Here is a 235,675-nt window from a genome sequence, read left to right as displayed (position 1 = left end):
CTGTGCTTTCCTTCCAATAAGAAATCAAATGTTTAAAAGCTTCTTTTAAAATAACTATTTCTCTCTCTGATTGTTGGGGAGAACATACAGGGAAAAAATTATGAAGCTATACTTAGTGATATATCTCTTAAAGCTATTGAATGTAGCTCTTTAGTGAGCAACAGAACTACAACATAACTAGTGACATCGGTCAGAGCGTAAAAAGGCCATTACTGGATGCTGATTACGGTGTGAAGCTCAGTAATGTTACAGAAAGTCCTCCGAATTTCCTCAAAATCTACTCCCATTCATGACAGACGGTTGATTTGACCTCATACTAAAAGTTAGTGATTCATTAGCTTGATTGTGTTGGGACTCCTTTACTTTTGTAGGTTCCTACATGTTTGTTCTTGAAAAACCCATGACGGAGCCTGCTCTGTTTGAACCAGTGAGCTTAGTTAAACGCAGGGTCATTTGCATTTACTGGAATGCAAACTGGAACCATTTTTCATTCACTTTGACATGATTATGTTTTTCTCTGCACATAGGCCAGAGCTCACAATAGCCATGGTGGAGTATGCAGAGCCTAATTTTCGAGCTTTCAAAAGAACAAAAACATTTCCCTCGAACAAAGAGATCAGGTTTTATTTTATTTTAAGTCAAAATCCAGTGGTCTTCCCTCCACTGTTTGACATCTTTAATACAACTTGTACCTGAAAGAGTCTCTTGGTTATCCTGTAGGTCAGGAATGTCAAACTCATTTTACATCGTGGGACACTTTGATCTTTAAGTGGGCTGGATTACTGAAACTTCCCATTCTGTCAATGTAAAGACGTTTAACTACACAGTCTCAATATCCTCCTGAGAACCAGCTCAAATCAATCCTTTGATTTATCTGAAAATCGACAGTGCCCCTTATAATCCCGTGTGCCTTATGTATGAATTCTGGTTGTGTTTACTGACCAGTGCCGTAGCTCCGCAAACGCACATAACGCACACTGCGTAGGGCACCAAATGGCCGGTAGGGCACCAAAAAAATCAGGGTCGTAAAAAAAAAAAGTAAACCATATTAATACTATAAATATCATATGCATTAATATGGTTAAACAATACAAAAGCAACATAAAACAATTTTCCCGAGAAAAGGGGTGAATCTGCTTTGTGCCCTGTCTCCAGTCTCCTCCTGGTGCCCCCCCACTCCCAGTGGTCTGTTCTATAATTGGTAAACACCTGTTTGAACATGGCCTCGAAACTGCAACAGGAGTCGGGAGCGGAGAAAAGAAAGAAGAAGAGGAAGCGTGATGAAACTCAGGCGTCGCTTGCCGGTAAGGCAATGTTTAAATAATAATAATAAAAAAAGTTCATTATTGTAGCCCTTGCTTGCACGCTCATGTCCGTCAACTCTGTGATAGCTCCTGTTAGCAGTGTTCATACTGTGTTAACAAATGTTGCAAATGATTGATGTTGGGTAGTTTGTTTACGTTGTGGATATGAATATAGAATGGACTACTAAAAGCAACTCATCATGGTCACTCAATTGACGGTTTTCAGATAACGTTAGCAATCGTGACTCACGATTGCTAACGTTATCGTGATTCGTGAGACTAGCATTTCCCTCCTCAGGTTGCTAGCTGGCTAACGTCATGCATGCTACTGATTAACCTTAACTTTGGGATAGGTCAGTGATACAGTCAAGTATTATTATCAGATTAGACAAGATTACTTTGTATGTTGCTGCATTTCAGGATATCTATAAAGACGCATATCTTATTTATGCCATTGACGTCTGAACACATAAATAGTTCTCGTCTTTCTTTAGGTTCATAGATCAAGGGCGACATCTGTTGGTGAAACTGTAATATGAAACCTATATCTTCCAGTAATATAGATTTCCTACTTGCGCATTTATATCAAATTATGTACAGCATGTTTATATTGCCATTTTCCATTATGAAAATCTATACATGTAAAATATAGTTAGTAATTTTTAAATGTACCAGTGACTTACTTAATTTATTAGTCTTATAATGCAATCTTTCGTAGGCCTACTGTAGATTCAAAATTGTATTTCTGTAAAATCCCTGAATATTTTCTCTTGTATGCAGGGTCAATGCTTAAATATGTTCAAGGAGGATCTCAAGGACAGGATGAACCATCCAGTAGTAGTGCCATCCCTGGACATCAACCACCAGCCATTGTAGACCCTGCAACAATCCCTAGCCAAGAAGAACAAGAACCATCAACCACCAGTTCAGGTACAGTTCCATACACAAGTACCACTGAGAGTCCTGTCACTGAGAGACTATCAGAAAGTGACACTGTGGAGACATGTGTGCCCCCTTCAACCGATCCTGCTCTTTGGCCAGCTCACATTGTAGATGCTGATCGTGTTGAAATTGTGCGGAGAGGTCCTTTTAATGTCAGCTCTGATTTTAATTTTCCAAAGGGGCCTGATGGAAGAGCATTTCACACTAGCCTTAAGTTCAAAATTCTTCCCAATGGAGAAAAGGTTCACCGGAGCTGGTTAGTGTACTCACCGCAGAACAATGCTGTGTTCTGCTTTGCATGTAAGCTTTTCAGTGTGAAGGATATAAAGCTGAGTACAGAGGGCTTCAGTGACTGGTCGAACATCAACATCCGTTTGAGGGGTCATGAGTGTAGCCAAGACCACATACAGTGCATGCTTAAGTGGAGAGAACTGGACACACGGCTAAAGAAAAGCATGGCAATAGATCAACAGGAGTTGACCTTACTAGAGGCAGAAAGGAAAAAGTGGCGAGAGATTCTCAAACAATTACTCTCAATAACTCTCTCACTGGCTTCCAGAAATTTGTCTTTTAGGGGCTCTTCTGACTGTCTTTATGAGCCGGACAATGGCAACTTCTTGAAGGAAGTAGAGCTTATGGCAACATATGACCTTGTAATGGCAAATCACTTGGCCAACATAAAAGATGAAGGTTCCCACACACATTACCTCAGCCCTGAGACACAGAACGAACTAATTCAGATTATCTCTTCAGAAACATTCCGCGCCATTGTGAAGCAAATCCAGTTGGCAAAATACTTCTCCATCATTCTTGACTGTACTCCAGATGTGAGTCACACTGAACAAATGTCAGTCATAGTACGCATTGTTTGTTTCCAAGCACAACCAGATATTAAAGAATACTTTCTTGGCTATATAAATGTGGAGCAAACAACTGGCCTTAACCTGTCCAATGTTGTCCTTGACAAGTTGAAGGAGCTTGGCATTCCATTTGAAAACTGTCGAGGACAGGCCTATGACAATGGGGCCAACATGAAGGGGAAGAAGCAAGGTGTTCAGGCCAGACTGCTACAATTAAACCCGAGAGCATTGTTTGTGCCTTGTGGAGCTCACACGATGAATCTGGTCATAGCTGATGCTGCCAAGTCCTCTCCAGATGCAACTGGCTACTTTGGGTATTTGCAGAAGTTGTTCAATTTCTTTTCCAGTGCCACCCAGCGATGGGCCATTTTAACAAAACATGTGAAATTGACACTTAAATCTTGGAGTGACGTTAGATGGGAAAGCAGGCTTCAAAGTGTAACTGCTGTCCGGAGTCAGACAAAAGAAGTGAGGGATGCTCTCCTGGAGGCCAGAGAAGCTGTAAGTGATGCAGTCGCAAAGGTGGAGGCTCAAGTGCTTGCTGAGGAAGTAGCCTCATTTCGATTTTTGATTTGCTCCATCGTGTGGTGTGAACTTCTTACAATCACAAACCAGGTGAACAAGTTACTACAGTCCAGCTCCATGCAGCTCGATGTTGCTGTCAGGCTCATTGACACTGCCAAAAGTAACCTCTCTAAATACAGACAGTCTGGGTTTGATGAGGCTGTGTCAGCTGCCAAAGAACTCTGTGAGGCCCTGAACATAGAACCACAGTTGAAGGAGAAAAGGCTCAGGAGCACAAAAAGGCAGTTTGCATATGAAGCTGTTGATGAGCCCCTCCATGATGCCCTTAAAAAGCTTGAGGTCACATTTTTCAATTGTGTTGTGGACTCTGCTTTAATCTCCCTACAGGAGAGGTTTGAGACCATGAATCAAGTGAAGGAGAAATATGGAGTGCTGCTTGATTTCAGCAAAGTGAATGGGATGTCCAAGGAGGATTTAAAAAAACACTGCACTGAAGTACAGAAGACACTGACAGATAAGGGAGTAGCTGACATTGATGGACCTGAGATGATGCAGGAAATCATCAACCTTCCTCAGCTGCCACCACAGACGTCTGCTTTGGAAATGCTGTCATTTTTACATGACAATCAGCTTCAAGAGGTATATCCCAATCTGTGGATTGCTCTGCGTATTGCACTGACCCTGCCTGTCACAGTTGCCTCTGCTGAGCGAAGCTTTTCAAAGCTCAAACTCATTAAAACGTACCTGCGTTCATCAATGGGGCAGGAACGTTTAAGTGGTCTGCCTGTTATCAGCATCAATGGTGACGTGGCTCAGAAGCTATCATATGATGACCTTATAGCTGATTTTGCAACCAGAAAATGCAGGCGTGTGCCTCTCTAGGCCCTAGAGAGGCACACCACGCCTGCATTTTCTGGTTGTCAGAGTATGCCCTAGAGTCTAGGGCATACTCTGACAACGAATTGTAAAAATGTTTAACATAGTTACTTAAGGAATGTGGCTTTTGTGTTCAAATTCTTATTTTTCTTATTTAAGTTTCTTATTTAAATTCTATTGTGAAACTATTTGTAAATATATTAATAATAATACTATTATATTATATATATTATTTTTTTATAAAAAAAATTACACATTATTGCCAGGCTCTTTGTTCTTGTTCCAATGTTCAATTTTTGTTTCAGTATTTATTTGTAACAGTATTTTTAACCTCCTTTAACCTTATTTATTTGTTTAACTGTCATGTTTGTTGTTATTTAATTAAACAAATTCCACTGAGAGATTCAAAAGTATTAATGTTTTTGTTTTGTTTTTTCAGTGGCGGGGGGGGGGGCACCATAAAGCATTTGTGCTTAGGGCACCCAAATGGCAAGCAACGGCCCTGTTACTGACCTCGAAACGATTTTATGTACACGGCGCTCGAAAATCTGTCAAATGTTTTAGTACGACTTTGCTAAGCTACGATGGATTGTCGGAGCATTACGGCTATCATAGGGAGGAGCCTCGCGGAGTGATACGTACTGTGCTTCAACATAATGGTACCGTATAGTGTGTGTGTATAACCTCTTTTTAAGTTTTGTGGATATTATACATGGTTATGCTGAGGATATGTCGGCCAATTCCCACTGGAAATGCCTTTTGGTTAAACTGTCAGCAAGGAATTTGCATTTGCACAGTTAAATTTTTAGATAACTTTAATGCACATATAAAACAGCTGCTTGTTTAAGCGAAAATACATTGATATTTTTATTTGCACTAATAAAGTTGTGGAGTTGTAAAGTATTTTGTCTAGTGTCAATTATATCGTCAGTTATATCGTTATCTCAAATTTTCAAATGTATATTGTGATAAATATTTTTGGTCATATCGCCCTGCTCTACCTTGTTTCCTCGGTTCTCAGGAAACAAAAAGAAGTGCAATTTAAACTGTGTGCCTCAGTTTTTCTACATATTAAACAAATTGTGCTGCAGGAAACAAGTTTTTCGTGTATAAATTCTAAGAAATAATAGCCAATTCCTGAATAAGTCAAAGTCAGAAATTCCGACTTCCCAGTTGGAAGTTTTTTGTTGAACTCCCACTCAACTCGGACTTCTTGCTCAGGAGTTGGATCAGCCCCAGATACTTTGATCTATCAAAGCATTATAACATAAGTATTATCCTGTATTGCTAGTGATACTTGAATTGCTCTACTTTGCTAAGAACCAAAAGAAATCTGTTTTTTTTTTTTTTCTGGGTCTGATGTATCTGGAACACAGTGCAAATGTTTTAAATTACATAGAAACGTTTGGTAGCTCATTGCCCGTGTTTTTGTTAATAATGTCCCATAGTGGAAAAAAACTAATTTCTAAAAAACATCTATCACTTTATTGTTTATCTATTACTTAATAACACTGATGTAGTAGGAATGCGGTGCGGGGAAGCTCTTTATCAGTTGGCAAAGCTTTAAATGCAAATACACATTGTCCAAAGTTGTCCAATGGGCCTTCATTGCTAGGCCGACTCTGGGACCCGGGCCTTATGTTTGACACCCCTGCTGAAGAATATTGAGAACTGAGAAAGCGGAACATTGTGTGCCACACGGATATAACAACGAGTTACCGTGACAAACAAAACAAAACCGCACAAACATAAACTGCAGTTACTGTGCAGCTAATATATTTTTCCCTTGCTTAAACAAACCAATTATGTGCCCTCCGCCAACGAGCTCGCACCCACAGTCGCGAGTCATATCTCTGCACTAAACAAACCCAGACTGTAGTTTATCTGTTACATAAGCCTCTGAAAGTGGACTTACACCTATAGCCACAGCCAGCGGCTTTAGCATGTTACCAACTGCTGCACTGCCTGCGAAGACGCATACGACATTGAAACTCTTGTAACCCATTTTAGTCTCACGTCCCGGGAGTTTACCTACTGCAAAAGACATATACTGGGTAGACATCTTGGCTCAGCCCAGACCGTGCCCGTTCAGCCTTACCCTCGCGTGGCGGGAGCCACAATGACGCCAGTTGCACCACTACGTAGGCGGCGTGCACCGCGATCCCTCAGGTGCGCATGTCAGCGAAGGGGTTCCCTAGCGGTAACGCAGTGAAAAAGCGAGCCAACAACACTATTTCCGGTTTGAAAATTGCTTTCAGAATAAAGGTTTTAAAAAAAACATTTTCAAAATGTTTTAAGCCAGCGGTCCCCAACCTTTTTTGCGCCACGGACCGGTTTATGCACGACAATATTTTCACGGACCGGCCTTTAAGGTGTCGCGAATAAATACAACAAAATAAAACTAGTACCCATACCGAAAAAAAGAAGATTTATTCATAACACACGTGAAAAGACCAAGGAAAGCCGAGTAAACGATAAAAACGATAACAAAATAACGCTGAAAACCGATTAAAAACCCTGAAAACTATACATTTCACACCTGAACCTCAACTCTCGCGGCCCGGTACCAAACGACTCATGGACCGGTACCCGTCCGAGGCCCGGGGGTTGGGGACCGCAGTTTTAAGCCACTGAATATTTGAGTATTACTGATCTCAGAAAAGGAAAGAAGTAAATTATACAATCAACTGTCATTTTTGAATAGTTCAGGCTCTGTCCGGAAATGGACAATAAATCCTGCTAGTCTATAATCCCAAAATATAATGATTGTGTGGGGACAGAAAATACACAGCTGCTCCCAGCTTTTGAAGTCTTGAGCTTGGTAAACCAGCCAGGTTGCTTTTGTTGATGTAAAATAGTTGTACCTGTGTGAAAAGACTTATAATTTGCGGTGTTAACAGATATTGGATTACTGTTTAAATACTCCTGCTCTCAAAGGCGGCCCTCCACAACATTTTATAAAATTGTTTAGTTTTTTTTCTTAATTCAGGATAAAATGAAATCTCCTGTCCTGAGCTTGGGATATTGAATCTCACTGCAGCTGGACAATTCTCTAAGACTGTGTGGCGGCCAGTTTTTCTTTTCTTAATTTTTCTTAGCGAAATAAACTGGAAATAAATACTGTTTAAACTGGGAAAATTCTTCAAAGGTTGAGAAAAGTTCTAATGAATTCTCTTAAACATTTTTTTCCACCAATGACTTTTTTAACCTAATAAAATATAGCATTAAAAAACATATTTGTTTTGACTGTTCAACTGCAAGTGTGCTCATTCTTGAATCTATGCCTTGAACAGCTGCGGCAAGCTTTACATGGATGGTGCTGTTGCAGTGGATGTTTTCTGACACATCCAAACAGGGCATGAATTGTTGTTGAGAAAATCAAAGAACACACACACACACACACACACACACACACACACACACACACACACACACACACACACAGACTTGTCTTCACGTTTTTTTAGAGAGGTTTACGGAAGTGCCAAGTATTCCATGGTCCAACTTTTCAGATGTGTCATCTTTTTACTGTTAATATCACTGCAAATTGTTGTATGGAAGTATAGTAATCATGTTTGCAGCCCAAATAATTCTATGCATGAATAAAGTAAAGGTTTCCTTCCATCCTAGGAAAAGGATGCTTCTTTGGGGACATTGCACAGAAAAGCCTGTCAGAATATTAATTTAAAGGCGTTTCCTATGAGACTGTAAACATGTAACAGTGAAAAAGCGGATTTACTTTTGTGTTATATGAGGATGGAGGAGAGCAAGGTAGTTGTGTCACCTTTAGATGGTCGTGGTTTAATTGTGAAAAACGGAATTCGGAAGTGTTGCCGTCTTTGCTGCTAGCAGAACACAGGCCGCAGTGATTTGGTAGCCGCTGCAGTAGGAGGAAGGACCGCGGTTCTACCGCTTCTATCTTTCAGTTTCGCCTCAAAATTTGCTTGGTGGTTCTTTCTGGTAGCAACCAGTTAATTATATGTAGAGTAACGATCTTATATGACAGCTAAATCGTAGTATTACTAACGGACAGTGATATCAATCGCCATTTTAATCGCACGTTTTCCCTGTCAGAAGCGCTAGCACAACAATGGCTCTGAAAAGAATTCACAAGGTAAGGAAGTGAACGGCGAGGCCCAGGATTTCGCAGTTTGGTTATAGATCTAATTCCAAGGTTGTCTAGCGGATGCTTGTCCGGCAGATTAGTTGTACTGACAATAATTTGAAAAACGGATCTATTTATTCAAGTTAGGTTTGAGCTGGCAGCTAACGGTCTGTGAGTCTGAATAGCGAGCGGCGACACTGAGAGCAGCAATGCGCCGCCTTTCAGTGCTGCTACAAATGGGCCAACTCCACCATTGGCTGTGTTAGCTGTTCTTGGTTGTGTCACATAGCTTCACAATCTGTTTCGGTTCATTAAGAATGTATTCGATACCGCGTATAAAAAGATGTTTAGCTTGCCATGGTTGTCACTAGTTAATGGTATTAGTGGTGTGTTAGCTGCTGCTGGCTAACATTATCTCTCCCGGTTGTTGGCTAGTTTGGATGCAGGCTAGCCCACTGCATTTCTATCTTTATAGTAAACTAGCGGCAGTTTTCACGATATGCTATCAGATATGTCTTCATTAGTCGATATAAACGGCAGCCTACGTAGCTAACATTATTCAACACGGCGGCTTTCGTTTACTTAACCCGCTATTTGATTTGACAGATAACTGAAGTTATCCGGCTAGCGGTAACGGCTAGCTCAGGAGTCCAGAGCTTATTTAATTAAAGGACGGACGGCTTCTTTGTCGCTAGCCATTTAAATACCCGATCATTTGCTGTTGTTAGAGGAACAGTAAAAGTTCAAACATAATGATCGCTATATCGGAAGCGAGCATGTACCTCCTCCCCGTTTTTTTTTTCGTTAACTGTATATTGTCATCTTAATTCATAACCTGCAGGTTTTCGCAGTAGTCATGTCAAAGCAGCCATGTTATTGTTTGCATTGAACATGCTTATGGCTCAACGGGAGAAGCAGTACATAAGGAAATTCTTGTTAATGTTAGCAGCGAGTCGGTGTTGTAAAAACAGGCCCCACGCGTTGTTCGCCTTTGATGGCATGTTGCTGATAGCAGGCGAGCCCTATAATCGTTATTGTGCCGCTCGTCTGATTGAGTTAGCTCCGCGTTGTTTGGTCCTGTTGCAATTAATTCCCCACGTAGCATAAAGGCATGTCATAATTTGGCCAGGCAGCTCGCTTCATGTTTCTCTTACATGACATCCTGTGCTGCTGTCGAGCCGGAGAGGTTAGCGTTTACGCTAAGCTAACGTTACCAGCATACCGTTTACTGCGAGCTAACCAGTTTACACGGCTGTGTGGGCTATAGTAAAAGCTTTGTCAAATTATCGTGATCTCGGTTTGGGTGTACGTGTGTTAGCCGCTCTACCTGGAGAAAGGCAGTTACGTAATAGCGGTCAGTGCCATAAGCAAAGGCTCGGGGTGCTATAGTAGTGTTGTTGTGTCACCGGGAAATGCTTTGAGTTACTGTAGCAGGGAGCCTTTATGGCTGTGGCACCGGCCTCAGGAGCTGTCTGAAAACAAGACAGAGCTCCTGGTGAGCAGAGGAAGTAGTAAGTAGAACAGCCTCTATAAGATTATTGAAGCTCTTTTTTTTGTGCCCACCCCAAACACATGCTTAAACAGAGGAAATTCTTGTGTGGTTATTTTTATGTTGCATTTCCTTTTTCTCTCTGTTCTTTAGATTGGGGTTGCGCTGATTGTTTAATTAATAGCCCGATATTGGTGTTTGTAAAACAACCTGGCTAAACCTGATATTTCTGCTTGCTCCTTCTTTGTTATTTGTTTTTTTTTATCATCTCTTCTTTCAGTTTATTCGGAGGATTGTTGAAGGGAACTTTAAAAATGTGTATATTAGAAGGATATATTCTTAACGATTAAGTTGAATTTCTGAGACAAGTCAAAATACACTGATAATCGTGTTTTAGAAATGAGGACATTTTCTCTGTTAATGTATAGACTGCTTGGACCTCACACAGAGAAGAAGAAGAAGAAGAAAACAGCAAAGTGCTCTGTTCTATACATTGTAGCTAAAAGGTTGAGATGCAGTTTGGCAGGTTCACCTTAAACCTTCCACACTTTCCTAACACCCTTTGATGAACTCAGGGAGTTGACTTCAATCTTTAACATTTTAAATTTATTTTCAAAATGGAAAATATTAAAATCAATTACTTTATATTATTCTTATTTTTTTCTTCATTTGGCCCTACTTAATTACAAAGAAATAAATGTCATTCACCTCTTAAACACACTGTCTGGACTCTTATCTGGCACAATACTGATGTGACACAAAAGATAAACAGGACACTTTCATCAGTGAATGCTATCCTGTATGCAGATGCTGGTGTTTTTAGCCCTCTTATCTGTTCTTAGTTTTTATGGTCTATTTAATGCTTCGCTGTATGGCCGGACCCAAACAACTCACATCTCTTTGGTTTGTCTCAGGAGTTGAACGACTTGGCACGGGACCCACCAGCCCAGTGTTCTGCAGGACCAGTAGGAGATGACAGTAAGTCAACATTTAAACCCACAGTGTCACGTTAGCTGTGTGTAAGCAGGATTCAGAACCCTTTCCCGCTTTTTATTTGAACTTATTCATAATCTTATGTGACCAAATCATTTTTCAATCATCAAATTATACTCGCATATGACATAGGAATCAATGACAGATCCATGAAGACCAACATCTATAAAATAGATTAAATTAGTGTTCGTTTCTGCTTGAAGGTTATTCTTAGAGCTCACATCCAGGAAATACCTGCAGCTCCTATTGTGAAGATTTCTGGGTAATTATAAAAGCATAACCCACTGTATTGCTTCATGTAGGTTTTACTTTTACTTTCACAGCAAGGGTATTTTTTTCTTTTGTAATGTTGGGAGTAAATCAGAGTTCAGATTTCTTTTTTTAATCTCATAGACTGAACCAATAATGAAATGCAGAAGGCATTAACTGAACTGAACTTAGCCCTGCAGTATGTTTGTCAATGTTTCCTTGTAACCAGTACTTTAAATGTTGTATGTAAAACTCCCAAGGTGCTTCTATTATTGCAGGTTAATTAAACAAAATTTGGTCCTAATGCTAAAATTTGTGTGCAGAGTTAAAAAAAAAAAAAAAAGTTCAGAATATTGAAAAACTTTGATGATATGGGGATTTTTTTTGTACTGAAGGAAAATGTTTAGTGAGCAGTTTAACACTTTCTCTTTGATGCGTTTCTGGTTTGATCAATAAGTCACTCAGTCCTAAACCACAGTGTCCACAATCTTGTGACCTGAGGTTTAAGTGTCAGTAAATCCAGACACTTAAATGCCTGCATAATTTTGGAATTTTCACTTTGGCTCGATCTCATCAACTTGGTCTTGACCCTGCTGTAGCGTCAAAATCCAAACTGTAGTTTTTAATGACCAGCGTCCAGTTTAGTTAGTTGCTTTTAAGAAATATTTTGATACATTAAGATCTTGTATTGTGGTAGATCTGACGCTGTCCCGTGCTATATACACAAACAGATACATTCAGTTAATCGCTCTGATGATGTGCCTTGATATTTAAGTCCATTTAACGATTGCTCTTATTCTGTCTTGGTAATACAGCAGTGTTTTTACATATAGCTGTAATCCTTTATAATTATGTCTTTTATGAATGATAGTGTGGGAGTAATAATAATTGCCCTAGATGGGTATGTTTAGAACAAGTAGCATGAATAAACACAGACAGATTGTATTTAGGATGTTTAAAAAAAAAAATAGACAGAGTGACTATATTAAGTGTATGCACGCTGATTTAAATATGAACTCATGGACTTGCAAATTACGTGCTGCCCCAGTCATTGCACAGAGGTTGACGCAAACTTAGCCAGGAGTAGTAATGCGGCGGCTGCCTGCCCGACACATCCTGAGTGCAACACCTGGGTTCAACAAGAGACCGACACCCACGCTGTTGTCTCATGTTTGAGGTTTGTGACGTCTGCATACATAACCAGAATCGTCACAGGGTGTACAGTGCAGCTGCTCTAATATGTTGTATTGTTTTTAGGAAACAATCTACATGCTTTGTTTCTTTAGTCTGTTTTCATGTCTTCAGACTGATTTTTGCATATTGATATCTGTTCCTAAATTATTTATTGAAACTATTCTTTAAAACAACAAAACTTATGTGCAAGATTCCTTGAAGATTATTAAATGAAATATGAATATGTTGTGTTGAAACTCAAGACTAACCCATGAATGTGTTAATATCCTTTGTGTGTGCGTGTGTGAGGGGGGATGTTGCATTTAGGTTCCAGTCAAAACAAAAACATTTGATTTTTATCTTAGGACCGCACGCGCAGGACACGTCCATATGTGTCTGCATGCTGTCAAGATCACAACAACCGTCTGAGGAGTTTTTCCTTTGTTTTAAAGTCTGACATTTTAATGACACAATCATAGTGTGGATCCCGTAAGCACTGCATCCTGGGATTTTGGTGTGCAGTCTGTGTTTGTGCACGATAGCGTCTAACTTTTGTACTTGTGCGGGGAAAAAATCAGTAGCAGAACTTTTTATTTGTTTGCTGTACACATCGCTTCCTGCCATCAACATCAAAAAAACCAAGACGGTGTCTCTTGTGAAATGCAGTTATTGTGGCTTTCTTCACAAATGTGACATTTCTCCTCAGACAGGATGCTTGAATTGGACAGGTTTAAAAGATCACAGTCAGATTACAGTGGTTTGTTTTGGTGGTTATCCAAGCTCTTTAAAAAAATCACTTCTTGTTTATTAATTTCCTCTGAAGCAGCAGGTTAGTGTTATTCATGTGCTGCAAGTGTATATGTAGTCATTTCTAATTAAGAAAAGACTGTCCTCAGCTGCACTTTATTTAAAGCCTGTTACTCAACTGTATAAATAAACAGGCACGCTTCATGTGGCATTATTTATTCTAACACTTCCCAGACACACATCATGTCCTCAGTTTCATAACAAATTTCTCCTTTTTTGTTTCAGTGTTTCACTGGCAAGCCACAATAATGGGACCCGTAAGTACTCACACAGTCACAGCTTTAACCGTTGCTTTAGGTTTATGGGAAATTCACGTACATGCGCACGACTCTGAATTGTTCTCACTATAAGTTTTCTACCTGCCTGTTTCCTTTTATACCATAATTGTAATGAAGCCCATTGGACTTCTCTCTCCTTCAGAATGACAGTCCTTACCAGAGCGGGGTTTTCTTCTTGACCATACACTTCCCCACAGACTACCCCTTCAAACCGCCAAAGGTGAGCACCAGAGCATGCAAAGAAGTAGCTTTTCATAAACAGAGGGTGCCTAAGTTCCTCTTGCCCGTTAAAGCGTGCCACAGCTTTACGTCGTTCAGCTTTCTGCCGTCTCCCCCTCTTTCTTGGCTCCCCCCATTCATCTGTTTTCAGGTTGCATTTACCACAAGAATCTACCACCCAAATATCAACAGCAACGGCAGCATCTGTCTTGACATCCTGCGATCACAGTGGTCTCCGGCTCTCACCATCTCCAAAGGTAAGGAGATGTTTCTGGCTGCAGAGTAAAAGAGAAACGCCCCGTTTTCTTCTTTTTTTTTCTCTCGTGAAAGCGCTACCTCCAAATGCATTCCTGTGGCAGAGGTCCTTGATTTAAACTGGCGCAGCACTATCTCAGTGAATGTCAGAGATGGTCCTTGAGCTAATACAGTGGTTTACACAAATAGCGTCCCTCATGCACTGTGAGTGTTTTTGTAGACCAATTATGTTTATGATCAGAAGTGGAATAGATGGGACATGCTAGCATGTGAGGGTCATCCAAAGGAAAATGTATCCAAACTCTGAAAATGTCAGTTTTTATGTGTGAGAACTCTTAACCTTTTGTGTGGTCTGTTCCAGTTCTCCTGTCCATCTGCTCTCTGCTGTGCGACCCAAACCCGGACGACCCATTAGTACCCGAGATCGCCCGCATCTACAAGACTGACAGGGAAAAGTGAGTTGTTTGCATGAATAGTTTGCTTTCATGTGCCTTTTCAGATTGTTGCTAGTAACACTGTTGCTAACAGTGTGTGACATAACAGAAAAAATTGAAACTGTCACCACGAGTCTTTAAAATAGCCGCACAGTTAACAGTGAGGTTCAGATGTGTCACTCACTCCCCACATTTGGTTTCGAAACACCCAGACAGCAACAGCAAACCTAACTCGGGGCTTCATAATGGGCGAATATCCTCTGTGGCCATGTCCAACTTTTATATACAGGCTATGGTCAAGAAGGCTGTTTAATGTTAGAGCGTGTGAAACTTGAGCTTTTTGATTAGTCATGCGTGAGGGTGAATGAATGCAAACATTGGGGCACAGACATGCCACCTTTCTGGAGTTGTCACCCCGTTGAGACGATCAGAATTTGCTACCTGTGAAATTAACGATTGATCGATAAGGCCGGAGAGCCAGAATTGGCTCAACAAAGACTCCCAATTTGGCCCACTGGCTCTGGAAAGTATGAAATATTGCATATATTTTGGATTTTAACTATTTTCATAACTTGGAACTTTTATAAAGACCCAAAGAGCTCCCCATGGTCATTTGTGCTACATCAAAGTAATTAAGTAGTAGATAAATGACTAAATGGCAGAAAAGGTCCTTTTTTTTTTATATATATAAATATCTACTATAAAAAATAATAAAATCTTACAATGGGTCCACAGTAAATAAAAATAAAAAATTACATTTTATGTGAATGAACAAATTAAGTCACAACTCTTTCAGTAACTTTACACATTTATTTCTTACTCTTTCAGGCCAGAGTCGTGCTGACAGGTGTGTTTTATATACAGCACGTTTCTCTTATCGTGTAGAAAAACAGATACGTTCCATTGAAAATTCCTTTGTCTTATATTAAAGTATCTGAGGGATTTCATATGAAGCTAAACATCTTTATCGTGACAGAAAGGAGAATGGCACTCGTCTGAGCCTACGATGTAAAATGAGGACGATGTGTCTGCTCTGTGCCATTCGCTCATGAAATTTCTGCCCTCCTCTTTGGCTTCTCCCCAGCTTGATGCACTCTGACAAAAACCTAATTGCTGTGCAGGTTTAGTGACAGGCAGTGGATGGCCAATTAAATTGTTGAAAGTGCAAGCAAGTTTTGAACAGTCATGGTGACGTCGCAACAGAAACGTGATGCGGCCACACTCGTTGCGATTCAGACTTCGGGGAGCATCTGCTCTAATTCGGGCTCCCCGTTTCAGACACGTTGATGGGACCAGTCAGAGTAAAGGCAGTGGTGCAGATTGACTACAAGTGTTCAACATGTTGATCCTTCACTAAGTTAAAACTGACCACTCTCCTCTCTTTCTCTTTTTTTTTTTTTTCTTTCTTGTTCACAGGTACAACAAAATAGCTCGGGAATGGACACAAAAGTATGCAATGTAGTGTTGGGGGTAGAAACATGGCCAACCACCTCTACGACGTAAAGGCTAGGGGAGCTTCAGACGTAAAGAGAAAACAAACAAAAAAACCATACAAACAAATGAAAAGTTTAAACAAGATCTTGTTGGTTTCCATTGGAGTGCTTTCTTTGAGCCACGCCTCCCCTTCACCAGAGTACCTGTAAAACTCCCTCTGCCCCACCTTCTCTCTCTCTCCCTCTATTTGCTCTATCTTTACCCCTTCCCTCCCTCCGCCCCTCAGCTCACCCACCCCTCCTCTAGTGTACATATTGTCAACTTGCAATGGTAAAGCCCATCTCCCCTTTTTCACCACCTACCAACTCCTCCTCCATCTCCTGACTTCTGTATTCCATTTGTCACCAAGCAGGTTGGGCTGTCACCGATCCTCCACCCTCCCCTGTTTATTCCCTGCACGCCCGCATTCTCACCCACCATCACTAAAAGCATTCCTTTAAGCACCAGTCAAGCTTTGAGGGGACCTTTTTCTTCCCCCATTATCTTCCAGTTTAATTTTATTTTTGAGGGGGAGGGGACAGTAAGATGGAGGGATTTTTACACTCTGCACCCTTTCTTGTTTTTGTTGTCCTAATGATTTCCATCTGTAGGGGTGACATTTCAAGGAAGTAGTCAAAGAGCACTCTGTGTTTTATACAAGGCTATGTAACATGGAAAAAAATTACACGCAGCCTATTTTTGGTCTTCTGTTGGATTCTATGAAAGGACTTGAATTTATCCCCACACCTCCTGTTCCTCATTCCTCCCTCCCCCAATCTTCCCTCACCCAAGTTGACCCCTTTGTACACACACACACACACACACACACATGCACACACAACTGTAACCCCCATGTCACCCTCACCACCATCGTTTCTTTATTCACAAAAAGTGGAGGTTCTGGACCAGGTATTTAAGCAATTCATTTTTTTTCTTAGTTTAACCTGTGTTTTTATTTCCCACCCCATAATTCTTTAGTTTGCTTTTATCTTTCTTTTTTTGTTTGTTTTTTTTTGCTATTGTTAAATTAGAGGCTAACATCTTAAATGGCTATGGGACTGGCTTGGGCTCTGGGTGCGAGGAGAACCCACTCTTCTTGCACAAAACCTCTGTATATTGAATTACCTGAGAGGCTCGTTGAGCTTTGTGTGTTGATTAAACTGTGTAATAAAAACCCTCGACTCCTGTGTTGACTCATACTCAGCCTCTTTTTGAAGAAGGCATACAGAGGCAGGTTGGCAACATCTGAATGCAGTTAAGAGGAAGTTCTGCAGAAATCTAACAGGATAAATAAGATGAGCAATTACCTCATTCTTTTATGGTTACCTCTATTCCACAGAATTCTGTGAATACTGGGGAGCATAACAAAATTACAAGACTTGAAAGCTTTTGAAATTACATAATTCTTGGGCGCTTGTAGAGTCCAGTCAAGCCTTTAGAAAAGGTCATTTGTCGCCCTCTGGTGGTATGTAAAGTAGTTAAAAGTTGGGAGACCTTCCAGCTCTGTCACAGCTAAATTAAAAGCTTTGACTGGTAAAACTTTATAATTTATATATTTAAGCATTGTAAATCTATAAATGGGGTTTATTTTGAGTCAAAGGTGTTATGTTCAAACCCCCCCCCCCCTCCTTTTTTCTTTTTTTTTTTTTAAGCCAGTGACCTGTAAAGGAAATGGGACTCACCAAAGCTCGCAGTGGTCAAGATAATTATCCGGCGTTAGGAAAATTTGCCAGGCAGTGGAATTTTATTTATCTTTTGGCTATGGACCCGATAGTGAAGAGTTTTAACAAATACACTTAAAATAAAACGTAATATTTATTTATTTTATTTCTGGAACGTATTACTCATCACGGCAATTCCAACTTCAAAGAGCGCTAAAGCGAAGCCGGAAATGGTATGGGGGTTACGCTCTTACCCTTGTCGAGCTTCGTTCTTCCTCGGTTTTGATTGGTTGGTGGGCAGTGACGCAGCAGGTTCGGTGCGCTGTCAGAGTGGATAGTTTTGATAAGCTCTGTGGTTGACCTTGCTGCTGAGCGCTGATCACATACAGTACACCGTCCAAGGAGGGGAAAAAAAAAAACTCCCAACATGTCAGCCACCCATTTACCTGCAATGCCAATGCCTCCGATACCCGACTTACCCAGCTCGGGTTTCAGGTTAACTAAAGGTAAAGTATTAAAGCTGGCTAATAGCATGCTAGCCTTGTATGAGTGTTTTGTTAGCCGTTAGCGGGTCTGCGACAGTGTTGTAGAAAAAACTGTAGGATACTGTGTGGTTGTATTGAGGCTACCGCGTTTAATAGTAACGTAAAGACTCAAATATTTTTATATAGACTTTGTAGTTGCATTGTAAACTTTTCCCCTTCTTCTGGCATGGCGCCGTTAGCTGGCTAACCGGTCACCGAACCCAGTTGGACACGGGTTAATTTTTTCCAACTTTAGACTTCACTCAGTGTGGGCCACAGCTAAACGCTATCTCCGTATGCCCGGCTTCCCGCCGCTCTAGCCAAGCAGAAGTTCACAGAAGTTGCTGATCAGGTCTGACAGCAGGGCCCACATTCCTGTTCTGAAACATGTGATTCTCAGTACTCGGCAGATAATCCTCCATGGCTTGGAAAAATTTCGCCACTCCTGGCCTTGGAAAACACCGCCACATACCTGCTTGTTGGTTTTCTAAGAATAGGCCTAAACTACTCTAGCATAAACCCTTTCAGAACCGAGAAACTGTTAATGCCACTAGGTCCGACAGGCTGAAATGATGACTAAAATGATGTTGCCTCAAATGACAGTTATGATCACTTGTTTAAGACATTACATAAAAGTCCTTATCATATTTGTCTTTTTTCAGAGCATTTTTTGGTTGCCGTGCCGGTGGCGGTGGTTGCAGCTGTCGGAGGCTTTCTCGTCAGCCAGTACCTGAACAGGCGGAGCTGCAAAAAGGGCCAAGTGAACACCTGCATCAACAAAGACAGCCCTAAAGTGGTCCACAGCTTTGACATGGAGGACATCGCCACCAAGGCCGTGTACTGTCGCTGCTGGAAGTCAAAGAAGGTTGGTCCCCAGGCAGCGATAAATGTCCTTTAGCTTAAACTTCAAGTAACAGTCATTGAGCTTTCTAAGCTTGCAGGTAATCTTATCAGAGGTCCAAAACTGCTTAGCTTTCTGCAGTCACAGGTCACGGTTTGACACATATTGTGGTGATCACATCCCAGTTGGTAATGGGATGTGATCATCTTTAACATCCCTGACCTGTGCTGAAAGTTACCCTCTGACAGCCCTCCATGCTTAGTTGGTTTCAAACTGCTGTTAGCATGAACTCATATGTGGCTAACAGAGTCTCTTCATATGACTGATAAGAGTGAATTCTGTTGTCGTTTCTCCTCTTCCCTGCAGTTCCCTTACTGCGATGGTTCCCACACTAAACACAACGAGGAAACCGGGGACAACGTTGGACCGCTCATCATCAAAAAGAAGGATGCGTAATCTGAGCCACCGGAGAACTCGGCCCTCCCTGACTCCTCGCACGCCCGGCCCGATCATCTGTCATTCTCATTGCCGTGTCACACTGATTGATGATTACAGTATGACGCTGATATGTTCAGTCCAAACTCTGAGCATTGTCCTTTGCCCGTAACAGAAAAACATAGTTTTAATATCAAACTGGCCACACTGCTCTGACACTGCTTAGTGTGACTTTGAAATCAAAGGTCATTTGAGGACAGGTAAGTTAGATATGGTGGCACTATGACTGCAGCTCGCAGTATGACCTACTTAATGTGCCGTTTGTTTAAAGTTCTCACTGGGCCTGATAAAGGTGAAATATTTCCCCGTGCGGGCATTGTGCCTTCATGTTTGGTGTCCTTTCAGCCGCCTCCTCTGGCTGTGGGGCAGGTGGCTGAAAGACGAGACCTTCAGTCAGTCCAGCGTCTCGGTGAACTGAAGCGTAGGCCTTAAATTTAAATCTAAACCAGAATCCAAACGCTCACACAACCCTACATGAATGTTAACACACATTGTTTTGTTTGTTTTGCTGCTTTAGTCAGAGGAGGTAGAAGTTTAGTTTGTTGTTAATGAACTGTTGAAACTGTCTTCTTGTAACCAGTTCCTGTGGCTTTCTGGGAAAACTTGTGTTGAATCTGTGTTCAGCAGCTCGTGCCCATTAAGAATATATTCTGCCGTTTCAGCAGGTTGATTTTTCTACTGGCTGCGGGGTGTCTGGTTTGATTCATTGTTCTGTACATTGTGAATAAAACTTGAGTGACCCAATTTGAAAGCTTCATTTATTCATTTCGTTCGCCTTTTTCCACCACAGGATCGGAACGCGTGTCACAGCGCTGTGCTGATGGATTAACGCAGGACGGGGGTAATGAGTAAACAGCTCTGTGTGCGTGTGTGTGACTGCGGTGGGATCGGGGCTGTGATTTGTGTGGGAGAGACGGAAGTGAGGGGGGCTCCCGTGCTGCAGTGTCCACCGACACCAGTGGCCATTTTAAGACGGAGCAGTATTTGCGGTGACCGCTAGAAGACGCTGTGTTTACACGGATCGCCCAGGCCAGACAGACAGCAGTGTACGCGAACACGGTGGGCCCCTGCTCCCATAGTGACACGTGCGCGCGCTCGCACACACACATAGACACGCACGCACGAGGTATCTGGCTGCGTGCCAGATGCAACGGAGGACTCTCAGAAGAGGTGGAGTGGACTCCGCCGTCCCCGCGTGAGGAGTCACCTTTAACAGACAGCGAGCTCACGTGCTTCAAAGCAGACGGACATTAGCATAAAGGCTATTTATGTTAAACAGGCTAATTTAGCTCACAGGGCTCTTCCTGTTTTCCGAGTGACCTGTAAAAATATCATTTTATTTTGTAGCTGTTTGTTTTGATATTTATTTACATCCACCGTGTGTGACACCACAACCCAGTGTGCTTTTATGTATGAAAGGTCACGGCGCTGGCTTCCGGTGTGGATAAGACACCAGTTCAGACGGTAAAAAAATAAACAGTAAATCTGTATTTAAATCCATTTTAAGGGGAAGAGTTGTTTTGGTTGGATTTTTTTGTCTTGTTTTTTTTAAATAAGAGCATTTTTTTTATGTTAAAATAAGTAGGCGAAGCCTGGACTGCACAAACGGTAAACGCTTAAGAGTTTTCAGCTACTTTACTGAACATTTAATATAGCAAAGTTTGATTGAATACATTTAAAGATTTATAAAAGGACAAACAGGAATAATTAATAAACTGGGCTTTTGACTAGTTTCCACAGGCCTGAATAAGGCATAATTATATATATATATATATATATATATATATATATATATATATATATATATATATATATATATATATATATATGTGTGTGTGTGTGTGTGTGTGTGTGTGTGTGTGTGTGTGTGTGTGTGTGTGTGTATATGTGTGTGTAAGAGCCTAACAAGACTTTCTAGTAGAGAAAACATAACGAGCGTAAATTATAAGTGTGCCCGGTGTTTACATAATTTTTTACATGTGTCTCAGTTGTGCTGTTGACTGCGTGTGACCGGTGGCCTTGATTCGCCTTAGTATTCCCGCTGCCAGCTAACGGTGTGTGCTGATCTGCTTCTGTGGACGTTTCACGGGGTCGCTCTGACCAGAGCCTCGACTGCAGAGTCCACTTCGCATTTTGAGCGACGCCCCCAAATTCCGTGCAGAGTGTTTGCAGACCCTCCGGGACGGAGAGGTGGAGGAGGAATCGGCTGCTCCGCCGTCCATATACGCTACAATCACCACGCCATTAGTTCATGACTTCATCATATCTTTGACAGGAGAGCTCGGGTCGTGTTTGTAAGGTAAGCGGGGAGCTTTTCTCGACACTTCCTGTTGATTTTCGCCGTGTTGTATTGTCGCCTTTTTTCTTGCGCGCAGCGCCGTGTCGCAGCGACCACTCGGACTGTGGTCAGCTCGCCGTGGCGTCGGTCGAGCACCGTCTTCTTAGGTAACCTTAATAACGGCCAAATGATCGATCTGGTTTCCCGATCGATCCGCCAAAGGGGGCGATTGGCCGGTCTTGTAATAACACCCATCTCCCGTGTTTAATCAGCGGAGTAGTTTTTCTACAAATGTGGACACGGAACATAGCCTGGTCTTTTTTTATCCACAGCAACCGCATCGTTGCGCACCTCGCTCCTCGTCGTCGATAGCAGACAAAAGACAGCCTGTTTTTTTCCCCCGGCGTCCCTTATTTAGTCTTTCTCTGCTGAGCTTAAGCTTTGGCTGGCACACATAACAGCAGTCGTCAAAATGTATTTGAAAAGCGCGCTCCACATTTGACCTGCGCATATGCGCATATCTTTGCATATTGTTGTCGCTCTGTTATTGATTGCATTGATATACCGTGAAATTCTTAAAGGGATACTGCCTCCTGTATGCGGAAATCATTGGCAAGCATGCAGTGTGTGTCAGATACATGGCTGCCTTCATCTCTGTCCGGGGAGTTTGATTTCTGAGCCTGTGCACATGCATGTTATATTTTTGTCTTTAAGCACCGAATCTCTGCACTCTGCTTCTCTGGCTGTGTTTGGTGGCTCTGACTGAGAACATATCTCCCAGCCCTTCTTTCCTCGTAACTCTCTTTCTGTGTTTGTCACTCCAACATTTCTATTCTTAACCTTCCTCTCTTCATCCCCTATTCATTTCTAGCTCTCCAGGACTCTGAGGCTGCTGCAGAGAATGGGAATAGGGACACAGGCCAAGGCTTGCCATTTTGGCTGAAGTAACAGCAGGACAGTTGTCAGCCTCGCATCGGCTTCAATCCCCTTCTCCCTCACCTCTCCTCCCACACGCGCACGCATACTCACACAAGGACAGACAACTCCCCGTAGCCAGCTATGTCCACCGCGGTAGACATCGCTGGCCCTTCCTCCCCGGATCAGGCCCACAGCAGTGCTAAAATCCCCAATGAGCCACTGAGACCAAGCCTTAAGCGCTCTAACCACCCTTACAGCCTCTCCCATTACATCTCCACCCCTTCCCCGGCCGTGGATGTCAAAAGCCTGATGGAGCCCTCCTCATCTCAGCAACGGGCCACCCAGCCCGGCCACGCTAAGCCTCGCCGGGCCCCCTCCTGGCCCGACATGTGGGAGTCGCCCAGCGGGCTCCACCTGGCCCACGCTGCGGAGCTGCTGATGCGCGCTGGGCTTCTGGCTCTCACCCCTGCCACCACAGAGCAAGCCAGTTTGGGCGCACAGAGCAGCCAGCCAGCTAAGAGGGAGGCTGCAGAGGCAAAGAGCGGAAAGGGAGACGGCGAGGGAGGTGGGTCCGGGCCTGAGGAGGAGGAAGAGGACTCCTCTGCATGCAGCACTGACTTCCAGCCCTTCCTGGGTGCCTGGTTCCCCTTCAGCCCCGCTCTTTTCCCCCTGGCAGGCTTCCAGATGGGGGGAGGTCACTGGAGAAGCACGGCCATGGGAGCTGAGGGCATAGAGGGGCTGGTGGCCGAAGGATACTCTCCCAGCTCCCTGGGCGGGAGCAGCGGAGGCAGGAGGAAGAGGAAGAGGTGCGGGGAGTGCGTACCGTGCCGGCGTCAGACGAACTGCGAACAGTGCAGCAGCTGCCGCAATCGCAAGAGGGGACACCAGATCTGTAAATACAGGAAGTGTGAGGAGCTGAAGAGGAAGCCCGGGGGGCCGGGGTTTGAGAGCAGAGTGTCTGGGTTTGATCTGAGGGGGTCTGATTTTACTTTGGGTCTGGCACAGGAGAGAAGCAATGGAGCCTTGGACGGATAGTAACGCTTGCGGTGGCAGGATTTGTCAGAGGTTCCCGGTTGGATGATTGTTGAGGAGCTGCAGTTTTAACAAAACAAAAATTACAAAACCACACACACACACCAACACACACTCACCCACAGGACACCCTGTTAACATGCTCGGACTGTGACTGCCAGAGACGTTCAAAGATGTTGTGTTTCGTGCGGAGCTGCAGCTCCCGTTTAAGAATGTCCACACACGTTCCCATCCATTTTGACAATCAGAGAATTGGAGAGGCGAGAAAGAAGGATACCAATGTTTGTCAATATTCAGATGATGACAAAAATTCTGTAAATAGACTGTAAATATCTGGAAAACATTATGTCTTCTTCTTCCTTTTTCTTTTTTTTCTTCTTTTTTTTACGTTGCTTTCCAGTTTGGATGTACTGTGCTTCAAAGGTAAAGAGGAGCCAAATGTTTTGTTTCTAACGAGGGGAGTTTCTGTTGTTCTGACGTCACTGCATCAGTAAGAAGTGAATGAGTTTGGCCTCGGCTAAATTATTTCATGTGCAACTTGTACTGTATAGCGCTGTTTGCCCTTTTGAAATAAAAGAAATTTGCCATGTGCACTCGTCTACAAGCTCTATGCTACGTCTTTATGTGTGTGTGTGTGTGTGTGTGCGTGCACTCATTTGTAATTGGGCGTATGTGTCCGTTTGCAACCTTGTTTCTGCTTGCGCACACATGTGCTCCTGTATGTGTGTGCGAGGTTGTGTGTGGATTATGAGTCACCTAATGGTGTGGCTGAGAGCCTTATCACAACCCCACAGACACACAAACACACCTACACGCTGCCTTGGCAAGTCCAGTGCGTGCACTTGAGCACACCTAACCTGACACACACAATCATCACAAACATTCGGGTTCTTCCTCGCACACAATTTCCTTTTTTTTTTAAAATTTTCCACGTATGTATATATAAATCTCTCACACACGCATACACAGATGAGGGGGGGGGGGGGCAGATTTCAAGCCGAATACACAGCCAGCTGGGCTGAGGCTACAGGGTGGGTTTTTGCTTGTTGCCGTAACGATGGCTGATGTGATAAGACCTTCTTCCTCGGCGCCACACTCCAGGGGACCGCAGGGAAGACGTAACCATGGCAACGGCCGGCCCGAGGTGTCACGCTATAATTGGGCCACGGCTGCACTTCCTGTGAGCCTTCAGTCAGGGGGGATCGCAGAGGGACTGTGTGTGTGCTTGTATGTGAGTGTGCATCTGTGGGGGTGGGGGCAGGAGGGGGATGTGCACGTCCGTGCGTGTGTGTGTGTGTGTGTGTGTGTGTGTGTGTGTGTGTGCGTGTGTGTTTGTCAGGCAGGGAGAGAGAGAGAGAGAGACAGAGAGAGAGGGAAAGCACTGCACGCCAGCCAACGCAGGACACTGCCAACTCATGGAGAAAAGCAGCGAGCTCCAACATCATGCAATTACAACGCTCCCACTGAATGAGAAACACGCAGTCTTTTAGTTTTGAGTCCACAGTCTAGTGTTTCTTCATCTCCCAGACAAAGGGAGAATTTCAAATTCTTGGATCTGCAGCTTTTTCTTTTCTCACCCCCCCTCTCTTCAGTGCCTTTCTAGTGATTTGGAGCTTAATCCCCCCACCCCGCTCCTCCTCCTGGTCTCGTCACACATGCACACACACACACACACACACCGGAAATCTGTGTCACCCGCTGCCCAGCAGGTCCAGTGACTCCCTGAACGCCTGCAGTCTGGCTCCACTGGCCTGCAAGATGGCAGGAGCAAAAAAAGGAGGGGGGGGGGGGGGGGGCATTGAACGGAGGACAGAGGAGAGGCGGAGGAGGGCTGTGAGAGAGAGAGAGAGAGTTGGGGGAGGTGGAGGAAGAGGAGGAGAAGGAGGAGGGAGTGGAAAGCGGATACAGGGAGAGGGTGAAGGGGAGAGGAGGAGGTGTGTGTGGGGTGGGGGGGCATGGTGAAGGGCAGAGAGAGAGAGAGAGAGGGAAGGGGGAGGAAGAGGAGGGGTAAGAGGGAGAGATGAAAAGCAGGCCACAGGGGGAGAGAAAAGAGAAAGCGAGGGATATGCAGGGAGGAGGATGAGGGAGATGGACAGCAGGGGATGAAGATAACGTGGGGCCAAACAAAGAGAGTGGGAGAGATGAGTGTGAGATCCAGCAAGCGCGGTGATGGAGGCCGATTGAAATGCAGCGAGACAGAGATGCGGGGAGGTTAATGATGGATGCATTGTCCAGATAGACGGTGTGTGCCGTCACAGACCCCTGTGGAGCCTACATATGTTAGCACCAGCAGCCCTGCCCACTCTGGAGGAAAAACTCCTCACACACACACACACACACACACACACACACACACACACACACACACTGCAGTGGAGCAACCTGCCAGCCCGAGGCAACCTGCGCTGGAGCTGGGCGGACCCTCGCTCATGAGCAAGTCCTCTGAAATTTTGGCCACTGCGTTTGCTCTGAGACACTGTGTCTCATTGTGAAGATCTTTTTTTTCCCTTCGACCATTGGCCGTTTCCCCAGTGTTAGGAAATGTGTAACAGCTTTGCAGAAAACATCATCTTTCTGAGATCACTCGTCATTATGCCTCTGTTATCCATTTGCATTCCCCTTTTGTACACATGGAAAACATGCATCTCCCAAACAGCAACACAATGGCTTCTTACATCCTCAAAAAGCCCTGTCTCATCTTCCCCCCAGGTTATATTTTGGTGACACCGAGGTCAAAGGGCTTTCTTGACCTTTGACCCTTAAAGCTGTTAAAGGTGGATTCAGAGTACGCCAGGTTCTAAAAACAGCCACAGGATGGTCTTGTTTCTACCGGTGAAAAACAAGCAGAGAAATCACTAAATGATACATGTGACTTCAAAAATATCTGAAATGGATTCTTATCCAGTCAAATCTAAATACAGCCATAAAATCCAGAACAAATAAAAATAACTTTCAAATCCTTCTCACATTTCTACGGTACGGAGCCCCGCAGCGGACATGGGAGAAAAAAAAATTAAGACGGACTTTTGCGAGATCTCGCAAAAGTTTTGCGAGATCTTGCAAAAGTTTTAGCCGCATTCTTCGGACGCTGGCTTGAAGCCGACCGGGAGGTCGAGGCACGATGTGCCGGGAAAGTGGTGTTCCTCCCGGCTGTAGTAGGTCTCGACCTCCCGTTAGCTTCGAGCTAATAGGAGGTCAAAGGCCGAAGAATGCGGCTAAAACTTTTGCAAGATCTCGCAAAAGTTTTGCAAGATCCGAGTTTGTTTTGCGAGATCTCGCAAAAGTTTTGCAAGATCTCGAGTTTGTTTTGCGAGATCTCGCAAAAGTCCGTCTTAATTTTTTTTTCTCCCATGTCACCTGCGGGGCTCCGTACATTTCTATGCTCAGACGTAACGTGTGCACAAAATTCTGTTAATGTTTAGCTTGTTGCTGATTTCTAGGAAGCTAGGCAAAGCCCAGGGATAAAGTCTCCCTGTCTGCAGAGATATTTCATCATGACGTGGACCACCCCACGATGTGGAATTGATTATTACCAAAGATTACTGGGCTGGAACTCCCTTTGCACCTTTAAATTTGCACAACTCTGACAGCTACCAATCTCGACCACAGCTGCAATGTCAGTTATACGTTTTTGTCACAAGCCCTGCGAATTTTAGTTAATTATTGATAAATAAGTTATTACAAACAACACTTGGCCAACTAATTGACTGTATATAGAAGATGGAAGTCATTTTCCGATCTGAAAAGTAAAGTCAGCATGAACACCGCAGTCTTTCTCATTTCCAGCAGGGGGTGCTGCCTTTAATTATAAACACATGTCTGGTTGTAACTCTTCCTGATAGTTTTATGGTTTCAGTGGCTAGTTTTAAGTTGTTCCTGAAACAACACATTGCTCGTTTTATAAGTTATGGTCCCCATTAGAGTCAAAAGGGATGATAAAGTTTGGTTTACAGTGTGACTGACAAGTTGCTAGTCTATAAGTTTGTTGTGTTCTTCCATTTGCACCCAAGTGAAATTGTTTAAATAGCTTACTTTTATTAGTTTTGAATACTTTATACTCTATTTTACTATTGACGCATATGGAACATAACAACTATTTCAATCCATTCTTTAAAAAAAATAACAATGATAAAGTTTATATTTTTACCCTATCAATGCTACAACTCTGGGCCAAACATGGAGGATTGTTTGTTGTTTTAATGTGTTTAAACGGGTTTAACATGTTTATTTTATATAGCGAAGTCCCTAAAAATAATCATTGGTCACCATCAGCCTCTCAGGCTTTTTTTTAGTAGTATTCCAGTGCAGTATGTCTTTAAACTCAGTTTTTAAAAACATTATGAAACAACTCTAATCCATAGATTTACAGTTTGCAAGCACCGAACATCTAAACACTTCAGAAAAGAATCACTCTCAAGCCGAGTAATATGCCAGTAGGGGCATAAAGCCTGGGGTCAGGAATTTTTCATAGCGAGTCACCCAAACCCCGGAGCAGGATATTAATGACTAACCTTGTGTTGTGGATGAATCATCTCAAATGTTCTCTTGCCTGAAGTTTGGTTAGTTTTCGGTGTTATCTTCTTGCCATATGATTGCATTTGTCTCTGGCCATTGGGGACTCTCACATTAACTTCTATTCTGGGTAAAAAAGTTAACCCTCATCCTAGTGAAGATGGAGTGTCTAATGTGTTTATATTATGCTGACCATCACCACACCAATATATAGCAGTTAGCCCAGTTAGCCCAGCTTCACTAACTCTACAAACATAGCTGGGCTTTAGTTTTCCGTCTTTTTGTGCAAAGCAATAGCAGAAAAGTACATCTTAGTCCTTCGGTCCCGATCCTTCAGTTATATCACCTTCAAATGAAAACTAGCGAGCTAACGTCCTGCTTTCCTCTAGCTTTGTTAAACATCTTTCACGGAGGCCTGGATGTTAAACTTTAACATCTGAGAGAAACAGTCATGATGATCATTTTATTGGTGATTTATTTGGACCGTTTCTCAGTGTTTGATTGATTTTAACCGAGGAAGAGTTCTGACGCAGAAACGGATGATAACATTAGACTTAGGAAGCGGATACTGTCTTGCTAGCACCCAGTGAAACTTCACAGCATGAAGGTGCTGTGGCTACCTCCAAATGTAATCAGGTATTTTTTAAAATGGGGATTTTTCCAAGGTCGTTTTGAAAAATATCTCTGTCCAGATCAAAATGCTAAAAACAAACTCAAGTGCTGTCAAGAACAGCCAAAGCAGGTGGCAATGTAACCTCGCGAAGACATGCTGATCAATGAAAAGCACAGAAACAATAACAGAGCAGTCTAGTGTCAAAAAAGGAAATCAAACCACATACCTTCGGTTTTAAAATTTACGTTTTCCTTGTCCATATGTAAACGCAGTAATGAAGTTTAATGCATTTACATGTTTTAAAATATTCACCCTGCCAGGAGTCTTTCAGAAACTCAGTTTTCAGTGATCCAAACGCTGCTTACATGTGTACGAAAGACCCAAGTAAATCGTTATTTACGTAAATAATCGTGTACATGCGGACGTAGCCTTTAAAACTAAACAAAAAAACTCAGGGGACTCAGAGGATCACATGAGTATAACCTATCCAACGGTTGTTTTAGTCTGGATCAAAGTGTTGGACCCATAGAAAGTATAACGAAGAGATGTAGTGACCGTGCTGTCACCCTCTGGGTTCTGAAGAACTGTTTTAAAGCCTTGAGACCGAATGTTTCTGCCGTTGCCATTTTGGTGTAAAAAATCCAAATGTGACAAATGGGTATGGGTCTAACTGTGAACCCACTTGATCATTGGCCAGCAATGTGTCGGTTAATCCTCTATTTTGAAACACGGTATGACCAAGGTTTACAAACTGTTTACAGAGTCAAAAAGGTGTTTCCCGTTGACTTCCATTTTTGTAAGTCCTCTAGTTAGAGTACAAGCTGTGTCCAAATTCATAGGCTGCATCCAAATTGATTTACTCACGAACAATTAAAACAATAAAAAGTCAAACAATAATATTTTTAAGTTATCTAAGTGATTTATATATTATGTTTAATCTGAGTAGTGAAAGACTGCGGGGGGTTTGAAAACGATGTGCCGGGAGTTTGCTGTTCTTGCCGGCTCTAGCGAGACGGATGTCTCCGAAAACGTCAGAGCACTTTTGAAAATATGTGATGTCTTGATAAACCAAGCAGATATTTGAAGTTAACACAGCTACATTCTTGCCTGAAAACACCTTAAAAGTTTATTTTGTGACCCAGAAACAGTAATAAGAGTAATATTAAAACTAAGCAATTCCAGTTTCCAACAACGGCGGCAAAAAACACTAAAAATATTTATTGGATTTAAAAATGTTTAATCTTACACATTTCAGGTGTATCCTACCTTTTGCCCAGTGGCAGCTTTAAATTCCAGCCCCACCCACATATCCTAAGTCGGATACACAGATAACAAATTTAATGGATGTAGTTTTCAACATTTGTATAGTTTCAAATAATTACATGAGAAGCACAATCTGATATCCACATGTTAGAGTTCCTGCTACATCATCATAACAGTGTTGGTGCAGGATCAACATTGCAACTGACCAATCATGTTGTCAGAGTATTCACTTAGCATTAACCAAGAAGTTAGCAAATGCTATAAAAAACTATCACAACCAAACTAGCACGAGTAATCTAAATTAGGCTAACAGCAAATCTAAATTGCTAAAACATTTATTATGTTGCATAAATTAATAAAGAATAAAAGAAAGATTTATACAAACAAAAGTTTTTTTCGCTCCACATTCCCAAGCAATGACATCACAGCAATCCAATTGGTCAGTAGCATTGTTGATCCTGGACCAACATGATAATGATGATGCAGGACCAACAACAACATGGGGTTACATGACAGACTAGCTTTTTACCAGAGAAGCCTCGTTACAAACACATCATGTCTAAAAGACGTGGCTATAAGTTAGGGCTTATGATAGATAATGTTTTTAAGCTGAGAGTCGAGCTGATCATGGTTAAATGAAAACAAGTTTTTTACGCTGTGTAACTTAGCTTACTTAGTTTTACTGTTATTTTGCAGTGCGAATTCTTCAAAGTTAGCAAACTGAATAAAAAGCCTTAATTCATGAAACTTAGAACTAGTCAAATAACCAGAATTGTTACACGTTAAGTAACAATTATCTTCAGGCTATAAATGAGACTACCATTGCATTCTTGTGGAATGACAGCCTAAGGTGTTGTCTGTCACAGATTCTTTTTTATTGTCTTTCCCCACAATGACCTGATTCACAGAAACGATTAGGAGATAGCTTTTCCAAAAGACAGCCAGATAATATATGTTGTTTACTGTCACACGGTCGACACATGACATGCTACATGTGTCCTAATTTCACCTTTCGAGGTGGATAGAAAATAATTAGGAGCAGCAGCACTCTCTATACGCAGCACACGAGTGTATACAAACATTCCAAGAAGAGCTTTCTCAAGGAACAAAGGTGAACAGGCTCCCACAATGCTTTACTGGGACACCCAACACTGTCCTACTATATATAGCGGCGCTTTTCACGCTGTGTGCATGACTGCTCGTGTAGAGTCACATGGTTCAAGATATATGGCCGGACAGACGCTCACACGCTCTTCACTCAGACACACACACACACACAGAGGGTGAGGGTGTGGAAGTGGTGAAGGAATGCGAGAAGGTTTACTGAGTTGACTGTGACGTTGTGCTTCCCGTGACCAGACTCTCATTTTCTCTGTCTCCCCTAGCGTCTCGCCCTCCGTCTCAGTCTGAACCACATGCTAATCAGCTTTCTGTTCTCTCCGTTTGATCTCTGATGGGCTGTTTTCTGATAGAGCCCAATGAATAGATAATCATTGTGTAAGTGACCACTATCTACAGCTTCTCTGTGTCATCTGCAGCTGTCCCACCTACCCCTACACACACAAACACACACACCAACACTGTGAACACACACAACTTTGTTAGAAGCAAGAAAACTCTTTTAGTTTGTTCTTTTACACAACAGGCATAAACCCATGTAGGACATATACAGTACAAATACAAACAGAAGGTAAAAAACAAAGTGTCAGCTGGTGAAGACTTTTAGGAATTAATTAGTGACCAAGTAAAAGGAACATGTGACTAAATGGTTAGGTAGTAACTACAGCTCAAACAGTGCAAACCTTAAAAATAAAGTACTGCTGTCTCTGCCACGGGTGTGATTTTGTTCTTTTCTCTGGCTTCTTCCTCCTAATGTCCCGTAAAGCTGCAGTAGAGCCTATAAATATTTGTCCAGGGAGATGCTTTTCACTGTTTTAGATATGTACTCCAGCGCAGTGGAAAAGAAATGAAGCAATGGCCATGAGGTTAAAGTGCTGAGTCAAAGCAGTGGAGGGTGTTCACATCCAATTTGCCTGACCAACATAGAAACATAAGTTATTTTTACACACAGTCCCTCTAATTTGATGACCGTGCAGTTCTGTGAGCTTAAACATAGCAGTGTTTTAGCGCTAAAATGTGGATTTCCCCCCCTGCCAAGTCCATCACCTGATTATGCCCTCTTGACTGACCTCATCTGATGCTAAGTATAGAAATGTTAACATCTTTGGGTCCAAATAGCCAATACAAGTAAAAAAAAAGGAAAAAAAAGTGCACTTATGTGGCTTCCACAGCTGTCGGCGATCCTGAGCATGTGGCCATGTTGAAGTCATGAAGATATGGATTTGTTTTATTTTAACCACAAAACGTTGGTCAGGTCAACAGATGTCAAATGTGGCTAAGTGCTCCCTCAAAAAAAACAAGCTAATGTTTGTTTAGTGGGTTGTTTCTTGCTATTTTTATTGTTATTTTTTGCCAATCACCAAATAAAAGGTAAATAAAATATCACAACTTTTAGTTTTTGGCTAAATTCATCAAATTTCTTTTGCCCTACTAAAGTCTGTGAGGAGCAGTGCTCTGAGCTGGATGCTAACATTAGCATGCTAACTTGCTTATGTCAATGACGCTAATGTTTAGATATTAGCTTTCCTCATCATAATGCTGTAACTGAAATCACTTATTGTACACTATATATTCAACATGTGCACTCTTGTTCAGCATGTTTTTGACTGAATTCCAGTATTATGTTTATCTGTAACATGCTACGGGTCAATTCCTGAGAGCATATGTGCATTTCTAACAGAACCTGACGTTGTTTCAGATTAGCCAACTACAGATACACAATGAAAAAGTATAGAATACCTGGCAAAGAGAAATTGAAATGCTTAGATTTAAGTGTTATTGAAGTTAACTTTCAACTACTTTGGTCATTGTATCATCACTAATATATTGTTTTGTGGAATATTTATGTCTATGTAATGTCCTTCCTGTGTGCTGCACAATTAGCGTATAAATGGGTTATTTTATTATAATTATGAGATATTATTTTATTTTGGTCTACTAAACTGTACATTGTTGTGTAATTTTAGAGGCAGCCTGATAAATTATTGCACAGTAAAAGTTGAAGGAACGTTACTCGTTAGCATTCTGTGGGGAATAGAGATACTTAAAGCAGCAGTCCTCAACCTTTTTTGCACCGCGGACTTGTTTATGTCCGGCAATATTTTCATGGACCAGCCTTTAAGGTGTTGTGGATAAATACAACAACATAAAACCAGTATTGGACAAAAAAAGAAGATTTATTCATAACACATGGGAAAAGACCCAGGAGAGTTAACGATAAAACCGATAAAAAAATAACAATAAAAACCGACAGAAAGCCTGAAAACCATGAGTTTCACACCCAAGTCTCATATCTCACGGCCCAGAACCAAGCGAGCCACAGACTGGAGCCATGTGGCCTGGGTGTTGGGGACCGCTGACTTAAAGGACCTAAGTTTACTAAAAGTCTTATGGTCAACTTCAGAGAAAAAAATAGAAAAGACAGAATTCACCATGTAATGAAGCCAAGTGTTTCTATCAAATATCGTTCACTTTCATTATACTCCTGACACAGGATTGGTAGATCAACTCAGAGACCTGATGCTGCATGCTAGAGCTTGCAGCTTTGTCAAAAAGAGCCACAGTTTAGTCCCTTTGAATCTGATAGGTACAGTTTCTTTTCAAGTCGAGTGTGCTGGAGTGGCCATTACTCCATTGGTAACATTTGCTCTGACAGAAAAAAAGGCACTGTAGGCTGCCACATATTCCAAATATTATCATATACATCTGGATAAATTGTTCTTGAGCAAGACACCAAACCTGAAAGGCCTCCTGAGCAGGTCCGTGTCTGTCAGTGAATGTCAGGGACAGTAGAAAGTACACTGAGTATACTGACCCTGTTAATAATTTTACATGAATTTGGTTGTTTTCTTTTAAACCCAAAACTCTTACGCCAGCTAAAACGCTGAAGGAGAATTTTGCCAACAAGCAATCAACACAGTTAAAAACATTATAGTAATACGGTACATGGACTACATTTAACATAGCTCCCACCTTTGGATCAGTGAAGAAAAAAATGCGGATGATTTATCAGTTTTTCCTGCTTATGACATGTCAGTAATAAAACCACAGTGTTTTTCACCTGCAGTCAATAGTCTGTGTCTGGACACCACGCTCTGTGTCGACCTGTCAATCACAGACGCCGTGTGAGCGTATCTGTGCTCGAATTTCAACTCAACATCAAAGCTGCTTAGTTTTATCATTCAGGTTGACTTCAGTCCAAAAGCTTTCAAGTCTTTCTCTCACTTCACCCCCAGATGTTTCTCTTTCTGTAGCTCGGACCTTGAAATAAGGTCTAATAAAGTGGACTTTTGTTCACTGCTCGGGTTCAAGTCAGAATCCTTTTCTTTCAGTACGTGCAGCCTCAGCCTGAGCTGCTGCTGTACAACAGAGTGCTCATTACACTCAATAGAGTAGGCTCTTCGGGGTCATGTGTAGCAGAGATACACGTGGAGTCTTAATGGGTCGGTGGTGCGCTTCACTTCTGCAGATGAGCAGGTTTGGCTGGTATGGGTGGTTTCTTGGAGGCAGTTGATGTGTTGTGATGATTATCTGCGAATTTCTTCCTGAGCTGCTCCACGCGACCTCTGCCCTCTGGCTTCTCTTTGTAGCACGCGGTTTCTAAGAAAAGAAGCACAGGATGCAATCAATGACATGTTCTGGGATACAGCTGAGGTGGCACCTCTTTCCCAAGGATAAGCTAATACGTAAATATCAAACAGACACGTTATGCTGTGAGTTGCTAGTTTTAGAGATGTTTGTCATTCTCTTAACTACAGTAGATTAAAATGGCACGTGCCAGATATCGTGACAGATATCATTCCTTTCCACTGAACTACACCCCGCCGTGAGGAGAGGTTCACGCAGCATCACAGGTTGAAAATATTAATGGTGCCCATAATGTTGCTAGCTGATGGTGGATGTAGACAGTTGAAAGAAAATAGTTCCTACATGAAGCTGCTCACAGGCAAGCACTGTCTGGGCCTGACGGTCGTGACGATGTATGATAATAAAAAGGTTTTGGACATGTGATTACTACACATCAACAAAACCTGGCAACCCACACACAAGCTATCCAGCACAGTTGTGTTATGTTCACATGAACTGTTCCATTAAAACAATAATCAGCTTAATAATTGTGAGTCATGCAGTAATCAATATGTACTGTAACACTGAACAGGCCTGCATAATGATCCCTGATAGTTCAGTTTTTCATAGCTCACAGTAAAATAGTGCGTGTCTGTACTGCTCCTGTACTTTTGTACACTTTTGACCATGAGCCATCTGTGCCGATTGATTCTTTGAGTTTATTGTTTCTATGAGCTGTTCTAATAAATAGCTACAATTTTGTATTCAGACCCACTTTATATCGATTAACCTGAACTTATAAGCAGTTAGAGTTGGTGATTATCGTACACTTTTAACACTAGCATACATAGATCCCTCCTCTATCCTCTCCTCCCTTCTCACCTCTGTCCTGGGGGCCAGTCTTCTCTGTGTCCGCCAGCGGGGCTCTGAGCGGCTGGTTGCCATGACTACTAAAATGGGGCTTGTAGAGCGGAGTCCAGTCGCTGAGGTTGTCAGAGCCGCTGCCTGATTCGCTGTCGCTGTCCTCGGCCGTGTCCTTCGGGTCGTCATCAGCGCTGCACGAGTCCATGTCTTCCTCGGATGACTGGTCATTCGGTGAAGCCGTGTCATCCTGCGCGTAAGACCGAAACGACTCGATGTTATAAACTCTAACACACACGCAGGTCGTCGCACTTTCAAACACATTTCAAACATGGGAACTTACATGTGTGATGGGTAGCTGGATGTCTTCTTTAAGGTTAAGCTGCTGGTCCTCACTCCCTGGAAGCAAGTCCACTCTCTGGATGGCATTCATGTTATCAGACTGAAATCTGAAAGACAAAGACATCCGTTTTAGTCCCTCCGATAACAGCCTTTAAATGAATCCACCAGTCAGCCATGTCACTAGTAACTTCTATAATCATGTTGGTGCAAGGAACTGTCCGGCTGACTGAAAGTATTTAGTTCACTGTTGATCTACGCAAACATAATTGAGAATCTATATGTTATGTGCTACGTTAAAAACACGATGCAGAGCAACATTAATTCAGATCTATTGAAAATAGGTTATTGTTCTTTACTGTGATAAGATAAGAGCTTATCATCCTTTGGATTTCTTTGAGTCGACTTGTCAAAGATATTTTTTTGGGGAAAAACACACTATGTGTTTCTACCTGTTGTTCATGAGGTTCTGGAGGAGTCTGGAGGATCTCAGTTCGTCCACCTCACCGATTATACTGACGCTCACGTCACCATCCCGCCCAAGGAGCCACCTCACGTGTTTACTGGAAGCTGGAGAGAAAATAAAAGAGGAAAACAAAATGTATATGAAGCATACAACATAAAATATATCCTTATTACACTCGGAGAGAAATGCTCAGCAGCATTTAGAATGAAGTCGTCTAACAAACTGTTATTGTGGCTATCAGCCAGAAGGTGGTGCTGTCCTATAAGTGTTGGTGTTGGGAAGCCTCACTCCCGGAACAGACTTACCCTCTAACACTTTGCTTGTTGCTGATTTGTCCTTAGTACATTTTTAACCCAGTTTGTGTTTTCTGTGTCCGTTTTCCCCCTGGAATTATTTAATTGTCTCCTACAGCAAAACTACCTTCTCACCTTCAGTAAGAGTTTACTTAAATGTCCCCTTTAAGTTTCACTTTAAGACCATGTTGTAATGCTAAAACCTTTATTTAAGTGTCTAATGTTACAATAATCATGAATTCACTCACAGTTATGAATCAATAAATTTTATAATGTTGCGTTCACATCCTGGAAACTGGGTGTTTTCAGCCATTGCCTCATTATGACGTTATATTCAAAAATAAACCCCCATCCTGACGGCTGCTGATTGTTTTTCCATGACAGTAGAGTACCTGATAAAGACCAAACACCTGCCGTGATGTCACAGATTGGGGCGTGGCTTTAAAATTCAAATTGTCAGTGTTGAAATTCCCCCAGCGGGACCAGTGAACATTTACAGGTTTCCAGCTAATAATGGCAGCTACTTATTTTTAGACAATTGGCTTGTGTGCTACGCATGCAGTGACATAGCACATAATGGTACCTGTGATGTCAGAAAAAAAACAAAAACACACCTTCAGTATTCACATTTATAGCCACCTCGCTGAGTGTCGATCACCTGCCATGACTTTACAGACCTGCGGTGCCTGTCTTTATTACCACCACACCCGCAAATTAACCAGAAATGCAGCACATAATAGAAATCTTCACACATAGGTGCAGGTTTAATCATGCATTTGTATTTAAAGACCTGTTTGCACACCACATGTAAAGGCTTGTTTTTTCCCATCCACAGAACAGTGAACAAAGACAGAAAGATGGCAGAAGGATTGTATGGAGTGCAATGTGCAAACGGCACACACTCCGTCACCTCTCAGGTGACATGGCAGAGATTGGGTGGACAAAGATGGGAACTTAATATGTGCTTTAAAGCATGGTGACGCCCCAGAACCACAGGACCTCCTCGATCTTATTCAGCTTTCAGCCAACAGAATGATTCAGCTGGCTGTGAGAGATCTGTCCATCAAACCCACACATGCTCACACACACACATCCATTGTCCAGGTGAACCGGCTGAGGCGGCAGGGTCTCAGTGAGTTAGAATAACACCTTAATTAGAGGAAGGCTGGATGAAATGAGTAAGAGAGAACAACAGGGATGGTCAAACTGGATTTCTTTGGGCGTAATCTGAACACATTAGTCAGATTGGTAACCAGAGAAGGTTTTGTACAAAACTCGTGCTTCACTGCTCACGTGTACTGAGAATTTAGAAGTTTTCAAGTAGGTGTAAATGAACTCTGGTGCCCCATTTTCTAAAATCTGTATTTTCGGAGCCCCCCAAAGGAGTTGGCAGCAAGCAACAAACTAAATTAAACATGATGAGCATGAAGTGATTTGCAGTGAACGATATTTACAGGAAAAACATGGTGTTTTCTCTTAACGTGTTATGGTTATACTGCCCAGGGCTTTATTAAATATTTAAAGCAATCTAAAATGAAAACTTAATAAAAAATAATTTTCAATTTGGGATGAGCGGGTTGTCAAAGTCCTTCTTCTTTGCAAGCTACATATTCATTGTATAAGACAAAGTAATGAGTTACAGCACTATTATAAGAAAAATAACAATAAACAGCTAAATGAAGCTAGTGCCAGCAGCTTGCTAGGTTAGCTTAGTATACAGACAAGAAAATGTGAGAAACGCTAACTGTTGCTGCTGTTGTTAGCCAACCATGATAAAGCTGGGACAGAAACTTTGTGAAGCTGCAACTTATGTATTTTTTTCATTGTATTTCTTTATTTGCACTTTATATTTGTGCATCTTAAATTAGCAAGATAAACATTGTTAAGGACAGTTACAAAAAAAGAGAGGAAAAGCTAAGCTAGCTCTTTCACCTATTTCTAGTCTTACTATTACTATCTATATAATATTCACCTTTACAATAAATGTATCCATATAAATTTATTGTAAAATAAATTTCAAGATTCAGGCCTGTCAGCTAGCTGAGAGCTAGCTAGTTTTTATTTTGTTTTCAATTCAGTTTTTGCTTTAAGCTAGCTTTGAGCTTAGCTTTTATTTGTTAAACATGTTTCATTTTAGTTTTGTTTTATTAATTTTAATTTTTGCTTTTGTATTCTGTGGCATACAAAAGAAGTTATATTAGCAAGAAGTTATACAAGTGTATAATAAATAGGCTAACCAAAACACAGATTACAACCTTTACTTTAAGAAAATAGTTGACTTAAATAGCAAACAAAGCCTTGAATGCTCGCTGTACTGACAAATGTAAACAAGACTAGAAATAATACAGGTCCTGTATCGTAACATATTTCAGTTAGCCTGATAAATAAACCATAATGTTTCCACAACGTTTCATTTTCTGGGTTTTTATTTTTCAATCAATTACACCTTTTTACAGGTAGCTTTAGTCTTTAGTGAACCAGCAGCTTTTCTCTCTCATTTACCTAAATGATTTCCGCCTACTTAACCTGTCGAAAGAGTTGTGACACCTGCTGTTCCTGTAAAGAAATCTGGTGATATCAGACCGGACGGTATTAACCTCATGTCTAATGATGTTATGTAAAAATGGGAGCCAGGTTTACCAGAAACCTCGGTCCTTCCTCTTCCAAACAATGTTGTTTCATGAGTGTTTAAGGCTGTTCCCTTACTGGAATTTATACAAGTGTGACCTGTATGGTAAGCTGAACAAGTTTACCCACTACAGAATAACCAGTGCTGTACCTTTCTTTGACTTGGTGTTCCTGTTGTGTCCTCTTTCCCTCTCCTCCTTCTCCTCGCGCTCTTTCCAGCGGCGTACCTGCTCCTCTCTCATCTTGAGGAAGAGGATCCTCTTCTGCTCCTCACTGAGGGCCTCTAGAACCTCAGGTTCCACCCACATATCTTGAAGGATTTGAGCCAGCATCCTGCCTCTTTTCCCGGGCACCACACACGACTGTCAGCCCCTCTGTCTCTCGGTCCACTGGGTCGTGTTTCAGCAGTGGGGTGTGATTGCTTCTTTTCCCGCTGTGCTCAGAGTCAGGTTGCCCTTTTCTTTGAAGGATATGGGATCAGGTACAGTCCTGGCAGTTGGAGGTCAGTTCGGTGTTGTTTGTCAAGTGCTGTTTCTCTGGACTGCAGCAGGAGTGTGCAGGCTCTTTCTGGAGGCGGAGGTGCAGGGTAGAGTGTCCGGATCAACTGGGCAGTAAATGCTTCTGTTGTGGGCTTTAAAGAGAGAGTGAGAGAGAGAGATTAAACCTACTTTATTGTTTTGTTCCCTTTCACTCAATGCAGCTCTGGCTGGCAGAACACAATAGGCCCTAAGCAAATAAGTAACAATGCCAAGTGTAATGTGTGTGTGTGTGTGTGAGTGTTGCAGTGAGAATGCTGCTGTGCTTCCAAACACTGATGGGCAAATAGGGGCAGGTTCAGTATGTCAACACACTCACACACACAGACATAGACAGGGTGGGGTGCTAATGACTCTATGCTATCTGTGAGTAACAGACCCAGGGATAAAGAGTTGAATATCACACACACACACACACACACACACACACACACACACACACACACACACACACACACACACACACAGTCTCGTTTTTTCAGAACCTTATCAACATGCATGTCAACACAGTTAGTTATAAATTAATCAGGAAGCGCTGAGAGTCTAAATCCCAGAAAACAACCTTGTGCAGTTTTTAAAATATGTGGGCTAATGTTTTGCTGAGTGAGAGCCAATAGGATTTGTGTGGCTGATAACAGCTGACCAATGAGCGCTTGAGAGCGATCCAGTGTTATGGTCACTGATAAAAGTTTCCTTTGAGGTTAGGTGTGGCCACATGTGCTTCACAGGGGGGCCCATTTAGTGATTCTAAATCCTAGTGGTGCTCAGTAGTGCAAATTTTAGTACTGATCCGATACAGGGCAAGAGGTGCAGATATCAGCACGCATACTGATACTAAAAAACCTGCAAAAGCAGCTCATGTAGGCTAGAGCAGTGTGTCCAGTGTGTCATGATTTATGAGATGAATCATGGGCGGTTTGCAAATTCTGAACACATTTTAATGACCCTAAATCACTGTGATTTATACCGTCCACAATAATTAGTTCAGTGAGCTTCATACTGTACTTAGAGGACAGAAACAAAGTATCGATCCTATCAGCCAAGTATTGATTCATTTCCAATACCAGAGTTAACATCATTACTATCGATATTTGGATTGATCTGCCCACTTCTGCTAAATCCTGAACAAGAGCGGAATAATTCAGCTTAAATGAAGCAGTGAAACCAGGATATTCTGCACCTGTACATTTTTGTTAGCCTGGGAACTCAAAACAGTAGAAAACAGTCAATTTGGTCTGGCCCTGCTACCCACAGGTCACCAAATCGCACTAAACCGAGCAGCTTAGTTTTGGTGTCAGTTGTAGAACTAGTGTCCCTTCGTTCAATATCTGTCAGTAGTTTTTTTCCCTTGTTGTGATGTCTTTGTGATCCATGTTCTTTCCTATGTGAACGCCTACACTCTGTACATTGAATGGGGGCTGCTAAAGCCCTTTCAGATTGTGATTGGGAGCAATGCAAATAAACCCAACCTGACTTGAAGACTTCATAGCAAACATTCAGCTCTGTGGCAAATTGCTTCAGCTCTCTATTCATGAACAGCATTACACCTGCACCACAGCTCCCACAATCAACTGTGTGAATTTGGGAAAAGAGAAGCATTCAGACTGAGACGTGAGTGCGTCCAGATTTCTCAAAGACAATAACAGCCCTTGCAGACTCTTTAGAGAAATAATATCACAGAAAGGGACAAAATTAGCAAACTCGCGGCTCTGTTATTCTTCTGTAAAGGTAAAGCATTGGGCTCTGGCTCTGCGCCAGCATGCAAATAAGCCTCTCTGCCGCTACACATACACCGAGAAGAAAGAAAGAAAAGCAGAAAGGCATGTGCACGGCATACTGAGAGAAAAGTTTGAAAGGTCTCTCAGTGTGAGAAAACACTGGCCATTTCACAGCGGCGGGGCAGAGTGTGAGAGATAAATGAACTTAGACGGGCCGGAGAATAGCAATCAAGCAAGAAAAGCAGGCAGAGAATGAAAGAGGAGTGCAGAGGAGGGAAAGTGGACTTACTCAGCAGCTGCCAGCTCGTAGCATCTCCCAGCTCCGGTCTGACTTTCAGTGCCTGTGTGAGTGAGCGCTATGATGAGCGTGTGACGCGACAGGCCGTCACAGAGCGCCTTTGTGTGTGTGTGTGGGATCAGATCAGTCGTCAGCAGTGCTGGTATGCAGGCATTTGTACTTGAATAGAAGTGGGACGGACTGACATAAGTGCATTCGTCTTTTCTTCTCCCCTCCTCCTCTTTCCACTACCTCTTATCTCCTGTTTAGATTACTACAATAACACAAAAAGGTAAACTAACAGCAGCTGGGTCACAGTATTAAAGTAAGCAGATTTACACATGCAGTGTACCTGCTGCCGTTAATGACTTCATAGCCTGAAATTTCTAATCTGCTCCGCTGATGAGATTTAGTTGTGTTCAAGGACATGAGGAGTTTAATTTCCCCTGACAGGCTCTGAATTTTACCCATCAAGGGAAAAGAGGGCAATTCTCTCTGATTCTTTTCTTTTTTTTTGTCTTTCCTACGTGTACTGTTTAAATCTCATCTGGCTGAGAGTGCCTGCATAGCTGCATTTACCTCCCCACTTTCCTCCCTCTTCTTCCTTAAGGAAGTCCTGCTGGCTTTGTACGAAACAATTAATCACAACACCGCATGCACAGAAAGGAAACTGGGGTTTTTTTTCCACAGGGGTTTTCCGTCAACAGGTTGTTGACACCATTATTATACAGGTAGTCATTGTGTTTGCTCTTACTCTGCCCAGAGGCATAAGATCAGCTTGATAGCACAAATGTCATTCACATTCCTATTAGCAAACAAAGCTATTTACAACTTCCAGTGTATAAGTGATGCATCAATGATGAGGCTGTTGCGTGATTTTCAGGGTTATGTGACTCACAATGAGGCTTCTGAGATTAAAAAAAAGAGGGGGAATTGCTGCTCCTGTGATTTTGTTTACAAGGTCCTTGATTTGAGAGATGATTACGTACACTGCTGTAAAGTACGTTAAGAACAGGCCTTTATTAAATGGGTCAGTAATACATTTACATTTTTATGACAGTTTTTTTTTACGTAAAATGTTATAATATTGTCATAGATTTATTCCAAAATCAATGTTTATTTCTTTATTGTTTATTTAACACAACTTATTTAACATGGTTTATCATTTATTTGTTGAACCTTTAATACAAATTTTACCCAAGTTTCTGCACAACCACTTAAATGCTTGTTTGGTGTATTTTACATTAGTTTCACCACAGTTACTGCCACGTTAAGGTTTATTTAAACGAAACTTGCAAAGCCACTTATTTGGAAGGTCTGACTCATTCAAACTGAGTTATCAAGTTGTAAAGTCGGCTAATCAGCAATATCTGTTCAGCAAGGATGACGGGAGTGGTAGGAGCAGAGTGGAAAACAGGCCGAGTGTGTATATGAGATGGCACAACACACCTGCAGTTTTAATCCTGGTGTGAACAACAGCTGAAATTTGTTATAACACATCTGTTACAAAATGTCTTTAATAAAACTGACATGTTACTGTGAAAAATGGATTAAAAAAATCTGCACTAAAATCGCAATATTGTTATTTACGAATAAGGCAGGAAATGGTTTGCTTTCTTTAGCTCAGTGGATGGGACCCCAAACCCCCACAACAGCTACCATTGCGCAAAGTGAAACCGCAACTATCATCAGTCAATACTGCTGAGTCTCCACCAAAAGTGATACCAGACACCTGTTTGTCTACCTCTCGGTGTGTTTCTCGCTCTCCCTCTCTCTCGTGTTTTTTCCCTTTCCTTGAAATCTTGCTCACGCCATTTCTTCTAATCAGTGACCACACCTCTCAGTCAGATTAACAGGAATTATTTTGTAGTAGGAGCTGATTTCCAATAAGGAAAACTTAGACTCCTTCCTTTATCTGTCACCTTCTTACCTTTTACATTTTCTAGGCAAATAACACTTGACTTTTGCTGCCAGGTCTCTCTTGGAAATGACGGACTTTAGCCACAAATGGCAGCGGCTGAAGGCCCCGCAGTTATTTACAATAAGTGAATGAATGAATGGAGTCATTGGTTTGAATTCACTCTGAGGGTAATACACGTGCGCCCACACTGAGTGGTGTTAATGCATGAGCAGCTCCCTCTGCTGGAGCAATGCAAAATAACAAGTCAAGTCAATGAAAGGATCATGTGACTGCAGGGGAAAGGGGGGGGGGGGGATAAATGAGAGTGTGCTTTTAGTCATACTACAAAATATATGTTTAGTGTGTGTTTATCCTTATTAGGTATATAGATCTGTTTTGAACAACATAAATATAGTATGTGGAAGATGCATTACCTCACTGTATTGAAATAATGCAAAAACAAAAAGCAAAGGAACAATAAAAGCACTTTGTAATTAAAAGGATATTTTAATATAAATCTTTGTGTCCATTTAAATTATATAAAAATCAAAGTTAGAAACACAAGGATGAAATGGTTTTGACACATGCAGAGAAGGGATGGCGGACATACTGGACAAAGGATGTTGAAGCTGCCAGGCAGGAAAGACCACAGAGAAGATTCGTGGATGTAGTGAAAGACGACCTGCAGAGGGCTGGTGTGACAGAGGAGGATGCTGCAGACAGGGTGAGGTGCTGGTGTGACCCCTAAAGAGAACAATGGAAAGAAGAAGACAATTCTAAAATTTAACTGGATCATGACATTTCAAATTTTTTGATGGATAATAAAGAGACTAACCTAAAAGCTGTGTGCTTGGTTTAAAATGGAAAATGGTCTGTATTTATATAGCGCTTTACTAGTCCCTAAGGACCCCAAAGTGCTTTACATATCCAGTCATCCACCCATTGGTGATGGCAGCTACATTGTAGCCACAGCCACCCTGGGGCGCACTGACAGAGGCGAGGCTGCCGGACACTGGCGCCACCGGGCCCTCTGACCACCACCAGTAGGCAACAGGTGAAGTGTCTTGCCCAAGGACACAACGACCGAGACTGTCCAAGCCGGGGCTCGAACCGGCAACCTTCCGATTACAAGGCGAACTCCCAACTCTTGAGCCACGATCGTCCCCGATAAAAGGATGAACATTAGTGGAGTCTCAGTTGAGTTGGGGCTGTTTGTATTACCAACCAGGGCACTGGATCAGCAATCATTAGCATGATATACGCTGAAGTAGTCTGTGTGGGTTTGTGCCCAAATGTACTTTCATATATATAAATCCCATTGATTTAGAGTGTATGCTGTCACCAGACCTCACCATCCTGCAGCTGGCGCCTCTTTTTTGTTGGTTGTACATGCTGTTCAGAGCTTCTGTCTCTAGGTTAATAATTGCTCATGTTGAACTTGGTGTAAATTACAAAATACATTTACTGAACTATAAAAGAGGAACATGAAGATCAATGTATGATAAAGGAGCTTTTTTTAACACTGGGTTGTATCCTTCGCAGGTTTTTCTGGCCCTGTTAGGCGGTTAACAGCATTTCCTTGACCTTTAACCCCAACAAGTCTGCTGAGACCACATCTGCATAATCTGTCTTGTTCTGCTTTTCCTATGTAATTTTTCTCTCAAGAACTGGGATCTCATGTGATACCAGCAGTTTGCATTTCCCATCATGGTTTTTTTTTTTTTATCAGGGTGATTTTTAATAGTAAAACATTTGGTACTGCAACATATCCCCCCTCAGCTGCTCCATGTTTAATGCATGGGCTGACGCAGAGGTTGTGCATTAGCATGGATTCACATAGGCGTGCGGCTAAAACGACCGCAAAGAAATATTGTTTTAGTCCCCAGCGTCTTTTAACTGGCAGAAGCGACTGTGATGAAGCTCTCGGTGCTGAGTGTTTGCCACAACGTGCCACCAGCGCTGTATGTTGACTTTTTTAATGCTTCATTTGAAAAACGTAACATCATTACATACACAGGCTGCATTTTTCATGTACATGCAGCAATGCAAGCTTACACTGTGGATACTGGTTTACGTTCCACATTTTAATACAAAAAAAAAAAAAATACCAGGCTTTACATGGATTAAAATGAAACCCCATTTTAATCGCAAGTATTACAGGCAGAGCTGCTTTGCTGATTACATGGTGTGGCTGAATCAACACGAAGAAGCAGCTTAAACAGTTAAAACAGCATTAATTACCTTGGAGGGGAAAACTGTAAACGCAAATATGTCATCATTACCTTATTAGTGCTGCTAGCGAACAGCTACTGATCCTCACATCCACCTCTATTTTTTCCTTTTTGGTCTCCACCACTTCTTGTTTGGGTAAAGAAATGTCCTCTTCAGCTGTTTACAATGATTTATAATAACTATAAACTAAGTCTGTGTGTGTGCTGTTTGGTGCTGGGGAGGTAGGCTGGTGTGCAATAATAATATTCATCTAAATCTATTTGTCACTGCTGACGGGACCCGTGAGAGGAAACAAAACAGCTGAATGACACTAAAACGATCTTGACGCCTTTCCTATGACACATACTCGTGATGAATAGAACATAGTTGCAGACCAGATAAGGTAATATTGCATCTTTAAGAGGAACAGGTCTCTCCTGTAAATGAGACATTGGGTGTCAATGGGGCTATCTGTATAAATAAAGTTTAAAATACAAACCATCTCAACCTTGTCTTTGTCTCCAAAAACGTAGCATCTTCAGCTGTGTCACCTCCAGCTCGGCCTCATGTCTTTTTGTCATTGCCACCATCTCAAACCATCCATCATAGCGAGTCTCACTACCTTCTTCAAACCTTCCCTTTCACTCTTGCTCTTGTCCTTCTGTCCGGAATCCCCTGACTCCAGCCTGTGCGCTCTTCTTCACTGCTCTTGTGCACTATCCATTGTTTTGGATGGTTGGGTATCTAAACTCCTACGGTTTTAATTCTCTTGCATACGAGTTAGCAAGGCGGTTAGCATTTGGACGACAGGACGACACCTGGGCCTGACACTGTCCAGTTGTTCTCTGGTTCCAAAGACATCCATATTTACAGCTTGACACATAGGGGCAGAGTGTGGCACTGTTGCCATGGTGATCGGTCTGTCGGTTGACCTGGCTGCCCAGCAGACTCGTAGCTCATACACACGCGCGCGCACGCACACAGACACACACTAAGTGTCGCTACTACACATGGCACATTCTGTCATCATGTTGGCAGGGCCGCCAGTGTTTCCCTTGTTCGTCTGGCTGGCCGTCTTTCTCTCACACTCTCTTTCTCACACAGACACACACAAACCCAAGTAAATACAGATCGGCTTTGTCCATAAATAAACATGGAAGTTTACTTTTTTTGTTCATTTCTCCTGGGAATGCTCATTGAGAATCATAGATTTATACATCATCTCGCTCTCTCTGACACACACACACACACACACACACACACACACACACACACACACACACACACACACACACACACACACACAGTATCATTTTCTTTACTTTCATCCTTCAGCTCACGAGGACAAGTGGTCACAGGTGGAAGTGACTGACGCTGAAAAATGAGGACCCTTCCCAGCTCCATTTGCACTCCTGTCTCTCGGAGGAAAGTGTGTCTATGTAACCTGCTTTTTCATGCCTGTGGATATAATGACCCAGATGAGAGACACAGACACGCACACACACACACACAATGACATTTACACAGATACACACCACAAGTGCTGACATGCGGTGTCCCCCTCCTTTTCAGAGGTAATGAATGCTGATGAGGTAGTCAAGGGAATCACTGGAGTCCGACACAAAGGCGTGGGGTTTAATAATGATGTCCAATGAGGAGGTAAGTGTGCGGCTTGTTTGTTTTTTCTTCTTCTGCTGAATCTGTTACAAAGATAAATGCACAGTGCAAGGCCTTTGTGTTACTGATGTGTTCCCGTTGCTAGAGTTCTTTTCCCAAGTGCAATAAATTCACGCAAAACACTCGCTCCTTGTGTTTTTTCTTTTTTGTAAATGGCAACCAGTACAACATGAATTGTCTTGTAAGGCATTGAAGAATGGGTTTGAAATTCATTTTTAAATTTAAAAACCCTATTTTGCACGACAGCATAGTAATAGCAAGTAATATATGTGTATCCAAAGGGCAAATAAAGGCCACAACACTACTTCCTTTTACCTCTGTTTTGGGCTCCACTGACTATTTACAATTAATACTATTTTAAAATGAATTCCAAAATGGACATGCAACGAGTATAAACATGCAAAACCAGGAATAATGTGCTCACACGTGTATGTCTCTGTGCAGCAGCATCCATTTGTAAATGTGATAGTGAGGCCTGATCAATATCGACCTAAAGTGCACTACAATAACAAATGCTTGTAAAAATCTCTTTAAGTCACAACAAAGATAAAAAGGATCAACTCTAGAGAATCCATTTTTACCTCAAGGTTGGTAACAACTTGTTTGACAAATGTTGCAAGAGGACTCAAGTCAGAACGGTGGACAGCTTGGGCCACTCGGCCCAAAAATAATGACCTCATGAAAATTTAAAAGAGTGAGAACCAGCCATGCTCTGATGCCCTGAGGTATCCTAACATCAGCACTGTGGGGCTGGGTTCAATACGATTCAGTGGAAAGTCAGCTGACTGCAGTGTGTTTTATTAATAAGAGAGCTCAGTTAATACTAAAAAGAAGAGGCCCGAGGATGAATCCTTGAGCTATACCACAGAGGGTGGCCAATGATGAATGACATTTACCATGAGAAACGGAAAGACTTCTGTCAGACAGTTTCGACTTGAGCCACTCCAAGGCAGTGGCTCTAACATGCTGCTCTAGGTGGGAAATTAAAACATTGTGATCTAATGCGTCACAAGCTGCTGTGAAATGCAAAAGCATAAGTATGACAGTCCCCAAAGCCAATGGTTAAAAAAATACCAATAAAAACGTTCAAAAGTGCAGACTCTGTGCTGTGATTTGCTTTAAAACCTGACTGAAATACCTCAGAAATATTGGGAGTGTTTAAAAAAGGCTGCAGCTGTAAGATCTCTACTTTTTCCAAAATTTTAGAAATGAAAAGGAAGCTTGAAATAGGTCTGAAACTGGATAACAATCAGACATTGTACATCATCTTAAGTCAGGCTGCTGCTTATAAGCCTTTGAATGTAAGTTCCAATATTGTTGAATATATGGTCCAATAGTGCCCCAAATGTCTTTAAAAAACACAAACAAGTGGGAGGATATCATTGGGAGAGCCCGATCTGAGTAACAAGTTTCCTCAGTTATGACAGACACTGGAACAAAATGGCTAAAAACTGCAGGAGTGATAATAAAGAAAGGGTAATAAGAAGGATGTAAGATATGTGCTCTACCAGTTAAAATCTCGTCAACAAAGAAATGTAAAAATAGCTTCTGTGCATTTGGACTGAGGAGGGTTAAGATCAGAATTTTCAATGCTAAATAATAGACAGGACTTGTGGCAGTGGCTGTTGATAACGCTTGAAAAATATACAGATTTCTGGTTCTTTATGATATTTACTCCAACCATCTTTTTAGATAAGTGTCTTATTATCATAAGACACTTGTAGCTTGCCTTTCCCCCCCATTTATATTCTGCTTTTTTTACATTCTCTTGGAGCAGCAGTATTTCTGTCCTAGCTTTGCTAAATGTTGGCATTCTTCCTTTTGGTGCAGTGTATCAGGAAAACTGAAACAAAACAGCAAACTGAAGCCAAAGAGCCCCCTCTCCCCGCTGCTAAAGCATGTGATGCTCATAAATACGTATTCACACAGAAATACACATTAAATGGTCACTTTCACACATTTAATGCTTTGTGATTCATTGTGATTTACTGCTACAAGGGTAGAGTATAGTGGATTTAACTGAATTCAATTAATTGAAATCAGCTAGATAAGTGTAAATATATAGAATATATAGAATTAAACTGAAACATTATCAGAGATTTACTAAGCATAGCATAAGTAAAACCCAGGAACTTTATTTTAAAAAATTATACCTGGGAATCCCACAGGCCAGTGGGAGCCACAAAGAGGCCGCTGGAAAGCTGCAATCACCAAATACCCGCAAAGAGTAAGGCAAGTCCTGAGGAATCAGCTGAATGGTAAGAACAAGGCTATCAACACCTTCGCCCTACCGGTGATCACATGCCCTGCTGGTCAAAGGAGGACTTCAAGACAAGGAAGCTTCTGAGCATGCATGGAGGGTTTCACCACAAACCCAGCACCCTGAGACTGTGCGCTAAACGTAAGGAAGGGGGCCGAGGACTAGTGAGTGTCATAACCTTAAGTTCCCAGGCCTCTGATAGAGGACCCGAGCTTGGAGGATAAAGACTGCACACTGTCTATATATCTATCTATCTATAACATATATATTATATATATTTTTTAAATAACTCTTCCTATTTATCCGCACAAATGAATCTGTGTGTACACTCGTATTAATTTAATATCAGATATCACAGATGCACACGTGTTTACACTCCAGCACACTGTGCTATGAAGTCCTGAGATCAAAGAGCCACACCATGTGCACACACATACTGTGATGTGTGTGCTACATATATGTGCCCACAGTGGTTCCTGCTTGTGTGTGGTGTGTGTGAGTGCTCCCCAGCTGTCTCGCAGAGCTCCCTGTTGTTTGGCCTGACATGGCAGACGGGGCCGGCGCTGTAAACTCTTGGATCAATGCTTGTTTGGAAGATTTCTGTATCTAATTCCACCAAAGTCAGCAGCACTGCATCTTCTGATGTGTGTGTGTGTACGTGTGTTTGTGTACCCTAGGGTGCTTGAATTTGTGCCCATGTGCGTGCATGCTTGCATCTCCATCTTCCTAATGAGTTGTATATGTGAGCATGTGCGGAGGAATGCTGCAGGAGGTCCTGGTGTGTGTGGATGCAGAACATCAGTGTGTGCCTCGGTGGCTTACACACACACACACACACACACACACACACACACACACACACACACACACACACACACACACACACACGAACATACAGAGCTAAGAGTCATACAGCAGGGGCTAAAGACAGACACAGACAGACAGACATCATCAGTCTCTCTCGCACCTCCCCCTTGCTTTGATTAAAGACACAATGTTATTACTTGAGCAGACCAGCATTAGCTTATTGATTTATCTCCCCCAAACCTGCACACACTCACACACACACACACACTCAACATGCCAGTACACCTTATGATTGCACATTTGGGCACCCATGTGTATGCATGACGGAACAAACGCATAAACATACTCTGACACCACAGCCGTGCACATTAACACACTCATATGCACCATTACAGGAGACCACCCGCTCCAACAAACTAAAATGCAAGCTGTTAGCTCCCCCCCCCCCTCCCCTCACCAGTTACCTCCCCGCCTCCCTCCCATCGTCACATCAGGGATTTCCAGCGCTCCCAACACGTTGCCGGCATCATGGCCCTGCAGATGTCACTTAGCTGCAGACACACCTCTTCATTTCTCCATCTCGCCAGCCGTCCGCCTCTCATGGGACATAGAGGAGGGACCGAGCGGAGAGCACTGAGTGCATGTGTGGGTGTGCAAGTGTGTGTGTTTGTGTGGCTACAGAGGGGGAGGGGAAAGGATCTGGGCAGGTTAATGAATTAGTAATTAGGATTGACATTGCGTCTGCAGTGGGTTTTCCTCCAAACTATTTCCACCCCTCTCTCCCTCTCGTGCCTCTTTCTTTCTGGTCATCTGTGCATCCTCTGAACTCTCTTTGTCATCTTCACACCCCACCTCCCCTTGTACTTCTCCTCTCTTCATCCTTCTCCTTGGATAACCCCCTCCTCTACCTGCCTGGCTATGGGCCTCTCCTCTCTAACCTTCTCCTCCCCTTGTCTTCAAACGCACACCAGGCTCTTTTGTTCTGTCCACATCATCATCTCTTTTGCTTTATGCATCTCTCTCTCTTTTTCTTCCTCTTAATTCTCCCTGTGCCGCTTCATCACCCTTTTCACTCGCTCTCCTCCTTCTTTAGTCTCCTTCTAATGCGCTATTGATCTCTGGGATATTACTGAGGTCTCCACAGTCTGTGCAGATGTTACTGTAAAACTTGGCACTCCTGGACATTTGAAAGGGACGTGCTTCAGAGTCCTGAAGTACCAACATTGGAAGATTTTGGCACGAGCCAGTGCAGAGCCATATGAATGATTGGATGCTACTGCTGTGCTTCTGTTCATGACCTTGAGGTTCTTTAGTATGAAGGTACTGTCAAAGCGGAGCACTGTACAAAGGCAGTTCTGATGGTCTGAACTGCCTCCTGATTGAATTTAGCTGTGCTTGTGAAGTGAAAGAGAAAGGAGAGAAAAATGGTGTCAGACATATGCTGTTACAGGGTGAAAATATCCCCTTTGTTTTGTCAAGGGCAGAGCGGGAACAGAAGCTAATTTGCACTATATGCTGAGAGATAACATTAAATGCTTACCTGTTAGTTGGACGAAGAATGATAACACTTTTGTGTTAAATCCTCTGCAATCCAACTGATCATATGTGGCTCAGAGCAGGCACCATCAGCAGCCTGACAGCACAATCACAGTTTCATACCATGGTGTGTCTATCAGTCTGAAAAAGAAAATTAGACTCCCTGGCAATTTCTCATTTTGACAAATGCAAATGTGCAAATACACATGAATATTAATATGGGGCGGGGCAAAAGCATGTGCATTGTATTAATGGCAATTTAAGGCGTTGCAGAAAGTGTTTATCTGACACTGTGTGCTCAGTCCTTAAAACCAGTGGTCGTGTTTAGCGGTTCAATTGGGATTATTGCTTTTCTCAGTGGGCTTTAATCATAGTTTTGACAGAGGAGGTAGCACAAACAGCATTAGAAAAAAAGGGGGACTGACAAAGATCAACAGAAAGCGCTCGACCTGCTGTTACTGATGATTAACAGTACCCTGAAAACAACTTCTGACAGAACTCAAGGCTAACCACAGGTCAAAGGTCAAGACAGTGGTCCGTTGCGATAGAATTAAAAAAATGCAAGTAGATTTTTCCATGATCAGTTGCACAATACAAGAACATTAGGATGTTCACTTTCATTTATGTGTGGTAGGTTACAGTATGTTCTGGCATGATTACACTGAGCTGTTTCATGTAACATGGTTCACTGTGGGTCAAGCGGGCTATTGACTGTTTCATAGGTCATGTTTTCCCTTTTCAGGCATCCTGCTGAATTCCTGTTGAAACCAAACTTCAGCATGACCAATGCAGCATCCCAGATATGACAGCTGCAGGACTTTAGACCTTGGACAACACCATCTGAATGTCTGTAAATCATCTACATGCTCTCTTTTTCTGGTCAGTTCCCAAACTTTTGTATTCACACCATTAATTCTTAATTCTAATATCTGGTGGAGAGGGGGGGGGGGGGAGTAACGCCATCCAAGATCCCAGGACCTTAGTGTGGGAAAGGTTTCACCACCTTTGAGCACTCTATAGCTCTAATACCACCGGTCCAGCTACAACTAAGCTCCAGGTCTCCAGGTTATCATCAGTGGTCAAAGAGAAGCACGTATGTCAACACAACTGTCGGCGCTAATCTTCACTGCGGGCTGCAGTGTTTGATATCAACAGGCCATCGAGACACGTCTCGTTCACACCGCGCTCTAGCCACGGGAGAGTGATGGTACTCCCGAACGGTCCGAGGAGCGGGTTTAGAGTTTCTCAGCTGCCACTCAAAGCACGCATAAGCTCCACAGTGAGGAGGAGACGGGCAGGACGCCTCCGTTCATCCGTCCATTCATCAGAAATAATCCGGACCTCCCCTAGCAGCCTGAGCAGAGGCGCGAGACGACACCACGAGCTGCTTCGGTTGGACGTCAACGTCGGGCGCGCGAGCGAGAAGGGGGGCAGCTGAGGAAGGGAGAGAAAAAAGAGCCCGTCTGTCAGTGTGTGGCGTGTGGATGTAGGGGAAGAGAGGGGGAGAGAGGACCAGTGCCGCCGCGCAACTCCCAGCATATTTCAGCATCCGACTGGACGCATTTCACCGGTGAGTGAAGATACGACACGTTTATTTTTAAGACAAACGGTCAAAGTGTGAAGATATTAACCTAGTGCGACTGTGTTAGCGCTGTTTAACCGCCGGGTCTAGCGAAGCCCATGCTGGGTGACCGTTTAGTAGTTTATTAGCGAGAGAGGCATTTCTCACAGAGGCTGTCTTTAGCTTTCCTGTTTTTCTTGCTAATGTGGGAGCAAAAATGCTCACGCGGGGCTGCAAACCTCCTCGCGCCGGCAAGCCGTGTTTGAGGAGCTAATGTAGGCTGTGAGATATGCACCGTGCGGGCCGTGGGATTTTACGGAGGTGTGTGCGTGTCTGTGTGTTTGTGTCCCCCGAGAGGAGGCAGAGAAAAGCCTTTTCTCTGCTTTTTTAGGAGGACAAGTCGGTCTTGAAACGCGACCAAGGCACTATTTTGGAGGAAAAGAAAGACACCGGCCTCAATTGAGCTTGAACCGTGTCTCCCAGCCATCCTGTTGTCATGGTTACTGGCTCGAGGAGGCTGGGAGAACATGGTTGTCTCGCGCTGTGGTCTCTCGCTCTCTCTCTCTCCTTCGCGCACACACACGCACACACACACTGGTAGAAACAATAAGCCTCGTCTGTCTGGTGTTTGTTTATGTCTTTTTAAGTGCATTGGGGGGGGGGACTCGCTAGAAAAAATAACACTGGGCCAAAGCTCTCAAATCAAGTGTATCCTATACATATAAGGGCAAAGGTGAGATGTAACCATGAGACATGTACCTTGAATAACATCATACATACTCTAAATTCTTTCCATAATGTCCAAATACAGGAATATTACAGACTCTGCAAAGACACTGCTGTGTCTTTGCTTTTTCAGGATGTGGGAGGCTTCTTTTTTAACAGGTGTTTGATAGCCGCTTATTTTTTATCCCCAAAAGCAAAGTCGCTATTATCTTAATTATAGCCATTTGCATGTCTAGTCTAGATCTATTGTAATTCATTTCCCCGATACAACTGTGGGCTCTTCCCATGCAAACGTGTTGCTCGCTCTCCAGTGTATTAATTTCATACTCAAGGTGTCAGACATCCAGACACACTAGCACAGCAGCTCCACACCAAACTGTCACCTCTTGTTGTCTTTTTCTTCTTTTTAAATCATCCCACTAATGACTTTATTAGCAGATGTGGAAAAAACACAAAACATTTTACGCATTCAGACTAATGTTGTGTAAATATAGGGTTTGAGATATTAAACATATACAAAACACACTGAAATTCCAAAATGACGGCAACCTATGGTAGCACTTTATAGCACAGCCTGTGACTTACGGTGTAATATCTCAACACCTACAATGCAAATACTCAGAATTATCGCTAGGTACGGTGGAATAAGGGTAACAATTTGAGTTCTTAAAGGACATAAGAAACACATTATACTGTAAGCAATTTGAAGTAGTGAGTAACACCATGGTATTTTAGAGGAAAAGACAAACAGTATTTACACATCTTTCACTGTAATTACTCACTACTTTTAGGGACTGTATTACTGAGTATTCTAACCTCTTCTTACATAGTGGTTACAAAGTATATATAGGGTTGTGCCATTCAAATGAGCTATTTTAAATTCAAAGCTTTAATGTAATTATTCATATTGAAAAATTCAAGGATAATTAATTCAAATTTATTGTCCCAAAATAATACATAATTACAATGTAAAATGGGGAGCTTAGGCAAATCAGTAATACAACCCCTAAAATCTGTGGATATATATTTTTTTCAATCCTTGAAAATTTGTTATCACCATTATTCTATAAACTATATTATATACCTTCTGTTAAGTATGTTTAAGTACTGAATATAACAGCCTAAATTCAGAAATATTACACAAAACAGATTTAAGGAAATTACTCTATAGTATGTGAGCTGTATTACAAATGTTTCTAAATCTACACTTTTCAAAATCACTCACATGTCACAAAGGTCTGTTATGCTTGCCGTGCATAATAATGAGTGAATTTGTATTAGAAGGTGAAAGCACCCAGGGGAATAGGCCCAAAACAAGATAAATCACCACATTATTGTAAGCATGTATTTAGATGTAAGCAGTTAGAGTGACAAAATGTGAGCGGACAGTTGACCTTGACTGCACAGAAGTGACATATTGGGGTGATTTCAGGGAGCTGGCTGACTGTTACGCTCCACTGGGCTGGTCTAGCAAGTTTTAGGCGCTGTGATAATGCTGGTGTGACTTGCAGCACAGGCATGAATGCTAAGAAAATAGCCCTGGACCACTTCCAAGTCCACATTTTCCTGACTGCTTTCACATCCTCAGCTTATAAGGAGGAAATGATGACATTATTTTCTTCCTCTCTGCATCTGTTCTTGTAGCACAACAGCATTTTTGAAAGGTGACTCTGCTGTGTGTGCATGTATGAGGATAGGCTGCAGGGCCAGTGCTGCACCCAGCCTACGTGTTATGAACAGGGTCAGTAGGTCATTTATAGTATAGGACTAGTCTTTCTGAGCATGTCTTACTGATAGTGTAAGAGAGGAGAAGGGAAGAACAGGGGAGGTTTGCCTTCTCTGTTCTTAGTATGCAGATCTAATATCATCTGTCAATGTTCAGCTGGCAGCTTCATGAATTAATTTTAATTACTAATTAGCTTGTAGAAAGTATTTAGAAGGCTGTCCCGGTGGTCTTAATGCTGCTCTGCGGTAGATTTTCTATTGAAAGCTAAAATAAAATGGCTGTACTGTTCCTTTTACATGTATAGCAACAGCTTATTTATTTTGATAGTATAATTTACATTTTAGAAAAAATAGGGTGATCAACTTGATGTCAACTACTGTGGTGAAACACCAGCATTGCATTCTTCACACCACTTGACAGTATTGGGGTGCTGCCTTTTAGTAAGAAATGCTCACGGTGGCACGCAGCACAAACAAAAGAGCTGCATACAAATGCTTCTATATTAAATGAACGGGGGCAGCACTGCAAACGTAATGAGGTCAGGCAAGTTGAAAGTATCAATTGATGGCCTGCTCCAGCATCTAAATTCAGTGAAAGGTGGTGCAATGATGCCCAACAGAGGTATCTACGGGCAGGGGAGTGCTTCCAAAAAGATTTACTAGATAGAGAGATAGCTAGACAGAGATTAATGGATTAAGATGATTAAGTCTTCATAGAGCAGAAAACAGTTAAGGCTAGTACAATACTTATATCATATTGAAAACCAGTATCCTGATTTTCTTTCCTATTGTGTCGCTCGTTCATTTGTTAAACTCCCAGAGAATCTTGGGTAATCCTTTCCACTGCATCACATTACATTCAGTGACTGCCAATGAAATCTGGCCAGAGTGCAACACCACTTGAGGAGTCCTGTGCTCATAGGCACAAAAGTATCCTGTTTTTATGTATTTACAGAGTAAGAGAAACCAATTTTATACTTAAAGGTCAGGTTAGCCTGTTAATATAACTTTATAATGTCTTTGATTGTGGACAAGGACTGTTAAGTCTGATAAAATGGAAGCTATGAGTTTGAAAGGGACGGCACATCTATTGTTGCAATCATTCAAAATGTCCAAATGGGAATTCATGCAAATATTTCAGACTGTCTTCTCACTGGGGTTGAGTTATATGTTAACATTAGCCAGCCGACCACTGTGAGTACAGGAAGCAGTGTTTGCTAATTTGTCTGCCAAAGTGTGTGCAGCACAGACTCACCAGACTCTCAAATTTTGTATTCTTTTTGCTATAGCCTTTAAATAACCAGTAGGACAAAATGAGTAAAGTTAGGGACACCTAACAAAATCTATCAAATTAGTAAATATAAAATTAGTGAGACAGTAAAGAAGACTTAAGTCCCACCCACACATAAAATGATTTACTTGTTCCAAATCGCTTTTCAATTATTGATCAGTTTGCAAGAGGATATTCCAAGCCCCCTTTGTGTAGGTAATGTATTTATATGGTAATGTATCTCATATGTCATTCACCAGTATTGCTTTAGTTCCTCGCTTCAAAGATGAGAAGACTTTAATTTATGACCCTTGACTTTACATCGGTTATTTTGCCTGTTGTTGCTACACATGGTTGCTTTTTATTGACATTATAACAGCGCTTATTCGTACACTGGCAGGTTCCCATGGTGCTACATTCATACATCATGAGAATCTCCATCAGAGCAGTCTGTCAGTATCTTTGTACAACTCTCTGATCTTGCTCAACACAACAACAAAGAAGGGAACCCTTGGGCGACCACTAAATTAGAAGAATAGCACAAAAAAGGCACAAATAACAGCCAATCGAGTGGACTAGTCTATCACTGAGCTAACACAACAGAGAGACAGATAACCATTCACACTTGCAGTCACTCTTGTAGCCAGTTTTGAACAACCAGTTACGATATAACCAGATAAAAAAACTACTGTGTATAGCTCTTAAAACTGAATTGATTATACTAATATTGTTCGTAATTTGTTCAGATATTAAATGAATGGGAGTTTGTTTTAAAAACATAAGTCGATGTGTCAGTGTCTGTGTTTGATGTGATCTTGGGTGTGTCAGAATTATGCCATGTTTTCAGTCACAAAGGCTTCCCTTTTCAATTAAAATTTAGCACGTGTACAATTTAAGTTAAATAAATATTGAACCCAAGGATCTAAAGCAGCGGCATCTTCAGCACCACTGTGAGCTTTGTGTTCCTGTAAGATCTTCTCAGCACTTTCCTTTTCACTCTTATTATCTCAGTAGTTGCTTCTCTGCTGCTTATAGAGACCAGTCATGCTTATCACCAGAGACTCCCATTGGACTGCAGCTCTGTGTCTCAGGGATCAATAAATCACACCACGGTGTATGTCTATGTGCAGTCTTTGCAGTGTGTGTGTGTGTGTCACAGAAGCACATGTAGACAGATAGAGAGATATAAAAGGCACAAGAGGGAAGAAAAGCTATTTAATGGCAACTTGGTCTTTTATCCATCATTCTCACCGGATTGGTGAGTTATAAGTCTAGGCGATGGCATGCTTTTAGATGTTAGACGTTGGTCACATGATTGGCAGGTTGTCTGATCACAATTAAAGGAAATTGATAACGGTTAAGAGCCCCAGTGTTCTGCTGACAAAAGTGGAATGCATGCATCCATCCTGATAGCCATTGTATATGTTGAGACACAAAGACTCAGAGACACACAGACACACACATACCCCATCTGATAACCGCTCCCCCAAACACACACACACACACACACACACACACACACACACACACACACACACACACACACACACACACACACACACACACACACACTGTCTCTCTCTTATTGGCTGTGTTTTCTTCATCTGTCCATGTGGGGTGTCTGAGCACATCTGCTCTGTCTCTCCTCAGCAGCCGGATTCATAGTGCTGCTCACTTCCACTATCCTTCTTCCCTCCACCCCCTCCTTTGGATAAGACCCATTTACCTCAATTACTGCAAAATGAGTGGTAGAGAGTGCAGAGTTAGACTGTGAGATAGCAATAAGCATAATGGTGAACAGATGAGGAAGACAGAGTGGGAGAAAAACAGAACACCGGAGACATGCAGAGAGGGAGAGACGGAGAATTCCCACTTCTCGTGTCTGGTTTCATAACCGCTCACTGCTTCCATTTATGGAAATGTTTCACTGCTTTATTTGTGCGTCTATGTGTGTGCGTGTGTGCATTTCACTGCTTAATAATATGTGCAAATTCCACTTTGTGGAGTAGCATTAATACATGCAAATTGTTCATATGCCTCATACTCATACATGAATATGGAATCCATAAAGCCCCGCTGGAAATGTGAGCACCCCAGTTTGGGAATATTCAAGCTCATTATAGTAGAGATTGGTCAGCAAATTCTCATCCAAAAATGTTTTGAGGCCTAAGAAGCTTTCAGATTCATTACTAGTTTGTGAGATACACTTTTCATAGTGTGCTATAATGGAGTTTTAAATGTCTTGTTTGTGAAAACTATGATGTTTTCATGGATGGAACTCTGAAACAATCTGGTGACTTATGAATAATGCAAACCACTCCCATAATCCTTCTAGTAAAAGACAAAAAAACAAAAGAAAATGAGTCGGCCAGTCACCGATGGTGTACTCAGAAAGACTTTGTTCAGAAATCTGTCGGTCCTTTGAGATCATCGCAGCAGCAGTCAGAGAGAGGATGAGGATTAGAGGAGGCTACAGTAGCAGAGACACAGTGCCTGGTTGTGCCTGTGTTGTGTTTTGTTCCGTTTTTAAAAGTTTACCTGCATTTCTTGCTGCGACACAAGACTGTCTTCGCTTTTTCAGAATGAAATGCGACAAGCAAGATGCACTCTTATTTGTGTCTTTTAAATGTGTCTACAATAACACTCCCAGAGTGAGAGCTCCAGCTTGCATTTGTGTGACAACATAAATAAAACTCAAAGAAGTTCAACTTTAGTAAGGGGAGAACTCTCCATAAATTCATCATCCTTTTGCAACTCTGATGAAACAGTTTCTGGGCCTGTGGTATCCTCATGCTCAGGGGTAAGCCAAAGCACTTCCAACATCATACTTGTAGATACAAATTTGGCTCACTATCTAGCCTGCCATAAATTTGTCCTCTCTAAAATGGTTCAGTTTTTTTCTGCACAGTTTGGCAGACAATTTTTCCCCTGAGAAACCAGAATCCAGATATGGATGTTCATTTTGGCCTAACAGGACCCTTACCTACATCTGCATGCTATCAGAGGAAGCTATGAATTCCACTAAATATTTTACTGCAGTTGTGCTGCAATTCCCAAGCTGTGGATGATTCAGCAAAGCAGAGAACCAGTAGAGCATGAGCAGACTGGCAGGGCTGCTTCCTGGCAGCCCTTTTTATGATACTGACACATAGAACAACATAGCAATAAAAACATAATCAAATATTCTTGATCTTGGAAACAGCATTTGGCCCAATAAATAGCTGTTCTGGAGCTGTTCAGTATGACACAAACTCCCTCAACTGATGAAGCTTATCCAGCTTTCATGTCATAGACGTTCATGTTTCAGTCTTTGAATCTTAAAGACTGAGCTTTAAAGTTGCTCGACTTTATGTGAAACTAAAAATCCAAAGCCTAAACAAACTAACTTTAAATGAGAGAAAGACAATCAATATGAGAAGCTGGAACCAAATAAGCTTTGCTTAACAGTGACTAAGAAACGATTAATTATTCATTAATTATTCATATTTCTCATATTTCTCACGCCATCATTTCATCGGATCTCAAAAAAGATAAATGTATATTTTTTTTATTCTCACTAAGTCTCTTTCCATATAATTTATATAAGAAAAATACATCAACAGCTGCATTATTCAACATTTTACAACAGGAACTGTTTCTGAGAGCTGCTCATTAGCATTTGCCCATAAACTCCTGAAAGGTGAATATAAACAGAGGGCTAACAGATCAGCAGCAGACCTTTACAATACGTTTACAGAGTTCTATGATGCATTAACTGTGTGTAAGCCATCATCAGTGATGAACCTAACACTATGCTGTCAGAACATGTGATTGTTTTGTTTTTTTTAAGTAAAAATTGTTTTCCCAAGTCTTGATAATCAGTGGACAAAAGAAAATCAATCAATCAACCCCTGACCCTAACATAAGATTAGGATTAGGGCCTAGAGGATGTGATTGGGATTGTTGCCGTTGATGACTTGGACCTCACAGGGTTAAGTGCATTGAAGGCAGGCATCTCCATGGAGATCAAGAGGAGCTACTATTATAAGGAATCTGCCGAGAATCTCTGTGCCTGCCTGTGTTCCTCTGCTGTTCGTCGCCCTCCTTTCAGAGCTGTTTTGGGATCATCTGCTGCAGAGGACATAATGTTCCAACATATACTGTATATCTCTCTCCAACACTGGCTTGCACACCTAAAAACACACGTATGCACAGCTGCTGCTTTGTTAAGAGTGACCTCTGTGACTTGCAGAGGAAAGCGCAGAGGTCATAAGAGAAATAATCAAATGACTGCTCTGGTTCATGGTGGTGTATCTTTCTTTTCTTCTTTTCTCTGCAGAGGATACATCCAAATTTAAGGTTTAATCTGCATCTTTTGTCTAAGTGGAGAGTCACCCATCCCCTGCAGGGAAGGGCACCATGACCCAGGAGGGGCAGGCTCTGCCCTCTCCCACCCCACCAGAGAACCCAGTAGAGCCCAGTACAAGCACCACTACTGACCCACCCAAAGAGACACATGACAAGACAGATGAGGACAAGGTGGATGCTGGTGCAAATGATGAGACAGATGAAGGAAAACAAGAAGAAGACGTCAGGGAAAGTGAGGAGGGGGAAACACAGAGAGAAGTAGAAGGGATGGTGGAAGTGGAAGGTGATAGAAGAGAAGGGGAGTTGAAAGAGGAGTGTGAAGATGGGGCCGGGGATGAGCATCAGCTGACAGAAGGAGAGGCGGAGGGGGAGAGGGAAGGGACGAAGGGGGGAGGATGTATAAATATGGAGGAAAGCTTAACGGGGGAGGAGACAACACATGAGGCGGAGGAGATGAAAGAGGAAGAGGAGGGGAAGGAAAATGAAGAAATTCACCCATGCACAGAAGAGGAGGCAACTAATTCTCAACAAGCTGGCCGGTTAGTGGACAAAATTTTATTTGTACCACTTTACCTGTCAGAGCAAGCAAGTGTCATGTTGCCTGTTAATTTGCATTGCTAAAAAGACAAACACAGCTTCCTTATATTTTTATAATAACCTAAGAGTGTCACTTTTGGTCAATGTTTTTTGTGCTTTGTGATTTGAATATTTTTTATGTTAAATTGTTTTATCTCTGCGGTTCCCTTTGTACATAATTAGCCTAATGTGCTTTACTCATATTTTACAAAATAAATAGTCAATAAGCCTCAACTTAATGAGCTGAAAAAATGGAAGAAAAATATTTAAAGAGCTAAGGGACACAGCAACCATTTCCCAGCTCCCCAACTGTCCCAGAAAGACATTAGTGGAGGGCAGTCTGTAAAAAGCTCAACATGTGGTAGAAAAATGTGCCTGCTAATTAGCAGATTCATATATAACAAGCAAAAACTACGCAGAATGATAAAGACATACTGAAAGCAAAGTACATCTAACCTTTTTCTTTTAAAAAAAGGGATGAAATAGCGATGCTTTTGTATCATATTGTAGTAAATAGCACAGTGTTTTTAGATGAACAAGATGACTGATCTTTTTTGCATATTTTTATCCATTTTCATGCGTGTAGGTCAGATGTTTTCTTTTCTTCCTGTTGATATAGATTGGCAAATGGTATAACTGGGAATGACGATGAAGATGAAGTAGGTGAAGAGGACGAGGGAGGAGATGAGGGGGCGATACAAACACACTTGGACACTTTCAGCTCTAATTTTGAGACAACTGTAGAACAGGCTGACACCGAAGTGGAGGAGGAGGAGGAAGAGGTCCAAAAAGAAGGTGATGGCAGAGAAAACCAGGACAGTTTCAGCTCAGCTTTTGAACAGATTGTCGAGCAGGTCGACATTCAGGATGAAGAGGAGGAAGACGAGAGAGAGTTGGAGGAGGAGAGGGAGAAAAGTAGGGTGGACAACAAAGATGGTTTCAGCTCCACATTTGAGCGCATCGTGGAATCTGCCCTGCTCAGGGGTGGGACCTGCTACAGCAGCCTGGACTCTCTGGATGTTCTGTCACTCACAGATGAGACAGACAGCTGTGTTAGCTTTGAGGCGCCACTGACACCGCTCATCCAACAGAGGGCACTGTTACAAGGTCCTGAACCTCTGGAGCTTGAGTTGGCAACAGTTCAGGAGCAAGAAGGGGCTGAGATTGGAACAGATGCCCCAGGGCCTGAACTCGGGGCTGGGGACAGTGCTGGAGCAGTGGCTGGAGTAGGAGGAAGCCCGCTGAGGACCACCATACCTGGGAGCAGATCAGAGTTTGTGTTGAGCCAGCCTGGACGCTGGGCCATTCCTAATGGCTATCACACAGATTGCCAGGGAGACATGATTAACTCTGTCAGGTAAGTTTTACTTTAGTTCCATGTGTGGACCAAATAACATTATTCTAAAGGGATGAATTTGGTTTAAAAAGTAAATATGACAATCCTGAGAAAATATGGTGTAATACATTAAAGAATTTATATAAAATGGGGATGTTTTTGCATAGTGGGTGGGTCATTTTACACATTCAATGTTAAACACAGTTTAATGAATATTTAAATGACTGATGACAGCTTCCAGGTTATGTGGTTGTTGAAGCCTTATGCAGATGTCTTACTCAAGTGTAATTAACTTAACTTAATGTGACCTTGGCTTAACCAGTAGGTGGCGTGAACAAGTGAAGCCCAGCTGTAGGTCCTTAGAGAGGTGGACAGGGAGGGCTGGTTGGGGTGGAAAGAGGTGGCCCGCCTCTTTCCACATATGCAAACTGAGACAGTTCTTTAAACAATAACCATGATGGAAGCAACAAATGTAGGCATGCGTTACTTAGCTTAAAATGTTCATATTTTTGGAAAATAAAGGAACTGAGTCTTTCAGTGTTCATGACTGCACAGTTTTGTGCACTCCAGCAAAAATGTTGCATTCACACAAATGTTGCATTAAGCTAAACTGAACAAACAAAAAGTTGCAATACAAGGAAGCTTTAACATTTTGATGAAACCAGTGGGACTGTTAAAGCAGGACTGCTGCATTTGAAATGAGAGGAGCCTCTGGTAAATGTATACAGAGTTTATTCACCAGAGCTGCAGACTGTGGCTCGACTATTTGCTCTCTCCAACCTCTTTTGCTTAAAGGATACAATAGAGAGAGATAACCTCAGTACTGTCAAATGAGAGGTTTATGCATCATGACAGAAGACCTTTTGAACAGAAACTCAAATTTTAGGAGGAGTGTGGTGGTTTTCTATGGGAGGGTTACACTAGATAAGATCCATGGCAGCCTGTCAGCATAATGAATCACTTGTGTGAGCAGGAAAAAACAAACTCGTTGGGCTTTTCGACAAAGAGAACTAGTTTCGTTCTTGATGAAGATTACATTTTTGACATTTTGACCAGTAACAGGTTGGGTTGGAACCTGATATATTGGTTCACTATGAAGGAAACAGATCATGGTAATAATGCTTATTTCTGCCTCTCTAATGTCACAGACATTAACTTGGTGGAGTTTTGGTATTGAAACTATGATATATTTTATGATATTGATGTTCAAATTTGGTTATAGCGAAATACCATGCTGAACAAAAGCACATTTTTAGCCTTTAAACTGTGACACTTTGAGTGGATGTAAAGTTGATTCATTTGCAGGTTTTATCAGAGCTTAGATGTGTTTGCCAAATTACCATGAACTCCGTGTACTTCATGGACCTCTAGCTATTATCATAATACACATATATAAAATCAAAGCTTTATTTATCCAAATAATTAATCATTAAGGAAAATATGCTTGATATAAACTGAATGTATACGAATCAAGTACATTTCATTTGACCAGATTTCATTAAATTCCATAAATACACAGAAATTTTACATGTAACATTGTTACATGAAGCCAGACCTGGAGGGATTGTGGGGACACGGTAACAGCTGACATGACTTTCTTACAATTAATTACCTTAATAGTAGTAAAATGGGTTGAAGGAGACAACGTAGAGCCACTGAAGGGAGAAGCAGTAACGCAAAACATATGGCGAAAACATGTAACTTGAACTTTGGCTATAGGTCTCCCTCGCTGGTGTGCACACAGTCCCTGTGGCGTGTTCATCAGCTCTTCCCCCTTGCACAGTTCCTGCAGTTAGAAACATACTGGAATGCCAAATAGATGCACAGACCTTTGACATTATCTGCTCAGCTAACTGCTGGGATTTGCTCAGACTCTGGTATGACTTACAGGATGAATGAAGGATTTTGGATGTCAGTTCTGCTCTTCTTTTCTCCTCTCCTTACCAGTCTACAGATGTAGTACTTTAGGCACAGTCTTGCTTCCTGACCACCAGCGCCAAGCTGAATGAGCTATTGTTTATGTCATGACATCATCGTCTTCAGCTTTCCTCGGCCCAGCAGGGTCTTAGAGTGAATGTGAGTGTGTATGTGTGTAAGTGGGTGATTATTGCTCCGTGCTAGCCAGCCTGCCAGACATTTGAGCACTTAAACCTAGAGTGGATACATCTGCTAGTCAGTCTTAAAGGGAAAGTTTAAGATTTAAAGATACTAACAGTTTCCAATTATTTACTTCTTGATGTCCATTCAGATGCTGTTTTTCAGGCTGTTAAAAAGGGAACCTTTAAAACTGTTAGGAATTCCAGTGCAAGTTAGTCTTTTAATATTCTCTAGAAGGATTATGGATCATGTGCTTCTGAACTCCTTCTACTGATAAATGAATTTCCTTGCCTTACATTTCTTCTCTCTCTGTGCCATTCAGTGTCGTTGAGACAGTGTCGTATTTCACTGTCTCACCTTCTGCCTCTCCATTCATTTCTCCACTTGATTCATGTTATCTCACTATATCACATCTTAGTTATAACACACACACATAGACACACATACACACATATCCTCCATTTCACTTACACTGCTCTCCTACCAGCATATCTTATCTTTCATTCTTCTTGTCTGCCTACTTCCTTTTTTTCTGGTGGGTAGCCAGAGAATTGCCGTGGTTACACATTTTGGCACCTTGGGCGTCATGGACAATGGCCCTTTTTCACTGCGGGACCGAGCAGCTGCAGAGCATAGAATAAAAAATTAAAGTCAGTCAGTCAGTCAGCTTGGCAGACATGATGTTTTTTTAATAATCACCTTTGCCCATTATTTTCACTGAGATTAAGAATTTTAGTCATAAGAAAAAAAATTGTTCTAAAATAATTGTAGCAGTTGAAACAACTTTGTTTCAACTGCTACTCATAGACTTTATAAGAAAATGGACATAGCCACAATGACATCACCTACTGATTCGCGAAGTCCCCTGTTGAAGCCTAATGCCAGGAAGTTTGTCTGAGGCCTTCGTGGTGTTTTTAAAATTGGATGTCTTGAGTAAGGAGGGGAGGTGACTTAGAATCCGAGGGATAACACACACTCGTATGGTAGTAAATTGCTATTTATAATAAGACCATACTAAAGCATATGCTACTTGGACCATAATTTATAAAACTGAACATTTTTTTGTACTCAGTATGATGTAAAAGTAATGATTAGTCTTTTTGGCATCATAGATTTGTCATTTCATGTCATTTAGACTTTGTTTTATTTTATTTATTTTATTTTTTTTGTTTTATCTGAGCACATACGTGTGTGTATTTACATATATATTTGTATTTGTAAATGCAAGTATGTGTACTTGTGTATATATTGTTTTTTTCTGTATATGTCTGAAATAAAGATACAATACAATACAATACAATAGATCAAAAGAACAGGAGAACTGTTTCCCCTGGGTGTCTATATCAGCGGTCCCCAACCTTTTTTTGCGCCATGGACCGGTTTGTGTCCGACAATATTTTTACGGACTGGCCTTTAAGGTGCTGCAGATGAATACAACAAAATAAAACCAGAACCGGTACCAAACAAAAGAATATTTATTCATAACACACGGGAAAAAACCTGGGGAAATCGAGTTAATGATAAAAACCCTGAAAACCATATACAGTATATATATATCTATATGATTTGCAAACGAAGAAGATGCCCCCTGCTGGCCATTAGAAAAAATGCAAGTTTAAGAAACTTGTGCGCTGGCTTCACTTTTCAGAGTTGTATTCTGCTCTGTATTTTCGTCTATGATGTTATTTCTATTTAATCGTGTTTATGGTGTTTTTGCATTGCATTTTTCAGGGTTGTGATTTTGGACGTCATACCTCTGCTATGTACAAAAATGTATGAAAAAAATGGTCATGCTGTGCTATAACTGTCAGTGACAATGCTGACATTTTTTTCAGTTAGAGCCCCTGTTTTTCCTAGGTTTAGCATGTACACTAATGTTAAAGGATAATACACCCTCTGTCAGTTCTTAGGTTTTACATATCAGGATATAATAAACAATTGGGTCTTAAAATTAGGTAAATACAACATCAGATGAACAACAACATATGACATATTACTCCATGTCATTATTTATTTAACAAAACTAAGACAGAATGCAGAACCATAGAATTGTTAAGTTAAGTAGACCTCATGATTCAGTAGCTTATAGAAACCCTTAATAGCAATAACTTGCGGTAACTTGAGGATCATTGCTCAGTTACATGACCCAGTTTCAGCCAAGCACAATGACTGCAAGGTACCCAGGTCCTGTGGCTGCAAAAGAAGCCCAAATAATCACCCCTCCACCACCATGCTTGACACTTGGTAGCCCTTCCAAACAAACCACACTTGTTCAGTCTTTTTCTGATTGTGCTGTCAAAAACTTTAACATTTTACATGCTAACTGAGGCCCTTTTCTCTGAGCATTTCACAGTTTGACCTTGGGGTGAATTTGCTGGGACATCAACTTCTGAGAAGATTCGCAACTGCCTGGAATGATTTCTACATGTGAATAATATTTTTCATTGTAGAATGATGGCCTTAAATTGTTTGGAAATGGCCTTATAACCCTTCCCAGACTGGGTAGCAGCAGTTGCTCCTCTGAGATCATTGCTGATGTCTTTCCTCCTTGGCATTGTGTTAACACGCCCCTGAATGCTCCAGACCAGCAAACTGCAATAACATCTGCTTTGGTAGAGGCACTCACACTTTCTGATGATCAGTTTATCGAGTGTTTGATTACTAGTACATGGATGCTACTTACCATCCTAATTCCAATAGAGGCAATAAGTATATATTTTGTTTTTCATGCACTGCTTCTGCATTTTGGAATAAATTTGTTAAATAATTAATGACACAGCGTAATGTGTCATGTGGTGAGGTTCATCTCAGATTGTATTTACCAAAGTAAAGTGTGTTTTATAAATGTAATAAGCAAAGACACACATTTTCTGCCAGTGCCACTGTTTCTTTGCTTGTGTAAGCCCCTGGGTGGTTACATTGTTTACAAGTAAAAGATAAGAAGTAAGTTTCTTTTATGTTTCCCAAATTTGTTGTTGCTTATACCCTACATCTTAATGAAATGTGCTTCATTAGGCTACATCAGTCACTATAAACAGATGTTGTGCTCCCTGGACAAGTAGAAGTGATGAGGCTCCACTCTGAGAAAGCATACACTATCTTTGCAGTGCATGTACATCATCTACAAATGTAGCTATACAAATTTGCTCAAAACCACAAATACAAAAACCTTAATGTTGCATATTTCTATATTATATTCATACTAATCTAAATATTACAAATATGAAAGGCAGATGTTTGTTATCTCTTGTGATAGTGAGTGAATGTAAATGACAATACAGCTGAAGAGGCAGAGTGGTGTGTCTTTGCGGAAGAACACATTGGCATGCAGTGTGAAGCAGTTGGATCGGCATATGTGTCTCAAAATGCTGCAGAAACTGTTACTGAGTCATACATCTGATGTACACATGTCTAACATGCTCTTTGTGAATGAAACTGAAAGGCTGTTACTCCACGTTTTGCTTCAGTTGTTCATACTACTAATCTCACCTTATTTTTACATATTTTTCAGCTTTTTTAACCATAGTTTTTGTAATATGGCAGTCAAACCAGGTATTCAAACTGATCCATTTGGCTGGCAAACCATGTGCACTGGTGTAAACTCATTGCCACATACACCTCAGTTTGATCTGAAGTGGGCTGGAAGGTTACTGCCTAATAAACTCTTAGAAACACTAGCAAATTATTTACCTTTCCTTTAGGGTATTATTTAATAAACCATCCATAAAACTAATGATACATGATTCAGAGGGACTTTGGTGCATCCAGATGGTTATAAAATGGCAAAAAAAAGCACAAAAAAAGAGAAAATTACTAAGTTGCAAAAAACGGGCACTTTTCTGTTATTAAATGGGAAGCAAACATTAACCCCCCCACCCACACACACATACCTAATTTTGTCTATCTATAACTTACCTATCTTTTACTTACTTTAGTGTGATATACTGAGCCCAACTGACAAAATTAGTTAAAAGACCCAAATGTATGCCCTCCTTCTTTGAAGTTTTCATGTTGTACAATGCAATCCAGTGGGCTGAAATGGACCATTTACTGGACCATATGTTTGACATCCCTTCCCTGGTGCATATACAGCCTGTCCACAAGTTAGCCTTCAACGTTTGTAGCTGGAGCTTTGATGTGGTGCAAAGAAACCTAATCTTACCTCAGCCAAACCCTCTCTGCAGATATTATTCCCACTGTTACTGTCTATTCTGACATCAGTGGGTGAAGATAGTGAAATGGGCAGCTGGCCACAGGAACAGGGAAAAAGTACAGCAGATACTGTAAGCATGCCAACCAGTACATGCAAATATGAGATGACAGTGCTCTTAGTCAGCAAACCTGGCTTTTAGTTTTGAGCTTGTACACTTGTGTAGTTTGTCAGCCTGTCAGTCATTGGGTTAGACAGTCAGTTGCATCTTTTTTTTGGTTACTTAGTCACTGTTACTTCACACGAGTTGTGTTGCTCTGTGCTCTGTGGGGACCATGAGTGAAGCTTAACCTTAATCCACAGAGGAGACTAAAATCGCCATGAAAACACACTCTCTGTTGGTCAGTCTATTTGTCTGTCCAGCAGCTTACTATAAAGCAGGCTATATCTACGCAGTGAAGCCAACTAGATGCAGGCTGATTATGTGATAATGCAAACTGCGCTAGAGCATCCATGCCCTCAAAACAAACACACGCAGTGCAATACTCAAGAAAAAAGATCCAGTGTCTGGACATATATGAATGTGTTTGACAAATGTTCTATGGCTGAACATTTGCATGAATACATGTGATTCCATTGTGTATGCGTATTCCTCCTGGTGGCTCACAAGCCTAACAGATCAAGCAGAGCAGATAAAAGCCAGGCAGTTTGTTTCCATATCAGAGAAGCAGCTCTACTGCATGGACTAACCTCTTTCATACACAGTGTTGAGCGCAGAAACACACATACACATGAAAGACATGTGGGCCAGAAGCATGCATAAACAAAAACTGTGTTTAATGCTCGCACATTCTAGCTCACTCAGTGATGCAGATATGGGAGTCCTTTATATCCGTCTTTCATATTCTTAATCTTTCTCTCTCTCTCTCTCTCTCTCTCTCACACACACACACACATATGTTTGAGGATATCACATTGGGAATAAAACCCTTAGTGAGGTTCTATAGCACTGCTGAAACATCCTGCAGATTATCCTCTCCTGGCTCACACTCAGGCAGTGATATGGACACATGCAGTCCCACATACACAAAAATAGATGCGTACACAAAAGGTTTGCAAACAAATCTCTTTCACCCTCTCACCACAGACTCACATGGTAACTGAATAGTTTCAGCACCAGCATATTTATCCCTGGCTATTTATAGCTCAACTCTGTTTTATGACACATCCCACAACCCTACTGTAGAAGTGACTGTGTCTGCTGAATTATGTCTTTCTAACCATGGGTTTCTCTCTTCTGAGGCGTCTTGTCAGCACTTCCTGTATGTGCTAAGTGGAAGAGAAAGCAGACCATATGAAACATTTGTGCGCAGTTCTTGGCATGACTGCTCAAACTGTAGCTGATTTTACAGCAGATGGTAATCTTTAGCTGCTGTCAGATCAAGCTGCTGTGTTTAGTGTTTCACTAAACCCAATCCCACACCTGAACATAATTAGTCTCACCCAGCCAAAAGAGGTCACCATTGTCCATTGTTTACAGCTGAGTAGGTGGTTTTTGAGTCCTGTGTGTTTCTCTGTGTGTGAATAAGAGCTTGTAAGATGGAAACAGTAAACTACGCTAAAGGTTTTCACCCTTTTTCATTTTGTTGTTATTACTGATCGAAGGATTTCTTGGTCATTTTGTATTATTTAGCTATGCTGTGTTTATAAAGGTATAAATGATTGACAAATTTAGGTTGTTCTATTCTCTCCTCAGTTTGTGGGTGCATTAGTGTTTCATCTAAATCATCAATCAGTCGTTGTCTTGTGTGGCTTGCAACTGTCAATGTTTAATTGGGCTTGCAGTCAACAGTAATAGTAACTCCTATTAAGAGCTCAAATACAATACAAATTCTTAGAGTAAGACGCAAACAGCAAACAGTGCAATTTACCTCTGTTTGCGCATGTGAGCGGTAAACAGACTATTTTAAGAAATTGTTTTGCAAGGCTTTTTATGTATTGAGTTCACTTATGTTTGCAACTTAGCAGGTGGAGCTCAAAGTTCTTTTTGAGTCAAGCTTCACTGGCTGATTGACTAAAATGCATAAAATAAGAGCTTGTTTTAATCAGCTACATGTTTTTAAGGCAACATTTCGCTTCTAAAACCTCATCAGCTGAAAAGCTGAATCTTTTTTTTTTTTTCCCCACGTGCTGTTGGCTGCGGCATCATATTTGTGCTACAACAGGTTTATAAATTCTGCTGTCTGTGTGGTTGTGTGTGAATGACAAAGGTTATCCATGAGTCATAGGAAGCCTCTCCAAAAAACACAGACTTGTGACTAGTGTTCAGATGTGTAAAAACAGTAGTCTGGCCACTGTTGTTGTCTGTATTCACCAGCCACTTTATTAGATGCACCTTGCCCACCTCTCAATTTTAAATACACGTAGACATTGAGGGCTAGCAGGAGGGACTATGCGCTTACCTGCTGCTCTCTGGCAGGTAGCTCCATGCCCTCCTGGGTTTTAATTGCACCTTAGAACACACATGCATCAACACTACAATGAGCGGGTGGAGGGAGGTTTGGAGTCTTCTCTCACCCCCATTCTCTGCGGCCTGCTGGAGCGGGGGGGCTAGGAGGAGGAGTTGGCCGTCCGACTGCGGTCTGGAGTGTGGGGCCTCCCTGCTGCTGCGGAGTCGGGGCGGTCTGCCTCTCCCCACCGCAGGGAAAAGGGTAACACCACCTGGGTCTGGGTGCAGTTCCCCCCTCCAGGGGCAAGGGTACCTAGACCCGGTTCGTAGAGTACGCTTGGGGACAGAGTCTCTTTATGTCTGTCTCCACGTTGGTTGAGTGTGGAGTAAGTGCATATGAGAGCATGAGGGTGGGAATGGATGTTTGTGTCTGTGTGTGCCTGCATGTCTATGTCTATATGTCAGGTTGGGTATCAGACGCCACCTCTCTGGGGACATCTCAGGCCCTCCAAGGTTTGGAGGCCTATCTCTACCCACCACCACTTTCCCTTCCAGTGGCGGACTCCCTCAGGTGTCGGTGCGTTGGTGGTTCTTTGTGTCTGGGGGTGGGCGTCCGGGTACACACCGGCTCACTCCTTGGCGGCCGCTTATCGGGGCCTGGAGCCTGGGGCTCGCTCGGGCCACTTCGGAGGTGGGGTGCCCCCGGCCTCTCGGCCTGGGGCTCGGTCACTCAGGCACAGCTGGCTGCCGGCGGAGCTCACGGGCGCGTCACTGCAACTCCCCCTGGCTTCTGCTCCGCGGCTGCTGAGTGAGCCCTCATCTGGGACTCTCCTCAGCTCTTACTGGGACAGTGGCGCGGCTGCCCCACTGTTGGTCTTCCTTGGTCTCTTGTGTTCTGGGGGCCTCTGGATGTCTGGAGTTTTGATCTCCTCCATACCTGCTTCATACCCTGGAGGACGGGGCTGTGGCTCCCCACACTCCCTAGCAGATCGTTACATGGAGAAACCTTTGGAATGCAAGCATGCTGATCCACACAGGTATGCACACAGGTGTACACACGGGTATTCACAGACGCGGACTACAGCTTTCTTGGCTGCTGCCTCAAAGCACATTGTGCGCTGTCTATCTTGCCCCCACACCATTACACCACCCGTTCTTAGCTGGCACGTATTCTGTGGTCTTCTGCTGTTGTAGCCCATCTGCTTCAAGGCTCAATGAAATGTGTGTTCAGAGATGCTCTTCTGCACAACTTTATTGTAACAAGTAGTTATTTGAGTTACTGTTGCCTTCCTATCAGCTCAGAGCAGTTGTGGCCATTCTCCTGAAGTCAGGCATCAATGTATTTTCATCAAGGGAAAGCTGCTGCTCACTGCACAGGTTCTCTTTTTCTGACCAATCTCTGTAAACCCTAGAAATGGTTGTGTGGGAAAATCCCAGCAGATTATTAGTTTCTGAAACACATCAACAACCACGTTCATGTTCAGTGTGAACTGCAGCAGGTCGTCTTAACCACGTCTACATGTGTAAATGCATTTACTTTCTGTCCTGTGACTGGTTGATTAGATATCACCTGTAGAACAGGTCTACTTAATAAAGTGTATAATATATATAGCTTTTTTAAAAAGATTTCCACACCCTATCTCCTGATTTTTTACTTTTATCAATACAGATGCTTGTTGTGATAAAGTGGGTGAGAAGACCATTTGTCTATATTCTTAGTTAACATTCTTGTTTTGATTTAACCATATTTCATATATGGTCTGCAATAGGCAAACATCTACTATCCCGGGTTTGTTTATGTTTTGCACTTTTACAGATTATATAATATAACATCTTGGTTTAAATCAATTCCTACAAGTTTGTTAAGTTAACATGTTATTTATTTCAACTGTTAATTGGTATTGTTTAGAATTTACCTTACCTACCTGTCTTCCAGAAACAAAAGGAGGAGATGTAGTTTTACTTCCTGCTTTATACCTTCTGGGTTTGTCTGAGGTCACAGGAAGAGACCAAGTGCAGAAGGGGAAGAACTCTTATAATTTAATAAAGTTGAGTTTAGAGGGTTTATGAAGAAATAGATTTATTGTTGTAATATGTATTGATTACACCACAGAGTTTATGTTGCCAGTAAAGAGGAGTAGTAGAGGTTTGAATATAATCATGTTCATCTTACCTACCTACTTAATGGAATAGTCCAGAGGAGAAATTGTTTGGTTAAGTGGACTATTTTAAGCAGAAGAACTCAGGTGTTTCGAGAAAGAAAGGTTCAGGTCAGTGTAGCTGTGTGCAGTTTGACCTTAATGTCTGTTGATTTAAGTTCAGTTATGTTTATTTGAACTGAGTTAATTATAGAGTTGAGTTTCTTATTTGTTTTTTTGTAAATATTGTTTGGGTCACAAAATGGTGAATAAATCACTTGCTACACTGGACAGCATCAGTCTCCTGCACTTCTTTGACCTCTTAAGTCGAGTCCTACCACACTTGTCATTTCTTTTTCTGTGCTTCTTTCCATCAGATCAGAAAGCGGCCTTTGTGTTCTAGCTAGCAAATGTACTAATATTACTCTGTGGTTTTGTGTGCTTTACATGATGGGTTATTTTTGTCTCATTTAAATTATATTTACATAGCAACCATCAGTCTCCCACCTCTTTTTAACCTCTGTTATATCTGTAGATATTTTTAGCTAAATGTCTCATTGTTCATTACACATGGACATTACGCTTGGATTTTTCTCTATCCGGTGATAAACTCTTGCAAAGTAGAGCCAACCAGTCATATTTTGTCATATTAAGCTCAGGTGGCTTTACGTTTACCTTGGAGCATGCACAGAAATCCTCACATCTACTAACTGCTTGCGACTTAATGAACTTTAAGAAAACAGGACGTCCAGCTGGCGTTGGACTGATCTGCTGGCTCTCAGCCCTATAATGCAGAGGAAGTTGTCTTGGCTGGGACACACAGGGCCATTGTAAAGCCACCACTAGGAACAGCGCTATTCATCAGAAAGAAAGTCTGTCCAGTGCTCGCTCCGCCCCCAACATCCTCCCTTCAATGGAGCTTTCAGACCAACCAAGAAACTTCAAGGAAAGCCCTCCAAACACACTCCGTGCATGTTCGCGTTGTAGTGGAATAACACAGCAGTGTCACTGATCGTCTCTGAATACGCTGCGATTTTATAGAACTTGACTTGGCTGAAAGTTAGATCACCAAGCCGGGCCGATGCACAGTTCACCGAATACTGGACGATGAGGCGGTCGGACCGTAGCACGCCTTTAACCGCTAATTTCCAAGATCCGAGATGTGGAAAGAGGAATATGATGTTCACTTCGACTTTTTGCTGCAACTCCTGTAAGCTTGGCTTTATCTCTCTAAACTCTTTTAAAGCTCTGATCTCCAGATGGGTGGGTACATTAACAATTATGCTGCGTGGCAAAATGGAAATAGTGAGGTAGCTGTGGTGTAAGTTGACCCTGGCGAAAAATTCCCATGATAGTAGAATAATATTCATAGAAAGGCATATTTATGGTAGAAAAGAAAAGAAAAAGACAAACCGTATTTTAATCTAATGTGGCACGTGGCTGACGATGTGCTGGACTGGGTTAGCTATTACTTTTCATTTGAATTTAAAAAAAAAACAAATCTGCTGGAATTATTATTATTATTATTGTTTTAATAATTCACCTATTGCTAGATAGATTATTTGATGTCGTGGGTACAGCAGAGTTCAGTTCAGTATTTAATTGAAGATATGACAGATCATAAGCTGCCAAGTTCAGGTTGATGGGTTTACAGTGGTAGGAAACGAAGAGCCAAAACTAAAAACACCACCCCTCTGATTAAGTGGAAAATGATTAAAAATAAGTCACTTTATCACTAGCTTACTGATCAAGTGATTAATGTCTTAATCAGTTATTGTTGGATTCAGTTCTAGTGATGTATTAAAATATGTAATAAATGGTTTGTAGCCAAAGACCTGATTGCTGTCACCTGCCTGCTTCTTATAAAATCAGTACGGCTGATTTGTTGTAGCAGCCACCAGTGTTATACCCTACGGAAAAGAGCAAATATCAGTAATGTGTGTGATTCTGTTTGTTTATTAATAAACAGTAAAGGCTGCTACTGTCATCGGTTCACTGAACTAATGGTAACGAGTGTTTTTATTCACAGAGGTGCCTTTGTTGTTTGTATTAGGTTCCGTTCTTACATTTGTTTTTAGTTTCATTTTCTGCCAAGACTCAATCTAAAAGTTGAAACAGATGACCTCACTGACACGCTTGCACAACTACACACAGAGCTTTACTTCTGCCTCTACTGCTATACATCACTTTGGCCATAGATCAGTGTAGGCTATATAAAAGCAAAAGAAGAGCCTGTAAAATCACAGAATTTTACAATTTGGTTTACCCCATAATTGGTAATTACACTCATCCAAGATGTATTTAGGACCCTCCGCTTCCTCCCTCATGCACACACCCACACACACACCTTACACAGACACACCTTGTAGCTGTGGGCACGGGTAGTACACAGCTAAAGAGATTAGCATGTGAGTCAGAGACATGTCCTATCATGCTCTGAGTATGACACAGTCACACAGACACGAGCGCAGACTGAGTGGCGGTCACACTGACTGAATAAGACTGGCCTGGGGATACAAAATTGTGCCTTCACATAGACTAATAGCTTTGCTGTGTGCCACTTGGCCCTCAGTAACTCTGAGTGTCTTTTTCACAAAAGACCTGCACTAGATAGCTGACACTTAATACTGTGTCCCTCTCACTAATATTTTGTGTTTGTGTGCCAGAGACCGTTGCACGGGAGGGAGACTGGCATCGTTTTAGCAATTTAGCCCCACGACTGATATGAGTTTTGAATGATTTATAAGGACGTTCTGAATGCAGTGAATTAATATGATCAGACAAGCGAAAGCACATTCACTGCTAACACCAGGCTGGATATTGTTTTAATGGTCTGGCACACTCATTTTATTAGGTGTATATCAACATGTTTGCCTGTTGTTATGAATTTTTTCCCTTCATCTAATTGTTTGTGTCTCAAGTAACTAAGCTTTTGTGGGTGAGAGTTGTGTATTGATGAGGAGCTGGCTATGGGGTAGCTGTGCAGGAAGCATTTTAATCGCATCCCTAAACCAGATCTGATGGCCCCTTTTCCACTCCAAAGAGCAGCTAGTTTTACTCCTCCCGGAAACTCCCCACCCTGTCCCCAAGGCTGAGCCTTTGCACGCTGTCAGTGGCCATTTTCTGCTGGCTTTATCTGCAATCTCGTTGTCATTCTTGGAAGTGATGCTTTGCTATGATAAGTTGGAGAAGTTTGTATGACCCAACTCTTGGTGGTTAAGAAGTTTATGTATCCTGTGACTCTGGGTACTCTGTTTATGGGGGTAATAGTCTGTTGCTACCAAGGCAAATTGGCCCCAGCAGATCAAGGGCCAGATGATGATTCTATGAGATTAATGAATCAGCCAAGACATGAAAGTGGATCCTTGCCTGGAGCAGGGAAATCAGAGTCCTTTGTGGTACTGAGCTGTATGGGTGTAGCACACAGTCAGCTAAAGTGCGTGAAGTCAGGGGACTGAGTCTTAGCTATGGAAACTAGTCATTTGTGATTTCGCCTGTAGCTTTGGATTTTTGTCCACTTTCATTCTTCTTCCTGTAGCGTGGGACACTTAGCTTCCGCTGTATCCATAGTAACCAACTAATCCTTTACGACAGCAGTGCCTAATGTATTGAATTTACGAGGGTAATGAAATTGGGCTGATCACATTATGCAAAGACATCTGAATCATCTGTTGGGGCTGCTGGCGGCGCATCACGGATGCAGAGACCAGCAGGAAATGAAGAAATGCTGCTGAGACTGACGGAGGTGAATGCGTGTACCTCATTTGTCATCAGGATGCTGGTAAACATGCGAGTGGTGTATCATTTCCATTTGCTTTTTTTTTTTTTCTTTTGTCATGGATGGGCGTTATGCTGTCTTTTAACCAATACTTTGCCTGTGGGGTCTGGATGGAGCAAGTGTCTTACAGACGTGCACATCACATGTGGAGAAATGTCAAGTCTCTATCGACACACAGAAGTCACAGAAATGACTTGGAATCAAAAACAATCCTCACTGTTTATTAAGATGCCAGTAAAAAGGCTACACAGCTTCCCACTGATTGACTCTGGCGTGCATAACAGTGTGCAAAGTATGTAGTGCAGTGCAGCACAGTGGATATAACATCAGTCAAGCTGCCACAGTAAGTCATAAATACATAAGCAGGGCACTAATTAATACTCTGCATTGATTATCTATGCTGTCTTTACAACAGTTTAACAGCCACAGAGCACGTGGGGCCTTTTGTTTGAATAAACAGACTGTTAAACTCTCCTTCAGCCCCCAGTAGCCTTCATCACAGCCTGCAGTAATGCCCTTATTTATTAAAGGTTGCCAACTGTAGCATGAGACTCAGCCTAGCTGTCATGGTGCTACTCAGAAGTTATGTAGTGTCTTCTGTGACTGAAAGCCTCAGAAACCTGCTGATGTCCTCAGGGTAAAACTCTGTAACGCCAAATCCTGTTTTACAAGCTGGACAGTGCAGTGTTTGAAATATGTCTGCGTTTGCCAGACAGGGAGGGTCTGATGAAAGATGCTTTTAAGTTTCATTTTGCAAAATGTATAATTTAGTGTCTTTCTGAAGCATGACCCATACTAGTGATTAAAAAGTCAGAACATCAGCTCCTGCTGCTGTGTCAGTTTTTTAAAATCATTTTGTTGCAACATGATGGTTAAGCAAGTTAGCACTGTTTACCCACAGCAAGAAGGTCCTATGTCTCAACCTGTGCATGGGCCTTCTCTGTTCAGTCTGTCAGCTCTGGGTTCCCCTGCAATCAAAAACATGTTAGGTTAATCATAGGTTAATGTTTCTGTGTTGGCCAGGAAGCTCTTGCCTAAGAGATTCTAAATCTGAAGAGCTCCATTTCCTGGTTATATAAAAGGTATATAAAGATTAAAAGTTTTTACTTCCCCCAATTTAATGTACAGTGCTAAATCACTAGGCTAAAAGCTTTTATGCCCGTCCACCCCTGTCAAATGTATTCCATTTATATCGATGCCCTGGACAATACATGTGGAACTTCTAATAAATTGAATGAAGTTGACTTTATTCATATAAACATCAAATTTGTGTTAGATCACTAGGATCAGAGCATGAATGATATTTATGCAGCTTTAGGCCTGTTGAGCATGCTTTCCCCTGCAGTGGTTTTACATCCTTCTACTTAGGCTTTTACTGGCTGAAAGTATGATTCATTTATTTATTTATTTATTTATTTATTTATTTTATGTTTAAGCATACGCTTAAATGAGTAACTCACTTGGGTGAAATAGAAAAGAGCTTAATAATCAGTTCAGGCTGCTTATAAAATGGTATATTCCAGCAACGGTTAACACATTTCAGTTTGAAACATTACCATGTATTGTTACCATGGTGCATAGTGTTGGAAATCTGTCATCGATTCAGCCTGTGCAAGTTATTACTTTACGCTGAAAACAGCACGTTCTGTCGTGTTCTCAACACTCACTTTATCTGTTCTTCACCTTTATTACTCCTGCAGGGGTGACTAAGTGCATTCTGTTTTTGGCATAAACTCCTTGTTTCATACTCTCACACAGACTCATTCACAGCTGGAATAGACATTTGACTGATAGACAAGGAGGTTGCAAAGGGCGTTTAACTAGCACATTTGGGTGTTTGGGGAAAGCTACCATCGAGGCCAGGGAAGGAGCATTACTTGGTCACTTCTGAGAAGCTTACTTTACTAACTTCCCAGCTGCATTTTCCCAAAATAGAAGGGTAGAATTAAAGGGTTTTCTTTATGTTATAGCCCTTTAATATAGCCCTTTAATTCTAATTATCTTAGTGGTCCACGGTCTGAGATTAGTGGGGCTTTTTAGAGGAGATTGGGGCAGGTGAAAGCAGCTTCAGCTGTATAATCAGCCATCATATCCACTGCATCAAAGTAGGACATTAAGTGACAGTGAAAGTGGGTCACTGCCATAACAAGTCATTTGAACCTCATTTGACTTGTTTTTCTGTGCATGTGAGCATATGTTTATGTAATTGAGTTTTATGCTTCACAGTTGAGCTTTTTCTGTTTAGCTGTGAGTGAGTGGGTGTCCATAATGGGCATGCGTTCCATTCATTACCCTGGGTACCTGCTTGTGTGTGCGACTGTGTGTTTGTTTTTACATGTGTGTGTGTGTTCTCCTCCTCAGCGATGCCAACCTCACAGACGGGCTGTCTGACTCAGATGAGTGTGATTTGGGCAGTCTGGAACACGGGAGCACGGATACTCTGGCCAATGGCTGCCGAGCTGACTGTGAGGCTGCGAAGAGGCTTGCCAAGCGCCTCTATCACCTCGAGGGCTTCAAACGCTGCGATGTGGCCAGACACCTGGGCAAGAAGTGAGCATGCATACAGACAGTTAACACAGGCACACACACTCTGGTGTGATGGTCCAATACAGGGAGGTTTGTGGGCTTGCCACAAGTGTTCCATATCCACGAGACACAAAGATGATGGATGTAAAAATCAAACAAACAAACAAACAAAACAGAAAAAAGTTTCATTAAACACTCCTCAATGTGTGTTCATATCTGAATGTGTATCCATTATCTATAAATATTTCCCAGTAGGCACACAAAAATAAGGGCGCAACAAGTCAGGTTTTAACTGTTTTGTTGGTAAATATAACTGTATTGTAATTTGAAATAAAATATAATGAAGTTCCGTTTAATCACAGGGGAGTTACACCCTTAGTCGTGGCTGTAACATAGTGTTATCAAACATTTATATAACATTTGTTGATGTGCTTTCTGTCTCCCTGCAGTAATGAGTTCAGCCAGATGGTGGCATCAGAGTACCTGAGCTTCTTTGATTTCTCTGGCTTGTCGCTGGATCGCGCCCTGAGGTAATGCCCACTCAGCACTGGCAGGTGATGAATGTGTGATGGTAGAGCTATTAGTGCATGCACCTAGGCTGTGTGTGTTCTTCACATTCCCTCTTCACAACACATTAGCTTTGTGTTAATCAAGCTGTCGTGCTCAGTACAGTTAGCTGGTGTAGCTGACAGCTGCAGAGTACATCACGGTCTTGTATCTGACATGTTGCTGTCTCAGACTGCTGCCTTCAGTGCAGGACTTTCAGTTGAGTGAACAATGCTGATGAAAAGTGACATCCTGCATTCATTTTGGTACTGTTGGGATCTTTACATATTCTGGATCTTCAAAGTACATTCAGCCAAAGTGATGAATTCTGAAAAAAATTTTTTTAGATGCATCATCTGTATCTAAATCTGAAAAAAAGATGTCAGCTACCAAGATGGCTTCCCTAGAATAATAACTTTTTTTTTTTTTTTGCCTGTCCCGTTTGGCTCTTTTGCCATCAGAATTGTTGTCTAAAGGCAAAGAAAAATGCCCAATAACTTTAAATTTAGCACAGTTAACAAAAACAGAAAATGCTCAGATCTGTGATAATAATATGCTTTTGTTGTTTAACAAAAGTGTCAGTTGACAAATCAATCAATGATTTTGACACTGATCCCCTCTGATTTATTTACAGTTTAGATGTGGAACCTGTACCATACTGCACTATGCCACAATGACCTGAGTTTTAAAAAGCAGGACTAACTGTTGAAGTTTTGGGGTTTTTTTGAGAAAAATGTTTCATAAGGTTGTTCATGTGTGGCAGGAACTTCTTAAAGGCCTTTCCACTGATGGGCGAAACCCAGGAGAGAGAGCGGGTCCTTGTCCATTTCTCCAGACGCTATTGCCACTGTAACCCCCAGACACCCACCTCTGAAGGTCAGAGCTGTGAAGGTGATGATAAAGATAATCAAGGGTAACAGTATTATAATCAGAAAGTGAAAAAAGACAAAAAAAAATGGCTGTTGTTGGTGTCCATGTAGAAAACAGTTGACTAAATGTCCATGGCCCATAGTTTTGCATTGCAGTGATGAAGCTGGTGCATTTCAATTCTTAAAATGTAACTATTGCAAATCACTTTATAGCACCAGATGATATTATTTGAGTGTGTAGATATATTTTGTGCAGCACTGCAGACGTGTGCTGAAAAACTGTATGTACATTGATTTTGTACACTATTGTTTTTATATGAGTGTGTGTGCTTGGAAAGAAGTGGTGTGACATTTAGCGGACCTCAGCCATGTGTACTGTCCCTTTACAGATGGAGCCCACACATTGACCTGCGCCCTCATGCTGCTCAACACAGATCTGCATGGACATGTATGTATTGTATTTCTCTGACATTCTGATTCCCAGAATTAACAACCTTTCATTTGTCTAAATCACTCTTCATGTGACTTCATATTGCTATAGAAAGCCCACCTGTGAGGTCTGCTATCTACCTGTTGTTTTTGCAAGCTTAGCTTTAACAAAATGTTGGTTAGTTGTTCAGTCCCATCAGAACAAGGAACGCTAACTAAAGTGTTACTGGTTTGTTGCTGCTGCCCTAGAACACTGACTACAGTGACCCTGACACTAATGAATGCATCAAAGCAGAGGTGTGGACTCGAGTCACATGACTTGGACTCGAGTCAGACTCGAGTCATTAATTTTATGACTTTAGACTTGACTTGAAAAAATGTTCTAAGACTTGTGACTTGACTTGGACTTTTATACCAATGACTTGGGACTTGAATTGGACTTGAACCGGTTTACTTGAAAAGACTTGATATTTCACCTAGAGCTGGGCGATAGAACGATAACGATATGTATCGCGATATAACTTTTACTCGATAGAGAAATTAAGCTATCGCGATAGACCTCGCCGCTCTTGTCCTCAAAGAAAAAAAAAAAAGGTCAGCCAATCCAAATTAAGTAGCGCAGAGCCGAACCAATCACAGCCGCAGCGTCACGTCGCGTGGCTTGTTACGTACAGCACAAGTGCCAAGCCGCACGTGTGTTTGTTTGGGAAGCAGCCAGCAGGTAATGGAGGAAATGAGTGTGCCGACTAGAAAAATCAACCGAGCGTGACCGAAGAGAAAACAGATGATGGTTCCAATGCCGGAGAGATTGTCAAACGGAAGAGCCATAGAAGTTCCGTAGTGTGAAGGTTTTTCGGCTATTTCAAGTCTGACAAAAAACAGAGTAGCGTGCACTGTAAATTGTGCCGAAAGCAAGTCTGGAAATACAATAAACTGGAGCATGCGTCACACTGTGCGCCACGTTATTGTTTCGGTGAAATGAATTTCTACAATACTGTTACTGTTAATTCTACTCTCTGCAGTGTTTAAATGCTTACATATACACACAGTTACTGTCCCTCCACACATACGACTCGGTTCTGCTTCTATGCCCCAGCTTTGTTTACTTTTTCCCACCGAGGCTTCTAGACTTCTGATTGGCCAACATTTCTGCACGGTTAGGAATCTAGCGCCACCTGCTGCTTTGGCATGTTCATAGCAGCGTTTTCCTTCATTTCTGCCTTTATGTGTGGACGGGATTATTTTTTTTAAAACGAAAACGGAAAATCTCAGTTTTCAAAAATACCCGTGTACGTGTGGACGTAGCCTCAGTCTCTGACTGGAAGCGCTAATTCGTCATTCGTTTTTTGTCAGACTAAAGTAACTGTTAAAATTGTTTGAAAAGCTCAGCTATACAACAAGGAGAGATTGAGAATTTCCTTTTAGTTCTCAGTTTATTTGATATTGACAAAAGTTAGTCAGTTTTGTCTGTTCTTCTGTAAAACAAACTAAGATTTATTTTTAGAATTAATATTTTGTTTCTAAGTGGAATTGACAATTTAGTCTGTTTCGTTTGTTCTATTTTGAAACTTAAACGCTTTAGCGGCTGCCTTTTGTGTAGTTTGCAATATTTGCCTTTATTTATCTGAAAAAGTCTCATGTTCCTTAAGTACATCTACTCTGTTGAACTTATTATGGGAAATAAATATTTAAATAAAAACAAGCTGCTGATTATTTCACATTTTACTTGTGAGCAACGGCACATTTAAATCTTACAAATATAGTTATTTGGCTTATATCGTGATAGATATCGTTATCGCCTGAAATGAAAAAAACATATCGTGATATGAAAAAATCTCATATCGCCCAGCTCTAATTTCACCCCAAATATAAAATTTAACACGCATATTATATAGAGATTGAAAATGTGACGTCATTCACGGGTAGAACCGCAAAGGATTCTGGGAACTCGTGGCAAGAAGTACTAGCGCACGCAGGCTTTCAATTAAAATCAGTCACACAGCGATAAAAAGAAACACAAAAATGTCAAGAAGCCGTTGTATTATTAACTGCAATAGCCGGTCGCATGACAGCCACGGGAAGCCGACGGGTAAAGAGATCGGTTGTTATCGGATTACGACATTTAAGAGAAATTGTTCGAGCCATGTTTCCGAAGTGACAAACAGGCGACGGATGGCCTGGATTGCAGCCATTCAAAGATCAAATATAACGTCCCAGAACACTCCAGCTCACAGGTTAGTCTGCTCCAAGCATTTCCACAAAGGTCAGTCTGCTGTTGTAGTTAATACGTCATTTTCATAACATAATTGGTGATATAGGTTACAAGCAAGTCTGGCGCTGAACAGAAATTGTCGCGCTATGCTCCTTTGTTTATTGTGCATAAATAGTGAATTGTCCTGACACAATATTGCGTTTCGCTTCTGTTATTATGGTACATTGACAAAAACATATACTTTTATTCACAGGATAAAACAGGTTTTTTGTATCACTAATTGCCCAGTACGATTACAGCATACAATATTGTTGTCACTGCTACATTTCTGTGATGCGTACCAGAAATTATTTCCACTACTAATTAATTACCATTGAGCTCAAAGGTCCTATTAATAAACGGTTAAGGAATGTGTATTTATGACGACAATTTGTGAGACTGGTAAACTTATGATACGTACGATGGTCTTTCGTTCTACACGGTGCGTTTCAAGGTCCTGCACCCATCTGTCGGTAAACTGTACCTGGGCTTGTTGCAGTGACCGGAAGTTACTAAACTTCATGAGTTTATGCACTCACTCCAAGAACCGTATAATTATAAATATGCATATAAATATGCTAAGATGAGATAGCTGACTTCATCTAACTAGCAAATGTTTTCCAGGCTACGTTGGTGATGCAGTTTTTTTTTAATGTGTATGATATTTTTGTCATGCGATTTTAAAGCCGGTCCTACAACCGCATCCAAGAATAACATGCAGCTTATCTCAGAACTGTCGGTGAAAATTATTCTTGGAGCTAGGTTTAATTGAGCTGCATTCTAAAGAGGTGCAATTTCACAATTTGTGTATATTTTCTAAGTTCACTATTTTGTCATGTGTTGAGAAAAACACAGATTTTAAAATTACATGGTCTAATATTTACATTTAGCATAACTGCAACATGCTTTTTTTCATTTTTTTTTTAATGACTCGAAAGGACTTGAAATTCAAAATTTCAGACTTGTGACTTGACTCGGACTTTTACACCAGTGACTTGAGACTCGACTCTGACTTGCCTGACATTACTTGAGACTTGACTTGAGACTTGAGGATAAAGACTTGAGACTTACTTGAGACTTGCAAAACAATGACTTGGTCCCACCTCTGCATCAAAGTTAGATAAACTAGCTGACGTTCGCTAAATAGCTTTCACATTTGCTTTGACAGTGAAAGATTTCTTGTCCTTCACCTCCCAAAGGCAGTATTATCGACCCATCCAGATCAAAGCTATATGTAATTATCAGTGAAAGGTGATTTTCAGGAAGATACAAACATAGCCAAAGTGGACCTCCGGCAGGGACTTTTTTTAAAATGAGTCTGGAGTCCCCAAAACATGTAGGTTGTTGACTTGCCTCACAGGACTGAAAACTGAATTAGACAACAGAGTGTAAATACAGGCCTTTGTCAGCAATGCCATGTCTTTATCTATGTCCTCTTTTAGGTATAGTTCTTCTTCTTTCCCTTCTCTTTCTGTGCTTTTGTCCCAGCTTCTCTCTCCCCTCCCCGGCCTAGTTTCTGACCTGTTTCTGTCTCTCCTCTCCTCCTGTAGTCTCGTCTGTTCCCTTCTAAAAACAGGGACACTGTGGTCTTCATAACATGATCCATCATAGGCTTTTTGCTTTGCTTTTCTTCACCCTCCTGCTAATAGTAGTTTTACTTAATAGGCCTTCTCTAATTAAAATCCTCTCTTTTCTCAATCTCTTTCCCTCCTTTTCAAATCCATCCTCTGCTAACCATATCTGGTCCCCTGGTCTCTCTCTGCCCCTGCAGGTGGTAAGTATACGTACAGTACTAACACTCATCTCGTTCACAAATGCTCCTCCTTTTGTCAGCTGACAATAGAATTGAAGTCATATTTTTAAAATGTAGGTTTTTAAATACTTTCGTTCAGTGAGACAAAAGTATTTAAATACCTAAGTTTGGTTGGTATTTATGCTGCTTAAATGAAAACTGATCATTCAGTGAAGTTGTAAGAGTATTATCTTCTTGTGACCATTAGTGGATCATACCAGTAAAGAGAGAATAAAACATTTTCCACTGCCTGTCAGATCACATCCTGATTAATTTCTGTTTTCGCTGGAAAAGGGAACTGGGCTGTCTTGCCTGCTATGTAACCTCCCTGGAGGAATGTGTGAATCACATCAGTTTCAGATCAGTTTTATTTCCACTTCTGTGTCTATTCAGGTTAGAAACATCTCCCTTCTAATCATGAGGCATCGTGATTAGAGGTCAAAACGCTGGTAAAAGGTGTGCTTGATATGTTCTAATATAGGCACTACCACTGCGGTAGTACCTCAGCTGTATAACACTGCCACCCAGTGGACAGAATCTAATCTGCATCGACATTGGAGTCGAAAAAACTCGGTGTAAAGCACCAGTTTCTTTAAAATAATAATAATATATTTTAAAAAAATCTTTTCATACACATGCCCCCCCCAAAAATCATTAAATTGTTGTTTGTTCATTTCTCTCTGTCTCTTGGTGTGTTCTCCTCTCCTCAGAACATTGGGAAGAAGATGTCCTGTCAGCAGTTTATCAGTAATCTAGAAGGTCTCAACAACAGCAAAGACTTTCCCAAAGATTTATTAAAGGTACAGATCTCGTCCTGAAGTAGCACAGCAACAGGAGACTGAGTCAGCTTGATTGTTATTTATTCATTTATTCTCAGCCACAGACTAAAGTTTGTGTTGTCATTCCAACCCAGTAGTCTATTTTTTTTTTTTAAAGAAAATGTTCACAAGTCCCCTCTTTTGTTGCCTGCACAGGTTTTGTATAACTCGATCAAGAACGAGAAGCTTGAGTGGGCAGTGTGAGTATGTGTTCTGTGCCCATCAAAAGGATAAGTATTTGTAGTATGCAAGTTTTTTGAAGTAAGTGCACTTGAATACATTTCAATGTGTGTGTGTGTGTGTGTGTGTGTGTGTGTGTGTGTGTGTGTGTGTGTGTGTGTGTGTGTGTGTGTGTGTGCAGTGAGGAGGAGGAGCTGAGGAAGAGTCTGTCAGAACTGGTGGAGGAGCAATGTGAGGGCGGGAGTAAACGTGTTGCTAGGGTAACGGACGGCAGTAACCCTTTCATTGCCATTCCCATTCTCCTAAATGCCGTCACCTACAAGCATGGCGTGCTGACCCGGAAAAGCCACGCCGACATGGATGGCAAACGCAGTGAGTACACACATTTTTGACTCAAGTTAGCAAATCCTTTATGATAAAGAAAAATAGTAATAAAGCAAGAGCTTTCTTTGTGTTTTTTCTCCTAGCTCCAAGGGGTCGCCGAGGATGGAAGAAGTTCTATGCAGTTCTGAAAGGGATGATCTTATATCTCCAGAAGGTACCGCATCTCGTCCTCTGCTCTGTTACCATAGAAACACACTGCTGTCACTGCAGTGGTGGATGCTGTGAGCTTCTGTGCTCTGTGTGTGTGTGTGTGTGTGTGTGTGTGTGTGTGTGTGTGTGTGTGTGTGTGTGTGTGTGTGTGTGTGTGTGTGTGTGCCAGAAAGGGAGGGTGATAGAAAAGGCAATTACAGAGGAAATGAGGCTGGTCTGTGTAAGTGTGTGTTTGTCTCCCCCTGCTGGCAGGAAGACTTTACTAACAGCCCATAAGGTTAAATAAATTAGCTTCTATTTCTTGTCATCGGGGTAATGTTTTTAATTTCAGGTGATAGTATGAAGGTGATGTTACTCTGGTGTCAACCTGAATGTAGTGATCTGGACACTATCGATACGTGCAACAGTTTCCTTCTATTCTTGTTACTTACCCAGGATGAGTACAAGCCAGATACCGACATTTCAGAGGTAGACCTGAAGAACGCAGTGCGAATCCACCACGCTTTAGCTACTCGTGCCACCGACTACAGCAAGAGAGCCTACGTACTGAAGCTCAAAACCTCAGACTGGAGAGTCTTTCTGCTGCAGGCACCGTAAGTTATCTGTCCTTAAACAGTAAAATTTTAGGTTTCGAAATTTTACAACTTTTTTTTTCAAGTTTTAATTTTGCATTATTTTTGATGAAACCATGTTACTTCGGTTTGAGAATGAATGTTTTAAGAGGATACGCAGGTGTAGAGGAGAAGGGTGTGTGGTGCATAATGATCTATGAATAATCTGTAAATAGCCCTGCTCTTAAGAAGAATTTCTGTGGTGGTTTAAGGTGCTAAAAAAGGAGTACCTACTAATAATCCGATAATGGAAGGCACTATCTCTCATTTGATATTCAGCATGCCTCAAAACACTGATTACACTATTATTGTGTCGAATGACTTCAGAACTGTTTCTGTGTTGGATTTGTCATTTAGATTTGAAATCTTAAAAGCTTTCAATTGAAAATGTAGGTGTGTAGTATAACTAGTTGGATGTTTGATATGATTTTAATTGCTCGGTTGCTGTCATCATTTTCCTGCTAAAATGAAACATACCACCATTAAAACTTGAATGAATTGGTTCTCTGTCTTTGTTTCTGTCTCTCTCCAGGAGTGAGGAGGAGATGATGTCTTGGATCTTCCGGATTAACCTGGTGGCGGCGCTGTTTTCTGCCCCAGCCTTCCCTGCTGCTATCGGCTCCATGAAGAAATTCTGTCGGCCCATCCTGCCGTCCTCATCCACCCGACTGAACCAGGTCCGCACTCAAGCACATGCACAGATGGTGGCACGCATTAGAAACACGAACTTCCTTCTCTTGCATCCCACAAGAAACATTATACACCAATGTCAGCATTCAGCATCCAGTACTAATTGCATATACCACACAGTCTATTTCAGCAGCATGCACAGTTTACATATGCTATTTGTATCTGCTTACATCTGATTGGCTGTTTTGGGGTCCTCTGGCATCTGTTTGCGCTGTGATTGGTGCAGGAGGACCAGCTGCTGAGTCACGAGAACAAGCTGAAGCAGATGAGCCTGGAGCTGGAAGAACACCGGAAAAATCTGCCCTCAGCTGACCCAAAAAGCAGAGAGTGGGAGGAGTACCGGCTCAAAGAGCACTACCTCGCATACGAGGTAAATTCTTTGTGTTGCTTTTTGTTAATTTCTCTGCTTTTAATTTTCTTTTTTTAACTGATAAACAGCTAATAGACCACGAATTATGACAGAGGAACATGTCTGCTGTATTATTTTTAGAGTCAAGGGTCACTTTATTTACCCTTGGTATTAAAAGCTAGGGTAGACAACCTGTTTTTTGGCAAATTGTGTTATTGGTCTCTTCTGTTTGACTCTTGATTAATTGTCCTTTGGTCTTTTTGTCTTCAAAAACACATCTCTCCTTCCACGCCCCTCTCTGAGCAGAAGACTCGGTATGAGACATACATCAGCCTCCTGCAGGCTAAAATACGCACAGAGACGGATGACCTTGAGAAGATTGAGGCCAGCGTGATGGGCGGCCTGATCATGGAGGGCGGTCTGGCCGGCCGAGAGTGCCACCTCCGCAAGACGCAGTCCTCGCCGTCCATCAGTCAGGCGCACGGTGGCCTGAACGGGAGGGCAACTGGATGCGACATCCCAGGAAAGAGGAGCTGAGGAAAGAAGACCAAATGCCACAGCCCTCAAAGCAGCATCTCTTCAAGCCAAACTAGTTAAATCCTACAAGTCCTTCTCGGATTTGCTGTTAGCATTTTATTTATTGTGCTCCATTCTTTAGTAAGCCATCACTATCCTTCCCAGAATTTATCAACCGTGATGATAAGTTCCTGTAATGAGCAATAGATAAGAAGAGCGTGCGCTTGATACCCCACCACAAGCGACCCTGCCAAACCTCAGTTCTTTTAACTTTTGTTATTGCACATTACAGCGATCATAACTGTGATCACTATTTATAGCAGCATCGTCAGTATTAATTTTTGAACTCAGAGTGAAGAGTTGTCTTTAGTTGAAATGTGTTTTTTAGTTGTGAGCTGCAGTAGTTTATAACCTGTCGATATAAGACTGCACAGACACAGACTGGTTTCCTTTGCCTTGCTCCGCAGCTTGGGAGTCAAGCAGTGATTGAGATGGACATAGTACAGATGGTACTACTGTAGCATTTTGGCTTTACTTCAACTTGCGTTTACACACTCGGCCACTCCCAAGACTGTGTGCTTTATGGACCTACAATATTGTTGGAGAATGGTGTCTGAAGATGCAACATATCTGTCCCGGAGATATAGGAACTCGGAGAAGAACTCAGGAGGATCAGATTCCTGTATAGCATATTTATTTATTTATTTAACCTTTATTCACCCCAGCAAGGGTTCCCCTCTCAACATTCACACATTTACATGCATTCACATGAGAGCAGGAGCTGCCAAGAGGAACCATAGTTTAAACTGTTCACTGAGCTGCTCCACCGGAGGAACTGGAGGTTGAGTGCCTTACTCAAGGGCACCTCGGCACTAGCTGTTGAGGGATTTAAAGAATACTGTTACTTGTCAGAGATCAAACATGTGTTCCTGTGATTTTTGAGCTGCCGCTTCCCCCCTCTAATACTAACCTGTGTTTAACTGTATGTTTCTGGAGAGGGCAAAAGCACTGTGCCATGTTATCCACTTACTGCTCTTTCTGTACCATGACTGAGTAAACTGAGCTGCCAGAACTCATATGTAACAATATATGGTTGGGCGTGAGGTTTCTGAAGACTGAAGGGCTGAACAGGAAAGTGTGGGTGGGCTGGTGTGTGCACATGCATGTGTGTGTACGCGTGTGCATTGGCGTGCTTTTGAAAGTGGCTCCAGTTAAGAATTTGAACTTGTAGGCGACAGGAAGAAGTAAATATAGCAGGGTCATGTTATTTGTATAAAGATTTTGTTGAGCACATTGAGAGAAAACAAGCCGACGGCCTTATGCTGAATAGCACTGCCGGCACAGTCAGGCCTGAATCTCTCAAAAGCATCTTCAGGACAAAGCCAGCCACGTGATAAAACGTGTTTTTAAGTCTGACTGATCTCTGCTCTGATTTATAACATGCTACATGGACCTATCGCAGCGTCGTTTGCCCTGTTATAATTTTGGGAATTTGACTTTCTGTTGCCAAGCTTCTTATTAGATGAAGATGTTTTTAGGAAAGCAGGCCCTGACCGATTTCAGATGGAGGCTGGCTGACAGCAGAGCATAGCAGCAGGACTGCTCTAGCGTAGTGGGCTAAAGTCAGGTAGGCTGACAGCATGCTGGATAGGAGAGGGGAACGGCGGCAAAACAACTCCACCAGCAAAGTAGCCATCAAAACACCCTCCACATGGGTGAGAAGGAGCTGATGGAGGAGAGACTTGTTTTCTTAGAAGAGACTGGTTTGGTTTACTTAGTACGACCGTCTCTGCCAGCCAAGAACAGGCAAAATGGACATCCAGCACACATTACTCCAAATTGAGGAAAACAACATAATGAGGCTGATTCTTCTGGAAGGAGGACTTGTGTAAGGTTGTGGGAAAAGGACATATGGTGTTATCGCTCTCTGTGAGCACCTCGATTGATCCTATATCCCCCAAACACACACACACACATACACACGTTCTCTTTCTGTGTGATTTGTTATGTAATGACACAACTGTAGATCAGTGAGTTCAGCGCCCCCCTCACACAAACACAGTGTGACTCAGAAGCATGTAGACATAACCAGGGTTGCGGATATTGATGGGAGGAACAATTATATCTTTGGCTCCGGACACATTGCTTCTGTTGCTACGTACATTGTATTAACAGTGACTGATGGGATCTGAGATCCTTTTGGGACTTTGCTGGAAATCTGGAATCACAGCTGGAATCCTGGAACCTGATTCTTGTACAGACCAAAATGCTGAAACAGGAGCGGAGCTTTCAGAGAGGAAGTACTTTTTCTAAAGCTGTATTGTTAGGATAAATACCTGCTTTCTTACACGGAGACTTCCCCTTATAGTCACTTTGGCTGTTGTGCTAACCATTGTTTCCCAATGTTCTAGGTTAGGCCTGTGCTGTAATATAGGGTTGTGGAAAAAAAATAGTTGATTGTTATGTTTTATTTAAGTTAAAAAAAAAAAAAGACAACTTCGGCACTTTGATGTCAAGATTGGATTTTTCTTTTTGTTTGTATATCTGAACTTTTCTGACAGGATGCTCATACTATGTAAAGGACATATTTACTGAATATTTAGTCTGTGCTTCATAAAGTAAGCTTTTATACAGATTGATTGTGGTTGTAATTTATAAAACTGTCAAGACTAAAACAATGAAAAGCTAAAAAAAAAAAATCCGTGCCAGTTTTTCAATTTGTGTTTTAATTTTTAATTTGTGTTTGTGTTTTTTAATTTCTTTGACATTCTGCAGACATGACTATTACTATGTAATGCTTTTAAACGTCTCCTGTTTACAACTACGCCCACTTTCCTCCACAGGTCAGTGCACTTGTTTGAAAGTTGCTGCTAAAATGTGTTGCCTTGCAGTTAAACTGTCAGTTGTTAAGTTGCACATTTACCCATTGTGGAGCACATTTATCGTAAACCCTCATTGGCCACTTTATTAGGTTCGACCCTCCCTTTTATTTTCCTTCAAAACACAAAGGTGCTGGAGACACTCCTCAAAGATTTTGGCACCTAATAAAGTTGCTTCAGATTTTTTAGCTATTTATCCATGACGTGAATCTCCTACATCCCACATCTCAGTACAGTAAACTCATTGTCATGTTCAAGAAACCTCTTTGAGATGATTTAAGCTTTGTGACATGAAGCTTTATCAGAGTGTGATCATAAAGGGAAGGACATGGTCACTAGCAATACTCAAGTAGGCTGTGGTGTTTAAAGCATGCTCAGTTGGTACTAAAGAGTATGATGATGAAATATTTGCAACACCAAGGGAGAATCGGTCCATCCTTTAATGTTGGTTGTGCCAAATTCTAATCCTACCATCCAAATATTCAAGGAGAAATCAACACTCCTCAGGGCAGGCAAACTTTTTCCAATCTGTAGTCCTGAGTTTTCTTTGCATTGTAACTTCAGTTTCAAGGCTTGGTTGTAATGAGTGGTCATTTGAGTTACTATTGCCTCCCTGTCAGCTTGATGCAGTCTGCCCATTCTCTTTCTGACCTCTGGCATCAACAATCATTTTCACCCAGAGAACCGAACTACCGCTCACTCTATACACTATAGATGGATTTGGAGCAGATCAGCAGTTTTTCTAAAATACTAGGACCAACCTGTTTGGTACCAACAACTATGCCATGTTCTAAAGCTCTGTTTGAATTTCAGCAGGCTATCATAATCATGCCTGCATCCCTAATTGCATTATGTTGCTGCCATGTACTCAAGAGGTTGAACATGTGTACCTAATGAAGTGGCCAGTGAATGTATATGTTTATGTTACATACACATATTCAAAAATGAAGTTTCTGTAAAAGTTTAGCTATAGGTTGCTTAATGACAGAGACCGCAGACACACCTAGCATGTGTCTGTGGTCATGGCAATGTGTTTGTGGAACAAACAACCTATTTCGTGTGTGACGTGTTTAGTACACAACCATAAAGCCTCACAGCTGAGACTGTAGGTAAGAGCTAAGCGTGACTTTTTTTTAAAAGTTTAGTTGAAAGAACATGATAAATATTTAATTACACATTTAGCGCAGCATAACTATGCCACTATAATAATTTAATATGCTTAGTTTAAGACTATAAGGAACGAATATCCTGTAGCTGCCCACATATTAGTCACAATAACGTTATGGGTTTTTTTTTAAATGTCCACTCGACTATTTCCACTTAGTTGTCATTTGCCCCATGTATATAAAGGTGATTCAGTAACAGGGTTCATTTGATACCTAACGATATAAAGAATTAGCCGATGTGAAAAAATAAACAGGTATGGTAGACCGTGCGCTGTGCCACGCGCTGCCTGTTACAGAGAGTGTTGCATTATCAATTGCAGCTGTAATGTTGCTGAATTTCCGGGTAGCTGTGTCTGCTTAAGGCTGGGATTATACCCGCACGCAGGCACGAACATTTAGACTCTGTGGGTGAGTAGTCCTGCACGTTTTACTGTTGCCAAGTCCGCTTGAAGGACGCATGCGTAGCGGGTGCATCGTTGCGTGCCATCTGCCTGGCTAGCGGTCACACGGACGTCCGCGATGGGGAAACTGTAACACTGTCCTACAGTAAGTGTTTCAAACCGAAAGGTGTCCGCTGAACCATTTCTGTCATACAAGCGTTTGGAAATGCACATGGTTGTGAGTATTGAGACCTCCAGATCATTAAAGTTTTTTTTAAAAAACAAACAAGAAGTTGTGACATAAAAAAGACAACAAATTTGGCGCCATTGAAAGTCACGCTAAAGCATAAAAAAGACCTGCTAGAATTTATGAATAAATGAACTGCAAATATGAGCTTTATTATATAGCTTTAAAGTAAAAATGTTTTAAGGTTGATAAACACAGAGGTAAGGAGCAAGTGAGGAGTCAGTCAATTTACCTGTCAATCCCAGTGATTTGGCCAGTCAGAGGTGGGGTTAGACATTTTGAACCTATCACAGCCAAAGAATCACAGGAGTCACTAACACAGCTAGCAATGTTTGATTTTACTGCCCCACAAAAATAAAAGCATGATCATTTCCTTAATACCACCTGTGCTTAAAAAAGAAATTAAGGAAGTAAAAGTAAAAAAAGAAATGTTTTTATTGTTTTATCTATTCTGCACAGGACTCCCACAGCATCAGCAGCAGGTGCTGGTCTCATAATCAGTGCAGCGTAACCAGAGATCTTTTTTCCCCCTCTGCATTCTTGTTCAGTGACATATACTGGAGCCTACATCACACACACTGCAACTCAACCCTGCAAACCCTGAGGGACGTCTTAATGCTAGTAGAAGCTAGCTATTGTCGGCAGCTATGTTTTGTGTAACTCCTCTGACTTTCAAATCTGAAAGTACCACGAGTTCCCTTTAAATGCTATAATTTGAGAGTGTACTTATGTTTAATTGACATTTTTTTGCAGCTATAATCGTGAGTACAGTGTGCATCTTCTCAGCTTTTAAAATAACCCTAGCCAGCTCATAATGGGGTCAAATGCTAAAATCAGTCAATAAATTCATACTTGAATTTGGCATCTGTTTCCCCTTACACTCTAACTGTATTCGTTTGGTATAGCACAGACGTATGTGCAAATATATTCTGAGAACTTTCATATATAACCATCATAAGCATATGTATCACTACTTTGCTATTACATTATCAACTGTAGAATCAAATCTAACCTCTTATGTGTCACTTTCTCTTTTTACAGCAGTCTCTCAAAAACATGACTCCTTTATAAGTAGTGAAAACAACAAACATTTGATTAAGGGTATGAATACCACATTAGCCATGAAGCTTCACATTTTCAATCCTTCCACCTTTGTAACAAAGACAGGACTTCTTTTTATTGCCCTAAGAAGTCGGGATTTTTTTATTGATCCTGCAGAAATGAGGCAGACCAAAAGTCTCTTTCAAGCTCTTTTAAGGTTCTTTTTTTTTTGCTTTCAAATTCTGTCGTTCTCCTTCTTTGCCCTCTTTGCATCATCCAAGAAGGGGGATTGGAGAAGGATTTTCTTTTTGCCAGGTAAAGTTTCCACGGTTGGTGTGGTTGTTCCACTATTTCGGTTGCCAGGGAAAATAAAAGCGCTGCCTTTCTCCTGTTTTGCAGTCTACATTTTCCCAGGAGATTTTGAACCTGCTTTCCATCACAACTGCACCATGAGAACAAGGCTTACTGGTGTCCGGTCTGAATGCTGATAGCATCGTTGCATTTTGCAGCAGCAGTTTGAGCATAAACGTAAAGTAACTTTAAACTCCCTTTAGGTATACGGCATAGTTGAGTAATCCACATGAGGTGCCATTAGTGATAATGACACCCTGGATGATAACATGGTAGTTAATACAGTGCTCCGTGTTCTGTGTAAAACTTGACTTTTTGGGTCATGATAGTCAAGTGACCTGTCACATGGATTAAGAATGCCCTGAGCAGTGAGTCTTATGGCTTTAGTAGTCCCATGCACTCTTTGGCCACCTGTCTCTGGAATAAGTAAAGGCAAAATGTAAAAAACCCCAAACAAATCAAATCCGCCCACTGTCGTTACCCTCCTATGTGCCAGTCAGTCCTGAAGACGTCTGTGTGTGGTGGCTCTTGATGTTTTGACGCCCGCTTTCTTTCAAGTTCTTGATTTGACTTTTCTTGACATTCTCCCCAAAGCTGCAGTGATTCCTGTTGAATGTGCACCTTTTTGCTATCATATCAGCCTCTCTCTTCACATGGCGCTGTTACCTCCTGTGAGATTCCTGACACCCCTCCCCCACCCATCACCTTCACTCAATACCAGGTTGAGATGCAAATGAGGAGACTTCACTCAGGCAAGTCTGCTGGACCAGACGGAGTGAGTCCCCTTGTCCTCAAGACCTGTGCCCCCCAGCTGTGTGGAGTCTTTCATAAACTGTTTATGCTGAGTCTGAGTCTGCAGAGGGTCCCGGTGATGTGGAAGACATCATGCCTCGTCCCTGTACCAAAGACGCCACGTCGCAGTGGCCCCCAGGATTACAGGCCCATGGCACTGACCTCTCACATCATGAAGACCCTGGAAAGACTCATCCTGGACCAGCTACGACCCATAGTAAGACCACATCTGGATCCCCTTCAGTTCGCTTATCAGCCTCGTCTCGGAACTGAGGACGCCATCATCTACTTGCTCAATCGTGTCTACACCCATCTGGACCAGCCGGCGAGCACTGTGAGGGTCATGTTTTTTGACTTTTCCAGTGCTTTCAACACCATCAGGCCGACCCTCCTGGGTGATAAGTTAGCAGCGATGCAGGTGGATGCTTCTCTGGTGTCCTGGATTGTTGATTACCTGACAGGAAGACCACAATATGTACGTCTCCCACAGTGTGTGTCTGACAAGGTGATCAGCAACACAGGGGCACCACAGGGGACTGTCCTCTCCCCCTTCCTCTTCACCCTCTACACCACAGACTTCAGCCACTGCACAGAGACCTGCCATCTTCAGAAGTTTTCTGATGACTCTGCGGTGGTTGGATGCATCAGCAGGGATGATGAGACAGAGTACCGGGCTGTGGTCGACTCCTTTGTCACGTGGTGTGAGCAGAATCATCTGCAGCTCAACGTGGCAAAGACCAAGGAACTGATCGTGGACTTCAGGAAGACCAGGAAACACTTGACCCCTGTTTCAATCCAGGGGGTCAGTGTTGACATTGTGGAGGACTATAAATACCTTGGAGTACACATTGACAGTAAACTGGACTGGGCTAAAAACACCACAGCACTTTACAGGAAGGGCCAGAGTCGTCTCTATTTTTTGAGGCGACTGAGGTCCTTCAACATCTGCCAGAAAATGCTCAGGATTTTCTATGAGTCTGTTGTGGCCAGTGCGATCCTCTATGCTGTTGCATGCTGGGGGAGCAGGCTGAGGGTCGCAGATGCCAACAGACTCAATAAACTAATCCGTAAGGCCAGCAATGTTGTGGGGATGGAGCTGGACTCCCTCAAGGTGGTGTCGGAGAGGCGGATGCTGTCCAAGATAAAGACAATGTTGGATAACACCTCCCACCCACTCCATGACATGCTGGTCAGTCACAGGAGCTCGTTCAGTGAGAGACTGAGATTACCGAAAAGCACCACTGAACGACACAGGAAATCATTCCTGCCTGTGGCCATCTCCCTGTACAACGCATCCACTTAACACACTGTTTGCTGCTACAACTACACATGTTTCTTTTCCAACTATTTATCTATGAGTGACTTATGTATGTATGTATGTATATATATGTATATATTGTACTATTCTTAGTTAGTGTATTGTCTGTCTTGTCTTAATGTTGGTTTATAATGGAGCACTGTAACAAAAAATAATTTCCCCCAGGGATCAATAAAGTATTCTGATTCTGATTCTGATACTTTCCCTTTCCCATCTACTTTCCATGAATAAGTTTCGATTCAGCACTCTGTGAACAACGAGTCTTTTCAGGAGCCTTCTGTGGCTAACTGTCCTTACAGACGGTGTCGACGATCATCATCTGGACAACTGTCAAGTCAGCAGTCTTCCCCACGGTTATAAAAGATCACTGACAGGTAAAGTGTCTGTGTAGATTCTCCACCAATCAATTCACCTCACATCCAAGAGGCTTTTAGAACTGAAGAAGCCTCTTGGATGAGAGGTGAAACATCTTCAAGAAATTTAAAGAAGTCCAGTTACTATCTTTCCGAGCTCCATAGGCAGGTAAAGTGAATAACATCAATCATCTTGTTGCAGTGCAATGTTCTGCTGGTAGAGCTTTGCATTCGAGCAGATGCAACTCTGACACGTGGCGGCTGCAGAAACGTTATGGTTGCGTATGACAACATGTGCCCCAGCACGCTCCAAATACAGCCCATGAAAGCCTGGAAAACACAACAGGGAGTCAAAGGTGCTGACTTTTCCTGATCCCAATCTGATCACACAGTGGCAGGATGTGCATAAATGAGCCTGACTGATAGAGGCACCACCCTGCCGGGACACCGTGAGAGGTCCAGCTTCCTGTCCGAATAGGTGAGAGCTTCTTTGGGTAGAATGAACAAGGGTAACTTAATGTCGCAGCTGATCAGTGTATATTGTCTTTCTCGTTGTGCATAGAAACTTGGCAGATTTTCTTAAAAAAAAAAGAAACTAATAACTTTGGTAATAGTATATTGAATTCAGTCAGCAATTCCTGCTGGTTGGGGTTCATCGAGCCCGGGTCTGTTAAAAAACTGACCATTGTGAAGTTAAAGACAGCTATGCAGAGACCAGGACATGTGGAATGACATTTTATTGCGCCATTAGTCATTTTTCAGACAACAAAGCTCCCTCAACATTAAAACAAACAGCAATGTACAAAACAGCACACCTTTGTTTTATTTTTTTGCCATCAACGGAAATTTAATAAGGTAGTGAGAGTACATAACAGAAAGGAATGGAGTGTAAGGACGCGAATTATGATGATGATGTCGAGATGTATAGGATGAGCTCGATGTCAAAGCCAAAGTAAGCACCATCGTCATATAGTCAGGAAAAGGCCATATTTCAGTAAGAAATATCCTAGAATGGGTGAGGAGAGGTTAAACATGATACAAGAGGGTCGTTATCACAGTTTTCAGACATTTTATCAACTAAAAAAACAAAACAAAACAAAACGAACAAAAAAAAACAATATCGGTGTAGCACTACTTTATCATGCAATTTACTTTAGTAAACCTTCTGACACAGACAAAATATACTTCAATAAGTAGAACTCAATACATCTCTGTCCAGCAATAGTCACAAAGCCTGTAATTTATACTCTTTAAATGTGAGATCCCTATCAAAAATAATATGCAGATTTTTATTTTTCTTAATATATCTAAAGTGCAAGTATTTATCCATTTTTATTCAATGCTTTCTGTAAGTATAAAATACAAAGGAAAAAAACAGCAATGTTTTTCCTGTTTACATGTTATATTTTTCTGAAAGGAGGAGCATCATATATAACAAACCATATATATATATGTATATATATATACACACACACACACACGCCACAGATAAAATATTTTCGAAAGATACAACATATTATCTCTTATGGGGATGGTAAAGGGATTGAGACCAAACGGTGACAATGGGATATGTTCATTGTGCATTGACCCCACCCCCTTAAAAATCCAGGATCCATTTAACCCAACATCTCCAGAACAGCTTCAAGGACGTCTTCAAGAACTATACACAACAGTAGCTTTTACAGTCTGCGAACACGGTGGACCCTACTGCTCGGTGCGTGTGCAAACAGAAGACATGCTGAATGAGCTCCTCTGTCTGTGGTTTTCTAATGAGTCATATAGTGCTTGGCTTTGACCAGAGGCTGCGATTGGTTGTGTGATTAACCAGAAAGTCCGAATGGCCAATGAAAGACTACAACACTGGAAACCAGAAACAGAGCACATTTGGTTGTTTTGAACACCTTAACAGAAGTTCAGTCAGTTCTTTACTTTTTTTGTTTTTTTAGTTAGTACTCGTATAGTCTGGTGGAGGCGCGAGCCGGCAGCCGCGTTTCATTTGTGGAAGTTTTCTGTTAAACCGTCATATAGACGGTTTGTTTCCCACCTACAGCGGAGCCATCCTAGCAATCTGACACTGAGGTGCGTGCAGCAAGTAGATATCGCTGCATCTACAACTTAACCTCTCCTCAGTCTGACCAGGAATGGTCTGGTTACCTGTAGTCTGATCAACGAAAGAAAACGGCACACTTAAGTCAAATCTGACAAATGAATACTGCGGGCGAAAGTTCGGTTAACATCATGGTTAGAGATCACTATGATGGCTGCTGCTGTGGAGAAAATAATTGAAACGGCGCTAACAAGCACAGAGCAGCATCGCTCATGCACATCCAACCCGTCCGGAGCCACCCGAAGACGGCACACCATCACGTCCGCTGACACAGAAAACGAGACGAACGGCATCCGCCTACCATGCTGCATTTAAGTCCTAGAGATGGATGACTGTGTAGATGTGGGCACAACGTGGTTGCGAGGTGACTCCAGGTAAAGGTCTCACAAAATCAGGTTTGATCGCACCGGAAGTACGCTTCAGACAAAGACCCGAAAAAGCCACGTTCAACGCTAAAAACACAACCGACCCAGTAGCACCTGGAGAAAACAAAAGAACACATGTTTAAATCTTTTTTGAAAACAAAAAAAGAAGCGAACAATGTGTGCGTTTCACAGAGTGAGGCATTCACAAAGTGAACTCTATGAGCATGTTCAGGCTCTCCTCATATTTGGCCATTAGAGAAAAAGAGAAAGGAAGCGTCGTATTTCCAGTCTTAGCATGTAGCAGACATGATTAAAGTCAGTCAGGCTAAAGCTAGAACACTTTGGGGAATAAGTGCTGTATCACCACAGTGACTTCAGACTCGCGGTGACCTCAAGATGAACTCAGGTTGACCTCAGATGTGCTTTTCTGGGCACATAGTCATAGGTGGTTTGTACGTGCATTCAATGAAAATAAATGTTTTTTGTATTGAGGGCAGTGTGAGGAAATATAATCATCTCTGTAAGAAGTGGAAGAGATTTCCAGAGAGAAAGGTCCTAACTCGATCTGTCTGCAGCCGGGTTGGAAGGTTGTGGCAGGCTGCTGCTGCTGCTGGTAAGCCCTTACAGTGCAGTGCCAGGCTTCATCGGGCCTTTCACTGTCACTGAGACAAACGTGGGCCAGAAACAGTCCTGTGGTGAACAGATGGGATTTTCTGGAACCTTTTTTTCTTCTCCTGCCATCACAAACGCAGCCAATCAGACACAAATCAGCTTTTAAAACTAAGGATTGAACTTGTGACACCTTAGGAGCCCAAGTGTGCTCCGGGGACTTCTGCTTTCGGCCTGGCCTCAGCTCTCCTACATACACGGTAGGCCTCGCTTTTAGCCGCTTTTATCCAGCTGAGGCCTCTAAAGTGTTCCCTTCCCGTCAGCTAGGTGGCATGCCACACCGACAGGCTCAGTCGTATTTAACACACTGAGAGTTCAGCAGGACCTCAGTGCAGGGCTGAGTCAGCTGAGTCAAAATGAAGGGATGGACTACACGTCCTAAGTGATGAATAGTGCACAAGCAACAAGCCTTTTTTTAACGCCTGGGAAAGGGAGCGAGACTGCGACAAGAGTCTTCCCACATCAGAGGGGATTGTGATCCTCGCCATGAAAACAACAACAAACTCCTCTGTCCTTTGGCTGATCGCTATCACCCGGCTCGATTGAAACCCCAGAAAAGCCTAAGTCAAACTGCGGTTCACCTGTACTGCAGTCCCAGGTGAGCGAGGGCTCGCACTCAGGCTCCAAGCACACAGTTCTCTTTCTCCTAATGACAGGAGGCCTTGTGCAGTTCTAGACACAATTCAAAACACTTCAGAGGCCTCCCAAACACTCAGATATCAACAAGAGGCCTTAACAGGGGGAGAGTATGTGTGTGTCTGTGCGTGCGTGTATGTGTGTGTATGCCAGCCACCCCTGGACCCAAGTCCCAAGATACTATTCAAGCTTAGTGTAGAAGGGCCAACATGGAGACAGTCAGAGGTTGTTGACGGTCTGTGTTGTGTGTTTGGAGGAGAACTTTTTTTTCGTTTTCCTAAGGGAGGACGTAAAATACCCGAGCTAGTCTACGCGCACTGAGAGACAGACAAGGCAGCCTACTGGTTTACAGAAAGTGACAGGAAGAAAAACAATTAAAAAAAAACTCACAACGAGTCTGACTTTTTTCACCTCGAGAAGTAAAAGTCTTCACATTTTGGAAATATAATGCGATGCATCCACTTCATCATCATGCTTTCAAATATCTACTGATCACATAGCCTATACATTTTTTTCGTCTATACACGTGATACAATGCCACGATTGGCATGTACACAATATTGCACACTAATATAAAATGTCCTACACTAGTCAGTGGCTTCGTCTCTGGCTGGGAGGGGAAACCTGACACGTTTTGGACGACATACTGTGGAGGAAAGGGGAAAAAAAGAAGCATCAGAATAACAATGCAAAAGTGACATATTCTGAGCGGCGAGGCCCCCAAGGAGCGATCAAGGGGCTGTAGCACCATAAAGAGATAGACACTGCCTCGGCCCTGCACTGATAGGCCTCTACATCCGCTGGACCGCATTCGTACTGACTGCATGGGACCGGCCGGCTGGCCTGCCTGGCTGGCTGACTGCCTGGCTCTTTAACAGCATCCATCTCAGCTCTGACAAATAAGCCTCATCCAGCCGCTCCTGGGTTTTCGTTTTTTTATTTTTATTGTATTTATATATTTTTGTTGTTGTTGCTGTTTTTTTCATTTTTTGTTTTTCTTTTTAACATCATGGTGCATATGGTGAGCAAAGCCACCCATAACATTTCCAGCTTACTTTCCACGCTCGCGCACACTCAGTGAGATCTCGGGAGGCACCGATCAGTCCGTTGAGCCAGGGGTGCGGCTAGGGATTCTGGGCTCCATGTTGCGCCATAGCACAACATGCATAGCCCCCAAAGTGCCAACAACACCCAAGAACACAACTGGACCCACCCCCTGCCCCCGGCTCCTAGCAGCCTTTCAGCTTTACTTTTGGTGTTGCCACGCATGCTCCATGCACTGCAGGGGTGTGAATCCCACAGCCCTGGTGAGTATATATTTCTGCCTACATAACAGCACTCGTAAATGAAAACATACAGCGGTCGAGGTCACAGACCATCCACGTGAGAACACGTAAACGAGTGGAGTGTATAAGGCACGGGTCGTAATGACGTCAGAGAGGATGCGTTGCCTCGCCGCGCGCTGCGCTGACGCGTCTTTTTTTGTCTGTTTGTTTCTGCGCCTTGCGCTCCCACATATGGACCTTTTTTAATATCCTTTTGCATCCCCCACCACCTTGAGGAAAAGAAAAAAGAAAAAACAACAACGTAAAGAAAAAAATCCCACAGAAAACGTGGGCATCTTAATAAGGAATTTTTTTTACAGCTGATTCACAAAATCATAATTAGTACATCTAAGTTAGCACTTTTTTCATTTAAGTTTATGTGGACATGGTGCAAGAGGGTTGATATTCAATAGAGTAGCTCAGAGATAGGTTTAACCCATTTGTTTGAGGCGCACATAGGCTATTTAGGTTTGTGTCTCAACCTTTTCCATAATGGCATGAGAGAAATGCTTCCATTAGCCGACTACGTTTAGGCCAAATTAGAGACTACAGCCTACTTTGCCAACTTCTTTTCAAAACATGTGCCTACACGCATGCTGACAGGTGTTTACAAGGCCTGCAGTGCTGCCTTCTGCAACTCATTGAGCATTGCCATATTTATTCTGCGTACCTTTATAATAAACTATACATCTGGATTCGGATTTTGGTTTCATAAAGTCCATAATATATCCTCTTTGTGCTGATGTCAAATATTCCTTCTCCATGAAGACTTTATACTCTAAACCTCTGGTTTTATTTTGATTAAATCTTAGGTCTATTACCAGTTTTTAAAACACTTAAACATTTTTTTTTGTGAAATAGCTTTGATGTGTGCAAAATCTGTCATCGATAGAGATATAAACACTCTGTTCATTGTCACTTAAATCAAGTAGGAAACGGTTCATATCTTACAGTTCAGTCCTTGATAGCAGCGGCTTACTGTTACATGGGTGGTAAGTGGGGTGACATCCAGTAAAATGAGCGAGGAGACAGCAGAGGTGCTGCCATGTCTGTGGAGGTTGTGTGTGTGGGGTGATTCCCTTGTAGATTCTCTTTCTATTTTACAGTTAAAAGTCTGGGTTGTTTTTTTTCTCTTCAGAGTCCAACGTTGTCTCGGTTGTTTCATGTCAGCTCTCCTAAAATCCGCGTCAGTCATCGTCGCCGTCGTCTCCGCCGTGCGGGCCCTCAGGTAGCAGTTCCGAGGCCCTTTTCTCTCTACTCCTCTCCTGGATCTTCCTCATCTCCTCCGCATATTTACAGAAGGTGTTACCGAATTTGGACCACACTTTGCAGGGAACCGTAATGGAGTTCCGGTACGTGGGCTTCACCTCACTCACCCGCATGAACACCCCGTACTTATTGGAGCCCACGTCAAAGAAGAAGCGCTTGTTGTCGACAGTGAGCGAGGTGCCCTCCGGGAGCTCCGCCGGCTCCTCGTCCACGCCGTAGTCGTCGATGAGTTTGGCTAAAGCGTCGCGGAACTCGATGAGACCCTGCGCCGGCAGAGCGATGGTCTGGCCTTGCGCGCTTCCCAATCCGGGCCCCCGATTAACGGTCTGTCGGATCCTCAGGAACCGCCCCCTCTGGTTCTCTTTCAGATCCATGTAATATTTCCGATTCTCCCGCACCAGGAATTCGCTCTTGAGCGCCCGCCGGGGCTCATCCTGCACTATGTCCGGGTTGGTCGGGCCCAGCTGGGCGTAATGTTCGATAAAGTCCCCGAGATAGTCGCGGAACTCCACGGCGACAGACATGGAGAGAGTGAGGCGGCTCTTGTTTCCCCCAGCCCCGACCTCGGCTATCTTTAGGAAGCGGCCTTTAACATTCTGCTTCACGTCAAGGTAGAAGCGCTTGTTCTGGATGTCGACGCGCTTCGAGGCGAGCTCCTCGGTGTCGTGCTGCAGCCGGGACATGGCGCCCATTGCGCCCGGAGGCAGCGAGCCGGGGCCTGCGGTGGGCCCTCCGTGGTCACTGCCACTGTCTCTGTCCGCCATGATGCTGCCTCCCTGCTTTACCTTCCACCGTCTCCCTCTGCCTGCTGCAACCTCGACTGCCCGTCAAACCGCTCCGCCGCTCTATCGCGAGACGAGAGAGGAGAAGAGGGTGAAAAAATGAAAGTAACTGTAGTGTGGTGTTACTGTAGTACTCCGAGCGGGCTGCGTTCAAGGTCCCCGCGCGGTTTTTGCAACGTTTCGCAGAATTTACATTTTAAGCCGTTAAAATAGTCGCATACTGCAAATGAAAGCCTAAAACTCCGCAGCCGAGCTCACAGACAAATGTGTTTACATAAATAAGCGGGTCTAAGCAAATGAAGATCACGGGGTTTGAAACCTGTGTCAAACACAGCTAAGAGCAGGGCGCAGACAAAGGCTTAGCCTACCTGGTGGTTACTGGGTCGGGTGTTTCGGCACCATGGACAGTCGTTTTGGGGGTTTCAGCACCACGGACAGCGAACCCGCACGGAAGGAGATGCGGGGAAGGGAGAGCGGGGTGAAAAAGAAATTTCTGAATGAACAGTCGATGGTGGCTGCGTGGGATTTTGATGCACTGCGAAGCACCGTGAATCATTAGCCTGTGATTGGACACGCTGGTGTGTCTCTGTTTCTCTCAATGGGAAATGACATTGAAGGGCTTAAAAAAAAAGTTAAAGGGAAGAAAAACCTGTTGCTATACATTTATTGGCACACATGGTGACACGAGTGTTTGGCAGCACTTCTGATAATGATTTTCTCCTCTATCAGTGGGAGCCTTTAAGATTCTGATTTTCTTGGAATTCACTTCAAGGCCTGACACTTAGCGCTTTATATGGGCAAAATAAATAGCCCGGTGACCCCCACAAACACAAGCACTACTGTTTGGGGTCCACGAGACAATCACCACTGCAAAATTCTAGGTATCAAATTAGTGGAATAGAATGAGCCATAATGTGTGAAAACCAGAGTCATTACAGTTTTGTATTGTCTAACTAGTTTTGATTTCATTTTGATTTTGATTTTTTTTTCTTTTAAGCCAGTTTAGTTTCAGTAAGAGTGAAGTTCTGTTTAGCTTTTATTGTTTGAAAATGTTCAATTGTAGTTTTTTTTTTGTTTCTGTGTTCATTGTAGTCTTTGTAATATATGCTGTGTGGAGGGCACATGTCAGAGACAGGATTTAGGAAGTCATTGCAGAAGTGACAATAAAAACACAGACACTTGAAAGCAGCAGACTCACAAACAGAGTCTCAATAAACACCAACAAAGTCTCATTTTTATTGGTTTTTAGTTTTGAAAGTTGACACAATTGTTTCAGTCTTAATATTTTTCAAGAGCCTTTTTTTTTTAATTTTAGTCGACTAAAATGTTTTTTCACATCTAGTTTGAATTTTAGTTTTAGTTGACTATGATAACCTTTGTGAAAACAACCTTTCCTTTATTGTTAAATTAGTTTTATCCCACCTGCAATCCACATGCTCACGCTGCATCCATAACTCCTCCAATCCCTGTCCCTAATAATTAGGAGCTACGGGAAACATGAATTCAGTAAATAGTTCACCGGTGGAACTACATGCTTTTCACTGGGATCTCCAGTATAATTGTGTTCATAGAAAAGTGTCATATAATGGTAATTATAAAAACTATATGAAGTAACTGAGTTACAGCATTGTTAAAAGTTACGCAGTAAAGCAATGGAAGAAATGATATGACTATTGCTTGTATCAAAGGCATGTCACATCTTCATGTCTGAGCATCTTCCATATGTTAAGTAAAAGCAATGTCATCATATCAATGCTATTAAATGTCATAATAGCAGTAAACACAACAAGTGCCCGTGTAGCAGACCTGAAGAAGGACAAGATGGAGAGACTTGATGGGGTTTGACCTAATAATCTCTGGAATATATAATTTATATCAGTAGACCAAGTATGAAAAAAGACCACCTCTTGTGTTTTATTCGCAACCGTTTAATTGTTTTTTTTTTTCTAAACTTGCACTTAAATGAATAAAACAGGAGGTTTATGCTTTGTCTTTGCAGAGTGACACTGATGTAATCTCACATAAAATAAAGGGTGGCTAGGGCAGCTACAAAGAAATGTGTGTCAAGTACAGAAAAGCATATTCCCTACAAGAACTGTAAAAAAAAAAGTGCTTTGAGTGATCAGGTAGAGTAGAAGAGTGTTATATATAAGAACCAGATCATTTACCATTTACCAAAATGACTGCTGGGTTGTTACGATTAGTGTATCATGACAGGGAAGTTCAAGCGACCTCATCAGCACCCTGCTGAAGTGCTGATGTAGCGACAAACGTGCCCCCCTTTGCTCGAGTTCAGGGAGGTTGTGAAGGCAGTTGGTGGTGGCTGCCCCTGGCCAGTGAACAGCAGGAATCATTTTCACTCCACTTTGCTTGGTCAACAAATGATTTGTTTTCAAGGCTAATTTAGAACAATTCCCAAAATTGCATGCGAGCTTTCTGAACGAGGGCTTCCAAGTTGACTAGATCAAGGAGAGACTGATCCTTGTGTATGTGGGTTGTAGGTGGGGAGGGATGATGTGGGGCATGGGTCATAGGATAGATCAGAGATTGGCTGATCCAGTTCTGTGAGCTGGGTGAAACAACTGCAAAAATGTGGAGCAATCTAAACATTCGACTGAGCACATCTAAAACCACAGAGATCAGTGGCACTCCGGCTTCACTCCTGGCTCCATGTGAAAATAATGTATGAACAGGGATGTGGTTTTCCTGCTTGGACAGAGAAATAAAGCTGTCCAGCACCATGGACAGAGGCAGGCCCCTGACCCTGGTGATGAGGGGAAGATGAGGCCATGCTCAGATGAAATGGCTATATACATTTTCTTTATCTCTCTCTCTCTCTCTCTCTCTCTCTCTCTCTATATATATATATATATATATATATATATATATATATATATATGGAGATATGAAAACTGTCCAAGTGTCCCCTATGTGACATTATAGTTTCTGATTTCCTCTGTATGGACTACAAAAAGTCTTTCTGACCTCTAACGAAGGTCGCACAGCTCCTGACAGGGAGGGAAAGGCAAATCTTATGAATGGCTTGGCTGATGGAGGCAGAGACTGGGAGGGGATACTTATGGTCAACATAAAAAAAACCCCCAAAAAACCTCAGCACTTTGTAAAGGGGTCTCATTTCATTGGTGGATGCGTATTCAGTGGAAAATGAGGCTTTATTCACTGTATCTAAGCCAGATTGGCGAAAATATTTGTGTCTTTCTATTATAACACCCGCATTTTCTGGTAACTGTTGCTACCACGTGTTGCCACAGGAGTCGGCAAAACTGCAAGGCGACATTTGTGAAGTGTAATGACTCGCAAAAACAGCGCTGAACATAAAAGCGGGATTCGGGCGTGCTTTGCAGAAGCAGATATATTTTCCAGAGGGGCCATCTAACAGCTCAGAGAGCTCAGCTCCGAAGCTCCCGCTCGCCTCTACATGCCGTGGAATCCATTGAGAGAATTTCGCAGCGTTAGTCATCGCAACAGCTATCCGCAGTGTGTGTGTGTGTGTAGCAGTCGCCTATAGCCTCTCTTGCACCTCTTGCACCGGAGATCCACAGTAGGCGCCGTGCAGGGCTTGGCTACAGACGCAACTCCGCGCTGCTGATGTGGTGTGCCTGTGCACCGCGTGCGTGATTTCTCCTGCACCCACCCCGCAGAGGTTTTGTTTTTTGGGTTTTGTTTTTTTTTTTTCAAACAGAGTCTGCCGGCATGCTCACACGCCGGTTGGGTCCGTGCCGGTGGGCCGGTGGGTGCCCGGGTCATTAGGGTGTTTGCGCAGGACGTGGCGAGGCGAGGCGACGCCGTTGACCGGGCAGGTGATGTTTGCTCACGTAAGCCGCTCGCGTTTGATGAGGGGCGCAGGGGACGCGGCTGGAGGGTGCGCGCTACTGTTGCAACGCCTCACCGGATAACCGCTGCTCTCTCATCCTGTCCGTTGGACCTCTCCGCGGTAGGGGGTTTGTTGATTTCCCCCCTTTTTTTAATTTGAATTTTTTTGCTTCCTGACTAACGGATTTGCAACACTGGGACTCTTGACGATATATAAGTGGATAAAGGAGCCGATACTGCGTGTGCGTGGAGCACAGCATATCATTTCTTGTGATTCCCCTGTACGCGCAAGTCGCTTTTTTTTTCTTTCCAAAGAGGCAATGCGCCCACCCATGCGATGCTAGCCTATTAGCTGGAGAGAGAGAGAGAGAGAGAGCGAGAGAGAGAAAGAGAGGTTTCAGCCCTGGATTCGAGAGGAGACTAATTTACGAGTCTTGTTTTGCCTTTCAGGAAAAGGGGAGATAAGAGGGGGGAGGGTGGTTGGTGAAGGAGAATGCAGCAATCACATTTTTAAGCATGCAGAAGCGGGCCGTTTCCGGTTCCTAGGCTGCTGTGTCCCCCCCATCCGACGCCAGCAGCCGTATGGGGAAAGCAGCGGCAGACACAGATGGCATGGACACTTCCACAAGGTCTGCCGCTCTGCCCTGCCTGCTCTGCCGGAGCCCGTTCGCCGCCGTCTCTCTCTTCCAGCTCGCTCCGCCGCCCAGCAGCACTGCAGCACAGCACAGGCTGACGGCATGAGGCTTGATCCAGTGCATTTCTCCATGCTGGTCATCGGGGTCTCCTTCGCCTGTTACGCCCCGAGTCTCAACTCCCTCCAGGACCAGGCGTACAGATCAGCCGTGGTCATCGAGGGCGAGGTGCGCTCCTCCCCGGAGAACGTCTCCTCCCGGGAGCCCTACAGCGTGAATGTCAAGGTGCTGGATGTGTGGCCCGTCAACAGCGGCGGCCTCGAGAGGGAGCAGCTCGTGACCGTCGGGGACTTCGGTTCCGAGGCCCCGTGCACCACGGTGGAGAAGGACCACAGATATATCTTTTTCATGGACCCCACCGCCGAGCCCTTGGTATTCAAGGCATCGTACGCCCCCGTGGACGCCAGCGAGCCGGAGTCGAAGAAGGATGTTGAGAGAGTGTTGTGCGAGGACTGCGGTAAGTTTAAGGCTTTCCCCTCATACCTGCCATCCACTCACAGCGCACTATAAGGGCCACTGAAACTGCCATGGTGATGTAAGGGAGACATCCAGCACTCTGGCTGCGCATGCACGTTCCCAGTCCATACAGTGTGTCAGCGTACACACACACATATGAGCGATTGACACCTCAGTTTTCCATAACCCGGTCACCCATAATATATGAGAGGCATGTCAGGGGAATGTGTGTGTGTCGCGTAATCTGTCTGTGTGTCCAAAAAATAAAAAATAAAAAATGAGAGATGGTTAGTTAAACCTAAGTAACCACCACCACCCTCCTCCCTCTCCACCGGTTATGACCCAAACGGCAGCATGAAGCCCAGGACCTGCATCGTGTCATCCTCACGGTAGCCTACATGTGCTGCGTTAAGGTGAAACGCACCGGCGGAAAAGCCAGCGGCTCTTCTTGTCGTGTCGCTCCTGTGTGAGTGAGGCAGAAAGTTAGGCCCAGAATGTGATGGGAATCGGGGACAGCAGCCTCGTCTTGAACTAACCTCCTTTCCAAACTTTGCATCGGAGCCTTCAGCCAGTGTTAGATCTGTCACATCTGACGCCTTTTTTTTCTCCTTCAGAAATTGTGGCGAAAGTCTCCACAGTGTCTGTGTGGACTGCAGTGACAGTACGTGGGCGGTGATGGCAGTTTAAAATCTCTAAAACTTGCTGCCAGTTTTTAACATTTAAAAAAAAAATCGTGGTTTGTTCTTGTCTCTACAAACAACAGAGGCTGCGGTGGCCCTTTGTTCTGGGGAGTTTAACCAGAGAGGGCCACAAGTTTGATAGTCTGCACTTTTTGTCTCTCTTTATTTTATTATTGCTGTTTATTTCTTTAAGATAATGGAAAAGCCTTTCCCCCCTCTACAGCAGAGCTCTGGAAATCAGCTTCAGCTCAGTTATGACCTCACATGGTGTGACTTATGAATGTTGTAATGTATATTCAATCTACTTTGAACATAACGCTTAAAAACACAATAATGAGTTTCTTTTTTTTGGCTGAATGTTCTTTGTGAGCCACTGCACCTTTGTTTTCAGCACTGACATGCTTCGCTGCCTTTGAGAAGCTGTAACTACAATAGCCTCAGTTATTGTTAAAGCATCTGGCAGCCATGAAGCGAAGAACTACAAAGACAGGAAGTAGTAATTCAGCCTCTAAAATAGAGAATAAGATCTTCAGTGAGAGCCACGCATTTCTCTCAAATGAGCACCAGCGTAAAACCTTTTAAGGGTCTCCTTTTTAAAAAATGAGGGTTTTAAAAAAACAAACAAAAAAACCTTTAGAAACATGTAATCTTAAAATGTGACATTTATTTTCCAGGCTTGTGTGTCTGTGTATCTGTAGTGTTGCAGCCTAACAGGAGTTAGCTCAGATGTCTCAACAAAGGGTGCATGGAGGTTCTATTTTTACCTCCATGACATGCTAAAATTATCCAGTCATTTATTAATGACAGTGCTGTTGCAATCAGTCTGAACACATTTTCCAGGCAGGGATAAGCTCAGGAGAGGAGATACCCACTTATGAGCTGATTCACCTCTCATGTGTGCGCACATTCTCGCACGCGCTGATGTGTCTCCATGTCTCCAGAGGACATTACACTGACCTATTCTCTGTTGTTAACCACGACAACTATATTTGCCCTAAACCTCCACCTAACCTCACCTTCAACCTAAAGTATGTTGCTCCACATGATGGCGATTCATCTAGGGCTGATTTAGTCCTCACGACATAAGTGAGGCCTGCGTTTGTGTCCATGTATAAGAAAGTTGAGTCTCCGGAGTGTGACTGTCCAAACAGATCTACGTTCTCTCAACATGAGTAGCATAAGTGCGCGCACGCAGAGGCTCACACGACAACTACACACACAATAAGAGCCTAAATTACATGAAGAACCCCAACCTAATTAGACTCTCCAGAGTGTGTGGCGACACTATAGATTCACCGTAGCAACTCGTAGTCTCTGAATGTCCACTGTTTCCGTTACGTCCCTCATCAATTTTGTTTCTTTTCCAGGACTGGATGAGATTGACACACGAGTGGAATATATGAGAGGTTAATGAGAGGTTAAAGAAACACGTATATTTTTTATTGACAGTGCAGTAGCCTTAAAGCTTTATAAAATCTGCTGCGGTGAAGTTGATTTAGGACCTGATTTAAAACAGACAAAATATTACACAGTTCAGATCATACACCCCTGTACGCCACCACAGTGGATTTTACATCAAGTCGAGCTTTCTGATTTAATTCAGAGGGTTTAACAAAAGTATTGCAATAACAGTTTAGGAATTACAGTTATCTTTATACAGAGGTTGAACGTAACTGAACAGCTGACTAACACACAGTTTCATGGCCTGGTGGATTTGCAGTTTAAGTCACCAAATGTAAGCGAAGGAGGCCATCATTAGGCTGAAAAAAACACAAAAAAAATGCATCAGAGAGTTAGCAAACACTTGCAGAGTGGCCAAATCAACCATTTGATATGTTTTTATAAAGAAGAAATTCACTGACGGTTCAGTGGTTTCTCAAAGTACTTTGAAGCTAGTGAGAGTGAGTTTTGTGAGTTTTTGAGACCTCTGCATCACCAGTGTGATTTTTTCCCCCTTTGAAAAAACACAATAAAGTACACAGTACATTTTTAAGCACCAGATTTTTAACAAAGTCAGATGTAGCAAATATGATACAAATCAAAACTCATATATATGCATTTATATTTAATTTAAACTTGTCAGATAGTTCAATAAACACTCTATTTACAAGAATTTTGAATTATCTGAATTACTTCATGGTTCAAGCTTAAAAGTGTTAAAAGTGAAAGCTACTCTTGAGGCATATGTGGATTGTTTAATTTAAAGACAACTGTGGCGATGTACAGAGACAACTTTACAAAATAAAAGTCAGACTATCGAAACACTTGTGGCTCTAACAGCACCAACCTGCAGCGTGGAGTCAGATGGGTTTCACATGTCTGCTTGTATGCGCTCAAACATAGAAACCTTCAAGGAAACTGCTGCTCACTGGCCAAAAGTTCTCCTTAGTTGTAGCTTGCTGGCTGTGGTGATGTTTTTCACTGGGTGAATGCAGTAATGTCAGTGTCGCCTGCAAATGAGTTACGACGGAGCAGGACTCACAGCCAGCAGTGAGGCTGGAGATGTGCAAGCAAAGGTGCTTGCAAAGTTTCACTGAAGACAGGAGAAATGGCAGCTGACAAGTGGGTTAGCAAGGGGTGTGTCTGCGGACACCAATCCAAAAGCAAGTCTAAAGGAAGGCAGCCAATCACAGCCAAACACTTTTATACACACCCTTACCCCTGTCTGTCAGCATGATGGGATCCAAAAGGGCTTTGGGCTTTAGGTTTTCAATAGCATAGCTAATAAAGCTGTGGGTTGCACCAGGCTTATGAGTTTTGCTGATACTAGCTGATGATGTTGTTTTTTACAGAGATTTTTTTGTGCAATAAAAACAGACAGCAGCAAACTGACAGCAAGAGTATCTGATAAGTAGTTACATTTTCGGAGAAGAATGGGAGCAGATGCAAACGATGATCCCACACTATATTTCCTTTATGCTGCTATCTGCTGGGTGGCACAGTTAGTTTCAGAGGGCAACACTTATCACACTTGTCAGGGGTTTAATCTGCCACGACAAGATGTCTCTGACGTATATGTGAAAGCTAGAATCCAGGCAGGCATTCACTAACATACCACCACATTACTGTATAAGCATTTACTGTATTCATTTGTTCTGGGTCTGTTTGACACTTAGTGCTATAAAGCAAAACAAAGACAGAGCAGGTGTTCCAGCTACATTGTTCAGCTAGGTTACTGATGTCCAGGCTACCGGTGCCAGTCGCAGCGATGTGCTGAATTTTACACACTTCTTGGTATTTCTGGCTACAACGAATATGTGGAATCCACATGATGTGCCCATTTCTGACTGTAATGCAGGCAATTAAATAAATGACAAGTTAAAGTCTTTTTAGGGAAGTGGTTGTCGAGGTTTAATTCAGACTTTGTACCAGCGAACGTTTAAAGGCAGGAGCACAGATCCCTCGCTGTGAGAGAAATTATGAGACAGTAAATCTTCGTGCACCATAAAAGATAGCAGAGCCATCTTCCAAAAGCAGAGCCAATGTTGATTAAATGGCAGGACCGACTGGGTTCTCTCTTACTATTTATGTTATTGAGTCTGCCATAGCTGCTCCAATAAGCTCTCCTCTTCTCCCACTTCAGCTCAGCCCACAGCTGGATTGGGGCTTATTTACACAGAGGTTTGCAGAACTGAACAGTTTCAGTGGCAATAGCTGCAATGTTTAAGTTTCAGCATTTAATGTGAAAGAGTGGAGTACAAACTTCCTTTGAACAGATGCTGAGTTACATGTATGTCTGCATCCAGCGTCTCTCCCTCACCGACGTCTCCCTTTTTTATTCTGTGTAAACGACTTAGGCGTGTGGACTGCTCACACTGCACCTCTTCAAAAACTGCAAAACCAATCCCATCTGACATCCCAGACAGGCTGCAGCGTAATGTAGGTCTTCTCTGATCATTGCTGTTGGCACGTCTTTTGAGATGCATTGACAGTTTCGTCCTAAAATAGCTTTATCTGATGCCCAAACATGCTCCTGTCAGTGATGCTGTATCTAATGCTGCATACCTCATGCCTCATGCTCTCCCTCTCTCTCTCCTGCTGTAGCTGACTGTAGCTGGAGTGTGCGGTTCAGCTTATGCTGCCCTTCTGTCAGTCAGCCACACAGAGGAGGAGAGAAAGAGAGAGAAGGAAGCAAAGGCAGTGATCTTTAGCTCTGGCACTACAAAGAGATGCGGTAGTAACTGATACTGTAAAAGTTTCAGTAATAGCCGGGCCTTTTACCCACATAACGAATAAGAAAGAGCGAGAAGTTCAGTGGGTACTTTTATTTTAGTGGAAATGTCTGAAAATGGTTCATTTTGATACGGCAGAAATACTGCTGCGTTGTCCTTTACTCACTCGAGTGTTTAACACATGCAAGGACAGAAATTAGTGCTTGCAGGAAAAGTTACATTGTAAAGCAGTGACGGTGAATGTTTCTTCTCCTGACTGTTAGGAGACCAAAATCAAAAACCTGTATCCAGCACATATTGTGTGCTGAAACCACAAATGTGATGCTGCTCTCAGACATACACTGGATTTTCTGTCAATTAGGTTCTGTAGGTTGTAAAAAAAAAGTGTCGATATAGCTTTCGGGTCTGAAAAGTGATTCCAATGAGAAAGTCATTTTTTTTAATGGCCAGCAGGGGGAGACTGATCAGGTTGTAAAAATTTACTGAATACAACACAATGTTTGTTTTGTATACTGTTATTTCATGTATAGTCGAAGCAGACAATAGAGCAGGGTGTGCTGTAGGGTGTGGCTACACTTTGATTGACATCGCTACTGAATGAGGCTTCAGTGTCTTTGCTTTCTCAGAGATCCACATTTGCTTGTTATGTGCAGTGCCGACAACAAAATTAACAAAATGAGATGCTGACTTTAAAAACCAAAGGGGGATATCAAGGTGGCTATCTATGATCATCTTTTATATACAGTCTATACGGGCATGTCCCACTGGGAGGAGGCCCCAGGTAGGGCTGGGCGATATGACCCAAAATTCATATCTCGATATTTTTTAGCTGGATGGCGATATAAGATATATCTCGATATATTTTTTTAAAGCCATAAAGTAAGAACAAAAAGAGAGTTCTTAGTCAAAGCTGTGTCCCAGATGTCACACAGGCACTTTTATTAACATAGAGCAGATGTACATAACATTTACTCAAAAATAAATTATGAGCATTTATTAAATAATAATGCTCCATAAATAAAAGAAAACAATGTTGTTTTTGTGCATAACAAAAAGCTCACAATTGTGCAGTCAAAATGTAAACTAAAAGACGCTGAGCACAATAACAAAGACAGATTTCACAGCTGCTCTGTTCCCAACTTCTACTGCGTGACTGACAGCATTGAGTTTGAAATCCTCTTCGTAACCACGTCTCATAACAGGTGCCATTTATGGTCCTTATACACAGTAGGGTAATATTACGTTGAAGCACAGTACGTATCACTCCGCGAGGCTCAGCCGTAATGCTCCGACAATCCATCAAGCGGTGCAGCTCCGTAGCTTATCAAAGTCGTACTAAAACATTTTTTGACAGATTGCTGAGCGCCGTGTTCCACATAAAATCGGTTCGCGGCCATCAAGCACAACCAGAATTCATACATAAGGAGCGCTGTCAACTTTTGAGAAAATGAAAGGATTTTAGTCCGTGCAGCACCTCTGGGCTGCATGGCGTTAGCGTGGTTAGCTCGTTAGCGTGGTTAGCTAGCTAACACGTTGACGCCGTCCAGCGCCACGCACGGGGCGATGCGCACTAACTCGTTAACGGCGATTTGCCGTGTCCATCTTGTCGCTTCCTGCAGGTGAAGCGATGGGGGAGGAGGGGGACTTGTGTTCAGTGAAGGAGAGGCGAGGCCGAGTAACGTTGCGTAAAGACGAAAGTGGACGAAAGAGAGGCAAACTTGCGGCTCCACAAGTATAATTATAACGTAACATAGACTATATCGATATAAACGATATTGTCACATCTTATATCTCGTATAAAAATATATCGATATGTTTTAAAAACTCGATATATCGCCCAGCTCTAGCCCCAGGGCAGATCTGGGACATGCTGGAGAGATCATATCTCTCGGCTGGCCCGGACAAGCTGGAGGAGGTGGCTGGGGAGAGGGAGGTCTGGGCTTCCCTGCTTAGGCTGCTGCCCCTGCGACCCGGCCCCGGATAAGCGGAAGAAGATGGATGGATGGATGGATGGATGGACATCATTAAACTAAGCTATGGCTCCGTAACTGCCATAGGCTAGCCGGGTTTTTTTTTTTTTTTTTTAAAAAGCAATAAAGCAACCATCCTACGACTATGGCAAATCAGTGGTTTCCCAGTGACAGTTCTGTCTTCCTCCCCTGATCCCCAAATCGGTCACAACAGATGGCTGCCCCTCCCTGAGCCTGGTTTTCCTGGAGGTTTGTTCCTATTAAAAGGGAGTTTTTCCTTCCCAATGTCGCCAAGTGCTTACTTAAAGAGGGTTGTTTGATTGTTGGGTTTTCTTTGTAGGGTGTTTACCTTACAATATACAGCACCTTAAGGCAACTGCTGTTGGGATTTGGTGCTATATAAATAAAAATGACCTGAACTGATTGCACTGCATTGCAATTTTTTCACACTCAATCACCAACTGTGGTGCATTTGCATGCATTTGCAAACTTATAGCAGACTCACTCTATCTTACTGCAGTTTTATTACCAACATCACTTTGAAGATGGCAGCTAATAGCCGCAGACCTGGTCCCCGTCTTCAAAGCAGCTATTCCAGAGGCAACGACATCTCCAGCACACTGGATGCAGTTGCAGTTTTGGTTGTGCCACGGTCTCCGATCAATGTTTTCCTGAGTGTGAAGCATGTCATAAGAGCAGCTTTGGTCCAAACACGAGATTAGACAACTTTGATATGTTTGTTTGATGTCAATCTTCTGCATCCTGTTTTTGGATCTTTTAATAAGCCAGAGACGGTGGACATATCTTGGCATCTTTACAACCTTAAATGACTATGTTTACCATTTCTCATTAAGTAGGTAGTGCATGTGATTGTCTGTGGATCTGTGGACTTTGTATTCAAAGTTTTACTCAGACTAATGTATCCTTATCCCACTATTTTGACTCTGACTACACTTGCACGTGTCTAGCACCTTATAAGCAATAATCTGATATTTCCAGGTTAGCATACACTGCTGTGTCTCAGCTCAGGTTCACGTCAGTGTGTAGAGCAGCTAGGGGGCAGAACCACAGTGGCATTGATCTCCAAATCCCAGAATTAGAAGGAATTTCTGCTCTGGGGCATCATGTCAAAACAATCCTTGGAACAGGAAACACATCCAGGACCACACCCTTGAATAATTCTTTAAAACAAACCCAGTGAATTTAAGCTTTCAGCATGGCTTTCAAATTCAGATCCCTTTCAGCCAGTGATGAGAAAGATGCTCGTGGAGACATAGAATCGCCTGCGTTTGGATCATGGAAACGGTACTGCAGGAATTCCTAAATTAGAATCAATTTTCCTTTGAGCAAGTGTAGTGTTGAGCTCAGACTTATGTGCATACTTTATGCTGATGCATACAAACCATGAGATTCACAGGTTCAATAGACTTGAACAGATAGTGTGTGTGTGTGTGTGTGTGTGTGTGTGTGTGTGTGTGTGTGTGTGTGTGTGTGTGTGTGCATGTTTGTGTGTGTGAGGCCTCTCACTTGTCCGTCTCATCCCTTTTCCCCTTTTTGTTGCGTTATCTGTGTCTATTTCAGACACCCTCTGTGTGTCGCTTTCCCTTCTGTTTCTCTCTCTTTCTGTCTCTCTCACTGTCCTTGTCTCAACAGAGCATTATACCTCTCTCCACACACACACACACACACACACACACACACACACACACACACACACACACACACACACACACACACGCACAGAGCAATGCCAGTTAGCTGTTGCTGTTGCTGCTGTGCTGCAGATGCCCCAGTGTGCTGTCATTAGCAGAGAGATCTGGGGTTGCTATAAATTATGCACACTGAATAACAGAAGGCTGATGATTTCTCCTCTCTGCTGCGGGCGCGTGTGTGTGCATGTGTGTGTGTTAGGGGCGTTGTATAGGTACGTCTCTGCACTGACATTATCCTGATCAACTTTCCTCGCCAAAGTACTTGTATTAGCGCAATTCTCTGTGCCTCAGCTAACTCGCAACTGTACAAATCTTGTACCTATCCTCCAGTTACTTAGCGTGTGTGTGTGGGTGTATGTGTGCGTGTCCTTGCTTGTGAATAATGTATCAGCACTCATCCTCTCCAGCAGTCAGCCTTAGTAGAAAACTCTGACACATGCCTTTTAAAGGGACCAGCCCAGTGCCACATGGCTCAGTTTGTGAATGAGAGAGGTTTTTATGTAACCTCTCTCTCTCTCTCTCTCTCTCTCACACACACACACACACACACACACACACACACACACACACACACACACATAGAAGTACACACATGCAGATGCACTGCACACACCACCCACACACTCATGCAGCTACTGCTGCACACTCCCTCCTCACTGCATCAGCAAAGTGCCCGTTTCAGACAGGATGGATTTGGCCGATGCTCTCTTCGTTTCGGTTGAGATTGTTTTTCCACAGAATTAGATTAGACATCAAATTCAAAATGGAATAATTAGAAATGTTTATGCCAAGGACTTGTCGGTTGGTATTGCAGATAAAATATTTAAAAATGACAAGTTTGCCACCGCCTCCATAAATCCGAGACATCTCATGTTTTCCTGGAAAGCCATTTTAATCTTTGGCATTCTCCTCCTTAAGTAGCCCTGCTGTGCCAGAGTGTAAGGGGCTGGCATGCAGCCAGCGTAACCTGATATTCGTGAAGTTGTAAAGTGACATATTCATCTGGTACTCAGAGTCACACTTCATGAGCAAGAATTCAGCTCTTTAACATCCCAGAAGCTGTGCGGTGTATGTTGTGTGCTCAACCTCAACATAAAAACAGGCATTACGGTGACTAAAAAGGGACAATGGATGCTTTGCAAACACTTCACAGAAGGGAAAGGGTTAAAACAAACCCTTTGGTTCTATATCAGGCTATCTTCAGCACAGAAAGGTGGGCTATCTTTATCTCTCTTTGTCGTGGCGAGCTTTGATGGTGACAAGTAGAGCATCTTCATCTGTCTTCCAGATGTCCTCCTCTGCCTCTCTAGACGTTATCTCGTAACTATTATGGGATCGTGGTAGACAGCACCGCATGTATGATGTGTTTGTTTTGGCATCTTTTCATGTTTCTGTATTAGGACATGTTTGATCACGCAACATTTTTAAAGTCACATTCCACCTTTTATTTAACACAATGCCCATAAAACATCCCCAAATTTAAACTTAGCCGATGGATCAGCTCTCTTCAATATAAATGATTTGGTCAGTTATGCTACTATTTCAGCCGCTCCCAGGAATTAGTTTGTCTAATTTTTATGTGAACTAAGGTGCTGATGAACAACAATATTTTTTTCTTAATGTGGCCCTAATACTCCTTTGTAACAGTCGCTACACAGAATGGGTGAACTAATGATTTTCCTCTTACACTTGAAGGTTTATGGCTTCATTCTTTTTTGAAATAAAAGCGTTTAAAATGTTGTGACCATTTTTGTTTTGTGCTGGTCCTGTTTATAAGCAGCACGGTGGTGCAGAGGTTAGCACTACTGCCTCGTGGCATGGTGGTTCAATGTTTGAATTGTAGATGCAAGAAGAAGATAAAGCTTTGAGTGGTCAGGAAGACTAGAAAAATGCTGTGCTGTGCAAAAACAAACAAAAACACTTAAATGGATCCATTAAGGTTTATAACTAGTCTGTGTACGATACAAACAGAACTACACAAACACAAAGCCCTGTCATGGCCTCAGTGTTTTCACTGCATGTACACAAATATCCTGAGCCACACTGCACACTCAAACGATGTCCTGTGCTAAAGTATGTCTGTGAAGGTTCTCAGTCATCCTGGTCATCGTAGTCTGGGGAGCTACGATGTGTGAACGGCCATCTTTGAAAAGAGGCGGTGACTTATGGCACCAACTGTCTGCCATCTATAATCCACTTTTGAGATCCCTTCCCAGACGCCTTAATGCCCACTCACATCCTGGGCCATTTGACCTCAGTAAATCACATGATAGAATGGGGCTAGGTTTCACAGTGGGTTCACCCAGAACCTTGGCTGATTGTGACCAACACCCGTTTTCACAACTTGTGATTAGCTAGTGGATCAATAGGAGGCCCATGACCCTCTTGGGGACACTCCCATTGGGCTTAAAATCTGGGACTCTCCTCCAATTGCTCTTAGAACTGAAGAAGCTTCTTGGATGAGAGGTGAAACGTCTTCAACGAAACTTCAAGAAGTCCAGATGCTTTTCTTTCCAAGCTCTTTAAAGTCTGCTAAAGTAGTTGATTTACGGCTGATTAGGCACTAGAAGTGCTCTGCCGACAGCTTTTGGTAAAAATGAAAAGATCTTTGGGTTTATTTGCACATAGAACCAAGAAGTGAGATCCAAGTGGTCACCTGAGATGTGTGTTGAGATCCACTGTAATGTCAGGTACAAACTGATGTACTCAGAGTTGAAAATGAATATTAGCCTGTAAACAGCCACCAGGTTCCTTAGTGTTAGGGTTTACATGTATTACTTTTTAAAAATTTCATTGTTTGCCGTATACGATTGAAAACCTTATAATGGAAGCACTTTAAAGCCAAAATAAACGACATCTTGGTTTGTTTGTTTGTTTGCATGTGGCTGAAAGACGATGGTTCATCAGTGATGGTGGTTGTTAAGAGGTTAATATAAATGTTGTTGTCAGAGAAGCTCATGGAACAGTATTTTCTAACAGCCAGATAGTCTCTATGAAAAAGCAAATCTTCAAAAATTTAATGAAATTATCAGTTTGAATTACTTAGTTTCTTGTATTTTATGCTGTTAAAGTAAATTTGCATAAACATATTGATATCACCTGGAAAAGGGTGGAGTGCCCACTCTGGGTCGGGGATGAGTTCCTGCCCCAAGTGGAGGAGATCAAGTATCTCGGCGTCTTGTTCTCGAGTGATGGGAGAAGGGAGATCGACAGACGGATTGGTGCAGCTGCAGTGATGCAGATGCTGCACCGGTCCGTCGTGGTGAAGAGAGAGCTGAGTGTAAAAGCAAAGCTCTCAGTTTACCGGTCAATCTACGTCCATATCCTCACCTATGGTCACGAGCTGTGGGTAGTGACCGAAAGAACGAGATCACGAATACAAGCAGCGGAAATGAGCTTCCTCCATTAGTGATAGGGTGAGAAGTTCAGCCGTCCGGGAGGGGCTCAGAGTAGAGCCGCTGCTCCTCCACATCGAAAGGAGCCAGCTGAGGTGGTTCGGGCATCTGACAAGGATGCCTCCTGGGCGCCTCCTGGGTGAGGTGTTCCGGGCATGTCCCACCGGGAGGAGGCCCCGGGGCAGACCCAGGACACGCTGGAGAGATTATATCTCTCGGCTGACCTGGGAACGCCTTGGTGTTCCCCCAGATAAGCTAGAGGAGGTGGTTGGGGAGAGAGAGGTCTGGGCTTCTCTGCTTAGGCTGCTGCTCCCCGCGACCCGACCCCAGATAAAGCGGAAGAAGATCGATGGATGGACATTGGTATCGCTAAAAAAAACAGAGGAACGCTTTTTAAGTATAGAATCAAGTCGATTAAACTTCTTGGATATCGGTTTGTTCAGTAGCCAAGAGGGTTGTTAAGGGTTCGATTTCAACTGGTTTGATGCTAATAAAATTAACTGCACGTGCACTAGAGGGGCAATAAGATTCCAGGAAATAGACTGTTACTGTGGGAGAGCTGGGCAGCACTGTAGAAGGTCCTTTACCCATCATCAGGACCAGTATCTGCTCCTTTGTGCAAAGAGGAACAGGAAGAGCACTGCCAACTACAAAATGACTACCAGCAGATCAGAAACAGACTTCATAAGGTTGGCATGAGGATCCAACGTCCTCTAGTGGGCCCTATGCTTGCTGCCCGACACTGTGGAACCTGACTGGCATTAGCCATAGAATACCAGGTTTGGTAGGTCCACCACTGGTGCCCTGTGCTTTTCACAGATGAGAACAGGTTCACCCCGAGTGCAAGTAACAGACATGAAAGACTCTTCAGAAGTCTTGGAGAATGTTATGCTGCCTGTAACATCGCTCAGTGTGATCGATTTGGTGGTGGGTCAGTGGTCTGAAGAGGCATATCCATTGAGGACCATGGATATCCAGACTTCTACAGGCTAGGGGCTGCCCCAGGCACCCTGACTGCTGCTAGGCATCAGGATGAAATCCTTGGACCCATTGCCTCGCCTCATGTACTCAGTACTCAGAGTACTCAGGCAGTTCCTGGGGGAATTGATACCACTAAGTGGCTCTCATGCTCTCTTGACCTAAGTTGAATAAAACACCTCTGGGACATTATGTTTTTTTCCAGATTGCGTCTTAGACTGTCCAGGAGATCAGTGATGCCCTGGTCCAGATCTGGGAGCCCCAACAGGGTTTGCTGCAAGGAAATTTGGGCAAAATGGACTAGCCTGCCGTAATGTTTTATTTAATTTGATTTACACATGTTTTTGAATTTAGCCCTCTGTAAGTGGATGATTGATTTCCACGTTGTTTGATTTCCATCAAGCAGCATGGCATACTTTCATTCCTAGCACATGACCCAGTCCATAACAGTGTAGATATCCAGCATGACTCCTTTGAGACCTGATGCTTTTTCAAATTGTTCCTTTAATGTGTTTTGAGCAGTCTGTTTAGGAAACTCATCACAAACTGCAAGATAGAAAAAAATGCACATAATATGTTCTGTTTATTCTCAGTGTGGTTTGCAATCTATGTACCTTTATCTGCTTCACCTTCAGTAAAGTCCAATGTCTGTCTCTGTTAGTGTTTTGCTGCCTGTTGGACCATCAGCGTGTTGCTCACCAGTATTTATACAACACTGCTATAACCATGATTTAAAATAAGAGAGGTGGCGAAGGTAGAATGTGTTTGACTAAAATAGGAAGGCCGAGACAGAGAATACATCATCTGTCCTCCTGTTCCCCACACTGTTCAGACTTTCATAAATTATTACTAAAGACTGATAGTTTTGATTAATTTTACAGTAGCTTACAATTGTAACACCTCCCCATCTGCCCACACACACTCTCAAATTCAAATCAAATTCAAATTTTATTCTCTTCTGACCACGGCTGGAAGAAAGTCAAATGTCAAGTAAAAGCGCATTTTAATCCAGACCAACGTCACACCGCCTTTGTTATATATTCCATAGATTTATGGAAACGGTGTCAAACAGAAGCTCCTATTGACCAAAACACAGTTTGGGAGTGAGACACAGACTGTCACTTAACCAGGCACTAAATGTTCGCTCTCCCTCCCATGAAAGTTGGACTCGCTCACAATAAATCTCTTGTGGTGCTTTTCTCTTTGGTACGAAGCATCACAGGCTGACCGGCTGATTAAAGAGCACGCAGTGATCAGTTTGCTGCTGTTACATCACAGGGTTCCTGGGATTCGGCTTCAAATGCTACAACCGGTTACTCTCACTGCTGTTTGGTGTTGCCAACAAGCAAAGATGCCAAGTGAAGATTTAATCCTCAATAAACCTTTGTCAGTTCAGTGCAAAGCGTTAATTTTATTTGAAATGCAAGTGGGACATCCCTGAACAGTAGTGCCAGTCAAACAAAAGATCAGTGAGTCATTCTTTTTTTAATCAAATCTTGCATGTAATTTACTGCCATGTGTTCACAAATATAAGAGACATTTCTGTTCAAGTAAACAGACGGAAATACATCAAACTCAAAAACAGACTCATGTAAAGCACAAAACATCTTTCACAATCAAACAACACATACAAAAATCATTTTTAATGTCTTGTTTAAAGCCTGTTTCATTGAAATAAAGGCTTTCCACTTTTTCCACAGTGCCATCTACTCAAACATGTTTCGTTCCTTGATGTTGCATGCGATGGCACCATCTGATCTCATCAATCAGCGCTAGGGTGACCAGGTGTCCTGCTTTATGTGGGACTGCGTGACATTTTTATCCCTTGTCCAACATGGAGACGATGCCCCGCATTTCGTTTGGCTCTGGATACAAAAAGTCGAGACATACTTATTGTATTTATTTAATGGGAGAGTTGTATTTTACATGACAATGTGAACCTGATAATTAATACTTTATTGTTTGAAAGCAGCTGTAGTAAAATATCAAAACTGATCCTCAGCATTAAAACGCCTCCCATATGGTTTGTTGGGATCTGGTATAGATAATATAAAAGATAAAGATGGCTTCTGGGTTTGACTAGTCAGTCTCAAACTTGCATTCTTTTTAATGACCAGCAGGGGGCAGCTCCTCTGATTGCAGAAGAAAAAGGGTTCAGATTGTATAGCAGCCTATTGAAAAACAGCACTCTTTCCTGATGACACTGTTACCTCAGTTGGTAGTGACAGGTGTGTTGTGTGAATGAGACACGGCGAGACCACGGGTGACAGTTTTGAGCCATTGTATTACATGCGGCTGCAGCTCTCAAGCTGCCAGCCGCATGTACACCACACCACAACCACCCACCAACCCTGAGTCCCCGTGTTTTACCAAGCAGACGTGATTGCGGATGCCGTGCAGGTGCATCCGACTACGCCTCGCCACCAGGTCACAATACAAAATCCACCTCATTTTATACATTTCTGGTCTTTCTGAGAATTGGAAAGGAGGATAAACAGAGCATGCTGATTGGCTAATGAGCTGTAAGTCACATCGTCACATAGTCGTGAGTTTAACCTACCACCACTTTCAAAGCAGTAGGATGGTCAGCTCACGGCTTCATAATGGGACTTCAGAACCCAATTACAGTGGGGCAAAAAAGTATTTAGTCAGCCACCGATTGTGCAAGTTCCCCCACCTAAAATGATGACAGAGGTCAGTAATTTGCACCAGAGGTACACTTCAACTGTGAGAGACAGAATGTGAAAAAAAAATCCATGAATCCACATGGTAGGATTTGTAAAGAATTTATTCGTAAATCAGGGTGGAAAATAAGTATTTGGTCAATAACAAAAATACAACTCAATACTTTGTAACATAACCTTTGTTGGCAATAACAGAGGTCAAACGTTTACTATAGGTCTTTACCAGGTTTGCACACACAGTAGCTGGTATTTTGGCCCATTCCTCCATGCAGATCTTCTCGAGAGCAGTGATGTTTTGGGGCTGTCGCCGAGCAACACGGACTTTCAACTCCCGCCACAGATTTTCTATGGGGTTGAGGTCTGGAGACTGGCTAGGCCACTCCAGGACTTTCAAATGCTTCTTACGGAGCCACTCCTTTGTTGCCCGGGCGGTGTGTTTTGGATCATTGTCATGTTGGAAGACCCAGCCTCGTTTCATCTTCAAAGTTCTCACTGATGGAAGAAGGTTTTGGCTCAAAATCTCACGATACATGGCCCCATTCATTCTGTCCTTAACACGGATCAGTCGTCCTGTCCCCTTGGCAGAAAAACAGCCCCATAGCATGATGTTTCCACCCCCATGCTTCACAGTAGGTATGGTGTTCTTGGGATGCAACTCAGTATTCTTCTTCCTCCAAACACGACGAGTTGAGTTTATACCAAAAAGTTCTACTTTGGTTTCATCTGACCACATGACATTCTCCCAATCCTCTGCTGTATCATCCATGTGCTCTCTGGCAAACTTCAGACGGGCTTGGACATGCACTGGCTTCAGCAGCGGAACACGTCTGGCACTGCGGGATTTGATTCCCTGCCGTTGTAGTGTGTTACTGATGGTGACCTTTGTTACTTTGGTCCCAGCTCTCTGCAGGTCATTCACCAGGTCCCCCCGTGTGGTTCTGGGATCTTTGCTCACCGTTCTCATGATCATTTTGACCCCACGGGATGAGATCTTGCGTGGAGCCCCAGATCGAGGGAGATTATCAGTGGTCTTGTATGTCTTCCATTTTCTGATGATTGCTCCCACAGTTGATTTTTTCACACCAAGCTGCTTGCCTATTGTAGATTCACTCTTCCCAGTCTGGTGCAGGTCTACAATACTTTTCCTGGTGTCCTTCGAAAGCTCTTTGGTCTTGGCCATGGCGGAGTTTGGAGTCTGACTGTTTGAGGCTGTGGACAGGTGTCTTTTATACAGATGATGAGTTCAAACAGGTGCCATTCATACAGGTAATGAGTGGGGGACAGAAAAGCGTCTTACAGAAGACGTTACAGGTCTGTGAGAGCCAGAGATTTTCCATGTTTGAGGTGACCAAATACTTATTTTCCACTCTAATTTACGAATAAATTCTTTACAAATCCTACCATGTGGATTCATGGATTATTTTTTCACATTCTGTCTCTCACAGTTGAAGTGTACCTCTGGTGCAAATTACTGACCTCTGTCATCATTTTAAGTGGGGGAACTTGCACAATCGGTGGCTGACTAAATACTTTTTTGCCCCACTGTATATTATGGACTGATACTATATAGGTCCATTAGCCCTATAAAAAAACACCCAGCACGCCCATGCGGGCGGTTTATCCTTCAAGCTCGGGTCCTCTACCAGAGCCCTGGGAGCTTGAGGGTCCTGCGCAGTATCTTAGCTGTTCCCAGGACTGCGCTCTTCTGGACAGAGATCTCCGATGTTGTTCCCGGGATCTGCTGGAGCCACTCGCCTAGCTTGGGAGTCACCGCACCTAGTGCTCCGATTACCACGGGGACCACCGTTACCTTCACCCTCCACATCCTCTCGAGCTCTTCTCTGAGCCCTTGGTATTTCTCCAGCTTCTCGTGTTCCTTCTTCCTGATATTGCTGTCATTCGGAACCGCTACATCGATCACTACGGCCGTCTTCTTCTGTTTGTCTACCACCACTATGTCCGGTTGGTTAGCCACCACCATTTTGTCCGTCTGTATCTGGAAGTCCCACAGGATCTTAGCTCGGTCATTATATATATATATATATATATATATATATATATACATAGAAAAGCACTATAGTACGTGTCTTGTCACACGTACTCAGATGGACCACACTAATCACAAGACATGTGTAAACTTATAAGTGTGCATACATACAGTTCTGAGGGGCCACAATAGTGCAAATTATTCATCTTGTATCAGAGAGAGAGAAAAAAGCTTCAATCAGACTTGCCTTGAGTCCATTTCAACTCGTGAACATACCTACAGCTGTTTTTCACACGTGTTTCCACAGTTAGCTTTTCACACATGTGCATCTGCCACCATCTTTCCTGCGGCTGAAATCTCTTATAGATTTCAGTTCAGGATTCTTTGAGCACCTTGTTTCTTTAATGTAACTTGACCCTAAGCCATGGAGCCCAATAACGCTTGTCCTGTGATAGGCTGCACAGTAACTGCTAATATCTGAATAATCAAACCTGTCATACAAACCTATTAATAGGGCAGTTTACAGTTTAGGGTTCCATTTCACTGGTTGTCTTTTTTTAAAACCAGATAGTTATTGATAGTTTAGATTTATTCCTAGCAGTATCGCTGCTTCCTGAGATCTCAGCACCTAAAATCAATCTTTCAGCTTATAGCCATAGGGGAGTTTATGGAGGTCTCACAGTTCGGTAAGGACGTAGTGTTTTGAACCAGCTATAGTTCCTTTTTGTCCCTGCACACAATAACTATTAACCTCTTTTTTTCCTTATTACCAATTTTATGTCATTCGGTCACTCATGAATGTAACAGGAGCTTAGTGGGGTTTCTGATCACCAGATGAAGCAGAGCTGTGTGCTATCTGTGTGACAGTGCAAACCAGTGCTGTAAGGAACAAAATTGCAGAATAAACCAAAAAGTAAAGAAGAAAAGGGAGCAAGAAGAGAAAATTGGGGTATACCGTGAGAATTAACTCTCTATCTTTGTTTCGCCTTTATGTTTGCTATGTTTGGTCTGTGAGGGGGCCGACAGAACATCTTTCTTCAACAGAATCTTTAGCTCCTTATGGAGGACGGATGTGATCAATGCTTCAATCCCTTTATCAGGAGAATTGTGTCTGTTAGTCCGCTTTACAAGCCTGCAGTTAATGATGTGTGTGAGTGGGGGTGGATGGGGTGGGCTGGTTGGTGGGTGGAAGGAGAGGTGAGAAATGGTGGGATGAGGGGGTGAAGGAGAGGAGGGGAAGAGGGAGCAAGAATGGATGAAGAGGGACGAGAGAGGGGAGGGGAAGATGGACAGATGAAAAGAGGGGAGAGGTGAGAGAAAGAATAGAAAGTGTTTGGGGAGGGAAAAAAGGAAATGGGAGGAAAGATAAATTGAGGACAGGTGGGGAGCAGAATGACTTGCACACGACTCCTAACCCAGAGAAAAAGAGGAGGAGAAGAAAGGAGAGAATAGCTTTTCCCCACCGTTCTGCCCGCGAGCCCTTCATTAACTATTCATTATAAACTCTATCTATCTATCTATCTATCTATCTATCTATCTATCTATCTATCTATCTATCTATCTATCTATCTATCTATCTATCTATCTATCTATCTATCTATCTATCTATCTATCTATCTATCTATCTCCTTCATTTTCTTTGGTCCTCTCAGTCAAACCTTCTCCCTGAATCTTCCTCTCCTTCTCCCTGGCTTTCTCACACCCACTCTTCTCTTTCCATCTCTTACAAAAGGCTTGACTGTACATCTAGAGCAGAAGACAGCCTCGCTCTCCTTCTCCCTCCATCTCTCTGTGTTACTGTCTGTGTTTGTGGGGGGAAAAATATCCTGATTTCTGTTGAATCTGAAGGGTGTATTTATACCTAAACAGATCTCGCTGCAGTCAACAGAACAATAAACACCACCACCAGAGATAACAGGCAAGGTCAAGTCAGCGTGTGTGCGTAAGCATGATGTTCATGTGACAAAATGAACATCATGGCAAAAAAAACGGGCTGAAAGGCGAGGAAGACTATGATTTATCAACAATCGTTCTCGCTAACCATGCGCGCACATCCAACTCAGAATCATTTTTGTCATTAAATGTGCACGTGACAGGCAAGAGCCCACACACAAAAACACACACACAGGTTGGCTTTGGCGTTGCCGCTGTGCAGAGGTTAGCCAGCTGCATAGAGGCCTGTTGTGGCTGCTATCATTCAACAACCACCTCCTTTTTTTCTCGCTCTCCCTCAAACACACATTCTCTCTCTCCTACTCTTACTCAATCTTATTTTCTTCTTTCTTTCTGCCTAACCTCCTCTCTCTCTCTCTCCTGCTCCCTCTCTGGTTTCCATGGTGACAGCTGTGCGCTGCAGAAATCACACTGATCTGAGAATGAGATAGAAGGAGCTTCTCTCTTTTGTACATGAACACACGAGCACACACGCATCAGCTTCCTCTCCACATGTCATTTTATGAATGTGCTCTGTGTCTTCCCTCACCATCTCATCAGGTGACACACACACACACCTACACACACCTACACACAAACACACACATGCAGCCCATGTGTGCAGTCATGTTGCTGGCCATGACTTCCCAGGGTGCCATACCTGCCTGCGAACACACCTAATTGGTTTGGCTTCCATATCACTCTTTGCTATTGGATCATGCTTAGTGAGAAATTAGATCAATTTTGTTGATGCCTGCTTCTCTGAATGGACAGAGGGAGGGAGAGAGGGAGAGCATCAGCTGACCTTGAAAGAAGGACCTCATGATGGACGGCTGATTGGAGCGGTGTCACATGTGATTGGACAGCCGAGTGGGCCGGTCACAGGCTATTGGCCAGGCTCTGCTGTCCGTTTGTGCTCCCCCCTGAGTACCACTACCACCCCTCCACACTCACACTGAGGAATTCTCCCATCACTCAGTGATACAGAAGGCTTGGGTCAGCAACTAAGAGCACGCGTGCACACACACACACCCAATCACACGTATCCATCAGTGCTGAGCATTACGTATGCACATATATGCAGAGAGATGTGGAAACTTTCTGTGTCAGTGTGTAAATTGCAGCTGCAGAATTAGACTTGTTATGGCCTGCTCGGTGCCTGTGCTGTGTGGGATGTGTGAATCTGCTCTAATTGTGTTCGTGCACATGAATTTCAGAATCACTCTGTCTTTTTGTGCATAGCTGTTGTGCGGGCTTAGCTTTTGTTAATGCTCAAGAATAATTCTTTATCAAACTGCCGCTCAACTTCTAAGCTAACATCACCAAACAAACTCCATTTGGATTTTACTTCAGTTTCATCCACAGGGTTTTTTTTTCAGTGGTTGTTAGGAAGCACTGCTGCCAAAAATAGGCAAGATCTTGGAGGAGGATCTGACGGGACCCACAGGATTTATTAGCTCAGTTGGATGTTTTACAGTCTGTTCACTGATAATTTTACAGGTAAAAACTCACAAAGACACAGTCAGAAATGATTTCTACATCTTAGTGCATTATGGACTTTTATCGGCAATGTCTTAGTGTTTATGAAAACATATCTGCATATGAATATGCAGAATCTGCAATTAGGGGACAGATCAATTCAATTTCAGTTTATATCAACTCATATAATTAATATAGCACCAAATCTTTGCTTTAAGGTAAAGTCCCTATAATATTGCAGCGAAAACCCCAACATGACCCTCCCTATGAGTAAGCACTTGGTAACAGTGGGAAGAAAAAACTCCCCTTTAACAGGAAGTCTTTAGCAGAACCAGGCTCAGGGAGGGGCGGCCATCTGCTGGGTGAGGGCAGGGAGACGGGACAAACAACAAGACACAGACGAGATTTTTGCTACTAGAAGCTTCCTTGCTCATATGCCACGTGAGATGGTGGTATTGACCAATCGTGTTTGAGCAGGCTTTGGTTGAATGCAGGTAAACAATATGGAGAACAAAGGAGGGTTGGTGCATATGCATTTCTGAAAACATCAGCTTTTATCTTTTTTTAAACCTTTTCTTTTAAATGTATCTGGGTTTATAAATATAGATCAGCATGTGAAATATGAGGCACTGGCCTTGATTTTTCCCGGCTACAGTGGAACCTCTGGCACACTGAAGTATTTAAACAACAGCCAATGATAGGTTCATGGGTTATAACTGATAATAACCACTCTTCAGTGTTTGCATGTGTCTACCCTCGAAACTATCTCCAACACCAACCATCTTCAAGTTCATCCAGGTGATCCAAGTCTTTCTGATGTGTCTATTTCTTCTTTCAGTGGTTTGTTTTTAAAGAGTTGCATTTTTTAATGAAGATCTAATCTCTGAAATAACACACGGGGAAGTCTCGGGTGTTTCTAGGAAGTGTCTAGTGTCCCCTTTGCGCTGTCTTACATGTGTTTTTGGTAATTAATGCAGTGAAAATGAAGGTCTAGCCAATGAGGCGGGATAGAAATATTAACTGAATTACTTGATCACACCTATAGGGTACAGTCAGATGTTAGGCAGATGATCTGTTAAATTTGTTTCTGGCATAGAGAGCGATTTTTAAGGCTTAATGGACAACCTTTTTTAGTTCAGTCCTCTGCCTCAGCGTTGGGGACGGGGTTTTTGATCATCAAGTAGTGGTAGAGTTTGAGGCAAGCTTTACATGAGCAGCCATTCAAACATAAGAGAATAAACCCTCATCAGCACAATAAAAACAAATTGTATCAAGCGGTATTCTTTGAATTTACTTTCAAGTTATTGCACTCGTAGCTCTTTAAAATCACCCTTCAATAATCACACATAAGAACATTTTTAATTTTCTGCAGTATTGCTCATATTCACTGGATCCAGCTTCGGTTTGTCAGCTGTTTTGAAGGACAAACTCCAAAAGCATGTTTGAGTGCCCAGAGCGACTCGAAGGATTACCATAAATGCTTTAAAATGGGTTAAAAATCGTAAAGGGAATTTATGATAATTCAGTGAAACCAACACCGTCACAGTCATAAATGTGGATGTCACCTCCATGAAGGGTGATTTCTTTCTGGTTTTTTAGCTAGCATTCTCTGGATGACAAAACCTCAGCGTTGCCCAAGATGAGCGTCCCACAGAGGGACGAGCTCATTGGTAACCAAGCTCACCTCTAATTGCTGCTCCAGGCCAAACTCCATGACTCATTTCCTCACTTAGCTCCACATAAAGCCACACAGACTCGCCAGGTGACCGGCCATATATGTTAGGTGGAGCTGCAGCAGCTATATGCATCTTGAAAAACAGGCCAGGAGTTACATGGTAGAAAGTACGCAAGTAGAAATATGTGTCAGCAGTGTCCAGACCAGATCATTTTGCTTCTCTGAATAGTAGCAGATATTTTCTTTATTGTGGTGTGGGTTTGGATTTGAAACTAATGACTGATTATTGTATCCAGCTGGATATTTTTTAAAGAAAATATTGTTTTTAAAATAACTGCCTGAATTAGATTCAAGGTCAAATGTAGATGCCATTGAAATGTAATTGCATGCATGTATACGGCAGATATAGGTAACATACATTGATGTGATTAGATAATTATGATGTCATTGGCTATAAATAGCTCTCATTTCCTTCCCATGGGTTATCTGGCTGAGGAAAAACAGCAGTTGCTTGAAATGTTGCTAATAAAGTTAAATGCAGCTGTGACTCCTTTGTGCAGGTACTCTTTGAAGTACAATAGAATTTAATAGCAGGAAATGTTGCAGCTGATTCTAAGTAGACTCGCTATCCTGGAGCTGGGGTGAGCAATCGTACAGGAGGAAATACAAGCTTAAAAAAATGTCTCTTCTGCTTCAGTCTTCTCTCCTAGAAATTCAGTTTTTATATGACTAATTTGTAACGTAGGAGGAAGGAAACAAACTGCTGCCTGAGTGATGTTTGCTGGCAGTTTTTCCAGGCAAGAAAGTGTCACGTTCTCGTGATTGGCATACAAAAGATACGACTTTGAGTCCCACGTGTAACTATGTTTAACTTGAGCCTGCTAAAAAGAAACGAAAAAAAGAAGAAGCCTTGATTAGGATGAAGGAACGTTTGTTGCTCTGGTTAAATATTAAAAAATAAAACATGTTTTTATCCTTCAAGTCACCACTGGCCGTTTCAATATTTAAGAACTGCCATAAGAACTGTAACCTAAAATTAAGGTAGTTTTTTTATTTTGACTTTGAACACCTATTGAACACTCATTCACTGAAAAAAGATAACTGCTGGAACAACTTAATTATATGTAATTATATATATATTATAGGGGTGCAACAATACTCGTATCGATATTGAACCGTTCGATACAGTGCTTTCGGTTCGGTACGCATATGTATCGAACAATACAAAATGTTTTATTTATTTTATCAACTTTTCTTCTGACGATGCTGTCTGTGTTGAGCGCTCAGTGGATCTGCGTCCGACTACTCTGCTTAGGCTGCACTGTCGAGTGCAGATCCACTGAGCACAGCGCAAGCTAGCAAGACAGAAGCTAAGCTCGTTGCAACATGACAGCACGAATATGACTGCACATTTACGCCGACATCATCCTAGTGCAAAGACAAGTGGAAGCTGACAAAAACAACAAACACGCATGCTACAAACGTTACCCGAGTCAATTAGACAGCCGTTAGTACATGATTCTCCTTATGGGGACCTGATATGTTTAATATGCTGCTGAGAATATAGCCCAGAAGAAGCGTATAGTATAGCTTTTATTTTGGGAAGAGCCATTTCTCTATAATAAACTCTCTTTTCCAAAGATGAGTGATTTCTCGTTCAGATAAATGGTAAATGGCCTGCATTTGTATAGCGCTTTACTCAGTCCCTAAGGACCCCAAAGCGCTTTACACTACATTCAGTCATTCACCCATTCACACACACACATTCACACACTGGCAATGGCAAGCTACATTGTAGCCATAGCTGCCCTGGGGCGCACTGACAGAGGCAAGGCTGCCGGACACTGGTGCCACCGGGCCCTCTGACCACCACCAGATAGATTTTTTTATTTTTTATTTTGTTGTTTCAGCAACATTAAATTTAAAAACTGTACTTTTGAGTTAAAATAGATATTTATAATTTTAATAAATGACAAATTAAAAAGGCATGAACATTTTTTTGTATCGAAAAAATATCGAACCATGACACCAAAGTATCGAACCAAACCAAACCGTGAATTTTGTGTATCATTGCACCCCTAATATATTATGTCAACTTGTAACACAGAATTTATTTAAGCTATTTAAATTAACTTAAGTTAACAAGTTTTATTGACCTGACAGATTTAAGTTACACACCATGCACAATAAATTGAAACTAACCTGCAGGGTTTTACTTAAATAAAAATAGCAAGTTAAGGGAACAGGTTGTAAATTCATATTATCAGGTATCTATCAGGTCTAACTATAAAGTGAAGTGACCATTTTTAGATGAAGGGATGAATGCTAAGTTATTAGCTAATGCTAGCAAGTTTGGCTAGTAGCTGCAAACATAAACCATGTGTGTACAAAGTACAGACACATATATCTGCTAATTAGTTGCTAAAATACTAGAATTTCACTCACCAAAACTAAACCGCAAACTTCTTGTTTAGTCTGGACCACAGCAGGCAATATTGTCAGTCAGACAGTCCATTAAAAATGCCGTAAAAGCACCAGTTGTAACCAGTAACCAGATGGATGACACATAAAAAATTCACCCTCCATGCAGTTTTTATGATGAGAGTAAGTATTTATAGAGGTTAAAACTAGACCCGAGTGTTAATATGCAGTTTTAACGTGTCTTTTAACATATCTGTGGAGACTGACTCCCTTTTGGAGCCAGCCTCAAGCAGGACCTAGAGGGACGGCAGATTTTGCCACTTAATCTTCCTGCTCCAGGTAAACCCGGGACACGGTGTCAGTCATAAACAGCTGTGGACACCACAGATGAGCAGTTGTTCTCAGCTGTTTTGTAGTCTGCTTTGAGATCACATGCATAGTTGATGCACTTGTAGTCTTAAGTCAGCTATAAGATTGTGACGATGTAGAGTCATGTGTACAGCCTCTGCTGATGAAGATTGCTCGGATCCAAGCAGACCCTGACATTAGGGTCAGGGTTAGGGAAATTGCTGTATTAAATTTTACAGCTTTATTATACCAAGCTGTAAGTAAGATTAGCTGTTTCCTTTTTTATCCAGTATCAGGCTCTGCTAGGCTATATTGTGAGACTGGTAATGTTCTTCTCATCAGCTCCCAACAAGTAGAAGCTTTTTTTTCTTTTGCAGTGGCCATCTTGTAGACCACAAGTGTTGAGTAATACTGGTTTAAAAGAAACTTGTTATCTCTTTCAAAATCATCACCTACCGAGAAACATTTACACACTTTTGGAATTTCCGTGTATCATACCTAAGGTGGTGTCGGAGAGGCGGATGTTGTCCAAGATAAAGACAATGTTGGATAACACCTCCCACCCACTCCATGACATGCTGGTCAGTCACAGGAGCTCGTTCAGTGAGAGACTGAGATTACCGAAAAGCACCACTGAACGACACAGGAAATCTTTCCTGCCTGTGGCCATCTCCCTGTACAACGCATCCACTTAACACACTGGTTACTGCTACAACTACACATGTTTCTTTTCCAGCTATTTATTAATGAGTGACTTATGTATATTTATATATATATATATATATATATATATATATATATATATATATATATATATATATATATATATATATATATATATATATATATATGTATATATTAGGGGTGCAACGATATTCGTATCGATATTGAACCGTTCGATACAGTGCTTTCGGTTCGGTACGCATATGTATCGCTCAGCGCTCAGTGAATCTGCGTTCGACTACTCTGCCTAGGCTGCACTGTCGAGCGCAGATCCACTGAGCGCTCAAAACAGACAGCATAGTCAGAAGGAAGAGCGCAGGGCACCTCCCCCACCCTCATTCAGATCTGGCGTTTGGAATTATTTTGGTTTTCATGTGACGTATGACCCTGAAGGTAAGCGAGTCATGGACTAAAGTAAAACAGTATGTTGGATGTGCCATGCAATGCTCAATTACATGGGTGGGAACTAGTGTGTTAGCGCAGTTAGCACGTTATGGGTGGCTGTAGCTCAGGTGGTAGAGCAGGTCATCTACTGATTGGAAGGTTGGTGGTTCGATTCCCGGCTTCCCCTAGTCTGCATGCCAAATATCCTTGGGCAAGATACTAACCCGAAATTGCTCTCCGATGCATTCATCGGAGTATGAATGTGTGTGAATGTCAGTTGTGCTTGTGCGAATGGGTGTGAATGGGTGAATGCACAAGTTGTGTAAAGCGCTTTGAGTGCTCAGAAGAGTGGAAAAGTGGAAAAGCGCTATATATTACCATTTAACGTGTTGCCCGTCTAGCCCCATGCACGGGGCGATCGGCGGTAGCTCGTTAACGGAGATTTGCCGTGTTGTGGTGTTAAGGTCATTTCAACGAGATTAACCTGAAAGCACTAGTGGGAACACAACGAATATGACTGAACATTTACGCCGACATCATCCTAGTGCAAAGACAAAAACAACAAGCATGCTACTAACTTTAGCCGAGTCATTTAGACAGCTGTTAGCACATGATTCTCCTTATGCTGCTGAGAATATAGCCCAGAAGAAGCGGATAGTATAGCTTTTATTTTGGAAAGAGACATTTCTCTGTAATAAACTCTCTTTTCCAAAGATGCATGATTCTTCAATCAGATACAGGGCTTGCAATATCGCTAGCCTGACGTCCTGGGGCTAGCGATTTTTTCAGTCGGGCTACCAAAATCTATCTCTTCCCTGCCCGTCGGGCTATTGTAAGAAGGAAAAATATATGTCAATGCTTTTGCATTCTTTCAGAAATGTAGCTGGGTAATTATGTCATTGGCATCGGTGAGCCACTGTCAATATGTGACATATTAAAATCGCGTTTGAATTTGCGCTTGTTTTTTTGCTTTCACTTTGCAATCGTGAGAACTGTGTATAGAGAGCGACAGCACTGATCTGTGAGTGATGATAATTTGTGCACCAATTCCTCTGACATCGTCTTATTAATCGTTAGCTTACTATGCAAACATGACAAGTGAAATCTCCCGCAGCAAGCTTAAACATGTGAGAGGTTGATCGCGCAGAGAATCGGTGAGCTTATGTGAGTGCGTGTGTAAAAGCAGCAGGATATATATTTTAGTTCTGCTGAGCCAAATAAGACAGGTCAGGGTGAAGAAGTGACAGCCAAAGAAAAGCTTACCACAAAACGGAGAAGTTATGACAAATCAGACTATAAGGCAAAAAGAAAGTGCAGCTTTATGGTTTCATGGACAAAATAATTTCTGTGGCTGCAATATGACGAGCTAAATAACCAGGGCTGCACATAAGTGGTCCGCAGGTGCGCATTCGCTGTCAAAATAAAAAACACGCACAAGGGTTAGGGTTAAATTTAAAAACTGTATTTTTGAGTTAAAATATATATTTATAATTTTAATAAATGACAAATTAAAAAGGCATGAACATTTTTTTTTGTATCGAAAAAATATCGAACCGTGACACCAAAGTATCGAACCGAACCGAACCGTGAATTTTGTGTATCGTTGCACCCCTAGTATATATTGTACTATTCTTAGTTAGTGTATTGTCTGTCTTGTTAATGTTGGTTTATAATGGAGCACTGTAACAAAAAAAAAAATTTCCCCCAGGGATCAATAAAGTATTCTGATTCTGATAATGTGGTGGTATGGTGGTTAGTGCTATTCTCTCATAATAGGAAGGTCCTGGGTTTGACTCCACCATGTTGCTGGGTTTATCTCCCCATATCTGTGTGGGTTCTCCTCTGGCTCCTGCCCAGAGACTTGCAGTTAGTGGGGTTAGGTTGACTGGTGTTTCTAAATGGCCCATGCATGTGAATGGTTGTCCTTCTCTGTGTGTTAGACTGACGGCCTGTCCAGGTTATATCACACCTCTTGCCCTACGCCAGCTTAAATGCTCTCCAGCCCTCTGCTGTGACCTGAATTGGATAAACAGAAGAAGATAGATGTTTGTTATACTGTCCAGAGGAAATGTAGCCCACTGATCTCTGAATGTACTTACTTTAGCTCATTGCATAGCCAGTTGACATTAGCGCCTCCTCTGCTACATAACCAGCAACCCTCAGAGTGATAGCTTTAGCAGAGCTAAAAGGTGCGGCTGCTGAGCTATGTATGCTGAGCTCCTTAGCAGCTGACAGACACTTATTGTCACCTCCACACAAAAATAATGGCTATACTTCCAGAATGTGAAGGTTGACCTCCCTTCCTTCAAGCTAGCTGACCTGACTGACACAACTGTAGGACTTGATATATTCCATTAGTACACAGCAGTGTGTCAAAGAGCCGGCGGGGGACAGAAACATGGACATACATCAAAGATACAGGATTTCTTATTTGAAAAAGTAACTGGATGTTTGACTACAAGGCTAATCCAAGTACTCTACACGATACTTTGTAGGATGTTACACTGCTGACAACACGGTGCATGGAAGCTGAGCGGTGCTCCGGTAAATGTGATTGAACCGAGCACTTTGAGGTAGTTTGGAGGGATTGATTAACAGACTGACAGAAGGATTGACTGTTATTTAACACCGGATGTATGGACAAACTGGCTGTCCTCTCCTTCTCCTCCTGTGTGTCTTAACCTCCTACTCGCATGTGCGTATTGCCAAGCTTTAGAAAAATATTCTAATCTGCAGAGACCTAAATTTCATTTTAACACCTCACTCCCGTTTCTCCCACACATATTTCAAATGAACTCTGTGGTTTGTGAGAAGTCACAGTCATCTTTTCTGTCTGTTTTTTTCCAGAGCTGCCTTGCCACAGTGAAACGATACATGTAAAAAACTGCGGCGCGTGTGGAGTAAATCTGTAGTGCTGTAGTGCAACACCTTGACTCCTCCAGACTTTAGTATGAGCTCTTAACAGTGATGCTGACGTTTTTATATTTACTTTTTTAAAAGAGAAAGGAAAATCAATATATTTGCAAGACTTTTTTTAGACATCGTGCTGCATTATTTGTGTCCTCCCACTGTGTTTTCTTTCTGTTGTTTTGTGGCATTTCTAGTTAATTTACTCTTGATTATTTCTAATGTATTTACTGACTGTGAAGCACTTTGTAACTTGCTTTTGAAAAGTGCAATACAAACAAAGATTATTATTCTCAGAGGTATTTTGTCATTGTGAAACTAAATGTCAGATTCGTACTGGTGGAATTGGCCTAATGTCGCCCCTCCCACAATGAAATCTCATCTCTTTTCCACATGTGGTACATTGTCATTAGATTACAGCTCCCTTGATTTCCGCATCGTCTCCTGCAAAATATCCAGAGCAAAAAGCAGGACAAAAACAGCAACCAGGCCGCTCAGTGCCTTATAGAAAACAATTTGTCATGACCAGAGCCTTTTTATGCATTTTTGCAGACATAATAAAGCATCCTAGTAACATAAGTTACAGGGAAGGTTTTACTTTGGCTCATACCAATAACCTAAAACAGGCCTATTTAAAATTGAGGTAATCATGTGTGACACTTTAAATGATACAGTGGGGCAAAAAAGTATTTAGTCAGCCACCGATTGTGCAAGTTCCCATACCTAAAATGATGACAGAGGTCAGTAATTTGCACCAGAGGCACACTTCAACTGTGAGAGACAGAATGTGAAAAAAAAATCCATGAATCCACATGGTAGGATTTGTAAAGAATTTATTCGTAAATCAGGGTGGAAAATAAGTATTTGGTCAATAACAAAAATACAACTCAATACTTTGTAACATAACCTTTGTTGGCAATAACAGAGGTCAAACGTTTACTATAGGTCTTCACCAGGTTTGCACACACAGTAGCTGGTATTTTGGCCCATTCCTCCATGCAGATCTTCTCGAGAGCAGTGATGTTTTGGGGCTGTCGCCGAGCAACACGGACTTTCAACTCCCGCCACAGATTTTCTATGGGGTTGAGGTCTGGAGACTGGCTAGGCCACTCCAGGACTTTCAAATGCTTCTTACGGAGCCACTCCTTTGTTGCCCGGGCGGTGTGTTTTGGATCATTGTCATTAGATTACAGCTCCCTTGATTTCCGCATCGTCTCCTGCAAAATATCCAGAGCAAAAAGCAGGACAAAAACAGCAACCAGGCCGCTCAGTGCCTTATAGAAAACAATTTGTCATGACCAGAGCCTTTTTATGCATTTTTGCAGACATAATAAAGCATCCTAGTAACATAAGTTACAGGGAAGGTTTTACTTTAGCTCATACCAATAACCTAAAACAGGCCTATTTAAAATTGAGGTAATCATGTGTGACACTTTAAATGATACAGTATATTTAAGACAGACAGAAACAGAAGTTTAAAAAGCTCTAAGAAAAGTAAGATAAAGACGATGTTGCAGTACCTTCCCTTAAGAAGTTGCTTGTTCAACAGTTACTATTAGAAAAAAATGTTAGATTGATTATCTACATAGAATTGTGTGGAAAAGTGTTTGCCCCATTCTCGATGTCCTATTTTTGTAAGTCTGTCACACTCAAATGCTTGACAAATTTGACAAAGAAAACCCAAGTGGACACAAAATGCAGTTTCCAAATGAAAGTGCCAGACATCATGCCGCGATCCAAGGACAGTCAGAGCCATTATCCACAAATGGCAAAAACATGGAAAAGTGGTAAATGTTTCCAGGAGTGGCCAGCCAATCACAATGACCCCAAGAGTGGAACAACAAGTCACCCAAGAGGTCACAAAAGACCTAGAGCAACATCCAAAGACTGCAAGCCTCACTTGCCTGAGTTAACGTCACTGTTCCTGACTCCACCATAAGAAAGAGACTGGGCAAAAACAGCCTGCATGGCTGAGTTCCAAGATGAAAACCACTGCTGAGCAAAAGGAACATAAAGGCTTGTCTCAGTTTTGCCAGAAAACATCTTGATGACCCCTAAGACTTTGGGGAAAATACTCTGTGGACTGATGAGACAAAAGCCGAACTTTTTGGAACGTGTGTGTGTCCCGTTACATCTGGTGTAAAAGTAACGCTGGAACATCATACCAACAGTAAAATATTTTGGTGGTAGTGTGGTCTTGGGCTGCTTTGCTGCCTCAGGACATGGAAGACTTGCTGTGGTAAATGGAACCATGAATTCTGCCGTCTACTAAAACATCCTGAAGGAGACTGTCCGGCCATCTGCTTGTGACCCCAAGCTGAAGTGCACTTGGGTTCTGCAGCAGGACAATGATCCAAAACACACCAGCAAGTCCAACTCCTAATGGCTTAAGAGAAACAAAATGAAGACTTTGGAGTGACCTAGTCAAAGTCCTGTCCTGAATCTGACTGAGATGCTCTGGTATGAACTTAAGAAGGTGCTTCATGCTCAAAAACCCTCTAATGTGGCTGAATCGCAGTTCTGCGAAGATGAGTGGGCCAAAACTCCTCCACAGCGTTGCCAAGGATGGCCCAACCACTTATCAGGTTCAGGGCCATGTAGGTTTTTGTTTTTTCCCCATTAATAATAAACGCCTTCATTTAGAAACTGCATTGTGTGTTTACTTGCATCATCTTTGTTTATTATTGTATCTAATATTTGTATGATGATCTGAAACACTCAAGTGTGACGAACATAAAAAATGGGAAGTCAGGAAGGGGGCAAACACTTTTTCACACCACTGTATTCACAGATGGAAAAACGTGACCATTTCTTTTCATTCTTGCTTCTGGATACATGAAAAATACAGCCTGAAGCTATTCTATAGCTGAATGTGAAGAAGCACAACACGACTTGCTGAGTGTCTTTGTGGTGCAGTAAATCAAGACTTGTCTGTGTATATGTGTGAGTGTATACATTTATAAAGGAAAGCTTGAATTAAAGTCAAATTTTACATTATTGACTGGTAAGGTACATGTGTACCACACTTTAAAAAAAAGGTTTAGTGTCACTTTTACAGTACTACTAAAATAAAATTTAAAAAAAAGTAGAAGCAGCTACTTTTGGTGATCCTTTGTCACCAGGGATCTTGGTTTGGCAGTTTTATGTAACACCAAAGGGGATTTATGTCTCTGGCTAGAATTGAACTTGCAACCTATTGCTTGCCAACCATATGTGGAAACACATAGTGTGATCAAAATAATAATAGTAAATAAAGATTATATATTTTTCCTATATTTAATGAATAATTACACAAATATAGTTAGTTTTTCTTCCAGTAACTCTATGTAACTAATGCAAGATTTTGTTTAACACCACATCTACCAGCAGTTTTATGTGCAGTAATCATGCAGTCCTTATCAGATAAAACCTTTTATTGTGAACAGAAGAAACAGGAACACACTGCAGAACAAGTCGGGTTTCCATGTGCAGCCTGGGTTCTGTCATATTTATACTGTTCCATTTGTGAATGTGCACGTAAGCCCTGTGAGTCCAAAACTCAGGCCTTGAAACTCATCAAGCTTTTTAATCATAACCCGATTTTGACTTAGAATGACTAAACAGAGTGAGGATAATAATTTCTTATTATACATTTATCTACTCTGAAAAGCCTGATGCAGGTGACACTGTTCACTCAATGCTGATAATAACAACAAACTGTAGACTGTACAGCCGTCAGTAAACCAAGTAATCACTTACAAATAACCAAGCTGGAGGTGTTACCTGCACAACTGTATTCAAAGCTAGCTTGTTGACTGCCTTTCCAGTTGTTTGTTTCTTCCTTGAAAACAGCTGCCTGTAGATAAGAATGATGAGACTGAACAAGAACAGTTGGGGGGCTTAAACCAAAACAGTGAGCTGAAAGATGCTAAAATGTTCTAAAGAATGCAGTCGACTGCAGTGAATGATAATTATACACTTTGACCTGATGTTATTGTGAACACGTTAAGTCAAGCATCTCTAACATCGTAAATGCAGTGTTGGCTATGACATTACCTGCAAGTCAAAGATGATGATCAATGGATCCACGTATTACTGAGACAGTTGTACGTGGAGAACATATCAAAATAGTAAGTGAAGTATTCAAAAGTTTGTATTTTGAAGATGTCCACACTGCTATTCTTCAGCATTACTCATTACAAACCAGGAGCCATGGAGCGAGACAGAGACAGCATGTGATGATGCTGGGATGGTTTACTTTGGCATGACGTGGAATTACACATCCACAGTGTGTGCGGAGACTGTGACAACACTAAATCTTACTAAATGTAAGTAGGCATCCTGCTTGTTCTCTTTTGAGTCACAAACACATACTTGAATCCCACTTATATAACTGCAAGCTGTTTGGACGGTGCTTCGTGGAGGATCTACTTATCAGATCCATTCAGAGGTTGTATGTTTTTTTTTCTAGACTGACTTCCACCTGTGTAATTTCCTATTTCCTCTGTGGCATTCAGCACCAAACCATTTGGCTAAAAACTGAAAGTCATATTTTAAAAGGGCAACACCATCTTTTAAACAGATGGTGTCTAAGGTTTTAGTAAAAGTTACTCAAGCAAGAAAAGTCGATGAATTTTTATAAATTTGGTGGTATAGAGGGCATTTCTGGCTAAATATAAAATATATAAAATAAACTACAGCATAAACAGTGTGACAAACTTTTTTTAACTTTAGGACACAAAGAAAGCTTAAAGAAATGAAACATATCACAAGTTGGATACACAGTAATTCCTAGTTGGAGTGGGGCTTTGGTTTTCGTGAGATTTGATGAAATTACAAAAAAAATATATCACAAGTCGTCTTCTGTATTTATTTTTGCCAAACAACTCAGTTTTGACTATCTTGGAGTATTTGGAGTGTGGATGGACTACACAGAAAACCTGGACATAAAGGTGAAAGCTATGTGGATTTGACTTAAACCCACATTCTTTTTAATGGTAAACTTCCAAATGAGTTTTTGGTTTCAGTTGAGACAACATTTCCGTTTTGTAAATTTTGGTCCCACATTAAAGTAAAAAAGAAGACCAAGCCAGAGTGCCATAGGGCAGGCCTGCCTTCTGACTAGCTAATTGCTGCAATCAACCAAGCCCAGTTTTGAAACACCAAGAGGCAAAAATGTGTAGATCACAGCTTCCAAACAGGACCTTACAAAGCACTGGGTGATATCATGGTGGCTTCATTCACTTTTGATATAATATTTATGGGCGCTTACGAGATTTTCTTACACGTAGATCAGCTAGCTCATTTGTCATGTGGATCATTTGGCAAATTCCATGTAGAAGCCTGGATTATACTTGGTTGCGGACATGGACAGCTGGATGCCCGACGATTGAGTAGTTATTCCTGTTATACTTCTTTGAAGTTTGCTGTCTGGGCACATGCGTAGTTGGTGCAGTGTAATGTAAATTCTCTACGGGCTAGTCCACACGGTCACAAAAAATAGACAGGCATGTGGATTTCTGCACTCATTGTGCACTGATTAGCTTTACGTCACAGGAACCTGAGCGGAGACTTGAGGACACAGAAAGTTTATATCCTGTTTTACCGTTTTTCAGCCACTTCAGGCCGCAGTCATACAGGCCTAGAGACTGGTCAGCAACCCCCTGGCAACCTCCGATCACAAGGGAAAATGTGTATTCTGTGACTGGTTGGTGTGTATATTCTTCATCTACTGTATATCTATAATGCTGTCAGCATTAATCTCATTAAAATAACGTTAACGCCATAACCGCATTAATGCAGCAAAACTCCGTTAACAAATTAGCGGATCACCCCGTGTGTGGGGCTGCACGGCGTCAACGTATTAGCACGGTTAGCTCGTTGGCGCGTTAGTGCCGTGCAGCCCCTCGCTGAACAAAACAACACAAATGTAAAAATTTGTGCTGTCAGCGTTAATCGCCCCGTGTGAGGGCTGCATGCTGTCAACGTGTTAACGCGTTAGCACCGTGCATCCCCTCGCACGGGGTGATCTGTGCTAACTCGCTAATGGAGATTTACCACGTTAATGCGGTTATGGCGTTAACGTTACTTTAACCAGATTAACCCTGACAGCACTAATATATATATGAAGAAAAAAAGCAAGACGCTTAAGACTGAAGGGATAATACCAAAGGACACGGAGAAGATTAGACTATATACACATATACACAAAAGGCTAAAAGGTTGGACTATATATACACTGGCAGCTGATTAGGAAGTAGATAAAGGAGTGGAACTGAACACAGGTGCACAGGATAAGTAATTAACACAAACCCAAAGCAGGAAGTAAGTCTAACACAAAGCAAGAAGGAAAACCAACCTTCAAAATAAAACAAGGAATAACCATGAAAATTAATACAGGCATGAACACTAACACACTAACAAGATGCCAGACTGGAAAACAAAGGGAAACCAAAACATTAGCACAAAGAGATGAACATGAGACAGGAAACTATAATCAATAAAACTCATTATTCAACCCAAACAAAGGATTGTAAAACTGAAAATATACTTAACAGGAAAAACGTAAAGTCAAAAGAGGTATTGAATTTGCTCAACAGCCATGATCAACACACCCAAAAATGAAAACTTCACACAGCAGAATAACAGTAAAGCTTAATCAGAACCCCAAACTCAAAATATGTTCACTATGAATTCAAAAGCACAAAACCTTAGAACCATGACAGCAGCTAATTGTAGTTATCATGTTTGCACAACTGACAGGATGTACACATTCATATATTGACTTACAGAGTCTCATATAGATGCCTAAAGCTCTAGAGTGTATCTACTGCACCTATGTGAGGAGTAATGGAAGATACAGCAGTGCTGTGAGGAGCCTATACAACAGTTGTCTTCCATTTGATCAAGCATGTCCTATCACTGCACTGTGTCTGTGTGTGAGTGTGTCTGCACATGTGGGGTAAAATCGGGGGGTTTCACTGCTTGTGTGTGTATATAAATGGTAGTAGATGGTGCTGAGCTGTCTCTTTGCTTTAGCTTCTGTGTGCTTGTGTTGCCTGCGCTGGTGTCAGTGATGCAGTCTGTTGTAATTTTTAAGGAGAAAAGAGAGAGAGTGAAAGACTCCTGGGACTGATGAAGTACATGTACACACACACACACACACACACACACACACACACACACACACACACACACACACACACACACACACACACACACTTTGCTCTATAGTGAAAATCTACTGCAGAGAGTTTCTGTGGCAAGACTTTTTCCCTCGATACAAGGTTTCAGTTTGTCTTTGCTTTTCAGGATTCAGACCACCTTACCATAGAGCCTTTCCTCTCTCTATATCCTTACACATCTGTCTGTGCAAGGACTAATTTGACTTCTAGACATCTGGAGTAAGGACATTTGTGGAAGGCAAAGACATTTTGGGTTGTTCTAGGCTTGAATAATTAGATTTGGGTTAAGGTTAAGCTTTGGAGCTAATGCACCTGTGTATAATGTCTGTCCTTGTTTTTCCTTTGAGAATTTCAGCCATGTGAACTTTGACCTGTTCCCTCAGGTCAACATCTAAACCTTCACTTATAGATTTCCATTGGTTACACACATGAACGCACACTCAAAGAAACATACACACTATGGGAAAAAGGCAGACTCAGATAATTACATTTATAGATTAATTGAATGCCTGCCATTCATTTCAATAATGCAATCCTTTCTCTGCTCCTCTGTCTGTTGGTCTCTTGTCTCTCTCTGGCCAGCCTCTGCTCCTAAGTTGCGGATGATTAGCAGCCAATCTCTGATGGAAGGGAAGAAGCTGTACTTGAAGTGTGAGGCGTCGGGGAATCCCAGCCCTTCCTTCCGCTGGTACAAAGATGGACACGAGCTTCAGAAAGGCAGAGACCTCAAAATAAAAACCAACAAGTGAGTGTGCCAAAGCAGATATTTTTTCTTAGGGTATGATGTAAAAACCAAGAACTGTCATCCACATGTACTATAACAGCTGTTTTGGTTGATGCTATCACTCCGCTGTTCTACATTGAGTAACCATCAAGTTAATATAGTCTCATAAGAATGAGTTCAATGTTATATTTCTGCCTGGAGTTGATGTGACAGGTTTCTCTTGCTCTATGGAGCATTTAATCATCTTTCACCTTTTAGAGCTCAACAGTGACCTCCCACTTTTTAAGGGCCCCACTTGGGAAGTGAGTTTTCCATTCATTTTCTCCACTGACATTTCAAAAAATCCCGATATAACGACTTTAACCTCCTAAGACCTGAACTCTTTCATGGCATGCATTTTTAATTTCTCTTTCCTATTTGGGCTGATTGGGACCTGATGAATGTAAAAACAAAGAATTATCTTTTTACCTGATTTTGCTCTACAAGGGTCTGATATCCAACTATGAGGACATTCGTTTTAAATTTTGATAGAACAGTGGCAGTGTAATGTTTTCATAAGTGGATATCAGGCCCTTGTAGAGCAAAATGTAGTATTGACCAGCGGTTAGCCGTTTGGTACCGGGCTGTGAGAGTTGAGGCGCGAGTGTGAAATTTATGTGATTTCAGGGTTTTTATCATTAACTCGGTTTCCCTGGGTCTTTTCCCGTGTTGTAGTTGTGCGTCTTATTTTGAAATAAATATTTATGCGTTACCATAGTGACCAGAGAGCATTAAGGGGCAGAGAGGAGGATGTTACTCTGAATGTTGTTGGCACATTTCAGGAGGACGCTGCTAACAAAGTTACACAATTACACAGTGAATTCACATTTATTATTATATTTACAAAATACCACAGTTTTTGTCTCGGTCGTAGCATTTTATTTTGTTGTATTTATCCGCGACACCTTAAAGACCGGTCCGTTAAAATATTGTCCGATATTAAACCGATCCGTGGCACTAAAAAGGTTGGGGACCGCTGGTCTAGACAACCCAAAATGTGATGTCCTCATATGTGGATACCAGATCCTAGGAGGTTAAAGCCTTGAGCCGAGCCAACCTGTGAATTGTGGCCATGAAAAGATTTGATTTGGGTCAAAAATGAAAAGAAAATGGAAAAAATGGCAAGGGTACAAGACTATGTAATTAATATAATCACTTTTGACAATGAAGGATCTACCCAGCTTGTAATCTATTGGAATTCCCAGATTCCACAACAAATGATGTCCGACCACAAATGTTTTTTTTTTCATTATCATAGTCTTGATATATGTTTTAGTTTGTTCAGTAAAGTAAAGTCTAGCTGTCAGTGTGGTAAGTGCTGCATTTCTTACTGCAATCACCGTCCTCCCAGTTGTCCAGGGGTTTAAACATTTCCGTGGTAACAGTGACCTCTGCCAATCAGAGGCACTGCTGATTCACTTTAGCAGTGAGAGTAGAGTAGTTCTTACTGCAAATAAAACAAATAAAACCTGTTTCTGTTAAAATAAGGTTGATATACAGATATTTGGTTTCATGATGCTGAATATTTTTACTTAATTTCGCTGTTGAGCTCTCTCATTTTATTAGTAATACTCATGCATACTACACTCTATCTTTGACGATGCACAAATAGATCCTGTGACTTTAGGTAACGCCACAAAGCTGTGCATGTTGAATACAGAGAAAAGAGTCCCACAAACAGCTGAAAGCAACAAACACAACTGCACCTTTTGTGATTTGCATTGATGACAAGAGACACGTCTGCATGTGGGGCTCAGGAATTTTTAGCACATGACGTTTGGGACAATAGGATGTTTTTAGTGCACTGAGAAAACCTGGTTAAGATGGAGGTTTGAAACGTCTTCTGATTGCAGGCAGTATGGAACCTACCAGCTCTAAGTTTTCCTACCCTTTACCTGCCAGAACAGCATCCTCTCTGTGCAAGTGGAGGTCCTGTTTTTCAAGTTGACCACTGGGTGCTTAACCTACATGAAAAACCGTAGTAGTCAGTATCTTAGAGATCCCCTCATTCATATATAACATAGGCCAAGTTCCCCCTGGCTAGTTTGGGGGTGAAGGGCCAGTGTGCCGTAGTGCTGTAGTCTTTCTCTGCACAAAATAATAAAAACATGCACACAAGGTACAGTTTGATTAATACATGCTCTCAAATTAATAAAAGCAATACTTTTTTCCTTTCAATGGCTACTAAAGTGTTAGTTTCCAGCTAAAAAAAACTTTAGAGTCCCATAGTACACTACCGAGTCATTGTCAAAGGCCTGGTGGTGTAGCGGTTAGCACTGTTGCCTCACTAGAAGAAGGTTCCTGGTTCAGACCCCTGTTGGGGTCTGTCTGTGTGGAGTTTGTACGTGCTTTCTCCCAAAGACATGTATTCAAGTTAATTGTTCATTCTAAAATTGCCATAGATGTGAGGTAGTGCCTGTAATAAATGTGACTTGATGTCAAAAGTACTTTAAATGGTCAGTAAATGCATGTCCAAACAGAAAACAAAGTTAGCTGTCTTTACATTTATGTATGCTGAAAACAAGTAGATGAAGGCTTTTCTTTTTGAAAGAATAATAACTGACATTGTCTCTGCCTCTCTCCTTCCCTTTTGCTCAAGAAAAAACTCAAAGGTGCAGATCAGTCGTGTCCGTGTGGAAGATTCTGGCAACTACACTTGTGTGGCTGAAAACTCAGTAGGACAAGAAAACGCCACAAGTATAATCAGCGTGCAGATCTGTGAGAACAACTTATTTCTATCTGTCCTTCTGTCTATGTGCTGATGTTTGTGTTGATATATCGCTCAAATACGTCCGATTTTTTTGATGCAGGAGTCTGATCATACGAGCACAAACCTTGTTTACGGTCACTGTCGTCATGTGTTCTCTTCACATGGCTGGCTGGGGATAACGCAGACAAGTAAAGCAGAGGCAGCGGTTGTAAAAACAGAATAATTATTTTTATTACTTGCAAATATATCTTAATTTTTCAGCTTTAAGGTTGGAATAAGAAAATACAAGTATCCTGGGGACCTTTGCACTTGTAAAACCAATGGAGAGCTGGAGCTCACAACAAAGTGACTAATGCCTGTGTACACTGTGGCGTCGCATGCAGGATTGCAGCGTAATGCACTGTGTCTTTTCTGTCAATCTGTGTTTCTCCTAGTGACCACCACAACCCTGTCTCCAGGTGTGAGTCATGCGCGGCACTGCAATGACTCTGAGAAGTCCTACTGCGTCAACGGAGGAGACTGTTACTTCATACATGGTATTAACCAGCTGTCCTGCAAGTAAGTTTATTTCTCAGTCGGTCCCCCGTCCTCTCAGCCATCACTGTGTAGCTCCCTCTGTCTCTCCACCCAGTCTCTGTCCCTCTCTCTTTCTCTCTGTCTATCTGTGATGTCATTGTTGCTGGTCACCGTGTCTTCTGTTCCTTGGTTATGATCGCTCGACATGCACACCTGCAGCCCACCTGCAGCCCACCTGACCGCTCGGCTGTGTCTGAAGGCTTCTTGTCTTCACTTTTCACCAATTTGCTCCAAAAACATGCAACCGATCTTCACCTGCACATTAATGTGCCCATTCACTTAATGCTTTTGTCTCAAAGATGAATTCATTTTAGAGCGAGGTCTGTCTGTGAAATGGGAAGAAAAGCAGAGGTGTTGAACAAAACCTCGCCTAATGTATAAATGCCTTTGGATATTTTTTATTTATTTATTTAACACTGAAAATAATGAGTCCAGACTATTTTAGATGAGATGCAAATTACTGAAAAACTGGTGGAGTAATTTTCAGCTGTTAGCAATAAGGCAGTAAACCCAGTGGAAACAATTAGCATCTCTGTCACAAGGGAAAAGTGGGTTTTCTTGAAAAAAAAAAGTCAATATGCTGAGTGAGGACTGTGCGCATGGAAGGTTTATAGATAGAGTGTACGGTCAATACTATACATATACTGTATTTGCAGTTTTTTTAAAACAGTCAGTGTTATGTGCAATGGCATTGTGAAACACATTTATGCTAGGTAACAACATACAACGTAGCCTACATAGCAGTCCACTTGAAGCCCTTTGGGATTTAATGATGTTTCTAAGCCCAGCCTTGCTCAGAAGAATTAAACTGGCTTGAAAAGTTGAAGAGGACATCTTGCTGACATTGTATATTAGCAGCTGTCTCTATTGTCGGTCACTCTGTTGGCATGTTACCATGAAACAATTTGCAAGCTGAGGGCACTCCAAAGCAACGAGGACAGAAGAGGCGTGACGGATTTCAGGACTCATGGACACCCAAGTTTGTGAATAACTTATGAAGGAAGTCACCTGGGATTTTGAAATCAGCGGGAGGCCTTTTTTCAAAGTCTAGCTCAAAATAAAAGTTGAACCAGCGTTGCAGATATTACAGTGATGTCCATTTGGGGAATTTCTTAAACGTCACCTGGACATCCTTGTTTGATTCTCTGGAACCAGAAAGCTTGTTTATGAACTGTTTTTATTATCTCTTTATCAATTAGAATAACATAGCAGATGCCATCATGCTGACATTTTTAGCTGAGGTTAGAAAATAATTTAAGATAAAATCTTTTTACAAACTGTAGTGTAAATCTCTACTGTATTTTGCGGTTGGTCGTAAACAGCTCAAGTGTTTGTTATTTTTAAACAATCTTTAGTAACACGATTCTGTGTACACAGAGATGACAGAACCATGTTAGTTGTCATTTAATCAAAGAAAATTATTTTGCACAGACAAATGCAAATACATTTTTTCTTTGCAATAATCTGATTGTTAGTTCTCACTTTCCAAGAAGATGGTCTGACACGACCTCTGTTCTCCATGGAAAATCAACGTCCATCTAGCTATGTTAGCATAACATAAACACAGTGAAGCTGGAGGATGAACGCTAACTTTTTCCCCACTCGATAAAAGTTAACATGAGGGTTCCTGATGGTTAGGGACAAATGCAATCGCATGGCAGGATGTAAACGGACCAAACTTCAGTCAGGAGAACAACTGAGATAATCCTTCCACAATACGAGGTTAGTCATTCATATACTGCAACAACATGGGAATAGAGCAGCTGCCAGAGAATTCAACATTAATGAATCAATGGTACAGAAGTGGAGGAAGAAAGAAGAATGAGTTGAGTAAAGTTTGACTTATCTGACCGTTCTGTGTCGCTTAATGCACCTTTTGGTCCAAAAAATACGGCAGAGGGTAAAATTGGCATCCAATTAAGTGTGCTGATATTTTTTTTTATTGAAAGATGAACTGGATAAATCTGTAAACCACAACTTTAATCTGTATCCTGCCTGACCCTTGGTTTGGAGGTTAACTGTTAAAAAGATATATTATAGTGCCTTTGATAGCTTTCGTCAGACACAGAAGAACATTATCTGTATTTAGGAACAAACAAACTAGAAATATAATGCTTCCATGTTTAGTGTATTATTTGTCTACTTTGTTGTTGTCTCTGTCTGCTTAGCACCCCAGTGAAGTTATCCTACATTTGACACAGAGCATTCCCTGCAGGTTTCTCCGTGCCTACGTAGCTAGCACTTTATGTTGTCCTCTCATGCTTTTGTGTACGGCAAAATTCTCTAAGACTTGACAGTGAGAATCAGAATCAGAATCAGAAAGGGTTTTATTGCCAAATGTTGAGCGGGTTTACAACATTAGGAAATTGCTGCTGTTTCACATAAGCATTTATATGACTAAAGCTACCAACTGCACATCATCCCAGTAAAGTCAATTTTCTTAATGTTTATTTGACTTTCTTTTCTTTGGAGGGTCCAACATTTAACAATTGTCTGGTGGGATCCCTAACAAATATATGAGCACGTCACACAGACAGGCACAGAGAAACCATGTTTAGCAGGTACTGGCTTCAATACAGGGATAATGTGAGTAATATATAAATCACTCAGGCTTGACAAACATTAATATTCCAGTTATCTCCCCCCCTTTACTTCACATTTTACTCCTATGCACTGTTTGTGTCACCATGTTTCCTGTTGTCCCAGTAGGTAGGAGACAGGACAAGCTGTGTGACAAACTACTGGTCACAATCATGGCAAGGAGGACGTGAAATGTAGTGATAACTTTTCTGCACTGACACAGCCCCACAGTGATTAAAAACTTCACTGCTAACGATCTACTTCTTCCTTGTGTTTATTTGAAATGAACTGTAAACATAAATGCATCACTTCCTGTGAGTGGGAGGATTTTTCCTAGGAAACTGCTACCAGACTGGTAGGTGTTTAGAACAGCAAGTGCAAAAATTTTCATGAACTGAATTTTTAGATGAATCACTGCTGTGTTATATCAACTTATTCCAGAGCAAAACTGTTGTAGCAGACATCATCATAACTGATTGCAGATGGGAAGTAACAGTATAACGGTAAATACCTGTTTGCAGCTTGTAGCACTTTCTTTTAGAGCCTTGCACTAGAATAACGGAGGTGTTACTTGGCCTTGCACTACTAGCAATTATCTTGCAGGATTTATTTATATATATTTTTCATTTATAGAAAGGTTTGTAAGTTTTTTAGACTTTGTATTTACAGCCAAAGCTTTGTACAAATCTAAACTACAGGAAGTGCAGAATTATTAGGCAAGTTGTATTTTTGAGGAATAATTTTATTATTGAACAACAACCATGTTCTCAATGAACCCAAAAAACTCATTAATATCAAAGCTGAATGTTTTTGGAAGTAGTTTTTAGTTTGTTTTTAGTTTTAGCTATTTTAGGGGGATATCTGTGTGTGCAGGTGACTATTACTGTGCAGAATTATTAGGCAACTTAACAAAAAACAAATATATACCCATTTCAATTATTTATTTTTACCAGTGACACCAATATAACATCTCCACATTCACAAATATACATTTCTGACATTCAAAAACAAAACAAAAACAAATCAGCGACCAATATAGCCACCTTTCTTTGCAAGGACACTCAAAAGCCTGCCATCCATGGATTCTGTCAGTGTTTTGATCTGTTCACCATCAACATTGCGTGCAGCAGCAACCACAGCCTCCCAGACACTGTTCAGAGAGGTGTACTGTTTTCCCTCCTTGTAAATCTCACATTTGATGATGGACCACAGGTTCTCAATGGGGTTCAGATCAGGTGAACAAGGTGGCCATGTCATTAGTTTTTCTTCTTTTATACCCTTTCTTGCCAGCCACGCTGTGGAGTACTTGGACGCGTGTGATGGAGCATTGTCCTGCATGAAAATCATGTTTTTCTTGAAGGATGCAGACTTCTTCCTGTACCACTGCTTGAAGAAGGTGTCTTCCAGAAACTGGCAGTAGGACTGGGAGTTGAGCTTGACTCCATCCTCAACCCGAAAAGGCCCCACAAGCTCATCTTTGATGATACCAGCCCAAACCAGTACTCCACCTCCACCTTACTGGCGTCTGAGTCGGACTGGAGCTCTCTGCCCTTTACCAATCCAGCCACGGGCCCATCCATCTGGCCCATCAAGACTCACTCTCATTTCATCAGTCCATAAAACCTTAGAAAAACCAGTCTTGAGATATTTCTTGGCCCAGTCTTGACGTTTCAGCTTGTGTGTCTTGTTCAGTGGTGGTCGTCTTTCAGCCTTTCTTACCTTGGCCATGTCTCTGAGTATTGCACACCTTGTGCTTTTGGGCACTCCAGTGATGTTGCAGCTCTGAAATATGGCCAAACTGGTGGCAAGTGGCATCTTGGCAGCTGCACGCTTGACTTTTCTCAGTTCATGGGCAGTTATTTTGCGCCTTGGTTTTTCCACACGCTTCTTGCGACCCTGTTGACTATTTTGAATGAAACGCTTGATTGTTCGATGATCACGCTTCAGAAGCTTTGCAATTTTGAGACTGCTGCATCCCTCTGCAAGATATCTCACTATTTTTGACTTTTCTGAGCCTGTCAAGTCCTTCTTATGACCCATTTTGCCAAAGGAAAGGACGTTGCCTAATAATTATGCACACCTGATATAGGGTGTTGATGTCATTAGACCACACCCCTTCTCATTACAGAGATGCACATCACCTAATATGCTTAATTGGTAGTAGGCTTTCGAGCCTATACAGCTTGGAGTAAGACAACATGCATGAAGAGGATGATGTGGACAAAATACTCATTTGCCTAATAATTCTGCACTCCCTGTAGTCATTCCCAATCAAAGCGCTAAGTACCTCATGGGGTATATTTTAGTAGCCAGGGGGTACATGGAAAAATTAGATTAACTAATCACGAAGTTCAGTTCTTTAATCACTTTTTTCACTAAAGAAAAAAGTGGAGATAAACATGTTTGAGCTGAAGACTTAGAAGTTAAAGGATAAACGGTAGGCAATAATGACGCAACAAAAAATTAAAAAGCAATAAACTTAAGTAATAACAAAACTCATCTAGTTACATCATTAGCCATTAAAAATGTCTAAACAAATAAAATTATTTAAAGTAGTTGATGAAATATATGAAGGCTATGAGTAAAAAATAAATAAATAGCTAATAGGATGTAGCTGACAACTACAAGAGCTAGCCGGGAAGGTAAACAGTTTTAAACAATTTTAGCTGGCAGTACTTCTGTTTAATCCAATTCCCTTTTATTTATACAGCGCCAAATCACAACAATAGTCACCTCAAGGCGCTTTATATTGTAAGGTAGACCCTACAGTAACGCACACAGAGAAAAACCCAACAATCTCACATGACTCTCAATGAGCAAGCTCTTTGGCGACAGTGGGAAGGAAAAACTCCCTTTTAACAGGAAGAAACCTCCGGCAGAACCAGGCTCAGGTAGGGGCCATCTGCTGCGACCAGTTGGGGTGAGAGAAGGAAGACGGGACAGGGCTCTAGACTAACTTTTTGACATGGGCGCACCGGTACGCCTAACTTTAAAAATTTAGGTGTACCGGCACAAAAGTTAGGCGCACTCAAATTTTTCAACCACATCGCTTAACACCGCAGTTTTACATGTGCACTTACAGAAGTCCATACAGACAATATTAATTTCTAAATTATTAACTAACAAACTTGTGCTTAAAGTGCTTTGTCAATATTGTAGAAAATGTTAAAAACTTAATCATCATCTCGGCTCCTCTGACAACCTGTTTGCTGCTGTCTGCTGCTGAAAGGCCGTGGGGAGAGGGGACACTTGGGCAGTGCATTTACTGCAGCATATAATGTGTTTTCTGGATACACTGTGCTTTTTCAGCATTCAAATATTGATGGCACCGTGTCAGAGCACTGGCTATGAATTTCAGACAGATCAGGCCTTAACTTAACAAAAAAGTTATCAATAGTTCTTTTTATCTTTTCTTATTACCCACAGCTACAGTACATCCACTTCTCTCAGGCCTAGGCTGCTCACTAGGGCTGAGTATCATCACTGATTTCTATAATCCATTCAATTCCGGTTCTCAAAGTCCTGATTTGATTCAATTTAGCCTCAGACAGTCAGAAATATTATAATTCTGATCATTTATCAGTACTGATACACATGAGACTTCATCAGAATTGTGAAAATCACAGCAGATGCCTTTGTGTGAAAGTAACTGAGAATAAAACACAGGAAAACATGAAGGAGATTTTCCTGGTCTGGCTTTTTATAGCAGATAACCTTAAAAATATTCTGCAATTTTGCATAATTTTAAGAAATTTAAATTTCTTCAGTATTGAACAGCAGAAATTAGGCTTTCTTGTCCGAGGTCATTTAAGTGAAAAAAGAAAAAGCGCTGTAAACAACGGTAGACTGGTGGGTAATAAGCGAATGAATAATGCAGAAAACAGATTTGAGACGGGAAACTGTTCCTGAAGTACAGAGAGAGAGAGAGCTGTGCAGGAAGTGTGATTTTTATCGTGGTGGAAGCAAAACAGCAAAAGTCAGAGGGAATTCATGACGACATTGATCAAATGTGAAGCGCAGTTTGCTGCTTCTTTTGCTGCAGGCTCGGTGAATTTTGGTCGGAGAGAGGCAAAACCTGCAGCTCAGAATCAGCGCAAAAAGACGTAAACACAGCACGGACCCGAAGAATCGCTAAGCTCCGACAGCGTGTCCGTGTTCAGGCCGTCGGGTGAGAAAGCCGAGAAAGACGAAGCTGATTCTGATGTGTTGGGTCCGCTCCGTGTTTAGGTCTTTGTGTGGAATCCGTTAATGAATTGATATCGCTTTATTCAAGCTACTCACCTCTCTCTTCCACCTGCACTTTCAACTGGACCACGGCCAATCAGAGATTTCCCGCCCCTGACTATCTCTGATTGGTTTAGTCCACGATAAAGTGTGTCTGTTGTTGACCACACGGAGAGTTACAGAGATTTTTTTTTTGTTACCGGAACAGTTGGTCGCACCTGTGCGACCAAATATTTATTTTTAGTCGCACCACTGAAAAATTTGGTCGCATTTGCGACCAAATTGGTCGCACTCTAGAGCCCTGCGGGATAAAGACATGTTGTGGAAGAGAGCCAGAGATTAATAATAAGCATGATTCAGTGATTCAGTACCGATCAACATGCACCAGTGGCGTGCTAGACAAGCAAGCAGAGCCAATTACCCTGACAATAAACCAGATATCCTACCTTTCATTAATCATTTCCTTGCTAACATGCTAAAGAAGTTATTAAAAGCTTGCTCCTCATAACACATCATGGTCAAGTTGGTTATTAAAAGGAAACTTGTCTGTTACAATGATAAATCATAGAGGGCTTGTTTACTTTCTAGTGCTAGCTATGTTTCCATACCATGTGCAGATGAGCACTGATCTCAGAGCAGTGAAAGCAAAGCCAGCAGCTGCCTCAGTTTCAGAGGTTATCAACATTGCGCATGCGCAAAAAAAACTTCCTGGTTTCTCAGCTTGCCCAGCTACAACCTTTGTTAATGGGACGTAGGCATTGCCATAGAGACTCCAGTAATTTGAAGTCAACTGAGTTAAGGCTGCTTCCAGAGGCAGTAGCAAACTGTGGCCACAAGTAATTTAAAAGATGGATGCAAACAGGCAAGAAGCTTCATGCAATACAGTAGATAAACAATTGAAATAGCTATCTTAAATTAAGAATAAAAAGTTAGAATAATTATCTAAAAATATGGAAAGCAGATGAAAATGAAACTTTAAGTATTGTTATATTATTATATTATATTATATAACAGTATAGATAAACAAGCACAATACTTGTCAAAACAGAATGGACACAGTTGAAATAGCTAGCTAAAAAGTGGGAAATATTTAGCTGAAAGTATTTCTAGCAGTTGGAATTGAAACATTTGTATCAAAGGTTGAAGTAGCTTGATAAAAAGTATAAATCAACAATTTTGATTTTAGCTAGTAGTATGGCTAAACAAGCACAATTTAACCCAATGGATACACTGTTAAAAGTAGTCATTATATATACTGGAGAGCTGTTAAATGGAGTAGTAGCTGGTCATGCCACCAGTTCAGATAATACAATTTCTCGATAAACTCCTAAAAGCAGATATCGAAGTCGCCTAAGTTGACTTCATAATAACCGGTTTTCTGAACTAGAGGTTTTAGTCTTTCCGTTCTAAACTGGCATACATGTTGGGTCATTTTGTAGATGTGTAACAAACATTTCCTCTGACGGTGTGGCTAACAGATGGCGTGTATAGTCATGCATGGTCAGAAGCTTTGTTTTTATGCTTTCTGTACAATAGGATGTCTCGGCTAGAAATCCATCCTTAGCTCCAGAGGTGTCTGTTTCAGGTCTCCATTTTTTTTGTCTCTTTGTTTTTACATTTCCATCTCTCTCTTTCTCTCACTCTCTTTTTCTCCCAATATTCCCCTTCCACTCGCTCTCTGCCTCTCATCTGATATACCTTTGGGTCATCGCTGAAGGATAAATCAGAACGTTTTTTTCATGGTGCTGACAAGCAGAAAACTTTGTTTGAGAGGGTTCATATAGACATTAGGAGCTGCGTATAGCAGTTTAGCGATGCAAAATGTGCAGGATTGCACAACCGCGTGTGCATGATTGCACTGCATACAACACACTGCATATTTAAAGAAGACACAGCAAGCTAGCAGTAAAGTAGCAGTAGACTAGCCAGCGTTTTCCAGAGAATTACTGTAGCTTCTCAGCTTTGTCATCCTTTGTTGGCCTGTCTGTTAAGGCCATTGGATAACAGGATGTAAATAAGACTGCTGTCTGCAGGTGTCTGTGCTTCTTGTTCACCTCAGAGATATGTAGACCACCACCCGGCTTCACAGACACACGCATAACAACACTCTTGAATCTGCACGACAGCTTCAAATCTACCCACTGCAAAACATAGCCAGGCAGCAAGAACTGTTAACATCTCTAAAATTCTTTTTGTGCCGACCACAGGAACCTGTAATCTCCTCTTCCCTGAAGGAGAAAGTAATGCTGTATTGCAAAATGGAGTCTGTAGGTTAAAGTGGAGGACAGCACATACAGAAAGGCACCCTGGCTTAAAGTATGGAGGGTAAATTAAAGATGAGCATAGGCAAACATTCCCCCACCAAGCTGTGGGCAAGTTAAACCTCGGTGTGCCTCTGGTTTTCTGTGTAAAGCTGCAGATCCCTGCTTTGATTAATGTGAACTTGCTAAACTACAGTCTGAATGCTGGCATAGAACAGTATGTCGTGTATTCACAGCTATAGGTGGAAAATGCCGATATTCCCCTCATGAATCAGTAAAGATAATTTAATCTAAACTAATCTAATCTACAAATGCCATGAGGTCAGGCTTGTGAACGTTTTGCCCATAACTGTCCGTGGTTCTTCTGTTAAATTTGATGATCCCTTTGAATAATGAATATAACCACATTCATTCAGATGGTTGGAACAAAAGGTGTGTTAGCTTTTTTCCCCCTTTCCTTTCCACTTGATCTGGGGGCTGAAAGAACAGTACAGAGTGGAAAAAATAGGAATGCAAAGGGTAAAACGGGTGCAAAGAAATAGAAAAGAGATGATATACAGTAAAAGCTTTGCCGGCATAGGGCTGCATCTGCACCCAGTGTCTCCCACCACTCTCTCTCTCTCTCTCTCTGCTCTATTTATATCTCTCTGGGAAATTGCTGAGTGGGCTCTACTGAGGGTTTTTGCTGTAATTGATTCAAAATGCAAGTTGTCTCTTTAGTGGTGAGAAAGAGGAGAAAAGGATACCCAGTCAGTTATACGGACAGTGTGTGCATGAGGGGAAGACGAGGCTTCTTGCGTTTCAAACTGGATAAATTGGTTGACCACTGTAATAAATACAGTGTGGTCATTACTGGGGCCTGGGTGAAATCGCCAGAGAGCTTCTTTCATCCTATAATAACTGTAATGGGGCCACACCCATGATATCATAAAACTGTGGTCAATTGTTATGATCCATCTACAGCATATGTGCACTGCAGCTGAATAAGATATTCTATAACATGTCTATTTTTCATTTGACTGCAGTAAAAGCTGATCTACTATCAATTACAGCAATAAAGAGATTACATCAATTATTCCCAGCTGGGTAAAAGCCTCGACACCATTATAACACACAATTTAAGACATTTCTGGATTTGAAGCACTCTTACAGAGATTTTTTTTAAATTTTCAGAAAGGCATTATTTAAAATTGGGGTCCTGTAGTGTTTTAGTGAGTGAATGAAGATTAATATAAGAATGTCAAAATCAATATTTAGCCTCCAAATTACCAATAACTGGCATGCGTCAATTTTCTAGTTGCTGTGATGCAGCGAGGAGCTGCAGTTTCAGTGTTGTGAGTTTGATGGCTGATGCCAGAATATGAATCACGTTTAGCTCGTGGTATTGCTGACAGCTCGCCACCCATCCAGAAACTAAACACCACATTCTGCAGCTGCATGTAAACTGTTGCTGTTATTTATGCCCAAGAAATACCAAAACCTATTCCACCCATTTTCATGCTCACACACTGTGGAAGGCTGTCTCTCTCTGTCTGCGCGCTCTTTCATTTTTTAGACTTGTGGAAAATGCTTTGGTTTTAAGCGTGTGCCATGATTACAGGTCCTCGTTTCTTTATGATTTATTTATGGAGTACATTTAAACATCGCATTACACAGAGCAGGGACACTGCATTTAATGGAAAATGCATGACTAACGACCAGCATGACTCAAACAGGGAGGCCTGCCTTTCCAGCCGCTGTAGAGACGCACCCAAAGAGAATTACTGTCCTGCAGCTAACCTTTGCCTTTTAGAGCATTTTTCGTATCTTTCAGCTCTTTATTTTGGTTTGGAGTCTAACCTTTGTGTTGGCTATGCATTACTTATATTACACTCATTAATACATTTGAGGCAGGAGATGTGTGTGTTATATGTATGTGTGTGTGTGTGTGTGTGTGTGTGTGTGTGTGTGTGTGTGTGTGTGTGTGTGTGTGTGTATTAGTTATTCTGTAAAAAAGTATCTTAGTGATTAACGGCCATCATTATGTCACATTTTATTGTGTTAGCTGGTTAGCTCAGCTAAGCTACCTGAGTGCAGTTATAATTTCTCTTCCCACAAATTTTTACTAGTGCTGTCAGCGTTAATCTCATTAAAATTACATTAGCGCCATAACCGCATTAACGCGGCAAATCTCCATTAGCAATTTAGCGCAGATTGCCCCATGCGAGGGGCGGTACGGTGCTAATACGTTAGCGCCTTTAGCTTGTTAACGCGTTAGCGCCTGACAGGACTAATTTTTTACATTTCTGTTGTTTAGTTCTGTTCGATATAATAGGAAAACACTGAATTAATCACTGAAAACAATCTTTCCCTTGCTCGAAAGATCATCCAGCCAGCACTGAAATAAGCTGAATTCACCAAAAATAATTAAAAATAAAGTAACAGTTGCCTCAAAGCACTTTGTATTGCAAGGTAAAGATGCGACAATATTAGCAAGAGAGAAAAGCCCAGCAGCCAGACGATCCAGTATGTGCAAGCACTTGGCAAAAGAGGGAAGGAAGAACTCTCTTTTAACAAAAAAGGTAAACTGTAGCTAACTTTGGAGTCTTTAGCTCTGCATCTGCTACCTATGTATGCTCAGGGTACAGTCACTGTGTTTGCATCCTCTTTACCAAAAAAACTAAAATGTAATTGACGAGAAAAACATGGCGGACCAAACATCAAAATGACCATGATCAGAAAGGCAAAGAGTAAAGTGAGGCACAAAATCACAGACGTTTACATGCTAGCTCCTCCTCTGGGTAGAGCATTTATTGAAAAGAGCTCAGCATGATAAATGATAAAACGTGTTCCACTAACAGGGATTTCACAGATTAGCATCCGATTACATCATATCATCCTCCTGCATTTTTTCAAACAACTCACTTTCTTGTTTATATGTGTAAAAACAGCCCAGAATTATATCTGCTGGCTAACATATAGATCCTGCATCGGTCTTGAGTGGAGACCACTGTAAACTTACAGGTTTGGACACAATCAGGTTCATGACTGCTGTGTTTTGTTAATATGTTTGCATATTATATAATGGTTAATAAATTGTTTTAATACATTTCTCCAGTACAACGAGTGGGAGTCCATAAAGCAGTTGTTCATGTATGCATTTTGTGGGTGTTGTCTACACCTGTGTTTGTGTGTGAGAGGGGTTGGAGGCTAACGGCTGTGCGTTTGACCCCTCCTATCTCCTGCACCACCATCACACAACCCCCACGACTGTGATGATGTCTGAACTGTAGCAGTGATGTCATATTGATGGCGGTGATGTCACAGTATGCAGGTCATCTCTCTCTCTCTCTGTCTCTCTCTTTCTCTCTTTCTGTACTTGGTGGATTGTGATGTTTCTAATCCCTCATCTCTCTCCTCTCCTACGTCTCCCTCCTTCCCTTCCTCTCTCCCCCTCTTATCTATCTGTCCTTGTGTCTTCCTCCTCCTCTCTTTCCTCCTGTTTTATCCTCTCTCTTCCCGCTGTAACTTTAACCTTCCTTCCCCTCCCTCTGTGTCTCGTTTTCCCTCCATCAGGTGTCCCAATGACTATACGGGGGACCGCTGTCAAAACTCCGTCATGGCCAATTTCTACAGTATGTCCATTTGCTCTTGTCTGTCTCTTTCCCACTGAGATGCTGCATGCTACATTGGAGGGGTTGAATGGAGGGAGTGTATGCGTGTGCGTGTGTGTTTGCATACCTGCTCGTCTGTTTAATGTGAGTTATCGTATGTATGTGAACGTGTGTGTGATGTTTGCATGATTCTGTGTCCACCCTTTTCTCTCCCTGTCTCCCCTGGTTCCTCTGTGGTGCCCCTCTAGTAACCAGAAGCAACCACTGTAGGGATATTTGCATCTATTTTTCCTGCCAGCTCACCTGCTTGAAACCCTATTTAAAGTACGCTGGATCTACAAAACAGTTCCAAAATAAACAACTTAATAAGCATTATGCCTAGTCTTACAGCTTAAAATTCTGCACATCAGTCATGTAAATTACACCCAAAAGTTCTCGTGCTGCAACTTGATCCGGAGGCTTGCACTAAAAGAAACAGAGGAGACAGAGAATTAACATAATGAGCAACACAGGAGGTTGAAGTTATTTGCTTTCGTTGAATCGCTTTGTCACTTTTCTTTGTAGATGATCCATTGGTGCCGCTTGTTTTGGAGCAGCAAAAAGAGAAGCCAGAATTGAGCAATCAAGGCAAAACTATGTGGATAGAATCTATTAGCAGAAAAATCTTGGATCGATTTTACATTTTGGAAAGTTGAGTCCTTGCAACATTGTTTTGAACAGCTGCCAGTTTTTGTTAACAGTGACAATGTGCCCAAAATCCCAACAATTTGGCAAGTGAATGGAAATAAGATTTAGAGTTTGAATGTTTCAACATTTTAAGTCTTCAGGTAATGATGTTTGAAAGCACCATTCATCGTCATTCAACCGAGGGCCTGTCTCAGTGTGTATTGATCTGACTTTCTTCAAATGACATCTTAGAGGTTATTTCTTCTGACGGTTAAGAGCTTATGATATACTGTGTATATACTACCACTACAAGCACCCATGGATCATCCGATAAAATATTTTTATGGCATATTGCTAAACGCTGCTTGAACTTTTCATGTAGGGTTCACTTCAAACACATTCAGAAATTGTCACATAATTTTTGAATAAATTGAATATTTTAACATTTGGGAAATTTTCTTATTTGTTTTTCTGAACAGAGCTATAAGACTATTACCACTGATGTGATACAGATACATTAAATATAAACCTATAGCCAAGATAGCTAACAAGTTAGCGTAGCTTAGCACAAAGACTGTAAGCAAAGGGAAACAGTTTGCCTGGTCCTGTCCACGGGTACCAAAATGTTACTACCACCAAACAGTAAAGTGTTATAGTAAATTAAATTGTTATATATTTACTGTGTAATTGTAAAAAATAAAGTAAAAAACTGAAAGTTGTGGGGTTTTGATGCTAGTAGCAGTGAGTTACTGGAATATTGTTATTTACAGACAAACAGTAGAGCTAAGAGGTTAATGTTTTTACCTTTTAAATTATTTAGTGTTGAACAGAGCCAAGTAAGCTTTTTCTAAAATGTTCCAGTCGTTATACCAAGTTAGGCTAAAGATTCTTGTATCAGTCCTCTTTGTAAGTTGCCACTATGGCTTATATCCCCTCAGTTTTACCCTTTAAAAGACTTCCCTTTTACGGTCATGTGGAAAACAAAGTACTTCCTTTCTGAGGTTTCATGTATCAGGACTTAATAAAAACTACATGGGTCTTAGCTGGTTCTAAAATTATTAACATACAATAACAACTACATATGTCATATTACACTATTCATTTATCAAAAAGCAAAATGCAGAAGCACTCAGTGAAAAGGAAGTGAAAAACTAAGTAATTATTTTTCCCTTTTTCAGCAGTTTGGTTGTAGTTTTGCTGCTGTGCTTGGATTCACTGTTACATGACCCAGTTTCTGCTTTAGCTGTCAGGCAGATGGCCTCACATTTGACTCTAGGATACTTTGGTATAGAGAAGAGTTCACAGATGACTCAATGAGTGCAAGGTCCCCACGTCCTGAGACTGCAAAACAAACCTAAATCCTCATCCCTCCTCCACCGTGCCTTACAGTTGCTATGAGGTGTTTGTGCTGCTGTGCTGAGTTTGGTTTTCTACAGACATGGTGCATTGTTGCCAAACATCTCCACCTTGGTCTCGTTTGTCCAAAAGACATTGTTCTGGACGTCTGGAAATCTAAGCTGTACTGCCTCGCTCTCTTTACAGAAAGGAGGCTGTCTCCTGGCAAAACATGAGACTTGTTCAGTTTTCTAATTGTACTGTAACAAGTTAACATGCTAACTAAGGCCTTTAGAGTCTGAGATGTAGTTCTTGTGTTTTTTGCAATTTCTCTGACCATCACATACTCTGACCCTGGGGTGAATTAGCTTTAATGTCCACTCCTGGGAAGATTGGCAGCTGTCTTGGATGTTTTTCAGTTGTGAATAATCTTTCTGACTCTAGAATGATGGACTTCAAATTATTTGGAAATGAGCTTATAGCCCTTCCCAGACTGATAGGCAGCAACAACTGCATCTTTAAGCTGATCGAGATTTTCCTCAATACCAGACCCGCAAACTGCCAAAATGTAGCTTTTATAGTGGTGCTCACACTTGCTGATTATCAGTTTTTCTGGTGCATTTGATTAGCTGCACCTCTGGTGCTTAACCTCTGAACTCCTAATTCCTTAATTAGGAATTAAGGAATTCCCTGCTTCTGCATTTTGTCTTAGATTTTGTTAAGTAAATAATAACACAGTCTAATATGCCACGTGTTGTTGTTCATCTGAGCTTATATTTACCTAATTTTAAAATCTATCAAGAACCAAATGACTGTTTTTCGATGACTGTAAGTCTAAATTTAGGTGAAGAATAAAAGGTGAAAGGTCGTATTCACATAGACTTGAATTCCACATATTTTCACCAGCCTGCCCACTGAGTGATTATCTGCGTATTGCATTACCTTCAAGGCAAAAATCAAATTAAGTTATGTTCATACAGTGCATGTACCGTACAAATTTATTAGAGCGCCACCCAAGGTAAGTTTTTGCTTAAGCACTGATGGCTAAGCACTTTGATCGAAGTTATATTTTTTAATACTAAAATATAAATACTGCTTATATCTCTGAATTTTCAAATTTACTGTTAAAAAAATCAGAAAAAATATAAAATGCATTAATATTTTTGGTTATTTGGTTATTTTTACTTAGAGTAAATTACCTACACTTCTGAACACACAGTGTGCAGCCCCAAACACAAATTTAGTTTGTTATTTTCCTAATAAATAGCATTATCATTTTTGGCAGTTTTTCCTTGTTTTCATAAGAGGTGGGCTAATAAATTCAGTGTTTACTGACAGCAAGAAGGTTCTGGGTTAAATTATGCGTTTTCAGAGGAGTTCACTACGAATTCAGACTGATGTGCAAACAGATGTCTTTTCAGCAACCTAAGAATACGACTTTTCACCTTTTCCTTTTGAACCAAATATCAGCGTTGTTTAGACGTCTGTCAGGGTCGTCTTTTCAGTGTCTTTTCAAAGAGGTTTTTGCTGGGTGGGATGTAACGTGCGAAACTCCCGTTCCCCTGCTCTCATTTTTCATTTGTGACAACCAAGCGCAACGCTCTGAATGTCTTCCTGGAGAGACAGGACTGTGTCGTCCCCTTCTCTCCGATCGTTTGCATTTTTGCTCCAATCAGCAATCAAAACATATTAAAAACACGACCAGTTTCCACATAGCCAAACCCACTTGCACAGGAAGTCAAATATGTGGATTTCCCAAAATGTTGAACACTTGTTTAAATCAGAGGGATGAAAGAAATGTGTTTGGTCATTCTCCTGTGATTGCATGGGCAGTGATAGCGAAACACAGTCGGCCAATATTGGCACAGGCACATAATTAATGGGATGAGATCTCTGCTTAAAGAATGAACAGTTTTAAAGTTAGCACCTGGCTTCTTTTGTACAGAAACAAACGAGCTCTTTCTTGTAGCTGCCCAAGCAATCACACCGAGATAAAAACTTCTTGTTTCCAGGGGTTATACAGTGTTGCTTCACGTTCATGTTGTGCTTTTGTTTCTGTTTGTCTATTGCTGAAGTTTCCATACTGAATAATGTCACATTTAAAGCAAGAACAGGTTTTATTGTATGTAACGTGTGCTTATTTTTGACCCCACCATCAAGCCTTGTGTTCATGCTGAAGTCTGTCTGTGTTTTCTTTTGCACTGTGACGGTGAAGGAACACCCTCTGCTGTTTTAAATCAATTTGTGTCATTTTCTAGCAGTATTAACACACAGTGCTCAAGGTTACAGAAGTTAAAAGTTAGGGTGGACTGTTCTGGCCAGTAATGCATGTGAGGCCAGAAATATTGGGAATGCTGAGATGATCTCTCTGTAAATCCTATGAGAGTCTCTAAGAGCAGCGTTATACAGAAGGTATGCTGTAATCAGTACAAAGGCACACAGTTGCCATTAGGCGAATGAGTTACAGCACCCACCCCCATTTGTTGTGTCGGCCTCATCGACTGTACTGTGTTTTTATGTTGGAGAGAAACTCACTGCTTTTATCGTTTGTTTTCTTTACTTTTTTGTCTTATTTTTTGTCCTTTTTTATTTTGTTTCTGTCCAATGTTGTTTACTCCAGAAATGAGGTCTAGTAAATATAGCAGTAAGTGATGTGGCTTCTTGTCTTGCTGTCTTTGTCAGTCTTTCTCTGCATGCCTTTTCCTGCCTGCTGTTTCTCTTTCCTTCTGCTTTTGGTTCATTTTCTCCCTTCGTGTTTGATTTCTGCCTGTTTTTTGGCTTCGTTTGTTTGGGTTTTTCTTTTTTTGTTTAGTTTTTCCTGTCATTTCTGGGGATCACAGAGCTGAGGCTGTCTGAGTTGTCTGTCTGTTACTAGACGGTACGCGTGTCAGTCACTCTATAATTAACTTATATCCTGGTTCAGCATATGCAGGACATGGAAATAATATATCTGCTCCAAAGTGGACATTACACCTGACCCTATGTGTCTCTTTCCTTTTACCACGACAACTTTCTGCGCTGGCAGAGCTTCTCAGAATTGAATTTATGGGTATGGAACATTATTATTCATTTTGCTGTGCTTAAAGGATGTGCCAAGATCCTCTCACAGTCACACATTATTGTGCCATCTTCTCTCTAAAACCAACAACTGGGTCTCTCACAACCTGTCCTTCTTTTTCTCCTGCCCACTAACTTGGTTTTAAGACACCTAACCTCCCGTCTTTGCATGCACTCTTCTTTTTTTGGTGTAACAACACTAGAGAAAGAGACAAATTCATTGGGAAGGGATACAATAATAAGAGAACGTGCAGAGGTGCATTCAAACTCAGTGTAAGGGGCTCCTGATACGACTCCAAACTGTTTATCTGGACACCATATCAGAAAAGCAAAAAGCTGCCTCTTTGCTCCAAAAGAAAAATCAGCGAATGTTTTGCATCATTGATAAATACAAGTAACTGGCTCGTCCGCCGGGCTTTGGCAGTGTGCATATTGGTTTCAGCAGCCCGTCGAACAAAAACATGCAAGCTACGAGCATTTTTGCAAAGCACTGCCAAAAGCCAGCAAAAAAAGCCTGACTACATAGTCTGTCCTTATTATTATGCCCTTGATTGACTCAGTGTCAGAGTCAAGAGCTTGCCTGTCCTAAATCACGATCGCTGCTGGCCCCACTGTGCCAGCGAGCTTGCCTTCCCATTTCCTTTTGCCTTTCTGTATCAGTACCCTGTGACACACACACAATGCCGGGCCGAGGCTCTCGTAGGCTCGTCAATCCCTACAGAGGCCCTTTATTTAAAGACTGTCCTCGTGCCCCCCCCCCGCCCCCTTTCCCTTCTTTTCAGTGGCGTGTCTAGAGTTTTTGTTTTGTTTTGTTTGGCAGGTTTAATGATAGGTTTCAGGCACCACTGAACGGCATTAGTTTTAATGTAAACTGAGAAGAAACTCATTTGAACAAACAAATATTTGTGTTGCAGAAGATTTAAATGGTAAATGGCCTGTATTTGTATAGCGCTTTACTTAGTCCCTAAGAACCCCAAAGCGCTTTACACTACATCTACACCCATTCACACACACATTCACACACTGGTACAGCTACATTGTAGCCACAGCTCCCCTGGGGCGCACTGACACTGATTTAGGTTGATGAAAACAAAAAGTTACTGTTAGTTACTGTTAATTTGGCCGTAACTAACAATGCAGTGACCTCGATAATCCAGTTAGTTGATAAGGGGACAAAGTCAGATCAGTCTTTGGTTCCCGCAGGCCTCTTTCTTCTCCTGGGCCTTTTTCCTGGACACGCCCCTGCTCCCCTTGCAGCCTCTTTCCTTTCCCTCTGTGTATTTCCTTCTGCTTCCTCCTTTTTCACCACTTTGCTTTTCCTGCTTTTATTCCCTCTCTCTTCCCTCTCACGTTCTGTTTATTTGTTGCACTGTGTTTTGTGCTTTTCGTTCTGACACAGAGTGTTACACCGCAGCAGCCCCCAGAATCTGAATTGGATTCACTACAAGATTCACGCGCCATCACCATATTGTGTTATGAACTAAATAAAGTTTAATGTGATCCACGGGGACTTCCACACCTGTACTGTTGAGTCCGTTTAAATTGAAATTGGTTACTTTCCCAATGTACAAGAACTCTTGCAGGAGATTTGCACGTTAAAGAAACAGTATAGTCGTTCACAGTTTTTCCCAAGAATATGAGCTATGAATTAGATTATTGTAAAATTGTAAAATAACAAAATAAACACCATAACACCATGGGTGCTATTTAAACCTTTTTCTTTGATAAAAATGTTTCGCTTTTTAGCTTCAACTTAAGGTTAAGGTGGTAAATTGTGACATCGCTGTTGGGCTGTAATAGGTCACACCACCAGAGGGCAGCAAAACATTCAATCTGGTGTCAACTTGTTTTAATTCAAAAAATCCTGTGTTTGTGATGCTGATGGCGAGCTATGTGAATACCAAACTTTCATCTGGTTCTCGGGCCGCTGTGGTGTTAACCCTGATTTTTTTTTACCCCATCTTGACAACTTGTCTCGTGTGACTCCATTCATACAGGCATGGCATCAGATCTTTTCCAGTGCCATCTGTGGCATTACATCCCCATGGCCATTACAAACTTGTTTAAGACAGCAGGAAGTCTGTGCCAGGTTGTAGGTTTACATCTCAGCTTTTCCTCATGATAGTCGTGAGACTGTATAATTACTCCTCTTTGTTGTGTAGTACTGTGTGACTGCAAGAACGTTAAAAGTCCAAGGCATGTGATTTGATAGAACAGAGACAGCACAGGGACACGATGACAGCAGATCATAGTGAGGACAACAGTTTCTTTAGTTGCCATAGATGGGATAGTGCTCATGCTGTATGTGTGTGTGTGTGTGCGCGTGTGTGCGTGTGTATTTTTGGTATGGTAAAATGTGCGTTTGAATGTGTGTGTATGTGTTTGCATATTTGCATCCACAGAGGCTGAGGAGCTCTACCAGAGGCGGGTGCTGACGATCACAGGCATCTGTGTGGCGTTGTTAGTGGTTGGCATCGTTTGTGTGGTGGCCTACTGCAAAACAAAGTATGTCTTTGAAGCAAAAAGAAACAATTCCACCGTATACAAAAGACTCAAAACCTTTGAATTAACCCTTAAGTTAAAAGCAAAAGTGCCATTACAAAGACCTAAAAGTACTCTATTACAATCAGAAGCCTTATATTGCATGCATGTTAAGTAACTTTGACTGAAAGCATTTGTTCTGCAGAAATTGTCCTCTGGAACTGAAATATTATTAATTAAGACATTATTAGAGTGCTCTATTTAAAGAAAAAAAGAAGCTGCATCTTTATTTGTGAAAAATTTGTACTGTGCAAAAATCTCAAACCACTGTATTCTGCTAGGAAAAATAAGTGCTGCGATTTTCTAAAACATTTGCAAAATTAAACGTAAATGCAGTGCATAAGACAAAAAGAAATCCCAATGCGCTTAAAAGCCAATATTTGATATTACCACCTTAATTTAAGTAGTCTTCAGGAATAGTTCTCCAAGCTTCTTGAAGGACATTCAAAGCTCTTCTTTGGATGTTTCTGACTTTTGCTACATTCTCTGTCAAGATGGTCCCACACTGCTTCAGTAAAGTTGAGGTCTGGGCTCTGGGGAGGCCAATCCATGCCTGACAGTGTTTCATTGTGTGTTTTTTATCCACTATGCTTTTACTATACTAGCAGTGTATTCAGGATCATTAACATGTGGAAAAATAAAGCCATTTCTAATCAGATGATTTCCCAATGGTATTGCATAATGGATGATAATGGTGTTCATACTTCCAGCAGTTATGACATGATTCCCAACACCACCGACTGAAATGCAGCCGACACTAAGACAGAGCCTCCACCGTGTTTTACAGATAATTCTAGACACTCACTGTCGTCCCGCTCTACTGACGTCTTCCATATAGGATACATTTGACAATCATTTGAACCAACAGTTTCAAGTTTGGCTTCATGATTCCATCACACCTGTTGCCACTGATCCTCAGTCCAGCTCTTATGTAATTTTCGGACTTTATCCGTTTCACCTTGTTTTCCTTCCTTAATGGCTTCTTGACAGCAAGTCTTCCACTGAGACCGTTTCTGAATGGTGAAGGGCCTGTTTCTTAAGGACGTGACTTTCACATACTGTCCATAATATAGATGTTGTTTTAGGCTTGCTATTTTGTGTTTTGCCCTTTACTTGTCTAGTTTCCTCAAATTTTTCATGGACACTTTTTTAGCAAACAGATGTATTAAAATTAAGTTTTTGGTGAAAAAGATTATTTTAAATTGGTCAGACTTGATCTTTTGCATAGATTCAACTAAAGAAATAAGAACGTGATTTCGTTTTGTGACAGCCTGTTTGTAACAAAGAGCGTAGAGATACAATTTAAAGTTAGTTTTTTTGCTAAGTTCTCTGTTATGTGGAAACAAAAATAAATGAAAAAGCAGCCAATGTTTGAAGAAAAACTTTGAAAAACCACGAGAAAGCTTGGAGAACATTTGCTCAAATCTATTTTTTTAAATGACTAAACTACTTAAGACTTTTGCACAGTACCATATTTGAACATTGTCATCTAAATAACATGATTGGCGGAAGGCATCTTGAAACTGCTACCATCTTATAGACCAAAAAAACGCTTTTGTGCAGGCATCTTACATTGACTGTAAGTACAATAGTAATATATAAATACATTTAATTCACATTTTGCCAGCTAAATTCTATTGACTCATGTTCTACCACGTCCCCTCACATATTTTGAATTCAGTAGTAAGAGAGGACATCGGTTTGGTAGATCTCTTATTGTTCCTTCATCATCACCACCCGTCCAGGAAGCAGAGGAAGAAGATGCAGAGTCACCTACACCAAAACCAGAATCAGTGTGTGGAGCAGCCAAACCGCATGTTGGCTAATGGGCCAAATCATCCTGGCCCTGGTCCTGAGGAGATCCCCATGGTTGACGTGAGTCCAAACAATAATAACACTCAGCTGAGTGGAGCCCTAATTTTAGTTTGTTTTTGCAAATTATCATTACTTTCAGAGAAGCTGTTTAAGCTTAACTCATTCACTGCCATTGACGTCTATAGCCGTCACTTGCAGTGTATGAGTCAATGGGTTTAACTCATTCACTGCCAATGGCTGGCAGTGAATGAGTTAAGTTGAAACCAGAGTGTTTGCAACTGTAACAAATTGATTTCATTTGACTTTTTGCTATGCGATTCAACAGCAATTAATTTACAAGCATAGCTACTGATCTGATATAGCATAAAAATCCACTATATCAAAGCCCCGCAGCATTTATTAAAATAAAACCAGATATATCAGTGCTTTTAATTAAATATACCCATCCCAGAAATAGGATTTGGGTGTCAAGAAGTCCAGAAAACCCTCACATATTCATTAATGCTAATGACCGACCGAAGAGGAAAAAGACAGGAGGACTGGATGTTCAGAAACCAACAGAGACTCAGCTGGTTCATGTTCCTGCTGGAGTTTTTTTTTAGCTTCGTGACTTCGATTTAAAACTTGAGTTAAGGCCTGCCTTCAGCAAAGTGTTTATGTGAGTAAAACGGTGATTCACTGACTACATGGGGAAATTTTGGTGTCACGCAGCTAGCTACATGTTAAAGAGAGGGCAGAAAACACCTAGCATCCTGGTGGAGATACAATAGGCATGAGTCAGCATAAACGTAAAGCTGAAAACAGTGAAGAGGAAAGAGCAGAACGCCCTGATGTAGTTACATTTAAAATTCCCTGTCCATATGTTTGTTTTTGCTTTGATTTGAAGGTAACAAAACAATCAAACGCCTTTTATGTTTTATTTTTTCAGTACATCTCCAAGAGCGTCCCTACGACCGAGTGCGTGATCAGCCACGGAGCCGAGGGTGCAGGCAACTATGCAGGCAGTCGAATGTCGACCCGCTCCCACCACTCTACCACTGCCTCACATGCCTCCAGGTACACACACTGCAGTCAGGATGGACACATAATCCAAGCAAAAGAACAGGTCTCCTAATCCTTAGTCTTTGTCCACTTGGAGCACATTTTATCTTTGAGCTGTTGCAGACATTCTTGTAAACACCAAACAGATAAAGGTGGGCAGCATACTAAAACAATGTTCACACAATTCAACCCTCAGTCAAAATAATCGGATTGTTATTGGTCTGTGACTACTACATCTGGGAAATCCACTGGGGGCTGTCGTACGTACTTTACAGTGCATAACAAATTTAATAGAACATCATCGAGTGTAAGGTTCATGCCGCAGTTGCACTAATTTAACATTATTGGTTAATTACCAGAATCATTTTTTCTGTAATGGTTGATCCACCAGTTTGTGCAAGCTCTTTAATCGACACGATCACTTTAATGCTAAGATAGAATTATTGTTGTTATCCATGAATTTCAAGATTGACTGTTTTACAGTAAATGAGGAGAAGCACATTTTATTTTTAAGATTAAGATACCAAATTACAGATATATGCAATTGTTCCTACTTAACAGAAAAATGAGTTTTAGTGGTTGAATGTCACGTTTGATTTATTTTCTGATTTAAGTGTCAAAGTTTGGGTATAAAAATTGTATTTTTTCACAGGTTTTTGACAGATTTCAAAAATATTTGTGTTTTCTTTTTTATGATAAAATTGTTAAGCTCTGTAAGGAACTGCAGGATGTGCATGTACCAAGTACTTACGAATACAGTGTAATTTGTTTCTCCTGTCCTTCAAAATATTCTGAAGGTACTCATTACTTATGCACATACTGAAAGGTTTTACTCCTTTATTACCTCGTACCCACAGTACCAACAGGACCTGATAAGAATCTTATATGCAATGTTTTCCGAGGATTTGCAGAAATCACGGTCTGTGTTGTATAGTTGATACGGTCAGTTTAACTTCAAATTTTACTTTTAAAGTAAATAATTTCCTGAATATAATACAATATAATACGAACGAATGTAGCAAAGGTAACAAAGGGAAAAACAAAATGTTTTTTCTTTAAATTTACTGAAGTCATAGGATATCAACTTGTACCACTTTGAGCTCTCGCCCTCAAGCTTAAAAGTATTGTGAAGATAAGCTTCACAATACAGGTATATAAAATACAATATAAACTGTCTGTGTGACCTTATATTGCTAGAGCTAACTAAGCAAATTGCAGCTAAAACAGAAAAGATTCTCCATAGTTGCAGATTGATTAGTCACTTCACCACCAGAGGGCAGAGTAATAACTCATTAACTGAGCTCTAACTGCAACCACAGCCACTGGGCACACCCTGTGCCCCTTATCTGTGGTACTGCCTGCTGCTTTGGCCTAGCTTGGCATGCCTGCTAGATCACTGTAATAACATCCACTCCATCTGCTATGAATAGCTTTCAGTACACGGCAAGCACATATCTGCACAACAAAGTACAGCAGCTACACGGGGTAGCTTTAACCACCTTGAACACAACACAAACGAGTCCTGATGCTCTGTTTTCATGCTTAACACAGCTGACTGTTGTGTGTCGTTGGGATCAGTGTATTAACTTCAGTCTCCCTTAGTATCCCCCTTCCTCCCCGCTGCTGTCATAACCTTCTAAACTCGTCCTGCAGACACGAGGAGCACACATGGAGCATGGAGCGAACAGAGAGTATGAACTCAGACTGCCAGTCAGGTGGGCTCTCCAGCTCTGTGGGAACCAGTAAGTGCAGCAGCCCAGCATGCATGGCGAGGAGGGCCGCCCACTGGGGCTGTACGGATGCGTCGGGACCGGGAATGCAGTACGGGGACTCCTACGATTCTCTAAGAGACTCACCTCACAGTGACAGGTAGAGAAAGTGGAAATGGTGGGCACTGTGGTTTGGAGGGAGAAGGAACTTGCTCAGTGGCTCTTAAACACTTTTTCTTGGCTGTGCTTCTTGCTACAGTAGGCCCTTTACTCTCTGGCGACACCAAGTGGCAATTAATTGCTAGGACTTTCTTTTTTTAGTCTTTTTAAGAACTATATCACCCAGACACTGTTAATAATAATGTGTAAAAAGATATAGCGGTGGTGAAGGCAATTACATTCAATTCAATTATTATTATTATTATTATTATTATTATTATTGTTATTATTATTATTATTATTATTATTATTATTATTATTATGTTTGTTGTTGTTTAGGTGATTCTACTCACCTAGTTTTGATACACAGGTGTGACATCTTTTATTTATTTTTTTCACCCATGACTTTGTAAAGAGAAGAGAAACGGGGCGACAGCAGAGTTCATCGGAACAGGAGAACCCTGAAAAAAGTTCAAAGATCAAAAACTACAACATGAAAAGCACAGACTGAGGCTGCAGTGACACTTCTCATTGTATTTAACACTCAGTTGCACTTCAGCTCTTTGCATATTATAACTTCTCTCCTCCGCGTCTGGCTCATGGATCAACAACAGTACAAGCAAGAGTGGCCCCAGGCTCGTCATACCACACACTTACACTGCCTCTATCTGACAACAGAGCTCACTTCAGACAGACGGGCTTATCTCTGGACTAGAGCGGACAGCGAGCACACTACCTCTGCTCGACCATAAAACCAGCTTTAGCTCTGCTATAGACTGGTGACCAGTCCAGGGTGGACCTCATTCCTCTCCCTATCACAGCTGAAGTAGGCTCAAGCTTCCCCATGACCTTCATTTGGTCGGAAGAAAATGAATGGATGGATGTTAATACTGCATAATAATAAATAAGTAGTATTTCAGAATATGGGACATGGATGCACAAGTAAAGCTGAATTCAGTGAGCGGCAGGAGTCATTCAGTTCTTGTTGGAGTGAATGCACATGAGCAGTAATGTCTTTTATACTCTTGTGATTGACTAAGCAGGTTTGTTGGCACATAATGGGGGGACCTGAGCCAGTTGGTTGCTTCTGTTGTTTCTGTTTGAAGTTTTTTCCTTCCATAGTTCAAAGACTTACAGATCACAATGAGGGCTGGTTTTTGTGTGTGTTATGGTGCTTTTCAGGGAACAGACAGATGTGTGACCTCTTTCAAAATATCATGATTAAACCGATGGTGCAGCTGAGCGCCTCAATAATGCAGGAGTGCACACTTACTAAGTGCATTGTTAAAGTGAGAACATTGTGTTCACCAGATATGAGCATCTGTTAGAGGTAAAAATGCACACAGTTGTGGTTATTTTTTGTGTTTTTCTAACCTCATCCAGGTATGTGTCTGCACTGACCACGCCAGCACGCCTGTCTCCTGTGGAGTTCCACTACCCCCCGCTGCCTCCCCAGGTTCCCACTTTTCAGATCACCTCGCCCAACACAAGCCACGCCCTCTCCCTTCCACCTGCTGCTGCCGCCTACCACAGAGACGATGACCAACCGCTGTTACGGTGCCCCGATGTACGTAAGCCTATATACAATATATAGTCTATATCAAAAGCACATGTCTGTTCCCCCCAGCTTTACTGTTATTGAAGATATAAAAAATTCTTTGTTTTAAAAAAAAAATCTGTTAGTTATAAGAAGAACTTAGCATGTAACCTGCAGTCTCTGTGTGGGCATTCACTGTCCCCAAGTTCATTTTCCTTATAATGTTTGCATGTTCAGCACAAACCATATGTATAATTGATTTACCAGAAGTAAACAAGCCACCATGACTAACATATTCTCTCCCTACAGCATGTGTTTGAATGCAGGCTGTACAGAGGTGTCTTTCTTTACTTTCTGTGCACCGATACTGCTGACAACAAAGCCGAGCCAAGGCTCGTGAAGTCGCATTCAACCTTCTGTGGGGTTATTGTGAAATATAATGGTTTTTGCTGTGGCACGGACAGAATAGCATCACAAAACTAGCACACAAACAGTAACTGCTGCCTAATGTCCAAAAGTCACCAAAAGATTGATGTACTAAACAGATGGCTTTGACATAGAAGACGGCTGAGCCTGGCTCTGGTTAAAAGGGAGTTTTTTCTTCCCACTGTCACCAAGTGCTTCCTCAAAGGGGCCCTGCTGATTGTTGGTGTTTTCCTCATAATATTGTATGGTCTTTACCTTACAATATAAAATGCCTCGAGGCAGCTGTTATTGTGATTTTGTGCTATATTAACTGAACTGGATTGAAAGCCAAAGGGCCTGAAGTGCCTTAAACCTGTATTTTTTTTTTTCTAATTGCCAGCAGGGGGTGACTGGTTACAAACAGAAGTGTACAAAGAAAAAGGGGCTTCATCTTTCCTGATTTATGACATCATTAAACAACTTTCTTATAGCTTTATGATCTCAGTTGCTAAAATTACGTCTTGTAAAATACAACATTAACTTAATGCTTAATGTTTTAAATTATGGTCCCCAGGTGAGTAAATTGGGAGGATATTGAAGTGTAAGTTTTAGGCCAAATCCACCTTGTGATTAGCAAGCTGCTACCATGTGAGCATGCAGTCTCTTGATATACATGGTGAAGTGTGCTCAGTTGAAGGCTTCACAGCAGGATCGCCTTCTCTTGTATGCATAGGCAGACCAACACACCAGTGGGTCAATAAATTTGTTCAGCCATTCTAAGAAATCTGTGTTTTCTCTGTTTCAGGATGGAAGTTTATACAGGCAGCCCCGACGTCCTCGACGACCCTACCTGACAGAGAGCACAGGAAGTCTACCGTCCAGCCCCTACCGGCTCCCCGATGACGAGGCTTATGAGACGACACAGGAGTACGCCTCTTCACGGGAACCCATCAGAAGCCGGCGTCGCCCGCGACGCAACCGACTCAACGGACATATCTCACAGCGCTCGGCGGGTTTACGGGACTACAGCTCACAGAGCTTCAGCCAGTCAGAAGAGGAGGAAGAGGACGAGGAGGAAGAGGATGGTCACGGGGAGAGCACGCCTTTCCTCAGTATGCAGAACATGAACATGGACCCGCCTCTAAATGTCCCGGGTTTCCGTTCGTCATCCGGTGCAGACACACGGACTCACCGCGGGCTGAGTCGGCCAGGGACGCGCAGCAACGGGCAGAGCCGCGGCTCCCAGTCGCAGCGCTCCAAGGCTGACAACATGCCCCTTTAAGACTTAACCTCCCTCCGACGCCCACCATTACACCCCCGCCACCTCCCGCCCTCTCCACTTCACACACTCCCCTTCCTCTTACACACAACCCGTGGACTAGAGACCTGCACCTAGGAGAAATATTTTTATTTTGTATAACAGACAGATATTCTAAACAAATGAAATATTTATTTTCATTTCAGCAAAAATTGTCTACTAGCTAACAGCAAAGACTTTTTTTATAACGGGGGGGAGGGGATATTTATATGTAAAGTTTTTTGATTTACAGCATTATGAGAGATGAAAAAAATAAGAGAATTACGTGCCAATTTTTTCACAAGTTAGATAAATAGAATAATATTGTGGTGCCTTTTGCTGTATGCTGAAGTTGGAGGTCCCATTGAGTTTTTGTAGCCTTTCTTATAAAGACTCCTCGTTTTTATAGAGACCAACCCTCTTCCTCCTTTTGCTTTGGTTTGTTTCTCTGATTTGGGATCTTCCTCTTTTTGAACTGTGATCTGATTATGTCATCATGCAATATTGATTCCTCCTGTGTAAAAGGTGTCTGTTTACATGAGTATGACCCACGCGATGCGCTCGTTTCACAGGGACATTTAGTCACTGACGCAACCAAGATGTGTAGGGTAGTTTCCTCGGATGAACACACATCGGTCATTTATGTCCTCGTTCGCTGCCTGTCAGTCATTTCTTGTTATTTCTGTAAAAGCAGGAACGTTGGGGAGTTGTCGAGGGAAAGTGACTCCAGATTCCTCGTGTAGGTATTCAGGGTGCTGCCATGACATTGGTGGTGGTTGTAGTGTGCGTGTACTGTATGTGTGTGTGTGTGTGTGCGTGCCTGTATCCATTCTGCACGCCTCATGAAGCCTCATTCGGTTGGCGCCTCTGTTCACCGTGGAGGGTGTGATCTCTGTTGTTTGACTGTCACGCTCCTCTCCATCGATCCTCACGCTGCCAGAAGCTCCATTGCACTGTAAGAACCTCCCTCCGTGAGCAGTCATTGGCCAGGGAGCTGCCGATCCAAACCGAACCTAACCAATCCAGTTGTAATCCAGCCTGACTCTGGCCTCCCGTGGACTGCCTAGCCCGCTCGTTTCCTATGCCAGCAGCTTAGAGCCGCACTGTGTCTCAGGACTTCCCCATCACATCACAGCCAAAAAGACTCAAAGCAGAGAACGCACGTCATCTCAGTCACAGTTCAGTTCGCAGGTCAGATCGACATCCCCTCACTCCCCTTCTTTTCGCCATCTATCAGGTTTCTCGCGCTTACTTGTGGCTAAAGGACGGTAAACAACGCGTTTGATTAAACTTTTGGAATCAGTAGGCGGATTCAGTTACTTTTTTTCTTTAACTCCAAGAAGTTATGTGTGCGTTTAAGTGAGCATGTGTGTAGCCGTGTTAAAAAGATGAAGTTGTGCAGAGACGGCATCTGTTTGCGCTCTGATGCAGGGGCGTAACCTTGGAATTCTGCCCCCACCACTGAAAGGTGGATCTCCCTCTGGGTTTCCCATTTTCGCTCTTTTTCCTTTTAAAAAAAAATGTGTTTGTTTTCTTTTTAAAAAAGGATATCCCACCGAAAGCTACGTGGGCTCACATTTTGCCACACTAGTGACGGTGCTGCTCCGATCGGGAAGAAGCACCATGTGCGGGTTCACATTGCTGGGAAGAGAGTTTCCGAGGCTGATTCTACCTTTTTAGTTAGCTCACACGGTTGTATATGATAATCCTGATTACTGCATCCTTGATTTGCATTCCTATACCTTTTATCAACTGAACTTTATTTGCTTGGTCACACTGACTGACTGAATGATCTGTTATGTGTGTCTCTGTCTGCCCCTTCCACCCACCACATCGCAACCTCACCGTCACGTCTTCCTCGCCCTCCTACAGAAGCAACTAGCAGACAAAGTTAAGTCCAGTGAGTAAAACCAAACAGCACACTACCAGTAGTCCGATCATGTCAGAAATTCTTCCACTGCAGATGTACATCAGGTTCTGAGACCCTTAGAGAGACCCTTTGAAGTTCACTGAGGAAAATGATACTGTGTTAGATACAATGTGTCCCGATTAGACTTCATTTCCAATATGTAGAGTTTTGTTTTCTTTCTTTTTCCCCCCACACAGGCAATGCATGGATCACAGATATAGAAATTATCCCCTCAGATTTAGGGGGAATCGTATGATATGAAAATACAATTTGGGTTCACGGCCCAGTGGTCTGGCTAGTTTTGTCTTACTATCACTGTAATCAATCTGGGATTTGCAAACGATTTGAAATTACTGCAAGTGAGGATAGTGTGCTTCTAGAGCTAGTCGAATTGTTGACAACCCCACCCTCTTTCTCCTCGACCCCACCCCACCCCTCCCCCGCGCTTCCCACCCACCTTTTTTACGAACACACGTACTTCTCTCACGCACGTACATCCATATCCACAATGAAGCACACACACTGAGCACACAGACACACAAAACCGTGCATACACAGACACACTCACACAGCCCCTCTCATGTTTGTTTGTCAAGCAGTTTGTCTTTTTTACCTACCAACCTATCCTCCTCCTACTCCTCATCTTCCTCCCCTCCTCTCAACCCCAAATCCCCTGCATGTCCTAGTGGTACTGGTAGTTGGGTGCATGGAAAAAGCAGCAAGCAAATCTTTTTTTTCCACTCGGTGAAAAAAATAATAATAATAACAATAATAAAATGAAATAAAAAACGTGTCCTCATTTTAACATTCAGCAATAAATCCCCTTCTCTTCATGTCCATCATTCTTGGAATATGCTAGAAGATTTTTTGCAAGTTTTATCAAAAACATACTACTTGTAAAAGAAGAAAAATCCAAAACACCCCTTCATATGAAAAATAAAACTTTATTCCTACCATTTTTGAAACAGTCCTGTCATCTTTGTAACTGAAATACTGCGTGATTGCCTCTTTAACAAGCAGAAGGTCTGAGATGATCAGAAGCATATCCACTCTCACTGAGGTCATCTGAAGCCTAGGGCAGGAAAGAAAATAGCTGGAAACGGGGTTTGGAGCAGTTGGACCTTTCAACTCACAGAGATTACTTACACACAAACACTTTTGAAACCTTAACCACGTGCATCCACAACTGTAATAGTAAGGAAAGTTTTCATTACTACTAAAGGTTTAACTGTTCTAAAGGAGCAAGGAGCTAAACGATCACATCTTCAGTCTGTTACCAGAATATCAGATGATTATTGTGTATTTAAGCTCTCAGTTTTTAATTAATCGGGTATGCCGACACTATTCACAGCCCACATTATGACATGAACAACTAATAATGTCCATTATTATCTAATTTACAGTTGATCGAGAACAAGCTAGGTTTCTGAAACGTTTGGAAGCCGGGAACCAAAAGTTACTTACTGTGGACCAAAGGGTCCTAACACTAACATACAGCACACATTTACAACCATTTGTACTCTTAGCTGCAGCTGAAACTGTTTGTAAGACTTTGCCTAAATACTTCAAATACTTGAGGCACAATGTGTCACAATCCTGCGGAGGTTTTTACGGGATCAGAGATAACAAGGGAAGGAATAAAAAGGAAAATATGCACTCTTTATAAGAATATTATCTAGAATATTACAAAACAACCTTGATTTGTGAGCTCTTTGGCTTAAGAGCTGTGAGCCCGGCTGGGATGTTCAGATAAACAGGTATTTTGATTCAGATTCATGTTGATGGTGATGACACACATTTTCACACAAAGAAACAGAAAACATCCCATCTTATGCATATAATTTGCTACTATGTACATGTAGGGATGTAAGACAGAGAGGAGCCACAGTTTATGCCTCCAAACTGCTACAAACACTGAGGAGGGAGCGTTTAGGTAAGATTGGGAAAACCCTAAGACAACAATCACCAACCAAACTGATTCACACTTGTTTTCCATGACAACTGTTGTAACACCTTAGTGTCAGGATTGCAGACACACCACATTATTTAAATGCAACCGTTTTTAATCAGAGTTCTTGTCTGACCTGATAGGTGTGCGGATGACAGGAATCTGCCCATGAAAAGATTGCCAGGTGATGAAGTCATAATTAAGCTGCTAAAAAAGAAAAGATTAGGTGGAGATTTAGGGCGGCACAGAAGGAAGTTCTGTTTCCAAACTGATGTCTGATTATTCATGTGCACAAGATGAACTGAATGAACTAGTGAAGTTTCACACCCACACTGATATGTTTTACATAGTATTTTCTCTGTGATTCTGGGGTAGTGACACCAACAGCTGAGTCACTGATAAATGTTATTAGTTTTGTATCGTCTTCATTTCTTATGAAACACATTGATGTGTTTCCCATTGTTTGTGGGTGGAATTTCTCTTCGTTTCACAAGTGGGTGTATCCATGCTGCCTCCTCAGCCAGAGGGCTCAAAGGAGGAGCTTCAGCTACAGAGGAAACCTTCCTGATAGACTGACTCACTGTATTTTATCTTTAATTCTTGAGTAGAGAGTTTACTCAGACTAAATGAGACAAAACTGTGCTGGACAACGCTCCTCAACTAGATAACAACAACTATGTGATTATTCCGTGAAATAGAAAGCCTTCATTAAAAACAGGTAAGCAAAGAAAACTGCTGACATCAACAGCTTCATTAAACCTTTTAGGGTTGAAGTCATGGTAACCCTAACCTCTATATTTGGGAAGAGACCAAAACAGAGTTTTTAGAAAAACTGTGATTTTTTTATGCTTGTTTGTTAAAATTATGATTTTCTTTCTACCCTCAATGGGAAAACAATATAATAAAAGCCAAAAATGACATCTTCTTATTGGCTCGGGTCAGAATAGGAGTTAGAGTTAGGAATAGTGAAGTTTGGGCTGTCACTGATTTAGACCTAAGAAGGTAAGTTTTTTAAAATGACATCATCTTTTCAGTTTCTTGTTAACACAAGGAATTTGTAGACTGCGTTTGTTTATCTGCTAATAAAAATGTGCTTAACTCTTTTTCATACCTCAAAGTGTGACTAAATTTAACTCTAAATAAACGTTCCTTTTGAACTTGTGATAATTATCTGCTAAAAACCACACTACTAAATTTCAATCAAAGCACATGGTTTTTGATTGGTGGAGTCAAGATTGCGCATGGCTTTGAAATGACCAGAAAAAAATTGCTTTGCATCTCAATGCTTACATGCCAAATGAGCCAATTATACTGGCTGTTAATCATGTGATCAAAAAGAACTCAGCTAAAATCTATTTTACGCACTCGTTTGTGAGATCACTGTTACATATGGTCTTAGTTCATCTCTCTTTTGCAAATCTTCCATTTCCTCATGCTTCTTCACTTCATTTCTCTGCGGAGCTTTGCCTCTCGATCCAGATACACATAAATCCACTATTGTACATTTAATAATTGTTTTATATTTTGAAACTCAGAAATTGTCAGATGTCAGATTTCTTCAGTGTAACTTGGTGTTTGTGTATTTGCAGCTGAATGGCACGGTGTTACTTTCGCTGGCGCAGGGTGTTAATCTGTGTGTGCACGCCTTGCATCTTCCTGGCCCTGCTCTTTGTCTACGTTGGTCTCACGGTGTGTATGAGCATGACAGCACCAGCGAGTGAAATCATGCCGAAGAGTTCTCATTTTGTGGCCAATGGAATTTTAAGAAATAAGATCTTCGTCTCACTCCCTAAAATTTTCTGGGAGAACCAATGTCAGAAAAAGGCTTTTTGGAACCAGCTCCAGCTGGTCGTTGACCGTCAATTTAACCCCATCCTGCACCCCCACGAAGCCAAGGGATTAATGAAGAATATCAGCCTTGATGATTTCCTGCTGAAGAAGAGTTTCTCTGCAGTTCGCAGACTCAACAACATGACATATAATGTTGACGAGCTACCACAACAGGTGCAAGACTTCACCAAGTACATGCAGACAAGAGACTACCCGGTTCTCCTCCAGCCAGGTGGAGAATGTGGAGCTCAGGGAAAAGAGCGGGAGGACCCTCTGATTCTCTTCGCCATCAAAACAACACTGGATAACTTCAACAACCGACAGGCTATTCGGCAGACCTGGGGCCAGGTGGGATGGGTGGCAGGACAGAAGATAAATGGCAGTGGCAGAGATAATGGTGGAGCCTATGTCCGCAGGGTATTCCTGCTGGGCAAGCAAAACACCAAAGAACCGGGTGTGGATGTGTCTGCGTTACTCAAGTTGGAGAGTACGCTCTATGGAGATATTCTGCAGTGGGACTTTGAGGATACATTTTTCAATCTCACCTTGAAGGATGTGCTCTTCTGGAGCTGGTTCTCACACTCTTGCAAGCAGACCCACTTTGTCTTCAAAGGAGATGATGACATCTTTGTCAACACACCAAAACTGATAACCTACCTCCAGATCCAGATGGAGAAGCCGCATGTGAAGAAGAACATGCACAACTTCGTGTTTGGGGACGTCATAGGAGCAGCTTCACCCAACCGAGTCAACATCTCAAAGTACTTTATCCCACACAGCTTCTACAAAGGGTTATACCCCGCGTATGCAGGCGGGGGAGGGTTGGTGTACTCGGGTCAGTTGACCAGACGTCTGCACTTAATTTCTAAAAGAGTTCACCTGTTCCCCATCGATGACGTGTACGTAGGGATGTGCATGGTTCGGCTCAATGCCTTCCCCACGCACAACCACGCCTTCCTCATGTTTGACTTCCCCAAAAATGAAGGGAAAGACCCGTGTTCGTACCACACCATCTTAGTGATCCACAAGCGAAGCCCCAAACAGGTGGTGAAACTTTGGGCTGACTTGAAAGAGACACAGGCACAATGTCGACATGTGCCTCTGAGAGTTGAACAGAAGGAGAAAAACAAAATAACCCCCAGCACTTTGTAGCCACCTTGAAATGCCTCTGGGCAAGCTATACGGGCAGATATGTTGTTTAAGTTCAGTGGTCACTGAGACATAAAAACTGCATATAAAGAATAACAGGATTGCAGTAAAGGTTAAGTGGAAAAAGTACAGGCTTGGAAATGTAAAGGAACTCCTTTAAGGAAAATTCTAATAACCATTTTTGTAAAAAGGCATCCGAACCTTGTCCTACATTAATATAATATAAAACAATATTAGTACATGAGAAGGCAAATACTATTCCAATCTAAATTCTAATTCCCATGACAGCTTCATTCTGTTGTTTTTAAAAATAACCATTTTGTTGCCTACATTGTAGAGGGTGACTTTGCCTCCACACCTAAACAGTAAAATGGGACACTCAGGAGTAACCGTAATTTATGTGTAGTGGCTCAGCATAGGGAAAAGAATCACAAGTCTGTAATTTCTAATGTGAGCTCCAGTAGGTTTTCTTCATGTATAGACTGTGATCAGCTGACCTGCCACTCTTTGTGGATTTACACAACCGGATTCAACAAGATGTAAACAGTTTCACAAGCTATCTTCACTGATGTCTATCCTCTACACTAAAGTTAGAATTCGGTTAATTATTCCAAGTGTCATTAGGCTAACTTCAAATTAAGTACTTGCTACACTTGATGTAACCTAACACTGACCATGAGCACCTGCAGGCCCTTCGCACCAGTCCAACAAAGAGCTTTACAGCGGTCCCTTGTTTATCACGGGAGTTACTTTCTAAAAATAACCCGTGATAGGTGAAATCCACGAATTAGCAAACTTTTTTTTTTACAATTAGTATAGATGTTTTAAGGCTGTAAAACCCCTTCCTACACAGTTTATACACTTTTCTCAGACAGGCATGGACATTTTCACACTTTTCTCTCTAGTTTAAACACTCTCAAAGTTCAAACCTTCGTAGAAAAATAAGTCCAGTATCATAGAATGAAACCAAAGATCAAACCCTGTTTTCAGGTCCAGAACATGGGATTTTGTTTCGCTAAATGTGCCTCATAATCCAAAAAATACGGTAACTTCTACCTTCCTTTAGCATGTCCAGAAGTCCAACATTTTGTGCGATGGTTAGCAATAGCATCGTCCTCTGCCTTTGGGTGCTACCGCAGGTGCGTTTGATGGTGTAAAACGTTTCGTTGACATTGTTGTGTTTGTTGGGGAGAAAACTTACAAACATACAGTCACTGTGTCTACTATTTATTTTTTCACTTCATAAGTCTATGTTCCTCACTTATATTTAAAACACTGAATAATGTGAATGACTAGCACTTTAATAATAATTTGCAAAGCATTACATTATTTTTAAATATCTTTTTTCATTTCTTTCATGCTCCTATTTGTACTATGAAATTAAAATACCTTGCAGACTGGTTTGTTAAACTTTGACTATCCTTGCTTACTTTAAGCATGCAATAATGCAAAGTTTGAATGCCTGCAAAATGGATATAGTAGGAAGTATGAGGGAATGAGGTGGGGTCATTGTCTCACAAACAGCACTGTATAAAACAAAAACTACACACAATATTCGAAGCACATAGTGCACTGTGGGAATTTACGACTGTGCGTAAATCCCCCCTAATATTGGTATGAACCAGCTCAGACGGGGCTGCATCAAGACACGAGGACTAAACCCCAATTCAACCAGACCCAGAACCGATCCGGAGTTAAAACAGGACTACAACAGTTCAAAATCAGGACTATTTAGGATTTAACCAAGACAGAACCAGAATCAGAACTAAATGAGCACTAAAATCATCATAGACCTGCACTACACTTATTTTTTAATTCTACCAAAGTCCACTATGTAGATTCACAAAAGTTTATATAATTATTTAGCCTTGTTGTGCAAACAAGCCTGCATAACTTAATAAATATAGAATTTGAAAAATAACAAACCTAAAAAGAAACACTAGGTACGAGATACATGAGGACCTATGATACGGTGATACTTTTGGTAAACGACCATTTGACTAACATGTGTGTCTCACCTGCTCTTGTTCCATCTCTGTGCTGTCCTCATTCTCTCTCTCCCTCTCTGTTTCTCTCTCTCCCTCTTTGTGCTGAAAATCAAGCCAAACACCAACATCATCAAATATACAGTTGAAACCAGATATTTACAAACTCTTCAGATAAAAACAGAAACACTTTTTTAATTGTAACATCAAATCAGACTAAATGTTTATTTTTTTTTAGATTGATAAACATAAAAAACACATTTGTTAACTTTAAGAGTAAAGAGAGAAACTATCTGTATTTCTATATGGCACCAAATTGTATTCAAAATTAAGCCACACTTATGGAGCTCCACAGTTCTTTTCCTGGTCTTTTGTTGACATCTCTTGATTTTCCCATTTTAAAGAAACAGGCTCTGTGTTTTGCCTTATATGCATCCACAGCTGTGCCACCAATTTACTCACATGGACTCTACTAACCTATCAGAAGCTTCTTCAGCTCAGGATGGAATCGTCTGGAGTTTTCTTATTAATTAACAATAAACTTAGTGTATATGTACTCCTAAATTTAATGAAAGTGATAAAAAATAGACAGATCTCTGTCTCTCTTTATTCTGACATTTAACTAATTCAAAAGATATTTCAACATTTATTTATCCAAAAAAAACCAAGTTTACTCTAAATTGATGTTGTACAGTAAAAAAATGTTCGTGGCTCAAGGGGTTGGGAAGCGCATCTGTAACCGGAAGGTTGCCGGTTCAATCCCCAGGCTCTCTGTCCTGGTCGCTGTGTCCTTGGGCAAGACACTTCACCTACCGCCTACTGGTGATGGCCAGAGGGGCCGATGGCGCGATATGGCAGCCTCGCTTCTGTCAGTCTGCCCCAGGGCAGCTGTGGCTACAACTGTAGCTGCCTCCACCAGTGTGTGAATGTGAGAGTGAAAGAATAGTGGCCTTGAAAAGCGCTATATAAATCCAATCTGTTATTATTATTAATCTTTCAGTCATTTCTAACCCCCCCAATCCCACATGCATACTACCCTTTAGGGCTAAGCCCCGGGTGTATCAAATGTCTGCCTCCGCCTCTGGAGCTGATGCTAAATGCTATCATGCTGTCAGTAATTTCTGAACAGCTAGATGAAGTACATGACAGTACCTACCTGCCCCTGAACCTGGTTTTGCCAGAGGTGTCTCCCAGGAACACTTCCCTTGTGCTTTAGGAAATCAGTTTTTTCCTATTTCTGTTTTTTTGTTTTTTTTGTTTTTTCCTATTTCCGTTGTGTTTTGTGTGCTTTTGCAGCATTTTTCTTATTGCTGGTGTTTTCTTAAGTTGCAGTCCATTCGGCCTCTCAGGGCCACCGTACCATATAAATAAAACTGAATTGAATTGAATGAGTTAAACAAGACAACAGGTATTCGAGTTTCAGGTTACAGCAGCTGAGCTAGTTTTGCAGTGCCAAGGCTCAAAACAAACCAAACAAATGTGATATCTGTTTTATTGTAATATATATCTGGATTTTCATGTCTGAGTTCATAAATGATCAAGACTGAAACAATCTCATCCCATTACAAGTGGAATTAAAATCCAACTGATAGTGGACTACAGTATTAAACTTTAGGCGATAAATAAGAGATTGGCATTCATCCAAACACTGAGGCTAAAGGCATCAGGCAAAGGTGGAGTTGGTTGGTGTTTCCCGTCCTTGACAGGGAGGAAAAACAGGTCTGTTCTCCTCCAGTTTTGTGCACTGTCACAAAGTGGAGCGTTAAATCCAATAAAGCTCCTTCAGCAGTTCGTGTGTATGACCGCAGTGTTTAATTCATGTATAGATTAGTGCGCAGTGTTTCACTACATGTATTATTTGATATAATTATTGTAGGATACATTTCAGGTATTCATGGGCTTTTGAAAAAACTGAGTGTACATTCTTATTTAAAATTATTTTTGTCAAAATACGACATAGATGCTTTCATTGTGCAGTTACTCAGTGAGAGCAAAATTGTAATGACAGGAATCATCTCTCTTCTGTTCAATGTCATGTGAGTTATGACGAAGTTTTCTCACACCTTGAGGGAAGAAATGAGTCAGCCAAAAAGGCGTGGGACTGGTTCCGCTTGCAGTAGGAATTTTCTGTGCGCTGACGACACTGTAATGTAATTTCTGAGAATCCATATATTGTAGTTTTTTTTCCAGATATGCTAGTGTGACATCTACACAACCTTTTCCGGAGGAGATGGCTGCTTGACTGCGTAATAATGAAATGCATTCAGGATTAAGTCTTGAATCCGGCAAGATGGAGACATGCACAGGAAGATATCGAGTCAGTGTGACATAAGCATACTCTGCTTGGGATTTATTCCATTTCAAAAGCTTTTCAGTCATTTCACAAATTAACTTTTGCTGCTGGATAAGATGAAAATAAAACAGCTTTCATTTGTAACTCAAGCTGATACAATAATTTTTAGAACCATATCCAGCACCAATAGGACATTTGGATTTTCTTTGGCAGCAAAATTAAACAGGTTTCTACGGAAAAGGTTGCATAAATTTAACGTCATCGTACAAATATACTGTGTGCCCTTTTATATAAGGTACCAGTGATGTGCAATGGACCTATCATCAGAAAAAAACACTAGAAATGTATCCCATGTTAAATTTCAGATACATTTTAATCTCACAGATTTGTAAAACAAGCAGGAATTACTAAATACATTGAATGAGCCCAGCCATTCAGTACATGAACTGCAGAGGGCGCTGTTGCAGGTGGACCATTGCTTCAGATCATCATAGCATCAGTCAGTGATGACAGCAATACAGGGGAGCATGCTGTCGCATCTGTTTCACAACTCCTGATTGTCCGTGTCCTCAGTGCTGCTGCTATGAGGCATTTTCCCTCCTTTTCTCTTTGTCCTGATCCCTGTCCTCATCCTCTTCGCTATCGTCCTCCTCCTCACTTTCACTGTACTGATAGTTACAGCGGTTAGTGTTTACAAAGAGGTCGCTATCGTCATCTTCAGAATCGCTAGCGTCCTCATCCTTTTCCAGCTTTTTCTTTGTCTTATCCTGCGTCGAATGCTCGTCCATAAAGCCCTCTGGCCTGGAGACAAGAAAAAAATGTAAAAAGTGCAAAACATGTGACAAATGAGGCTGATCGAGGAACGTAAAGGTTGTGCAGTGTGTTCCCACCTACCAGAGGTTCTGTTTTTGTAGGTATTGAATGTGATCCTTGTAGAGAATAAAGCTGATCTCTGCCTTCACCTTCTCTCCTTCTTCAATAGGATCCACAATCACATAGTCACCTTTGGAGTGAGAAGATGAAATTTAAATGAATGAACATAAATGGGGGTCTTATTTAGACCAGTACTAGCTAGCGGGAGATCACATTACTAACTTATATGTTTGCACTACGATATATATTATTCTTTTGTTTTGAAAAGGCAATGAACACCATGACAACGAGGTTCACTGTACTGTATACATTATGGATGTGCAGCTGATAAGTCTCCAGCAAGTAAGGTGCAGTGAAATATCAAAAGTGTAAACTAACTAGTAAGCCCACAAAAAGCACCCCAATTTTGTTGTGGGCAGCAGCACACACGGTGCAGCATGAACGTCTGTGCCACAAGCCACTAAATAATATTTGCCACCAGCTGTCACTGGATTATTACTCAAACTTTTAAACACGTAACTTCCCTTTCCATTGCTTACCTCTCTTGATCCAGATGTTCTTGCGGAACTTGGTGGGCATGCTCACCAAGAAGGTCTCACCCTGAGCTGTTACAGCATCATGTAGGTTGTTACCACGGCTCCCAGTTACCTGTAAAAGTGAAGAAGCAGAGGAAACATGGAATCAGAAAAATACACTCAACAGCCACTTTATGAGGTGCACTTGTTCAACTGCTTGTTAATGTAAAATGTTGCAGAGGATGGTCAATGGACTTAGGTGTGTGAAAATGGTCAAGACAACCTGCGGAAGTTAAAACTGAGCATCAGAATGGGGGAGAAGGGCGATTTAAGTGACACTGAATGTGGCATGGTTGTTGGTGTCAGCAAGCTGGTCTAAATATTTTCAGAAACTGCTGATGTGAGACACAATTATCGCTACAATTTACAGAGAATAGTTAAATATCCACTCGTTACAACCACAATGTGCAGAAGAGCATCTCTGAACACAGAGCATATCAAACCTTGTTGTAAAGGGACTACAGCCGCAGAAGACCACACTGGGTCAGGTGTCAGCTAAGAACAGGAAACTGAGGCTATAATTTGCACAGGCTCACCAAAACTGGACAATTCAGTTCAATTTTATTTACATTAAATAACAACAAATCACAAGGAAAGTCACCTCAAGGTGCCATATATTGTAAGGTAGAGACCCTACAATAATAGAGAGAAAAGAATCAAATGACCCCCTTTGAGCAAGCACCAGTAGAACCAGGCTCAGGGAGGAGCAGCCATCTGCTGCAATCGGGGGCGAGGGGAGGCAGAAAGAGAAAAAGACACTGGGGAAGAGATCAAGAGAATAGTAATAACTAATGATTCACTGGTGGTGTATAAACACAGTGGGTGAAAACACTGAGTGAGGAAGAAACACTTTGAAGCCCCTGGAGGCCTAGAACTATTGCAGTCACCTGATTCAGCCCTAACTATATCTATATATGAAAAGGAAAGCTTTAATGCTAGTCTTAAAAGTAGAGAGGGCATCTTTCTCCTGAATCCAAACTGGAAACTGATTCCACGGAAGAGGAGCCTGAAAGCTGAAGGCTCTCCCTGCCATTGCACTTTTAAATACCTGCACTGAAACAGGAAAAATCCACTTGTTAGCGTTAATGTTTGGGTTTGAGCAGGGCACCACAGTGTAAATAAGCCTTTCTACAAGTGGTGTTACATGTCCACTTTAAGGCAGCTCTGGAGTTAAATGGGGGTCTTACCTGTACTTCCAATCTGTACCTAAGTACACAAGTATCCAGTGTATGCTGCTGATTACTAAAATGTGAATGTTGTAGTATGTAGGAAATACAGGGAACTTTATACAAAGTTTACCTTTACGATCTGCTGGTTTTCTGTGGGTGTGACAAAGTCTCCAAGAACCTCCTTGACAACGTGTTTGCGTTTAGTGGCCTGTGACATTATAACCGACAGCCTTCACGTTCCTTCGCCAGCTGAGAAAGAAAGAGTGGGTCGAAAGTTCTAGTTAACTAAAGACACATTTAAAGGCTAGACCTTTCTTTATAAACGTCTATAAAACTTTCTGTGTACCTTAATAATTTAAACTTCCTCTGCCAATTTTCTTCTAAACAGTAAGTAGTTGCTTACGAATAATAACTTAGCGGAAAAGGCTAACATTAGCTGTCTCCACATTAGCAGGTTAAATACTACCTTGAAAGAAAGAAAGACAGGAGTGGCTGTTTGTCTTTTTGACGCAGAATCTGTCTCCGAGCAGCAGGTATACGTTCGTGTACAAAAAGAACCTGAAATATTCAGTCAAAAAAAAAAAATGGAATGACATGCGTTCTTGTTTTCAGTCCACAGTGCGGGGAAAGACAGGGAACGTTACACTTCCGATGTCAAGTGGGGTATATTTTCAAAATAAAAGTTCCATACGTGTAAAATGTTCATTTTATCGCTAAAAGCCCTTTTAATGACTGGTTAAAATGTGACTAAATTTATGTAAATGAACTTCAGGATTCATTGTAATTCACCGTAAGATTATATCACTAACTTACGACGACTTTTGTTTCTTATTTTAGAAGCTACTGCTAAAGACCAGCTGTTCCGTTACCTTCCCTTGGCATTGTGGGAAAATGAGGTTGTTTTGATTAAAGGAACATTCAAGAACACGAACGTTGTTGCTCCTCTATCGTTCAAAGTGTTTTCCTACATTGTGTTTGTCCTGCTTCTTCCCAACATACCGTTTAAAATCATAAACAGGTTAAAATGTTTTCTCCCTTTATAGGCCGCTGTAGTTATTTGAAGTTAATTTTGCCTTATGGTTAAAGTTATTATATATGCACTAAATAAATTATAAAAAGTAATGCTTTAATTGTACTGTCAACCAGTTTATAGTTTCAGTGCACATGAAAAACTTTATAATAAAATAGGGCAGCACAGTGGTGTGGTGGTTAGCACTGCTGCAAGAAGGTTCTGGGTTTGAACCCATCATTTTCTTCTTGAGCATCTGTGGGTTCTCCAGCTTCCTCCCACAGTCCAGAGACATGCACTTGGGTGAATCAGTGATTCTAAATTTCCAGTGAAAGGTTGCCTGTCTCTCTGTGTTACCCCTGTGACAGACTGTCCAGGGTTTACCTCATTTCTCCCCCATGGCAGCTGGGATAGGCTCCAGCGTCCCCCAGTGACCGTGGATTGGATAAGCAGAAGAAAATGGATAGGTAGATCATAAAATAACAAACAACTAGATTTCACACTTTTTTTTTAATTCAACTCCCATCATTCATTTCTCACTGTTATACAGCTATTATTGCAATTACATTGCACTAAACTGAGTTTGTGCAGTAAATCACTTCAGAATCAAAGCCTTGTTTTTCAAAAACTCTTTGAAGCACATACCATCAGCTCACCACTATGAGCATGGGCTCTGTTACTGTAAGTAAAGATGACTTATAAGCTGTTACCTTAAACACATTAATTATTTTAACCAAGCTTCAGGACTAACAGAAAAAGCAGATGTAATCTTGATTTAAAATTACTGGAAAGTTTCAGTATCACATCAAAGCTAGCTTTATTAGAGCTGGTAAAACACTGGTTTGGTCTAACGGAGAAGAAACATCAGCAGGACTTCACATGTGTGCGTGTTGAGTTCTTGTGCATTCTGGATAAGTGATGATGGTGTGTGTGTGTGTGTGTGTGTGTGTGTGTGTGTGTGTGTGTGTGTGTGTGTGAGTGTGTTAGGGGTTCAGTTGACTACAGCAGATGAGCACATCTTGTTGATCCCACATGCATTGGAGCCCCTGTAGAGGTTGTAGTAACCCTGTGTGAAGGAGAAAAAACAAATTAACACTCACTCCCTCACAGCTGTACATGAACAGAACTCATTTTTTCATTATGCTATGAAACAACAGTCAGCTTTGTAAAGCCTAGTGCACGGATCAGCACTTCTATTATGAAAACGGTGCTTTATGTCGGTGATCCTCAGTCATGTAGTTGGTTTCAAATGAAAGATTTTTAGAATGATAAGTGTTCTAAAGGTCGTGCTGTCTCACCTGCTCTCCATAATCCTCCCCCCAGCTGTTTTTGATGGCCCAGAAGGGAATACCTTTACCTGAGAACACAGAGGGGAAACATTGTTGACAAACGAGGCAAAAAGATGTGTCTATGCTTTCCAGAAACTGGGCAAATATTTAAGACAAAAAAACAAAACAAAAAAATTACGTTCTCCGTATCCCACCAACAGCACAGCGTGGTCGATCATCCAGGGGTTGCAGAAAATCTTCAGAGGGTGAGATATGCCCTTCCTGTAAAACTGGAGGGAATGAAATGATATTCAAGATAATGTAAGAATAACATGTATCTTAAGATTATTATCTTTATTATCGTTTATGTCCAGTTTAGATGAATGAATGAATGAATGAATGAAACAGCTTTTTTTATTTGTCACTAGCAGGTTGTCCTGCAGCGAGATGGAAACACCCCTGACCTTACACTCATAACACAAACATCACACGGGGTTACAAGTCGGAGATCGGTAGCGTTACAGAAAAACACTGAAATGTACACAACAACGGGAAGGTACAAGAGGAAAAAAAGAGACCTCCACTCATGCTGTGCTTCCATGGTAGGAAGCTATTATTGCTATTATTTGGGCAGGAAATATGTCACTCCTGATATGATACAGTAACAATACACTGCCCATGATACTATACACATGCAAGAAAATGATCTACATACGACTTTGCTGTTTGATAAGCACCACCACCAAGTACTGACTCTGATAAGTCAAACTGGTGGGGGTTAGGAATGTTTTAATAAATCAGTAACATATAAACCAACATTACACAAGAAGGCAACGTGACATATTCTATTGATATTTTTATTCCACTCCTAGTTGACACCTCCACTGAGGAGCTGATGTTCGTTTCATTCTGGTAAAACTTTGTAGGCTTGTAGAGTGGGGTCACATTAATTTAAAACTCAGTTTCTGATTGCCATTGTTAATAATGACAATGTATTTTTATACTCTTATATAAGACAATAGAATGATAAATGGGGATTCTAACTATCACAGTATGTTTGCATCTAAATATCACATCACATTTGACCTCTGACCTCACTTTTACATTTCCATCTTAATTTCAAGCTGACCCCAAAACATCTTTAAAGAGAGGATTGTTAGAGACTGAGCTGTTTAGTTAGTCACAAATATACTTCAGTAATATTGAATAATAAGCTCAAGTTATTCGTGTCCAGTTGTTTACAAATCAGTACTTATTATTTATCACATACTCACTGATACCCTTCTCTGATTTTGACTACACTATAAACTTCTTCAAGTACCTCTAAAAAACAAAGAAAACAAAAAGAATTCATCCTCTTAAAAATAAACACTGCGCAACGACTGAGCTGCTTTGCTTCTTGTTGTTTTGAGGAGTGATTTAACTTCTTAAAAAACCTCCTACCTGCATTGCAAAAGCATTCAGAGCAACAGAGACTGGCCCATTCTCAGCCAGCCAAGCAGCAATCTCTGAGAAGGAAAAAATACAAAAATAAATCAAAATGAGTCAATTCAACAACCCTTAGTTTCAAACAGACTCACTACAGTTAGAATAAGATAAAAATCATGGACATGTCCATGCAGTTAAACCACTGTGTGCTCACCCTTCTCCTCTTTGGGCAGCTCCACGGAGCTGTTGATGTAGGCGGCCACCTTCCCGGTGGTGAAGTCACACCTCTGCTTGTGCCCGGTGTAGGAGTAGTCACTTTCAGTCTCCAGACCCCCTTAACCACACGAGGGGCAAAGATTATAAGAAAGCACTTTAAGGAAAAATCTGCTTGTGTTATCAGTAAAAACATCTCTCTGCTTTTACTTATTGCTAAACACAGAATAAAATCTTAGTTCTACCCAGCTTCTCAATAGCTTCATAAGCATTTGATGGAAGCCCGCCTCTGCACGCTTGGTCCAGCCCGTCACAGTCAACCAGCTCTGTGAAGAACAAATCAGTACTCAAGCATGTCAAGACTTTATGCTGGATTTGAAAACCCCTGATTAATTCTATCATCTGTGCTACTTTTCTGTGTCACCTTGTTCGGAAAGTGACAGCAACGTTCCATTTTTCAGGAACCACTGGCCTTCAATGTTGCCTATGACAGAAAATGCCCAGCAAGATCCACACATTCCCTGCAGGAGAAAAAAAACACACCCTAATAAGCATAAAGTGGGCACGGTGTACAATTTAATCGCTACCAACAAGCTCTTTAGGGTGACCGCCCCATAATGAACTCTGTTTGTTGGCACCTGGTTCTTAACAGGACTGACAGCTCCATGATCCCTCCAATCCCAGCTGTCAGGCGAGGGGCCTTTGGCGGGAGTAGCTGGTTTCATTGGTTGATGGAGAGTCCATTGACTCAGCAGTGGGTTTAAGTATGTAGAGCGAAACTCCTCCTCTGGAGAAAAGCAGAAGGATATTTCACTTTGTTTTCTTAAGCTGAAGCAACACGTGGAAAGCAGAAGAGGCGTTCTCTCATTAGAAACTGTGGACGTGCATTCACAGTTACGTACCGGTGAGGTCGCTGAACTTGGTGACTCCATACTCAGCTGAACCTTGATCCAAAGCCTGGAGCTTCTCAGCAGTCTTCAGGTTCTCGTGGAAGATGCGCAAACGGCGGTCCACTTCTGCAAGGTGAAGGGTCAAAAGCACATATTCATAAAAGATTCTGCTTAAAAGCCTTTCATTTTTTTCATTTTCAGTTGAATTTAATTTTGTTTCTAAAGTGCGAACAAGAGAAGAGACATATCAGATGTTTAACCTGAGACATTAAATATTTCACTTTGAATTTGATGGCACCAAAATGTGTCAAAAAAGTTGGGACAGAGTAAAAAAATAAAGACTGGAAAAGTAATTGGTACTAAAAGAAAACAGTTGGCGATACATTTTGCAAGTTGCAAGTAATTGGGTTAACTGGGAACAGGTGAGTAACATGACTGGGTATAAAAAGAGCATCTTAGAGAGACGGAGGTTCACCAATCAGCAAAAAACTACATCTACAAATTGTGGAAAAATATCAGAATGTTCCCTAACAAAAAAATGTGAAGACTGTGAATATCTGATGATCTAAGGGACAGGATATCAAACGATTTAAAGAATCTGGAGAAATCTCTGAGCACAAAGGACAAGACCAAAAATAGCATGATTTTTAGTCCTGAGGCAGCACTGCACTAAAAACAGACATGATGATTCTATCATGGAAATCACTGCGCGGGCTCAGGCTCACTTCCTGCAATCACTGTCTGTGAACACAGTCCACTGTGCCAGCTGCAAATGCAGGCTAAAGCGCTATCATGAAAAAAGAATGTGAACATTATGAAAACATGTTCAAAAACCTGCAGCTCTGACAGGAATGTGACACAATGTCCATACGTGGTATGAATGAGATTCAGTCACTCACCCTCCTGACTGCTGTAGACTTTATTGTACTTAGTCATGAACTCTTTAAACCGGCCCAGCAGCTCCACCGACTCCTAATGCAAACACACACACAGAATCAACGACAGAAAGCCTCGATCTCAAATCTAAATCGATTAGAACAGTTTAAACAAACAAGCAGACAGGCAGATAAAACCACAGGCCTGTAGCTGTAGAGCCTGACATTAATTTTACCTCCAGAGGCTGGCTGGTGGATGGATCCTCTACCTTGTTGCTCTCTTCTACTTCAAATTCAACTGATAAGAGAAATGAAACACAGGAAGACAATGGGAAGTGTGAGAGTATTTAACACTTAAATCAGTCAGTCAAACTGTCATGCAGGTTGCTGCAATTCACAATTTTCACGGACGATTTTCAAGCTGATAAATATGACAGAAAGAAACAACAAAAATACAAAAAACAACATAAAATCAACATATTTGCAACATCAAATGCAAAAATGTCAATTTCTCCTTTGTTCAACCTTCCACCTCATTTATCTCTTTGTAAAACAAGCATGTAAAAAAAAATCTCATGGCCTGACTGGCTGATGTGGGTTGCTAGGAAAGTTCACTGACAATCAGTAGAAATAAATGCATTTTAAAAGGAGTTTTCTCTATATGTGGTCAGAAATATCATGATTAAGTTATTATCATAGAACAGAAATGCTGAACTCTTTTATTGTGTTTTTTGGGGGGTAAAAAAGGTCTAAAAAATACTTGTTGATGTGTTTTTGGATGATAAGATAATCAGTGTATTTTTAACAGCACTGTAAGAGAAGACCAAGTGAGCCGCAACTATGGTGTTCAGCTATAAATGTCTACCATATGACTTCCATAATGGGTGGTTGTGAATCTTAAATGTTGGATGATGAGTCTGTTTGGCTGCTGACTGACCTTTGGGCTGGCACTTCTGTTTGAGCAAGGTTGACGCCCCCTGCCAAGGGATGTCCCACACCTCGAAGACGCAGACTTCTGTCTGAGACATAAAAACAAAAATAAATTAGAGGAAAAGCGATAACAGCTGTTATGTGTAGGTTTGGGTCTCTTGTAAAAAGCCCCATTTATAGATTTACTTATAACTTAGATATTTTTAGTTGGGAAGAAAACAGGAACAAAGAGAAAAAAAGAGTCAATACTGTAAATGAATGCAAGCGTGAATGAGGCATAAGAGAGATCACTCCAAGTCAAGGTTGAGTCACAAGATCAAAACCAGCAAAACTGGCGCAATAAAAAAAATCAATACACAGCTGGACACACACACACACACACACACACACACACACACACACACACACACACACACACACAGAGAGAGAGCTTTTTTTCTCTTAAATATAAACTCATATAACACATTCTCTCTGCTTCTTAATTTTTATCACAAGAGCTATCGCTCTCTCTCTCTCTCTCTCACACACACACACACACACACACACACACACACACACACACACACACACACACACACACACACACACACACGCACACACAACCTACCTTGAGTTGATTTAACTCGGGATAGAAGTCACATGTCCTGAGCATGGTGGACTTCTTACATTGAGTGTTACTCAGCTCCACTGTTAAAGTGTAACGGATCCCTTTAACCAGCTGGAATACAGATGAACACACAAACATTCGGACATTTTTAATTTAAAGACACAAAATCTTGGTATAAATAAAGATTTTTATTTAGACGTGGTATAAAATATAATGCGTGTTATTGTTTTATGGGCGCTCGTTATGCTCCAAACAAGCCACACTGCGGAGACATTGTTAATTTAAAGTCAAGGACATAACTTCCGGCTGCAATAAACCGCGCATAAAATCTTATCTTGAACGCTTGAGAATAAAAATAGGTAAAATAAAATAATAAATGCTGTTCTCCAAGTTGAAACCTCTTGAAATTTTTAAATAAATAGGAATACATGTTTGTTTGTTTTTTGTTTAAGCATAATCTAATCCCTTGCTGACCAGCGCAGCAAAGACGTTTACGCTATTACTTTGAAGGTACGTCGCCCCTTTTTCCGGCCTGTGTTTAGCTAAAATGACGACCCTCCAGCAGCGCACTTGTTTACAAAAAACCGAGCATACACAACGCTTATTACAATGAGATAAATCGACAAACAATACTTTAACCGTTCTTTGCAAGTCCACTAGAAGACCAAAATATCTTGAATAAATATTATGAAATCAGAAGGAAAGCCACCAATAATAATTATACCTGTTTGTTGGCAGAGATGACCCGGCTGACTCTGCGGAGATGCATCGAATTGGAGACCCGGTTGTATCGCTCCTCTGCAAAGGCCAGAGCCTTCTTAAGACCTGGGTCGGACTCGTGGACCCGGATAGAAGAGCCGGGGGGCCCTAAGAGAGGCCGGTCGAGGTCCTCACCGAGTCCGACAACCGAGCCCAGCAAAACGGCCAGCGACAGCCACTGGATTAGCGGGCAACAGCGCAATATGACCACCATGTTGGCCCCGGGTGTTGTCACCGACTGAAAGGACCGATGTCCAGTCTGCGCTCACTTAAATAACAGCCGTGTTTGTTTTCTTCACACAAAAATCGATTTTCAGTTAAGCAGCGATTATACAAGAGGCTATTACCAAACAAATCTGAGAGGCTGTAGGCGGAGACTGAGCTTTTATGGGGGGCGTGTTCATGATAATTCCCATATTTATTATTCAGGCAGGGCTGTCGCTGATCGGTCTGTAGGCAGCAGTTGTCTTTCAGGCTTTCTGAAGCTGTGGTTTGGATATTAGGCTGATATTCGCTCACTTCAGTCCAGTCGTTGTGCCTGATCATTTTCAGATTATATTGTTTTTCGTTTGTTTGTTTGTTTGTTAAGGTACCTGGCACTGACCTATGAATCATTCGAGCATTCAAGAGATGAAACAGGGTGGTGCCTGCACTTCACAGACAACTTAGCAAAGAACCAAACAGCTATTAGTGGAGGTTCTGTCACCGTTTGGTGCTGCATGTCAGCCAGTGGTGTTTCAAGCTCTTTAGAGTTGTACAAACTCTGGTTTTGCCTTATATACTGTATTTACACATATATTTGCACATGTTTCAATAAATGGCTACACTTCCCCCCCTAAACTGCTGACTATAAACACAGTAAAAAAGAAAAGAGGGGCGACTAAAGACGTTCAGCTCATCATTGGAATAAATAAATAGATTCATTAAAATAAAATGGTAACATTACATACTACGTTTCCTGCAAATTAAAATTGATCAGATTTCGCCACTAGAGGTAGACAAAATACTATAACATTTTACCAGCGTTTCCTTTAGGGGACGTCTTTAGTGCTCCTTTATTTTTTTCTGCTGCTCTTTTATTATGAAAGTATCGCACCTGACACTCCGATAAAGATGAACACACAGTTATAGATTACATGAAATCATGAAAGTAATTGAAGTGTTGGTTACAAAGACTCCCAGTTTATACACTTCTGTAGAATTTAGAAACGAGTATTATTTATATAAATTTACTTTTGTAGAGATGGCGCTTTTATTCTAGGGGATTCTAACAACGGACCGGAAGTGGTGTCGTGCCGACTGAAGCCATTATCTGTGCTAGCGCTATTTAACCACAAAGCTAACATTTTAAAGTCGCGTACTTAAGCGGTCTGAAAAGGCTGTACTATAATCTAACTGGCTCCTTAAAGCTACCCAGTTTCCAGTTTACCCACCGCATGACAGAGGTGCAGTCGTGAAAGTAATGACTAATTTATATTTAGGGGTCAGGTTGTATTTTTAGCATTAGCCTCTGAAGGTCTGACTGGCAGACATGGAGACTCGGGGAATTGAAGACATGTTTGACTTTCGTCGGTAAGTCAGCTAACTGCTAAGTAGTGTAAACTGCTCGGTTAACCTTCACTTAGCGCTAATTAGCGCAATAAGCGTTGAAGAAATACACAGAGGATATGGCGTCGACGACGTTTATTATCGGGCAGCTAACCAGTATAGTAGAAGATGTATTAAATAATCTGGAAAACATGCAGCTAGATAGCCGATACTGGCAACGTTATAGTAAACAAGTCATGGATAGCGTTTGACATGAAACCTTGTCCAGTGCTAATTTTAATAAGCACGCCGATCAGTTGCAGCATGAAATGCGTGAACTAGCTAATCTTAGATGTCTGTTGGTTTCATGTATTCACTGCTTGCCTTGTGACAACGAAGAGTGAAGTTTAAGAGACTTAATTTTTTTTGATCTAGACGCAAAAGTCAGAGATTATATCTGAGCGCGTGTAAAGGGGAGAAAATAACTGACAGCAAAAGTAGCTGTCGTTGTGTACTTCAATACTAAAGTGTTTTTGACTTGAATAGAGGGCGGACATGAGGCCTGTAGACAGTGGTAATGACGACTAGAGCGTTTATGAGGTTTCGAAATGTTCTCTAGCGCTTGACTGCAGAGGGAATCGAGTAGTGACACGTGTAATATTGGTAAAAACGCTGAAACAAAAGCAGCTCTAACTCTGCAATTGGTTTTCATAACGTGTGTACAGTACTGTGCCTCGAGCCACCTTTCATAGCGTCAGACTTGATTGTAATTTTTTTTTAAGTGGTCTTGAGCATCGGTTCTCCAGGATTTCTGAAGGTCTTTCAACGTTATTCTTTAGACTCTTGCTGCCTTTTCACTCATTTTCAGTCCAGTCCTTGTAACGGACCACTTAACACTGATCTATGATTCATTCAGGAATTAAAACAGTGTTGTGTCTACACATAGCAGACAGCTTGGCAAAAAAACAATGTTAAATTACTTTGTTATCAGCAGTCTGTCACAAAAACATAAAGATAAAAGTTTGACAGATGTAATATAATACTTTTGTCACAACAAGGTGATTCCCAAAGTGCTATTTGCTGAAAATTTGGCATATTGCAGTAACATATTGCAGCACACTATAGTGTGCAGTGTCCAGTTAATTTGTTTTTAGGAAACTGGATAAGGGGAGGACAAAAGAATTGGCAGTGCTTTAAAAATTATCAACAGCAGATGAGCCAGTAAAAGTCATGTCACAGGACCTGAAAGATGCATCTGGCCCTGCAGTTGACCCAAACAACAAAAAGCACCTAATGCAAGGGATGATGTTGTATCTTTACATAACAGAAAACTTGGTAACAAAAACAAGTAATTTTACATTGTATCTTTTGGCACTTTTTTACTTGCAGTCTATAAAAGAAAAAAACTATAAAATGTTCCCATTTCTTTAGTTGAATCTGTGAAAAATGTCAAAAATAACAGTTTGGCAGATGTCGAATAATATGTTTTCTAGAAAAAGGTGATTCTCCTCAAATTTTCATGCCGAGATCTGCTAGCATGAAAATATGAGGAAACTGGACAAGAGGGGGACAGATGAAGTGGTTGGCTTAAAAAAAAATTATCTACGGCAAGTGTCTGAAAGTCATGTCCTTGAGAAACAGGAAACAGTCCTTAAGAAACAGGGAAAAAATCTGCCATAGACCTGACAGGACCTGAGAGATACATCTGCCCCTTTAGTTAATCCAGCTACTGTTCACTGAAGACTCATTGGAAATGGTCTCAGTCTAAGGGTCGCTGTCAAGAAGCCTTTTTTAAGGAAGGGAAAAGAGGAGAAAAGGATGAAGTATGAAAATTACACAAGATCAGTGGAGGACAGCGGGATGATGGAGTAATGAATCCACGTTTTTGGTTCAACTCCTCTTCAGTATGAACAGGAAAGAATTACAACAGTGAGTGTCTGCAGCCACATGAAAAACACAGTAAAAACATACCTGAATAGAAAAGCACAAATTGGAATACGATCAAGTAGAGCTGGGCGATATAAGATTTTTTCATATCACAATATGTTTTTTTCATTTCAGGCGATAACGATATCCATCACGATATAAGCCAAACAACTATATTTGTAAGATTTAAATGTGCGTTGCTCACAAGTAAAATGTGAAATAATCAGCAGCTTGTTTTGATTTAAATATTTATTTCCCATAATAAGTTCAACAGGGTAGATGTACTCAAGGAACATGAGACTTTTTCAGATAAATAAAGGCAAATATTGCAAACTACACAAAAGGCAGCCGCTAAAGTGTTTAAGTTTCAAAATAGAACAAACGAAACAGACTAAATTGTCAATTCCACTTAGAAACAAAATATTAATTCTAAAAATAAATCTTAGTTTGTTACAGAAAAACAGACAAAATTGAGTAACTTTTGTCAATATCAAATAAACTGAGAACTAAAAGGAAATTCTCAATCTCTCCTTGTTGTATAGCTTAGCTTTTCAAACAGTTTTAACAGTTACTTTAGTCTGACAAAAGCCGAATGACGAATTAGCGCTTCCAGTCAGAGATTGAGCATGCACCGCTTTATTGTATTTCCAGACTTGCTTTCGGCACAATTTAACGTGCGCGCTACTCTGTTTTTGTCAGACTTGAAATAACCGAAATACCTCCACACTACGGAACTTCTCTGGCTCTTCCGTTCGACAATCTCTCCGGCATTGGAACCATCATCTGTTTCCTCTTCGGTAACCTTCGGTCACGCTCGGTTGATTTTTCTAGTCGGCACACTCATTTCCTCCGTTACCCGGGCGGCACCGCTGCTTCCCAAACAAATACACATGTGCGGCTTGGCACTTGTGCTGTACGTAACAAGTCATGTGACGTGACGCTGCGGCTGTGATTGGTTCGGCTCTGCGCTACTTAATTTGAATTGTCTGTTCTTTTTTCTTTTCTTTTTTTTTAAGAGGACAAGAGCGGTGAGGTCTATCGCATTAGTTTAATTTTTCTATCGAGAAAAAGTTAGTTTCGCAATACATATCGTTATCGTTCTATCGCCCAGCTCTACCATCAAGCATGAATTTGCCTCCACAGACCCCAGACCTCAACACTATTCTAGAAGTGATGGTTCATCTTGACAGAGAGAAGAGCTTTGAATGTCATCCTAGAAGATTGGAAAACAATAGGAAAGCTTGGAATTGTACAAACTCTGTTTTTGATTTACGTACTGGATTTCAGTGTGTGTTTGAACATGTTGCAATAAATACCTGCACCTATAACTAGGGATGGGTATCGAAAACCGGTTCTTGTTGAGAACCTTGGAATTGTTTGCCATTTTTGCCAATGATTCCCTTATCGATTCCAGTCGCCCCGAATGACGTCACTACGTTGCGGAGCGTCATTTACCTGGCAGGAAACACGGCGGCTCAAACGCTCAAAAGTTTGGTCATACTTTACGAGAACGGATGACAACAGGGCAACTTGCAATACTTGCAAAGTAGATATTTCATTTAAGGGAGGAAACACTACGAATATGCAAAAGCATTTGCTCACAAAACACGCGATGACCTTAAATGAATGTCGTGTTTTTAATTCCATTCTGGACTCGTGAATCTCAACCCAGCAGCAGCGGTAACGTTTGCACGTCCTCTCCCGTTAATGCGGCAGGTAAATAATCAACTAACAGTGCATATTATGTTAGCAGAGTCTGGCTCAGATGCTGGCAGTTCTCGCTGCAGTCTATCGGTAGCGTCTCCTTTCAGGCCAGGATAGACGAATGTCACCGAGCAGTGACTAAGTTTGTGGTCAAAGGCTTGCACCCATTTGCCACAGCAGATGCCCCCGATTTTCGGAATGTGTTTAATTGTAGGCAGGACATTACTGGATATTCTTGTGTAATTGCTACAGAATAATTTATGTTACACTTTGTTATTGCTACAGAAGAATATTTATTTTATTATTTTACGTTTACAATTTTTTTTTTTTTTTTCCTGGGGACCCTGTGACACCCCATCAAAGAGCCGTAGGCTGGATCTCTTAAAATCTTACTGTTGGGTTTGTAAGGCCATGTTACTCCTAAATTTCTATCTTGTTCAAAGAGAAAATGTAAAACAAAGTTCTAAGCTAATCGACCTTAGTGTTCTCCTTTTTTAAAAAGAATCGATAAAGAATCGAATCGTTAAATAGAATCGAAAATGGAATCGGAATCGTGAAAATCTTATCAATACCCATCCCTACCTATAACCATTTCGTATCAAAACATAAACAGATTATGGATGGCTCTTTTTCACAGTATTGTATCATTGGATATCATTGCATAGTTGAATAACAATAGAGTGAAATGGTTAAACTCTGATGTGAGTTCATGCTATGGCTCAGTGCACATTTATCCAGTAATAAAAGGAAGAAGATCAGTAGGTTGTGAAAGATGCTGTCATTCAAATCACAGAACGGTATTTTTGAGGCTGATGGTGAGGTGTATATTTTGAAATTGGGAAATAAAAAAGGGCTAAAAATGTGTTGGTTCATTTGAAATATAATCGGCACAGGATAAAGCAATCTTGCTACAGCTCCCCTGGAAATCACTTAAATTCTCTAATTTACATTTAGATTTGTTTTTCTTTTGTGTTTTCTATTCCAAATGTCATTTTTTTGATTCTGCTCTGTTTTTGTGCAGGTTTCCCAAAGATGCTGTCGTTCTTCTGCTGTTGCTGATTTACTTTCCAGTCGGCATTTCTTTAATGTTCATACGTATTTTTATTGGTGTTCATGTGTTCCTGGTCAGCTGTGCACTTCCAGAGAGTTTTATAAGAAGGCAAGTGTTGAAAAAGTGTTCCAATACCACATTTTACTGTCAGCGGTAACCAAATCTGTAGCTGAGTCGTCTTGTGTGTCACTTGTAATCATGTTTGTGTGTGTGTGACAATAATGACTGAGGTGAAATTGTAGTATAAGGGATAACAATAGCAGTTAATGCTAACACACATGGCATCTGTGCCATTAAAATAACTGTAATTTTTTGTCAGAGTTTATTCACTTTAACCACAGTAAATACTACTGAGGCCAGTGGAAGGTAATTGTACTTTGCACACTGTAATTTTAGTTTGAAGAAAGGTGGTGACTGCATGATTAAAGAACCAAAGCATGTACATGCCCTGGAGGCTATAAGAGCAGTTAAGAAAAAAGATATTTGTACGTATTGCATATTGTGGTAAATTATACACGCAGTGTTACACTATTGAGGACTATCCTGTTGCCAAATATGTTTAAATGCTGACATCATGTTTGTTTGTTTTTTCTTTGCTTCTAGATTTGTTGTGAGGGTTATGTGCTCGGTGCTGGGGATGCATGTGAGACAGAAAAATCCCCGCTCCAGAGACAAAAACACCAAGCTGTACATATGCAATCATGTGACAGAGTTTGACCACAACATTATCAACCTCCTGACCCCCTGCAGCACAGTGAGTGCTTGGCTTAAACGTTTTTCCTGACTCAACCGTGTCATGCAGCATATTTTACACATTCAGGGATTCAGTGTAATATATCAGTGTGCTGATTGCATCAGTGCCCTCCTATTAACAAATCTATGGTGACATCATTGCATTACATGGCTTGGACATAAATACAATTTGACACTACATGCAGTCCTGTGAAGAAGAAAGTTTTCAGTTGTCTGCATTCCATTATGACTTTTGTAGGAATTAAGCTGGTAATTAGCAGTCAGGTAACTTTAATCAAATGCACTTGATGCGCTGTGAGCACCTCTATAAAAGCAGAGGTGTTTGGCAGTTTGCTGGTCTGGAGCATTCAGATATGTGTCTTTCTAGGAGTGGACGTCCCAGCAAATTCACCCCATGCTCAGTCTCTCTGACCACTGCATGGTCAATGAGTCGACCGTGAACTCCTCTGTATACCAAAGTATTCTAGAGTCAAATGTGAGGCCATCTGTCTGACAGCTAAAGCTTGGTCCAAATTTGGTTATGCAACAGGACAATGATCCCAGGCACAGGAACAAATCTCTAACAGATATACTGAAAAATTCAGTTCTCAAGGTGTTGCAATGCACCTTAATCTCAGTGAAATGCTGTGACAGGACCCTGAGAGAGCTGTGCGTGGAGGCAAGATTGTGCTGGTGCATTAACACATGTTATAATATACCTGATCTATTCTCAAGGTCTGTCAGTTGAAAAAAGAAGATCCTGTGTACTTTAATGTATTTTAAATATAGTAAATATGTGGTGAATTTGACCCGTCTCTTTCTGCCTATCAGCCCCAGTTAGATGGCTCCACAGGCTTTGTGTGCTGGGCCAGAGGCTTCATGGAAATCCATGCAGGCTCCGGAGCCATAGGAGAGTCTCTGCAGAGTTACTGCTCTGCTGAAGGCACCACACCTTTGCTCCTGTTTCCTGAAGAGGACACCACAAATGGCCGCGCCGGTCTTCTCAAATTCAGGTGATGTTTGTACACATGTTACTGTACGGTAATAAACAAGAACTCTCCGATAACACAGCAAGTGTTTGCAATTCATCAGCACCCTGGGACGGTTTTGGCCTCTTACCCATACCCAGTGATTTAATGCAGCCAGCGACAAATTATCATCCCTCTTTCATGGCACATTGAGATGGAGATGAATTACTTTGGCGGTTGAGTCTCCCCCACTAATTTCCCTCTAGAGTTGTAGGGAAATTAGTGCAAGGAAGTGAAAACAGCTGCTAAATTGATTCATTTCTATAGTTAATTCGAGTAAGACTGAAACAAGTGTACTGTATCCTCAGTGGAGATGCACATGAAAACCAGAGAAGCTGGGAGTTGCACTTTATAATGAGGTTGTGATTATTGCCATGCTTTTCTTTACAGTCTCTGATACTCTTCTTTTACTGGAACCTAACGCAGACTCTTAGGCTGCGCCTCCTTTGTGCCATGTCAGAATCACCCGTTCACTATGTTGCTGATGCTAACTACCAAAGGCATTGGCCTTTAAATGCTTAGCTGACTAATTGCACATATCCTGAATGTCTTTAACAATAAAATCAATTGTTATTGGCTCACAGCACAAAGCCAACCAGCTACTATATTAAATATCTATATATGTTTTTTCTCTCAGCTCCTGGCCTTTCTCACTGACTGAATCCATCCAACCTGTGGCCTTACGGGTGACCAGACCATTGATCTCTTTGGTAAAGTCATTTGAACTCACATTTAGAATGAAAGTGACATTTAAAAGAGCTGATGAAATGATGTGACTGCACACCAAAGTAATCTAACAACACGATTACCTCCTGTCTGTACACAGAGCACACCGGAGTCCAGCTGGCTGACGGAGCTCTTATGGACATTTTTTGTTCCATGGACAGTGTATCATGTAAGGTACTAAATAATTTGTGTCATTATTTCTATCTTTTTCTGCAGCCACATTTTTCACAATGTAGGTCTCATTTCTTTTACCCTAACCTGGTTTTGTGGAGATTGTTATGTAAAATCCAAAAAACACAAAAAACTGTGAATTTTTGGCACAAACTACCCTCCTCAGGCTCATGCTCCTGCCAGGACTTCTGATTAATGAATGTGCATTTCAAAATCATATTGCTTTCATGAGCAAGTTTTTTGTTTGTTTTGTTTTTTTGTTTTGTTTTTTTTGTTTTTTGTTTTGGTTGGTTTTTTTGGTCTGAGTTTTTGAAAAGACCTTCTATTGATTCTTAGTATTTCTATTGCTCTAATTGTTCAGATTGTCTTCTTAGCATTGCTTTTTTGTGTTTCGTTTCCATCCCAGTTGGCTCCCAACAGTATCCAGACAAGATGGCGAGTCGACACAGGAGTTTGCCAACAAAGTCCAGGAGGTAAGAACAGCGTGTGCCACTTGGATGCACATGAGTTATATTTGTAATTGTAAAAACAAATATGCGTGTGTGTGATATGTGTAAGAGTTATGAAGCCTTGCACCTGTACACAGATCTCTTTGTTGTTGTGTTGCAAAACGTCATGCATAGCAGATGTGAGTTCCCACTTTCTGCTTGTGTGTTTTTGTTTAGCTGCTAGCTGCTGAGCTTGGCTTGGTCGCCACCAAAATCACTAAAGCTGATAAAGCAGAGCACATCAAAAGGACAAGACGCATTGTTCCACAAACAACCACAAGTAAGTCGGTCACATGATTCAACATCAACTCTGTCCATGTGGGAGATTCAGCTGATTGGAGGTTTGTTTGTTTTGTTTTTTAAATGTAGGTGTAACACCTGGTTCTATTGGGCTTGGATTCATGAGTTTGGGCACAGATGACCGCAGGATTGCTAAGATGGCTCAGCAGGTGAAGGACGTGTTGCCCCATGTTCCACTGAATGTCATCACAAAGGATTTAGGTACACTTACATTTGGCTACCACATCTATTTTCTTGGAATACACTTTTATGTTCATTCTGCACCTGAGCTCTTCTGTCACACTTTCACTTTGTAAGAAGTCCTTTAAAAAGAATGATAGATTCATTTGCCATGCACTAACAGTTGTTCTTTTTATTGTGTATAGCAAAAACCAATTGTGTTGACACCACCATTACAAATCTGCTGGAGAACAAGGAGGAAACATCAATGGAAGCAGCGGGGATCTCGACTTTTGGCCCTTCCAAGATCAGCTCCTATTCTTCTGGTCCTGCTTCCACCTTAAAGGTTTGATAAGGCCTATTTCCTAGAATTTAACCAGACAATTTGAAGTTATAGAGCACATCTGATTAATTTACGGGTCAATATCATTGACTGATATAAGCTACTTGGTGATCTGTTGGTATCTGCATTTGTAATAGTCATAAACAACATTTTTAAAAAGTAAAGAAAGAACAGGAGAAACAGCCTTCAGTGATGTTATGACTGTTGAAATTGCAAAGTTTGCCCATCACAGGGCGCTCTGCAACTCCCCTGTTGGCACACCACAAACACAACAACCAGCTTGTAAAGTCAGGAAGACTGTAAACGGGCAACTAAAGAACTACATCTAACAAATGTTAATCTGTTTGCGTTTGATGCATCTGAAAGAAAAACATGATAAGAGGACAACCTGTCAACTTTAAATCATTGAATTATTGGTACCAGGCAAAAAAGTCATGTATTTGTCAGGCTCTAATAAGTTGGGTAAAAAATTATTATTTATGAAGTGATACCGAAAAGGTCCATAAAAGGCACAAGCTGTCCAGAGGTGTACGAGAAGATGATCTTGATCTTTTGATCTCATAAGCTCCATATCAGTGCCTTTTTATCACACTATTTACCTTACATTTTAGCTGCACTGCATGATAATAATCACTAAGATATTATTTATAGTAAAGGAGCCCAATATGCAGTCGGTCCATCACATGCTGTCAAAATCAGTGAGACGTGAAGCGGCCGTCTCCTTATTTTTTAAGACTGCACATCCCAGACCCTCAGATACATCCGTACAATATAATGAGCCCTAGTGTCTTCTGTTAGTTTTGGCTTATCTGTGTACATGAATGTTAATAAGAATATCTGTTTTTTGCAGTTTTTTTTTTTTTGTTGTTTTTTAAATTCCATTTTGTTTTTATTCATAGCCTGCTGCCAAAACTTTTGGGAAATCACCAACCGACAGACATTTGTCTCTCCAAGAAAGAAAAGAAGCGCTGTATAACTTTGCACGAAGGTGAGTTTTTCTAGTAACTATTATCTTTACTGCTTTAAGCAAGTGTTTCTGGACTTTGTAATAATACCCCATGACAGTTCAGTTCATCTTAATAAGAGACCTGAGAGAGCAGCCAAAGCTGTTTGGTTGTTCGTTGTTCAGGGCTGAGAAGTTATGCAACATTCATTTGATTTGAGATTTTCTTGCTTTGGGTTGAGTGTGTTGTTCATTTCTGATTCTTCACAGTATTCGAGCAACACCAAGCACAGATCGTATGCAAAACAGAAAGTGTCTTTACAAATTTAAATTCCACAACTTTGTTTTGACAAACAACATCCACATCTCTAAACTCAATTTTGGAGAACAAATTGTCAACAAACGGTACCTGGCAAAACCTACGGCGGAAAGACACTGATGAACACGGTGAAGCATTAGCATAATTTTATTTATAGTCTAATAAAAGCCAGAGGGATGACTCCAAATGAATGCTAACTTTGTTGTGAGTCTGCTGGATTTTCTCATGAGTGCAGCTGTGTCCAAACACATCTGCTATACAAACTTTGTGTTGTGGTAATAGGTTAGTATTTTGTTAAAGGTTGTTGTGCTGCCCCCACGTGGCTGAAAATACATCAGTGCATTTTTTTAAATAAAGGTAATAAAGCTGGAAATTGTAAGAGAAGAAATCTTATGTGAGCATTGGTGTCAATTGTAGCACTAAATGTTTTGGTAACTATGTAAGCAATGACTGAGTATGTCAGTGCCATCACCCCTTTTTTTTTTTTTTTTTTTTTTAAACTTGTGAGACTGAGGTTTTAGCTTGCTCTGAGCTCGGACGTGCGTGTCCAGTGATTTTATTTATTGCTTGAGCCGATTTAATGTAAGTTTGCTTGGCAAACATGATCTCTGGATGGTGGGGCATGAGATGAGCTCTCTTGTTCGTCGTATTACCAGAGTATTTGAATTTATTTAAATATAGATATTTGATGCGCCTGATGAACATGCAAAATATCAAGATAATAAAATACTGTTGTGGTGCTGAATCAAATTTTTTTTTTTTTTTTTTTTTTTTTCTCTCTCTCCCTTCACGCCACTATTACCTAAAAGTCAAAATAATTTGGCATGAGCGTGGTCTTAGACCCTAATAAGAGCACAACTGTACAATCACAGTGAGTCTGGACGTGTCAGAGTTGCATCTGTAGTTGTGTTTATTAAACTTTTATGATGCTAAATAAAAGCTGTATTTAATCTTTTTCTTTTCCTTTTCCCTTCTTCCAGACGCTACATTGAAAAGCATGGATTGGAGCAGGAAGACGGTCACTGAACAGTCTGGGTCAAGCAATTATGGAAAGAAGCATATTCACGTTGCATAGCTGTCTGATTTGAATGATGATTTTATATTTCCCCAAACAGTTCTGTTGACAAAAAGGATTTTGTTCTTACGTATTCAGGACATGTATAAGTTCATGGAATGGTGATTATGCATGTGTTCAGTTTTTCATTCTGGCTGATACATAATTTTGATAACAGTTTGTATTACAATCCACTGACTGTGAATCATCTATTTATTTTTATAATGTCCAGAGTTGTTGATGGAAATAAACCTCCGCTTGACCTTGCTTTAATGAAATGATTTCACATCCATGTGTTGTCAAGAGTTTGGCATGTGATTAAGAGGCCCCAGGTTTTGGCAAGTAAAGTGAAATTTGACTTCCAGTTGCATGACATTTGTATTTTAATAGTTTTATGTTTTTTCTATTCTCCAAATATATGTCAACCAAATCCTGCCATAAGAGGGAGCCAGAACATGGTGAACCTCGGCAGTCCTATAGACACAGCAGGAATCTAGAAACTAGTGGATGGTGTATTTTAATTAATGTGAACATTTCACACATGTAACTGTGTGTGTTCATCAGTTAAAACTCCATCAGAAATTTAAAAGTCAGATGAGTTGTAACAGGTTGAAAACAAACATCCATAAACTGAGACTAAACTGTGACATGAAGACCAGCTGGAACAGTCACTGTGGGATTTGATAACTGAAAAGGCAGAAAAACCACTGACCTATGAATCATTCATACATAACAAGGCACCTAACTCAAGGAATGAACCAGTGTTTTGTCTACACAGGTGGCAAAAAACAATACTTGGATCTTTAGGCACTTTGTTACTAGCAGCCTTTTACAAAGTAACATTTGTTTCAGTTTCTTTAGTTGAAGCTACTGAAAAATAAATAGCACAGTTTGAAAGACAGCGTGGTATTTTTAAAATCATTTGCATAAACTTATCTCCATAAACTGGAGAAGTGTGGCTGTCTATTATTATTAGGTGATAATTAAGGAAAGAAAATCTCCATTTCCCAGCAGCACTTAAAGGCAACTTTTTCCGCTACACCGGATATGACGTTTTCTTTCTCAACGGAGCACAACTGCGATTAAGCTAACTAGTTAGCAATGTCGGACATTGAGGAAACAGTTGAATCTGTACAAGTTAACGAAGACAAAGAGTTTGATGTAGAGGTCGAGGAGCACATCGAGGATGAATTTGCTGTTGACCCGACTCGATACATATTTTACAGGTATTGTCTAGTTATCACTTTCTCTTTGGGTGGCTAACTTAGCTTTGGTCGCTCCTCTACCGGTGCTTAGTAACTACTCTGTAGCTCGTGTTTGTTATAACGCGGTAATGTTTGATAACTTATAGTTTAATACGAGTTTTGTTAGCAGCTGTCAAAAGTGCACTATAATTATCGTCTTTGTGATGGAAAGCCGGAGGAGTTGCGCTAACAGCCCTCTTTCTAGTAGAAGGTTCAGCTCTGTACGTTTATTCTAGCCAATACCTTCAGAAAGAATAGTACCCAGGTTAATTTGGCGTCCTAACGTCACAGCTTGTCTTAATGATTTCAGTATAAAGTTAAACAGTTATCGCATTTGCAGTTTTTTTCCTTGCACAGAGGCTTTTTTTTGCCGCCCCCTCCAAAGTGTCAGATGACAATCAGCAGCATTGTAATGACTTTGCTGTTTGGGTTTTCTTTTACCCAAGAATAGGAGACCTCCTTGCTTATATGGCGGTCAGAAATGGCTGAAAAATGCATTGGTTGATCACAAAAACAGTGTACAAATTCCCCCCAAAGTAGTTAGCTCAGTCAGAGACATTATATCAAGAGATATAATACTCACAGAAGCCTGAATTGAATTTATGGGAGAATTTAGTGACAGCAGACGTGGTAGTAGTAAGTTTAATGGTTCTTAAAGCCTTATTTGTGGACCAAAAACTGGTGACTGGGCTGGTGATTATCTACAATATATTTGTTTCTAGATGGATCTTGGCCCTGTGTAACTAAATACATTAGCTACTGTCAGGCTGTACTGACAGTTAATCCACCTCCGTGTTTTTGTGTTTCAGAGACAGAAAGGAGTGGGCTGACCTGGAGCCTGTTCCACAGGATGATGGACCAAATCCTGTAGTGAAGATTGCCTACTCGGAAAAGTGTAAGATTGCTAGTGAACCATGGAAGGCTCATAGGGAATTGCAAGACAGCAAGGAAGTGGGTAGAGGGAAAGGTCACTGCAAGATATTATACGTCTAAGTCAGGGGTGTCAAACTCAAATACACAGTGGGCCAAAATTCAAAACTGGATCAAAGTCGCGGGCTAACATTAATATTCATTGAAAAAAAATCTTCCTCCAAATATAACAATGAATCTTTTCTTATGGACTCAAACAAGTTTTGCTGAAAAACTGAATATGGAACAAGCAAAGCTTAATACTAAACAATATATATAACTTATATAAACGTATATATAACTTAATATTGCACATATGCAAAATCAAAATTCCAATTAAATAACACATCAGTGGAATTCATTTCTTAAATAAAAAATGTATTTGCAGGCTTCTGAATTAAATTTTATCATTTATCAAATTTTCATCATGTTCTCCCACCTGTTCAGAAAGCTCCTGTTTTCTGCCTTTCTTTTTGCCATTTTGGGATAGGTAGCATGGCAGTATTTGCATGGTTGCTATGACTATGGTCAACAGAGGAGAGGGTGCTAATGGGTCCTGTCATGACTGACGTGCCAAAACACCAACAGAGCATTCTGGGACTTGTAGTATTAGCAGTACATGCACTGTATAATACCGGCAGGCCAACTCTAATAGTAATTTTGTATGGCTTCGTGGGCCAAATGTAATTAGGCTGCGGGCCAAATTTGGCCCACGGGCCAGAGTTTGACACCTATGATCTAAGTAGTCATCTTCATCCTGTCATGAAACCATACGATGGGGCTCAAGTGATCACTGAAAGGTTTTATGATTATGACAATGACAGCAAATATCATTTGCTGTTTGGGACATTTTTGACTGCCAGTACCCTCATCCTAATTTGTAAAAATACCAAAGTAGGGGGGTTTTTTTGTTTTGTTTTTTTTGTTTGTTTGTTTTTTTGGAATAATGGTGTTCTATGCCTCCAGGAGATTTCCAAACACTTGGAGAATCATTGCCGTACTGGTGGCACCTGGCTTCCTTGCTGTACTTTCCTTCCTTTAGGCACATTATGTTGTTTTTTCCGTTAATATGCCACTTGTCTGTTAAAATCCAAACTATTTCAGATGAAATATGATTGCAGAAGGATTTCATATCTAATGTTCACGTCTTTCTTCCAACAGTCTCAGATGTCTACGACTATTTCCGTGCCCTCCTAAAGAATGATGAAAAAACTGAGCGGGCTTTCGCTCTGACTGCAGATGCCATTGACCTAAATGCTGCAAATTACACTGTCTGGTGAGCATTTTGCCTGCTGGAAAAGCAGTGCTGATCTTTTGATGTTGTAGCATTTACACATAATGGGAAAAAGAGCAAAGGAGATGACATTCATAGTTAAGTAGTACTGTTTATAGGTACAGTGCCTCAGGCCAGTCACAATTTTAAAACTGCATCAGAGTATAAAATGTGTTTGTTTTGTTTAGAAATGAGTGTCTTCTGTGAAAATGTAATCTAACATATGCTGTGGTACTGTCCAGGCACTACAGGCGAGTACTCCTGCAAGCCCTGTCGAAGGACCTAAAGGAGGAGATGAAGTACATTACTAACATTATTGAAGAGCAACCCAAAAACTATCAAGTCTGGTAAGTGCATTATGTGAATTTATCCAGAGCACATAGAGAGGAGAGTGGGAGTGGGACATTCCTAAAACGACTCAAGTTTAATGAAAAAGTTGGAAGATAAGGACGGCTTTCTAAACTCCCTTCTGCTCCAGGCATCACAGACGTATGGTGGTCGAGTGGTTGAATGACCCCTCGGAGGAACTCCAGTTCATCGCAGACATTCTCAGCCAAGATGCAAAGAACTACCACGCTTGGCAGCACAGACAGTGGGTCATCCAGGTAGGTGTTGCTCTCGGCAGAGTTTGGCTCCAAAGCTGAGGAACGAGATCCAGTTCTCCTCCCACAGCGACGCTCTCTGCCAGACTGACTCCTTCACTGATTAATTTGGTTGGCTGTTTGTGTGTAGTTCGAGTCCCTCTGTGGTCAGTATTTGTATCATGCAATGCGAGGCAATGCACGACACAAACGCTGCACTATGTAACCGCATAAACGTGTTGGATGCCAGCTTAGTTTTCTTTGTACCCCAGGAGTACAAACTGTGGGACAACGAGCTGGAGTTTGTGGAGAATCTGTTGGAGGAAGATGTGAGGAACAACTCTGCATGGAACCAGAGGCATTTTGTGATTTCTCACACTACAGGCTTTTCAGATCCAGCTGTAGTGGAGAGAGAGATTCAGTAGGTGCTTTTTTTTCTTGCATTTTTCTAGTGTTGTTTAATTAATTGTAATGTTTAATTGGTGAGGAAATATTAGGTTTATTATATTAAAAATCATCCAGTGCCTCACAGCTGACCCCATTAGGTTCAGTAATGTTAGTATATTTAGTGGAGGCTTGAAATTTTTTACCTTCATACGTGAATTCTTAAGTAAGAACTGAGGCGCTAAAAATGTTTGATCGGTGTGACAAGTCCAAACTATTATTTATAACATGTAAACCCCAGTGTGGTTTCTCCAGTTCATGACCGCAACCTACACTGATGTGTGTTAAAATATGATTGTGTTAGAATTTGTATTTTGACACAAAAATGAGCAGAGCTAGAAGATCTAAAACATGGATAAAAATGAGACTTTTATTATCCTACAGTTTGTTTTGATCATTCACCCATTCCACATGGTGACAAGTTTACCCAAAATGCACTTTCAGAGGTTTCCTCCATTGACTTATCAGACAAAATTAAGGGTACCAGTGCATGTTAGAGTGGTTGTAAAGTTGATTTTCAATTTTTCCCAGAGCATAAATATGTTTTCTAGCCTTGAAAATGTCGTGTGGCTAGCTCCTATACTTGGCTGACCCCTCCAAAAATAATCTAACTGATTGCCTTTAACTACTTCACTCGATCTATACATTTTCTTTAATATGTCTTGGTTTCATAGTCTCTTGTTTAATTTTTGTGTAATTACACAACAGCAGTGTAGCACTGTTTATTCATTAGTTTAGACAGGCAGGAGTAAGATAATGATCCCCTCTCAAATAAAATGGAGCAATTTGTAATATTTAAAGACAATCAGTGTTTATCACTCTTGTATTGCACAAATTCAATAGAGAGTAACCTGCTCATGAATGACCAACAGCAAAACAGTTTGAAACTCAGTCTGTACTAGAGATGGTCAATAATCTGCTTCAGTGTAAGAGCTCTGCTGTTCTAACATCAAGGTAAATACAGCCCTGAGCAACTAAACTGTAAACATAATGGAACAAAGATGGAACTACTCGGTTTGACATCGTGACAACTTTAGCAAAAATAACTTGAAGCAGTTGTTTTCTGTTTTCAGTCTCTCACATTGTTGTGAATTAATTTTGGCCCACTCTTCTTTACTGTGACTGGAGCATTGCACCGCCTTAATTCTCTTCTTTTTCAGCTATTCAGTTGTAGATTGGCTTCTGTGCTTGGGATCACTGTCCTGTTGTTTGACACAATATCAGCCAAACTTTGGCAAACGGGCTCACATTTAACTCTAGAATACTTTGATATACAGAGGAGTTCATAGTCCACTCAATAAGTGCAAGGTGCCTGGGTCCTGGGTCACAGTTAGCATGAGGTGTTTGTTTTGGTTTTACTCTCAGTAACTTTAACATGTTTTTTGCACTTGGGTGTTTTTGGAATTTCTGCTGGGATATCCACCGCTCCAGTTGTTTTAGTGTGCTATAGGAATGTCAAAAACTCAAGATTTAGTCATTAAAATCACTTCTGACAACTTCTGACTCTCTCTCTCTCTCTCTCTCTCTCTCTCTCTCTCTCTCTCTCTCTCTCTCTCTCTGTCTGTCTGTCTGTCTATGCAATATGAATACATACATGTTTCTGTACCCTCAGCATTGTTCCTGCTTCAGTTGTGCAGTTGCATTCATTTTTCTGCTGTTCTTCCCTTTGTGTCAGATATTGCCTGAACCAGATCAGGAAGGCTCCCCATAATGAAAGTGCATGGAATTATTTGAAAGGGTAAGATGCAAATCACAGTGTAAATGATCCTATGTGTGTTTACCTGTAAGGCCCAAACATGCTGACATTTTCTCACTAGAATATTTCACCGTGCCATCCTAAGACATTCAATATATAGCACGCTACAGGGAGCTTGAGAAATGGTTATTAAAAATGGAAAAGCTCACTGCCAGTATCCTCTCTTATTTCCTTCTTTTTTTCCCCCCCAAGGATGCTGCAAGACCGAGGTCTGTCATCTCAGCCAGGTCTGCTGGAGAGGGTGCTGGAGCTAAAGGAGACACATTGTTCACCTTACCTGCTAGCATTTCTGTTTGATTGCTATGAGGATGCCTTAGAGAACATCGCCCAAAAAGAAAAGGTAGAAGAGGAGGAGCAAAAGGAAACTTTAAGAAAGGCTCTAGAAGTAAGTCCTTAGGCATACTTAGAAATAAAAGTTTGCACCCCAATGTTGTTCTTGTCAAACTCGAGATCTGAAACAATGTTGTTGTGCTTTGTTGTCTTCCTTTGAAGATTTGTCAACTACTGGCACAGGAGAAGGACACCATCCGTAAAGAGTACTGGGAGTTTTTGGGACGTTCTTTAAGGAACAAATATGGAAACGGTACTCTCTCTGATGAGCCCATGGCAGAAAATCCTGAGCCATCCATCTCAGCATCACAGTCGCAGGAGGCTAGCTAGGTCTCCTGGGGACTCGCACCATTTCCACTCCCTGCCCTGCTTCATCGCTGCCCTGCTGTCCGCAGAATCAACTCCTGGAGCTTGATATTACTGTAAATGGCTATAATTTATATTGCTGAACAAGGTTTGAGAAATAACCACAGACAAAAGGTCACCTAGAGTCTGAAATACACGTGACAGCTACATCAGAAAGTCTTTAAAAAATGAGGGAGTTAACCTGGAAGTGAGTCTTTTAGCCAGGTTTAGATTTAGATTCATTAACTGGTTGTTCTTTTTCTTTGTTTCAACTTGAATATGTGTATGTATGTTGTCATGGATTCAGCTGCACCCCTGTGAGTGTGACATTTACGTTGTTTTACAGCTTTTTGTTATTTTTAATTCATGGAACTGACGCGTTAGTGAGCAGACTTCAAAGTAAGACTTCATTTGGACTTCTGGTTACAAAACGCATTTTTCACATAAATATAAAGGAGAATATTTGGTTTGAACGGGGAATTCATCTGCTTGTGTTTAAGGAAAGATGAGAAATATAAGTTTGGAATAACAGCAGTGACATGTTGTGTTGTCTTTTTTTGTTTTTGTTTTTTTGTGGGAATGAAGCAAGTTGAGATTAAAAGCAGTCATGTGCTGCTGCTTATTTTCAAATCTATGCTGCTTCCTTTAATTGAGACACTTTTTAGTTTGATTTTTTTTGTGTTTGGTCCTCTGAACTTTGCAGCCTGTGTATCGACACTCGCAGCCTCATGTCCTGACCTCCCTTGGAGCGAGGAAATGGATTTACTCCACTCGATGCAGCTGTTTCTACTTCTGCTGACACTACAACACAATCTGTCCCCTTACAGCCTCTGACCGAGCAGCCAGTGTTCCAGCTGTGCGTAATTACAGCTTCTGTGCATCGTTGACATTAGAGCAGCGCTGCTTGTGTAGTGTGGCGAACCCTGTGATCAGCATGGTCACGTCATCAGCGCTTGGCAAACGAGTGCAGTGGGTGCCCATTCAAAGAGAGTGCAACCCAGGTTACTGTTATTGCTACAATTTATAGGTGATTGCTAAGCATGTCGCATTCAGGCAATCAGGATCATTAACGTGTGCGTGTGGATGAGATTGTGCCTTGAAAATGTGGCTGTTCAGAACTGTCAGATTTTAAAAAATCAAAAGAACTACAGTGCTTTGCAAAAGTTTGAGTCTATACAGAACAGACAAGTTGGCAAAAAAAAAACACCATTTATATCTTTAATCACTTTTTACTCGCAGCTGCATTTCTGCCAGTCGTGTTGTGAATCTCATCCAAGTTGATGGATTTATAAACATAGTAAAAGTACCATCTGTAAAGCATGTGACTGGCAGCAGCTTCATTCTTCAGCATGACAATGATTCCAAACACACTGACAATGCAGTAGAAAGATACCTGGATAGAAAAGCACACAATTGGAACAGTCAGTCATGGATTTGCCTCCTCAGCGTCCGGACCTCAACATTACTGAAGCAGTGTGGGATCATCTTTACAGCACAGAACAAAAAAGCAGCCAACATCCAAAGAAGAGCTCTGAATGTCCTTCAGGAAGCCTGGAGAACTATTCCTGAAGACTACTCAAGGTAAATACAGGACAGCTTAGCTAGGAGGTGGTCAAACTAAATATTGACTTTCACACTTATTGGAACTGTATAAACGATGTTTTTGCCTTAGATACTGTATTTCACGTGTTTCAATAAACTGTTACCACCTTCTCCCCATTTTCATAGCAAAACAAAGAAATGAGGATGGCTCAAGACTTTGGACAGTACCGTATATATGTTTAGTCTGTAAGTAATTTGTAACAGGAAATTAAGGGCAATGACTACATCATATTAAAAAATAAACAAAATGCAATATGTCTATATTAAATAAAGAGAGTGGTTTTAGATGAAATGTTCAAACAGATACAGTTGTTTGGCTGGCCCTTTTTTTACACCCTTCAAAAGTGTCTCTGAGGGTTAAGACCAGAGGTGGGACCAAGTCATTGTTTTGCAAGTCTCAAGTAAGTCTCAAGTCTTTATCCTCAAGTCTCAAGTCAAGTCTCAAGTAATGTCAGGCAAGTCAGAGTCGAGTCTCAAGTCACTGGTGTAAAAGTCCGAGTCAAGTCACAAGTCTGAAATTTTGAATTTCAAGTCCTTTCGAGTCTTTAAAAAAAAAACGAAAAAAAGCATGTTGCAGTTATGCTAAATGTAAATATTAGACCATGTAATTTTTAAATCTGTGTTTTTCTCAACACATGACAAAATAGTGAACTTAGAAAATATACACAAATTGTGAAATTGCACCTCTTTAAAATGCAGCTCAATTAAACCTAGCTCCAAGAATAATTTTCACCGACAGTTCTGAGATACGCTGCATGTTATTCTTGGATGCGGTTGTAGGACCGGCTTTAAAATCGCATGACAAAAATATCATACATAAATAAATGATATTTTAAAAAAAATATAATTTAAAAAAAAACTGCATCACCAACGTAGCCTGGAAAACATTTGCTAGTTAGATGAAGTCAGCTATCTCATCGTAGCATATTTATATGCATATTTATAATCATACGGTTCTTGGAGTGAGTGCATACACTCATGAAGTTTAGTAACTTCCGGTCACTGCAACAAGCCCAGGTACAGTTTACCGACGGATGGGTGCAGGACCTTGAAATGCACCGTGTAGAAAGTAAAGACCATCGTACGTATCATAAGTTTACCAGTCTCACAAATCGTCGTCATAAATACACATTCGTTAACCGTTTATTAATAGGACCTTTGAGCTCAACGGTAATTAATTAGTAGTGGAAATAATTTCTGGTAGCATCACAGAAATGTAGCAGTGACAATAATATTGTATGCTGTAATCGTACTGGGCAATTGGTGATACAAAACAACTGTTTTATCCTGTGAATAAAAGTATATGTTTTTGTCAATGTACCATAATAACAGAAGCGAAACGCAATATTGTGTCAGGACAATTCACTATTTATGCACAATAAACAAAGGAGCATAGCGCGACAATTTCTGTTCAGCGCCAGACTTGCTTGTAACCTATATCACCAATTATGTTAAGAAAAATGACGCATTAACTACAACAGCAGACTGACCTTTGTGGAAATGCTTGGAGCAGACTAACCTGTGAGCTGGAGGGTTCTGGGACGTTATATTTGATCTTTGAATGGCTGCAATCCAGGCCATCCGTCGCCTCTTTGTCACTTCGGAAACATGGCTCGAACAATTTCTCTTCAACGACGTAATCCGATAACAACCGATCTCTTTACCCGTCGGCTTCCCGTGGCTGTCATGCGACCGGCTATTGCAGTTAATAACACAACAGCTTCTTGACATTTTTGTGTTTCTTTTTATCGCTGTGTGACTGGTTTCAATTGAAAGCCTGCGTGCGCTAGTACCGCTTGCCACGAGTTCCCAGAATCCTTTGCGGTTCTACCCGTGAATGACGTCACATTTTCAATCTCTATATAATATGCATGTTAAATTTTATATTTGGGGTAAAATATCAAGTCTTTTCAAGTAAACCGGTTCAAGTCCAATTCAAGTCCCAAGTCATTGGTGTAAAAGTCCAAGTCAAGTCACAAGTCTTAGAACATTATTTCAAGTCAAGTCTAAAGTCATAAAATTAATGACTCGAGTCCAAGTCATGTGACTCGAGTCCACACCTCTGGTTAAGACCTGATTTTAGGGTTAAAGCTTTGAATAAAACGTTGGGGATGCATGCCCTCACAGCAATAGCCAAGCAAACAGACCTCTGTGTGTATGTTTGCTCCTTCCTCTACTCACAGAATGAAGCAGGAACTCTTTGGGGAAATTCTGGTAGTAGAAAACAACTTTCATCCAAAATGTGACAACCACTCATTTAAACTACCTCAAACTTGGCACCGCACTTACTCGGGTCCCTGGCAATACACCCACAAAGTTTTAAGTGCAAGGAAATGAAAGGTGCTTGCAATAGGTGAAGAACAGGCTTACAGTTTCCACTTTTTTTGCTTAACAAAAAAAATGAGTCTTTCTAACTTTGGGCCAATCTGCAGGACAGTAAAAGAGCTGCCAAGTTAAACCAGGCAACAAGACAATCCCAGCAGCTGAGTATGCATATTAGCCACATTGTTTCAACTTATTAAGCAAAACAGATCAGGTACCTGCTGCATCACTTCCAGCATTGTTGAATGAGAGTGCTCCCTAGTGGTTAAACCCAGAACAAAAAACAAGCAGGGGTTCCAGGCAGTGTGTAATTAAAATACTAATTAAACCCAGCACAAGTCCAAACAAACCGCACACTGTTAAATACAGGTGAAGCAGACAGAAGGCCTGCAGCCAAACATTTGCCTTCTGTTTCGGTGTCCATATGCTATGTCCAGAACAGCAGTTGTGGTAAAGGCTTGTGGAGCCACTGTCTACTTTTTAAAAATGCAAGCACAGACACAGTGGATTAACAGGAGACCGCTGTATCCATGTAGAGTCCTGGACGAGGTCCAGATTGGTTCTGAGACATCTGCTTCTTTTAGTGGAAAAGGAAAGGCGGCTAATCCTGTGTGGGATTCTGCAGCCTCTCTGTTCATCAAGGCACCAGCCACGTGTTGGTTTTACATCAAAACATCAGAGAACTGATATTAAGCACAAGTAGGATTTTTCTTTTTCCTTGCGTGTGCACATGAATGTTGTATTGTTACAATGTAATACAAAACAGGAAACAGACTCGTGACATTTCTGTCACTGTTTTATCACTTCTGGAAAACACAAGTTGAATGTGTAATCATTTTCCCCTGCAGCGTGAACATCTGAAAATAAAGTCTGGAAAGTTAAAAAATGAAAAGACTATAGAGAAAACCAATGAAAGTCAATGAATGAATTAAGTAAATGTGTAAAAAGTAGAAAAATGGAAAAATGCTCCACCAGTCCTGGCAGATCAGCTGATGTCTTGCCATAGATACTGATAGCTCAGGTTACATCCTACCAACGTGTTGGTTATTTAAGTCACCAAATGTCTTAAAAATCATTTATCAGTCAGACTCTAATTGCAGGCATTTTCATAAATTGTGTTGCATTTTCAGATGCACAAAACTAATTGGACAAACTAATGTAATTGTAAGTATAAGGATGTTTTTAATAACTGGATGAACATTAGTTGCAATCAGTGGATGTCTAAAGCTGACATTACCATGAAAACAACAATCCTCAGCTCCCCATGAAACCACTCCTCGGTCTATCGTCTAGTTGTTTGAGCCTCTGAAAATGATGCACTATGTATAAAAATGTCTCTAATTCTCAAACAGTTAATAGAGCACTTTTATGAAGCTCCTTGAATTCAAGCTGAAGGTCTGCACTTCAATCACACATTGATTGTTAGATTTAAAGCCACTGTGGTGGGGTACAGAAGCACAATGACAACATAATGTATCGCTGTCCAATGATGATCCTGTGGATTTAACTGTATGTGTTTTTATTCATGCCTGCTCAGCGCTGTGCTGCTCTCAGAACAGCACCAAGCTGCCAAATATAGATTAAATTAAGTAGAAAAAATCTTCTTTTGACTGGAGTGATTCTCCTCTAAATTAACTGATGCTCACACCACCAAGTAGACTTATCTACCATTATATATGCAATTAAAGAACATATCTCGCAGTTAACTTGCACTGTGAGGAAACAAAAACATCTGTAAAGTGGCCACTGAATTAGAACCAATGGTGTGTAGTGTTAGTCTCCTTTACAGCACTATAAAACTGTTTTTCCTCACTGCACCCTTGAAGCTCTCAGCCTTCCAAAAATGCTAAATTTGCTGCTGTAAACCTGACTGTCATTTCTTTATTCAGTTACGAACAGTAATGTGTGTCTAACGCTAAAAATGATGTTACATGTACATCTAATCCTTCCTAATCCAGAAATCCTGGACCACAAAACTGGACTCATCTTCAGCTGGTGGCGTAAAAGCAGCTCGAACATCAAAGTGAGGAAGTGCATAGAAAAACACATTTTTAATCAGGTCACATTTGAAGAATCCTTCTGAAGTCACAAAGGCCGGCTACGAGCGTTGTCTCTTGAGCATCTTGCAGTCTCGGGAGAAAGCCTAAGGTCAGCTGTCTGCCCTTTTCTATACGCTCTGCCTGCGTGGTGCTGGTGCAGTAATTCCTTCCACCTGCATCTCTGTTCTCTAACAGCCTCATATTTAAAGTCTCTTAAATGTCTGATGCAGTTTCCTTATATAAAGATGTGGACTACAAGACAGAAGGAAAACCCCGGATTGGGTGTAGCTTCTCCTAAGTCCTCTGTTGCATCATTTTAAATGATTCCACACAGTTTTATTATTTGGTGACACTTCTGCACTCAATTTATCTGGTAATGAAAAACATTTACTACCTCTGGCTACAACGGTTTTGAAAAGAACGAGCGGAAAGACCCTCATTTGTTCTGTGAAAGTAGGAGGATTTTGAATATTTTAAAATGATCAACGACAAAGATGCTTTGTGCAAACATAACAATATCAAAGTGATCTGCAACATAATTTTGCAAATACACTCCATTGTGGAGCAGTGTTTTCACTTGCATTTGGACGATGCTATCATCTTGAGCAGGACTTTATTTGTATTCTTTGGATGCCTGAAATAAACTCCTACGTAGACTGTGCTTTACCCTCACATGCAACCCTCATCATTACATTGCCTCTTTCCTTCACCTCCTCCTCACTAATGAATCTCACTAATGTAATCTGATCATCATCGTTACCATCGCCATCATCTGTATGGATTTCCATTAACATAAATACCACCATAAATCTTCTTTAAGGTTCAGCACAACAATTTCAGCGATGATGCTAAATGGGGAAGAATTATACTTACAGTATTAACAGGTTTCAGTGTGTGCTCCCTCCAGTCCAGCCAGTCAGTGCCTGAATTATTTATAATTTACCTTGTTATTTTTCATTTGTTTACATATTTTAGCACAACACGCATTCGTGATTTAAGCCTGTGTATTTCCTGGCTTGAAAAGTGAAAATGTTTCTTGGTACCTTAACTCAAAGAAAAATCTACTTTGCAGTTCTTTGATTAAAAGTCAGAGGAAACTAAATATATATGCAGTTGTGCAGTGAAGGGTATAATTAGATGAAGCAGCGCTAAATTAAATGACCAGGGGAAAGGTTTGAAGTTAAATTGACTTTTGATTCAGATTAAATTATAACAATGGTGCTATTAACATCGGGAACATCAGAAGGAATAGTGGTGATGCTGGTGGTTACTTTTCACACATTCATTTCTGACTTTATTGTTAATAAAATAAGTTTCCCAAAGACTGAGATTCTCCTCGAAATAAAACAATCCAAGTGCAACTTTAAGGGTAATGGTACTCTTAACCAAGGTCAATAAGTCAGGAAGTACCTTAGAGACTCATTATTTCAGTGAGATGTTATTTTCCATAAAGTGCCAAAAGTGCCCACAAATCTCACTTAAAGCTGCTTTGTTGTCATTTCTGGCCACAAGGGGGCAGTAGCTCAACCTCGAAACTGCACTACAGCAGCTAGCTCCATATATTTGATATGGCAGGGTTTTTTTTTATTACACTAGATGCCCTACCTGTCCCCTACCTATGATCAAACCAGCGATATTATGCTTGTTAGATACTATCCTGTGGAGCCTCTAATCCTGATATGAAGTTCATAAAAATCAAGCAGGAAACAGAAGGAAAGGGATAAATAAGTTCAAACTTCCACTTTGATGGAATCATTTGGACCTCATCTTCAGCCGCTCCTGCTCGTATGTTTTGGCATCTACAAAAGCTAAATGGCATTTCTTTGCTGCTCCTCAGGCTTTATGCACAATCATCCAACCTCTGCACCTTGTATTTTACACAGTAAAGCCCCGCACAAACACAAACACACATACACAAACACCCAAACCCCTCGAAACTGACCTCCAGTGATGCCAACAAACACAAAACCAAGCTCATTTTAAATTAAATGCTTTCTATTTTCCTCACGCGCCCACACACACACACACACACACACACACACACACACACACACACACACACACACACACACACACACACAACAATCTCATATATTCCCTTAGTGATAGACTAAACATTATTTGATTTAAGGAGTATTCAGCTTTATCGCTGGAACTCTTTTCTTGGTCTTGTTGTAAGGGATATCATTATTTGGAGTCGAGCCCAGTGTCTGCACACAGATCTGTTTGTCTACACTGGGTTCTCGCTCTGTTCATCAGGTAACATTTGCTGCTTTTGTTTTCAGTCTGTTTCGGGTGGGTACTGGAAGCCCACAGTGGGTTTATCTGAGGTTTTCTGCTGGCAACATGAAGCAGCAGCAGCTCTAAAGAAAGTCAATAAGAGAAGAAGCTTCACGCTGGCAAATGAAAATTACTCGAAAAAAAAGCAAGTGATATCCTCCACGCGGTCATTTGATACACTGTTGATATGAATACTGTGATAATCTCACCAGCTGACTGCCTCACTTCTCTGTTCCTAATGCTCCCGCCCATTTGACAAACCCTGTCCCCTGTCTGATCTAGGTCTGACAGGTTTTCACCCTTGGTATTGAATTTATTTTTCAGAGTCAGTTCCTCTTTAGAAGAAACATTGTTTGAGTCCCTCCCAGCTCCAGCCATCAACAGCAGCGGCTGCTTTAGATTCATTAATATTTATAGGCTAACACAGGATTTTACAGGCCGACCTGTCGCGGCTGTTGTAACTGCTGCTGTAAAACTGCATCTTAGATGCCGAAGCACTCCCTTCACAGCTGACTCTTGGCACAGCTGAAGCAATCGAGCCTAAATGCTCACACACACGCACACACACAGAACGACTTGTAGTGATTTAAGTTGAAAATCTGCTCTTGGAGGAGAAGGCTGATTTATTATTATTATTGTTATAATGCTGGGGATCTATCTGCAGTTCTTTGTGTGGCATTTTCCCCTATAAACCATATAGTAATCACATTCAGACAGCCCTGTACATTAAAATGAAGCCAATTTCAGGTCTTTCTGCCATGTAGGTGAGAGGTGATCTTACCCATTAAGGTTAGAGCCACTTTCCCCTTCAGTAACAGTGTCTTCCAGGTCTGTGACCATGAGGGAAATGGTCTGTGTTATGGAGGTGAGCAGGGCTCACCTTGTGCCCTGATGAAAGACATATGCTATTAACAACCTCTGCCTCATCACTTTTATCGGGCAATTGAATCCAGTAGTTTTCCTTCACATTAAAGTGCATGCTCCTTACCTGTGGCTGCTCACACTGTGAGTGAAGTGAAGCCATTTTCTGTGATGCCCTGGTCCAAGTTTATTTGTATAGCTCTTAATCACAGTTACAAAAGGCTTTGCAACGCCCACATTATGGAACAACAAATGTGAAAAATGGGTTTGAATCTGCTGCCACACAAAGCATGGCTCAAATACAATGCTTTAACAGCAGGAAGGACTCAGAGCTGTGGGTTTTATTGCTCATGTATGGACTGGATAAGAAGTGACAGAGAGACTCGTTAAGCAGTGGGTTATATGCTCCCCAGGAAACTTTGAGCCTCAGACGCTTCGTTTTCTGTGTTTTGATTCTCCAGTTTTTGCCCCTTTATTGCTTCAGTTTTGTATCTACGCCTGTGGTGACTGGGCCAGTCAGTCAGGTTGTTGCTGCTGATGGTGTCAACATCACTGAAACACACTGCCAGCAAGCAAGCCTGCCAATCAATCAGCCAATCAGCAGCTTATCAGCTCATCATTCACAGCATCTTTTCTTATCTGCAAACCTATGCAAAGTAGTAATGACCTAATTAGAGTGACACTCACACTTGCTGGCAGCTGTGCTGGTACAGTCAATGAGGTGGCTCATTGTGATGAATGGTTGGGCGACGGCTTTCCCTGGTGGAATTCTCCCACCTGCACTCGTCAAACATTTGGTTAATTAAGTCAAGAACTCGCGCTCGTCCGCTGAGTTTTCACAGCCAGATAAAATGAAGTGGAAACAACTCAGCTCCAAGAACCGGCAATGTTTTACAGCAGGTCACACAGTTGAATCATTTTGCATATCCTTGAACTTTTTCACGAATTTTTTTTTTTACATTTCATTATTAGCCAGCTCCGATTCAATGACACCAATTTGTTTTCACTAAATGAATGTCACTCGGGCACTTTGCTCCCGAAACTCCAGCCTCAAATGCCATTGGCATGAAATTTTATTGTGATATTTACTTTGCTCATGGATGACAAAGATGATAAATCTTAGTGACCGCAGTGGTGTCATATCTCCACGCTTTAGTGCCAAAAATGTTTTTGGGTTTTAGGTAATAAAAATGACTCAGCATATATTTGGATTCGTTATCATGAAATCTGGTTACATGATTACACACACACACACACACACACACACACACACACACACACACACACACACACACACACACACACACACACACACACACAAATAAATCTCGTAAAGATTGTCTTAACATATTTTCAACATATGAATTAGAAGAATGTCTCTTTCAGCTGCCTGCTCTATTTATAATGACTATGTACTCTATTAGACTTCACACTCAAACATTTACTTTTACACTGTGGGCTGTAGCTTCTGTTGGGCATTGCAGCATGGACTTTGGATGACTCATACAGTATGTCTTTCTACATTTGTTTTAAGACTGAAATGCTGCCTCTAACCAGTTATCCACCCTGCAACGCTCCTGTAAAGGTTGTCTATGGTGAAGTCTGGAGCCTCTCTCAACCACCATTAAAATACGAGACGTTTATAGTTTTAAAGCTCCATTAGAAATGTGAGGAGAGATGCTGTGGACTCCAATCAGCGGCCGTCTGGCCTCCTGGTTTGGATGTTTCAGCACCGCGGACAGCACACAGCCTCGCTCAGCTCCTCTCGTCTTATTGATGCTTGATGATTTGTGATTTCCGGAAAGATCTGCCTGACAAAAACAAGTCCTAGTCCTAGGACTTGTTTTTGCAGTCACTCCTGGTGGGCTTTTCGTTTTTTTATTTAGCTCATATTAAGAATAAGAGGATTATTTTGTTTCCGCCAAAAATCAGTTTAGTAACAGGAACACAGGTTACCGCTCGCCTAAATTAAATTTCCTCACCTCGCAGTCACTCCTGCAGAGGTGAACTGACTACGAGCCTGAGGGTTTGAAGTGCGTGTATAAAAAAAGAAAAAAGAAATCATTTCATATTCCCGAACACCAGTCGCGCTCACGATTGTTTTGATCACCCACCAAAAGTCGCTCACTCGCCTTTCCATTTAACACAACGTCACTGTAAAGTCTCTACGTGGCACCTCAGGCACACTTATAGCCCCTGTAGGAGTGTTCTTGGGGCCTGCGGGTCATTGGTCAACAGGACGCTCGAGCATCTCCGGCTGTAGCAGCCGCCTCCTTCTCTGCCACAAAACCCCGCACACGGCATTCAAGCCGGAGACTTGGCGGACTGCACTCTCTCGTCAGGAGGAAAAAGGAAAAGCAACATAAAAAAACTTTTGCTTGGGAGTGAGATGGGCGGCTATAGCTGATCTTGGGTAACGCGATCATTGGCTGTATGGATTATCGATAAGTGCAGTGAGGAATGCGTTCTTGTCATTAATTATTTATATATTCCTGTAAAGCGGCGGGCATGCGAGAGAGACGCCGCAGCGGCGAGGATCGCCCGCTCTGAACCGGAGGAGTCACCGGCAGATGATGTCCCGATGTGAGAGTGCTTCCAGAGGAGACGGAGGAGAGGACGCAGGAGGATGAAGAGCGGGGGAGAGGGATCGAGAGCGGCAGAGGTGGAATATAATGAAGTTGAGTGGGAAAGGGCTGTGCACCGTCCTCTCCAGCACCCTCCTCTTCGTGTGCGCCCTGAGCGAAGTTGTCGTTGGATTAAGATGCGTTTCGTTGGGATCTACGGTGAAAGCGCATTTCCACCTCGGCTCCACAGCCGGGGCTTTCTACTCCGGGCTACTTGTGGGAATCGGGCAGGTCATGCTGGGAACCGCGCTGGTGTGTTGCACGGACAAGCCCGGCTGCAGGAATTTCTTTCTCCTCGGTGTTGTGGTCTTCTTGTTGGGGGTCCTCACCGCCTTCTCTGGCGCGGTGGTGGACGGGGACACGGCTTCTCTGGTGGAGAGGAAATATTCCCATTACTGCTTCCACTCTGTGGTGTTGAACCCTGCCTGCGAGCAGCTGAGGGATTACCAGCGGAGTTTGGTCATCTCCACTGTTCTCAGCACGTTGGAGTGCCTCCTCGGGCTCATCAACCTGGTGATCATCAAAAGGTACAAAACAGCGCAGTTTTCTAGGAGCAGACAGTGTCAGAGGCAGAGCGCCGGGGCGATCATCTTCAGCGAGGAGCGGGACTGCTCCTCGGCGGATTTCCAGCCGGTGTCTTACATCAACCTGGGTGTTTTTGGTGTGTTTGACGAGACAGGTGCAGAAGTGCAGTGCGGGGGACACCCGTCAATCGAACTGCCGGGATACTCGCCCACGGACCCGGAGCTCAATCATTGCTTCCCTTTCTCCTACCCGCTCCCCAGTGAACTGCCACCCGCATACGAAGACATTTTCCCCGCTGAGGCATGCAACACATAGCCGCTCTGGAGCAGCGCTTCCCTCTGCTGTGACAATCAATGACTTTACGCTTTAAAAAAACAACAACCCCTTCCTCTTCCTCCTCCAACAACCCAACAAAAAGCAGTAAGTTACACAGGAGGACGGCGGAGTGGATTTTGTTTTCGCCTCATTCCTTCTCACTTTTCTTTTACCTCTGCCTATGCTTATGTTCAACATCATCAATCAGACTGATGTAGATAAACACATCATCCAGGGCCAGACAGTGCAGGCAGATCAAGGCCCATAAAACGCAACAGCTTGCTAATATAACAAAAAGCAGAGTTTGTGTTCTGAATGTTTGCTGTTAACGTTTTTACCTGTGAATAAACTGTATTTAACCTCACCTGACGTCATGGAGCTGCTGGCAGTTTAGATTTTGTGCTGGTGTGTTCACTCTAAACTTCGAGCCTAAAGGTTGCGGGCAGACCTCCTCCAGACTCCGAGGATAGCTGGTGGAGCGTAATTAATGAAAGTGTCATGCACATCAATCCAAACGGTAATTTTATAAAATCACGAGAATTCATGTAATCCGCTGGGTAAACACCCGAGAAAAGGCTCTAAAAGGAGTCACATCTTTTCACGTCAAAGCGGGGATAATTTGACAGAGAAACTCTCCTTTGCACGTTTAATCCCATCCAAGTGCAATTTTAGTTTTTACGCACGATAAAATAAATTATGTCGTAATTGTTACCACAAAAAAGCACACACATTTCTGTAGCTGCTAGTAAAAAGCAAAAAAACATGAACATATGTGTTTTAACTGTTACAGTTTATTTGTTCCTTAATTACTTTGTATGAATGTCTTTCTCAGTAGGATAAAACTTATGAAAATACAGTTAAAAGTCTAAAATCTATGCCCTCCTAAACCAAAGGCTTACAATGGGCCAGATTTCAGACTTTCCTGGCCAATTCTTACCTTATGTTTAGCCACACTTAAGTAATGCATTAGTGTTGCACTCCAAAGAGCAGGGTGACTAAAGAGAAAGAAAGACATTATTTTAAAAAACGAGTAAAGTCTAACAATCAAGAGCTTCAAACACACAGGATCCATAAAGCAGCTGCAAACTTGGATTTGTTCTACCTTCATCAAAAGTTACTCCTTACTACCTGACCACCCAGTCTGACATAACTCTGGTGACATCATTATGACATCATCAGGGGTATTTTTTTTTAGCCTCTGGATAGTTTTTCTCAGCTGGCTGCTGAGACCGCATGAGCTGCCTGAGCTTGATATGTAAAATCTGTGGAATTTCCTTTTATAGCAAAGCTTTTGTGAGTGACACAATAGATTATGGTAATGCTGATAATGAGCATGTCAGGTTCAGGAGGAAGCAGGCACGTCTCATGCAGTCTGAGCCTGAATGCGCTTCACTTTCCTTGATTTTTGAAGTAACAGGCAGGTAAATGACACAAAATCTCTCAATTCAAGGGATCAGACCAGCTGTCCGGATGCGATACAGCCCCAACGCAGTTACTCATTTTAACCAATTTAAAGAGTTCAAACTGTGCAGCGCTGCTTCCCATATGATTCCATGTGATTGGTCTTGAAATTATATACTTTCTCCATCCACACAAATGACTGCATTGTTTCTCAGCATGGATCCTCCCTGGAGATTGAAAAGCTTTTCAACCACACTATTACTCATTTCACTTAACAGCAAGAACAGAGAGAAGACAAATGACAGATCTGGCTGTCATTATTACATGCCCACCTTTGGACAACGCGTCTCTGTGGAAAATTAAATCGAAATGCTTCCTTTTCCTTCAAATTAAATCCCCTCAAATGAGCATCCGCGGCTGAATGTCTTTCTAGGGGCACTTTGACGAGCACTCTGTGATGAACAAACTTTAAGAAGTACTTCACTGGCTCAGTGTAATAATCCTCCTCTCATCTTTTTCAAAAC

At 41.6% G+C, this 235,675-nt stretch overlaps 14 protein-coding genes and 2 long non-coding RNA genes across 20 annotated transcripts in view; 10 read left to right on the top strand and 6 right to left on the bottom strand.

The window, feature by feature from the left end:
- Positions 1 to 6,624, bottom strand: part of LOC113033416 (protein phosphatase 3 catalytic subunit alpha-like) — a 53,465-nt gene extending 46,841 nt beyond the window's left edge. Inside the window, exon 1 of the mRNA XM_080309421.1 lies at positions 6,606 to 6,624. The gene's annotated coding sequence lies outside the window, so the exon portion shown is untranslated. The remainder of the gene's footprint in view (positions 1 to 6,605) is intronic.
- Positions 1,072 to 4,160, top strand: LOC145432461 (uncharacterized). The gene is made up of 3 exons (XR_013912755.1): positions 1,072 to 1,304; positions 2,085 to 2,234; positions 4,019 to 4,160. It is a non-coding gene; the product is annotated as an uncharacterized LOC145432461 (long non-coding RNA).
- A 1,712-nt stretch (positions 6,625 to 8,336) lies between the features above and the next one.
- Positions 8,337 to 17,156, top strand: ube2d2 (ubiquitin-conjugating enzyme E2D 2 (UBC4/5 homolog, yeast)). Its single transcript, XM_026187135.2, has 7 exons — positions 8,337 to 8,621; positions 11,016 to 11,079; positions 13,549 to 13,580; positions 13,744 to 13,821; positions 13,972 to 14,077; positions 14,437 to 14,530; positions 15,926 to 17,156. The coding sequence occupies exons 1-7, from the start codon at positions 8,598 to 8,600 to the stop codon at positions 15,969 to 15,971; spliced, it is 444 nt and encodes a 147-aa protein (XP_026042920.1). The 5' UTR covers positions 8,337 to 8,597; the 3' UTR covers positions 15,972 to 17,156.
- A 762-nt stretch (positions 17,157 to 17,918) lies between these two features.
- zgc:110843 (CDGSH iron-sulfur domain-containing protein 1) lies at positions 17,919 to 20,247 on the top strand. The gene is made up of 3 exons (XM_026187148.2): positions 17,919 to 18,149; positions 18,830 to 19,032; positions 19,375 to 20,247. The coding sequence occupies exons 1-3, from the start codon at positions 18,071 to 18,073 to the stop codon at positions 19,462 to 19,464; spliced, it is 372 nt and encodes a 123-aa protein (XP_026042933.1). The 5' UTR covers positions 17,919 to 18,070; the 3' UTR covers positions 19,465 to 20,247.
- Positions 20,248 to 21,658: 1,411 nt separating this feature from the next.
- cxxc5b (CXXC finger protein 5b) lies at positions 21,659 to 24,322 on the top strand. Its single transcript, XM_026187116.2, has 2 exons — positions 21,659 to 21,802; positions 22,653 to 24,322. The coding sequence occupies exon 2, from the start codon at positions 22,841 to 22,843 to the stop codon at positions 23,732 to 23,734; it is 894 nt and encodes a 297-aa protein (XP_026042901.1). The 5' UTR covers positions 21,659 to 21,802; positions 22,653 to 22,840; the 3' UTR covers positions 23,735 to 24,322.
- A 9,900-nt stretch (positions 24,323 to 34,222) lies between these two features.
- Positions 34,223 to 42,102, bottom strand: LOC113033355 (uncharacterized). Its single transcript, XM_026187083.2, has 6 exons — positions 41,936 to 42,102; positions 39,544 to 40,023; positions 36,458 to 36,575; positions 36,010 to 36,115; positions 35,688 to 35,916; positions 34,223 to 34,838 (listed from the first exon to the last, which is right to left on the bottom strand). Exons 2-6 carry the CDS (start codon positions 39,722 to 39,724, stop codon positions 34,696 to 34,698), a joined length of 777 nt encoding a protein of 258 aa, XP_026042868.1. The 5' UTR covers positions 39,725 to 40,023; positions 41,936 to 42,102; the 3' UTR covers positions 34,223 to 34,695.
- Positions 42,103 to 44,310: 2,208 nt separating this feature from the next.
- LOC145431029 (uncharacterized) lies at positions 44,311 to 46,876 on the bottom strand. The gene is made up of 2 exons (XR_013911406.1): positions 46,534 to 46,876; positions 44,311 to 44,567 (listed from the first exon to the last, which is right to left on the bottom strand). It is a non-coding gene; the product is annotated as an uncharacterized LOC145431029 (long non-coding RNA).
- Positions 46,877 to 53,451: 6,575 nt separating this feature from the next.
- On the top strand, positions 53,452 to 91,666 carry psd2 (pleckstrin and Sec7 domain containing 2). Of its 2 annotated transcripts, none has more exons than XM_026187072.2 (15): positions 53,452 to 53,884; positions 61,915 to 62,482; positions 63,139 to 63,876; positions 80,829 to 81,017; positions 81,443 to 81,523; positions 82,303 to 82,415; positions 82,798 to 82,856; positions 87,591 to 87,680; positions 87,855 to 87,898; positions 88,060 to 88,250; positions 88,346 to 88,416; positions 88,848 to 89,005; positions 89,556 to 89,700; positions 89,940 to 90,083; positions 90,369 to 91,666. In XM_026187072.2, exons 2-15 carry the CDS (start codon positions 61,995 to 61,997, stop codon positions 90,597 to 90,599), a joined length of 2,742 nt encoding a protein of 913 aa, XP_026042857.1. In that variant the 5' UTR covers positions 53,452 to 53,884; positions 61,915 to 61,994; the 3' UTR covers positions 90,600 to 91,666. The 2 variants fall into 2 exon arrangements, with proteins under 2 accessions (XP_026042857.1, XP_026042852.1); XM_026187067.2 differs by having other exon boundaries at positions 82,303 to 82,430.
- An 8,161-nt stretch (positions 91,667 to 99,827) lies between these two features.
- Positions 99,828 to 109,030, bottom strand: purab (purine-rich element binding protein Ab). Its single transcript, XM_080306324.1, has 2 exons — positions 105,159 to 109,030; positions 99,828 to 104,437 (listed from the first exon to the last, which is right to left on the bottom strand). Exon 1 carries the CDS (start codon positions 106,238 to 106,240, stop codon positions 105,395 to 105,397), a length of 846 nt encoding a protein of 281 aa, XP_080162450.1. The 5' UTR covers positions 106,241 to 109,030; the 3' UTR covers positions 99,828 to 104,437; positions 105,159 to 105,394.
- A 347-nt stretch (positions 109,031 to 109,377) lies between these two features.
- nrg2b (neuregulin 2b) lies at positions 109,378 to 182,984 on the top strand. Of its 2 annotated transcripts, XM_026187021.2 has the most exons (12): positions 109,378 to 111,241; positions 148,433 to 148,595; positions 151,213 to 151,331; positions 151,758 to 151,881; positions 164,520 to 164,578; positions 169,584 to 169,607; positions 172,018 to 172,120; positions 173,902 to 174,031; positions 174,900 to 175,027; positions 176,666 to 176,881; positions 178,264 to 178,447; positions 179,628 to 182,984. In XM_026187021.2, the coding sequence occupies exons 1-12, from the start codon at positions 110,830 to 110,832 to the stop codon at positions 180,102 to 180,104; spliced, it is 2,139 nt and encodes a 712-aa protein (XP_026042806.1). In that variant the 5' UTR covers positions 109,378 to 110,829; the 3' UTR covers positions 180,105 to 182,984. The 2 variants fall into 2 exon arrangements, with proteins under 2 accessions (XP_026042806.1, XP_026042812.1); XM_026187027.2 differs by lacking the exon at positions 169,584 to 169,607 and having other exon boundaries at positions 109,379 to 111,241.
- Positions 182,985 to 184,552: 1,568 nt separating this feature from the next.
- Positions 184,553 to 187,796, top strand: LOC113029137 (N-acetyllactosaminide beta-1,3-N-acetylglucosaminyltransferase 2). Its single transcript, XM_026179807.2, has 2 exons — positions 184,553 to 184,694; positions 185,566 to 187,796. The coding sequence occupies exon 2, from the start codon at positions 185,570 to 185,572 to the stop codon at positions 186,956 to 186,958; it is 1,389 nt and encodes a 462-aa protein (XP_026035592.1). The 5' UTR covers positions 184,553 to 184,694; positions 185,566 to 185,569; the 3' UTR covers positions 186,959 to 187,796.
- Positions 187,797 to 191,587: 3,791 nt separating this feature from the next.
- Positions 191,588 to 194,735, bottom strand: eif1ad (eukaryotic translation initiation factor 1A domain containing). 2 transcript variants are annotated; one of them, XM_026187003.2, is made up of 5 exons: positions 194,317 to 194,735; positions 193,981 to 194,099; positions 192,646 to 192,754; positions 192,128 to 192,236; positions 191,588 to 192,034 (listed from the first exon to the last, which is right to left on the bottom strand). In XM_026187003.2, exons 2-5 carry the CDS (start codon positions 194,065 to 194,067, stop codon positions 191,815 to 191,817), a joined length of 525 nt encoding a protein of 174 aa, XP_026042788.1. In that variant the 5' UTR covers positions 194,068 to 194,099; positions 194,317 to 194,735; the 3' UTR covers positions 191,588 to 191,814. The 2 variants fall into 2 exon arrangements, with proteins under 2 accessions (XP_026042788.1, XP_026042792.1); XM_026187007.2 differs by having other exon boundaries at positions 194,197 to 194,492.
- A 615-nt stretch (positions 194,736 to 195,350) lies between these two features.
- Positions 195,351 to 202,209, bottom strand: ctsf (cathepsin F). The gene is made up of 14 exons (XM_026186977.2): positions 201,795 to 202,209; positions 201,071 to 201,181; positions 200,471 to 200,552; positions 199,770 to 199,831; positions 199,558 to 199,630; positions 198,671 to 198,784; positions 198,407 to 198,555; positions 198,193 to 198,289; positions 198,014 to 198,094; positions 197,770 to 197,889; positions 197,571 to 197,635; positions 196,327 to 196,417; positions 196,158 to 196,216; positions 195,351 to 195,925 (listed from the first exon to the last, which is right to left on the bottom strand). Exons 1-14 carry the CDS (start codon positions 202,041 to 202,043, stop codon positions 195,851 to 195,853), a joined length of 1,428 nt encoding a protein of 475 aa, XP_026042762.2. The 5' UTR covers positions 202,044 to 202,209; the 3' UTR covers positions 195,351 to 195,850.
- Positions 202,210 to 202,924: 715 nt separating this feature from the next.
- Positions 202,925 to 214,567, top strand: aup1 (AUP1 lipid droplet regulating VLDL assembly factor). 2 transcript variants are annotated; one of them, XM_026186989.2, is made up of 12 exons: positions 202,925 to 203,401; positions 208,008 to 208,145; positions 208,641 to 208,791; positions 209,601 to 209,782; positions 210,435 to 210,507; positions 210,624 to 210,697; positions 211,101 to 211,167; positions 211,360 to 211,462; positions 211,552 to 211,683; positions 211,848 to 211,987; positions 212,884 to 212,972; positions 214,227 to 214,567. In XM_026186989.2, the coding sequence occupies exons 1-12, from the start codon at positions 203,361 to 203,363 to the stop codon at positions 214,270 to 214,272; spliced, it is 1,236 nt and encodes a 411-aa protein (XP_026042774.1). In that variant the 5' UTR covers positions 202,925 to 203,360; the 3' UTR covers positions 214,273 to 214,567. The 2 variants fall into 2 exon arrangements, with proteins under 2 accessions (XP_026042774.1, XP_080162402.1); XM_080306276.1 differs by lacking the exon at positions 202,925 to 203,401 and adding an exon at positions 205,162 to 205,285.
- A 388-nt stretch (positions 214,568 to 214,955) lies between these two features.
- fnta (farnesyltransferase, CAAX box, subunit alpha) lies at positions 214,956 to 221,716 on the top strand. Its single transcript, XM_026186968.2, has 9 exons — positions 214,956 to 215,526; positions 216,354 to 216,439; positions 217,615 to 217,729; positions 217,969 to 218,073; positions 218,205 to 218,331; positions 218,580 to 218,728; positions 220,427 to 220,489; positions 220,700 to 220,892; positions 221,000 to 221,716. Exons 1-9 carry the CDS (start codon positions 215,402 to 215,404, stop codon positions 221,165 to 221,167), a joined length of 1,131 nt encoding a protein of 376 aa, XP_026042753.1. The 5' UTR covers positions 214,956 to 215,401; the 3' UTR covers positions 221,168 to 221,716.
- Positions 221,717 to 232,212: 10,496 nt separating this feature from the next.
- Positions 232,213 to 234,114, top strand: tmem271 (transmembrane protein 271). The gene is made up of 2 exons (XM_080306267.1): positions 232,213 to 232,699; positions 232,787 to 234,114. Exon 2 carries the CDS (start codon positions 232,959 to 232,961, stop codon positions 233,748 to 233,750), a length of 792 nt encoding a protein of 263 aa, XP_080162393.1. The 5' UTR covers positions 232,213 to 232,699; positions 232,787 to 232,958; the 3' UTR covers positions 233,751 to 234,114.
- The last annotated feature ends 1,561 nt before the right edge of the window (positions 234,115 to 235,675 follow it).

The sequence above is a fragment of the Astatotilapia calliptera genome, chromosome 2 (genome assembly GCF_964374335.1).
Source record: "Astatotilapia calliptera chromosome 2, fAstCal68.1, whole genome shotgun sequence".
Taxonomy (NCBI): Eukaryota; Metazoa; Chordata; class Actinopteri; order Cichliformes; family Cichlidae; genus Astatotilapia; species Astatotilapia calliptera.
The sequence above is the reverse complement of the archived record's forward strand: the minus strand, read 5'-3'. Positions and strand labels throughout refer to the sequence as shown.

Excerpts from the sequence above, each read along its gene's own strand:
- ube2d2 (XM_026187135.2), top strand. The coding sequence starts at position 8,598 with ATGGCTCTGAAAAGAATTCACAAG. Across the intron at positions 8,622-11,015 it reads CTCTGAAAAGAATTCACAAG|GAGTTGAACGACTTGGCACG; the intron begins GTAAGGAAGTGA and ends GGTTTGTCTCAG. Across the intron at positions 13,822-13,971 it reads ACCCCTTCAAACCGCCAAAG|GTTGCATTTACCACAAGAAT; the intron begins GTGAGCACCAGA and ends ATCTGTTTTCAG.
- zgc:110843 (XM_026187148.2), top strand. The coding sequence starts at position 18,071 with ATGTCAGCCACCCATTTACCTGCAATGCCAATGCCTCCGATACCCGAC. Across the intron at positions 18,150-18,829 it reads GGGTTTCAGGTTAACTAAAG|AGCATTTTTTGGTTGCCGTG; the intron begins GTAAAGTATTAA and ends GTCTTTTTTCAG. Across the intron at positions 19,033-19,374 it reads GCTGCTGGAAGTCAAAGAAG|TTCCCTTACTGCGATGGTTC; the intron begins GTTGGTCCCCAG and ends TCTTCCCTGCAG.
- cxxc5b (XM_026187116.2), top strand. The coding sequence starts at position 22,841 with ATGTCCACCGCGGTAGACATCGCTGGCCCTTCCTCCCCGGATCAGGCC.
- LOC113033355 (XM_026187083.2), bottom strand. The coding sequence starts at position 39,724 with ATGCTGGCTCAAATCCTTCAAGATATGTGGGTGGAACCTGAGGTTCTA. Across the intron at positions 36,116-36,457 it reads CAGAACCTCATGAACAACAG|ATTTCAGTCTGATAACATGA; the intron begins GTAGAAACACAT and ends TTTGTCTTTCAG. Across the intron at positions 34,839-35,687 it reads GACTGGCCCCCAGGACAGAG|AAACCGCGTGCTACAAAGAG; the intron begins GTGAGAAGGGAG and ends TTCTTTTCTTAG.
- psd2 (XM_026187067.2), top strand. The coding sequence starts at position 61,995 with ATGACCCAGGAGGGGCAGGCTCTGCCCTCTCCCACCCCACCAGAGAAC. Across the intron at positions 87,681-87,854 it reads TTCCCAAAGATTTATTAAAG|GTTTTGTATAACTCGATCAA; the intron begins GTACAGATCTCG and ends TTGCCTGCACAG. Across the intron at positions 89,006-89,555 it reads GTCTTTCTGCTGCAGGCACC|GAGTGAGGAGGAGATGATGT; the intron begins GTAAGTTATCTG and ends GTCTCTCTCCAG.
- purab (XM_080306324.1), bottom strand. The coding sequence starts at position 106,240 with ATGGCGGACAGAGACAGTGGCAGTGACCACGGAGGGCCCACCGCAGGC.
- nrg2b (XM_026187021.2), top strand. The coding sequence starts at position 110,830 with ATGAGGCTTGATCCAGTGCATTTCTCCATGCTGGTCATCGGGGTCTCC. Across the intron at positions 169,608-172,017 it reads TCTCAGAATTGAATTTATGG|AGGCTGAGGAGCTCTACCAG; the intron begins GTATGGAACATT and ends TTGCATCCACAG. Across the intron at positions 176,882-178,263 it reads GACTCACCTCACAGTGACAG|GTATGTGTCTGCACTGACCA; the intron begins GTAGAGAAAGTG and ends AACCTCATCCAG.
- LOC113029137 (XM_026179807.2), top strand. The coding sequence starts at position 185,570 with ATGGCACGGTGTTACTTTCGCTGGCGCAGGGTGTTAATCTGTGTGTGC.
- eif1ad (XM_026187003.2), bottom strand. The coding sequence starts at position 194,067 with ATGTCACAGGCCACTAAACGCAAACACGTTGTCAAGGAGGTTCTTGGA. Across the intron at positions 192,237-192,645 it reads GAACATCTGGATCAAGAGAG|GTGACTATGTGATTGTGGAT; the intron begins GTAAGCAATGGA and ends CTCACTCCAAAG. Across the intron at positions 192,035-192,127 it reads CTACAAAAACAGAACCTCTG|GCCAGAGGGCTTTATGGACG; the intron begins GTAGGTGGGAAC and ends TCTTGTCTCCAG.
- ctsf (XM_026186977.2), bottom strand. The coding sequence starts at position 202,043 with ATGGTGGTCATATTGCGCTGTTGCCCGCTAATCCAGTGGCTGTCGCTG. Across the intron at positions 201,182-201,794 it reads TCATCTCTGCCAACAAACAG|CTGGTTAAAGGGATCCGTTA; the intron begins GTATAATTATTA and ends TCTGTATTCCAG. Across the intron at positions 199,631-199,769 it reads CCACCAGCCAGCCTCTGGAG|GAGTCGGTGGAGCTGCTGGG; the intron begins GTAAAATTAATG and ends TGTTTGCATTAG.
- aup1 (XM_026186989.2), top strand. The coding sequence starts at position 203,361 with ATGGAGACTCGGGGAATTGAAGACATGTTTGACTTTCGTCG. Across the intron at positions 209,783-210,434 it reads GCCGGTCTTCTCAAATTCAG|CTCCTGGCCTTTCTCACTGA; the intron begins GTGATGTTTGTA and ends TTTTTCTCTCAG. Across the intron at positions 211,684-211,847 it reads TGTCATCACAAAGGATTTAG|CAAAAACCAATTGTGTTGAC; the intron begins GTACACTTACAT and ends TATTGTGTATAG.
- fnta (XM_026186968.2), top strand. The coding sequence starts at position 215,402 with ATGTCGGACATTGAGGAAACAGTTGAATCTGTACAAGTTAACGAAGAC. Across the intron at positions 218,332-218,579 it reads ACAGACAGTGGGTCATCCAG|GAGTACAAACTGTGGGACAA; the intron begins GTAGGTGTTGCT and ends TTTGTACCCCAG. Across the intron at positions 220,893-220,999 it reads CTTTAAGAAAGGCTCTAGAA|ATTTGTCAACTACTGGCACA; the intron begins GTAAGTCCTTAG and ends CTTCCTTTGAAG.
- tmem271 (XM_080306267.1), top strand. The coding sequence starts at position 232,959 with ATGAAGTTGAGTGGGAAAGGGCTGTGCACCGTCCTCTCCAGCACCCTC.